The sequence below is a fragment of the Lissotriton helveticus genome, chromosome 10 (assembly GCF_964261635.1).
Source record: "Lissotriton helveticus chromosome 10, aLisHel1.1, whole genome shotgun sequence".
Classification (NCBI taxonomy): domain Eukaryota; kingdom Metazoa; phylum Chordata; class Amphibia; order Caudata; family Salamandridae; genus Lissotriton; species Lissotriton helveticus.
Genome location: NC_136071.1, coordinates 169,605,709 through 169,894,066, shown reverse-complemented (window position 1 = coordinate 169,894,066; position 288,358 = coordinate 169,605,709). Strand labels below are relative to the sequence as shown.

The following is a 288,358-nucleotide window of genomic DNA, read 5'->3' as shown; positions in this document are numbered from 1 at the left end:
ACCCATATAATTAAGGTTACACCATTTTTTAGTTGTAGCTAAAAGGGCATCAGTAGATTCAGTTTCACCCTCCACTAGCGGGGGAAACCTTACTAATACTACCACCAGAGGGGCTGCTTCAGGGGGTAGATTAATACTTGGTTGAATAACAGCTTTTTCCCTTTGCTGTAAGTTCAAATCTAACCCCTGCTCCCTGCAAGAATTTTGTTTGCTTTCCGGCTCCGTTTTTCTGGATTGACTAGTCTGTGGATCCTCAACCCCTTTTTTACCAACAATTCCCCCGGTCAAACTATGTCCCTGCCTGGGCTTTTCGACCTGCAAGGGACATTGTACCCCATGACCTCCTCCTTGTGCCCCGATTTCCCAATAGCTGACTTAGGAGGACATAAAGGGGGCCCAATTTCCATTTTTCCATTTCCATTTTATTTCATTTGTATAGCGCATAAATCACCCGAAGGTCTCAGAGCGCTGATAATTAATCAATAATTTGATCTGACCCTGAAGCACAATTATGCATATTTAAGACTGTGTTAATCCGCTCACATTTATCCAAAAGGTTAGCAACACAAGTGTTCAGGGTATCAATGATGTCCTTTGCTGTATTAGATAAAGCCTGCTCAAATCGGGATGTAAAAAGTTCCTCCATCATGTCCCGTACACTGGACTCTGTAATACAAGCCAAAGCTGGGCCCGAGTCTGTGTGGGATTTTTTAGTTCTTTTTCCCATTTGTTCGATCTTTTCAGGGATTTCTTTAGGACAGTACAATGATTCTTAGGTTGGCCTTTATGGTTTATCACCTGAATAAGCGAGTCACTAAAGTCATCATTTGTGGGACATTGGTCTGTAACCACGGAACCAACAGGATCTGTTGCCTCTAAGCTAGTTGGATTGTTAATAATCACTCGTGGTTCCAAGGGGATAGGTTTCCCATTGAAAGTTTCCAAAGGTGGGGTACCTATTATTTGGGGAGTAATTACATCCAATCCAAGTTCCCTTTCTGCGGATTCAATTTCTGATGTTAACACTCCCACCGCTGAGGTCAAATCGAAAATAATTGAAGATGACTTCCTAGGGACATTTGCCTTTACTGGTCCTGGGAAGTATGAAGTTTCCGCTTACCCATATTTGGTATGCACGTCGAAAGGGGGGTAGCCCGGCCCGGCCTCTTCTGACCCCTGATGGCTGGGCTTAAACCGGCACCCGCCCGCGCGCGGCGGAGCTAGGTGGCTGGTTTAAAATCTCTCAAACAGGAAGAGGAGGGGCTGTCAGTCCGTCGCGGCCCCCAGAGCCTCCTGGAAGTTGTAGGCGCTTGCTCTTCCCTCAGCGCTCCCACAACCGGCGATGAGTCTCCCGCGGAGCGGGAGGCTTGAGCAGTGTTTAAAGCCCTCGTGTGTTCAGGGAGGGGCTGTCAGTCCATCGCGGCCCCCAGAGCCTCCTGGAAGTTGTAGGTGCTTGCTCTTCCCTCAGTGCTCCCACAACCGGCGATGAGTCTCCCCAATCAACAGTCATTCTGATGTGGGCAGTGGCATAACACAGGCACCCGCAGCCACAGCTGTGCGGGTGGTCCCCAGCTGCAGAGGGACCCTCCACACAATACTCTTGCACAAGAGCTACTGGAGCGGGGGGCCTCATGTACCTTGCAGGGGGGCCACCTCAAGTTTTGTCACGCCACTGGATGTGGGGTGGGAGAAAATTCCAGAACCGAGGTGCCAACACAAAAAATCAAGAACCTCTCAGTCTCCTCTTCATTAAAAGATCGGATAGCCAGAAGGTTAAGATAAGATGACCTCAAGTTACGGCAGGAAGTGTACTTTTGAATTTGAGAAGAAATAAACTTGTGACTGTTACCATGTAGTGATTTGAAAATTATACAGCCAGTCTTAAAGGCCACAAGCTATTTCATCGGCAGCCAGTGTAGTTTCCTCATCAGGGGGTAATGTGGCACCTCCGGGTTTGTCAGCCTGGTGTTGTGTCAATTCCAAATTCCTAGTCAGGGAGACCAAGGTAAAGTGAATTTGCATGGTCTATTCGTGAGATAACTAAAGCGAGGACAATCTGAATGAGGGCTTCAAGGGTGAGAGATCTAACAATTTTCCTAATCATCCTGAGCTGGAGAAAACAGGATGACACTACTGCCTCTACTTGAGTCTTCATAGAAAGTTTTTAGTCAACAAGGACTGCAAGACTTTTAATTGTTTTTTTTGGCTGAGGAGGGGTACCCATTTGAATTTGCCAAAAATTGGAGTTCCATAGGTTTTGTGTGCCTCCATCCAGGACACTCTCCGTCACCTGTGAGGTGCAATTGCAAATTAATGACCTAGTAATGGAAAAGAGCCATGCAGACATGCAGTTGCCCAAACCCCTTAGCTCACATTTGCGCCGTCACTTTTTGTGACGCAGCAGCGCTGTAAACAATGCGCCATGTTGCGACCCATTTACAACATAACGCATCTAGTGTATTCTTTTGACTGAGAAAAAGAAATTCCTAAAAAATATCCAGGAATCCACCTGGAAACATTCTGTAAACTTTTGTGAAGCCCAGTAAGCTGTAAACATACACCATCTACGCCACTTTTTTAGAGCTTTAGATGCTGTTTTACAACTTTCTTTTAGAAGTGGGTCTGCTAGTGTAATACTGTAGTATCCTAAGTGCCCTTATTCCCTGTATGTCTAAGCTGGTGTCTGGAATGTGGAAAGGGAATGCTGTAACAGGTCAGAGAGGAGAGTTGTAGGGAGAATGGAGCCTTGAAGGGACCTACACGCTCTTGCTATAGCCCAGGGGCCCAGCATGATATAGAGAACCTACCAATCTCCCTGAGGGGCTCCAGCCTCCTGAATAAAGACCCTGCACTCTAATTACAATAAATATGCTTGAGCAAATCTCACTTCAGAAAAGTTAAGTGGGTATTCCAAGTTGGGGTTTTCCCCACAAATCTGTGGGCACTAGCAAACGCAAGAGTTTGGGGGTATTTTAAAATATCTCTGTCATCTTTCCACCCTAGTAATGGTCAACAATTTAGTTAGATTCCTTTCCAGGGTGGAATGGTAATGCCCCCAAAGGTGATGGGAGTAGAGAAGTAAATAAAAATGCCCTTGAACAAAGTTGATAGCATTCAGCAGGTGGAATGTATAACATGTACAGTTAGGCCAAGAAATGTCAATGTAAAGACATTATATGCAATTCACATGTATTTTCCTTAAGGCTCCTGGACAACTGCCACCAGCACCTCTTTCTAGCCACACCTCAGAAACGTTTTGTGCATTTCTAAAAGGCACATATCTACCTCTAGCCACTGCAGATTCAATTTTTTTCCATTAGAATTGTGTCACATAAATTTTACCTTTCTGAAATGTTTTGGATTCCTTGGTACTAGAAATATATTTTTGGTTTCTTTAAAATATAATGATGATGATGCGATAGTAAGACATATATTTCTTACATGAACTATAGCCATGGGTAATTTTTCCCAATTAAATGAGTAAATCTACACACAGTGGTTTATAACCTCACATAGGTACATAAGTGTAGATTTATTAATTGTCTATATTCACCAAGGTTTCTCAGCGTGTGTATGGAATCCATGTGTCCTGGGAGGCATTTGAAAATTAGCAATTGACACAGTGTTGAGTCACTTCATTCTACACAACTGTAAATTTTGCACATCCTCATATAGAAAATGTTCCCAAGTGTGTGTAGCGTCAGGACTACAAGTGGTCAAGTTATTGGGAGTTCACAACCTTACAGGTCAAGCCAGCCCTGTAATGCCCCATACCAGGACCAGGGGCTACTCAAGTGGAAATCTTTGGGTGAGTAAATCCATATATCAATATGAAAAAACGTTTTTTTAAATTAGAAAAGCAATTTTGCATTCATAAATATTGCTATTTACACATGTAAGTCTGACTTACACTGCAAATAGCCCTGAGAATCGGCCCATAATGTCTTCTTTTTGTTTAGCAGTTTTATATAGTGCAAGCACAGGGAGATTCAATAATTTGACTAACACTATAGGATGTTTAGCGGAGGCTGCAATTAGAGTCTGGCATGGGTGTCTGCAAGGGGGGGGCGCTTACTCACCCCTGGATCCTGGATTTTTCACTAGCCCTTTAAAGACATTTCAAAAATGCGCTGCCGGTATAAAGCTGGCTGACTGAAAACGACACAGGGTCGTGACTCTGAACCAGCAAGGCTGAGCCTAAGAAACCTAAAAAACAATACAAATGCCAGTACTGGAGCTATTTAGAATAATCTTTGAACAGACCCTTAAGACTAAAACATGAGGATCAGATTATTTGTTTGTCACACTAGTTTATTGATTTCTTTAGCACTAATGGAGCAATTTTATATGTAGCTTATTTTCATGTGCATATACAAAAATTGAGAAGACATATTCCAATAAACAACATATCATACAATGAATTTTTTACAATATTTACAACATATCCACCCATTCATTTTGGCCAAACACATTCATCCATCTACATTCATACAAAAAAGAACAAAACAGTATTGATGCAGGCTCGGTGTCAACAAATTATTTTTACATGGAACGATTGGAAAACAATAAATGTAACCAGTGGTTGATGTATTGTACACTTCTGGATCAAATAAGTCCTATTTAATAAATTCTGTTTATATATATATATATATTTTTTTTTTTTCAAAATTAAAATCTATCTATCTATCTATCATTCTATATATCTATCTCCCTCACTCTATCTATCTATCTATCTAAAAAAAAAAAAAAATTCAAATAAGCTTTATTCGATTTTTTAGATTAAAAATCATAAAAGCATCAACAATACAGGAATAAAAACCGTAGACATTTCATTTCATAGACACAGTAAAAAAATCATTACAGGATTATTAAGACCAGAATCAATAAATACAACTAATCGGCTAATCAATAATTAGGGGTTTCATTTTCAACAATTGTTGTACAAGGTTCAATTACCATTAAAAGGCTTAAGAGTTGGTTCTATGTAAAATGAGGGGAGCTCGGGTAAAAATCGTACAGATCCCAAATACGAATGGTGCCTTGTCTTTCTTTGGGGGGACAAAATCGTAAAAAGGGGGCAACATTCCTGTTTCTGAATTTAATTAGTACCAGGTCCCCCGCAATGCATTTGGGCAGCGTCCCTAACCATCCCACCCTCCTGACACTCAAGATACCCCCATCTAGCTCCGGCGGCAAGGGTCTATTGTTTTTTAGCCAAAAAATGGCCTTATTTAGCAGATCCTGCTGGGATTCGCGTGTTCCCTGGGTGAGGGCAGGGACCCCAGAGAGGACAGACACATACGGGGCGGCCTCGGGGGGCAGGTTGATACGTGGCATTCTTGCCAAGGCGGATCTAGCCACTGTATGGGTTGTTGATGCAGGTTTTAAAATTACTTTGGGCCCTATTAGGGTGGGTGTACAGGGTGGCTGTATTTGGGTGGCACCATTACCAGATTTACACTTTTCGGGGGCGATGGGAGGGTTAGGGCAGACGGATGTGGCCGTTATGTTAGCTGGAAGAGGATGCTTTCTGATTACTGACTCAATGTTAGTCAGCCTTTCCCCTAAATCGTTGATTTTTGTGACCAAGGGAGAGATGGCAGCTAACAGCAGTTGCTCAATTTGAGCCAGTAAAGTCAATTTTGGAGACAAGAGAGGGTCCTCTAATTTGTCCGCGGCCGGGTCCTCCATAAATGCTGTTGGTTTAGCAGGTGATGATATTACATTGGTACCCAGAATTTGTATATTTGTATTATTCCCAAAGTCTGTTTCGCTGTCGTGCTTCCCTCTATTGTTGGGACCCAGGGGCGCAGCATTTACTTGGTTGTAGGCTTTATGCGCAGAGCCATTTGACTTAAGACAAAATGTACCCACAGTGGGGGAGGTTATAAAATCAGGGGCATACTTTGTGCCACACAGGGCGTTGAGTTCTTCCCAAATGGACATCGTGTTTGTGATAGTAGTAAAAACGCCAAAAAGGTCAAATAAAGTTGCAGCACAATACCTCCTTCTGTGATGGGATCAAGTGGAGTGGCCCGTCCCGACCTCCTCGTGCCTCTGAGGGCCACAGAGGGCCCGCCCTTTGCCCGGGCTTAGCCCCGGGCGCCGACCCGCGCGCGATCCCGTGACGCGGGGGCTCGCGCTGACCTTAAGCGCACCTCCGGGGGCGGGACAGGATACACGCCTTCCTCGGCGCAAGTGGTGCTGGGGGATGTAGTCCCCGGTCTGCCGCCTCGCCGCGGTGACTGAGAAGCGGCAGGCAGCAGGAAAGTGGAGAGCCTGAATGGTGTTCCAGCAAAGCAGCGCTGGGGCTGTGGTGGGGCTATAGTGAGAGGAGAGCCCAAACGAAGACCTCCCAGGTCAGTGACAGCCCAAGTCCCCCGCTCCCCCGGGGCTCGCTCTGACCTTAAGCGCACCTCCGGGGGCGGGACAGGATACACGCCTTCCTCGGCGCAAGCGGTGCTGGGGGATGTAGTCCCCGGTCTGCCGCCTCGCCGCGGTGACTGAGAAGCGGCAGGCAGCAGGAAAGTGGAGAGCCTGAATGGTGTTCCAGCAAAGAAGCGCTGGGGCTGTGGTGGGGCTATAGTGAGAGGAGAGCCCAAACGAAGACCTCCCAGGTCAGTGACAGCCCAAAAAATTAGTTGTGACACTTTGAACGCGACTTCTGAACCGGGAATCGGGGACGGAATCAAACGCCGCGCTTGGTGAGCTTTACTGGGGTTATCAGTGTAACTAATTTTTTGAAGACCGGTAGACCGTTTAACTAACACTGGGAATAACGCGTCTTTATTACAGCATCGGGTGCAACGCACGACCGGCGACTAAGACTTAAAAGACTTGAACCCTAGACCAAGAAAACCATCTAAAACCGGTAAGACTGTTGAAAGCCCGCTCGAGCGTCAAACTCCTAAACGCCCCAAATTGATTACTGATTATATACGCTTCTGTCTTCCTCCCTCAGATGTAGTGGTTTCACAGCCTTACACGAGGTAAGCGTTTAATGTCAGTCCTCGTGTACACCCCAGTGTTTGTGAAATATATGCATGTAGTGGACTAATCGCCCATAATTGTTACTCCCGTACATTTTACAGAGCCTGTTTTGGCGTCTTTGCCATCTGCCAACAAGACGTGCTGTATACTGAAGAGGTATGAACAAGAGGTGTTTTACTGGTGTGGCACTTGTAGTAAGAACACTAAGGGTAGTAGGCTTGACTGATTTTTTTGTTTTCATTTCTCATTTTTTTTAGAGTATTGGTCCTGAAGAGAAATCCGCATTGGGGATTTCGAAACGCGTCGACCTATTTTCATTAGGCTCTGGTGTCTATATGTGGAATTAGTATATAAACAGAATTTATTAAATAGGACTTATTTGATCCAGAAGTGTACAATACATCAACCACTGGTTACATTTATTGTTTTCCAATCGTTCCATGTAAAAATAATTTGTTGACACCGAGCCTGCATCAATACTGTTTTGTTCTTTTTTGTATGAATGTAGATGGATGAATGTGTTTGGCCAAAATGAATGGGTGGATATGTTGTAAATATTGTAAAAAATTCATTGTATGATATGTTGTTTATTGGAATATGTCTTCTCAATTTTTGTATATGCACATGAAAATAAGCTACATATAAAATTGCTCCATTAGTGCTAAAGAAATCAATAAACTAGTGTGACAAACAAATAATCTGATCCTCATGTTTTAGTCTTAAGGGTCTGTTCAAAGATTATTCTAAATAGCTCCAGTACTGGCATTTGTATTGTTTTTTAGGTATAAAGCTGGCAGCGCAATCTTGAATTTTTAAAAAGTATGCCCCCCCCGCAAACATTTCTGCAGACGCCCATGGAGCCTGGTTCCACTTGTTGTTTTTTATAAGGAGATGGGGGCAGTTAGAGATTTCAACATTTTACTTTAAATATACGGATTTATTTACAAGCCCCTTGAGCCGCCAGTACGTCACTTTTCCCCATGTTAAAAGTGACGCACGACGTGTCGATCAGTTTTTACCCGGACTTCACTCAGGCAGTGCAGAAACAACGGATGGGCTTCACGGGAGTGAAAAGGCGCCTCAGAGAACTGGGACTGAAATATGCTATGCTTTTCCCGGCCCGCCTGAGAATTGAGCATGAAGATCGTGCGTTCTTCTTCGACCGCCCCGAGGTGGTTAGTGACTGGTTGGACACTTTATCGACACGCCATGAGGGCCCGGAGAACTCGAGAGGCGCTGAGGGGGGTTTGGAGTCTCAGGAGCAGTGAGTCCACATCGGCGAGCCTGATTCTACAGCAGTGGCTCAGAGACTATGTTCTGTTATGGTGTGAATGCCGGGGGTGGGGGGGGGTTAGGGGATCTTCCTCCTCTGGGGACTTTCTCTCTTTTTGTAGGTTAGTTTAATGGGGCGACAGGCACACTGCAAGTTGGGGTGGCTTTTAGGTCTACCGCAGGGGTGCAGGGAGGGGGGTTTGAGTTTGATGGGTTCACTGGGGGTGGCGGGGGGATTCCTTTCTCTTTGTTTGTTTCGAGGCTCTGCTTTGTTTACATTTGCTATCATGTGACTGTTTCGAGGTGGGGAGAGCGGTCCGTTTCCTTCCGGGATGGGGGGTAGGGGACTTAGGGTGTTGAGCTGGAATGTTAATGGTCTTGGGGACAGGATAAAATGTGGGATTGTACTACAATACTTGAAGAGGTGTTCCCCGGATGTGGTCCTGCTCCAGGAGACCCACTTGGTGGGCAATACATGTCATGCACTGAACAGACGAGGTTACCGTTTGGTGGCCCATTCCGGCTTCACCTCTGGAACGAGGGGGGCTGGTATCCTGGTTAGGAACTCCCTCCCCCTGGAGATAGATGGCACGGTGTTGGACGATAGAGGCCGCTACGCAGCTATTATGGGGAGATGGGAAGGGAAGTTGATTTCTGTACTATCTGTTTATGTTCCGCCTGGTCTGCAGTCTGCCACCTTCGCCGACTTGGGTAAGGTTATTCTGGGTTTGCCCGATGGCCTGCTGGTGGTGGGTGGAGACTTTAATTCTGTGGTGAATGGGGAGAGTGATCGTAGACCCCCCAGGCTCCTCCCTACATTGCAGCTATGGCTGGGGAAATTTTTGGACGCCTTTGGGTTGGCAGACTGTTGGAGACAACTGCACCCTGGCCGGCTTCAGTATACTTTCCACTCGGGAGCCCATGGAAGTCTCTCGAGACTTGATTGTATCCTCGTGCCGGAGGTGCAGTTGGTCTCGGTGCGTGAAATCAAGCATGTGGCTAGAGGAATTTCAGATCACTCCCCGCTATGGTTCCACATAGATATACATTTGGGGGCTGGGGGACGGATTGCTCCGATCAACCCATGGCATTTTCAGAACCCCAAAATCAGATCTGAGGTGGTCAAGTGTATGAACTTTTACTTTGCTGAAAATGAGGGATCGGTGTCCTCCCCGGTATCTCTCTGGGAGGCTTATAAAACTGTGATCCGTGGTCAGACCCTGTCTTTGATTGCTGGTGAGAGGAGGCGCAAAAATGAGGAGGCTGTGAGCTTGGAGTCTGAAATTGCTGAGTTGGAGGAACGATTGGAAGCTGGGGTTACACCCGAGACATTGCATGTCTTGGCTCTTAAGCAATCTGATTACAGGGCCTTGGTGACTGACTCGGGTAAGGCACTGAATCGTGTACAGCAGGGGCGTCTGTATGATGTGGGTGATAAAGCGGGGAAGTTGCTTGCTTGGCTGGATAGGCGAGACAGAATGAATCGTGTCGTGCCTGTAGTTGAGAAAGTTGATGGAACGCGAGTTGTGGACCCGGTTGAGATAGTTGAGGTGTTTGCCCAGCACTTTCGGGTGGTATACCCGCCGGTTTCGGGCATGCCGGAGGAGGACTCGCATTTGCTACTTCGTGATCTTGAGTTGCCTAGTCTCTCGGAGTCGGACGGGGTGTTAATGGAGACTGATTTTTCCATTGATGAGGTTGCGCTCGCTATACGTTCCCTTCGCTCGGGGAAGGCCTCTGGTCCTAATGGCATACCAGTTGAGTTATATAAGCTATGCCCGGATAAAATGGCGCCGTATCTGCTTCGTATGTTTGCGGCATCGCGAGACCTTGGATTCCTTCCCATGGGGCCAGAGGCTGGCCTCTATTGTGGTTATCCATAAAGACGGCAAGCCCCGCGAGCGCTGTTCTTCGTATCGCCCGTTCTCGCTTTTGAATGCTGAACCCAAAATATTGGCGAAACTTTTGGCTAACCGACTGGTCACGGTGATTGGCGAGTTGGTTCACCCTGATCAGTCTGGTTTTATCCCCCACCGCAATACTGCCCTCAATCTTCGTCGTCTTCACGGCGTCATCGCGAGGGCGGGGTTTCTCAGTGAGCCGGCCATCTTGGTTTCTCTTGATGCCTCGATGGCCTTTGATACGGTCGAGTGGCCATATTTGTGGGCTACTCTTGCCAATTCGGTTTTGGTCCAAAGTTTATTGCATGGGTTAAACTCCTGTATGAGCAGCCGTTGGCACAGGTTGTGGTTAACGGTAGAGCCTCGGAGCCCTTTGTTCTCGGGCGAGGCACGAGGCAGGGATGTCCTTTGTCACCGCTATTATTTGCACTTGCGCTCGAGCCCCTTGCCGCTTGGCTCCGTTGGGAGCCTTCTCTAAAAGGTATTCAGTGGTCCCCTGACTTCGAAGATCGTATATCATTGTATGCTGATGACATTTTGTTGTACCTGACGTCCCCCCGTAAGTCACTAGGAGTCCTCTTTGATGTTTTGAGTTCCTTTGGACGTAACACCGGGTTGGTTATCAATTGGTCCAAGTCTTGTATTTTCCCGCTGACCGCTGACCCTCTTTCTCTGCCCAGAGTATGCCCTATCCCGGTTTCTAGCGGTGGTTTTAAATATTTAGGGATCTATATTTCACTGGACCCTGTGATACGCTATGAGCGTAACTTGTTGCCTCCACTCGCCCGGCTTCGGTCGGACGTCGCTGCATGGTGTGGTCTGCCCCTGTCCCCCCTGGGACGGGCGGCCCTGTTCAAAATGATGTCTCTTCCCCGTTTTTTGTATGCCGTGCAAAACACGCTTGATCTAGTGCCGGCTAGCTACTTTCGTGAAATCGAGTGCCTCCAGAGAAGGCTAGTTTGGGCTGGCCGACCCCGTATTGCGTTAGCTAAGCTTACGTTGCCCTGGTACGATGGGGGCATAGCGCTGCCTGATATAAGAAGATACTACTGGGCATCTCAACTAAGCGCTGTGAACCATGCCATGTACGGTTCAATCCCGAATCCCGCATTCGAGATGGACCGGTGGCTGTTACCCGGGGGAGATTACTACAGGGCACTATACTCTCGAGGCGCTAGAAAGAACTTAACGGGACCCACTGGAGTGGCTGTGCGGGTGTGGGGCAGCGCGACCGCGGCTACTGGATGGGTAGATAAGCTGACTAGGGCGACCCCTCTGTTTGTCGCGGAGAGGCTTGGTGAATTGTGGACGTCAAAGGGTTTCGATAGGTGGGACCTCATCGGAATCAGCAAGGTGGGTGACTTCTGGGTTAGGAATAGAGTTAAGACCTTTGCTGAATTGAAACAGGAATACAGTTTGGATGACTCGGAATATTTTCGATACCTCCAGGTTCGTCATGCCATTGGGTCGGTTTTTTCTGCCGGTTCTGATATTCCGGAGAGCTCCCCCCTGGAAGACAGGGTGCTGGACGGACATGGTCCGGACAGCACTATCTCCCTTATTTATAAAAAACTGATCAATACTTGAGCGGACTTGCTTGTTCAGCTTCGTGGTGCCTGGACTAACGATGGGTTGGAACTGGATGATGAGGACTGGCAAGCTGCGATATCCTCTCCCAAAGAGGTCGCGATTCCGGCGCGTCTGCGACTCGTTCAGCTGAAGATTTTACACCGGGTCTATGTCACGGGTCCGCGACTGATGCATATGGGTTTCTCTGTTGATGTACTTTGTCGACGTGGCTGTGGTATGGTTGCTACCTTCCTCCACATCGTATGGGAATGTTCGGCAGCTGTGTCTTTCTGGACTGGAGTGCATGCGGTGATGAGTGAGGTTACGAATGTTGAGTTGCTATCTGAAGCCAGGCGCTGTTTATTGAACATATGGGAGCCGACCGATTGCACTGTTGCTCAGACTCGGTGGGTTACGCTGGGAAACATGGTTGCGAAAAGGGACATTGCACAGTTGTGGGGATCTCAGAGGGCGCCATCAGTTTCCAAGTGGGAAGAAATATGGACTGGTGTATGTTCAGAGAGAAGATTGTTTATGTCTCCCGTGGCAGGCCCAAAAAATGGGGTAGGATATGGGACCAGTGGAATTCATACCGTGGGGAGATATGTGATCCCCCTTTCATTGATCCCCCTGACACTCCTTGTTCCCCTTGACTATACGCTTCGGCTCCCTCCTGTATCACATTCTTGATATGTCTCTGGCTCTGGGTCCCCCTTTCCCCCCCCCCCCCCCCCCCCCTTATCTCCTGGAGGTTCTCCTGCTTTTCCACATTGTCATTGACTGCTTCTCCCCGTATCGTATGGAACAGACGCAACAATTTAGATACAGCCTCGTTTTTTCCTTTTTCTTAGATGTTTTCTTTGTTTGTTTTTTAAAAAATGCAACCTTTCCATATCTTATCATTATAGATTTGAGCAATATCATGCACCATTGCTGCCGGACCCTTGGTTGTCGGCTGATGAGCTGTGTACTGTTATACTGCTTCTATGATATGTCATTGACCGGCCCAGGGGGTTGTAGGCCTGTAATTGTATTTTCTTTCTTGCTAATAAAGGTTTAAAAAAATAAATAAAAAAAGTGGCGCACGAGCGGCGCAAGGGGCTTGTAAATAAGCCCCATTGTTTCAATACTTCTGTGACTTACGTGAAATAATGGGGTAGACATGTTATGCCAACTCCCCATTTGCTGAATTCAGAATACTGTCTAGATTTTAATTATGGCTAAGGTTCTGGTTTCTCTGGCCTCGTCCCTTACGTTTTCACCAAAGGTGGGCAAAGGTGTAAACCCAAAACTAAGTGAGAAACTGCACACATGCAACTAAAGTTGCCATACATGTACCACTCAGCAATATCAGAAGATAATGCTTTTAAAAATGAAAATATAGTTGGAGCCATTGATAATGCCCCCAAAGATACACATTTGCTGTATTTTTGGAATGCTTGAAAGACAGAGCAACAGTACTGATTTTCAGGATCAGATGGCTATTACTGTGTTTAAAAAGTTATTTTCCACATTCCTCGCCACTCAGTTCAAATAGTGTAGAAACCTTCCATGGCAAACCCCCTTGACCCTCTAAGCTGCCAAAGGAAGTTGAACTGAGTCTACACTGGGAAAACTTCATTGACCTTCACTTATCACTCAGTGGCTAAACCCCTCAGTTTAGCTGCCAAGGGAAGTTGAACTGAGTCCTCACTGTCAAACTCCATTGACCTGCACTTATCAATCATCAGTGGTTAAACCTCAGCGGATCCGAGTGTTTTTTGTACAAGATTGATAAACAGAATATCATTTACTGTGAAAAGAGTAACCCCACCCTTAGAACTATTGCCTACCTTCAGCCTTCACTGTGTTCACTATCACATGCAGGTGCAGTGATGCTATGCTGCTATAATGTTGTCTGACAATGTTTGTTAACCTTGATTTGAGGCAGTGAATATATGTTGCTGATTTACCAGACAGATCCTTGAATCTTACCAGAACTGCCCTTCCAAAGGCATTTCATCACCAAGAGATTGATCACCACGATTGCTGTCCATTTCTTACTGACCAAATTGTCCCTTAACTGTAGTCATGGCGCTGTACATACTTCATGGATCATTGATACAAGTGTCCTTGGTATTTTTAGAAGAAGAGGTAAGCAGCCTGTGTTTTGTGTTGGGTGGATGGGTCTCGCCGACTGGAACTATAGTATCAGTTCATGTGAGCAGGATTAAACATAGATGATAGTTGCAAGAGGTTTGTCTAGAAGGGTCATTGATCCCCCTGACACTCCTTGTTCCCCTTGACTATACGCTTCGGCTCCCTCCTGTATCACATTCTTGATATGTCTCTGGCTCTGGGTCCCCCTTTCCCCCCCCCCCCCTTATCTCCTGGAGGTTCTCCTGCTTTTCCACATTGTCATTGACTGCTTCTCCCCGTATCGTATGGAACAGACGCAACAATTTAGATACAGCCTCGTTTTTTCCTTTTTCTTAGATGTTTTCTTTGTTTGTTTTTTAAAAAATGCAACCTTTCCATATCTTATCATTTTAGATTTGAGCAATATCATGCACCATTGCTGCCGGACCCTTGGTTGTCGGCTGATGAGCTTTAGGTTGTATGGACTGACCCTACAAATACGGCTGTATTCGCAAGTGACCACAGCCTGTGTAGAAAGAGCCAGTCGACAACCAGAGGCCACTACCATGTCTTCTTTTATGGCAAATTCTCATGGTCCGATTTGTATGATTTAGTCCTGAGTTACATGGATTTACCCTACAAGCGTGACCCATGATGACTCCCAATTGTAGTGCATGGTGAGTGGAGAATAGCTGAGGTCAGTATTGGATTGAAGGTCATGTAAGCAATTGATAAAACTTTGTGTTTTTGGGGTCCTAATATATTTTATTCATTCTTAATCCCATGTTCATGTCTTCAAATCACTCAGCATCCAATTATTATCTTACTTGTCTTTAACCGCATGCGTGCTAGCGGTTTTCCCGCTGTGCGCTGCGTTTTTCTAAAACCCGCGGTTCATGACGAGCTGAGCTCGTCATGAGCGTACGAGAGGCGTAACTCATGACGAGCTCAGCTCGTCATGAGCGTCAAAGGGGTTAAATACTTTTTTCCTTCACGGCCCTTTTAGTGTTGGGTAACAGTGGAAATGTCTCTGTTTTCCACATGTTCTAACTCAAAAGTACCCCCAGTCAAAATGAGTTGATCTCTCTGGTGTTATGAGGTTAGTGCCTGGTTTCGAGTTGGATGGCACTGCTGAATCCTTTGATTTATAGGGAAAGTGTTTTGGGCTGAGAAATGGGTAAACCAGAACCACAGTCAGCATCATGGAGAAACAAAAGGGTATACAAATTGCAAAAGAATATCAATACTTTGGGCCAGATTACGAGTCAAATAGTACACTGGTGCGAAATTACTGTGTCTAAAATGTTATGTTAAAAATATTTATATTGGGCACGTTCACCGACAGGCTGAGTATATAAGCAGAAAATGAATCACAGTATCTCATTTGTATGCCTGAGTAAAAGCCATGTTTTCAAAAGTTGTCTGAATCTGAGATAATCAACAGTCATTCTGATGTGGGCAGTGGCATAACACAGGCCCCCGCAGCCACAGCTGTGCGGGTGGTCCCCAGCTGCAGAGGGCCCCTCCACACCATACTCTTGCACAAGAGCTACTGGAGCGGGGGCCTCCATGCACCTTGCAGGGGGGCCACCTCAAGTTTTGTTACGCCACTGGATGTGGGGTGGGAGAACATTCCAGAACCGAGGTGCCAACACAAAAAATCAAGAACCTCTCAGTCTCCTCTTCATTAAAAGAGAGGATAGCCAGAAGGTTAAGATAAGATGCCCTCAAGTTACGGCAGGAAGTGTACTTTTGAATTTGAGAAGAAATAAACTTGTGACTGTTACCATGTAGTGATTTAAAAATTATACATCCAGTCTTAAAGGCCACAAGCTATTTCACCGGCAGCCAGTGTAGTTTCCTCATCAGGGGGTAATGTGGCACCTCCTAGTTTGTCAGCCTGGTGTTGTGTCAATTCCAAATTCCTAGTCAGGGAGACCAAGGTAAAGGCAATTTGCATGCTCTAATCGTGAGATAAGTAAAGCGAGGACAATCTGAATCAGGGCTTCAAAGGTGAGAAATCTAACAATTTTCCTAATCATCCTGAGCTGGAGAAAACAGGATGACACTACTGCCCCTACTTGAGTCTTCATAGAAAGTTTTTAGTCAACAAGGACTGCAAGACTTTTAATTGTTTTTTTTGGCTGAGGAGGGGTACCCATTTTAATTTGCCAAAAATTGGAGTTCCATAGGTTATGTTAGCCTCCAGCCAGGACACTCTCCGTCACCTGCGAGGTGCAATTGCAAATTAATGACCTAGGGCCATATGTATCAAGCCGTTTTTGAATCGCAAAGGCCGAAATTCGCAGAATTTCGGCCTTTGCGATTCGCAAACGGCCGTTTTGCATGTTTTGGGATGTATGAAACATTCCCAAAATAAGGAATTGCAAAGTTGTGCGATACCTTATTTTGCCATAGCATTTAGGGAATCTCAATTTTGCGATTCCTTAAATGCTATGTATGTAGCATTTTTGGCTAGCGAATTATTGTTAAGAATTCGCAAATTACCACCAACTTTTAGTTGATGGTAACTTGCGAATTCTTAAAAAAATGCATATTTTGGCATTTTTTAAGGTGGCATGTGATGCACACACATGCCCATAGGGCATGTATGTGCGCTATATGCACACACATGTACATTACAGGGGTGCAGCAGGGTGTCTTTGAGACACCCCTGCACCCTTGAAATAATTCTCAAATTGCGATTAGCAAATTGCGAATTCGCAATTTGAGAATTATTTCTCAATCATTCCTATGGGCCTCCAGGCCCATAGGAATGCATTGGAAATTATTCCTTAATTGCGAATAATTCGCAAATAAGGAAGATTAAGGAATCGCGATTTGTTTCATACATACCATTTTGCAATTCCTAAATAGCGATTCCTTAAAAATCGCTATTTAGGAAATGCAAAATAGTTTGTTGATACATATGGCCCCAGGTAACGGAAAAGAGCCATGCAGACATGCAGTCGCCGGGTCGTTTTCCGCATGCAGATCCTGGTTCCAAGAATCATGGGACTCCCATTTAAGACCTGTTCTGAGGAGGTCGTAAAAGGGAGCAGGGCAGAGGAAGTGGGTAGGGTGTCAGAGTGGAAGTGGCGGCTCCGAATGTGCATGGGGAGTGATGCACATTCCACTTTGCCTCAGGAGTGGAGCAGGCCCAGGCTGTACTTGTACCTGCAGCACTTGCACAATCTGCATGCAATGTTTCAGCTGGTAAAATCAGGCCTGGTGTTCACACACCCAGTAATCACAGGTGCAGGAAATCTGGGGTATTTGTGCTTGGGGAGAACAATATACCACCAAAGGATATGGCTCTGTCCGACCTCTGATCAGGCAATGGGAAAAGAACATGGCAAACAGTTTAAAGTTTTAGGACCAAGTATAAAAATCCTTAGCACTTACAGTGTTTAATGCTGTTAGGTATGTGCCCCATTATAACAGTCTCTGTGTTGAAAGCTGAACTGAATGTGTGCAGTAGATGGTTATCATTGTGTTTAAAACTTGTATTCCTTACTCCTAGGCAAACTCTTGTAACCTTGAAACATTGATTTGCAAACTCAACTGACCCTCAAGTTCAGCTTTTAAGAGCAGGTGAAATAAATAAATAGAGACGTCTAAAAACTCCACTGACCTGTACTTATCATTAAGTAATTCGGGCCTCCATGGACTTTGGTCCTTTTATTTGTGCCTGCACGAGAGTTAGATAAACATCCTTATCAGGGTTAGAGAGTGGATTTCGCCCTTGGAAACATTATCCGCCGTCAGCCTTTGATATCACGTTGGAGGGGAGTGATATAATGTGGCTAAATATTTGCAGTGGTAAGGTGTTTTAAAAACAATGTTCAGTTGCATGTGTTGTAGGTCAATCAATCAATCAATCAATCAATCAATCAATCAGGATTTGTATAGCGTGGCTGCTTCACCTGTGAGGGTCTTGAGGCGCTGTGGGGTTCAGGCTGCTGGATCTGTGTCTATTGGTTGAACATCCATGTCTTGAGGTCCTTCCTGAACTGCTGGAGTGATGGTGCGGCTCTGAGGAGCGGGAGGGGGGGGGGTTCCAGGTTGTCGCCGCCAGGTGATAGAAGGAGGAGGGGGAAGGATATGATATCATTTGAAGGTTGAATTGGACTTAAATCTTATATGACTAATTCAGACTTGATAGGGACGATTCAACAGGGCCCATTCACAAATGCAAACTCGGCCATAAACCTACATTTACAACCAAAGCTGGCCTTTACGCAGGCCAGAACCAAATTTGGCGCCCCTTAATCCTCCACTTTGTAGCCTGCATCTTGAAATATCGGAAGAGCAAACCATTATCTCCATTATCTTAGCAAATATGCTTTTTCTTTGCATCGTCCTAAATTTATGGTGAGGAGAAACAAAACTGAAAGTACTTGAAAGCAAAAGAAACGGTAGAACTATTTAAAAAAAAAAAAGTATATAGCACAAACTCAGCCCTCTTACATGAGCACAGTTACATTACGCAGCGTCAGATTCATTTAAACACGCGTGATCTACTCAGAAGCACGAGATGTTGAGCCAGCGCTGGGACTCGAACCTGGGGGCAGATGTATCAAGGAAATTTTTCGTCGCAAACACTGCAATTCGCAAAAAAGCAGCGTTTGCGACTAAAAATTCGCAATTTGGAATGTATGAAGCAAAATGCATCGCAAAATTAAGGAATCGCAAAATTTGCGATTCCTTAATTTTGTCTAAGCATTTAAGGAATCGCAAATTGCATCAAGCATTTCAAATTAGCGATATGCCCTTAAGAAATCGCAAATTACCACCAACTTGTAGTTGGTGTTAATTTGCAAATTCTTTTACAAATGCACTTTTTGGCATTTGTAAAGGTGCCATGTGGCGCTCATACATGCCCTTAGGGCATGTGTGTGCGCCATATGCGCCCACATGTACATTTCAAGGGTGCAGCAGGGTGTCCTTAAGACACCCTTGCACCCTTGAAATTATTCTCAATTTGCGATTAGCAAATTGCGAATCGCAAATTGAGAATGACTTCCCATTCCTTCCTATGGGCCTCCTGGCCCATAGAAATGAATGGGAAATTATTCCATAATTGCGATTAGCAATTTGCTAATCGCAATTAAGGAATTTTAAGAAGTCGCTAAAAAATAGCGATTTTCTACATACATCCCAAATTGCAATTCTTAAATAGCGATTTCTAAAAAATCGCTATTTAAGAATCGCAAATGATGGTGATGATACATCTGCCCCTAAGTTCCTTAGTTGTGATGCCATAACGACACATTCACTCCCTTAATAAACTTAATAAAATACCAGCTATTTTGTATTTGCAACAATGTGACCAGAAATTTGTAAGATGCTTCATGTTTAGAAAACAATAATTTTGTGTTTTAGAGGTCCAGCGGCTTCAACTGAAACCTTCCTGCCCGGCTGTCTGCTGTCCTGTCCAACCTTTTCCTCTTTGCTGCTGCTACTAAGTTAAATTTGCCAGGGAGGGAAGGCTGGGCGTTATTGTCTTCAGGGCAGGCCTTGGCTGATGACACAAACTTTGCTACTCCTCCTCAATTTTCACCTCAATCACCATTAGCTCAGCTCCTTCCTGCCAGTGCTAAATTGTGGATGAGGGTGTGCAGAGGGTGTTAAGGAGATGGGAGGGCGAGAGGATTTTAATGGGGCGTCTGCAACCTGCACAAGAAAAAAGCATGGCTAAACACAGTGTGGGATGAATTGCAGGAGTCATTTGAGAGGGTGACAGATGCATGATCTGCTTTCGGAAAGCTCCTTGAGCCTCTACGAATGTCAACGCGTGGGCCTAGCTCTCCCATGCTGAAGGCCAGCCCTGTTTGCAACTAGATTTACCTCAGTTATGCCTCCCAGGAATTCACAAAGGGATTTCTGACAGTTGTTGTGAGCCTTTTTAAAAAAAAACTTTTTATTGTTATTTCGTTTTCATACATGTCTGAACATCAATAACCATTAATCATCTCCATCTGTGGTTAATTAATACACATCATATTGCACTGCATACAGAACAGTCCTTTCTCGGCACATTAATAGTACATTACTACAACAGGTGACACCGTTGTCCCAGTATCCCTCCCTATATGCATCTTCAAGACATATGTACAAACACAGTCTATTCGGCCCCTTCATCAATCATGGGCTGTCTTCAGGGGTTGACATCGTTTGCGGAGGGTCACAGATATTCCCCTGGGACTCATTCCATCTCCCCAATATTCTGGCCATTTTTTGGGAAATCCTCTGTGCGTGTAAACTGCTCTTTCAGCCACCATGGCGACATAAATGTAAATGTGGGATACTTGTAAAGCGCACTGTTACTCTACCCGAGTGTCCTGGCACTGTAGACCACTGGGGAACCCGTCCTGGTTTTCCCTGTGAGATGGTCCCTTTCTGGGTATCTCCAGGGTGAAACCAGGCATCCCCGGCGTCTGTGGGGGGCCGTTGTAGAGATGAGGCAAGCTTAATGCCCAGAGTTACCGAGTGTGTTCCCTGGTTAGAGAAGGCACTGAGGCGAGAATTATCGAGTCCGTTGACCCTGGTCCAAGACCCTGCCGCGTCGGGAATTGAACCCTGGTCCCGGGCCGTTCTCTGCTTACAGGTCTGCCGCCTCTAACCAGTGAGCCACACCTCTCCACTTACAGGTCTGCCGCCTCTAACCAGCGCTCTGAAGGGTACCCAGACATCGAGTCTCCCAGAGTCGGGTGGCTAGCGTCAGTACTCCTTCCCAACCCAGCCCCCTTTGTGCACTGTGCCAAATTTTAATTGTGTGTGCCGTGGGACCCATGAGCGTGTCGCCGCTTGTTGGTGTAGAGGACCCTTATCAAGTGGTCTACAGGGAGCAGGTTCCTGTCTAGTCTGAATGCCAGTTCATCCTGCGGGAGGTGCAGCCATTGATTTATTATCATTAATTGCGAAGCCCAGTAGTAGAGTTTAACGTTTGGTAAGGCAATTCCTCCATCATACCAGCTACGCACTAATTTATGCTGGGTTATGCGGGGTGGTTTACTGTCCCATAGCAGTGAGGACATTTCTGCTTCGATTGCTTTAAAGTAGGAGAGAGGGACTGGAAATGGTGTATTCTGGAGGGCGTAAAGGAACCTGGGAAGCGCCAACATTTTGAACAGTGCTGCCCGTCCCAGAAGTGTCAACGGGAGAGATCTCCAGTGTTTGACATCTGCTTTGAGTCTTGCTAGGGGTTTCATCAGGTTTTCTTCCATAAATACAGGGTCTTGTGGGGTAACATATACTCCTAAGTATTTAAAACCTCTAGTTGTAACTTGTAGTGCGCAACCTGGAGGGAGCATGGGTATTGGGCCATGCAACACATATAGCAGTGATTTTGTCCAGTTTATGGTGTATCTCGACATTGTCCCGTATGCCGTAAGGATGTCCATCAAGACCTTCAAGGACTCTGTAGGGGATGTTAAATATATTAGTGCGTCATCTGCATAGAGCGAAATCCGGTCCTCCCAATCCGCCTCCCATTTTATCCCGCGAATCATCGAATCTTGCCGGATCCATGCGACAAGTGGTTCTAGTATTAGGGCGAAGAGGAGCGGAGACAACAGGCAGCCCTGCCTCGTCCCTCTCTCCAATGTGATCTCCCTTGACATACGTCCATTTGCTACCACATTTGCTAGGGGTGCTGTGTATAATAATTTGATCCACCCACAGAATTTTGGGCCGAACCCCATCTTTCGGAGGACTGCGAACAGGAACGGCCATTCTACAAGATCAAACACCATTGTGGAGTCTAATGAGAGGATGGCTGTGTCTACCTGGATCGTTGGCATTTGGGCCAGTACGCCATGTAGGCGTCTTAAATTGAGGGAGGTGTTTCGTCCAGGCATGAAGCCTGATTGGTCTGGATGAACCAGTGTCTTAAGGTGTGGTTGCAGTCAGATTGCTAATGCTTTAGCCAGTATCTTGGCCTCTGCGTTTATTAGGGAGATCGCGTGGCAGGAAGAAGTTGTCATTGCAGGCTTACCCGGTTTGTGTATTGCCACGATCATCGCCAATCTTTGATCTCTAGCACGCCTTGCTTCAGGCAGTCATTATACATATTAAGTAGATGGGGCGTGATGGTGCCTGCAACCTTTTTGTATAGTTCCACTGGTAGACCATTAGGTCCCATTGCCTTCCCCGTATGAAGAGCTGTTCGTGCTATCCATAATTCTTTGGCCGTGAAATCTGCTTCCAGTGTTTGCATATCTTCTAGGGGTAGTGTGGGCATTGTTATATCATGTAGAAATTGCATGTTTTCTTCCACTGAGGCTGTGGCGCGCGGTGTATACACCTTTTCATAATATGTCGCCAGCTCCTCCACTATGAGTTGAGGATCAGTTGTGGTAGTGTCATCCCCTAATGTCAGCTGGGCAATCCATCTGTTCGCCTTCTCCCTCCTCTCCAGCCATGCTAGCATTTTCCCTGTCTTGTCTCTTAGTTCGTATATTCTATACAGAGTATCAGTGTGTCTAGTTTTCACCTGTTCCCATGCATAAGCTCTAAATTCTTGGGATGTTAGTGTCAGGGCTTGCGCTGTGGTATCAGTGTGGTTTTCGGCATGTGCCACCTCCACTCTCTGTACTGCTTCCTCTAGGGTATCTAGGTTTCTCCTGTGTTCTTGTGTGTGTCGGTTAATGGTCGAGCTGGCTTGACCTCTAATTACTGACTTGTATGCCTTCCATAAGATGCTCGGCGATTCCCCTGACTGTGTGTTTTCCGTAAAATACTGTTCAGTGGATTTCACCAGGGCCTTGGCAATCTTATGATTCTGTAGGTATCCCGGATAGAGCGGGTAGATTCTCCGCCTTCCGGGAAGCTGTGCTGTGTAAATAATGTGTATAGGTGAGTGGTCAGAGATGCCTCGCGGCAAGTGCTCAACTTCACTCACTCGTTCAGGGGTTATCGCTAAAGTTAATATATAATCTATGCGGGACAGACTGTTGTGTACCCCTGAGTGAAAGGTGTACTGGGGGTCTGTATGGTGTTTCAGTCTCCAAAGGTCAGTTAGTCCCATTGCGTCTATGAATTCCCTCAGGGCCTGATTGGATCTGGTTGTGTCTCTGGGCGGTTTGCGGTCTCTATTAGCATCTTTTACCGTGTTGAAATCCCCGCCTATGATCAGTTCTCCTTCATGAAGGTCAAGTAGGAATTTTCCAAGGTCCTGAAAGGCCGCCTGGTGAAGCGTCGGGGGGACATATACCGAGACCATGTTGTACATTCGCCCCTTCCATTGGCAGGACATCGCGGCAAATCGGCCTTGGTCATCAGTCCATGTTTTCTTTACCACCAATGGGGAGCTCTTGTGTATCAGTATACCGACCCCTCGGGATCCCGATGTGAACTCTGCGTGGGTGACCATTTTGAACCCCCATCGGTCTAGTGCTTTGCAGGCCTTTCCCATTAAGTGTGTCTCTTGGAGTAAAGCAACTGTGGGGCCCTTTTGTTTTAGATATTGCAGAACCAGCCCCCTTTTAATCTTGTGCCCTAGCCCATATACGTTCCACGATATAACTGACAAGGAAGGGCCTAGTGATCGTGGCGACTGGGAGTCGGCGTCTCTATCTTCATGTTGTGACATAGTGTGCGTGGTATAACATCGTCAAATAATTGCATTTCTTGTAGTGCCCAAGCTGAAGTGCATGCCGTGTGCAGAAATACACTGCATTGTTACTAGCAATATTTCTTTTCGTGTGTGTATTTTCCGTGCAGTCATTAGTAATCGTTCATGGAGAGATTGTAAAACAATAAACTTGTAACATAACCAAATAAACTCTTCATCATCCAAATTCCATGCCCCCCATCCTGCCTCCCTGCCCGGCGGATCTAGAACCGTCCACCACCCCAACTGAGCAGAGCGCTTACGATCCCCAACGTACTGCATTACTCGTGAGGGTGAGTCTTCTGTGACCATCACAAAGCCCCACCCTCTGATACTGTCCATACAGTGCTGCTTTCAATTCAGTAGGTCCTACCTGCGGGAGCCTCAGTCCCTTCTCCCGATATCTCGTCGAATATTGTGCCTCATATACCGTGATCATTATTGCAACCCGCCCCCCTATTTCAGCTCCCAGTCATGGGCCATGTCAAGGATATAATGGCAACGCTTCAATGTCCTGCACCTTGTGGCAGTTCTGTGGTCTGTAGTCCGTGGATGTCCAGTATTTAAAGTCTGTCGAAAAACATTGTCTCTTTGTACACCGCCTGCCTCTTCAACGGTTGTTCTGCGTCGTGTCTCGGTTCTTGGGTCCTCTAGCCGGTCTCCAGCCCTCCAGCCAGTCCTGCGCTTCCCCCGGCGATTCAAAGAACCACGTTTTTCCTTCCGATTCGACGCGCAATCGTGCTGGAAAGATCATCGAGAATTTCAGTTCTTTGACTCGTAGTTCCTTCTTTACCTCTGTGAAGCTATGCCTTTGTTGTGCAACTGCCGCTGTGTAGTCAGGGTAAAAGGTGACTTCAGAGTTATCAATCTTTATCGGCGGGGCAATACAGGCCCCAATGGCACAAAAGCTCCCTCAATCGTTCCCAGTCCTTCCCGCAGCAGGTATGAGCCAAAGTTCGTCCCCATCAGCCGTAGGCAGGAGTCCTTACCGCTCGGCCACAGTATGTGCAGGGTCTTGTATAACATAAAAGATAGAGCTCTTGAGGCGGAAGCCGAGAGCAGGGAAACGCAATTTTTAAAGACTACTTTTGATTATTGTGTGTGTGAATACTGTTGGCTCTGCTTTTTAAAGATCGTTTTTAAAACTGTTGAGTGTGTTATAACTGTATTCCCCTAAAGCCTAACCACTGCCCCCTGACAATCGACCCCTCGCGCAGCTGAGCTAGGCGCTGAGGAGGGTTGAGGACAGCCGCCGTGAAACCACTGGGACACGCCCACCGAGTTAGGCCACGCCCCCGCTACTCTCGCTATAAAAGCGCGCGCTCTCCTGTCAGTGCTTGATAAAAGATAGAGCTCTTGAGGCGGAAGCCGAGAGCAGGGAAACGCAATTTTTAAAGACTACTTTTGATTATTGTGTGTGTGAATACTGTTGGCTCTGCTTTTTAAAGATCGTTTTTAAAACTGTTGAGTGTGTTATAACTGTATTCCCCTAAAGCCTAACCACTGCCCCCTGACAATCGACCCCTCGCGCAGCTGAGCTAGGCGCTGAGGAGGGTTGAGGACAGCCGCCGTGAAACCACAGGGACACGCCCACCGAGTTCGGCCACGCCCCCCGCTACTCTCGCTATAAAAGCGCGCGCTCTCCTGTCAGCGCTTGATAAAAGATAGAGCTCTTGAGCGGAAGCCGAGAGCAGGGAAACGCAATTTTTAAAGACTACTTTTGATTATTGTGTGTGTGAATACTGTTGGCTCTGCTTTTTAAAGATCGTTTTTAAAACTGTTGAGTGTGTTATAACTGTATTCCCCTAAAGCCTAACCACTGCCCCCTGACAATCGACCCCTCGCGCAGCTGAGCTAGGCGCTGAGGAGGGTTGAGGACAGCCGCCGTGAAACCACAGGGACACGCCCACCGAGTTAGGCCACACCCCCCCCCTTTTCCCCTCCATTTAAGAATGTGCTGTTTCCGGAGGTGCAGCGGACGGGCGCAGCGGGCGCGCCGGCGGTGCGCCGAAGGCGCGCCAAAGGCAAGCCCGTCTGCGCCCGTCTGCGACCTGACGGGACTAGGGGCCACAACCCCTACCCCCCACACCATCCAGGTCAAGACATACAGTTCAGCCGCCATAAAAAAGATAAGACCATCTATCACGGCGCAATGCCCGCATTCCTTCCCTCCAGCCGACCTCCCTACTCAATGCCCTGGCTGCAAACACCCCCTCGACACCAGCGAGGCACCAGCCACGTCACAGGACTACCAGATGTACCTGTTAAACTGACGATCTCTTCCTCGCCATAGCATGCAGATATGCCTACTCCTAGAGAACTACAACCCGGATGTCATTTTCTTGACGGAGACATGGCTCACGCCCCATTCAGAGCCAGACATAGTCACCGCCCTTCCCCCTGGGTTCCAAATCCATAGAATGGACCGGACCAAAGGAAGAGGGGGAGGCCTGGCTATTATTCTAAAAGAGAAATATTGCTGCCGCATCTCGACCGAAGCTATTCCCGATTGTGAAAGCATTATATTCAGAATAGACTTCTCTGCGAACAGCTCCCTTTCTGGTACCCTGATATACCGTCCCCCAGACTCAGGAAAACTGTTCATTAGGTCTCTACCAGATATCATCGCGAATCGGCTTCTAATCCCGGCTAACTATACAGTTCTAGGAGACTTTAACTTTCATTTTGACTCCCCCACAGACCTGGTTGCTAGGGAATTAACAGAGGACCTGGCAGCTCTGCAACTGACTCAGTTGGTTAGGTCCCCCACCCATGAAAAAGGAAACCTGCTCGACCCAATCTTTAGTAACTGCACCGGACTAACGGTCGGGCAACCCACTCGCCTCCCATGGACAGACCATTTCCTCATCCCATTTACCTGGTCTACTATCAAACCTCCCTCATTGCCTCCCTGTCCTATAACTAGGAGGAATTGGAAAAAACTTTCCATAGAGCCCTGGACAATTATCCTTGAAGACTCCCGTCCACCTCCCTGTACTAACCCCAACCAAGCAAATAACAACTATGAGGGTTGGATCAGGAAATCACTGGACATGATCCTTCCTCTACGGAAATCCGTCCCCAAGAGATCACACAAGTCTGCTCCCTGGTTTTCAGACTCCCTGAGAGACCTGAAACGCCTCTGCAGGAAAAAAGAGAGAGCCTGGAGAATAGATTTCCTCCCAGAAAACAAAAAACACTATAAAGAGGCTATTAAGGCCTATAGAAATGAGGTGAGAACAGTTCAGTCTGCCTACTTTGCAGACCAAATAATGGCAGCAAAATCAAAACCCAAGGAGATCTTCCATCTGGTCAAAAAATGCATTACTGTCAATACTGCCCCCCCAGTACCGAAATCACTAGAGCAATGCAATGAACTTGCAGACTTCTTTCACAATAAAGTCACGCAGATTTACTCTGCTTTCCCGGTAAAAGCTAACAATTCAACTAACCAAACCCCCCTGAATAATTCTGTCCTGCAAGGACAACCTATGCTGGATCACTTTCTCCCTCTAAACCTGGAGACACTGCAACAACTGGCAGTCCAAGTCAAATCGGGGTCTCCCCTCGACCCTGCCCCACCAGAAATACTGCTCCAGGCAGGCCAAGCCATCTTTCCAGTGGTGCTAGAGCTCCTTAACTTATCCATTTCCTCCTGCACAGTACCAACCGGGTGGAAGAGAGCCATGGTACGGGCCCTCCTAAAGAAACCCTCCCTTAATCCAGAAGATCACTCTAGCTACCGTCCAATCTCATTACTTCCCTGGGTAAGTAAGGTGCTAGAGAAACATATAAATACCCAGTTGACACAATTTCTGGAAAGCCATGCACTCCTGGACCCATCCCAGACAGGTTTCAGGCCAAAACATGGTACTGAAACCGCCTTGCTGGCGGTCGTCGAAGAGTCTCGAAGGATTCTGGATCAAGGGGGATCAGTGGCAGTGATCCTCCTTGATCTAAGTGCAGCCTTCGACACGGTCAGCCATGCCACTCTGATGAACCGTCTGCATAACATCGGTGTCGGAGGCGATGCTCTAAAATGGCTGGAATCATTCCTGCATAACAGATCCTTCCAGATCTTCGATGGGGACATAACATCAGTCAGAAAACCCCTAGACTGTGGAGTACCACAGGGCTCCTCTTTGAGCCCTGTGCTCTTCAATGTCTATATGAAACCATTGGCTGGGCTCGTCGAACCATCAGGCATAAAAATTGTATCATACGCCGACGATACCCAGCTAGTGGTTTCATTAACGCAGGAAAGCACCTGCCACACCTCAGGAAACCTGATGAACTGCCTAGAGGATATAAAAAAGTGGATGACAGGCTCCTCATTAAAGCTGAATGGAGACAAAACGGAGCTTATGCTCCTAGGCACTGCTTCACCCGCTTTACCCCCCTCCATGTGGCCTGGATGTCTAGGCACCCCTCCCATCCCCAAAGAGAGTGTAAAAAGCCTGGGAGTATGGCTGGATAAAAACCTCTCCTTCTCCACCCAGGCTACCAAACTTTCCGCCATCTGCTTCGGCTTACTTAGAACACTAAGGAAGGTCCTCCCCCTCCTCCCAATGGAAGCAAAACAAGTGGCAGTTCAGGGCCTGATCCAGTCTCGGCTGGACTCAAATAACGCTCTGTATGTGGGGGCCCCAGAGCTGTCCATGCGAAAACTGCAGGTCGTCCAAAACTGCGCAGCCCGCACGTTGCTGCAGATTCCGAGGACGCAGTCTGCAAAACCCGCCCTGGCTGCCCTACACTGGCTCCCAGTAAAGCAGAGAGTGGCATTTAAGGCACTATGCATCGCCCATCGAGCTTTCTGGGGGTCTGGCCCAAAGATCCTCAACAAACTGGTCACTCAATACCATCCTAACAGAAACCTCCGATCTACGGAAGCCTTTCTAGCCGTAGTCCCAAGAGTGCAGAGAGCCAGGACCGGAGGAAGGATGTTCTCCTTAAACGCCGCGAAGATGTGGAACACACTCCCGCTACAAATCAGGTCCAATCCCAACTTACTCTCTTTCCGAAAGCAGCTGAAAACTTATTTGTTTGCTACATCCACCTAAGCTCGTTTCCACCACCCATCAGTTCTGTTTTTTATGCCTTAGCGCTTGGACGCCCATTGGGCAGCAATCGCGCTTTACAAATCACAATACAATACAATACAATGCTCTTGGTGCCCCGGTTTTGCCTCTCGTACCCGGTGATCCCACCACCGCGCTGGGCTCCGGACCTCCGGGTCTTGTTTCTACTTGAGGCCCCGGCTTTGGCGCTCAGGCAAGGCCTCGATTTTCACGGTGCCAGTACTCGGCAACTCGGGAGTTCGATGATCAGGGTTGGTGCGGTTTGCTCCGGAGGTTCTCCCACATAAGATTCTGTGGTGCAGCACCGTCTTTGTTCGGGATAAATGAACGGATATTGTTTGGAAGGCCTTGTTGGTCACGGAGCTCCGTTAAGCTGCGGCCATCTTGGCTGATCGCTAGCCACACCCCCGTTGTGAGCCTTTTTACGGGTTTATGAGTAGGAAATTACCTTCAGCAAGTGTGGAGATCTGATATAGTGTGTTCTTAGACATTCCAAGGCATGGTTAGCCTACGGAGTTTGTGAATATCAACAAACAAGTATACTTGTAGTCATACACAAATTGCTATCGTTCCTCTATCAAGCCTGGAAAGGGTCGTACAGTGTTTAATTTGAGCCAGTGGTTTTCGGTGCTCAGCACTGGCACTTAGTTGCCAGTACCTGCACTTATGACAGCTGACACCTGGTGGCGCTGTTTGTGTAATTTAAAGATTAGCGGAAAAAACATAGCTTAATTCAATATACATTAAAAGCAACTATTATCTGCCACCAGGCGTGCAACGCCCATTGGGCTCAAAGGGATTCAGCATACCTGGAACCCCCACCACTCCTGTTGTGTGTGTCAGCTGGCGACCATCTGATGGCAGTCGCACCCGAGTACTTCACAGGTCTTTAAAAGACCATTTACTTGTTTGTTAACGAGGTTTTGTTGTTTTTTCACCCCTTCTTACAGCCCCTGCATCTCCACTCCGGCTATTGCTGGAAGAATTAGCCCACCCCCGAAGTTTTTATTAGACACCCCCCCCCCCTCCTCCCCCCTGAAATATGGCTCTAGTTGCGCCTCAGTCTGCCTCCCAACCCTTTCTTAAAGCTTTGGCGGACTTAAACAGTCGGAAATGTCACACTTGTAGGAGTGTGATGGTAAGTAGTTGTGTAAAAATTGCCAGTGTTGTGCAAACTGTGGTGGCCCCCTGACGAGGGCCATGGCACTTTTTTTTTTTTTTTTTTACAAATTAAGCACTGTACATTTACTTCCTCCAAGTGCTGGCGTAAAAGCCTTTAGAATGGTGGCAAGGGAAATGGATCACACCCAAATTTGGAGTAAAGGAGCGGTTTCTCAGATGGTAATATTATTTTCCCTGCAGAAAAAACACTGAAAAAGGTGGATTTGCATGGAGGAATTTATTTCCCCTGTGCGGAGTTTTTCAACTTGGAGAACTTTTAAGATAAATAAATAAAAATAGGAAGTCGGAGTTGATGCGGAAGTCTGGGTGAGAAGGAATACCATGTCGGACCTGTTATGTGGCATTCAGTATTTCAGCAGTCCAGCGATCATAGAGTTTCTATTTGGTGCATGCATGGTAAACATCTTACATTTCCTTATCAGAGTGTATAATTATTTTCCACCCTCGGAACTAATGTTTGCCCTCATCCTTCATTGTTCATTGAGAGCAGATTAATGTAATTCTGTAGTAATACTGAACACATAACACACAAGGTTGACCTGCTTTTGAGCATACATGTCCCTGATTTGCCAAATATTTAACCTATACCGGAAATGTCCTTCATTTTCCCCAAGTGCTGCCCTATATGTGATTGAGGCAGGATCAGACATAAACGAGGAAACTCAGCAACATCTTGGACTGAGATACCCGGATACACTTCCAATGGACTGACCACCATCTTGGGAAGGGCACTTCTAAGTCTGAGTTTTACCACTTCTTCAAAAACCACATTGTCTATTCTCGTACAAAGATAAAGCCCGCATTTGGCATCCTTCATATTATGCTGCACTCAGACACCCTGCCACCGCTTGAACACTGCGCCTCTTGCAACCCATGGTAAACCCTTCGGGAGTCACTGCAGAAATACTGGAACAACCTGATTCGGGACGAAGCTCTACACCCACCTGAGCTCAGTGTTAGACACAATTAATGAGAAGCACAGAAGAAACCTCCTTTTGTGCAACAAAAAGTCCTTAGGTGATTTCTTGGTGCAACTCTTGGCATGGATGCGATAGTGACATGCTTCAACAAGCCATTGAGTAATGCATGTGAACAAGTATGTAGCGCCTATGATTGCAGTTTTGGTGCATGGATACAAGTCATGGTAGCAGTAATGCTGGTACACCTGTTGGTGCCTCATTTTTATTTATTTAGTCTAACACTCTTTACTGCAGCATTGATTTGTTTTTTTGAGTGGAAGATACATGAGTCAGCAACTAGTTTATGTTTAATGTGTCTAGTTGGTAGACTGCTGAGTCAGTGTTCTTGTGCAGGTATTACGAACAACCTAAACTGAAGCACATGCAATGACCTTATTAGAATGTTGCAACTCAGGTGAAGAGAATTAAGAGGTTGGGGTGGAGAGATGGAGAGAGAGGAGTTAGGAGTGATGCAGAGAAGTGGTTTAGGGCAGGAGCCTTAGTTTTATGGAGGTAATCGAGAAAGGCATAAAAACTAATTGCACATTAAGTAACTTGGAATGTAGGAGTTAGCCGGGGCCTTTAATCCTTTATGGTTTACTTGACTGTACGGAATGTAAAGTCTTCTGATTTCTGGAGGAAATTCAAAATTGGGAGTAGTATCCTCATGAGGAATCTAGAAGGATAACAAGCGCTTGGAGGTAGGTTTAGAGTTGAATTAAAATTTTAAATCTTCTGAGTTACGGAGGAATTGCTGAGTTTGAGTATAATCTACTCGTGGAGTTTCCTTCATCGTATCCCTTTTATAGAGAAATTTCATTGGTGAATTCGGCTCTAAGTTTAGTGCTTCCTTAAGCAATCTGAGGATTTTCTTTTGGAACCCAAGCCTAAAATAGCTGTATGAATTTATTTCAGAGCAGATGTTAGATAGCAGTGGCATTTTTGCATGCATTCTTTTTTCTGTGATCCCCATATAAACTAAGGGGTTTATGATCAGAAAATCTTTCAGTTTGTCCCCTACATGTGCATGACAAAGACATTTTTCATGTAGATCCAGGAAAGGGCTGTCCACTTTGTGGGACCATCTCAGCGCTTAGTAGGTGATGACAAATCTACCATGCCACCATGGCATTGAGGACCTGGCACCAAGGTAATTTCTTCGCTTGAAGGAGCTCCTGCCATGCATGTGGGAGTCATTTCAGGGTAAACATGTCTGCTGAGATGGAATGCATCTTTATAATTGTATTCCCGGATGCATTTGTTATGGTGTGCTTCCACCACCACAGTGGTGGGTTAGCGATTGAACCTTCTAAGTAAAAAGTATCCCATAAGTCTCTGTAATTTGACAACACAGTACTTGCAGACAAGAACACTGCTTGGCTGACCATGAGCCCCCCTTTGTGGTGATGGTGTGCTTTACCAAGTTCATAGACTCAGACCTGTAATTTGCAATAAACCCATCAACAAGGCAAACAAGGATGATCCAGGTTAACACTAATCTATTTGATCTAGTTAAATGTTCTTGCTTTCCTTTCTGTCATTTTAACAATTTATATTTAAAAAGATGCTCCATTTCCCCAGTATTAATTACTTTTTCAGTGTCTCCCAGTTTACATTAATAGGTAGATAATCACTAAATTGCAAGCATTGAAGGAGGCTGGAATGAAATGAAAAAGAGTGGATCAATCACTGTGAAAGTGTGACGGCACTTTCCCTAATAATCTGTAGTAACACTGTTGAGGAAAGTTTGTGAAATCATTGGTGTGGAAAGACCCATCTAAGACTGTTTATACTTAAACCCGATTACAACTGGACTGGGAAACCCACTTTGGGTGTAGCATATTTACGCCAATGAATTATGAATGAATGAATGAATGAATGATTACATGCTTATATAGCGCATGACTACCCGGAGGCATCCCAGCGCTTTAGACCGAGGACAGGCAATCACCACTCAACGAAACAGATAGGTCTTCAACCATTTCCTGAAGGGAAAATGGTTAGGTTCGAGCCAAATGTTTTCTGGGAGTTGATTCCAGAGTTTAGCTGCATGAAATGGGAAGCGTGGGCCACCCATACGTGTCCGCCTAACCCTGGGAACTGTCAACAGATTGTGATGGTTGGATCTGAGGACTCGAGGAATCTGATGGTGAATAAGCATAGGGCGTAGGATAGCCGGGCCGTTGTCGGTCATTGACTTGGGGACCATACACATGGCCTTGAACCAAACCCTTTCCTGCACCGGCAGCCAATGAAGAGTACGCAGAGCAGCCTTTGCCGAACTGTTTCTTGGGACATCCGTAAGCAAACGGGCCGCACAGTTCTGGACCGACTGTAGAATTTTAATAGTGCCAAGCGGTGCGCCCAGATAGACCGCATTAGCGTAATCCAGGTGGGATAAAATAAGTGACTGGACAAGGAGGCAATACCAAATTGCAGAGATAGAGCCCAACCATAAGTGGCACGGAGAATGGAATCACTGATTCCGGAGAGTGATTGAACCCTGCATCGTGCAATTATGAGTTTGACTCTACTGGATGTGAGACGTTCGAGACGGAGTAGGTCGCCGGTGCATTATTACTTGGACTATAATGCTAAATTCTAGCGTGTCTCCAGTGCTCCTCGAGGAGGCACATAGATTACCCTAATTGGGCCAGACTCTTGGTTTTTAAGGTATATCATCTTTTTTTTTTTGTGGGGGGGTTTGTGTTGAAATTGTTTATTGAAATTTGCAGATAAAAATACAAATGTGGTGACAAAGCAAAATAATATAATGGTAAATGGATGAGAATATAGGTGATAATGAAATTTACATAGGATATAGCAAATATGAGGAAATAAAGAATAACATATATTCCATAATCCAATATAAGGTAACAATAGAAAGAATAATAGGTAAATCATAATATAAAAGGAAAAGTGAGGAAAAGAGAAAGGAAGAAAGAAAAGAAAAGAAAGAAGAAGAGTACCAGAGCAACAGTAACGGATAGGGAATGAATTGGTAGAAAGGGAGGGGAAAGGGTACCCACAGTAAAGTAATAGAAAAGGAGCCATTGAAGGAATAGAATTAAGCAGAAACAGTATGCGTAGAAGAAGAAGGAGTGGATGTAGACTCATCGTCCACAGTAGTTTCTAAGAAAGGGGACCAAATTTGGAGAAAAATGGAAGCCTGATCTTGTAAATTATAAATTGTGCGTTCGTGTAATGCCGTTTGCATCATTGCCACCAACCACTCTTCCTGAGAGGGAGTCGAGGGGGATTTCCAGTGACGCAGTATACAAATTTTGGCCATGGCCAAAGCAGTGTGAAGAAGACGAATTTGTGGTTTGGAAAGTTTTGGAAAACCTTGAAAATCGTGTAAAATAATGTTGGCAGGTGTAAAAGGCAAGGGTAATGACATTGTAGAAGCCAATGTCTTCCTCACAAAAAGCCAGAAGGATCTAGTATGAGGACATTCACTAATGATATGTGTAATATCACATCCGGAAGCAGAACATCTCCAGCAGGAAGTGTGTGATAACAACTTTGCTTGGTGTAATTTAACAGGAGACCAATGCCATTCATGGAGAAGTTTGAAAATACATAATTTAAGACGAGCTTCCCGAACACCTTTATGTAATCCTTCTAAAATTTGATCCCATTGAATATTGGAATATACAACTGATAAACGGGATTGCCATTTCATCTGAAGAGCTTGTGAGAGAGGCTGTGAAAATAGAGGATACAGAAACGTCTTATAAAGACTAGAAGTCACACCTTTAAGATTTCCCCATAACTGCAAATAAGACAAAATGGGAGATACTAAAAGTAGTTCTGGTGGAGAACCTAAGTGTTTTGTGATACTTTGTTGAAGTTGAGTATATTTATAGGATTGTGTAGGTGGTAAATGAAATTCGTCGCAAATTTGGGAAAAGGATTTAAAGGTTCCATCATGAAAAAGTTGATCTATAGAATTAATGCCAGCCTCTTGCCATAAAGGCCAGGACAAGGTGTGGCCACCAATACGAATAGCTGAATTAAGCCATAAAGGAGCTTTAATGTGAATTCGCGAATTAGATTTTAGTATACGATGACCTCTCTGCCAAGAACTAGTCCCCCTACCGTATAAAAGGGACAAACCTAAACCAGGAGCCAAAAGGTGACGTTCAAGTGGAACCCATTGAGGTATAACTTTAGATTTGGGCAGGAAAAATGTGAGTTGGGAGATATGAAGGGCAGGTGAATAATGCTCAATGGAGGGAAGTCCTAAACCCCCATGTAGCTGATGGGCCTTCAATTTGGCCAGGGCAAGGCGTGGTTTAACCGTACCCCACATAAAAAGTTTTATTTTGGAGTCAATGGATCGAAGGGTAGTTAGGGGAATGTAGAGAGGAAGCATACCTAGAACATAAAGAAACCGTGGTAAAGTAACCATCTTAACCGCCTGAACTCGTCCCCAAATAGATAGTCCCAGAGCTTTCCACTTATCAAAGTCTCTTTGCATTTGTGTGAATAAAGGAGTCAAATTATCCGTGACCATACTATCCAAACCTCTATTAATTAATATTCCTTTGTACTTAAGACGGGATGGTTGCCAATGAAAAGGAAAGCCAGAGATTGCTGTTTTTGTAGTGCCAAGTGACATGGGTAATGCTTCACTTTTATCCCAGTTTATTTTGTAACGTGAGAAAGAAGAGAAATCGTTGATAATTTGAAAGAGAGCGGGAAGAGAACGAGGAAGGTCAGTAAGAGTAAGAAGAATGTCACGTGCATATAAATACATTTTAGAATGGCCAATTGGAAGAGGGACGCCTACAACTTCAGTGGATTGTCGTATTGCCGCAGCCAGAGGCTCCATCGCTAAGAGGAAAAGGAGAGGGGAAAGCGGGCAACCTTGACGAGTGCCTCGTCGAATTGGAAAAGGGGTAGACAAGAAACCACCACAATTAACTTGAGCTAATGGACTATCATAGAGCAGATGTACTTTATCTATAAATTGATTGCCCAAGCTGAACCTTTGCATGACTGTAAAAAGGTATATCATATCTTAATACTAAGTGTTTGGATTCCATATACTCAATGAATTAGGGCCAAACACTGTGTAGATAAGATTGATTCAGTCCTGACAAATTGCTCATTGATCTTTACTGACTTCACCAAGGCAAAAAACATGTCAAACTTTTAAACAAAAGACTGCTTTGCTACCAGGTATAATTGTCTCTACTGGTGGCTATAACTTTTCTAATCAGACAAGCATACTCGCAAAAAGGAAACCCCTTCTTAGAGAATTGCTTAGTCTATTTTTAAGTCACTTTTCACTACTCACCACTACATCTCCTTCAATCTACACCCTGGGACCTAGACCTGCACTTCACTGATGGCATTGGGACAATAGATCTTCGACAAAAAGTCCCCTTCAGAGCGCCTGTCCAGCATTACAGTGCCAGCCCGACTAGGAGCATGCCCGACGATGAAGCATGACACCCCTCTGGGTGTGGGAGGGCCCTGGTTCCAAAAAAGAAACCATCCCCATAACTGTGGTTCATACAATTCTGACCTGAGACTTTACCCCTTAGAAACTGCATATCAGTAATTGTTATAGAATAAAATATAAATACAGGAGTAACAAACCGGTTTCTGTATGGTTATCCAAGATTCCTGGGGCTTTTCTGCTCCCATTTCCCACCTTCTCTGAGAGCAAGGGAGCCTGAATGGGTTGAGGGGCAAGGGGACCGGAGGGTGTCAGGGGGTAAGGCTATGGGTTAGAGGGAGCATGCATGCTCCCCTTTTGGTGTTGGTAGGGTCTGCGGTGGACAAGACTGTGCATCTGCACACTGCCCCTTACCCAGACCAACATGCAATTTTATCAGTTGCAATTCAACGCAGCAGAATTGGGTCTAGTGTTCCTGGGCCAGTAATTCTGGATGCGGGAATAATGTGCTGGAGTGATATCAGCCCCAAAGATACCACTCTGGCTGACTCATATTTTGCTGTTTATTGTCTCCTTGTAAGAGTTGCCTTCATATGGATATTAATGAGAAAGATTAATGGGTGCAAAACTAATACCTTAAATTTTCTACAAAATTTCTTTATATTCTATGACTTATGCAAAATATTGGTAACACTGTTTTGAGTACAATAGGCCAGTCAGTCAGTCAAAATACTTTATTTCGATAATTCAATATCATAAAAAGACGGTGATGCTTACAATACAATCAAATACACTTTTAAAAACAGTTACAAATTCATGTAATTAAAAATATTCCACAAATTTCATAAAAAAATTAAAAAGGAAACCATTTTATGATAAAATTTAGCTGCCATGTTACATTGCACAGTTAAAAGTACAATACAAAAAATTCATCTATTTAAAAATACAATCAGTTACAGTTTAACGTTCTCTGGTTCCTAACCCTAACAGCACCCACCAGATAACTGGCGACATGAAAAATAACTCTAGGGCTGTTTAATAGTTGTAGGTATAGGAGAGCAGGTTTGCTTGAAAAAACCCTACCTCCTTAAGGATAGGAACAAGAAACTTCGTCCTTACAGCCGTATAATGATCACAAAACATCAAGAAATGCATTGTGTCCTGCAATGAAAAGTTATCACAGGAACACGGTGGGGCCTGTTCAGGACTGCTCCATTCAGAGAAGTAACCTAAAGTCAAATGAATCATATTAAAACGAAAACGTGTTAAAAGAAACCTGTGGTAAGAACGATTAACTAAAACAAGATAAAGTTCAGGTCCTGGGGGATTGGAAACCATGAGGTTAGCCCTTACAGTGGGTTTTCTGAGCTCAATTTCCTCTCTGTTTAAGGACAGTGTCTGTAGCATCGCCCCCTTTATTAATGCTATGTCCTTGTGAGTTATTTTGTCTGATGAGAAAAAGAGCTCCGGTCTCCCTAGTTTATAAAACCACTGCTTAACATAGGATAACCACTTGATTTTATTTACATTGTCCAGTGTGAGGCAGTCTTTAAGGATGGCATGATTCAGGGAGAGTTCATCATTCAACCAGGTCTTCAGCCAGAATATTAAGGGGGCCACTCTTATCGTATCTGTAGTAAAACTGGCCCCTAGCTCAGAGTGGATCGTGTAAGATGGGGTAGACTGTGGTACTGATAAAATCGATCTCATAAATTTATTTTCAGTGACTTGCAAACAGTCAATAGTGCTATAACCCCATAATGAGCTGCCATACGTGGCTACCGTCAAGCATTTGGCTTAATAAATGTTCAACAGAGCCACGATGGGCCTAGCCCCCAATTTTTTGCTAAAGCCCATGATTGCTGAGGATGTTCTAACAAAAGCAGTATTTCTATTTTTAATCTGTGGTTCCCAGTTTCCCTTCTCCTCGAAGGTAATCCCCAAGTACGGGAATATAGGGATTCTGCAAAGTTCCTCTTCACAACAAAAAAAGTTTTCAAGTTTTTCTTTCTGGGACCTCTTACCATAATCATGATTTGAGATTTTTTTACATTTATTTTGAGGTCCAGAGAAGTCATAAAAAGGCCAAAAGCATCCAGCAAACGTTGGAGCCCAACCCCAGTCCGTGCCAGGAGGACCGCATCATCCGCATACAGGAGAACCGGTATGCCGAGTTCCCCTATATGCAGAATATCTGGCGCGGCCTCCCTAAGCACGGGTTCAAGGGCGTTTATGTAAACTGTAAAAAGAAGGGGGGCCATGATACACCCCTGCCTGACTCCCCTTTCTGATTTAAAGTGGCTAGTGCAACGGCCCTCTGTGTTCACCCTAACAGAGGCCAAGAGGCCGGAATGGAGGTCCCCTCAAAAGTTTACCAAAGCATGGTCAAGACCTAGATCAATTAAGATCCGCCAAAGTTTCGCGCGATTTACAAGGTCAAAGGCCGAGGACAGGTCCATAAACCCCAGGTATAGTGACCCATCCTCGGCCTTGGTGTATTTTTCGACCAGCAATTGGAGGTTAAGACATGGATCCATAGTACCTCTTCTGGATCTAAATCCATATTGCACATTCGACAATATTCCTTTATCGTCGAGCAACTCCTGTAATTTAGGCAAATGACCCCTTTCCAAATGTATAATGTCCAGGTTTCAGTGACTCAGAGGCATGTTTACATGGGGATTGCACCACCGGAGCATCTGCTTTACCGACGTTCCTTTGGCGCAATGCCCTGTTCCATATTTACTAAGTGGCGTTAAGCCACTATTTCTGGCTTATCGCTGCTTTGTAAGTTTGGTACCCTTTCATGCAGTTTTCTGCATGAAGAGGTTGGGCAATGGGTACTGCTGTGGGCGTTCCACCGCAACACCCATTGTGATGCAAAAGCAGGCGTTATATTGGCACAACGCCGAGAAATACTTTTATTCCTCCTCATTTTTGCTTTTTTATGTGTGCTGCACTATACAGCACACATAGGAGCCAGGGTGTCTGTGTTGGCGCTAGGGAACTATTTTTAGCGCTAGGAGAACACAGGGGTGCGCCGTATCCTTATAAATACGGTGCATCCCTGCATTTTGGAAATGGTGCAGTGCAGCGCTGCCTAATGTGGCACAGCGCCGCGCTGCACCATTTCCTTGTAAATTTTCCCCTCAGCTTCCTCACAGTTTCTTTCCCTCCCATTTCACCATTTAATCACGAGCAAAATAAATCCGCAGGTTGAAAAACTCCATTGACCTATACTTATCATTCAATAGTCAATAGGTCCATGGAGATATCTGCATAAGAAATAGATTAAGGTATCATTATTTGTATGAATGGTTTTCTTTCCTCCCTTTGAAGTATTGTCGTCCTTAGCCTCCAGGGTCAGGCTAGAGCAGAGTGAAGTAATGGTGCTATAAAGTTGTATCCGTGCAAAGGGTTGCTGATCTTGACTTGAGTCAGTGAATGTTTATCACTGATTTATCAGACAGGAGTCTAATTTACAAAGCAATATACGCACGTAAGTTCAACTTGCACGCCCAAATCACTTGATTTGTGAGTGGAGGTGCAATAATATGACAGAGTCCATTGTCTCTGGGGAGTAGGCATTCCAGGGAGGGGATTTCCTGGGGTATTTGGCACAGCCACAAACATGGGAGTTTATGAGTTTGCTGTGCCTAATTTGAGCTTGTGGTTGTTGGTGGCGGCCACCAGCACTTAGTTTTGGGGACCAACACTTATTTACCTGCATTAGATATTTACTGAGTGCAAGAGAGTGAAAAACACACAAATCGGAAAGACAGATGAAGAGAAAGATTGCAAAACTGTCACAAAGAGAGAAGCAGAAACATGTGTGAGTGAGAAAAAGGGTCAGGGAGTGTCTGGTAGTGGATCAAAGACTCCCACCCTTGGTATTCGTCATGCCGAATTTTAATTGCATCGGCCACCGGCTTCTGAGCAGAGCTCCAGTCACCGACAGTCTTTCTTTTACAAATTAAGCACTGTGAGTTTGTGGGTATTTACAGAAGTCCTCACAACCCACTTCCACCCTGAAACCAATCATGGGATTTGCACAGTGCCTAATTTGTAAGAGACAAGGTTCCAGGCCCCACCATGGCCCCACCATTTTGCTTAGAAGCCCAGGGTGGGTGCAATTGAAAGTTGGGGTGCCGAAGACCAAGGCGGCGTAGTCTTCATTCCACCTTTTGCTCTTTAATCAACAAGCATTCCCTATCTGTTTATCTCACTCTTGCAGGTTCTTTTTCATCACTCCTTTCTCCCTTTGCGACTGTATTTCTGTCTTTCTCTTCCTCCTTCTTCCACTTTTGTGTTTTTCTCTCTCTTGCTGGAGCCAGAGATTTCATGAAGTAAAATAAGCGTTGATGCCCCTAAGTGGGCGCTGGTGGGCACTACCTACACCCACCGGCTCAAAAAGTCCAGAATACAAATGTGCTCCAAGTAGTGCATAAAGTAAGAAGGTATCTTATTTTATCACAGTAAAGAAGCCTACCTATGCAGCAGGGTCCTGAATAATGTAGTGTTAACAGGTTGTAAAAAAGAAAATAAAGGGGAAATTTAATGAAAAGTAATGTAGGGTCCAAATCAGTGGCGTAACGATAGCCCCGCAGCCCCTGCAGTGCGGGGGGGCTGTGCGCTTCGGGGCCTCCTCCGGCACTCTGCATGGGCTGCAAGTCCCCGCCCTGAGAAATCCTGACTGGGTCTGGAGCATGGGGGACCCCTCAAGTTTCATTATGCACTGGTCAAAATATGTATCTTAAATAAGTCATGTAGTGTTGGTAGTTACTATGAGGAGAAATTGGCATCATGAGTTTTGTAAATTGAATTTAAGTTGATAGTGGAAGAATGTGTGTACCAGCCATGGTAGTTTAGATAAGAATTAGAAGATTGAAAATGCAATCACCCATGCAATTTGAAGCAAATCCCCATCTACTAACATTGGTAGACAGTGATTTGTGCTAAAACATATGCCCCTTTGAAGCAGGTTGACCATATCCTCTTAATACCCCTATATTCCCTAGGTGATATCTTTTTACTGCCTCCTTTTCTTTTTACGGGAACTTGCTACCATCTGCCCTTTAGTTTACTTTCTTCTATTCCTGGGGCCACTTATTCTTATATTTCTTAGCCCATTTTATTTAGTGCTCTTGGATACTTGAATCGCCAGTAACATATGATTGATATTAATTTTTACTATTATACTGATTGCTGTAAATCTTGTCATGTTGTTTCCATTTACAACCTGGACAAAGTCCGAAGTACGAAACATGTTTATTGCTCTTATTTTTAATCAGACGTGAGCTGAATCAAGGTAACATCAATAAAATCCAAAGACTAAAATTGATGAACAGTCTCTCGTTCTTCAGAATTACAGTACGAGTGCTCCCATTATTAGTGTACTACCTGCTGAAAGGGCTATGATAGCATGTTGTCGCAATGCATGATGGCAGGACCTCTCCATCCATTTTGGCTCAGTTAGTCCTGCTGATATACACTATGACATCAAGCAACTAGAGTCGCTGCTTGTGGGAAGCAACTCATTCCAGGGCCACAAACATATGTGGTCGGTGTAGAATGGATGCCAAGCAGCAGTTCTAAAATTTGCTTGGCTGGCCCTGCAAACATGGAATGCAGACCTATGTGTCCACAGTCTGGGCTTCAAGGACCTATCCAACAAAGGTGAAAATCAATACAAGTTTAGAGTACAGCAAGTGACCATGCTGAAACTGTGGTCCTCCCAACACTGAAGCAGACTCTAGCGACTGCTGCTCCTGTTTGTAGGGCCATGAAGTCAACATTGACCATTCTCAGAAAGACCTGTTCTTCGTGTTATTTTATGTGGGCAAGTGCCATTTATTTGTGTTTGTAGAAATTGGTTCTGCGAATACAAATTACAGCTTCAAGTGATTTGAGCTTGTCTGACTGATCCTCTGGAAGTGACCACGACCTGTTTGGAGAGAGTTGTGAGGAACTGTAGTTGCAGTTAAGTTTTGTGCAGCGCAGCAGACTTCACTTGTAACTATAGACTATAAGTGCAAATGATCTTAGTCCAGTTTTCAAATACCTATTAATCCAACATCAACCGCAGTCCCTTACTAAGTGGCACTGTCGAGTGGATAGCGTGCAAACAGGGTCCGTGGCCATAGTTCAGGAATTATGCGTCAGGAGAGGGCAAAACTATGCAGCAGGATTGAGTAAATTATGCTGCAAGAAAGACAAATTATGCGGCATAATGCAGCACATTTTGTAATAGTATTACTTCATTATTTCGTCATTTTTAAACTTTGCAACACTGTGTGGCCATTGGTTGCACCTCATTAGTACCATTTAAATAACCCAATATAACAATAAGCAACAGAAAGGTGACCAGTCCAGCTCTGTAAAGGGCCTTCCACTGTGCGGCAACACATGTAGGTGCATGTCTAGTAACTTTTGAACAGTTTAAGCTAGAAACAATTTTTGGGGGATCTGCAGATTATGCTTCATAGGATTCATTATGTGGCAAATCTAATATTAAGCGAAAATCGCCACAGCCGCACAATCACATATTTCTAGTGGCCCTGCCATAGCGCCCTGCAGTCCACAGTAGATGGTATCAAATACCTCTCTTCAAGATAGAGCTTCTCCCATGTCTGCATCAGCAAGCTTGGTGTTGGGCATGCTCATTGGCTGTGGGCATTAATAACACTGCTTGCACATAGATTAGGATCAATGAGGAATGCTTTTACCATTTCTTACTGCATATTTTATTTCTGTATCGTATGCAGATTTTACATAATACTGGACATTTTAGGTGTACTTGGACACACTTTCTGTACCAAGTAGATACATTTGTGTATACATTAGGTACTCAGACAAGTGTGGCACAACTTCATTACTCAGTGATAGCAAACGCTTGATGGTGGTAACTTAACCTGCATTACATTTCCTTGGCCTCTTCTCTGATGCACCCTGCAGTAGGTCCATGTTAGACTTAGCAGTTTTTGGCGTGTGTCCTTTGAGTTTTTGCTTTCTGACCTCCCAGTTTGTGCTGGCTTAGTGTTTCTGCGCCCTTTTCACACTGCTGATCAGTGGTAAAGTGCAAGTGTTCCTGTGGTACAATGTGTTATGGATTGGTGTTTCCATGATTGGCCTATTTGATTCATGTGTTAGTCCCTAGTAAAGTGCACTGCGTGTGCCAGGGCTCGTAGATCGAATGCTGTTGGTGGGCTGCAGCAGTGGATTGCGCCACCCACCCAAACAGCCCGTAAATGTGACTCTGGCCTGCCATTGCAGAGCCTGTGCGCAATCTGGTACTGCCATGTTGACTTGGCAAGTGCACCCACTTTCCAGGCCCTAACCTTCCCTTTTCTTACATGTCAGCCACCCTTAAGGTAGGCCCAAGGTACCCCTGTGGGCACGGTGCAGTATTTGTTTTAGGTAGGACATGCCCTGGTGTGTGTGGCATGTCCTGATAGCGAATTGCTGACAATTTTGTTTTTCACTATTGCATGGTTACCTGTTCCCCATAGGACAGAATGGGAAGTTTTTTTATAACATCTTATATCGTTTTTGGTCTTGTCTTATGTATTTAAAAATATTGGATATTTTTCTAAACTGGTGTGGTGTCCTTTTGTAGTGCTTACACTGTATTACTGTTGGTTATGTGCAAATGCTTTACACACTGCCTCTAAGATAAGCCTGACTGCTCGTGCCAAGCTACCAAAGGGGTGAGCAGGGGTTACTTATTTTAGGAGTGTAACTCCCTTATCCTGACTAGTGGTGGTTTCTGCCCGACTTTGGCACATGCTCTAGCCGACCAAAAATCCAATTTCTAACAGTCCACCTTTTTCATATATGTCAGAACAAACATGTAATGTAATGTATTTGCGCGAAACTCGCATGCCAGCCCAATGTACTCACAATACATACATATTAAGCTTAAGAAAGCATTCATAATGCACATGTGGGCACATTACAGTTCCCACAGTTCTTTTTGTGAATCACGCCTAATACCTTTAACTTCTAGGTGTGCTTACGATGCAAACTCCAATATTTCACTAATAAATACGGTATACCTTGTAAGAGTATTACCAGTAAAAGAGGAGTCTGTAATCATACTGTTATGAATCCTCAGGTGGCGAGCACACTGCTTTATGTGGGCTGGGGCCTGAATTATGCTGAGCACCAACATGGCAAATATGGAGCTTAAGACACTTCCCTTTCAGGGCCAGTGTGACAGACTCTACTCCATGTAAAAATCCAGATGCCATCTGAAAATCAAAAACACATCATTTGAATGACAGTGTTTTCAGTCAGGCTGAACAATTAACAACAAAGAGGATGAAGGGGAGGACCAGTAAAAGAGGAGAGTTACCAGGATGTGGAGGAAGGGGGATGATGTAACAGAAGAGGAGCACCAAAGTGGAGGAGGACTAGGAAAATGTCCACAAAGCCCAGGCAGAGGAGAACCTGCAAGAGGAGGATCACAGGGATCATTGGAATCATAAGTACAAAGTAGGACAGGCGAAGGATTGCAATTATGAGGTATGCAGGTGCAGGGAGAGGGCAAGAGCAAAGGGAGGACCAGGATGAGGATCAGGAGGAACAGGAGGAGGCCAAGGAACAGCACAACGGAGGGAGAAGAACAGGAGCAGAAGGAGGAACAGAACCACGAGGGAGCAGGGGAGTAGCAGGAGAACTAGGGCCACCATGAGAAGCAAAACTGTGCCCACCAAAGAGGATAAGGACCATGAGACCAGGCAAAACAGGACCAAGACTAGAAGGAGGAAAAGAAAAGCAAAGATAAGGCATAAGTGGAGCAGAGGACTTGAAGGAAGAAGTGGACAAGCAGGTGAGTGAGGACCAGGTCAACCTGGAGGACTTGCACAGGATCAGGAGGATTAGGGTGTGGGAAAGGTGGAGGATCACCATAAGGAGGAGTAATACCAGGAGAAGAGGGGAGCAACAAGCAGATCAAAATAACAAAGACTAAGAGGGCCATTGTAGACTAGGGCTAGAAGGTCTTAGGCCAGGAAGACAAGGACCACCGTGAAGAGGAGGCCCAGGGGGTAGTCGGACTCGAGGAAGAAGAACACGGAGGAGAAGCTGGATTAATAGGACTAGACCTATCAGGAATATCTGATCAGGAGGTTTAATAGCAGTAGGACATAGAGCGGAAGGACTACAAGGAAAAGAGCAATCAGGAGGATCTTGAGGCAGGGGAAGCCAGGAAGTCCAAGAGGAATAGGAGAAAACCCAGCGGACCGGAAACATGAGCAAACAGACCATCAGGAGAACCAAGACCATAAGGTGCCCAAGAATCAGTAAGGCCACGACTGGGTGGCCAAGGACGAGGATAAAAAAAAGACCTGGTGGACCAGGAGGATTTGAACCTGGGGACAAGGATGATCTGGAGGAAAAGGAGTAAAGGTGAACCAGGATGACCTGGAGGTGGATGAGGACCAGAACTGACCGGAACTCCTAGAGGATCTGACAATTAAATGACCCAAAGCAATAGAATGAGAAATCCTAGGGATCACTTGTTTACTATATTTCTTATAGTGAAATGACATTCTGTTATGTAATATATTAAGGAGAAATGCTATGCTTCTGTTATGTAAAGCCATTAGGAGTTTTCAAGTAAAGTTATACTTAATTCGGTTGCCATTAATCATAAGTGCATGGCAAGGACTTTGCAATAAAAATGCTCATTAAGAGGAAAAATTAAGCCAATTAATTCATTTATATAACAAAAATGCAATACAATGTACAAAAAGAACCAGCAAGACCTTTCCAATTCAGTATCTCTTTCTGATCTGTAAAGCACTTTTAATACAATTAATTGTAGCACGACATACCCCAATGCTCCCTAAATGCAGTAAAAGGCAAAGGCCATATTGTGAAATCTCGTATTAAATTTACGTAAAATTGGGAGCAAGAACCGTTTCCTTTGTGCGGTATAAAGTGAGCAGAATAATATAAACTGCATTGTGCTTTGTGCAGAGTTACCTCCACAAGGGCATATGGGAAGTGATGCAAACCACTGCCCTTGAGTACAGAAAGCCAGCCTAAAGGGAGCCAAAATGAGTTGGAACCTTGTATGTAAAAATCAATGCCACTCATTAAAAATAAGCTGAAGGTCACTTGCAGGCTGGGGTTCACAGTCAGATTCCGAGAGATTTTACTGGAATTCTTAGCCTACAAATTTGTCATACGTGCATATAAAACAGTTCTTTGACTACAGAGGAGATCAAATGCAAGGAATTCTCTGGATCTGAAAAAAGCTCTGGTGTCCCTAATTCATGATTTTTTTTAACATAAAGCAACTATGGGATTTAGGTTGCGTTATCTGAAGTAAGACAATCCGACATTATGGCTCTAGAGAAATACACTTCAGGTTTCCTCCACAGCCATAATAACAAAGGTTGTAATTTAATGTCATCTTCTAGGAAACCAAGACCCACCTCGGTATGCCAGAACTTTGTGGGTGCCGATTTGAGACAGTCAATGGCCTACGTGTGAATTTATTTTCCTGTTGCTTTTTCTTAATATATGTGTTAATGGTGTTCCTTTGTTTCCTAAACAGTATTATCAATAACATTGCCCTATAGATTCAGATTAAAATCAAAACAATGAATTTTATCCAGGATACCTCACTTGTAGAAGGTGATTTTTTCACATATTTAACCAATTTATTCACAGAAATTCCACACATCACTATCTTTCAATAGGGTGCAATACATGTTATAAAATGAAGAGCATTTCAGCAGTAATTTTGCATTTCTGATTTACAAGATCACCCCATTTACTCGCTGGTACATGCGTCTCCATCAAAAACTGAGCATATTTTTTCTAGCATTAATTTAACTGCTAGTTTACTACATTCAGAATCCAATTTTGATCTCATGTTGTGTGCTTGTTATGTCTCATTTTAACCTTCTCCCTCAAGGAAGAACAATATTAGAGAGAAATGTAATGGTTCTCTTTTGAAATATAACCAATGTAATTTGAGTTCTTACTTATTTTCTACAGCTTGTTTTCATTTTAAGGATTCTTCAGTTATAACTTCTCAGAATAGATAGAACACATCTTTGACATCATATAAAGGCTTTACTATTACCCTTGTAACTTAGAAGATTATTCAGAAAAGAGTTCCAAGTATATTTCACAAAATACAAGCATTGAAAACCCAATTACTTTACAGGTAAGACACATGATTTCTTGGGAGAGCTTGCGGATTACAAGATGTAATTTAATATACTATACACAGGAAACACGAGTAGAAAGTTGCATATGGGAAAGCTAAACACAATTAAGGCCAAAACCCAATGACCATACTAGAAGCTAATTACTTAAAGAATATAAAATATACCTTTTGCTAAACTTAAACCTATAGTTGATGATAATCATAAAACTAGGTTTGCTCATTCTAAAATTGCTGAATACTTTCTCAAATGTTATAAAAAGTGTCAAGATATTGCTCATTATTTTTCCTCCATTAAATAATAATATGAAAGTATTGACTTCTCCCTCCTAAGAAAATTCATATGAAAATGTTCACTTCTTCTAGATTTATAGACCAGTTGGTTTCTCTATTATTACTGTCTTTAATAAAAGCTGTAGTGAAAATCTATATGAAAATCTTTGGTTGCAATCAAACCTAAAGGAACTTATTTAGATGTAATGACTTGTCTTATCCTAAAGGTAGGGTTTGATATTATGTCTTCTCAAAATTGTCAAGCAGTTTCCCTTAATAATTATGAGTACTTAGGAATAACTCTTGGTTTGAGCGTTGAATCTTTGTTACCTAAGATAATAAAGATTATGTGATCTTGTTTTATTAAGAGAGGACTTTTATCTTATAGTGTAAGATATTTTTGAAATAAGACCCCCTTTCTTAAAACACCACTTGAAGAACGTCTTGCATTAGACCCTAAAAATATGATAATTTAGGTTAGAATTCATGATGAAAGTTTTGAAGTGACATGGGGTTGGACCTACATTTGTTGTACCTGATCGTTTTGTTATATAAATCTCACTAAGCTTCAATTTGTGAACAGTACTTAATCCTAATATTTTTGTCTTTAAAAAGGTACTAGGCAGTCATGCCGTCCAATTCATTGTTGTTTATCTTATCCTTAGAACGCTTGAGGTCTAGAGTCCATCAAAATTATGAAATTCAACGTTTTTACAATGATGATAATGATATTAAATATTCTGCATATGCAGATGATATGTTCTAATGTATTAAGAACCATAATCTACTTTATAGGCTATCTTGAAGGAAGTTAATATTGTGTCATGGTTAATGGTTAATAATTGAATCTTGATAATCAAAAGTTCGTCCCTTGAGCACATTCTGGTCTATTTAGAAACATGTTTTGTAGCAAGTAAAGTAGTATTCCTCTAGTAGCATTTTACATACGCTTAGAAGCCTTTGTAAATTTCACCAAAAGCATTGAAAATAGTAATAAAAATTGAATTTTTATGGAATATTCAACTAAGATTTTTACTCTTTTACTAATATGGAATTGGACATTTTGGGGCGAATTAATAAATGCATGTAAAATACTTAAAAGGGCACTCCTGTGGCACTCCCTCCATACACTCTAATTCTTTTATGAATTGGCCCCATATTCTTTTATACCAACGTTTAATTGATATGGCCTGGAACAAGTCTAAATCATTGTTTAGGGATTTAATATTGCAACGCTATTAAGGATACACTTAATTTAACTTGGAATTAATAAAAGTGAAAGTTGGAGCTCCAATTTAAAATGAATCTCTTTTGTTGTTATTGTGGTGTGGAAAGTTAGCCACTATAAAAAAAATGCTGTTTCCTTTAATCTTGCACTCACTTTCTATGTGTGAAATGAGTCTGCCCACAGTCTTTTATACAGGTAGTAAAGCTTTTTTTTCAAATTTTCTCTGGCATATTTTATTTTATGCAATTTGTTGAGTGCACGATTACCCATGGGTGTCTTGGCGCTTGACAGAAAAACTGAAGGTTAGACCCAAGAAATGGTGGAATCTAATGATTAAATAGCCAGGTCTTCAGTTGCTTTCTAAATTATATTAATGTAGGGATGTTCTTAAGATCACCTGGCAGGGTGTTCCATAGTTTAGCCGTGGCTACTGCAAAGGATCTGTCTCCTCAAGTGGCCTTATTGGTTTTGGCTACCTTCAGAAGGTTAGCATCAGCAGATCTGAGAGTGCGTGATGGTCGATAGGGGCAAAGGGCATCTTTGAGAAAAGAAGGCGCTTTTTCATGAATGCTTTTAAAAGCAATACACAGGGCTTTGAATTTAATTCGCTGTCTGATCAGTAACCAATGAAGTTTGCGAATGATATTTGAGATGGGTTTAAATTTGGGTGTGCCAGTAACGAGTCTTGCAGCCGCGTTTTGGACCAGCTGAAGTTTATTGACTACTTGTTCTTGAGCATTAAGCATAAGGGCGTTGCAGTAGTCGACTCGAGACATTAATAGAGTTGAAATCAAGGTATTTATGGTGTTTAAGGGAAGGTAAGGTTGAAGTTTTTTAATCATTTTAAGTGTAAAAAAGGAAGCAGAAACTATTGAATTGGCTTGATGAATGTATGAGAGTCTGTTGTCAAAGATTACACCCAGGTTTCTAACCTTGGTGACCGGGTTAGGTGGGGGGCCAAGGTCTTGAGGCCACCAAGTGGTAGACCATGCAGGAATGAGTTTCCCAAACACCATCACCTCGGTTTTATCCGAATTAAGCTTCAGACAGTTTGAGTTCATCCAATTACATATGGCAAGCATTCCTTTTTGGAAATTAACAGCAACTTCTATTCCATTGTTAATGGCCAGGACAAGCTGTGTATCGCCTGCGTACGATGTTACTGCTAGACGATGAGCTTTAATGACCCTCGCTAAGTCCGCCACATAAATGTTAAAAAGTGTTGGACTCAGCGAGGATCCCTGGGGGACTCCACAAGGTAGTGAGAAGGAGTCAGAAGAGAATGCGCCCATGGAAACCGATTGCTCTCGGTCTGTCAAGAAGGAAGCAAGGAGTGAGACGGTATTTGATGAGACTCCGGCTTTTCCGACACGGTCGATAAGAATAGAATGATCGACCGTGTCGAAAGCCGCGGAAAGGTCAAGTAGTAGTATATCCAATTGAGGATCTCTTTGCAATAATTAAGTATTTTAATTAGATGGTGAAATTAGATTTCCAGGAATTTAACTTGCATCACTCTGCATTCTCTTTTAGATAATCTTGATGGTAATTAGATGCTCTGTAGAAATAGCTATTTGGAAAATATAAAAATGGCTATTATTTCCCCCATTTTCATTTAGGGAATGGTGTTCAATGTCTTAGAAATTTTCCTCTATTAATAGTTTAAAGCACACATGCATATTATTAAAGCCTACATTTTTAAGTAATCCATTGATTAAAGATACCTTTCCTCCTCACTCATTGAGTATGTTTGTAAAATTAAAATGAATATCATTAGTAAATGAATATTAGTGTTACGATTTGGAGAAAATTTACATATTTTGTTTTTCTCTGTTGCAAAGGTTGTTTAAAATCTTACTAATCCACACCGATCTGAGCATGGTGGAGGGTTTGAATTTTTTTTGTTCTATATTTTCTGAGGGGAAGAATGGAAGTAGCAAGTAAAGTAGAATTAGATTTGGAAAGGAATCACAATCTAGTATGGCCTATTCAGACATGGGATGATAGTTGATTATTTCTTATTACTTTTTTTGGCTTAGAGTACCACACAACCTTTAGATTTTATATGTCATGGATGTGTTTTTGCTCTATGTTTGCTATATTGAATAATAGTCCTACCAAAACATTAATGGATAAAGCAATAAAATTGACAAATAACACTAGAAATGTTCTCATACCGAAGTAAGTGTGTAACAGACACAATATAGAAAATATGCTATAGCTTGTAAGAAAATGAAAGTCAAAATCTAAATGACGTAGCCTTGTATTGTTAAACATTTATTGAACCAAACCTCTTGCTAAGCACAATTTGAAAGCAAATGGAGATTATTAAAGGAAAGGAATACTAAAGAACATTATCGCTAAGGTTTCAAATGAAAATGGGAAAAATAGATAACAATATGAATCCAGATATGGAACTCAAGTTTAGACTGTGTAATAATTAATTAATCAAACAAAAGAGATGTATTTCCATGAAAAGGTTTTTAATTAGCTCATTAAATAGGAACAGAATGATACTGACACTTGAGTCAATGGAGAAACAATAACAAAACATTTAAAAACTACAGACTATGAGCAGTGAAGAAACAGGAAATCACATCAGGAGAGGAAATCGTATGGTATACAATTGACAAAGAAACAGAAGAAATAATTTTGAATCCAAATGAATGCAGAATGACTAGGTCACGTGGCAAGAACTCCATTGTCCGTGTGAAAGATTTACAATAGACTTGGTCACCAATCTTTCTCTATGTTTATATCCCTTTCAAACACATCATGATTTGCGAATTAGTATAATCACGTTAGTACAAAACACTTGTGTGTGAAGCAGTCCTGCATGTTAAAACAAGGAAATCATATAGATAAAAAATATATACAAATTGAACATGAAGGAGGTCTGTTGTAGGTTTGGTTCACTTTCAAGCCTCCGATGTATTACAGCCAGTGCCAGCATATTTCACTCTGCAAGCAATCATTTTCACAAGCTTGTTCATTGACTGCACAGGTGTGTACCTGCAAGAATGAAAGATGATTGAACAAACTAGCCCAAGTCTGTTCAATGAAAATGGCTAAGTGGGCAGATAATAATTGCAGACTCATTCACCCAGTATAAGACCTTCTTGTCAGATATTTATTCCAAGTTTTTAGAAGTTTGTATTTCAAACTTGATGCCAAAATATAAATCTGGGCAAAAGGTAACCGCAGAAACTTTTAAAGTATTGTCAACATTTTGAAAAAAAGATCAGTAGTGTTTGACTTCTCATGTAGCTCGAAAAAGATGGTTTACAAAGTTTCTAAAAATGAATGAAAAGTGTATGTGATCAACTGTGAGAAAAAGATTGAAGACCAAACCTCTATAGAGATTAGGCTTAAAATGTGAAAGTTAATTGTAAATACAGTGGGCTAAAAGCTGCCTAGAAATGTTCAGTTTCTGTAGCTAATAAAAATCAAAAGTTCTCCAAGTTAGTCAGTGAAGAAAGCAGTACCCAAATCCATACATATTGCCTTAGAGTGCCTGCATTGGCGCTAGGCAGCCAAAAGTGTGCCAGCGCAGGGCGAGAGCAGGAAAGCACCATTTATTGATAGCCCCGCAAAGAGTTTTGTTGCATTGCGTTGCGCGAAAAAACTTATTAATATGGCCCTTAATGAATGTCTCCAAACCATCAAGAGCTCAATGCCCAAATATGTTTTGATTAATTTACTTATGCTTGATTAAGAGTTCTGGGCCAGATTCCATTTTTACATTGGATGGAGGCACTTCTTTCTCCTGGGTACAGATGGAAGCAGTTTCCGTCCTTCAGGGTTCCTCTCCACTCATAGACAGCAGCTCAAGTTCTCGTCTGATTTCTGGTGGCCTGGAAGAGCTATAAAAAGGGTACCTTGTGGTACCACATTTATGCTGGCACTAGTTTGTGGGTGGGGGTGACACAGGGCACTCCCTAAGCAATGGGGTTACAGTTCCCAGGGACAACCATACTCATGTTTACAGCACCTCCTGATTTTCCTATTGCAAACAATACCACTGTGCCATAAATTCTCAAAATCCAAGATGGGAAAACCCGTCTCACTTTGTGCAGAGCCTAATTGCCCACTGAGACATATGGCCAGGGTAATGAGAAGTTCTCCCTCTTTGGTCACTCAAAAAAGGTTCCCAGGGTACATTTCTTCCCACTGGAGTTCTACCCAGTCTGACAAGGGGGACGAATGCAGTGGGCTTTCCAGGTGTCACCTAACATGTACTTGTGCCATGGCTGTCCTCTTTGAAGTTAAGTTCCTGGGCCCATCACAACTGGTCTTGCTGCCAGGGGAAGTTACATTTTCCCCACTTCCAAACCATTGTCCTTGCTCTGTGAGCAGTTGTCACAATTCATTCAGGCCAAGTAATGGATAGTGGTTGGAAATAATATAAATTAGACTTCAGCAGCTTCACACCAGGTGAAGGTAACTTTCTAAAATGTACATTTCCGATATATTTAATAAAAATCCGACTTCACAATTAGATTGGATTTTTATTTAATATAAAAACTAATTTTTGAACTGAGTCTGTAGCTGGTGTAGGTCAAAAGTTATAGATCAAAGTGTATAATTTATACTTTTACTTTTTGTATGGGCCAGTGAGAGTCTGACCAGTAATAATGTAATTTTGGGGTAGTCACTTGGGTGGAACCTGCCATTTTTAATGTCATAAAGGTTCGACCTCTAAATATTATGCTCCCTACGTAGTGGGGAGCAAAGTGTGGTTAGGTATGACTTATTTAATACTTACAATCATATGTTCCTACATGTGAACAGGGTAATCTTGACATGTTTGTGTACAGGGTTCAAACAGCTGTCAGGCTACACTGGGGAGGCCTGAAGCCATGTTTTCACTACCATTATAGTGGATAACACAATGGGTGCTGAGGTCCACGTGTGGCACTTAACTTCCAGGCCCTGAGAAAATGTCCAGGTACAGTTTCTATACCATGTACTATGAATTTATTGGTAAGTTAAATAAGTTAATTTGGGAAAAGCCAATTTAATCATGTTTAAAGGGGGTGCACAGCAGGTATTTTAAGGCTGTACTGATGTTTAGCTGTTTAGTAGGAGCAAAGGGCACAGATTCCGAAGGCAGTTCAGAAAAAGATGAAAATTCTTGGGTGACCACAGAGAAAGGGCAGATTTCTTACAGTTTTGAACAAGGGGTATTGTTTACCCCTAAACTGGATGGGTGCCACACAGTGCTTAATTTGAGCCGTTGGTTTCTTTTTTTTTTTTTATTTATGTTTTTTATTTTTCACCATCAGAATTCAATCAAGCTTTACAAAAAGACAAAAAGAAGAACGGAGACAATTCTTACATTAAAATACACAATTAATCTAACCAAGACAGAGCATTGCAAAAAGCGCAAGAGCAATGTTACAGCATATCACAAATAGATTTTATACAGTACATATCCATACCCTAAAGTTATGACCGGGATTGTTCCATCCTAGCCTTCCAATCAGTAAGCGGAGCCCAGATGCGTTTCCCCAGTTTCATAGCCTTCCACCCTTTCTTCTCATAAAGGCCTTTTTCCAGGCTATGAATTGCTAAGAGCCATGAAAACCAATGTTGAAAGGTGGGGGGGATTAGGATCTTTCCAAGCCGCTGCTACACAAATCCTAGCAACCGCCATGGCAATAAATAGGAGTTCCCAGTGCGCTTCTAAGACTCCCTCCCTGCAGGTACCTAGAATAACTAATTCATTAGATACATTTACTATAATCCTCAAGGATTGACCCAAAAAATACTCAATTGCCCTTTTCAGTTGGTCTAGTTTTGGTCAGGCTGCGAACATATGTACCACCTCAGCCTCCGTGCTGCCACACAGCGGACAGCAAGCTCCCGCTGAGCCGCTGGTTTCTGTTGCTCAGCACTGGCACTTAATTGGTTTCAGGTGCTGAACACCGGCACTTAATTGTTAACAGTTTGCCACATGGTGGCGCTGCTCATCTAATATAGGAATGAGCACAACAATGGTTGTTTATAAATACATTATACATGGAAAATTACTAATACTTGCCTCCCCAGCCATTCCTTTAGCTTTTGGGACCTGGAATAATCAGAACTGTTGCACTTACAGGCAAGGGATGGTTAGTAGTTGTTTGGCAGCAAAGAGAGGGGCGATGGGTGGTGCAAGTAGCTGTAGAGGAGCTCTGTTCAGGGCCCAGGAACTTATTTTTTTGCAAATTAAGCACTGGCCACGTGAAACGTATGAGGTATGAGCGTAACTCTTTAACCTTTTCGATGCGTTGTCACGGTGGGCGTGTGCGTCGGATGGCCGGGGTTCATCCGACCTGCGCATGCGTCGGATTCGGCCGCACCCCGGCGGAATGTCCGCCATGGCAAAAAGGTTAATTATGGACTGAGCCATGTTCCGCTACAATGTTTAATATCGATTTTAGAAAAGAAAACAAGAAAAGTTCCTAGCAACTGTTTACAAACCGAAGGTTAAATTGTGCAACAACAAATCCCAATAGATAAATTCAATTACCTCTATTGAGTCATAACGTCATTTGATCATTTGTAGCTTAAATTGTTATTTTGCACTCTATTATTTCTGTACAAATATGAATAAACAGAATTGATTTTATGTTGTAAGCTGCGTAGTGGTCTTATATGACCGTAGAATACATTTTACAATCAGCAGTGCTAACAAGACATTATTTTTTATTGGCAGATTTGCTGGCATCCTTGGTTCGTGACAGTTTCATATTTGTGGGCACGTTTCACCTGCTCTACCACCTGTCTCCATAGTGACCGCTATCAAACGGTGCACTCCCTCTCACCTTCGCACCACACGTCAATCATGAGTTAATTAACAACATGAGTGGCTTCAATATCTCGCGCTGCGGCCAAGATGAACTCAGCTGAACTGAAATACATTTATGCTTCTATTCTAGTACCTCTTAGCAGAAAAACGTCATTGAAACACGCGCAAGCAAACCTTATAAATGTAGATAACAATGCACTCGTTGACTTTGTGGGATTTTTTTTATGTGTCTGGTTCTTTCAAAAGACACGCTGCGCGTGATAGGAAGGTAAATAGTCCGTGTGAGCAGTATAGAAAGCAGTAGAACAGGTGTATGCGGAAATGAAAGCAGAGGGACCCGGTGGAGGGCGGGAGGCGCGGGGCTGTTCCCAATGCTCACAGATATTATTAGCCACACTACGCTGAGCTCTCGGCGGTGGCGCTTAAAAGGCCCCTGAAGATTCCGCGGTGCAGGCCCTTAGGGATTTTGCTCAGTATCACAGGATGTTGAGCCGATGCGGAGACTCGACCGTGGCTCCCTAGTTCAAAAGTCGGCAGCTCTGGCCATTACCCCACATCCTCTCAATGACACCAGAAAAATCAGCAGCCCCTAGGGAGTTAACCCCTTGGGAAAAGTTGTTCGTCATACATAATACAACAAAACAAAGTGCCAGGTATCCAAGGTAAAGGGAGGCACTCATGACAGCATGCTCAGCATTGAGGTGGGTTTACATGAATAGTTGGCAAACAATATTGAAGATAGATGTGGGAGAACATTCTCTCCAAGTGTCGGGCCATCCAAAGCAGGGAACCGATGTATAAACACATGCTGCTGTGGCATTTTACCTCAATGAAAATAAGAAAATGGTTTAAAATCAAGGTGGGAAATGCTAGAGAGTGTGGACATGATGGAGACGTTTGGTGGTCCTACCCACATTCTCACCAGTACTTCCCATCTGCGTTTTAAACACTTTCCTTGTTGAAAAACACAGATGAGAAAGTCTTGAGCCATGTGACTGTCACACACATGTTGAGCTTCCCCCTACCCGAAGACCCAGCCACTGTAGGTTTAAAGCCAAAGACCCAGCCACTGTAGGTTTAAAGCCAAAGACCCAGCCACTGTAGGTTTAAAGCCAATTGCAGTGAATAGTCTGTGTAAGGGATGTTGGAGACTAATAGCGAACATATCATTAGCCCCCAAACATCTAATTGCTTTGGAATGAAAAGTAAATGATAGGTTTCATGTGTCCAGGAATGGGCAGGCACACTGGACATTGTGGGTGATGGAGATATTACCTCATTACCATCCCCACTACTAGACCACTCAAAAAAAGGCTCAGCACTACTTGTATGCCCATGGCTACTTAGATCTCTGGGGACAGCACATGTTTAATTAAAGCAGGAGGGAGGCTGGGAATAGTTTCATTTAAGAAGCAGGAGGGAGGCTGGGAATAGTTTCATTTAAGACAAGTGTGAGAAGATTGCTTGATTAAGCTCTTGATGGGAAGGATTTCATCTAGGTTACTTTTCTGAACAGACTTGATAATTGATATAGATCATGTGGGTGGAGACCAAGTAAAGAATTGAAATTAATTTTGTAATGCATGAAGATCATAGTGGAAGCACAAGTTTACGTATTATCCTAAAACCTGATAAAGTACTTATTAAGAAAAAAAAATACAAATATATATATGAAGGCAGTAGGGTGTTGACTGCCTGTGGGTGGTTGCCCACAGGCGTCAAACTCCCCTGCTGCATGTGGCCATTGCCCGACTGCTGTAGTGATCGTGCCAGCAATGATGTAATTTGATCAATAATGTCATAGAACATGTCATGAGTGATGTAATATGTGAGGTCATTAGCAGTGCATGGGGAGGGTGCACATGATAGTTAGCTTGTTGAACTATAGCTGGCAAATGGGCTACTTTGCCAGACCACCTGAATACCTTTGTTTTTTGTGTCATTCTTATTATGAAAAAAATATCTGTTGGAGTTTAAACACTTTTGTGCTCCTAGGTCATGTGAATTGGTATTGCTGTTTTCACAATAAGCCAAGTTGGAATGTAAGTTCGCTTGTGAAATAGTAAATGGGAACCAACTAAAGACCAGTCTATACTGTAAACAAACTGCAGGTAACAGCTTATTACATGCACAGAGTAGTCACCCTGTAGTCACCCTGCTCCCCTAAAACGTAGCATACTCTATAGGGAAATGTCAAGGGATAGGTTTAATTGCAGCTCTATTATGGATTTCCAAAGGGCACTGGACATTATGGGGGAAAGATTTCAAGAAAAAGGCTATTCCCTAAGGGTATTAAAAAGAACTACCAACAGATTCACAGGGAAGACAAGAGGAAATCCTTTAGTTGAGAGGGGGGGAAGCAATAACAATAGTGAATGAGACCCATATGATTACCACTTTCTATCAATAAATTCTAAGAAGTATATGCTATTCTTAATAGGAATTAGGAGATTTTGAAAGTCGATCATACCAGTTGCAGTTATACTAGTGAGAAACCTAAGATTTCATATCATAAGAGATCTATCCATGATTGGCTGGTGCATAGTGACATAGTAAGGGAAGAAAAGAATGACTATATGGGCCTCGAGAGATTCTTTGTCAGTGGGAAATGTAGGACAAGTAAAAATAGCAGCAACATGAAAACATTCCTCACACCTTATAGGCAGGACAGAGAAGAATGGAGAAAGTTATCACTTGTTGTACAAGTTATGCAATTTATATACCAGTATGGCCCGCAACAAAATGTATATTGGCTGCACTAGTCACCCAGTCAAGAGGAGGATACTTGACAATCATTATCCTGTGGCATGGCACTTTGTAGAGTTTTTCAACAAGAGTTTCACATCTGTGATTGAGATTTTCTGAGATATCACACGATAGACATAATTGATCCTGATTTGGGGGCAACACAGTCAATTTTTTAGACAGAAATAGTCTAGCTAAAATATGGACCATGAGTCCGAAGCCCCTGGGGGTCTGAATATTGAAGAGGATCTTTTGGTACACCAGGATGAATAGTTATTTTGGGTTCCGTGTGTTACTCCGATATCTAAATAATTTCTTCAGGATTGGTTTACACACAGTTCTTTTCTGCTGGACGTGGTAGAGTTATCTTTTAACCCCTTCGATGCTCATGACGGAACGGTTCCGTCATGAGCTACGGTTGAGCTGTGCTCATGACGGAACCGTTCCGTCATGACCACGCCCGTTTTTATTAGGGCCCAGCACCGGAGGGGGAAACGCGGTCGCGCTGAAGAGGTTAACTGTGTTCTTTATTTGTTTATATTACAGGAGATGAGTAAGGGACTCTCTGCTAAGAGGTGGTTGGTTCCCCCTAGCCCTGCCTTTAAGAAGCAACTTCACAGTTTTTTTTAGTAAAGCACATATCATTTCACTTTTTTTGTGTTGCAACAAGCGAGTCTGGAAATATGTCTATGACTTTGATTGTTTTTTCTTGTAGGAAAACCAGATAGCTCACATGGGCATGATTAGAATTCCATTTAAGTTGTTTACAATATGCTAAGAATGACTGTTTTATATATTTTTAGGTTATTAAATATATCTGATGTGATCACTGTCATATTATAATAATGTGTCCATAATATAATATTAGAGCAGCCCACTTGGGTTTCATTGTGCAATTGCCTTGGTGTGACTTTATGAAATGACCACTTTGCAGGTCCACATGGATAGCTGCAGTTTTTGTTTCAGTCTAATCATAAAAAACGTTTTATAAAAATATTTCAAAAATTATCTTAACCCCCAGTTTCACATATAAAATGTGTATGGTAGCCATGTAGTATCTTGTCATATTTGTGGAAGCGAAGGCTAAACAACTCACAGCAAGACTGTACAGAAAAGAGAAAGCTGGCAACAACATTTTACATGCTGAAACATTTTTTACATATTGGCACAGAGTCATTTTGAGACTACTAAGGGTAAGACCTGGTTGGAGACATTTCGAGGTATCTTCCAATGTGGGAATTGTAAAGCATGTAGACACAGTAAGAATCAAACCACAATGTTCTACTCACAGGAAAAGTAATTGATTCCAAAGCGGATAACCTGCTTATTGAGTACTGTGTATATATTTTGGAATGTACATGTGGACAACAGTATATTGCAAGCACTATATTTCAGGTGCACAAGGAAATATTTGAACACTTACCATAAAGAACTGAGATGCCACGTATCCAGTGGCAAGACATATTTCTCAGAAAAAACACAAACATAAATAGGATTTGCTTGTGTTTTTAGCATTAAAAGAGTTGAGAAAATTACCCAAGGTGCTTAGAAAGAAAAGCAGCATTGAATTGTGGAATCTCCCCTAATATTGAACTTAGATACAAAATATCTGATGGGACTAAATAAAGTTGAGGAACTAGCATTGCATACCGGTTGAGCATTTGGAAATCTGAACTGTATTGATTTGCCAGAACTGTTTCTAAAATACGTTTTAGAAACATAGAAGAGTAACTCTGACACCTTGCACAGGATAGTAGATGAAAACGGTGTCAAGTGTCTGCTTAAGAGGATCTCAGTTAGGCGAAAACACACAAAGGGTAAGAATCACTGTTGGAAGTCTTGTAGCTCTAGACAGAACATCCAGTTTAGCACTGAAGTGATTGGCAAAAAACAAATTACACCTGAAATCAGGGAAAAGAAAAATGGCAAACAATAATATCCAGATGAGGAATCCAATAGACGTTCCAACTGTTAGAAGCAAAAAATTGAGGACAAAAATAGTAACATGGGGTAGAAGAATTAGATGAAAAATAAAGAAACAAATATTTTGTGATGCATCAATCATTTGAAAAAGCTTCCATATATATGATTCAAACAGGTGCTAGCATCTTCATCTTGGATTTGGACCCCTGTATAACTTCCTGTAGACATCTTGGTAAGTGCAGGTCCTTGAATACCTACTTTGCTTTCTAAAATGATCTAGGGGTTTATAGAAGGATTTGAGGAGCAGTAACTTGGATGAATGTCATCAATAATGTAATCACTAAATTCATTTAACATGTAATTGGCGATATAATATATGAGGTCATAAGCAGGGCTGGACTGGTATGGCATACCAGCCCTGGCATTTACGTCTGATCGGTCTCATGGGTGGGGGTGGGGGGGAGTCTGGCGGGAACACTGCTGCACTTTTGTTACTAGGGGCCGACCACCGTTCCGGCCCACCGGGGTAAAGCCCGGTGCCCCCTACGGCTAGCCCGACCTGGTCATAAGCAGTGAATAGTGGGTGTGCAATCTATAGTTTGCTGAACTATTACCGGCGAATTTCCGTGTTTCTTTAATTCTGAACTTTATTTTTTAATCCATTTCAACATCTAACCATAACATCACTATAACCTTTGCGTTTTTCAGTGAATTTCTATTTTTGGTAATGAAAGGGTAGATCATATTACAATACCTAACAATGATGTCTCTTTTATTTCTTTTACGGAATTTCTGTCTTTTATCATATTTAGCCAACAGTTGAAGCGCTCACAACCTTTGGCCATGTGCAGCAGGGTTTGTACCAGGCCCACACCTGCATGTGGCCAACCCACAACAGGTTAGCCTCAGCTGTCAACTTGCTGCCCCTGACCACCTCCTGCCTCCCCTCTGATCTCTGCCTGCGTACCCTTATCACTTCCTTCCTGCCCTCTGTGGTCAGTTGGCTGCCCCTGCAGACCTACCCTGAATAGTAAGCTTGCTGCTCCTGCCCCCCCCACCTGTCCTCTGGTCTTCATCTGCATGCCCTTGCCCTCTTCCATGCCCTTCATGGTGAGTTTGCTGCCACTGCCTTTGCCAGCTTGGCCTCTGTGATCAGCTTGCTGCTCATGCCCCCATCCCACCAGCTATACATTCTCTATGTGTATGCCCCATACCTACGCATCTGCCCTCCATGGTCTGTTCTGCTGCCTCTGTTTATCCCGGCCTGCAACCTGTGGTCAGATTGCTGACCCCGCCCATGCCCTCTCCCTTCTGCCCTCCCCTGTGTTGCCCGTGCTTATGCTGACCAGTCTTCTGTAGTCCATACGTTTTGTTTGCCCCTCTCTTGGATCAACTCTGTTGACTGTCTTTGTGTCCCTGCCCCGTCCCACCTGTGTTTTGTAGTCATGAATGATTGATGACCCTGCCCATTGTGGGCTAACCTTCTTGGTAAGCTTGCTGTCCTTGACCTCTCCAACATGCTCTCCATTCTGTGTGTGCATGGCCCTGCCCTCCATGGACACCTTGCTGCCCCTGCCCCCATTCCACCTGCCCTCCACTGCCATGTGCATGCCCCTTTATCCGCCCTCCTGCCCTCAGCGGTACGTTGTGCTCTCATAGCCCCTTCTACCTGCTTGTCTTCCTTTTAGCTTTATAGAGCACTAACCATTATTTCTGTGACAAAGCACCCCCTCATTTTGTTAATTTATAAAAGAAATGGTTTAGGTTTTACAGATTTGATTCCATACAGAAGGATTCGGGTGTGCCACATTTTTGTACCAAACACAAATGCTAGCACCCTAGTTGTTTGCTAAAGCACTGTTGGGACACTGCAGTAGCACACTTTAAGTGAGAGACTGCTGCTGGTTTTGAAAGTACAAGTTTGGTACTTCATGTCAGAATGTTTTAGTGACATGGATGAGAAATACATTTGAGAGCTCATAGATATGTGTACTCCTTTTAGCTTGCAAGAGAACTGACCATAATTTCTATGACAAAACAAAACCCTTCATTTTGTTACATTGTAAAGGAAATGCTTTTCAGTTTTACAGCTTCGAGTCCACCAAGATGGCTTCAGGTGTGGCACATTTATCTCATAAATACAGAATGCTACCACTCTAGGTGTTCATTAGAACAGTTGGATGCTGCAGTAGAACACCGGGGAGTTCACCTATTGGACACTATGGATGAGACCAAGGGCAGAAAATCCCTCTGGTGCCGGATTCCCTCTTTTTATTTTGAGGTTAGGCTGCTGTGGAAGTAGCCAAGGCTTTTTCACCCCCACTGACATGGCACACTAATGTAATTACACTAAAAGTAAAAGTAAAATGAACTGATCGGCTCATTTCACTTTCATTTACATTGGTGCTCCGGGGCATATCTCAGCCCATGAGCACTGATTTATATGGGAGAGGTATTGTTGGAAAGGGGAGAATGTCCCCTTTAGAATGGCATTCCTCCCTAGTGGCTCCCTGTTTTGGGATCGCAGCAGGAGGGCGACCCCCCAGGAAAAAATCCACCAAGTACACCAGGGTATATGGGAGTCCCCGCCACGGACTTCCATTGACCATGGTTCGATCCCTTTCTATCACAGTCACTACATCTAGCCACACAAGTGGGGTAGTGGTTTTATAGAAACAAGAGGAGGAACACTGGGTGGTAGTAAGTGTGTAGATGCCTGTGGATTTCAGAAGTATTTGTGACAGAACTGTAAGGAAAACTTGTGATTTTAGACAAAGTTTGAGGTTTGGAGGGCATTGTGGGTAAGAAAACGTCATGGGATCACACGAGGCACTGTAAATGTAGTAACCACAGAGGCAGTAGTTAATGAATAAAAGCCTTTATTCATGAGAGTACATCTTCACAAGTGTACAGCCACCTCCAGCTTCTTCAACTGACTGTCTTCACAGAATCTCTCAGTGATGCCATTCTATGGCATCACTGAGTTCTACAATGAAATAATGAAATCTCCCCCCCCCCCCTTTATGAGGAATTACAATAAAACATCAATAGCTATACACATACAAATTCATGACAAGAAATAGAACATTCAAATATTATAATAAATAATAGCAAAATAATCACTCAATAGAATTTGGAACATCAATTTTATATAGGTTACCCATGCTCCACTTTTTTCCATCATCAAGAGTTACCACTGAGTTCATTACCTTTATTACTCTTTGTGGTCTGGAAAATGTACTTTCTCCTTTTCTCACAAATCCCATTTTCTTTGTAACCATCCAGTCACCATTAGCAATTTTAACATCCTTCAGCCCTTTTCTTCTGTCATAATCATTCTTATTCCTTTCTTGGGACCCCTTAACTCTTTCTGCGATTCGTTCTCGATCTACCCAGACCTGATCTTTCTTTTGCAGCCACACAGGAGATTCTTTGGTTGCCGGTTCTCTTCCTTTTAAAGCCACAAAAGGTGACACACCTGTGACAGAGTGGGGAGTCACCCTATGAGCCCAGATCATTTTGTCTAATTCCTCTTTCCACCTTAAACCATTACTCAAAGAGAATTGAATATTATCCATTATGATGCGATTAACTCGCTCAACTAATCCATTTGCCTGTGGTCTGAATAGTGCCACCCTTTCATGCTTAATATGTTATGTTATGTTATTTAATTTTATAAGGCACTCAGCTACCCAAGGGTTTCCCGGCGCCACCTGAAACAGGTCTGAAAACAGATGATGGATGGAAGCCTATTGATTAAAAAGCCAGGTTTTCAGCATCCTACGAAAGTGCACAAAGCTAGGCTCATTCCTTAAAGGCAAAGGGAGAAAATTCCACAAAGTAGGCCCCTAATAAGAAAAAGATCGGCCCCCTACCCTTGATAATCTATACCTTGGGACCACAAATTTTGTCAGATTGGCTGAACGAATAGGACGAGGAGGGACATACAGTTGAGCAATGGATCTCAGATATTGAGGGGCCTTACCTATACCCAATCCTGTAAGAAACCTTGCCATCACAGTGGAGACAAGTTGAACACTATTGTCCGTAACTAAGCACTTAGGTATTCCTTCTTCCAAAAATGCATTCCTTAGAAATTTAATTACAACTTCTGACGTAATATGTTCTACAGATTTCACTAGAAACCATTTACTGTGGTAATCAACTAAAACAATAAAAAATCTACTCCTTACACCTAACCTATCAATTGGACCCAAAAAATCCATCGCAAATTTCTCCCAGGATCGATTAGGAACACCTACACACCTCAGTGGTGGTTGCTGGCTCACTCTGCATTTGTCGCTATTACTACACACTTGGCAGTCTTTTACAACCTCTTCTACCTCCCTATCCATTTCAGGCCACAACAATTCTGTCTCAATCTTCTTTTACACATGCTTCTCCCTAAGCGTCCTTCGTGTACCAGTTTGACTAATTTCCCTCTCAACATCCTAGGTGGAACTACACAATTACATCTCAAGACTTTATTAATTTGGATACTCAACTGATCTTTGACCTTTACATATTTCTTTAATGCTTCATTCAAAGTCATCACATTTTTCCAACCATCACGTACGACATCCTTAAGCTCCATATACCCCCTATCACTATTCAAGGCTTCATCCCACCCTCGTCGCCATAAAATGTAGTAACCACAGAGGCAGTGGTTAATGAATAAAAGCCTACAATGAAAGAATGAAATCTCAACTCAAAGGAACCAGAATGACTACTCTAGATGCTAAGTGTGCATTTGTGCCCTAGGTGCTATGTAGTAAAACAGCAGGAATTATTCCAATGTGTAAAACGTATTATAACATAACAGTTACTAAGCAATAGTGAGACAATAATGAGAAAGTAAACACTGAGGAATCTTTCAGATTTATATATGATGATTGACTTCACAGAGTTGTGCATCAGTGTTAGTTCATCACATTCATCACATTCGAAGACAATCGTCTAGTGACTCGGTATTTAGCTGATTACAAAAATACCCAATGCAGACCTTTCTTTAGGGGTCACTGCAAGCAAAGGAAATATGTGGCCATCAGTAAGTTCAGACAATGATATGTTGTAACAAATGCTGTGACTTATCACAAAGGAGATACTACAACTGCTAGGCGAAAACTAGAGTTTTGAGGGTGAAAAACAAATGACCAACTTGTATCAGATTACCAACATCAAGTTAAAGTGCAGAGGCAAATACAGTGGATCCACAGAACGTGATATCTAGAATAGACAAGTTTACGGACAATCATGCACCACGAAAACCTCTCTTGCGACTTGTGTGAACAAACCAGAAACAGTAGTGTGAACATAAGAACTAATTATTTGTGTCAAACATGCAAAATAAGAGCGGATGTAACCAGAGTATCAGGTTCTTGGAAAACGTCTGGATAAACAAATGACATTTTAGGAATAAAAAGATCCTGATGTTTACCACATCCTCAAAATGATGTAAATGTACACAAAGTGAAGGTGTTCAAAGATCCAGAATTTCTGATCTTACCGAAAAAAGCCTCCTTAATGGAGAAAACAAGAAGCAGCGATGTGCTGAAAACAAGGAAGTCCGGACACGGTGTGCCAGAAATGCAAGGTGCGTGCACAGTGAGAAAATAATATCCGAGCGTGTAGCTCTCTTTAACTGGACTTCAGAGTGACAATTAGTGACTCTTCACACACACATGAACAACGGATTACTCAGAATTTTTTGTGGGAAACCATCTGGTTCCTATTTTATATCAGGTGATTGGGTGTCACCTTTACTTAGGGCCAGATGTACGACCTTTTTTGCGTCTGCAAATGGAAGATCCTCCCGTTGGCGGCTGCAAAAAAGGATAATAGCATGTACAAATGCTATTTTGCGAGTCATTGACTTGCAAAATAGAATTTGTGACTCTTGCTATAAGGAAGGGGCGTCCCTTACTAATAGCGAGTCAACATGCTATGTACCAATGTTTTGCGACCGTATTTGCGGCCGCAAAACGCTCGCAGGTTACCACCTACTTCAAGTAGGTGGTAAACCACTCACAAAGGGGAAGGGGTCCCTAGGGGACCCCTTCCCCTTTGTGAGTATGTGGGGAAATGCAGTGCAGGCAGTGGTCTCTGGGAAAATTAAAAGTTTTCTTTTTCTTTTTTAAATGCATCCCGTTTTCCTTTAAGGAAAACGGGCTGCATTAAAAAAATAAAACTGCTTTATTAAAAAAGCAGTCACAGACATGGTGGTCTGCTGACCCCAGCAGGCCACCATCCCTGTGCGTGCTAGCCATTCCTAATGGGGTCGCAAATTGCGCCTGCCTCATTAATATTAATGAGGCATGCAATTTGCGACCCAATTAGGAATCGCAAACAGTGTCTGAGACACTGTTGTGCATTCCAATTAGAGAGTCGTACATTTCGAGTCGCAAATGCGACACAGTTTGCGATTCGCTAATTGATGAGTCGTACATCTGGCTCTTAGTTCTTACTCCTAGAAGGGTATCCAAAGATATTGGAGTAGACGCCTCACTCACTTATTGTGAAATGCTTCATCATCGGTCTGTCCTGCCTCCAAGTTGGAAAGGCCCGACCAGGTACAGGTAAGTGTCGATGACTCCCCCTACGTGGATGCACTCGTGTCAATTGAAACGAGCACCTGCACCTCCAGACACTGTTCCAGTTACCTCTTCTGTGCCTTCTGTTGCCACCCAGCTTTCAGCTGCCTGACCTGCTCCTTTGAACCCTTCTGTGCCAAAGTCACAGGAAGCGGCTTTAGTCTTCACAATTTTGCTGTCACCGAATGCAGCCCTTCCTTCTCACAGATTTCTGGGTCCAAGCGTGGATTTAGCTACCCATTGTTGCAGCAAGCCTTGTCCTGTGCATCTCTGCCTGGTACCTCATCAAAGAGAGGGGCAGCACGTGTCCCAAGCAAGTGCAGTCTGCATGCTGCCCACCTGTGAGACCACTACTCTGTCTACCAATAAAACACCCATCTGTATCTTTTGGAAGGGTACCGATAGATGTATCTGCACTCACCTGCCCACTGACGCTTGAAAAGGCTTGCCAATGATTCTCCCATAGCTCAGTAAAGGAAGCACTTGATTTAAACTTTCATGGGCAATGCATAAAAGAACACAACCCTTTACCCTATAGATATACCAATGCAGCATGGTGGCTCCGTTTTCATGATTCAAGAATCATTCCTGCCGCTATCCATCTCGCCAGGAGAACTAGATGAAATATTAACTCTTTTTGTGGTCTAGAAAGGCCCACCAAGCCAGATCCGAGCTGTACCCTAAACACAATAAGGGTGGGTCTTACCTTTATTTCCATACCCACGATGTGGGATATTGTCTTACCCACTTTTCTCCAGTGCTGGGCAGTTTCTGAACACATGGATATCATTTGCTTCACAAGTTTCACATCTTTTACACTTAGCCTCTCCACCGCCTCTTAATTTGGCCAGAGACCCATATATTCTGTGCAGAGTAAAGAAGTGATTCCTTCTTAATGCAGTAGACTTAATTACAGAATAGAGTGTACTTAAGGGTACTTGCCATAATTCTTCCAGCTCTTCAGTTGGGGAGTGATCTTCCCATATTGGTTAAGGGGGCTCATATTCTCCTCTGCTGCTGCCACCAGGTAACCATACCAGAGTGCCACCTCCTTCTTTCTCGATGTTGGATCCTGTAAGTCTTTCTCCATAGGATTTTCTCCTCGTGTTGACCACTGCAGCTCCCTGACCCATGCAGATAGTTGATAAAACTTAAAGCTGGAGAGCTGTCCATTTATTAACTGTCACCATGCATCCCATGTTTGAACAGTGCCCCTCTCCACCACCTCTCCCCAGTGTGTTATTGCACAAGTTCTCAAAGGTGTTGTAATACAATCCAATAAGCACTCTGGTGTTCCGGGAGAGTCCCATACTGAAGCCCACTCGCTGTTGTAGGGGATACCTAGCAAGGATCGCCACTCAAACTACATTTTCGCTGCAGCCTTCAGCACTTTCAGCCTTATTTTCTAAAGAATGTCAGTGCTCCAAATTTATACATAAAGCCTACCTCCGATATATATTTACCAATATAGCGCAATACATACGGCCCACCATGGTGTTATCCGGCCGGAGCAGGAGCATCCTACTGCTCTTCATCTGGTATGCCCAGCAGTAAAGTTGAAAGTCTGGAAGCATCAACCCACCCCTTCCTAGCCTTCTTCTCAGCTTTTCCATGATAGCCTAACTACTTTTCCTGCCCAAATAAAGGAGGGCATTGTACCTTGTATTTTCGAAAGGGTTTTCTTATCAAGTCCTTGTGGTATGTTGTCAAAAAAGTAGGATAACTTGGGTAGAATAGACAACTTTACCAATTTGACCACGCCATATAGAGTAAGAGGGAGATTATGTTACTTCTTTAGGGTCGTATCTACTTCCTTAAAAACTTTCTCTAAGTTCACCTTGGGGATCTCTAAATCCTGTAAAATTGTTATCCCCAGATATCTCAACTCCTTAGAAAGTCCTATGACACCTTCCTCCTGGTTCCATACCATCACCTCTGTTTTACTGTCATTTATCTCATAGCCTGAAAGTCTTCCGATAGCATTTACCTTCGCCATCAAATTCGGGAGAGTTTGACTTATATCTGCAGTGTACAAAATAAGGTCTTCAGCATATAAGGCTATCTTCCTAGAGAATACTTTGGTACCAAAGGGGCTAATTTCACTATTCAGTCTTACACTTTGTGCCAGGGGTTCAATATATAGATTGAATAAGATGGGTGATAGGGGACTGCCCTGTCTAGTACCTCTTCCTATATTTACCCCAGCTGTGAGGTACCCCATTAACAAAGATATGTGCTTGAGGTGCCTGGTATATCTTGCTCAAGAGATTCCTAAATGTCTCACTAATGCCAAACGCCTTCAATGTGCCTCCCAGGTATTTCCAATTAACCTGCTCAAAAGCTTTAGAGGCGTCCGGGGTCACTATTGCAAGAGGGGCTCCCTAGGTAGTGGCGAGATCTTTTGTTCCCATCAGTGTGTGTGAGAGATCCTTCATCTGCCTTCCTGGAAGGAAGCCTTTCTGATTTTCTTTAATCAGGACCCCGGCTGTCTTAGATGCCAAAATTCTAGTGAAGATTTTATAGCTGCAATTTAATAATGAAATTGGATGATAGGACTGCCATTACACGGGGTCCTTACCTGAATTTAAGATAAGTGAGATAACTGCTTCGTTCAGGACTATCCCCCAAACAGTGATTACTAACTCCGAGAGCCTCATATAGATTGTTGTTCAATAGAGCAACGGCGGACCTCTACTTCCTGACCCTCACACCAGTTCCAATAAGTGATTTTGCCGCACAACCAACCCCTACGCCAGACGTTGTTTGATGTAAATGTGCTCCAGATCAAAGAATTGTTTGTTGTGAAATTTGGGTGCGCAGATCATAAAGTCCAATAGTCAAATAGTAATGTTTAAAATCAATTCCTTTTATTCCAAATTCTTTAAAGCTCTGCAAAATGAGAAACTCTGCCAATGCACTTCCTTCCCAAATTGGGAACTGCATCAGGGCAATGAAAAGTGATGACTAGAAAGTACTCTCAGCAAAGGCCAATGTGGGTGTTTCCGTAGTATCAGGAAGTGCTGCTTCTCCAAAAGTCAACAAGTGTCCATATGTATGTCTTATAAGTAGATAGTTTTGTTCAATGTATGTACTTGTAGTGATCCCGTGTATTGCACTGGAGCCAAACGGAGAAGTGACCGGTATAGTAAATCCTGCCAACCGTAATCTGGACGCTGTACGTGAACTTCTCTTTCTCCGTGAGCTTCTTATACACTTCATTTGGGATCGCATCTGGGCTGGCTGCTTTCCCTTTTTTAAGCTTTTTAACTTCTATGAGGATTTCATTCCCCGTTATTTCTTGGTTTAAATACTTCTGGTCTTGACTGCTCATCTTTGGTAATTGTTTCTTTGTAAGTCATTGTAATAACTCATTCTCATGCACATCAAGATTCTCTGAATATAAATCCTGAAAGAATTTAAAAAACGCTTGCTCTATCCCTTCTGCATCCTCCACTGCACCACCACTGTCCTCTTTATCTACCTTTATTTTACTAATATAATTGTGAGACCTATCAACCCTCGTTTTCATAGACAGGAGCTTTCTGCTGTTCTCCCCCTGCTCATATTCCCTCAATATACTGGCATCCCATTGTTCGAGTTTCTCCTCTATATGATGTTGTAAGTCTTCAACATTTTCCTCCAGGTTTTTTCTCGTATTTCCCCAGGCGCACCCCAAATTTAAGTTAACTTCGGCAGCAGCCAGTTTCTCTTCTAATAGAGAGATTTTCTTTCTTTCCTCTCTTTTCCAGGCCCCAGAGGTACTCTTTAGGGATCCTCTCAACCATGCTTTAAAAGGATCTCACACCACATGAATGGGCGCTGAGGTTACGTTCCACTTAAAAAAGCCAGTTGCTCCCTCCTCAATCACATTCATAGATCCTTCTTGCAATAAAAACCTTCTATTTACTGGCCGTCTCCTTAATAAAAAACATGGGAGTAGTTTTAATTCCAAGCATACACGCACATGGTTGGAGACATGGATATACTGGTAGACTGGTATTCAATATCCATAACTCTTTCTACTTCTGAAGCTTCCATAAAAAAAATCTATCCTTGATTAATAGCAATTCTTCTTGCTATAAAAGGAGTAAATGTAGTAAATGTAAATGTAGTATACTTGTAAAGCGCACAGCTGCCCCAGCAACGGGGCGTCCCGGCGCTGTATAACTCTGGGGAACCCGTCCTGGCTTTCCCTGTGGGATGGTCCCTTGCTGGGAGTCCCCAAGGTGGAGCCAGGCATCCCTGGAATTGGTGGGGCCGTTGTGGAGATTAGGCAAGCTAATGCCCAGAGTTGCCGAGTGGAACCCCTGATTAGAGTAAGCACCGAAGCGAGAATTATCGAGTCCGCTGACCAAGGTCCACGACCCTGCCGCGTCGGGAATTGAACCCTGGTCCCAGGCTGACTTCTGCTCTCAGGCCTGCCGCCTCTAACCAGTGAGCCACACTACTCCTAGTAGTTCCTCGTCTTGCCTTTCACCTTACGCCACACATCACAGAGATTCAAATTATCTAACATAGATTGCAAATAAGCCCTGAATTTTGGTGAGTTAGTTTGAGCGCGGGCCGATGACCTAAGGTGTTATTTAGTAGTACATTAAAATCACCTTCAAAGTTCAGTGGGGCCTCAAAATCCACCAGACAATAAAATAGATCTTTCAATGTTGTAACATCATACACATTCGGGCAATAATAACTGGCTAAGGTATACAAAGTCTGACTAGCTTTAACCTCCGCGACTATCCAGCATCCTCCTTCATTTGCCTTATACCTAAGCAGCTCTACCCCAGAGTTTACTTTTATTATTATTGGAATTCTTTTTGTATAGTGTTGCTGGTCAGTAACTACCATCTTGTCTATCCACCTTTATTTTGTAAAAAGCCCTATACTTTTCACACCGTAGAAGATGAGTTTCCTATAGCATAATAACCTTAGCATGACTTTCTTTCAAATGTTGAAGGACTAAATGTTGTCTTCTTCTTACTCTAAATCCAGTCATGTTCCAGCTCATAATATAACAATAAACCCTGCCTCCCCAGTATCTTTTGCTCCCCATCACCCCTTATCAAACACCACCCCACACATTGTGACTCAGTCTCATCTATATACTCTTTTTTTCCCTATGCTTCCCACCCCATGTGCTCACCGGTCCCATGGGAACCCTCCCACTTCTTCCTAATGGCATACTAGGACAATTTGAGCTACCACCCGTAATTCCAGAGCTGAAAGTCCAGTAAGAGCTTCCTGTTAAGTGATATGCCTACTTATCCCTTATCGTATTCTGAGCTATGAAGCTATCCACATCCTCTGGAGTCAGGAAGTTATGCAACTTATTGGCCAACATAACTTTCAGAATTGCTGGGAACCTTAACTGCACGTGTGCTCCCAATTGCTTCAGGAGCTCTATTCGCTTACCCAGTTCCCATTGTCTAGCCTCAGTGGTGTGAGAGATGTCTGACCTAATTTTTAATGTAAGGTCCTGGATTTGCAGTGATTTCTCCTTTAATGCCGCTGCCAAGATTTTTTCTTTAGTAATGTACGACTGGAAATTCATTAAGATTTTTCTGGGCTTCTTCCACCAGGGCTTCAGTTTGAAAGGATCTCAATGCCCTCTCTGTATCTCAGTCTCTAGATTTACATCGGAGACCTCCTTAGGTAAAGCTTCAGACAAAAGATCTACAAAGAATGACTTGATATTAACCCCCTCTACTCCTTCCTTAACCTCTAAAATCCTAATGTTGTTTCTTCTGGCATTGTCCTCCAGTATCTCAAGTTTTTCCTGCTAGGTCCTTCTCCCTTAGTTTTAGCCTTCCAATCTCTTGGGTATTTTCAGTTGCACTCAACCACATTTCCTGGACTTTTTGTTCTAGGGTTTCTGTACATTCAGTAAGAATTGACATCTTCTCCTCTAGATTCCGGCATGTGTCTTGAATCACTCTCTGATTAGTTTCTGATGTTAAGAATCGTTTTCTTATTTCATTAGAGAGTTGACTTATCATGATTTGGGCCGACTCCAGACCGGACGTTTCGCCACGTTTTTCCTGGAGGTTGATCCAGCGGCTGACAGTGTTTACTTCCCTTGTACACCTCTGTTGTGCTTTCTGCAGTACACCCTACCTCACTGCTTGACGGTGAAGTTGATCCTTTCAGTGATGTAAATCTATTAGTGATAGGTATATCTGGGTGGATCCTAGGGCTGTGCCCTTCCCTATGTATAACCTTCTCTTGACACACCTCTTTATGTTCTACACCTGGGGCTTCCCTTTTAGACATGATGTTCACTTTTTGGAAGAGGTGTGGCGCCGCGGCCAGGGCGACTGACGCTGGAATCTGGGGACCACGGTTCGATCCCCGGCTCCGGCGGCAGGTTAGCCCAGCACCATGTGACTCTGGGCAATAGCTCGCTTAATCTTCCCGACGGCCCCCCAGCGCCTAGAGACCCTTACGGGTGATTGTGCGCTTTACAAATGTGGACTTTTGGACTTTACTTACTTTAAAATATGGCCTCAATGAGGGGGTTACTCTTGGGGGTTTTGGGGCTGCCTTATTCCTTTAGAACGGTGTCTCTCTTTTGAGCGGTTTTGAGAGGTTTGGTTATGGTTTTACTAAGGGAGCTCTTGCGTTCGTGCTGGGTGGACTCTATTAGTAGCTTGCCCTTACCTCTATTATGCCCAGTATCTGGTTCTTTTGAACAAGAAGGAGCACGATCTGAGCTTTTATCTCTTCTCAAACTCCAGCAACTTAACTGACCACTCTATCACTTCCAGTTCTCCTTGTGCTCCTTCTGAGATCACCTTCTCCCCTTTCGCCACCTTACCCTCTAAGCAGGGGGATGCTGGTTACATATACTCTGGGCTTGCAAGGAGTTCTTGGCACGCTCTCTTCCCCCAATTCAGAAGACTTCACTGAGAAATGGCGAAGCAGCTATGTTTTACCCTGTTCAGCTGTTGTCCTCCTATCGGACTTCTTCCAGCTGCCTGTTCCTCCAGCGCCCCCGCAGTGCTTCCATGTCTGGGAAGGGTGCGCTGTGCCGCTCTAGTGCTGTGGAGCACGCTCGCTGCCGTGAACCAGTGCAGAGTGGGGCAGCCACACATCAGTGTGTTGTGTCTTCACTCGACCCGACCCGCTACCAGCCACCGAAACTGTGGGTAAATAAGCTTCCATTCAATTACTGTTTATCTGAATTCAGCCCTGCGTTCCTCTGGACTCTCCTGGAATCATGGGTGGAGATCCCAACCAGCTCTGTAAGCAGCCCGCCATGTTCCCGTACCGATCATTTATATTTTTGTACTCTTATGCATGTCTGCTATTCATCATCTATAAACAATAAAGGCACTGACCATTCATTTCCTTTGACTAAAGCTGAAGACGAATTAGGCAAATATATTTATGAATGTACTTTTGAAAAATGCAAGGAAAATGAAATTGAAAATCAGATGAGTAGACGAATGGTTAGAGATCTGAAGTAGGTTTTGCACCTAGAGGTGCAAAATAGAGGAGAGTGTAAACTCATTTTTTTATTTTATGATGATTCAGTACAGTGTAAACAAATGCCATGTTTAGTAACACACAGTAATTTTGCATGTCCATGTTATACTTAAGTATTTGAGTTCTCTCGCTTCTGGCATGCACAGGCCCCATTTTCATGCATGGGAAAGCAAAGCAAGAATTCTCATTTAAGTTAACTCAGCATCTGAGCTTTTCACTGTTTATATTTCCTCAATATATTTTTGCACTATTCTCATGAGAAAACCCTGCGTCTGAAAGCTGACCCACGCAGTGAGAAAGCTGCTGCTCGAGTAGAACATCTACTGCAGCGGCAGAAAAAAACAGTACCCTCTGGTGAGCTGTGTGGTGCAGTTCGCACTGATTTTACAGCACAGGAAATGCTCTTGGTGCTGAAAATCAGCATGAGCAGAACGACATGCCACACCTCCACCGCTCACAGAGTCTGGCTGAGTTTTTGGGTAACTCCGCGGAACAAAACTCTGCGATTTCCGCCCACACCTAATGCTGAACTTCTTCGTGAGGCATAGCTCCTCTGGACTGCGATATCATTATTGTTTGCTCAAGAAAATTTTTTAGACTTCATGTAGGCTCCAGAGCTGCCATTTGTCTTTAACACTTTGTCAGAGCCTGATGCTGAAAAAGAAGCCTTGGTCCTCAAATAATGAGTGCTGATGCTGACCACCTGCAACCACCAACAAAATTAAGCAGATTTTATTTCATAAAGCCATGGATAAGAGTCTGCTGGGGAAAGGAAGATGGTGGTTCGTAACCGCTGTTGAGAGTCTGTAACCGTGGTTGCTCCCGCTTCAGCTCCTGTTCCTGATGATGCTACAAAGGAGCATTTGATTATACTCTGGGAGGGATTCTTTGGAGCGAAATAGATGCTAATCACAGCCTACCGCCCTTTTCGACTTCTTCGGGCAGCGTGGTGGGTCTTGAGTGCGGCAAGTCGAGACTGATTCAGCGGTTGCCCAGTGACACATATACGGATACTGCAACGGGGACGAATATGGCTCCACCGCGGGGGAGAAATCAATGTACACCCACCACCGCACCCACCCCGGCTTCACTTGAGAATAAAGGAAATAAACTTACAGAGACGATCACAGAGATGATTGGACGCTGTGTTGTTATGGATAGGAAAGTAGCTTCCCAGCTGGGAATACCTCTGATTAAACTCAGACCGATAAAGTGGCAGGCATTATCCAGACGTGTGCTGCTCCTCCCCTGGAACAGACTATGGCGGCGGCTTTGATGGAAGCTGTGCAGACGGAACAAGACAATGTTACAGTCTCCTTTGCAGACCAGAGTGATGGATTGGAGAATGCTGCGCTGATACAAGGTAACACTCCTATTTTGCAATCAGGCAGTGGATTAAAAGGAGTGAGTTGCTTGGTTGATAGAGATATTGATTTCTGTAGTCCTTCTGCAGAATCAGATATAATTGTCGCCCAAACGGAAACAATAATTATGGCTCCTAGCACTGACAGGGTAATGTGCGGTAGCCCAGGAGTTACCGCAAATGGACAAAGTAATGAACACTCTGTTATAAAGATGATGGATGTCAATCAAACAGCTGATGACAGTGGAGCTGTTAATAGAGCTAATGGAGCATTGGAGGGTGGCAATAATGAAAGCGGTGAGGATTATATGAACCCAGTAAATGGGGAAGATTGCTATACAGAAACACCGGTATCAGATTCTCAGGCTCCTGATCAGGACATTGACTCAATAGAATATGATGCTGCTAACAAGGACTCATTAATTGGTACTGCTTCTTTCTTTGATCCTGCTACAATAAATACAATAGATATTGTGTGCCCTGCAAGCAGTCCTGCAAGCAATCCTGCGAGCAATCCAGACAATATTAGAACAGAATGTGCGCAAAAACACAAACAGATGGATGCGGGTAGCTGGCTCAATAAGGGGGCAAAACCAAAAAAGAAACAGAAGGCTAAAGAGCAGTCTATAATCCACTCTAATACACTAAAACTATCAGAAACTGCTGGGCATACCACTAAAGTTAGCCCTCTCCGAAAATGGGTCACTGCTAAAGGGGATGTTGAAACTATTATATCAAGGCTATATGGCTCATCATCTAGCAGCGACTTGCAAACATCTGTCATTATAAGCCCTGAAAGATGTCTGGCGGTCATTACAGCCTCTTCAACCTGGTTACACCTTTTATAGTGCGCCACACCGGCAATATTCCCGGATTGATATGTTTTTTGCCAATAATGCTATTCTTAATATAGCTAAGTGCGGAGAGTGTTCCAAGATAGTTTCAGACCATAATCCCTTATTGTTGGAACTTGCGTTTAGCTCATCTACTAAATTAACACGCCAATTCTCGTTACCTCGCTATTTGCTGATGGATATAGAGTTTCAAGCTTTTCTGAAAAACAGAATTAGTAATTTTCTTCTAGATAACGAAGGCTCTGCTTCTCTTTTCTCTATCTGGGATTCACTTGAAACCTACATAAGAATACATTTTTTTGAGTAAATTGTATAAAAATTTGGCCAATAAGGCTATTAGAGAAGACATTCGACAATTAGAAATAGCACATGCGAATGAAATTAGAAGCAGCATTGCCCAGCAGACGGCAACCCCAATATATTCACAAACATACCTACTTCTAGCTGAGAAACGTGCTGCATTAGGATGGGCCATAAAAGATAAGACGGCGGCTAGTTATAATAAAAATTGATCTCTTCAATACGAGTATGGCGAACAAGTAGGTAAAGTCTTCGCACATCAACTTTCGGACAAAAGGGCGGAGAAACAAATAAAGGGCATAAGAGGTGCTAGGGGCTATAATATACTCAGCCTGAAGAGATAGTAGAACAACTTTTTGGTTTTTATCAGTCACTATATAGTAACCCTAATGCATTTGATAAAGACAAATTCATCGACTATATAGATAAGTGTAATTTTTTTTAAGTTTCCATAGACTCGAAACAGAACAGGTACACTCTATTAATTTAGATATTACGGCGGATGAAATATCTGATGTTATGGTGCTCTTTCTGCTGGAAAAGCAGCTGGTGAGAATACTATAAGATATTTACGGACAGTGTAATTCCTATTATGTCCAGGATTGTGAATCATATTAGTGTGAGTGGGATGGTACCGAGCTCGTGGGATATGACAAATATTGTCTTTTTAAAAAAAAAAAAGAACAAGCCGAAAGAAGAGTGTGGGTCAGATCGCCCGATTTCGTTAATAAATGTTGATGCAAAAATGTTTGCAAAGATGTTGGCAATACGCCTTGTGCCTTTTATGACACAGCTAGTCTCAGATCAACAACAAGGACTTATACCCGGCAGAGATACAACTTCACATGTGAATACCGCCTTAGTTGCATTTGATGCTGCTTCTAAATTAAATCTAGATATGGGAAGGGTCATGCTTGATGCTGAAAAAGCATTCGACCGTGTAACATAGGATTAACTTTGGGCTATACTTACAGTGTTTAATATCCACGGCTGTTTCTATGATTGGATTAAAGCATTATAGAAGTGTCCAAGACCAAAGTTAGTCTTCCTAAAGTAACAGTCTGCATCCTTTATGATACTAAGGGGTACTCGACAAGGGTGCCCTTTATCACCTTTACTCTTCACTCTAAATATAGAGCCATTTATTAGATCACTGCTTGCTAACTTTTCCATCCCACCTCTACTATTAGGGTCTGAAGAACTGAAAATAACGGCTTATGCCGATGATATAGCTGTCTTTTCCACAGATCCAGTCAGAGCTATAGAGACTATTCAAACTGAAGCTAGTACATGTGGGAACTTTTCCGGATATAAACTGAATGTTAACAAGACACAGACGATTCTTAATTTTCAAGCCGATAGTGAGGTAATTGGGGCATGTCCAACAGCAACCTATTTAGGTGTACGGATTACTGCAGATTTGGGACAGATTATAAAAATGTATTATGATATTTTACTTAAATCGATGATTTCCAAGATGAGGGACTGGCATACATTGCCTATTAGTTTTATAGGGCGTTGCAATATTAGAAAAATGATTGTTTTGCAGAAATTTCTTTAGTTATTTAGGGAAATACCTCTGCGAGTCCCGAATTATTTTTTTTTAAAACTTGAGGGGGCTTCTAGCAGTTTTGTTTGGAGTTATAAACAATTGAGACGTGCTATAAGATATCGAAAACTTCCTTACAGATATGGAGGATTTCAGTTACCTGATTTTAAACTATACTTCTGAGCCACTTTTATTGGTTGCTTATGAGATCGTCTGTCTCCCAGTAGACAACATTGTTGTTATAGTCTCGCTATTGGTAGTGAAAGTATTATGTTCTTATATAGGATTAATGATCCCAACTATTTGGAAAGAGTATGGTTTAATAGTCTTAAGGATATAGTGTATAATGGTGTGAGATCAGTGCTAAATGCTCTTCGCCTTTGATGCATCTTTGCATGCCGTTATGGTATAACCCTATACTTCCGGCAATTTTTCATGATATGCAAGCTAAATCTTGGAACAGACAGGGTACTAGTCAACTATGCCATTTATACAATGCCACTGGGTTTCGTACATTCTCAGATCTACAGATTATATCCGGTATCCCTAGGAATAGGTTTTAAAAATATCTTCAGCTTAGAGACTGTTTATGGGGACGTAGATATATGACAACCTATGGGATCAGACTTATTGACTTATCTACACTCGGAGGCAAAACTGACTATTAGCAGGGCATATCATCTATTCTCTCAATCTTGGGAGAATGATAGTTTAAAGTTAGCATCAAAATGGAGTGTGCTATTGGGACATGATATTAGTCCTGAAGATATTGAACTGGCTTTAGAGACTCTAGATGCTGCGGTATATTCTGTTAACCAAAAGTTACAACAGTTTAAAACAGTATGAATGCTTTACTATACTCCAGAACGAACAGCTAGATGGATAGATCCTAACGGTTTAAATATGAATGAAAAATGCAAGTGTTCAAAATGTGGATTGGTTGCTGCAGATAGCTTGCATATGTTCATCATCTGTCCAGGTCTGGCTGCTTCTTGGAAAGATGTCCTGCATATAATAGCTGATCGTTGAAAGATTAATATACAGTTGACGGAAAAAGAGCTTATGCTTGGCTTTAAATCAGATGCGGTTTTAGGATTAAGATCCTTTCTATCGATTACTATAACAACAGCATGACTATGCATTGCCCGCGCTGGGATAGCTAAGATACCACCCAGGGCTCTGGAATGGTGGGCAGTGCTAAGGGAGACCTTCGAAAGGGAGATGGCTATAGCTAAGAGCAGAGGTGCCCGCTCTAGAAAGAAGTTTCATAGAACTTGGGGGCCTATGTTAAAATTAGAATTGTAAAAGCGTTGGGTATCAATGTATTTCTTAATATTTCTCTTTTCTCTGTACTTTATTTTTTCTTTCTTGGCTCTTTCCTATACGTTTATTTACTCAATGTATACATATTGATTTTTTCTCTTGATGTATGGCTAATATGTTTACTCCTTGAGATAAATACATTTTAAAAAAAGGATTTGAGTCTGCTAAACGCAAATACAGCCTCAGCCAATATCATTGGCTAAACGTAGGTACCTTTACAGTTTCATTAGTCGTATTGCATGCATTTTAGTTATTCACAGCATCAGTTTATAGCACATAGCAAGACAGCATTTAGAATTTAGTCTATTGGACTTTATTTGGCTCACAATATTTCATGGATAATGTGCATTGTGGGTATAGAGTTTCTTGTTGTGCCTTAACATGTAACATATACCTTCAATACAACCGGGTATACTTTGCAGCTCCAAATCGCAGCATGTGTTTCAGATGAATTATCCTAAAACATTTTTGCAATTTTTGTTGAAGGAAATAACCTTCTTTTTCACTTGCATAACATAGACGTATTAATAATTAGAGTGTGATTTGATGGATTGTCTCAATATATATCCAGCTATTCACAGAGAAAAATATTTATTCAAAAAGTTGGAAAACAAAAAAAACATTTATTAAATGATGTTTCATTTTCATGTATTTCAACCCAGAATGTATTTTGACGTATTTTAAATCCTACTCTACATTACAATATTTTTGTTATAGGAACACATGGTTAGCAATAGTTTTGCAAAAGGTGATGCCTAATATTGGTGTCATAGTTAGTTATTTTATAGGAAAAGCAGATATAACAGCTTTTAGTTGTGATCAGATTCCTCATGAAAGCAAAACATTACACAATAGCTAAAACATTGGCCATAATTTTAGGTGAAAAAGTTCAAATTGGAAAACATAACTCACAAAAGGTAGAGTTTTAAGACAATGTGTACATTTTAAAATGGTCTTAGTTGCAAGCAATGAAAATAAATCTTATATCTACAAGAAGAGCATTTTCATTTTATGTTTCTCTCCTGATGACGGCTGTCCATATCAGAGGTCAATTTTTCAGCCTGATGTATGCCTGGAGCTCCCATGTAAAAATGTCGCATTTTCATCATATCTTATTCATGAGGCTGTCCACCATCCCTGGGGACAAACTTGAGGACGATGGGCTTGATGGGTCTCAAAACACCTTTTGGGTCAAATTCCAGAGGAATCTTGGGGGAAACCAAAATGAGAACTTACTATCAGAGCAGAAGCATGGAGGAAGCAGGCAAAAAAGAAAATAAAGCCTTAATGAAATACATTTGTCAAACCAAAAATGTGACCCTTTCATTAATTTCTCTCCAGATCAATTATTGTACCCTGATTTATGCAAGTGGACCCTCATCCTGCAACAATTACCTTTGAAATATTTATCTTAAGCCTATTATAACGCAACACTTTTTTCTAATCAGCAGTAGACCTGTGGTGAATTGTGGCCATTCCTCACTTTCTCTTACACTAGACCAAAAGATCAAAACTCTGAATTCTTACTAGAGATATATTTGTAATGGTGGCTATGGAAAGTGTTTGTTGGAGTGCAGATATACACAGAGGAGGCAGTATATGGCTCTAACCTCTCATTGTTAATTGATTGGCAATGTCTATCAAATTCCTTAAATACACATTTTCAGCCATTCTTTTTTACGTGAAAAGTCTGTTTGTAATTCAGTTAGATAGTTATATGTAATCCAACTAGACGCAAATTTAAATTGCCCAATTAAGCGATGTGCAGTAAATATGCTGACAAAGGTATCCTCAGAGAAAAATGTTTTGGCCCATCTCTGCAAAAGTTTCAAAGTAGCTGCAACAAGGAAATGAAATTTTAACTTGTAGATGGGCTCCAGTTTTTTTGATATTTTGATTCGGAACTATCAGTAAATTGTACACTAATTCTCTATCAGTAATACCCAAGACCCTGAGCACACACTAGATCCTATCACATTAAAGGAGACAATAAAATATCATTATTAAGAGATGTGGGGCATGGTGCAATTGTGCAGATACTTCGAAATGTATTTCTACTCCCATCACAGTGGGCTTAAGCAACAACCTTAATCTATGGTTTAAATTGTGCATACAACAAAGCTCTCAAAGTAGATGTGCACATAACTTTCTCTTAATAATTGTGACATTGATAATACAACAATTAAGTGCATTTTTTAAATAAATATGTTGAGTTGCTGTGGAAATACTGGACATGGATTCATAGGCTGGTCCAGACAGTGAATTTTGGGTTTCCACTCAGCATAACTGATTCACGAATATGGTAATGGTTTGTATACAACAGTCGCGGGTGCAGGATGGTGTGGTGTGTTAGATGCACACTACAACCAGTTGTTTATTATATTTTATAGCCCTGAAGAAGTCGTGGGGAACTTCCTGTACGACGTAACACGTGTTGGCAGGGCAAAAGAAAGAAAATAAAGAACACAGAGAGGAACCTTTGTGCATTATATGGTGTACTCTAATGTGATAGGATCCAGCGTGTGCTCAGGGTCTTGATTACTATATGTCAAAGATCCTTCGGATCTGTATCTAAGGAGGTAGGTTGATTCCTCTTTCCCTTGGAGCACAGCAATATACATTGTGGTCTGTTGTACAAACTCGTGAATAGTGAGCGCCAGGAATTAACCCGGTAGATTGTCATCCAATTTTGAATAGCCTCTTTCAGTAATATTGGGTTCTGACTCCATTTTTCCCCCAAATGTATTTTGTCAACAGAAATATTTTCAAAGATTTTCTGCTCCTTCATGAGACACCAAAGTTCTTCCGTACCAAACACACCCACCTAAGGAGGCAAGTGCGAAAAGCCTTTCTTACATCATGACAAATAATAGGTGGTAGAAGAATCAACTGGTTGGTTGTATCGATTACTGAAATTAGCATATGTATCAATAACTGGATGTATCTACCTAAATAAACCATATTTGAGACATTACTGTTTCCGTAGGAGTCATTTGGCTCCATTGCATGTACTTAAATCTTAGTGAATATTTTTTAAATCACATTTCGTGTAAATATGGTAAGATATGAGCAACATAATTCTGGTCTAATACCTTGTCTACAAAAAAGTTTATTTAAGCATCATGCTAGGATGCCAAGATAACCGTATTGGAGCAACTATTCGTTTTGTTAAATCAGAAAATGCTTCACAGAACTCAAGAATAGACCAGGAAGGCACATCCACCCTACTGCATTATAAATAGCGACTTACTAATTATTAAATGCAATCATTGTGCAGTGCTCTGCAGTACAGATCAGAGGCTGATGATATGTCTGCAGATTTGTGAATCATTCAGTAGAATGTGTCAAATTGTGTCTCCTTAAATTACATGGCTGGTGTAAATTGCCCAAGGTCTGGACATTTGCAGTTGCTGCAGGTGATCACACTGAGGTTGTGTTTTCTTAATCTTTACACTCTATATATATATAGTGGCGAACTATAACAGATTATAGTTATGCTAAGCAGTGAAAGGGATCAGGATCCTTTCCTGTACGTAAGGACACGTGACCATTAAGCAAGGATTTTATTAACTTTTGAGACTCTCCTCTATGTTTAATTGATTAAATGTCTAATTTCTTTCTTAAATCTTGGATTACAATTTGTGCCTCAGAATTACATAGACTCTGCAAAAGTTGTTTTTGACAGCTCTAGTACCAATTATTCCTGTTGGGCCAAGGATCAATTAACACCAACCAACTGATATGGCAGGAGTTCAGTAGAACTCTAAAGATCTTGGGGGTTGAGATAGGAAGTTAGATGGGCAGATGTCACTATCAACAACCAAATATTTTTACATATCGTTAGGACAATTTGAAGAGACTCTAGTGGCACAACGTGAGACATTAAAATTAAAGACACAAAAATAAAGATAAAAATTAATTGCAACTCAAAAACATATTGTAAAGTCAGGGTAAAGTTTTGTTGCTCACCGGTGTCTCTTCGCAAGTCTGGAACGAAAACGTCTGCAGCAGGACAGTCACGGCAACTTTCATGATGAGAAGGGCAAACCTCATTCCTATACAGTTCCTGGGACCAGCTCCAAAGGGTAGGAAAGTGTAAGGTTCCTGAGTTTCTTTGTTCTCTTTATTGAACCTGAATATGATTAGAGATCATAGACAAGTAGAGGATCATGAGAAGATTTTAACTCGTCACATTTGCTTCCATCGTTTGAAATCACTTTACCCATTATAAAGGTCTTAGTTGTCTCGGTTCTATAAATAGGCCAATAATGGTTACATCTATTTACTTGAACGTTATGCATCTGAAACACATTGCTTCAAAGGGATGGTAAAAATCTATTGAATTATTTTACACAGAATGTATGCATTAAAGAAAGTATGAGCTGTAGGCAGGGTTATTCACATGGGAGGTGTCACATGTTTATACCAGTAAAACAAATTCTAAGTTACAAACATAAATTTAAAAAAACAAAATACATTGACACTTAAAATAAAAAAGGAAATGTTTATGCAGAATTAGGTTGAGTAGGAGTAAAGTTAACTGAAACAAAGATAAGCGCAAATGTAGCATAGTAGGGTTGGTTTTCCACATTACAGAGGGACATCAAGACTACCTTGAGTCCCTAATATGTGCCACAATAGCACTCTCTTTCAGATATTAGGCATAACCTGAAGACTGTCCACAGTCCTTGCAGACTTTAACCTGTACAGTATTGCCGCCATCCTGTAATTTTGTATTATCCACTAATATTGCACGTTATATCATATGTCATGAACCTTTATTCTTATACACCTAAGACCTAAAGCAGCTGAAGTATAGAAAAGGGCCAAAATGATATCACAGAAAATGACAGCTCTAGTTTTTCACTGTATTCTGTACCTTGGTATGAGCACCGGTATGCCAGTGGGTCCCTGGCACATGATTTCTGTGACCCCATATATTGTTCCACTTTGTTGTAACTATCATATATTTTCCATTCTAAGTATTCCTATCTCTGTGGTGTCTTTGGTGAGTGAGTGGGTGTTGAGGAGCATGCAACTGTAGAGTGTTGTGTGGGTGGTTGCAGGACTGTGCGAGTGTGAGCGAGTGAGGTGTTGGGTATAGGTAAGAGCCTGAAACTTGCAAGAAGTGCAGGCGAATGCTCTCTCTGTTTTGTATGGTGAGGCACCTTCATGTGGAGTAGCGGCCCGCAGTTGAGGGCGTGAAGGGTTGCAACATTGTAGAAGAGGGAAGGTAGAGGACCAAAGTTCCTGGCACTGTGCGTACTGGGCGGATGTGCACACAAGGGCTTGCCTTTCAAGCACTTGTGACGCCCCCAAACCGTGGCAGCCATTAAGAAGGTCCTCGGAGGGCACAGGAGTGATGTCACTTCCTGTGCAGGTGAATGATGGGAAATCTAGTGTTGTCACTTCCAAAGTAGATGAATGATGTAAAGGGTCTGCCGACTTTGGAACACAGACACAGCTGCTGCTGTTTCTTGCTGAACATTGGTTTGACTGTTCACAAAAGATATGCTGGTGTAAACCAGCTATGAAACTCGAAGTAGGCCTCTTTTAGTGCTATGTTTAGCTTAATTAGCTGAGAGAAAGGAGGGGTCGGGTGCTTTATATATAAAGGAAGCTTTATGATACCATCATAATGTTACAATAATTTGTATTATTCTGCCTATTGATAAATATAATTGTCACTACCTTGTAAATTTTTATACCTGCAACTATTCCTATTGTGATGAAAGTGGGTTTGAATTCCACTAACTATCCCATTAAAATATCACAGGAATGATCGTTACCCAGAGTGTATCTCATTCAAATATTGGTCAGTGGGTTGTGAAGAGATTGGTGTCCACCAGGTGTTCTTTCTCAGGTTGGTATCTTGATTAAGTCCTTTGTGCTGGAGGGTCTGAAAACCCATTTTCAGACAGTGTTCTGGACAGATATCCAGAAAATGAATAGACTATTAGGATGGTGACCAGGGGAAGACAAAGCAATCATCTAGGGTAAGTAATTCCTCCTCTAAGTCTCACAATAAATGGGACAGTACATGTTTGTCAATATTATCACCTTGCACAGCCATTGGCTGAATTCACATGGTCTCAGATCTCTGGGACTGACTGGTTTCCTTACAAGATGTCATCCAACTCCTGCAAGCTTTTCCCTCTCCAAATTACAGCACTACTACACAGTCACATCAACTCCTCATGCCCAGTGATGATGCCATGATGATGTCACTTTGCTTTAATCCAGTTGGGCACGCAACCAGGAATTAATTATCCTGGTGGGAGCATTTTATCTCTCTGTCTTAAAAAGCAAGTTGCAACAGATTCTAACTTTGATGTGGAAGTAACTTCCATGCAGGACCAGGGAACACATCCATTTTTTAGGCATGGGGAGATTAAGTGATTTTCCCAGAATCAAAGGATGTTGAGCATCCCTGCTGAGACTCGAACATGGTTTCGTAGCTTTGAGGTCGACCATTCTAGCCTTAGGCCTAAATGGCCAAAGTATAACCTAATGTATTTTTCTATTGCTTTACATTGGAATCTGCTTTTTATGATAATCTGACTTTAGATCCCAGGCCTGGCTCCAAACTGCGGACTTGGTATCAATGCATAAAGATCTAGAGGCCGATTACTATGCCGTAGTTAATGGTTCAGACCCTCGGTTAGAGCCGTTCTTACAGCATCATAATCAGCTGTTCGGATTCATTTCCGACCCATCCACTTGGATGGATTCGGTCGGAAAGGAATCTGAACTGGATTTTTGAATAGCTTACGACGGGCTCGGAGAGAGCCCGTCTGCCTTTCGGAAAACCTCCAGTAATCCCAAGGGCGGCTATTTCAGCCCGAGGGATTACAATGTCGGATTCCGACAGCCTTTCTGTGCTGGCCTTTCCGACATAGAAAGGCTTCCGGAAGTCGACTTTCGGTGGCCCCAGCAGGGTCTCATGGGTGCACGGCCTCTGGTTGGAGGCCCCTGTGGATCCCTGCACCTGTGGCAGGCATCATGAGGTTCCTGCCACGGGTGTAGGGATGAACTGCACCTCTTCTCTTTACAATGAGAGCATGCATTCTGGTCGGAATGCATGCTCAAATTGTAAAGAATAGGAATGCAACCGATCAGTGTTAGGTTGCATCCTAATTGCTGGGTTGGGACCGGCGACAGGAGGTCTGTCGGTTCCAGTACAAAATTGATGTTGGATCCGTCCGCTAGCGAAATCGAGCCGTTAGTGCTAATTCATTAAAAAAACTCTACCTGTAAATATTTAAATTCTCCTTTTATATGCCTGAATTTAGCATTTTTCAGTTATTGCTAGGTTGCACAGATCACAAACAGCTATGTACAACACTGTGTTTTACACTGTTTGCGATTCCCAATGGGTTCCAAGAGACCTGCCTCGTTAATATTCATGAAGCAGGTCACAATTTGCGACCCATTGTGAATGTCCAGCACTCACTGGGATGGTGGCCTGCTTGCGTCAGCAGACACCCATGTCTGTGACCACTTTTTAAATAAAGAAGTTTTTTTATTTCGAAATGCAGCCCGTTTTCCTTAAAGGAAAATGAGATGCATTTACAAAAGAAAAATGAAAAGTTTCCTTTTAATTTTTTAAGAGCAGGCAGTGTTCCATTGGACCACTGTCTGCTCTTAAAAAATGCACAAAGAGGAAGGGCTCCCTTGTAAACCCCTTTGTGATCGGTTACCACCTCCTTCAGAGAGTCTGTTATGTATGAATGTTTAGGCACTGCATTCCGGTTGCAAAACAATCATACATGACTGTGAAACTCGTTATTAGGAAGGGACGCCCTTGGCATGTTCCTTCCTAATAGCGACTCGCAAAACCCAATTTGTGATTCGGTAACAGCTTACCGAATTATAAATAGGGCTTTGTAAATTTATAAAGGCTTTTTTAGGACTGTGAATTGGGACCTTTCGAGCTGAAAAAAGCTTTGTACATCTGGCTCGTAGAGAGGAGAGTGTTTCTGGGTAAAGACAGGTGTGGATGGTAAGTTGTGGGTTATGTGGGGTTTGTGATATGAGAGGTAAAGGGTATTCTCTCAAATATAAAGGTAGAAGAAAAAAGGGTTGCCTGCAGAGGCATTAGGTGAGCGGTAAGTAGGTGTCAAGAGGTGGAATGAGAGCAGTATGATCTTGTCCTTGTTACTTTGAGCATACAATAATGTTTTGGCTACTTTGAATCTTGTTATAAGAAGGTAGAGGACTGATGTAGTATGATTTCATTTGCAATAACTGGTTGCAATTGGGCACTGCCATTTTGAAATGGAATATTATAATGCAAACCGTCCTATATGCAAATAGGTAGGTTCACAAAACACAGAATCGCAGGACTTGGCTGAACTACCTACCCAATTAATATTCATTGGCCAGGGCATAATTTGCAACCCCCTGTGATTGGCTTCAATCACAAAGATAATGGCCTGTAAGAAGAAGCAGACCTCCATATCTATGACTGCATTTCAAAATGGAAAACCTTTTTTCAAAGTAGCTCATGTGTCTTAGAAGAACGAAGGGGTCCTGATAGGGCAACCTTCCCATTTGTGAATCAGTTACCACCCCTACTCTGGGGTCTGTAACTAATCAATGGTTATTGCCTGCAATTGTGGTTGTAAACCATGGATACATTCCTTTCCTAATTGGAAATTGGAATGGGCACCTGTTTCATGCTCCATCCTATTTACAATTTTGGATGGCACGGAAAAGTACTTTTATGCATCAGAAATAATTTTGTGACTCAGAAAAGGCCTTTTATACATAAAGAAAAGGTCTTTTGCAGTAACAAACAGTGTGATTTTTTGAATCACAGGGGTTGTAATCCCAAAAGGTATTTGTACATGAAGCCCTAGGTTCTTATGCCCATGCTCCCATTTCCATTTTTTCTCTCTAATACTTCAGATACCTTTCAGGGTTGAATATCTCTGGCTCTGGCCAATACTCTGGGTCACGATGCATCACGTAGGCTGGTATCATCGCCACCACACCCTCTGGAATGGTTATTCCATTTATCTCAATGGTTTTCTTGCACATTCTCTCCAACCGTCCTCCAGGGGGGTAGAGCCGCAGGCTTTCATTGATGACCATGTCCAGGTATTCCATCTGCATCAATGCTTCATAAGTAGGAGGAGCCTGATATGGGGAGATAGGAAGAGCTCAGCAATAAAATATATCTTCGCAATATGTGGAGAACAAGGAAACATGCAGTTTACTGTATAAAGATGCGCTTATTCACTGAAAATGCCCCAAGTATAAACTGTGTATTTTCTATCAGGTCTCCTTTAGTTGTCTGCTGATAACTCTATATTTTTAAAACCATTCTGGTGCTAATGCTGCACATTTACAACTTTGAAATGTTCTACTTGTTCTGATGCTATTGGCTGAGAACTATTTAAAGCTTGGCAAGCAATTTGATAGGTTCAGTAGTGTGGGTGAAGGGATATTTCATACAATAACGTCTACAATTATGTTATGTTGCCTTGACCGTACTGTTATGTATCATTTTAGGACCCTAGTGTAATGTTCCAGATTCATGTCCATATATAAGTATAAATCACCCTATCCTTATATAGGCATAGAAATCATAACCATATTTAGACATGGCCATGCAGTCCAAATACGGCATGGCTACTTCCACTAGTTCCGAAAATCCACAACAATTTCTTGGAAAAACTAGCCTTCAGCAGTTAGGGAAATCCCCTTGCTTGAATATTGATTTCTCCAAGAACTCATGGAGTTTTCAAAGAACCACAAGTCTTTAGTGACGTTATTATGTCCAACCTTATGTCAAACTCGGCACCTTCAAGGTATAAATATGCCCACACTTGACTTAGCAAACACACGGTGGTTTGGAGCAGTTCGACTATCTACTTGCCCAACGCAGCTCGCTACAGCAAGTGCCGAAGGAAGCCGACCCTCCAGCAGACGCACTGAGAAAGACGCTGTCTTTTCTCCTGCCGAGAAATCCAGCTCCAGTGTTTCCAAGCTACCCTTGCGGGTTGTTGGGAAATCGAGTCCTGAGAGAGAGATACCAGAACTCTTCATTCTAAAACCAAGGTACGGGGCTGATTAGAACCCTAAGAGAAATCTTGGATAGATTCCTGGCAGAAAATACTAAATCTTTGCTACACCACACTTACTTCTTCCCTCGTACTAGACTTAGGTTAGGTACACCGGGGTAGGCGTATATTAGAAGCACCAGTGGAGTACGTTTTAGTCTTTTATTTATTTTATGTATTTATCTTATGGCTTAGAAACCATATCACGCTTTTACAGTGTTATTTTGTAATACTCTTTTTACTGTACGCACTTTACTTCATGCTAAGTACTGTGATTGTAGAAGTTCATTTCTTTTGCATGAGAAAGAAGACTGTTCAATAAATAACCTTTTTATTGAAAACGCCTGTCTCTCTATTTCTCTGCACCTCTGGTGAAACGAAGCATGCACGATTGACTGAGTGAAATAGTCATCTATTGTTTCCGCGACTCTAGAGATATATTTCTTATTCTTGGGAAACAAAGTTGTCATGTTTATGTGGTTGGCAGAAACTAATCCCTTATTGTGAATTCGAGAAAGTTTCTAGTGACCTCGGAGTTAGCTGGCACACACACAATTAAGTTTAGTATATGCAATAGAGACCTAGTCAATTCTATAGTATATGCTATTCCAATGCGCAGAGCCTATTGGGAATATAGGAACTACACTACAGTACTCCTCAGGTGGCAAGTTCAGAATTACGTCTAGGGGCAGGTTTCTGTCTGACCAAACTATATTCATCTGTTATCTGTGCAGATGAATCCAATGTGCCAGTGTCGTGTCCAGTGAAACATAAATACATCATACACATATCCTGGAGTAGACAAATTTATTATCTGAAGTCGGCAGGCTGGCACCTCTTCACCCAAGGTCCTCCTTGCAGTTGTCACCTACCGATGTTTTGTGTTCCATATAGAAAATGTTACTACCTTTAACCAAACACATAGAAACAATACAACATAACACATCCCCCGTTTAATACAACATAAAAAAAAATTAAAAAATAGGAATGTAATACAATAAGTTCCAAACAAAGCTAAATTGATATGAAACTACAAATATACCAACATCTATGAATACTTCGCTTCATTGCATCTGTATACTATTCTTTATCAAAAAATGCCTTTTCACCACACACAAAATCCCTTAACCCTCTGGGCAGGATTCCTTACTCTAGATCCTTCTCATCCATGCCAAAATCGGCTCTTGACTTAACGCGTACTCCATCACTACCACTACCTCCTTCAACATTATCACCGCTTTCTATAACCTTGTTGCTCACCCTACAGTCATCATCATCATTCACACCACATCTTCCTCCCTTGCAACACGTGAATCTAGTTAACCAAGACTTACATGAACAGAGTGCCATTGGTAAATCATAAACAATCAAAATAAGTAGGAAGATAAAAATAATGCCATCCGGAGTATGATGTTATAGTAGATCTCAAAACTCAAGCTGACATCATTAAAAAGAGCAACATTCTAGAATGCCAATTGTCATTGTTTGAGAGTGATGCTGTAGTGAGTGAAGAGAACAATGTTTTCTCGCTAAGCTGGACCTTTTACACCGAAGGTTTCCTGCATCTAGCTATATAGTACTTGGGTATTTTTTCTTTTGACTGGTTCACCCATTAATGTCCTAAAGCAGATCCGGTCTCTAGTAGAGGCCAGTAGAACTAATAGGTATGCTACTGGACCTGTCTTTTATATACACTTGACAAAAAAAGCCTTAACCATTCTTTTGTTATGTTGTGAAAGCATGCATTGACTCCTGATGTCCAATAAACATGCTCCCTAAATTTCAGTCTGACCATTATTGCCTAAGGCCTCCACTCTCACTGCAGATTACCTTTTCAGCGAGTGACCTCTGCTCCCTCTTGCTGTGTTTAATTACATATGTTATCATTCGCCTACAAATCAATTTTCTGGGTCCCTAAATCTTGGCTAGCCATACCAGACAGGATCTTCTGCACTACTAATACTATCTTTCAAGATTGACATTACAGGTATGTTCCAGGACTCCTGGACATAAACATTGAGATCCTTTTCCTGGATGCTAAGGATGACCTTTTTCAGGATGCATCTTTTATTCTAACTGGACAAGGGCGGACTCACAAAACAAGGAGATGACTTCATAGTTTATGAGCTTTTTTGGTCAATCCCAATATCTTTGTGTTTTAACAGATTGAATCAATCAATTAGGATTGCTCTAGCTGGGAAATTTGACATTACAAGATAGTGGGATCTGTAGTAATCCAAGAGCGACTAATTTTACCTCTGGATGGGATGCAGACATTTATTTAGGACACTGATCTGTCTCGTAAGACTGGCAGTAGGATGCTTTTAGCACTATTCATATACTGTGGCTTTTCACGTCTGGTTTGCGAGTCTGTCTTGTGTCGTGGTCTTCTCCTTGAAGACCTAACCTAATCTAAGTAGAACCTGGGGGCAGGTATTCTGTCCCTTTCTATCAAGTGGTTGAACATTAGGCCTAGGGGTGACTAGGAGCGATGCTCCAAATTACTGTTCACAGTTTGAAGTACAGCAAACTTGTTCATGAAACCAATGTCTAGACCCAATGTGAGAACCAGTGTAGTCACCTCCAAACCAAATACCCCCTGCTTGGAGTTCAATTATTTGTGAAGACAAATCTTTAAATAAAAGCTAATGCCCTTGACTAGGGCTTGGAGTCATGATAATGACTTATTGAATCCTTAGAGTGTTTCCATCTCACTAGGCATCTGGGTCATCTCAGAGAATGTGTGTGGCACATACTTTCCTCTACTGGCACTTGTATCCTTTTCAATTTCTGTTTCTACAGCTAGAAATAAAGAAGCAGTACACTATCAAACCTTCTACCTGACCTTTCTGATCTTCATATACCCCAACGACTGCACTATCTTCAACAAAAGATGTCATTTTTTATGGTCGCCTAGTCATCATAAAATATCCAACGATCTCATCGTCTCTCCTGTCTAGGTGAATCCTCAAACTGTCTTCAGGGATCCCTCACCTACAGGTGAATATATCTAAGAACCACAACTTTTCAGACAATAATTGAGTGATAATAAATGGAGACTTATCAAAGGGAAACCCTGGTTGTTGACTAATAAAGGTTGTAATTAAACTATGCGAAAGAGAACCATGAGACCGATCACATCGTCTTTGCTGTGGCTATGTGTTTTGTTGTAAATACTTCAAGCCACCTCCTCCGGATGTCCCTTTCACCTTTAGGTCTGTTTTTAGTGTGTTGCACTCTTAAGAAACTCCCAGGAGCCAAGACATATGTTTTCTTCCCTTGAGGTTGAGAAATGTCTGTCTCTCACAAGACCACACACTTCTAGCATAAATGAGTTTTATTGTTGTGCTTTTACACTAAGAGCCTGATTGAAAGTTGGGTGGTAAAAATCATTCCATTTCTGGAGGTAAGCTAGTTTTTAACCCCTTCGACGCTCATGACGAGCTGGGCTCGTCATGAGGTAGCCTCCTGGCACGCTCATGACGAGCCCAGCTCGTCACGTAACATGCGAATCCGCAAAATCCAGCGTACGGGCGGAAATCATGCCGCACGCATGCGGTTAAGGGGGATTCACACTTTGAATTTCTACCTTCCTAGGAATAATATGGAGGAGGAATTTTGGCCATTGTTTTTTCCTCTGGATTTAGTGTTTCCTAAGATTACAACTTTACTACACCAGTTATTTTTCAAGGTAATTAGGGAAGACTATCAATTTCATTGTTCCAATTCTCTACATACGACTTCAGCCTCAGATTTTGGTAGAGCTGTATGCCTTTTAGAAGACCTTCTGGATTACACTTTAACTAATTTTGCTAAGTGTGGGTGCTTAGCAGATGCCTTGATCAGGTATGTCTCTAGTTCAAAAATTATTAATAGTAGAGGCACACCTTAATTTAATCAAATTTTAACTGTGTGTACTAATTTTTCAATGCGTGCTACTGAGGTACGCGCAATGCCCAAATTGCGCCTGTAAACATGAAATAATATAACCAAGCGAAACCGCTTGCCCTCTATGCACTGTTGCAACTCCGGTTTGGAAATCATAAACACAATTCATGAAACCTATCCCATAATCTTTATAAAGACATCAACAACACAAATATCTTTTTTTGTTGATTCAATGCTTTTTTACTAATATATTTTGGTTCATCAGAACATTATTCGGAATCATAACATTCCATAAACATAAATAATACAATGCTTTTTTTTAGAAATCCATTTTCTCTTTCAAAAGGTGCCCATGCATTTTCTCTTTCAAAAGGTGCAATGCATTTCGGGCCACACGGCCCTTCGTCAGGGGCTGTACCTGAAAAAAATAAAAAAATATACATATTCACAACATTGAAAAAACCTCCAGCGTCATAGGTTGCAGTTTAGAACATTGCTATTTCATGAGAAATATAAAGTCAATGAATATGTTTACTTTGAGTGTGTTCATGATATACATTTAGACTATGGAAAAAATTGAAAATATGGAGAAACCTAGGTAACAAACATACTGTAACATCGTGATGCATAGTTCTTAATCGCACTTTAACCCTGATATCTACTCACTTGTGAGTATAAAGAGATAATGGTCCCTGTGATCAGAAAAATAGAAGACGGATCCTAGTCGGTCCGGGGTAATCACACAATAGCGTAACCGTTTTCTGTGAACAAGAAAAAGGCTGACTCACTATGTTGTTCCACGTCATGAAAATGAACAAAGCTCAAGTAGAACGAGAAGATCACAACACAAACCTGAGTAAAAAGGCAGCGTTAATGCAATGAAGAAAACGCCAGATATGGACCGTCGTGTCTAATGCCTAAAAAGGCACGAAAATGTAATGAACCACGTGGTACTCGTAAATACAACCCATAAATTTGAAACACTGACAAGAACTGGACAAAATCAACCTGAACTGACCTTCTGTGATAGAATCTATTCAGCAAATCAACTCTACGCCCTGTTCCAAAACACGTGTTCCCATATGACTGTAAACCGTCTTTTCAGTGGATGTAGGTTCTAAAGAGATAACAACATAACACGTTTCAGTTTACAAATAATAATCCAGCCTGTTTAACGGGGAGCACGTCAACCAGTTCCCAATATTCCACCGTACCTTTTCGAAGAAGTTACCGACAACGCCCGGTAGAGCCAAACGCCGTGGTACGAAGTCAACAGGTTACGCCCGATGTGTTCAACAGAGCAGCAAGTCGCGCATGTAAAGACGAATATGGTGATCGAAAAAGGACTATCACCACTAGAAGTGAAACCTTAGTGTCGTGTTGGTTCATGCGCCATATTGAAACTTGTAAAATACTATTTCAAACTCACGGTCACATTCACATACGTTACGAAAAAACTATATTAGTGAATGCAAATTATTCGGATAGATTTGTAAGTAGAAGTGACATAATGAACAAAATACATATATTATCTAGGAGCCTAAATGCAAACATCCTAGCATGTTTATATAATACAAAAGTGCAAGTAAACAATAACATTGTCCTGAAACGTGTTATGTTGTTATCTCTTTAGAACCTACATCCACTGAAAAGACGGTTTACAGTCATATGGGAACACATCTTTTGGAACAGGGCGTAGAGTTGATTTGCTGAATAGATTCTATCACGGAAGGTCAGTTCGGGTTGATTTTCACCAGTTCTTGTCAGTGTTTCAAATTTATGGGTTGTATTTACGAGTACCACGTGGTTCATTACATTTTCGTGCTTTTTTAGGCATTAGACACGACGGTCCATATCTGGCGTTTTCTTCATTGCATTAACGCTGCCTTTTTACTCAGGTTTGTGTTGTGATCTTCTCGTTATACTTGAGCTTTGTTCATTTTCATGACGTGGAACAACATAGTGAGTCAGCCTTTTTCTTGTTCACAGAAAACGGTTACGCTAGTGTGTGATTACCCCGGACCGACTAGGATCCGTCTTCTATTTTTCTGATCACAGGGACCATTATCTCTTTATACTCACAAGTGAGTAGATATCACGGTTAAAGTGCGATTAAGAACTATGCATCACGATGTTACAGTATGTTTGTTACCTAGGTTTCTCCATATTTTCCATTTTTTCCAGAGTCTAAATGTATATCATGAACACACTCAAAGTAAACATATTCATTGACTTTATGTTTCTCATGAAATAGCAATGTTCTAAACTGCAACCTATGACGCTGGAGGTTTTTTCAATGTTGTGAATATGTATATATATATTTTTTTTTCAGGTACAGCCCCTGACGAAGGGCCGTGTGGCCCGAAATGCATTGGGCATGGGCACCTTTTGAAAGAGAAAATGGATTTCTAAAAAAAAGCATTGTATTATTTATGTTTATGGAATGTTATGATTCCGAATAATGTTCTGATGAACCAAAATATATTAGTAAAAAAGCATTGAATCAACAAAAAAAGATATTTGTGTTGTTGCTGTCTTTATAAAGATTATGGGATAGGTTTCATGAATTGTGTTTATGATTTCCAAACAGGAGTTGCAACAGTGCATAGAGGGCAAGCGGTTTCGCTTGGTTATATTATTTCATGTCTCTAGTTCAGCCTTTTCCTGTCTTTTTACTGATTTAATTCAATTGTGTTTTTACAACTAAGTTCTGATAGTTTTCCTTACTTACAGATCCTTATCCTAGCCAGACATGAAACGAATGTAAATTGATGCCCCAAGCAGCTCTGCCTGGAAAATCTCTTTTGTTAAGGCAGAAGCTGATAATTCCTGTTATATTCTACTTTTCTTTCCATCTTTGCTCTTATCTTTCTATTTGTGTACTACTAGTTAGAGAATTCAATCCCTTCCAGCACCATAATTGAGCGGGTTGCCAAAAGACGCAAAAACCACTGTTGTGTTACTACAAATTAATGTGGGTCACACCTGGTAGATTCGCTAAACCGCAAAAGGCAACTATGACCTTTTTAGAGAACAAGGAAGCAGGTAGTCTCTAACTCTCTCCTACTGAGCTATGCTCAAGTAAGTGGGAGTGTTTGGAGTCCGACAAACCCATCAGAAAATGTCTCATCTGTAAATGGTGTACACAGAGCCTCAAACCGTAAGCCAGAAATCAGTATGCATATACAATGGTTGGTATTTTACACTGTATTATTATATATTGTACAGGATAGGTCTACAAATTACAGAAATTAGCAATTATTAAACTTATTAGGGACAAGGTCTGTACTGTATGTAACATTAAAGGCCAAAGGGCGAAAGTAGACAGCAGCCCCACCGGCCTCCACAGTGTCTCAGCATATCTCTGTGCTGGTAGTAACATTTGCTCCTGCTATGCTGCATTATCTGGCTGTGTTAACAACACTTAATCCAATGCCTGCAGCACTCTTAGCAAGCTTACAAAGCTCATCAAATTGTCCAGGGTGGCCAGATTCCACAATGGCAACCACACAAGTGAAGTACAAGTAAAGCACTGCCACAAAACTCCATTGTGGCAGTACACAAATCAATGACAAATCCAATCGTCTCTCTCTTTCTTCTCAGGCTGCTTTTGTCAGTTAACAATTTTAAATCAGGCAGTAGGATTAAATACTAACATGGCATGAGTAATGTCACATCAAAACACAACAGGACAAGGCAGGTTTGGGCTTTCCATGGTTTAGAGCAAGGCACAAAGCTCAATCCACTGTGCCTCTCCACTGCAGTCACCTTTCTTAAACCATGAGTTAAAATATACATATCTATGCCCTCATTGTGAACAGCAGTTGAGGGTGCAGTGGTATCTATGGTAATCAGATATCACTTGCATGCAAATATCCTACACCCCTTAGTACGGTGGTCTTCCCCCAAACGTTTGCCGACACCCCTCCTATTTTTGCTCATTTGTTTGTGCTGGCCTTAGCACTTTGTGCTCTTTATCATTGCTAAACAATGCTAAGTGCTCCCTCCTTTAAACATAGTCAAATTGGCTTACACCTGATTGTCATATTTATTTTAGTTATAAGTCCCTTATTGTCATATTTATTTTAGTTATAAGTTCGTTCTAGAGAGGTATACCATATACCCAGGGCCTGTAAATGTAAATGCTACTAGTAGCCTGCAGCACTTATTGTGCCACCCACTTAAGTAGCCCCTTAAAACATGTCCCAGACCTGCCATTGTAGCCTGAATGCAGTTATAAGCCAATTCGACTTGGCATTATAACCCCCTTACCAATCTCTAGACTCTCCTTTTTTTGCTATACATCCCCCCTAAGGTATGACCTAGGTAGCCCAAAAGGCAGGGTGTATTGTAATTAAAAGTTTGGATGAGTACTTTCAAGTTTTAAATGTCTTCGTAGTGAAAAACTGAAATATGTTTTCACTACTGTGAGACCTACCTCTCCCATTGGAAAACATTGGGTTGCCTTACAACATTAAAAAAGTGCTAACTTTTGATTGGGAACAGGTAAACATTTCATGTGTGGTGTCTGAGAAATTGTAATTAAAAATCCTCTTAGAGGGATTAGTGTGCCTGGATGGACCATCAACTGGCAGGATGGGGGGGGGGGGCGAGCTGGGCACCGCCCCACTTGCAACTAAATAGGCTGTGCTCTGCCTTCACACAAATGACTCATCATCCCTTCTTTGTTCATGCAGCCAGCTTGTAGCCAGGGCAGGGGAGCCAGAAAACTACAAGCACTTAAAAGGGAATTCTATAGAAACTTCTACTTCAGAGAAATCACCATGTATAAAAAGGGGAACATCAGACTCACTCTTCAGTTCAGTTTCTTGACCTGCTGAAGGACTCTCAGAGGACTGGCTGCTGCTATATCCTGCGGTGTACTTCACAAGACTGATTTGCTGCACCTGGAAGGGCTACTTTGCTGCCCAGAGCCTGCCTTGAACCCTCAGAGGCCTGCCTTGCTGCTTGAGTCCTGCTTCACCACATGAACCCAGGTCTAAAAGAGTGACTCCAAGGGCTAGTTTGCTGTCCTTCTGATCATAACCTCAGGGACATAAGAGACTCCAACCATCTTTAACCCGCACCTGAACCTAGCCTGAGTGAGTCCTACATTCTCAATAGGTGCCCTCCTGGACTGTTGGTTGTAGTATTAAAAGGTGCTCAGAGGGCCAAAATCCTAAACTTGGGACTTAGAAATTGTTTGGTTAAAAACTGCTTTGAGAACTGAGAGAAGACCGGGGCCAACCTGCTTGTCTATCTGCCTAAGGAGCATCACCGGTTGGCCTGATTTCGAGCAGCTCCGGCTATGTTCTTCTCCACAGCAGTAAATCCTGTTCAGCAATCCTTCGGGAAATGGGAGAGCCTCCTAGAACTCTCATTGACTACAGTTTATTTCAGCTGGAGATTTTCAACTTTCAAAATAAAGATTAAGGGCCTAAAGTAGATCTTGGCGGTATTACCGTTGTCCCAACCTGGCGGCGGTCCCAAGTACTCCGTCAAGCTGATGGCGTTCCGCCCTCTATATTTAGATGTGGCATCAACAGACTGGGTAACCGCTATGTCGACGGTCTTTTCTGCTGGCTACCAGTACTCTGTCGCCGTCATGCTGGTGGGTTTGCGGTGAGCATATTTAGATATTCCCGTTGTGCTGGTGGTGCCCTGGAGGCGGAGTTCTGATTAAGTGAGGCCATGATGATGTGGAGACAGGGTCCTACACTCATCATTATCTCACTATGCATATGTGTTGTGAAACTATAAATATGTATATGTAGGTAATGTGTAATGCCCTTTTTTGACATATGGCATTGCAAACCAACAACATACACACACTGTTGAATGTAAACCCCAAGGCACCACAAGCACAACACCCACCACCACCAAATAAATATTTTTTTAAGTGTCAATTCAGGTTACCATTATAAGTGGTAATATGTACACCTATGCATGACACATACAAAAATTACATGTAAGAGTAAAATGTAAACACACGATTCATGGTGATACAAGTGTAATAATACTTAACTTGGATCTCGGCGACAACGGAGTGGATTGGCGTCGTGGCCAAGTTGCGGCAACGAAGGAAGGACCTGGACAATTGGGTCCAAGACAGAAACGGGAGTCAGAAACAGCAGAAATGGTATGTTTTTACCCCAATTCCTTCGATTCAGCCAACTCCAGATTTTCCCCAACAGAAAGGCACATCATGATTGATGCAGATTCTGCCTAGGACGCTGTTGAGGCTGGAGGGAATTGCTGGTGGAGTCGGCGTGACTCAGTCGGCCTTTCATTTATGGACCTGCCAACATCTATATCAAGGGGGTGGACCGCCAGGTAGGCAGGAGGTGTTACTGTCAAAAAAGTGATGGTGGGACCAGGTCCGCCAACATCTAAATTAGGCCTTGAGTCCAAACAGAGAAATCTTCGCCGCAACTTCGTCCAGTGGCTCCCCGATGACGACGCTCCCTCTCTGGACACCACCTGCAGCCTTGCCTATCTAAACTTTACCTTCTCAGACCATTTCTCTTCGAAATTTCTTCCAAGTCTGAAGATAAGCACCGACTGGGTACAATCTATTTTTTTTATCCGACTCTTACTCCATCACGGTTGGGTTGGCCATATAATTCGACTTTGACCGGGTCTCGATAGATGTCTGCAGTTGGAGCTTTGTTTTTTAGGCACTAGGGGCATGATTCACAGAACTAACTTAAGACAAAATCCTAATCTTACTACTTTTGGTATTCACAGAAGTTAGGATTTTGTCTTAAAACAGACTTAAGACAAAATCCTAACTTCTGTGAATACCAAAAGTAGTAAGTTTAGGATTTTGTCTTAAGTTAGTTCTGTGAATCGGGCCCTAGATTTTTCCTTAAACTTAACACAAATTAATGACTCTGGTTTTAAGGATTAGAATTTTGTCATTTTGGTGATAAATAATTTTTTGAATTAGTTCTATTTATCAAAATTAGTGAGGGATTTTTCTTGTGTTATGTTTTCACTGTATTACTGTTTATGTGCTGCATAAATACTTTATACATTACCTCTAAGTTAAACCTGGCAGCTTTTGTGCCGAGCTACCAGAGGGTTAAGCACAGGTTAATTTAGTGACTTTTGTGGTTCACCCTGAGAGGGATTGTGGCTGTTGCTTGAAGAGGGGTCGCTCTCATTAAACAAAAACCCCAATTTCTCACAGTGTGGTTATACAAACAGAAGAGAGGCAGATCACAATAAGTAGTTTTTAAGGTCCTACCTGAGAAGATACAACATTTCTTCTGAGTTTGAAACTATTCTCATTTATAGTGCCATACTGTGCAGTTGGGGCCTTCAATGTTGTAATGAATGAAAAACTAGATGCACTGTATCACTGCCTCAAAAAATACAAATGCTCTACATACATTTCAAATCTGCTAATGTATAGATGAACTGATGAACAACGTTTAATTGCCTGATATCTGTAAAGAACCTGATCTGTCAGCAAAAGTAAGAAATTTATAGTCAGAATTTACTATGATTATTTTAGCATTGACATGAATTGTTAGGCCAAGAAATTGAGTTCTGTAGTGCCTGGTTCACCAAACTAATATATTACATAATATTTATTCGGAGTAGGAGCTGGGATAGATGAAAACCAAGCGATACGTCATATGGACAGTGGACAGAGCCTTGTTTTCGGACTTTAATTACAGTACAAGTAATTAAAAGGTCATCACAGAATATTGCACAGTCACTTTTCAAACAGTAATCTATTGGATGCTTTGAAGGCATATATATATATATATATATATATATATATATATATATATATATATATTTGGACACATACTGGCAACATGTCTTTAAGCAGATACAAGAGATGAAAGACATCAAAAAGATTCACTTTCCTCAACCACATGTGCATGTTATGTTGGTTTGTGCACCTATATTCATGACCCCTCAGGTATAATAGACTTATTCTCTGTTTGAAAGACTCAAATGTCACCTATCATAGAAATACTGAGGTGAGAGCTTTTTTTCAGTGTACGGTGAAAAGACGTGAAAAAAGCAACTAACCAAGTAAAATTCAAAAATGGAATTGAGTAATACTTTAAGTATTAATGAGGCACCATGTGTAACAACTGGCAAGGCAACAGGAAAGTACTGTGATAGTTACATACAAAATTGTACATTTCCGTGAACTGTTGCAAAATCAGGATAAAAATAGCATTTTAGACAGAAAAGCCCAGCCTTGCCCAAGTGCTGACCAGTTTGACTCATATGAAACAGAAACACTCTTAGGAGAAATTCATGCAATTATCTGGCAATCCTCTAATAACAGTAAATTGCTATCTGAATTTTACAATATTTTTAACTTTGAGCCTGCCCATTTCTAATTCTTGCTCATCAAATTTACTGGAGAGGTATTCTCTGTAACATAGGTTGGAAAATAGCTAATACAGTACTATTTCTAAAATTTAAGTAAGATTCTTAGAGGATAGGACTCACAAACCAATTTGGCTACATAACAACAGTTAATAGTTTGAAGGCTGGAAAGCATTTGACTTAGTAGAGTGAGCATTTTTCTGGGCAGAGATAGACACATTACCATGACTTTATCTGCCTTATACACAATTCTAGGTGTGCAGTTAACAAAAAAGTTGAAGCTTATTTTTGTTATAGCTATTCATCAAGGAACTCGGAAAGGGTGTCCACCATTGCATTTTCAGAAAATTAGAAATGAAGCATGCCCTCTCAAACAGTTATAAATAGTATAATCTCATTTTATATGCTCGCCGTATTAAATTTTTGACCCAGGGCTATGGTAGTGAATGGCCCAAGCTACAATACACATTGTCTTCAGCAATTTTGTGAAGCTTTGGCAATTGATTTTCAGCCCTAAGAGAATTTGCTTTTTTAAATTATAATCGATGTATAATATAACATTTCCTAGCTTTCGTAACGGAAAGCCACAATTCTATTAAGGACACAGAGGCAAGGATGATGCTTTTCTTTCTTCGCTTTTCTTTACAGCAGCCATATTATAACATTTATAGAAAAACTACAAATCCCATGAACACATGTGAATAGTTCATAACAGTTCATCTAATCAGGGGACGAATCTCCCTTCATTGTCCTCTGTCTATGATCCTTACTCCTCTGTCTTCATGTGAGATCATACTGGGAACTCATATTCTATTCTTGTTTGTTCGTCGATCCCTCCAAACAATAAACAATGTTGAGTCAACATCCTTAACACTTAGAGAAGCATTTATGCAATCGTAACCACGATAAACCATAATAATACATCATTTACCAAACTTGCAGTGATATAAAAGAACTTTTCAATATTAAATGTATTACTTGCGTAAAATAAATTACGAATTGCAGCACCTACACCGGGAAGGACCATCGATTCTATACCCCGGGAGGGATAATCCTCGCCTCTGTGACTATAATAGAATTAAAACTTTCCATTACATAAGCTAGGATATTTTATATTCTATATCAGGACCGGGGTGAGGATTATGCTAGTTCAAGGCTTATGTATGACCAGAGTTGCCGCTCTAGGAAGTGGCTTAAAGTAGAAACGCTTAAACATTGAGTATGAATACCAATCTGCAGTGTTCATAATATCTTCCAATCGTTCCCCCCAAGGAGAAAGCTTTAGAATGTGCACCACACCTGTTTATGTTGATGCCAGCTTCCTGCATTACCCACTGTACCCTTTTAGCGAAGGTGGAAGATGACACACCTTTATGTGGCTTTCTGGAAGCAGTAAGGAGTTGACACTCTGGGGGACAAAAATCTTCTGAAATAGCCTTGTAAGCCTTAATGCATTTTATTATACAGAACTTCGGAGAATCCGGAAAAGCCAGATATGAGACAATACGAGAGTTGGTTTTCCTCTTTCACTAATGTGGAATGTAACTACTGCTAGAGTACACACTCTTCAAGTGATGTCCAGTGCCCTGACATCAGAGACCCTTCTGCAAGAGATCAGGTGTAAGAGAGATGCCAATTTGGCTGCCAGTTGTTGTCAAGAAAGATATTTTTTTCTGGGCCATGAGACAGACAAATTGAGCACCACGTTTACATCCCATAAGACCGAATAGCTCGGCTCAGAAGGGAGCGATAAGCGGATGCCTCAAAGTAATTTCCGGATCAGTGGATGCTCTCCCACACAATGGCTCTCAACCAGGGTTATGTCCCGCCGAGATTGCTGAACGGAAGGTATTCACTGACCTATAAGCCAAACCTTCAGCTGCCAAGGCAGCTAAGAAATTGAGGATATTGACAAGTCCTCACCCGCAGGATCCAAGTGACACTGATGACACCAACACATCGGGACCAAGCTGGTCTATATCTCTTGACCCTGCTATCTGCCCATGCCTTGGTGAGTAAATCTGCAGCCTGGTGTGAAAGTCCTGGGATTTGCCATAGTTCCCGGTAATCCATCACGCCGCAGAGAACCTTCTAGAACAAGATGGTGTGGATTCACTGATGCGTTTTTTAGGAGAGTTGGAAACAGGTGTAGACGGATTGGAAAATCCCAGGAAAGATCCATCAGAACTGGAAACCAGACTTGAGACCTCCGAAAGGGGGTTATTATCACAACATTCACCTGTTGTCTCCTGACTTGGGTTGAGAGCAGCATTATCATGGAGAACAGGAGAGATGAATATCTGGATCTGGTCTCCAACTGAAATACCCGGTCACTTAGTGGCCTAAACTAGGATACAAACAGGTCCACTGAGAATTCCCAAAAGCTCTGCGCTAGGTTGAAAGGGGTTCGAGCTAGCTTCGAAAGGGGTTCGGACAGTGTCCTTACCAGATGGCTGATGTATTGGACTGCTGCCACATTGTCTATCTTGAGGAGGATGCATCATTAAACTTTCTCTCTGGCCCTTCACTTCACTGCGAATAAGCCGGCCATCAGCTCTAGACAGGTGATATGTAGAGCACACTTTTGTTCAGACCATTTTCCTCCTGTGGAGAATTCTCCGCAATGTGCCCCCAACTAACGCCACTAGAATCAGATTCTTTCACAGCATGGGATCTGAAGATGGTGCAGATGTTCCATGCCTCCATGTGGACTAACCACCATTGGAGTTTCGCATTCGCATCATCTGACAGCGGTACGCTCTGAGAGTATGTGAGGCCCTTTCAGAGGTGGGATATCTTTAGCCGTGGGAGGGCTCGATAATGAAGGGGGCTGGGAAAATTAGCCTGAATGGACAATGGGAGCAGGCCTACCACCCTTGCGATCTGCCTCAGGGAAGTGTAAGGGCTGTACAAAGTGCGTCTTAGCTTTTTTTTGATCTTGGCAAACTATTGTGATGTAGAACTCAGAGTGGCTCATACCAAAGCCACTAAAATGCCCAGAAAAACAAGTGGTTGCTTTGGGGATAAGACTGATTTCTTCTTGTTGATGAGAAACTCCAAGGATTGGAGTTGAGAGGCCATCAACTGGAGGCGAGCCGTCAGTGTCTGTGGGCATTGGTCCATAAGAAGGATATCGTCCAGGTAGACAATGAAGCGGCTGCCTCAAGCTCTGAGATGTTCCATGACAGGTTTGAGAACCAAGGAGCCAAGGATAGTTTGAATGGAAGCGTTGTGAATTTGAATGTTTGCTTATGCCAGCAATACTGTAGGAAGCATTGGTGTAGTGAGAAGATCGGAACCGTGAGATACGCATCATTGAGGGTCAGGCATGCCAGCCAATCGTTGAGGAACCGGAGTTCTCGGTGGAGATGAAGACCCTCCATTTAAGTGGCGGAAGAACAACCACTCATTAATTTCCTTGAGGTTTACAACAGGCCTTTGACCCCGTCGTGCTTGTCCACCATCAACAAGTTGCTGATAAACCCGTAACGGAAAGGGTGGGCAGGGGCTATAGCACCTTTGGAGAGAAGGTTCTGTACCTCTGAACTGACCAGAGCGGCCTCCTCATTAGAGAACCGTAATAAGGAAGTGGGATGGGGTTACACAGGGGAGCTGTAACATTCTATACTGGACCCTGGCCAGTCTGCAGGACCCAAACATTGGATGTCAAAAATCTCCAGTGATGGGCAAAATCTGCCAAACTGCACCCCAAACTTAAGTGTAAAAAGGGACTACACTCACCGTGAGAGGAGCCTTGAGAGTAGCCGCCTGTGGGTCCTCCTCTGGAGCCCCTGTGCCGGGGATATCTTCGGGTGGGATAGAAGCCCCTGAACCTGGTCTGATCCTGCCATTGTCTGCTTGTCCCTGGAGAGAAGCCTGATGTTGAAAGAGCGGCCGAGCGCTCCCTTCCAAGACCGGCCCCTGTGAAAACCTGAGGACTTAATATTTTCTTGATGGATAACTGGATCTTATTGAAGGAATTGAAGATGGCCAGTGTTCTTTGCTAAAAAGGTTCCTTAATAGAAGGATAGCCACAGGGGCCTCCTTGGGCCACTGGGCTTGCTTCAGAGGTGGCTAGATCCCCCAGTTTTGGCTCCATTTCTATGAACAGAGATCTCCACCGCACTGTGGAAAGGGCACCATTCGCATTGCCTAGGAATATGATCACCCTTTGCACCCAGCTCAAACAAATATCTGGGGAAATGAGGGGCCAGGAGGGTTTGGCTTCCACCACCATGTCCAATATCTTTGTGAGGGTCCTTATTTTATAGGGGCCGTCTGAGTCATGGAGCTAGCTTAACAGGACTGCCAAGAGCACTCAATGCCCTTCTTGTGGTCCCGTATGTACCTTGCGAGGAATGTTGCCATTCGGGGATCTATTTTGGGAGTTAGGGTAACTTTGCCCTCCAGTGATGGAATAGGGCTCTCAGCCTTAAGGTGTTATGGATCTCCTTGTCAAGGGATTTGTATGGATACTTTGTCTGCGGGCACCTTGTCTAATGACCGTGGGTGAATTAGGTCCTCTGGGTTGAGCATGTTGGAGTCTAAGTCCAGTGTGCTCTTGCTGCAGTCGGACGGCTCAGAATCTGAAGAGGGAAACCAGGGTCTCTCAAGCTCCACATTCTCATCCGGACAGGTGGGGGAGTCATTGATGTTTGGCACAGGGGATGCTGCCAGACTTGTGATAGGCTTGTCAGTGAGTAATGGCTAAAGGGAGGGGGGGGGTTCCCACAAGGTCAGATGGAATGTTAATACCCAAGAAAGTGCATTTCAGCCTGTCAAAGGCATCTAGATCGACAAATGGGTTTGGTTGTGCTTTTTCTTTGACTACTGGGGCGCCTCCAGCTGGCCAGTAGACACAAGGGTGGATGACTCTTTGGGTTCTTCCTTCGGGGTGAGGGGTTGTAGGCACCACGCTGCAATATTAAGGAACTTTTGCTCCAAGGGTGCTATAGCCTCAGAGACCGACATCTGTATAGAGGCATCCATGACCTCGCCGAAGTCATCCTCAATTAGGAGGTAAGTCACAGGTTCCTCCTCCATATAGGAATCCTGTGATTCCTGCATATAAGGGGCAAGTTGGAGTGGGTGAACCAGGCTAGTATGTATAACTGGCTGTGAAGGCACTGGACAAAAGGTCCTATGGACACCACTGCCCGTACTGTACACTGGGCAAATTATTTTCCTAAATTTAAATTATTTATTTTATATCTGCCCCTGTGTTGGTGCCCTTCTTTCCACTTACTGGCTTTTAGCTTCACACGCTCTCCCAAGCGTATGTACAAGTTGAGGCATGATTGCCTTTAATACATACTGCTGCACATGGTGTTTCCAGCACTCTTTACTGGCAGCGTGTGTATTTTACAGACCCCCCTGGGGGCGTCACACTCCAGGCGAGATGTGGGCAAGATAGGCGCCTGGATGGCCACGTTGAGTCCATCAACACACTAATTCGAGCAGAACAATGCAACTGGCATGCTCGCACCTAAGATGAGCCTCTAATGAGGTGTGGTGGTGCCCCTAGTGGTCAGAAGACCACACTACACAGCCCTGATGCACCTCCAACGAGATGTCTGCCCCCGAAGGGCTTGCGATCACATAGGCGCGGCAAGCGTTCCAGCGGTCACGCAGAGTAAGCCTAAAGTCAAAGGTTGGCCAAATATTTCAAATAAGCAATACAAACAAAGAATTAAACAAAGAAGAATTAACAAACATGGCCCTCAGGCCTTTTCACTTAACTGTTGGCTGTGTGGAGTAGCAAAGAAAGAGGAGGAAGGATCATGGACAGAGAACTATGAAGGGAGATCCATGCCTTGAACGTATGAACCGTTATGAAATATTCCTAAGTGTTCATGTATTTATAGTTTTTCTATAAATATTATAATATGGCTGCTGTTAATGAAAGCAAAGAAAGTAAAGCATAATCCTTGCCTCTGGTCCTGACATACAATTTCCCAGTCACATTAGCATTTTTCGTAATCCATTCTTGGAGGCAATGCAAGTTTCAGATTGAATGGCCAATTGAACTAGGCTGGTACAAGCCTATGTCACTATAGCAGGATAATTAAAATCAGATGCTGAGAGGACCTATTGAGTACTTATTAGGTCAATGCATTAAACAGACTTTACAGAATTACCAAATGTGACACACCGCGCCACAGACCAGGCTTCAGACTAGCATTTTACCAGGCACCCAATTTCAATTTCTTTTACTACTCAATAAACTTTATGTTCACATGATTTGCTTGCACTACATATTAGCATTGACCATTTTAATATTTTTAGTGTTTCCTCAACCCACAGCCCTTAGTAACTGCTGTATTTTAAACTTTTACCTGGAAAATCTTTCTGTATTTGCACACTCTCCCCTGGACTCCCTAGTCCGTCACGGCTCTGCCGATTGACCAGAGGGACTTCAGGGCGTGTCGGCAGTGACGCCGCTATTCCGCGACAGCCGCCAATCACTGGGCGGCAGCGGTCTAGCTCTCGGGTATAAAATACAAACCTGGTACCTATGCGCAGAGGGACCGCGGCTGACATGCCAAAGGCAAGCCCGTTTGCGCCCATCCGTGCCAATCCGCCACCAGGCGGCAGGCACCAGGAACCCTGCATCTTCACCCCCGATATTCCTCCTTTATCCACACTACACTATGACAATAAAGAACTAATAAACCTGAGAACTAACTATCCAAACCTGAGTCCCCCCAAAAATTACAAAATGTGCCTCCTTCGCTCAAATGTATTTATTTTAATGCTAGGTAAATTCCCACACATTTAGGATCTTCTAACCTCAACACAACCAGACCTATGTTTCATCACAGAAACATGGCTCCACCAGTCAGCACTACCCAATACCCCCAGAGCATTCCCAGACAATTACAGATTAATTAGGCAAGACAGGGAACACAAACCAGGTGGAGGTATAGCTGTAGCTTTCAAAGACTCCTTGAGAGTCTAAATACTTGATTCACTGCTTTAAATTATATCCCCCTAACGGCCTCTCCTGAAATGGTGCTCTTATCTAACCACCCTCCTGGACAAAACAAGGACTTCAGGCCCAACCTAACAGAGTGATTAGCACCCCAAACACTAGCCACACAAGATTTCCTCTTGATTGGAGACTTTCACTACCACACAGATGTTACCACCAAAATGACGTCTCTATTCTGCGAACTAATCTTGAAATGTTAAACCTACATCTCACAATAACTGGCCCTACTCACTCTGCTAGACATATGCTAGATTTCATCTACTGCCAAGCTTTCTCAAATTAACATCCAACTGCCACTAACTTGGACAGATCACTTCCTGATCAAAGTCCGTATTCTGACCACGACAGTCCCTGACAGACCCAAGGCCCAGATCCAAGCTACTGCAAGACCTTGGAAACAGATCACTTTAGATGCATTTCAAGCGACTTTCCCCACTTTTGTTCCAGACAACTCCCATGAGATAAATTCAGCAATGGCACAGTTCAACAACTCTCTCTCCCATGCATTTGACATCATGGCTCCCTACAAACCTTTACCAAGGAAATATCTAAGACCCAATGCCTCCAGGTACACGGCTGAACTGAAAACAGATAAGTGCCAGTGTTGGAGGCTCAAGTGTAACTAGATGATGTCCAAAAGCAGTACAGATGAACAACTATGTAAATATCCCTCTCGTGCTTATTACACCAAAATAAAGACAGCACGCAGACAACATATTGTTCATAAAATTGAACAGGCAGGCAACTCCTCAAAGGAACTATTACAAATTGTAAAAACCTTATTCAAACCACAGGCATGTTCCTCTGAAACCCTAGCTTGCCAAACATTCTGCGACACTTTAGCTAGTCACTTTCAAGCCAAAATTGATATTATCTATAATAGCTTTCAACCCACAACCAACTCATCTATAGTTATACCACATCACTCCAAATCAGCAGTAACTCCAGCAGTAACCACTACCCACCAGAACCGCAAAAAACCTAGGCATAATTTTAGATGCTCAGCTATCTATGCAAGGAGACTGCCGCCACATGTGGCACATGTTTTGGCATCAGGCGTCTACTTAAAAAAATCTACAGATGGCTTCCACTGAGCTCATGCAAAACACTCACCCAATCACTAGTCATCGACTGCCTTGATTATGGCAACACCCTGTTTCTGGCCTCCAATGAATCCCTTCTGTCAAAACTACAAGCGGTCCAAAACACTGCCCCACGAATGGTAAATAACCTGCCTCCAAGATCCTCATCAGCACCCATACTTAGAGCACCACACTGACTCCCCATTCGTAAGAGAGCACTGTTTAAGCTGCTCTGCCTAACATACCAATCGCCATCAGGGCTCGGCCCAAAATACCTCCAGCACAGGCTTATCCCTTATTCGCCAAGCAGGAATCTGCGATCTAGCAACCAGCATCTTCTCTGACTCCGACAGATCCGACCGCCAAATGTGGTGGCCAAATCTTTTTCTATCTTGCGCCACTCCACTGGAACAAACTCCTTCCGTTTATGCGTGTATGCTTATGCCTTGTAGAATTAAAAAAATGCCTTAAAACTTGGCTGTTTTAAATGCTGCCTCTTTCACACCCACCTGCCGAATCAACACCAAGATGCCCCTTCCGGGATGAGTTGTGCACTATATCAAGATTTAGCACACATAACATAACAATGATGTTTTAGAAGTCAAATTGAAAGACATCAGACAAACATCATTGAGGCCTTCCTCAAGATATTAAAATGGTGGAGTGGAATATTCTTTTATAAACACCTCAAATTATCTGCTAGGAGACTACAACATCATAAGAGTTAATGATATCACGTGATAGCATGTGAAATGAAGCTTGGATTTTGAATACTATGCAACCAAAGTGACTCACTTCATAATAATTTGAAAGTTGACGGATCTAGGGTTAACACCACCCTCCAGGTCATTATAGGTAATGTCTCCAGCCCTGAATGTTTGTCGAATAACCTAATGCATTCTTGGTCTTGAGGTTGTATTCTCATTCCCTTAAACTAACAAACCTGATAACGATTTGTAGGTGGAAAGTTCAGGACAAGAGATATATTCCATGATGATCTAGAGTGAGATGGTGAACCTAGACATAGCCCATCTCTACCAAGTTTCAGTGGTTGGCTGAAATGCATCAATTATTTGAAGTAGGCAAAACTATGAACTATATTACTAATAGGATATAATGATTTGGAAGAAAATGGCCAGATGTTTCTGGATTTATTAATGAGATCTTTACCAGAAAGAATTTGCTGAATTATGAAAAACTGAATGCTGCGAGTCGTCTTTGCCTTTGGAAGATGTTTTGCATGACAAGAACAGTTAAAGTGAATAAACAAAACCTGACAAACCTTAAGGCTCGACTTCACTATACCTCAGACACACACGAGATCTTCTGTATTTCTGATCCCAAATGGATATTCAAAATTGCAATTAAGAGGTGGATTGACTGTATCAAAGGCTATATTTACTCTGAGAAAAGGCCATAAGGAACGAAGACAAGACCAATGGCATGAGGAGCAACAAGTGTATGGCATGAATGTGCTGCATTAGCCCAAATCACTTAAGATTAGTCAAGACCTCATCTACTATTGAAACAAATTATCATGTATCAAAATATTTAGGTGCCCAGTCATTAATATTTTGATGGACCGAAAGATCTGAAAGGCTTTATACACTGAAATGCATATAATGCAACATACCCAGGTAGACAATAAATAACTTGAAAAAGAATTGAGCATGACACAGATGCAACACTTGATGGACAATACTTTGGCAGGTAAGGACTGCTGCAAACAGAAATAAAATGCGAAAATGTTTTCCATTGTTATAAAGGAACCGCCTCCACTGGACCTCCTCCTCCGGTTAGTCTGAGGGTTGCTCACAATAAGAGGTTAAACCCATGCAATTGCTGGGGCAGAGGAATTCCTTCGGTCTGTTCTCAAAAACTCCTAAGGTGCCCAGAAAATTGTACAATATGATATCATTACTCTTAAAAAGCAAACCACAGACATTCACATGTAAAAGCAATGCTTTAGTAAATCTAAGAGGTACCGTAGCATCATCTAGATTAAGCAGCAAGACTACAATCGCCTAAAACCCAGCAATATGGTCCGAGACTGACAGGCCAAGAACCCTGTGGTTTGGTAACCCAAAATATTTGGGGTATGCAGACCTACTTACAGAAGCTGAAAAGATGGCTGAGGATAGTTATTTTGCCAACATTCATAAAAGTCATTGTTTTCATCTACCCCATTTACTTCTGCTTAACCTCACCCATCCCTACTCTTGAAGTGCAGCTTGTTGAATTGACAAATCAGCAAAATGTTTATAGAACCTCTAATGATGGGACGATCTTGAAAAGCTTACATTATGGGGCAACATCATCTCATGCTCTCTCTTTAAAACAAGTTCTTGACTTACCTTGTCAGGTAGAGCTTTATCTATTTCTTCTTGTAGCCTCTTCTGTATCTCTGGGTGAGTTGCCAGCTCATAAGACAAAAGATTGAGAGATGTGCTGGTGGTCTCATATCCAGCTAGAATAAAGACTAGAGCCTGGGCCATTATCTCCGAATCAGTAAGTGCTGCAAGTGAAGTAGGCCCAGACAAAAAAGAAACAGAGATTAAACCCTTAATATGGTATACACAAATTTAAAGGAATAGTTTTCGATTACTTCAGTATCTGTTCAAACTCTTAACTAAACACTGCAGCCTTCCCACTTAATTCAGTGTATGCCACTCTACTGCATGCAGGTGTCTCTGTGCCATTATCTATGCTTTCCTTGTGGCGGGGCAAGCTTCCTCTCGCTCTCTCTACTAGCCAAAAACTTTGGGGTCTACTTTGTCCACATGCATTCCATGAAAAACGAAATTGCTTAAATGGCTATGAATACAGCTAAAATGGATCTAAACCATCCAGCCTATTCTATAAACAATTAACCAGTACACCTGAGTAAGAGCAGAAATGCTGACTATACTTGACTGCAAATTCAAAATACATAGACTCCAGGACTGCACTAGACAATGCTTGCAGAAAGTACAGAATCTAGCAGCAAGGGCTACCGGCTATGCAGGTGCTGGCAAAGCTGCACTTAGACTGCGGTTAATACATGTGCTTATTGGGCGTCCCGTAACAAGAGCCTGCAATATTTGAAGGCAACATGACCCATAGCCAGATCATCAAGGAAACTCACATCTTTGACACACAGTAAAATAGTTGACCACAGCAAAAAATGTTTGCTGAAGTGAGGAGACACAGAAGAATATAAAAAAGTGATGGATGGAATGCTTGATTTAATCTCAGCCACTGGTAATTACTCGAGACCACATCCCAGTCCATCATGTTTTTGCCCATCATGCCACCTCAGATTAGACCCAGCCTTATACACATCAATCTTGATCCTTCACGGAACTGCCAAAGCCATGTACTCACTGAACCGAAACACAAGCAACCCAAGACTGTATTTCGCCAATTTTGACCCCTTCAGTCGAGTGCTGCTTGGGTCCAGTGGCACACTAAGCTAGGGACCCACATCTGGGCACACCTGTCGCACTTAGTATGTCACAATAAAGAATACAAGGAGGTGCATCTAGGGAGTGACTTGCAACACAAAATCATGCAGAACTATGCAGGCAAAAGGGAGTCTGCAGATGTGTGTAAATCAATACAGCAGTGCCTGGTGCATGTATAGTTCTTCTTCAGGCTAATAGCAAAAGACACACAATTGATAGAAGGAATGCAGAACAAATCAAAACATTCACTCCCAGTCAAGAGATCTGGGTTAAATTCGTCATTCTTTTGCTCACCATGCCACCCCAGTTTAGATCTGGCCATATGCAAATCAGTCTTGACCCTATGCCTCATGGGAACAGTCCAGCCTGAACTGCCAAACCAGGCCCTCCCTGGACCGGAAACAAGCATCCTAGGACCGGTTTCGGGGTTTCACCCCTCCTCAGCCAGGATAGCTTGATTCCAGTGGCACAGTGAGCCCAGGACCCACGTCTGGACATACCTGGCGCACTTAGGGCGAGAAAGCAAAAGACACAATTGATGGACGGAATGCAGAACAAATCAAAACATTCACCCCCAGTCAAGAGACTTTTGCATCACCCTGCAGAGGTTATTGGAACCAATTTACATTAACAATGAGCCTGTTGACAGCCCTCGAGAAAAGGGGCATTTTTGATTATATGTCATGATTGTGATACAAGTGGGACGAGAGTACACACTCGTATTGTCCATCACTCTGCTGAAAATAGGAAGATGACGTGTAATAGAAAGCACTATTACCAAACAGAGCGACAACACTTGTACTCCTAAAGGGTAAAGATTCTCTGATCCTTCCTGTGTTTGCCCTTGGTTATGCCATTTGCTAAACTCATTCATGTGAACTGAAATGTCTTAGTCATATGTTTACAAAATAGAAACTTTCAATGTGTGCTGATATTACAGGAAATGTAAGAAGGTAGTACATAGTCCAGTTCGCTCATTCACTCAGGTGATGACGGCCCCAGGTTCTCTCTTCAATTACCAACCACTATTTAACCGCATGTGCGCTAAGCGTTTTCCCGCTGTGCGCTGAGTTTTTCAAAAACCCGCGTTACATGACGAGCTCAGCTCGTCATGAGCGTACGAGAGGCGTAACTCAAGACGAGCTGAGCTCGTCATGAGCGTCGAAGGGGTTAACACGCCCCTCCTAGTAAAAAACTTGTGATTCCATTAACGTTCCTTATTTTACTTTTGTTTGCAGCCTCTCATGTATATGATCAATTATTACCTTTGTAGCCATGGTTGGTGTGATCTGCTTCAGGGTTGTCATCTGCAGTCTGGGAATCGACCATTAGCTGCATAAAGTCCACCCGATCCTTAAAAAGCAAAGAAGTTTACTCTCAGAGGTTGTAACTCATCCCACTGACTTTGACAGATAACTGTGGTTTTGTATTATGCACTCACTGTGGGCACTGCTGCGGTGCAAGAAAGGGGAAATTATTCCTGACAGCAATAATTACAATACAAAGGGAATATAAAAGAATGCAGGCAGAGTTAATTGCAATACATAAAAGAACCCAACTAATGCTTTCAGAATTCATTGCAAAACAAAAGGAGCATAAATATTGTATCATTATTGCTTCCTTTTCATGCATAATGCAAACAGGTGACAAGCTACTAACTGGCTAATATAATGCTGTACACACTTTACAGGATAGGCAAGATAGATCACAGAGCGTTTTACATTGAATGTAACATGGAATGAATCACTGCGTAAAACACAAGTAAAGCCCTAGACCATAAATATGTATTCTCTGAAAAAGTGCCTTAGTTGTACAAAAAGAATAACAATATGACTTATCTTAGGAGCTAATGTGCAAAGTCAGAAATAATTATGTGATGTACCCAATCAAAATGAACATGAACAGTAAGCCATTTCCAAGATTTTCTACTATGTGTCACAAGATATAAAATAATTCCACTGACAATAAATTGTCCACATGTCTACTTAATAGATTACGACAGAGCCACAGTCCTGAAGAAGACCCCTTTAATGGCAAAATAAAGGGACGAAATGAGTAGACATCCCTAGGGGGAGGGACTCAAACTAGAAATTCAATTTTTCACGGCTCTGGAGTCTTTATTCATTACTGTATGACGGATTACAGTGGCGGCTGGTGACATTTGAAAGTGGTGAGGTGTAAAATTTGTGTGGGAGTGCACCACGGCGAGCGAGTGTGCATGGCGATTGAGCCTGAACAACATAAGGGGGGGGGGGTTCGGAGGCTTCTCTCCCCGAGAAATTTGTAAAAAAAAGAGTGGACAAACTGGGACATCTTAAGGATTTTGGGGGCCCTGGGCCAAACATATTTAGGGGGGACCCGGCTCCTGTTAGGAACAGCTTTGAATATATGGTCCAGGTTCAGCTATTTCATGCCCTCTTTGACCAGGTCACTGGCAGGGCCAGCCATTCCTCCAAAATTCTTAATGTGTTTACATCTATAATATTCATCGATAGTGATGACGTGTTTTCCATATTGCAACACACCAGCAGCTCACTAATATTAATGCAAATAATCTCTGTGATGCCCTCTCATTTCTCATTTGTGTGTGAGGTACTGTTTTGATCCATAAGTAACTTTTTTAAGGATGTTGCATGAAATGTAAACTAACCTTTCTCTGCAAAATGTCACTCTGAAATAGACTAGTCTCCCACATTAAAAATAAATGTCAGGAAAACGTCAATCACCTTACCTCGACTGTTCCACATGGTGGCATCTGGTTTACTACAGGGATGCCGTTAAATAGTACAGCAAGTGAGCCCCTAACCAGCGCATTAGGGATCAGTGAAGGCCAGGCCACGTGTGCCTTTGCTCAGCTGTTCCCTCCAATATTAGAAGGACGTGAGAGCGAGGGCTATAAAATAAGCATGTGTGCCTTGGCAGTGTTTACAGCCCGGTTCAGTCCCTGCTATACCACGTGGACAGTTTCTAGCATACGGGCGACTGCTCAATACCTGCTAAGTCCTCGGATCCACACGAGAGAGAAGAGCCCCCAATACATGCCATTTTCCAGATGCTTCTGGACATGGGGACAGGGAGTCATCTAATAACATAGATTCATAAGGCCATAAGGGAACACACACGGCTCCCCCTGGCAGCCCTGAGATGCAAGTGGGAGGAAGAAATGGGATATGCCGTGCCGTACATGATAAAGAGCAGGAACCGGCACCCGAATTCCCTAAACAAGTATCCAGAAATGCACGGTTCAAAAGTATACAATTGTCTATCCTAGAACAAGGTCTACCTGATGCCCAAACAGCTCGACTGCTTCTTAACACAAGTTCATATAGGCTGTCCCCACTGCCCGCTGATCTCTGCAGACATATATCATGTGCTGTGGTCCTGTCCTGCTCTGTCCTCATACTGGCCCTCCATCCACACTACACTACAGGAGGTTACCAAACTTACAGACCTCAAACATAGGAGGCTTGCACTCTGGGCATATGCAAATGAAGGAAGCACAACAATGTGAGGGCTAGATTTGCTGGTATGGGTCTCCTACTCATCAAGAAAGTCCTCACCCTACAGTGGAGGGCAGAATAGGCATCATCGGAGATGGTGTGGTATACAGCGTGACAGAGTGGGGGAAGGTCGAGGAGGGGGCACTTTGATATGAAGAAGCCAGGCACTTGTGCAAGCGACCCAATTCAGCAGTCTGGGACACTCTCCTTGACCGCTTTTGGCAACTCCCTTCCAACAATGAACTCACCCCGTGAACTAAGTACGGCACACACTATTACTCATACTCAGGCAAGATGGTCTGAGCCACTGCCCACTGCTCCGCACGGCCTCCCTCACACACTACTGCATCCCCGAACCTTCTTACCTCCATATGGTCTTCTGCCGCTCTGGGTCAGAGTCACTGGGTGATTACACAGCCCTCAGCCTGGCTTGTAACCCTCAGCACGAATCGGCAGAAACTTGGTCCTGACCGATCAGCACACCCACTACTTAAAGCCTACCCAAATTATTAGAGGGGATTTATTGGCAAACGATAGGTAAGCCTACGCGCTCTAGCTACACCGTACTATGGTATCGGAAGGGCGGAACTGCCTGCTTCACAAGCACACAGGGGTGCTATAACCGGGCATACACTCGAGCGGCATGTACTCAGTCGCGGGAGCATGACGGGCGGGTGGGGGGGATTTTGTGGGGTGTTGCCCGTGGGGGGGAGGCTGGAGGGGTTTAATAAAATAAAATAAAACGTAACTTCCCTCGGGTCCTGTGTTTTCGGCTGCCGCAGCTCTCCTCAGGAAGCAGCCACCCACAGACAGCCTCCCTCCCCACCGCCAATCACAACACTGCAATGTCAGCATTGTGATTGGTGTGGACAGCGCCCAGCCGGGCACCTAATGGTAGGCCATTCTCTCTATGTAGCCTGCATGGAGCCTACATAGAGAATAGGGAGCGTTGGCATGACTGCTTTGGTCAGCTCCAGAGGGACGACCAAACAGTCAGGGCCCACAACAGTGGGCTAGCCACACCTCTTCTGCTTTCCAGCAGACCCGCCCACCCGCCGGCCCACAACCAGGCACTTCTGCTTTCTCCCAGTGCGAGAAGCAGAAACAAACGGAGGAGCTGCTGCTGAGGGATTGTACATAATGTTGCTAGTTTTAAAAACTGGAACTATTTGATATGTAATGCATTTCCCAAGTGTTGGTAATACAAAAACATCATTCATATATCTAAGTAAGATATGAGTATTTAATACAAGACACAATGCATCTCCATAAAAGACACAACAATAGACTAGAAGAAATTACACAGTAGGATTGAAAACTCTAGTGTTTCCTACTGTGAAATATGAGAGAAAAATGCGAGCCTCTATAATCAAGTCTTGATTTTTTTTTCTCGATTACATTAATTATCTACTAAAGTGCTCATGGCCTGTTCCTTCCATATCTACCTCAACTCTTGTTCTTCTTTGAGTACGGCCATCCCTCACACACTTTGTCCTTTCACCATAATGCTCCTAAACTCTGGATACTTTCCCATATACTTTTCGCGATACTCCAAGTCTTCCAACCTTCTCCCAAATCTAAACTGGAATTAGAAAGATGATAGGTCTGATACAATTCAAATAATAACTAAGACTGCAAAGTCAATCGTTTTGGGTTAATGTGCTAACAAATTATTATTATTTAGCTTATAAAGCACCTGGTTACTCTAACCGAAGTGTCCCCACGCTAGAACACCACCAGTCCCTGACCCCAACTAGCAACATTAACAATGCCCCAAACTTCCAATCAGCCTGAGGCACTACTTCTGTCCTCCAAACGAATGCTGAAACAGCCAGGTTTTTAATTTTTTCCTGAACAGAGTTTCGGATGAATACATCCGTAGATCCAAAGGCAGGTCATTCATGCCTTAGCCGCCCGGAAGCCAAAAGACCTCCCTCCAGCTTGGGCCTTCCGTACCCTGGGCACAATCACTTTGGCTGTGCCCAATGATCTCAGGTTACGTGCGGGTTGATATACCGTCATAAGAGGGAGCAAAAATGTAGGCCTCTTTTGATGGCAAATCGGTGTCCAAAGCATAGGGCCTTAAAAGTCACTCTAGCTTGTATGGGGAGCCAATGGAGTTTCATCAAGGCTTCCCCCACTAAAGCTCGTCTAAGAATGTTCAGAATCAGCCATGCTGCTGCATATTGAACTTTCTGCATCATATTCAGGTTCTTGGCGGTCACCGCTAAATAAAGAATGTTACAATAATCAAGGCGTGAGGTAACAAGAGCCTGTACAATGGTTCGTCTCGCATCAATAGGAAGAAGGTCTAGGATTTTGCACAGCATTTTGAGAATGCCAAACAACATGCTTTAAAAGTCTATTAAAGTCACAAATATTGAGTTTGACAATGCTTGCTGTTATTTGAATTGTACACTTCACGATTTTGCCACTTACCGTGTGATTGTTCTTTTTACGCTTTTCCTTGATGCTGGATGTTACATTCAGGAAAAACTCCATAATGTCTTTAGGGAACAAAGATATGTCCAAAAACCGTAGAATTGGATTTAAAAATGGGAAGGTCACTAAAAAAGAAAGGAAAACAAACAAGCTCAAGTGTCTTGTAACTCACTGAGTGCAACAATGAGAAGGGAACAAATATTCATTTAGAGCAATTGTTAAATTCATGTACTCATAGGGGGTTCGTTGCTCGAATGGACCCTTGTTCTTCTCAACCTGCCGTTGAGAATGCATGTGTCCCTCATCTTTGCTCCCTTCACTGGCCAGTGAAGAAGAGGATCCTGTATAAAATGCTGGTCCTGGTTTATAAAGCAATTCTTCACATGTGGACAGTCTTCTTGGGCTCCAGAATAAACTTTTACCTCCCCACTAGGAACCTGTGATCTGCAAACAAACTACTGGCAAACTTGGAGGGGGGACACAGTGCCCCCTTCAACGGCTTAAAAATGCCCCAGTGACCACCACCTCCCCAGAACTACAAATTAAAAATAATATGGCAGGGCTCCTGCGGTGCCCACCCCTGGGACATAGCTGTTTGAGTTTGCTTGGTGGGAGTTTTGACAGCTCCCATCAAGCAAAAGCAAATACTCTGGTTCCAGCCGGAGGGAACTGTCAAAGTTCTCCCATTTGCTGGAAGTGGAGGTTTCGTCTCTGTCCCTGCCTGCAGACATGTGGGCAGGGTAAGAGATTAAACGATTGCTCCTGCATGGAGGGAGCTGCCTTTCCAGCAACTCCCTCCGTGCAGCAGGAATGCCAGCTCCCATTGGAGGCGGGGAGCCTGCAGGGGCCACAGGGGCATTCAAGCTCTCCTCGTCATCCCCAATGCTGGTGGCTGGGTAGGCTCCAGGGCACACAGCATTACAAAGCCGGGGCCCGGGGGATAGGATCCCCGGTGCTGAAATCGGGTCTGGGGCAGGGGCTACCAGCCCCCCTCCCCTTTTTCAATATATATAAATTAAGACTGGGCCCCTGGCAATGGGGTCCCTGGGGCTGATATCAGCTTGGGAGGGGGGCTGCGCAGACCCATACAAGTACTCACACAACCACGCACTCCTCCATAGAGCCACTTACACAGCTAGACGCTCATACATACAGCTACTCAAACACAGACTTATTCACCTATACAGCCACTCATACACCCACTCACTCACCCATACAGCCTCTCAACACAGCCCCCACAATCACTCACACACCCACACAACCACTTACATACCCGTTCAGACATCCATACAAACACTCCCACATCTGCTCACTCACCCATACAGCCATTCACACACTCACTCTCCAATACAGCCACTCACACATAACAAAACATTGTGTGCATTTGTAAAGAGAACATTCACAGAAGGGTATCCTGGCACAGAATAACATGTTTATTGTTACCCATCCCAATGGTACTCATACACACCAACTCCCTTAACCAAATACCCACTCCCCAGCTACTCACTTATCCATACAGCCACTTACAAACCCAGTCGCTCACTCATACAGCCATTCAGACACCCACTCACTCATCCATTCACTTACACACTCACCCACCCATAAAGCCTGCCACACACCCATAAAGCCACACACTCACTCACACAGCTACTAACACACCCAATTATACACCAATACAGTCACTCACACACCCACAACACCACTCATATGCTCAGTCACACACCCACACAACCACCCAGACACCCATACAACTCACAACCACAGAGATAGACCAAAACCCACCCACAGTCACTCATGCACACGCTCACACACCCACACAGCCATGCAGACACCCAGACACACACTGATACAGTCACATAGCTACTCCGATCACATATGTTAGAAATAGTATCACTCATTAGTAGTACAACTAGTATACTAATCTAACACTCATGAACTCTTAGAAAACACTTTGATGATGTCTTGAGTGATGTAGTTTGAGATGTCATGAGTGATGTCATCATGTTATCAGCGATGGCACTGACCATGTTATGAGTGATATAATATATGAGGTCATAAGCAGTGCACTGCGGGGCGTAAGTTAGTTAGCTCAGGAAACTATAACTATTGAATTTCTCTAATTTTGTACAAGTGAAATGTGAGCCTAACTATAATGTCCCTGTAACCTTTGTTTTTTTTCAGTGAATTTCTATAGTTACATTTGTTTTAAAGTATTAAATATGTTCATAACTTTAACACTTAATAAAAAATTATATTTAAAATAAATTAAACTTTTGTTAAAAAATTTACAATACTTTAAACAAATTCACATAGCTTTAACACAATCTAACAAACTAAATAAAAATACATTTTTTACTGTGGGTGGGATTTGTTTTATTATTATTCTTCAAGAAAAATTATTTATAAATTGAATAAATATATTTGAATGATTTAATATAGACTTAATGTGTTAATGTGCTGTAACCTTTTATTATTTCTAGGTTACTAATAATTATCTTTAATTGTTTTACATATATATGTTAAATTAAAATAATTAGTCATTTTTTAAAAGATTAATGCATATTAATATTTTTCCCTATACTTTCCTATGGAGAGCGGCAGAGATCTTCACCTTCATGGGAAAAGCTACTAATAGTGGCATTACTCTCCTAAATCCTGTAGCAGGACGCTCTACCAGGGGGGTGGAGGGATACAAGTCTAAAAGTAGGAGTAAATTTATACCCAGAAATGTTGATTAGCAAAGAAGTTACATCTAGGTGTAGTAGTAAATATATAAAAGAATAAATATACACGTGTATTTACCTGTGTGCATTGGGCCAAAGGTATTTTGTGGATGTGACAGATGGTGTTCAGTTACACGTAGGCATGTTACCTAAAGTAACCAGTTATAATAAATAATGTGTATTTGTAAAGTGTGAACATATCACCCCTCAAGTATTTCATGGTGATAAGGGCCGTCGGTGAGATTAAGTGAGCTACTGCCAAGAGTCACATGATGCTGAGCTGAGGTGCCGCCGGCGCCAGGGATCAAAATGCGGGCCCTGTGCTCCGGAGTCAGCCACTCTGTCCTCTGCACCACACCTCTCCCTTAACCGGTTAATCCATGAATGACTTCTGGGTACTTTCAACATCTTTCAGTCCCCTGTTTTTAGCTCGTTTCAGATTCTTAGCAACATAACACTATGAAACATGCAGTGAAATCTTGCGTAATGGACACTTCCCAGGCATGAACACCATGAAAGTGCAAAATCGGTCTTTCCTAAGCATCTTAAGCCCACATAATGGTTATCAGCATCCTTTCTGATGATCTGTGGACTCCAGAGCTCCCCAAAATGGCTGAGGAGAGAACAGACAAGTTCCCAACTTTACCAATGATGACGCTGACATTGCTGTAGCCGCACCTCAGAAACTTTCTCAGCTTCACGGGGCACCAGACAAGAAGCTTAGCCTCAAGGCATGCCTGGTGATATGGCATTACATAGCCAGGAAGCGCACAGGACCAGATGTTGCCACTCAGAAGGGCCAGGATGTTTGCGCATGCTAGGAAGATGGGTCAATGCCCTGGACATTCTCTGGAAGACAACTTGCCTACGCAGTAAGACCAGAAGAGGATCCTTTCATAGACCAGACCAGACGTCCATGAACTGCTATATTAATATGAGAAGCAGCATGGTGTGAGTATCTATCCATTATTGTGCTATGTGCATGACAAAATGCCAAGCATGGGTAGCTCACTCGTGTGTCTAATCAGTAAGAATTGTGGATGAAAAAGTGAATGTATGTTGCAACTGGATTATGTTTTGCAAGATTTTAGTGCGCATTTTTCAAAATGTGCTGTTACCAGAGAAGACTCTGGACACAATCCAGTATGTGGGTGTACTAATGTGAATGTAATGAAATGGCCTTTAAAACAACATGTGAGCCTCAGACTGTGTATTCTTTCATATACACTGAAAGGCAATGAAACCTGGTGAAACTACAGAAAGAACACATTATTTCACATCATGTTGAAGTGATTGAAACATATAATGAAAGAGTGATGGACATGTCTCATGGTGTGGGACTAGTAAAAAGCAATATTTTTGTGGCACGCTTTTTTGCTGTCATATCTTTGCGTCTGTCAGGCTATCATTCATGTCTGCAATGTCTTCCATAGGGTGGTGACACATGACTTGCATAAGAGACGTCAACATACTTTCAACGTTTGTGGGCTTGTGTTTGAGATGTAAATTTTCATTGTGACCCTATGGACAAGTAGATGTAGGAAACATGTTAGAGGGGAGGAAATGTCATCTACACGAGCCTCTAACCCCTGCCACAGTATTGCATCAGTGGCATCCACTCCTGTGATCAACTCTGCAATGTAATCTTGTGGTGTTGTAGCCTCCAATAGATAGTTTACATGATATGTAACTATTTATTTCACAAATGTAGCCGCTCGCATCTTGGTCTTTATCTATATTTTCCTGCAATAGGCAGCACACAGGCAGGGCACTATCTCAGCAGCACAGTACATTGGCTGCAAGGCATAAAGGCACTACCACATCCACAGAAGATGAGATGAAGATGGATAGAGGAGGAGCAGGCTCTGCTGTAGGCAACAATGAACATCAGCATGCCTTCTGTGTGATTGGCATTGTTGGAGAGGGTAGTGAACTCAATGCCACTAAAGGCCCAGAGAACAGTGAGGCAGTTGATTCTCCAATTGCAGTTTGTGAATAGTAATGGCCGTACTATTTTGTGGGTGGATGTTTGTCTTTGCAAGTATCTCTCTAAAATTCTATTTCAGGACCGGAGGCTCCGATTATGCTGTTCTCTCTTCGCTTTATTCTCATTACATAACTCCACAGCAGCTTTATTAACATCACAATAAAATCTTTATCCCCCTCAGGGGAAACTGTCCAAATGGAAAAAACAAAGTTCAAACAGGGCTGAACCCAACTACAAAGCCCATGAGTCCATGTAGCGACAGCATCATAGTCCTTCCTTAGTGTCAGTAAGCCTTAGAAAGTCCTTCCTTCCTTCCTAGCTGTCCCTCCTCTTTCTTCGCTGCTTCGCAGCGCCAGATAAGTCTCCTTCCCTACTCTCTGGGTTATTGGAAATGTGGTGCTATTTGTATTGATGTTCTTCTATTACTGTTGGCGGCGGGGCCCCTATTTTCACTTTAGCGGGACCCTGCCTCGCCTTTGGTGGAGCTTGTGTCGGGTTTGTTATCCTTTGCAGGTTCCCTGCTGCGGGAGCGCGTTCGCTCCTTTCGCGGCTGTCCAAGTTATGTTATGTTATGTTATGTTATCCAAATTTATTGAGCGCACAGATGCCTCAGCAAAGGGGCGTCCTGGCGCTAGCAGAACAGAAAAACGGATAAAACAGTATCAGAAAGAACAAACACAACAAAATCTAGAGATCCAGAGGAAAGAGGAAAGTTTTTACAGCTCTCCTAAAACCCAAAAGGTTGTCAATCGCATGAATATAAACAGGGAGGGAGTTCCACAACCCGGCAGCAAGCACACGAAAGGAGCGGCCGCCAGATCTGGACCTCTTGAAGCGTGGGACAATAGCCAGATGCAGGTTGGAGGACCTCAAAGAGCGAGTGGGGATGTACGGCAAGATGAGATTCTCCAAAATCTGGGGAGAGGAGAGTTTAAGAATTTTAAACAAAAGACAAAGGCACTTAAATGTAATACGCTGAGCCACAGGGAGCCAGTGGAGCTTTTGAATGTTTTTTTGGCAGAGCAGAATCTGGGTAGGCCTACCAGAGCCCTGGCAGCAGCGTTTTGAACACGTTGGAGTCTTAATATTTCAGCCTGATTAACTCCAAGTAGAAGGGAACTGGCGTAGTCCAACCTGGACAAAATTGTGGCTTGTACAATGAGCTGTCTGATGGGAGCGTCAAAGAACCTAAAAGTAGGTCTGAGTTTATGAAGAGTGCCAAAGCAAGTGGCAGCCACTTTTTTAGTGTGGGTAACAAAATTCAGTTGGGAATCGAGCCAGAACCCTAGATTTTTAACCTCAATGGCAGGAATAGGGGTCGGGCCGAGTTCAGATGGCCACCATTTATCATCCCAGAGATGACTCTGCTTACCAACAATGAGCACCTCGGTTTTTTTGGCGTTCAGTTGGAGGTAATTGTCTGTCATCCATCGGGCCACTGAGAGAAGACCCTCACGAAACTTGGCAGCCTCAAGATCAGAGGCCCCACTTATTGCAACCGCCAGCTGCGTATCGTCCGCGTAGGATACCAAGGTAAGGTTCCAACGCTTAGCGACAGCAGCCAGCGGCTGCACATAGAGGTTGAATAAGGTGGGGCTGAGAGCCGAGCCCTGCGGAACTCCCTGGTCAATAGGGTACGGTCGAGATTCATATGGTGGAGTGGTGACCTTGAAGGTGCGACCAGATAGAAAAGAGTTAAGTTAAGTGCAGTCTCCTATTTCGGCCGCCAGGGGGAGCTACCGCGTCTCGTTGGTCACCACGCCACGTCTCGTTGGTCGCCGCGGCGCGTCTCCTCAGAGAGGAGATGCACGGCGAGACCAACGGACTGGAGAGCCTTGTCCCCTACCGCCACACCTGAACACCCCCGGGGGGGGGGGGGTTCTGTATTTCCCTGCATACTTTCTCTACGCCCCCGCGGGGGTCTGTACCAAGCGGCGCTGCCGCGTAAACGCCTGCGGGCGAGTGCTCATCTTTCAAAGGCTGCTGCCTTTAGCGCGTTGGGTGGCGGATTTGGTCCTGTCAGGGTTTCCTGAGGACACGCACGGGCTAGGGGCCTGATCACCCCATATGTACCGAGGGTTCACCTCGCCGTAAACATTTGCAACCTGCCAGGCTGCCCATAGCAGAGAAGGGAACCCCCCCTTTGTCTTGCCCAGTTATCAAACCTCCTTTGTGTGAGAGGGAGAGTGTTGTCTAGAGGTCTAGGTTTTCTTGGCTGGGGCTATTATTTCCTTAACTGGTTACTGCTTTTCCTAGAGTGTTAGGCTCCCTGGTTGGTGTTCAAGTTTCCTGATAGTGTGTGCTGGTGTTTTTAGGAGATGAGTAACGAGGAGTATTATGAGGAGGAACAGGTCCAGTACTTACCTCTAGACCACCAGTTCTTTGAGGCGGTAGATGAATCTATATTTAGGTGTGTGAATGATGTGGTGGGTCCCATGGAGGAACGTCTGTCAAACCCCATCATAGCAGAGTGCGCCAAGATGGCTTATGCTCACTTGGACCCCCCTGGACCGGTACCTACCTTGCCCCAGGGAGAGGGTCCCGCAGTACCTAAGAAAGGTCGCATGGAGGAGGCCCCGTGAGGGTCCCAGGGGTGGATTTGGACGCTTCTGACCGCCTCAAGAGCGCTTTTCACACAAAGGCGTCCATTCCTCCCCCGGCGCCTGCGCGGGTCCCGACTCCCGCGGAATCTGCTGGTCCAGACTCTCCATCTCTGGATTCCCAGTTCCCAGCGGATTCCGACGATGATGCCGGGTCTTCGCAGTCTTGGCGACCCGCCAGTTCTGGTGCTGCGTTGCCCCAGGATGCTTCGGGAATGCTTGACCCGGATGAGATTATTCATCCGCGGTCGGCAGCCTGGGCTCCTGGGGACAAGGTGGCTAAGTTCGCGGGGGGATGCATCCGCAAGCCCTTGAAGAAGGAGGCGATGGATTGCTTACGAGCGGAGTGTCCTCGCCCGACCTTGGACGGGAAGGTGGCGTGCACACCGGAGCTTGACTCCAAGATGGCCACCTTCCTGGCCAAGTATATGAAGGATCCACGTAAAGAGATAGACCGTTCTTGGCGCTCGTGTCAAGATAAGCTCCTTGACGCGGTATGGCCCATGACCAAGATCTTAGATATGGCTGAGAAGGCGAAGGTGTCGGGTTCCACCATATCTCCCGAGGTCCTCTCTAATTGGGCCCAGTGGGCCATTATCTTTTTGGGGAACGCCAACTGCACCCTGTCAACCGAGCGGAGGCGCTCCCTCCTTATCAAATTGGATCCAAAACTCGGTGACTTAGCGTCCTCAGAGGCAGGAGCAGTGGCTCAAGGGGGACTTTTTGGGGACCCCTTCGTGAAAGAGTTGGGAACATTTGTAGCCACTTTCTCCAGCCTGGACAAGGCCCAGTCCAACATAAAAAGGGTCTTTCAGTCCCGTTTTTCCAATGGGGCCGGTCGTGGTAGGGGCCGCGCGACCGGCCGTGGCGGACAGCACAATCCCCGTAGGGGACAAGGCTTCGGGCGGGGTCAATACAATTCCACCGCCAATTATACCAACTTTTACCCAACCAGAGGACAAAGATTCCGTGGCCGCGGAGGATACAAGAACAACGCAGGAGGGCCTGCACCCGGTGGTGAGTCTGATTTCTCCTTCTCAAGTCCGCATTGTGGGTCAGCTTGCATCCTTTCTGGGGGCTTGGAAGGTTTTACGATTTACCCCATCACGAGGTGTTTCCTCGTCCCATTTCATTCTCCGTGGCGGACGCCCTTCTGGTCGACGAAGAAGTTTCCGAGCTGCTCCGCAAAGGGGCGATCTGCCAGATGGTTTTGCATCCCCAGGGTTTTCTGAGCAATGTCTTCCTGGTGGAAAAGACTGATGGGGGGCGACGTCCGGTCATCAATCTGAAAGAATTCCATGGGTGGTTGGTGTACCGGCATTTCAAAATGGAGGGGATTCACCTCCTCCGGGATGTACTTCTTCCGGGCGACTGGATGGCGAGATTGGACCTCAAAGATGCTTATTTGGTCATCCCAATCCATCCCCCACATCGCCTTTTTTCTGCAGTTCCAATGGTGAGGCCAGCTTTACGAGTTTTCCGCCCTTCTGTTCGGACTGTCCTCAGCACCTTCCAGCGGTGGAGCTCCTTCGGAGTCAGGGGGTCAGGATGATTGTCTATTTGGATGACATCCTCCTCATGGCCTAATGTCCTCAGAAACTGGCGGACCAGGTGCAACAGACGGTATCCCTGCTGCAAGGTTTGGGGTTCATCATCAACGGGGACAAGTCAATTCTTACCCCGACACAGACCATAGTGTTCTTGGGGTTTGTAGTGGACTCGGTCTTTGAGTCTCCCCTCTCGGAAGATGGCCAAGATTCAGCATTTGTTACGCCAGACCATCTCAAAAACACACATCTCCCTCCGTCAGATTGCCCGGGTAGTGGGGCTACTGTCGTCATCCATCCAGGCAATCTTTCCGGGGCCCCTGCGCTACCGTGCACTGCAGCGCCTCAAGGCACACCCTCTCAGGAGGGGTTTGTCATACGATCAGCTGGTTCCTCTGTCCGTCGAGGTCAAAGAGGAAATGTCCTGGTGGTTTACCCACATGGACGCCTGGAATGGCAGGGCCATTTTTGGGGTGGCTCCCGATGTCATCATAGAGTCCGATGCCAGCAGGTCGGGGTGGGGAGCTCGCTGCGGCGATTTTTCTACTGGAGGTGCTTGGTCGTTAGACGAGCAAGAGCTCCATATCAATTGTCTGGAGCTTTTAGCGGGATCGTTTGCGGTCCAGTGCTGGACCAGAGACAGAGTTCGCTTGTGCGTCCTTCTGAGGATGGACAACGTCTCCGCAGTGCATTACATCAATCACCTAGGAGGCTCCCGCTCCCAGGCCCTAGCGAATTTGGCAAAGGAGTTCTGGGGTTTTTGCTTGGCACACCATGTTTCGGTGACAGCAGAGTACATGCCGGGCCAGTCCAACCAGGTCGCAGACTGGCACTCCCGACACTTGCGAGTCTTCAGTCAGTGGAAGCTGGATACCCAGGTCTTCCAGTGGCTAACCGTCACCTGGGGCCCCTTCTCGGTGGACCTGTTCGCGTCCCACTTGGACCACCAGCTTCCAAGGTTCTTCAGTTGGAGGCCGAACCCTCTAGCGCAGGCGACGGACCCATTCCTGCAAGATTTGAGTCAGGAAAGGGGTTACGCGTTCCCTCCATTCTCCATGATTGTGCGACTAGCGGCTCAGCTTCGCCGCCAGAGGGCGGAGGTGGTGCTGGTGACACCGCTTTGGAGGTACCAAGTCTGATTTCCAGTTTTTCTGGAACTTCCTTGGGATTCTCCAATCCTACTCCCCCCATTTCCTCACATTCTTCAGAATCCGGATGGAGAGCATCATCACCTGATCACCCAGGGCTCTCTCCGTCTCATGGCCTGGCGCCTTTCAGGCGTCGCTGGTCGCTTCCAGGTCTTTCGGGACGGGCTGAGACTCTGTTATCTAAGGCCTGGGCCAGCAGCACCTCGAAACAGTATCGGTCCGCCTGGACGAGGCGGCTATGTTGGTGTCTTCGATGGGATCTGGATCCCGTGGTCGCAGGAGTCGTTCCCATTCAGAATTTTTTTGGCTGAGTTGGCGACTGACGGCCTAGCGTACCGGACCATCAACGCTATGCGTTCAGCTATCTCAGCGGGTCACGGCCCGATTGATAATACCCCAGTGGGGGAGCATCCTTTTGTTTGCCGACTCTTGAGGGGTATCCGTCTGTCATTACCCCCTGAGCCGCGTTATTCTGTCTTGTGGGATGTTAATATGGTCCTCAATCTATTTCTGTCTTGGCAGCCTAACAAATACCTCTCTTTAAAAGAGTTATCGTCTAAGTTGGCCATGTTGTTATGTTTAGTTTCTTGCCGTAGGGTTTCGGATGCGCGAGCACTGGACATTTCAGCACAAGTGTTCTCCCTGGATGGGGTGACTTTCACGATTGGGCGGCGTACGAAATCTGCTTCCAGGTCAATTTCATATCCGACCTTTGCAGACATGCCCAACCTTTGCGTGGTACAGTGCCTTAAAGCCTACGAGGACATGAGCTCTGAATTACGCCCTCCGGGCGAAAGACAACTCCTTATTGCTTTAAAGAAGCCGCACAAGGCAGTCTCTTCCCCCACCATTGCTAGGTGGGTGCTTTGGGTCATGCAGGAAGCGGGTATAGACACAAAACAGTTTGGTGCACATTCAGCCAGAGGTGTCATGGCTTCAAAGGCGTTCTCGCTGGGTGCTCGCTTGGAGGATTTGATGCGAGCCGTAGATTGGTCTTCGGATTCCACCTTTAAGTGGTTTTATTTTAAACCAGTGGTGGATATTGCACATTTGGTGGTAAGTAAGCTTTAAACTAGCATAACCGGAGCCTCCGGTCCTGACATAGAATCGAAATTTGCCTAGCTTCGTAACGGTAAGTTTAAATTCTATTAAGGAAAAGGAGGCGAGGATTATCCTTCCCACGGCACGGTTGTGCGAACCCGCCCGTATGGCGGTAAGTAACCTTTTTCCTTATGACTTTGACTGATATTCGACTGAGTGCCGTTATGATTATCTGTGGTGGTGGATGCTCAGCCTTAATCAGATCCTTTACATGATTTTTTTTCGTTTTAGGACACGATGGTTCAAAACAAGACCAGTGATTCCGTGGCATACGCGTGAAGAAAGAGGAGGGACAGCTAGGAAGGAAGGACTTTCTAAGGCTTACTGACACTAAGGAAGGACTATGATGCTGTCGCTACATGGACTCATGGGCTTTGTAGTTTGGTTCAGCCCTGTTTGAACTTTGTTTTTTCCATTTGGACAGTTTTTCCCTGAGGGGGATAAAGATTTTATTGTGATGTTAATAAAGCTGCTGTGGAGTTATGTAATGAGAATAAAGCGAAGAGAGAACAGCATAATCCTCGCCTCCATGTCCTTAATAGAATTGAAACTTACCGTTACGAAGCTAGGCAAATTTCGATTCTCCTTAATTAAGCTTCCCCAATCTTCTCTTATTTAGCAGTAAGTATTCCCCATTTTCCAGCCACTACTTCCGGAACAACCAATGATGCAGCCACCATTCGCATCACTCCTTCTCAGGCACTTCTCATCTAAAGGAATATCAGCAGCTGATGGTGATATTTACAATTGGCACTTCTGGGAAGGTATGTGGCCTGCCCACAGTAGCCCAACACAAACAAAGGTCAAGGGGCACTTTATTCAAATGGTGGTTAAACACTGCTCCTTGTCATTGTAGACTGACTCCATGTCTACGCAATTTATATTATTTTGGGATATTTTTACTTACTTTCCCATTCTCCTTTCTAGAAATCTACCTGGAGGTAAGATGTGTTCTTGTTATTTTTTTAACTGAAAAAGTTGTTACTGACACTATGCCCTCCTATCCAAAAACCTCCATGTAGTATTGATAATTTGAATCGATGAGGGTTAGATGTGTTCTCTGTAATTGTTTATATGGTAGACAAGTACCTTTTGCACACATTAGACCACTGTTGTACTTGGCCCCTTCTGCAGGGTCATTCACAGACCTTTTGCCTTTGCCCTCCTGTCTTCTGAACGCATTTCTGTTGTGTTTTAGGACTCAACCCTGGACACTAAACCGCTGCTAACTGTGGCGCTCCATGCGGGTCACAGCGGTAGGGCTGTGTAAGGGGGGATTTCGAGGGATGATGCAGAGGGAAAATTCATTATTTATTTAATTTTCCCTCTGCATCGTCACTCGAAATCCCCCCTTACACCGTTCCACCGCTGTTACCTGCACAGACCGCGGCTGAGTGCTGAAGAGCTTGTGCTCTTGCCTTTAAATATGCGAAAACTGGCTTACCCTGAATTGGCGCATTTAATTTGCTAGTAAGTTCTTAGTAAAGAGGTACTACTTGTACCCAGCGCCTGCAAATTAAATGCTACTAGTGGGCCTGCAGCACTGATTGTGCCACCCATGTAAGTAGCCTTTTAAACATGTCTCAGGCCTTTAAATTAAATGCTACTAGTGGGCCTGCAGCACTGATTGTGCCACCCATGTAAGTAGCCTTTTAAACATGTCTCAGGCCTTTAAATTAAATGCTACTAGTGGGCCTGCAGCACTGCTTGTGCCACGTAGGTAAGTAGCCTTTTAAATATGTCTCAGGCCTGCCCCTGTAGCCCGTGTGTGCAGTTTTAACTGCCATTTCGACCTGGCAAAATAAACCTGTTGCCAGGCCTAACCATTCCTTTTTAATACATGTAAGTCAGCCCCTAGGATAGGCTAAATAGCCCACACATCAGGGTTTAGTGTATTTAAAAAGTTGGACATGTATTTTGCCGAATAGACACTGGCACCTACTAACATAGGATCCCAAGATAAAACCACACATCATGAGAGACCCTAATACTACATTTTGGTAATGGGAGAACAATCAAAAATCGTATTAGCCCCAATTATCTAGGTACCTAACAATATGCAAATTAAACCACAAATGCTGGATGTACAGGATTGCGGAGGATCTTAAATCATTTAGTTACAATAATGACCCCATGTACTACATCGAGGACAGCAAACTGTAAGACACGCTATGTGGGTTATGTTCTAATATGTAAATGCAACAGGATATATCTGGGCAGCACAATTAACCGGGAATGGAAACTGAGGCGATAGGAAGCCCTGTGGATAATGAGACTAAAAGTGTTCGATGAAAGTCTAAACAAAGATCACAAATGACATTACTTTTTAGCAGATTAGGAACAGTCATGTTATTCTATGTGTAGTGTATTGCCGCAGAGAATGGTAAGAACATCATCATGAGACGATATAGCTTATGGGGGTTTCATAGCTCAAAGGGACATTTAGTGTACATTTTGACCCTCTAATGGCGGTACATTCTTATAACTTTTACTATACTCCGTAGCAGACCTACGTTTATATAATAAAATAGAGATACTGATAGGCAATAGAAATGATTGACTGATACAGCCGCTCCTAGGCAGTGCACAATGAGGACAGTCACAAATGATATACACCTATGTGAAGTAGACACTGCGATGCATAATCACATGGCTATGAGTTCTGGATTCAGTAAGTTAGATCCCAATGTGAGGCTTGAAATACATGATATGATATCTTCTCAAGCAGTTGCCACCACACCGCAGCAAATGATTAGAACATCACGAGACGATATAGCTTATGGGGGTTCCATGACAACCCACTATAGACTATGGGTTAGACTACATAGTAGGGACAGTGGTACAGATAGACCCCTACATCCATTATTAAAAATCAATCAATCAATCAATCAATCACTGCATTTCTAAAGCGCGCTACATACCTGTGAGGGTCTCAAGGCACTAGGGGGGTGGCTGCTACTGATCAAAGAGCCAGGTCTTGAGAAGTCTTCTGAAGGCCAGCAGGTCCTGGGTCTGTCGCAGGCTGGTAGGGAGAGCGTTCCAGGTCTTGGCGGCGAGGTAGGAGAAGGATCTGCCGCCGCCGGTGGTTTTCCGGATACGAGGAACTGAGGCGAGGACGAGGCTGGCAGAGCGAAGGCTGCGGGTGGGGGTGTGGAAGCTGAGTCGGTCCTTGAGGTATGTTGGTCCGGTGTTGTGTAGCACTTTGTGTGCGTGGATGAGGAGTTTGAAGGTGATCCTCTTGTTGACGGGGAGCGAATGTAGGCTTTTCAGATGGGGTGTGATGTGGATGCGTCGGGGGACGTCGAGGATCTGTCGTGCCGAGGCGTTCTGGATTCGTTGTAGTCGTCGCAGGAGCTTGGTTGTTGTTCCTGAGTAGAGGGCGTTTCCGTAGTCCAGTCTGCTGGTGACGAGGGCCTGGGTGACGGTTCTTCTTGTGTCGGGGGAAATCCATTTGAAGATCCTGCGGAGCATTCGGAGGGTGTTGAAGCAGGACGCGGAGACGGCGTTGACTTGCTTGGTCATGGAGAGGGCGGAGTCGAGGATGACCACCAGGTTGCGTGCGTGGTCGGTGGGTTCCGGGGCGGTGCAAGCGATGTGGGCCACCAGGAGTCGTCCCAGGCTGATGGGGTGGGTCCGAGGATGAGGACCTCCGTTTTGTCTGAATTCAGCTTCAGTCTGCTGTCCTTCATCCAGTCGGCGACGGCCTTCATTCCTCTTTGGAGATTGGCTTTGGCGGTGTGTGTGTCTTCGGTGAGGGAGATGACCTGCTGGGTGTCGTCGGCGTAGGAGATGAACAGCGTCGGTCTGAGCGAGGAACCCTGAGGGACGCCGCAGATGATCTCAGTGGTTTTTGAGCGAGGGAGGCGGACGCTCTGGGTTCTGCCGGAGAGGAAGGATGTGGTCCAGGCCAGGGCCTTCTCTTGGATTCCGGCATCATGTAGGCCTGCTGATAAGGTGCGATAGCAGACATGCATCTAGAGATGACCACGCGCTTAACATAAGGAAAGTATGATGCACTCCCGAGTTATAGTGAACAGAACCGGCAGGAGAGCTTTCTCCTCCATCGCAGCAAAAACCTGTTGAACATCAGACGCTCCCCGACCCTGCACACATTCAGGAAGGACCTCAAGACCTGGCTCTTCGACTGATCTAGAGCTGCAACCCCCCCCCCCACCCCCCCAGCGCCTTGAGACCATCACGGGTAAGTAGCGCGCTTTGTAAACCCCTGATTGATTGATTGAATAGATGTGGTATACTCCGCAGAAGACACATTGCCTTCATTGTGTGAATCGATGGCTACTAAATAATGGTTTATATAGACTGCCAATGTTCCGAATAACACACAATATGGCGCACAGTTTGACTCACTATCATCCAGTTCTTCTTTGATTTCTAGACACCATACCTTAATGGCATCTATATTAAATAGTTGTAACAAGATGACGTTTATCCGGTATTCCAGATTTCCCTTCTTCATACAGCATGAGGGGCCCGAAGAACTCTTCTTAGGTACGTTGATTATATATCCTTGATATTGTGGTCTGTAATGCTGCACTGGTTTAAACTAGGCTTCAATGAGATGTATGCATAGATTACTAGCACTGTGGTGATGCATGCGTAAACAATGAATTAAAAGGCGTGATACATAATAGAATGGAGAGGTACCGCCTCAGACGATTCTTTGAGTATATCACATGCCGAGAGTATGATTGCTAGCCGAGTTACGAATACACAGTAATCCTTTACTTAAGCATTGATGTACTTGGCTGGCGAGTGAACAATGTGGTCACCAATGTACTGGGCAACACAGTGGTAATTCTTTATATAGTCCTATTAAGAGGTTGGACGAATTGCATGCCATTTACATGAAGATAAGTTAACCCTCATGGACACTAGATGCACAGGTGTAATGCGATCTGGATATTAGACTTGGTTATCTCTTGTGCTTATTTACGAGCAGGAAAGGGTACTGGGAAAAGATTATCACAGGCAAGGATGAGTGACACGGTGAATGGAATGTGCTTAATATGCAGTTTAATTGAATTGATATGGTACAAGCTTAACTTAATTTTAGGATTTGGATGTGACATGCTGACTTTTAAGTAATAATGTATGTTTAGGCAAAATGCATGCCCCAAACAGAACACGGGTGATGGCAGGATAGTCAAGTCAAGTCAAGTCAACATTGGTATAGCGCACTACTCACCCAGAGGGTCTCAAGGCGCTTGAGGGAGAGGGGATCGCTACTTATCAAATAGCCAAGTTTTGAGTTGTTTTCTGAAGGAAAGGTGGTTCTGTGTAAGGCAGAGGTGGGTGGGGAGAGAATTCCAGGTTTTGGCCGCTAAGTAGGAGAATGATCTTCCTCCCATGGTGGTTCTTCGGATGCGTGGAATAGCGGCAAGGGCTTTATTGGATGAACTTAGTTGGCGGGTGGGGGTGTAAAAGGTCAGGCGCGTGTTGAGGTATCTGGGTCCTAGGTCGTAGAGGGCCTTGTGTGCGTGGGTGAGAAGGCGGAACGTTATTCTCTTGTTGACGGGGAGCCAGTGAAGGTCTCTCAGGTGACCGGATATGTGATTGTGGCGGGGTATGTCTAGGATGAGTCGGCGGAGGCGTTCTGAATGCGTTGGAGTTTTTTCTGTAATTTGGCTGTGGTTCCGGCGTAGAGGGTGTTTCCGTAGTCCAGTCGGCTTGTGACAAGTGCATGGGTGACCGACTTTCTTGTTTTGGTGGGGATCCATCGGAAGATCTTTCGGAGCATGCGTAAGGTGTTAAAGCATGATGATGAGACGGCGTTGACTTGTCTGGTCATCGAGAGGGAGGAGTCTAGAATGAATCCCAGGTTGCGAGCATGGTCCGTTGGTTTTGGTGCGCTGCCTAGGGCCGGTGGCCACCATGAGTCATCCCATGCAGAGGGGGATGATCCTAGGATGATGACTTCCGTCTTGTCAGAATTCAGTTTTAAGCGGCTGTTCTTCATCCATTCGGCTACGTCTTTCATTCCTTCGTGTAGGTTGGTTTTGGCGGTGTTTGGGTCTTTGGTGAGTGAGAGGATCAGCTGTGTGTCATCAGCGTAGGAGATGATGTTGAGGTTGTGCTGGCTTGCGATGGATGCGAGGGGGCTCATGTAGACGTTGAAGAGGGTGGGGCTGAGCGATGATCCTTGTGGTACGCCGCAGATGACTTCGGTGGCCTCTGAACTGAAGGGGGGGGAGGAGGACTCTCGGGTTCTTCCGGCAAGGAACGAGATGATCCAATCCATGCTTTTTCTTGTATCCCGACGTTGTCAAGGCGTTGTACAAGGGTGCTATGACAGACTGTGTCAAACGCTGCGGAGAGGTCCAGGAGGATGAGTGCAGCTGTTTCCCCGTTGTCGATAAACAGTATTTGAATAGACAACGCATGATAATTATGTTGTGGATGTTCAATATCACCTTAGTGATACATATTTATCTTGTTGGATAGAGTTTATTTCACCAATTGTGGAGTCTGCCAACTATGGAATATTGACAGTTACTCATTAGAGTGTATATTAACTTACAGACATTAGACTCATAAATTTAGACAAGTGACTTTGCAAATATATGACAAGCAAACACAGTAAGCTCCGATATGAGTTGTATATAGGACCTCACACCTCAAATCCATTATCTGAAGGAGATCCATTATTATTTTAGGAAACCACAGTTACATAGTGTAGATGAATAGAAGGCCTTACTCTATTTCAGAGGGACAACAGATCAGGTGAGCCCTGTACTACTCATAGCTCCTGAACCTGGGTGACTATTTCAGATAAACATCCTCACATGGCCATTTATAGATGGCTCAACTAACTTATACTAAGAGGTTCTATATTCTGACCAATGATAATACACTACCAACCAAAACAAATCATTCTAATTTCTTGCGTACAGGGTTAATTAGGCCATCTTGACCTGGGTGATATTTCTCTAGCAGCAACTGACTTGGGCACTCCTCCCTTAAATCATGTACATTTATAATCATAGCCCTGAAAAAGTCTACAGCGACATCTGCAGAGTGACATGAAACACGTGTTGGTATGGAAGAACTGGAGAAGCTTTTGTGAAAATAAAGACTGTTATGACCACGTATTCAAGGTCAACTCATTTGCAGTGATGGGAGATTTTGTTGTGTTACTTTTAACTTTGGATGTCCTTGTAGTGAAAAACTCTTAAATTGTTTTCCACTACTGCAAGGCTCGCCTCGCCCATAGGATAACATTGGGTTAACTTAAGACGTTTAATAAGTGATAACCTTCTACTGGGAGCAGGTAGGAATGATTAGTTTGGTGTATAAAGAAATGCAGTTTAAAGCCCTCTTTAATGGGAAAGTCGGATTTTAAGTCACAATTCTGAAATTACTACATTTAGAAAGTTTGCATTTTCTTGTCCCAACCATTTGGTGTCTGCTGCCTGTATCCTGGGTCACATGACTAGGTGTAGCCGGCAGTTGGTCTTTGTGTATTGCTTCCAGAGACAAAGGAAAGATAGAATTTGGCTGGATGGGCCATCTCTGACTTGATGAGGGGAGGAGCTTTTCTTGCAGCAGGCCTGCACTCCACTGGCCTGAACTTGTGACTTTGTCCCGGTCTAGCGCAACCAGATATCCACAGTTGGAGCTAAGTGCTTTCAGGCACAATGTTTACTCACATTTTTTAAACTGCAAATCTCCGGTGCTACTGATTTGATTTTTGTCATTTTGATTTCAAATATAAATGTTACTTTTTTTTTAAATTGGTGTAGGACCTTTCTTGTGTTGTGTTTTCTCTGTATAACTGTTTGAAGTGCTGCATAAATACTTTACACATTGCCTCTAAGTTAAGTCAGACTGCTTTGGGCCAAGCTACCAGAGGGTTGAGCACAGGTTAATTTGGGGTTTTCTTGTGTTTCATCTCAACATAAACTGTGGTTGCTGCTTCAGTAGGGTATCACACTCTCAACCTGTAACACAATTTACAACAACCACACGTTTTTATGGTGTCATACCAGTATAGAAACATGAATGAAGGCAGCTTGCATTATGAACATATTTTAATGTGATATACAGGGCTTGGTAACATTTCTACATTTACACAACACTTGTACAAACAGCAAAACTGTGGATGTTTGGGAAGGTTGTGCATAAAGATGATATGTGATGTGATCAATGGGTTGGTTCCATGGGGCAACATCGTCGTCCCTGGCTATTTAGTACTGGACCTGAGTTTGGATTGGGTTCATCATTGGAAAGTGGGTTGTTCAGACATCCTGCAGGTCATCATTGATTGCCAGCAGATTAACTAGCGCATAACTGGGTCCTGCAGGTATGAACGGAAACCTCTAAGCCAGGGCCAAAAATAGTTGAAAGACCTTATTATCCTATCAATTGCTGTTTTTCTTCAACAATTGCAGATGGTTTGATGCTCTGTCAACTCATCCTCCAAAAGTGTGCCCTGGTACTTCATGAGTTTATTCTGCTCCTGTAGGCTCTTGTTCACATTTCTCAATTGTTTGTCCATGGACTGCAGGACTATTCCCTATTTGTAAGCCACACTGCAGTGGATTATGCTGAGTAAAACATTTTCACAGTGCCAGTCTGCACCAAGCCAACTCACCATGCAAGTCTCGGCATCTCACACTCTGGTGGCTGGACAGGATTGAAAGTGGTGAGTGGAGTGTGAAATGTAAATGGAGTCTTGGTATGAGCCTAAGTTAACCTGGAGAGTCCTGTTTGCGTGTTTCAGGCCTGAACGCAAGAGCTACACCTTGTTTACAGCATGGAAAAGAGAAATTTTGAAGGTTTCCTGCAGGATGAGTGAGGTCATTCAGTGAGTTTTACGTAGCTTGGACAATCACCTCTTACCTTGGTCTATGCACCTGTGGACTAGCAACCCAGAAGATTGCCAGATAAAGAAGACTGATAATCAGCACTGTATCATGGATAATTTAGGTAATGAGTGCAGACTTGGTGGTAGGTGTAGCAACTAAAGAGCTATGCATCAAGGTACACCTTGGTGTGAGTGGAAGAGATGGCAGCCTGCATGAGTGGGTTATCCTACAAGTGCTGTGTATTAGTGGGATGTTATTCAATGGACCTGTAGATTTTTTATGTTTTTCAACATTTGTATTCCAACATACTTAACATTATGTTATTTGAAATGGCAACAGAACTGAAGATTTGACAGAGGTGCAGTATATAAAAGGATTAAGGCCAAGTGATGTTACCATCTGTTGCCCTCCCTTACTGGTTTTGGGACAATGATGCCATTTCTTTCAGCTGTTAGATGGGATGTGGCATATCTCAGTTTGACATTTATTTACATTACCCTGATTCAACTGCAAGTGGAGTAAAATCACAGGACATGACATCTGTACAGAAATTGATAATGTCTACTAACTGGACATCCTCACTGATAAGACATTTTGTCAATTCAAATACATATAGGATTGGTATCATGATTAAATTTAAGTGGCCTAGCGCAGAGCTGTAATCTAGCCAATTTAAATATATGTACCAAACAGACATATTTGTGCGCACAGCTGTTGGTCAATGGCATTACTAGGAAACAGACCAGTGGCTGTTGTTTCAGAGCTACAGCGCATACTCTATGCAGATTTTCTGAAGTAATGCATGTACTGTGGGCAACATAGTCTCAGCAAAACCAGTGAATGGACCCTTGCTGGGCTACTGCATGATCACTGAAGATGTGCAAGATATAGTCATTTTTGTGTAAGACGGGATGCACCTCATAGAGGCATGATTTTCAGACCATCACAATGTAATACTAAGACCAGGAGTGTGGGGTGCATAGATTAAATCATGATACATTAGCTCACACAATCATGATACTTTTGCTGCCACAATCATGATATATGAACTTTCAGAAAGCATATCTCCGTCCGGCGATCAGTGAAGGAGAATGACATCAAGGTGGTACCTCTTGCCCTGGACAGAGACCGTGCTTATAGTTAGCTGCAAACATGCTAGCCAAAACACTGCTATGTGCAGTGAAGAGTAAACTGAAATCACATGAGTTGAACAATGCAGGTCTAAGGAGTGCTCTAAGGAGGGCAAAGGGTTCAGGTCAAAGGGCATATTAAGTGGCTTGCAAACATGCTAGCCAAAACACTGCTATGTGCAGTGAAGAGTAAACTGAAGTCACATGAGGTGAGCAATGCAGGTCTAAGGAGTGCTCTAAGGAGGGCAAAGAGTTCAGGTCAAAGGGCATATTAAGTGGTGCGATTGTAACAAAAGTACACAAATAGAAAACAAAAAAAAGGCCACCGCACACTTTTTTTTCCTATAAATTACTTTTGTTACAATGGCTGCATAGCACTTTAGCTTAACACATCTTAAAGCTAAAGCCAGGGTGCACCAATTGCTTGAAAAGCAAAGAAACAGAAAAATAAATCATGCGGCCACGTTCGCTGACCACATACGAACAAAAGGAAAGAGCAGACGCCATTATTCCAGATGAGGCGGCCGAGCTATTTAATTAAAAAATAAAAAATAAAAAAGTGTTGTGGAAGAGCATTTCCTGCTTGCAGCAACAGGCAGGAGAAAGAAATTTTTGAAAATAGTGCTCCCAGGCTGTAATTAAAACATACCTAGTAACAACACATGTAACAGGGGGGTGTCCTCACGGGTGGTTACAAGAAGAGAAAAGGCAGTACTGGGGAAGGACTACTAAGCCGTTTGACCAATGAAAAGCCACCATTTACAAAGGACAGGAGTCAATTGAAAAGATACATGGAAAGTGGGAAGAGCTTCATGCCCATATCCAGAAAACAGCATGTCTCGAAGAGACAGCACAAACGCTGCCTAGGCGAGACCTTAAAAACACTTTGACAGAACTCCTAGCATGATGGGCAATTCAGTGGAGTGGGCAAACACCACCAGCAGACTTGGTTGAATGGTATATTTTGACCATGGAACTAGGAGACTTTACATACAATCATGGCTTTACCACTTTACCCAAATATGTTGTAACTAAAGTCAGTATTATAAATGTGGACACTGCCGACAACATGGTGAAATGTCTATTGGAAGGGGAGTCTCATGGGCTTGCAATCAGAAACACTGGCACCAGTAGCAGCGGCTACGGGACAGTAGTGGTGGGGTGGGGGTAAAAAAAAAAGGTAAAATCCACTTACCTGCAAGCTATCTCCTCTCCTCCGTCCGATGCAGGAAGCCAGGAAACAGGAAGCCCACAGGCTCACAGACTCCCCAAGCCAATCACAACGTTGCTGTTACCTGCATGCCCACTGGAGTCAAGCTATCCTGGCTGAAGACGGCTGATAGTCAGAAACCGGTCCTAGGATGCTTGATTCCGGTCCAGGAAAGACATGGCTTGGCAGTTCGGGCTGGACTGTTCCCATGAGGCACAGGGTCAAGGCTGATTTGCATATGGCCATGTCTGAACTGGGGTGGTGTGGAGTGCAAAAAAACTATGGATTTAGGCCCATATCTCTGTACTGGGGTGAATGTATGACATTGTTCTGCATTCTGTCCATCAACTGTTGTTTTTGCATTTGTCACCCCGAGTGGGATGGGTATGCTCAGACGTGAGTTCCATGCTCTCCACACCACTGGAGTCAAGCTATCCTGGCTGAAGACGGCTGATAGCCAGAAACCGGTCCTAGAATGCTTGATTCCGGTCCAGGAAAGACATGGCTTGGCAGTTCGAGCTGGACTGTTCCCATGAGGCACAGGGTCAAGGCTGATTTGCATATGGCCATGTCTGAACTGGGGTGGTGTGGAGTGCAAACAAACGATGGATTTAGGCCCAGATCTCTGTACTGGGGTGAATGTATGACATTGCTCTGCATTCTGTCCATCAACTGTTGTTTTTGCATTTGTCACCCCGAGTGGGATGGGTATGCTCAGACGTGAGTCCCATGCTCTCCACACCACTGGAGTCAAGCTATCCTGCCTGAAGACGGCTGATAGCCAGAAACCGGTCCTAGGATGCTTGATAACGGTCCAGGAAAGACATGGCTTGGCAGTTCGGGCTGGACTGTTCCCATGAGGCACAGGGTCAAGGCTGATTTGCATATGGCCATGTCTGAACTGGGGTGGTGTGGGTTGCAAAAAAACGATGGATTTAGGCCCAGATCTCTGTACTGGGGTGAATGTATGACATTTTTCTGCATTCTGTCCATCCACTGTTGTTTTTGCAGTTACCTGCATGTCAGCAGCATTGTGATTGGTCTAAGTGCTGTGGTTCGGCGCTCAGACAAGGACTGGGAGCCTGTGCATGTTCTCCACCCATGCTGTGCAATACAGCTGGTTGGAGCACATGCTAAGTGTGCATGACTGTTTGGCCGGCCCAAGACGGCCAGCCAAAAAGTCATGCGCACTTAGAAAATGCACACCACTCCACCTCCTGCTGTGTGGGCCACACAGCCCCACCAAGTACCTAAAGCCAGGGCGGAAAAATAAAATGATAACATGAGGTTATTATCATTTTATTTTTCCTGTGCAGCAATGCTCCTCTGCTTTAACGGAGGAGCCGCCACTCACTATCACCCAAATGTGGTCCACAAGACACGGTTTTTAATCTCAGCCTACCTGCCTGGCCGAACTATATGGTCTTTGACATCCACTTTTTGATGGTATTCTTCTGCTCCCATTTGGTACCAAGAATGGGTGCCTTTACAACAACCTAAATGCTTCTGTATGGTTGCATGGAAACAAAATCCCCAAATTGACTGAATATTAACTTGGGGTTTAGAGGTTTCAAATGTAAATGTAAATGTCCAGTATTTGTAAAGCGCAAACAATTACCTGAGGGTGTCAAGGTGCTGGGGGCCGTCAGGAAGATAAGTTGAGCTATTGCCCAGAGTCACATGGTGCTGGGCTGATTTGCCACCGGTGCCAGGGATCCAACCATGAGCCCCCGGGTTCCAGAGTCAATTGCCCTGGCCGCTGTGCCACACCTCTTCCTACAGTGCCCAGTCTCATTGTCTATCCTCCAAAGTAAAGTTTTAGCCTTTGGAGCATGCAGTACTGAGCTGCAGTCTCAGGTATCCTGCTTTATGGAAGTATCATCTTCTCTGTGTTCCTTGATCCCCTAATCAGTCAATACGTATGCACTCTGAATCAAGCTTAATGAAATAAATGAATAGAAAGACATACTTCCAGGTTATGCCTCAGCAAGGTGTTCATTCACACATTCAGAGCCTTTAATTGCAGTTGATCCCATTAAGTATTAGAATCTCTAAAGATAACCACATCGCTGAAGGTGCATTGTGTAGGACCCCTCCTGTTCTGCAGCTCCTCCCTCACAGCCTTTCAGTAAAAAAAAGCATGCCACCAAGCACCTCTAATACTACCTGTAGAGGGTTAGAAAACTGAGATAGGTGCACCCTGCCAGGGCTCTCAAATGCACTTGATGCACCTTTTGTATGTTTGCCCTGGCAGCAGAGTCTGGAACATTTGGTGCCTTGTGCACCAAAAAGTGGGACAAAACAGAAGTACGTGTAGCGGGTGACCCCTCTAAAGTCTGGTCCACGGCTGCATCATGTTCCCTCCCCTGAGCCTCGCAGTGCTGGACCATGGCCGGGTTGCCCTTCGGAAGAGACCCCTTTTCTCCTGGGCATTGCAGTACTGGATCAGTGGTTCAACCAGACCCAAACTCTGGAAGGGGCTAACATTTTAAACGCAAGAGGCGTAGCCAAATTCAAAGTCTGACGTAAAATTACTTTAGGGGATCCTTTCACTTTTGTTGTACAATGCTTAACATGAAGAGCAGTTTCTCTGGAAAATATATGGCAAATTGCACATTTCAAAGCATGCTGGCCTGGAACATGGGTCTCTGTGTAATAGCACTTAACAACTGTTATAAAGGTTTATGGTTCTCATTCAAGGAATTTTAGCAAAAAAATGGCAAATAATGTATTTTAATATACTTTGCAACAGTATAGCTAGTTGTGTGAAATGCAAGGTTGGACAGAAAGTGACAAGTGATGTACTGTTATAAACACTGGGGTCGATGCATTGGCTTCAACCTAACAGACCATCAACATACATTTACAAGATATTTGGGCATCCTCACCTCCCTACCTTCCCCAGGGCTGTTTAAAAGTAGCAGCAGGTGGTGCATATTAAGCACATTTGTATTGCTCTGTGGAATGGGATGAATGAAGAAATTACATTAACTGGGCATCCTATCATTAACTGATTTCCAAAGGAGAGATGCAGAGTTTACTAATGTGGGCAAAGGCCAGTTTTAGGTGTTTTTTCAGAAGATTGAAGTTTCACCTGGCTCAAGAGAGAGAGATTTTCAGGCTTGCACAACTAGATAGGATAAGGATCTGCCTCCAATATGTACCCTCTTAATTTTAGAACAGTACAGGAGCGTGGTTGTCACGGAGTATAGGATTCTGCAATGAAGGTAAGGAGTAATAGGGTGCGGAAGAAAGAGAGGGCCGTATTATAGGTGTGCATCGTGAAATGCAACCCAAAGAAATTCTAAACAAATATATTGACTTGTGACTCTTGATTTTTTAAACCGAATTTTTTGTACCGAATTCCATATACACGTAACTATATGGTATATATATTTTCTTGGTATGTAGATGTGGAGTTAGGAATAGCAAATCTATGCCTCCCTATATGCACTTACCTTTTGATATTTTGTCCCTCAATATTCTGTCCTCGATATGCTCCTATGTCGATATTGTTGGTGTTCAGATTCAGTAGTACAATGGCAGAAAGGTGAGAACAAATGGCATCACGAAGCGGTAGACTCTGATGAGGAGCATAGCATTGTTCTTAATGATTTGAAGGGTACTAAACGCAAAAAGGTGGGAAGCCCAAGAGAGCATTTGCAAAATGTTGTTGTGAGAAAATAATTGACTGTACAACAGCCTTGCTTTGGGAGAGGGAATAAAAGGGGTAAGTAGGGTTGGGCGTAACTCATGTAATTTTCTGTAGCGTAATTATGCAAAAATTTGCAAGATTAAGAGGAATTTTGCGAGGACTGTAACTTTGCATTTAGTGCCATTTCGCAAAATGCAGCCTTGAGTCCAAATTGAACCCAAGATACAGTTTGACCTATGAAAATAGTGCTAAATGTAACAGAACAGGAACAGCAGCAGGCAGTATCTGCTAGCAGTCTGTTCCTGTGCTCTTGGGTAGGAATTTTTTACCCAAACAGGCATAATCACGTAATCTTCGGTTATTTCATGTCAAAAGAGTAATGTGACTTACTGAACTTACTCTGACAACTCCGGCATAATTAATATTTTACCTAACCCTAATTTTGTGTGGTTTATGGATAAATTAGATGAAACACAGTTAATCTGTTCAGAAAAGTAGAGAAGATGCTGGAAAATGGATCCAAGACTTTTCCGCTGATTCAACCAAGGTGAGCAAATGGCCCAGCGCCACCAGCCACCAGAACACCATATCACATGAAATCACTTAAAGATAAGAACCCCAGCCTTGTCACCAAAAGGTTTTAATGAATTTGTGTTCATTCAGTTTACAATTTCTAGCATGCAAGTCCAAAACTTTTCTTGTGGGAAATGCTAAATTGAGTAATAATATGAATAGGATATCACCAAGAAACCAAAGGACTCTGTGAGTAAGGCTAACTAGAAGAAAGATTAAACAATGTTATGTTATGTTATCAAAAGCTTATAAAGCGCACGGTCACCGAAGGTTTCATGGCGCTGATTCTGTGTAATTGCGTTGCGGCCTGGCTGTTAGTAGGCTTGCTTAAACAACCAAGTCTTCAAGGCCCTTCTGAAGCCCAAAAGATCCTGATTGTCAGTGGGAGAGAGTTCAGGAGTTTGGGGGCAAGGTAGGAGAACCTGCAGCCTCCCTGCCGCTTGAGTTTGACGGCTGGGGTGGACAGTAGATGTAAGTGGGCGGAGTGTAAGTTACGCCTAGGGACGTGCTTTGTGACCATGTCGTTGATGAACTTAGGGCTCTTACAGTGCAGCGCCTTAAATGCCAGACAGCCTGATTTAAATGCTGCCCCTTGCACCACAGGCAGCCAATGGAGTTTTTGCAGACAAGGCCATCTCGGATGGACATGCCATCTCGGATGTTTATAAATCAATCTAGCCGCCTGATTCTGGACTATCTGAAGGCGGTTAAGCAGAAACTGTGGCAGGCCAATGTAGAGCGCGTTTGAGAAGTCAAGGAGTGAAAGAACCAGTGCTAACACCGCCTGTACAAGGGCTGGGTGGGTCAACAGATGGGCGATCTTCCTGATTTTTCGCAGTTGGAAGACACTAGTGGACACCACTGACCCCACTTGTCCTCTAAGTGAGAGATGTGCATTTATAATGACCCCCAAACTTTTCACAGAGGGGGAAGGGGTAGGGGGGGGCAAATTCTTTAGGCCAGAAGTGCGGGCCCCAGCAGGCATTGCTTTTCCCGGGCAACACCAGTTCTGTCTTGCCCGGGTTAAGCTTCAGATGATTAAGGTCCATCCATCGCTGGATGTGGAGCATAGTGGTTTTGAATTCCACTACGGAATTAGGGGAGTCTAGGGAAAAAAACAGCTGGAGGTCGTCGGCGTAATTAAAAGATGGTCACCTTCCTGTCCTTTAATGAGTGGATCAGTGGCCTGAGGTAGAGATTGAACAACAAAGGGGAGAGGGAGGAACCCTGTGGAACTCCGCAAGAGTTGGATACTTTGGGGGCAGTGAAAGTACCAAGTTGGGTTCTACCTGTGAGAAAGGACTTGATCCAGTTGTAAGCAGGGCCTTGTATGCCCGCTTGTTCGACACGGTTCAGTAAGATGTTGTGGTCGACCGTGTCGAACGCGGCCGACAAGTCCAGGAGCACCAAGGCCTGTGAAGCTCCTGTGTCAGCCTTAGCTCTCAGCGTATCCATTACCGCAAAAATGACAGATTCCATTGAGTGTGCAGGTCGGAAGCCAGCTTGATTCGGCTCAAGGTATTCTGACTGTTCTATAAAGTTAGAAAGGCACCTGGCCACATGGGTCTCCATGATCTTAGCCAAGAAAGGGAGAAGGGAAATAGGGCGATAATTCGTGGTGTTCGCGGGTCGGCCCCAGGTTTTTTTTTAGCAATGGGACTACCGTAGCATTTATAAAGGCGCTAGGTACCTTCCCTTTACTGAGAGACACATTCAGGAGTGGGAGAATACTATAAGGCAGTGCAGAGAAAACGTCCCTGAGGACCGGAGGTGGACAACAGTCACTGGGAGACCCGGATTTGACACGGGTCAAGAGGTCTAGTAACGTCTTGGGACATATGGCTGACAGTTGATTTAGAGAAAATGGGTTTCTGGAGATGTCATCCAAAGGATCGCTGTTGACATTAGGTGGAATACTCGCCTTAATGATGGAGATTTTGTCCAGAAAGAAGTCGTTTAGAGAGTTACACATTTCTTAGGTGGGGGCCTGGGTAGGTAAAATTCTCTCCTCGCTGCTCAGGTCGTTCACAATTTGAAAAATGTCCTTAGATTTGTTATGGGCGTTCAGTATTCTTGTGGAAAAATAGTCTGCTTTGGCTGTTAATACTTTTTTTTTATAATCATTGCGAGCAAGCAGGTACTTCTTTCTATCTACGCTTGAGTAGTGGAGCCTCCATTTCCTTTCGGATTGACGGAGCTTACGTTTTTGCTCCTTTAATTCGCTAGTGAACCGTTTGTGGGCGTCAGAGTATCTGGCACGGGAAAATTTGGTAAGAGGGACATAAGTATCGCAGGCCGCCCGCAACCAGTCCGCTATGTCCTTTTCCATGACATTGATATTTGAGTTAAAAATAGGTATAGCACTGGCCAAGGTCTTATTGAAACCAGTTTTATCAAGGGTTCACCATTTTCTTGTCAAGCCTCCCGCCCCTATGGGGATTTAAGTCCTACCGCTAAGAGTAATCGTGAATTCAATAAAGTGGTGGTCAGACCATATGCAGGGAGAGATAGAGGTTACTGACAGGGTAAGGTTGTGGGACCAGATTTGGTCCAAGGTATGTCCTTTTATGTGAGTGGTTGAGGATACGTGCTGAGACAAGTTTAGATTTGAGAATAATTCAGAAAGATCGGACGCCTGTGGGCCGCCAAGGTCGTCATTAAACCAGTAATTCAAGTCACCGATAAGTAGAACCCTAGCGTGGTTCATGATGAGATTGGCCATTTGTTCGCTTAAGGAGAGTGGAAAATAGGGCATGTGCTGGGGAGGGCGGTAAATACGCACCAGTGTGAGAGACCTAATGTCAGTGCCTCGTGTGAGGACCAGATTCTCAGCCTCTGGCAAATCGAGGGAGGTCTGATGTTCTTTTGCTCTCTGAGACCTGGCTCACGGACGACTCTCTCCCAGATATCTTGGCAGCGCTACCCCCTGACTACTGTCTGCTTAATACCAACCGCCACGGGGGCCGCCCTGGAGGGGGGGTCGCAGCGGTAATACGTAAGGACATCCACGTTATCGCTCCCACTTCCATGACTCTCCCTGATGTGGATAACCTGGTTTTTAGTCTCGGGACCGAGGCGGGTGCAGTTACCTTTATGGTACTCTACCGCCCCCCCCAGTCCATGCCCTCCTTTCCTGCATCGTTTATTGAACAGCTCGCCAGCCTTGCTACTTCTTCCCCACGTATAGTTATCGCCGGGGATTTTAACTACTGGTTTCAGCATAAGGACGCCGGTCCCCATGCCTTTGAACTGTTTGAAGGCCTCTCGAGCCTGACCTTCAGCCAATTAGTCACCTCTCCTACTCATAGTGGTGGTCACATACTTGACCATATCTGGGTCCATGGGGTGAAGCCATCCCATCCGCTTACCACGCCCTGTGTGTGGTCTGACCACTGCCTTATTGACACCACCATTTCCGTGGTGGGTCAGATTAGGATCCCCCTGCGGGAGGGTGGGATGGCCCGCAAGTGGAAGACCGTTGATCCTTCCAAACTGTTAACCCATCTGTCTCACACACGTCCCCCCACCCTCAATAACCTTGACATCAACGAGCTAGATGGCCAAGTCTCCAACTGGCTCATATCAGCCAGCGACACCTTTGCCCCACTAATCAAGTTCCCTCGATCCCGCCACAGCAACTCACATAAATGGTATAATCCATATCTCAAAACCTTACAGCTGGAGCTTCGCCGATCTGAACGCAGATGGAGAAGAGACTACGGCCCGCCAAGCAGAGCCACTTATGTGGCAGCTCGCAATAAGTATAGATCCGCTATCTCTGCAGCCAAGAAAGCCTATGTCTCTGAGAGAATTTTACGTGCCCCCTGCAAATCGAAGGAGATTTTCAGAGTTCTGGACGAATTTACTTCTGACTCCAGAACGCTCCTGTCCCAGGCCCCGACTCAGGAATCCTGTAACGCACTTAGCACTTTTTTTCTACAAAAGATTGTTCTGATTAAGGACACTATCCCAGTCTCCTCACTGGGCGCTGACTTTGGTACTCCCCCTCACAATGCCCTTTCTTTCACTCAGCTTCCTCCATTAGACCCTACCTCCCTAGCCAGCTTGGCCGCTCGTATCAAGTCTGGTTCTCCTGACGACCACTGTCCACCTTCTATACTGTGTGACATCTGCCATTCCCTACCTGACTGTATCCTCCCTTTGCTTAACTCTTCTCTCCTCTCCGGGACGGTACCCAGTTCCTTCAAGGAGGCCGTCCCAGTGCCTCTGTTGAAGAAGCCTGGAGCTGATCCTGCCGTCCCGGCGAACTATCGCCCCATCTCTCTCTTACCTTTTCTTTCTAAAATCTTAGAGGCCCATGTCACTGCCTGCCTCTCGAGGTTCATCGAGAGTTCCACCTTTCTCGAGGCCAACCAGGCCGGTTTCCGTCCTGGCCATTCTACAGAGACCGTGATCCTGGCAGTTCTGGATACCTTGAGAGGTGGAGCCGACAAGGGCACCTCCCAGGCCTTGGTACTATTAGATCTATCGGCCGCCTTCGACACGGTGGATCATAACATCCTTCTCCATCATGTCGAACAGGCCGGCATCCAGTGCCTGGCGCTGGCATGGGTTAAATCATTCCTCACTGGGAGATCCCAGTCTCTCAGCCTAGGCACATTTAGGGCACCTAGGGAATACCTGCCTTGTGGGGTCCCCCAGGGCTCCTCTCTATCCCCTCTTCTCTTTAATCTTTATCTTCGCCCCCTTCTTTTTTCTTTGAGGCAGCGGGACGTCACCCTCTTTAACTACGCGGACGACCTACAACTAATTTTCTCTCTAAACTCTCCCTCTGCTATTCCCACCTTCCTGGCAGTTATGTCCCATATCTTTCAGTGGATGTGTCAGAACCAGCTGAAATTGAACCCAGGAAAGACGGAGCTCCTCCTGCCGGGTAAGAGCTCCGTACACTGGGGTCCACACTTCTGGCCGGCAGAGCTTGGCTCTCCCCCCACCCCGGTAGCCTCGGTGAAAAGCCTCGGGGTCACCATTGACGCTGGGCTCTCTCTCGGGCAGCAGGTGGGGACGGTGGTTTCCTCCTGCATGTTCCAGCTACGCAGGATTAGGAAGGTGGCTTACCTCCTCACCCCCGATGCCCTGCTACAAGTCATCATGGCCCTCGTCCTCTCCCGCCTGGATTTTTCGAACTCCATCTATTATGGTTTGCCCAAATGTTCCATCTACAGGTTGCAAATCATTCAAAACCAGGCGGCGAGATTGGCCCTCGGGATACCGAAGTGGCAGTCTGCCAAACCTCTCCTTGCCAAGCTTCACTGGCTCCCTGTCAACCTAAGGGCTGCCTTTAAGCTTGGCTGTCTCGTTTTTAAGTCTCTCTCTGGTGCTTGCCCCGCTTTCCTGAAATCTCTTATTCGTCCCTACTGCCCCTCACGTAACCTTAGATCCCTTCATCTACATCTCTTGGTGGTCCCTTCCTTTAAACTCTGCAGATCTGGTGGTCGAAGATTTGCTTTCCTCGGCCCCAAACTTTGGAATTCCCTTCCTCTCCCAGTTAGGATCTCTGGTTCTCTCATTCAATTTCGCAAATCTTTAAAAACCTGGCTTTTCCCACAACCTAGCTAAATTCCCTCTGTTCCTCTTCATGTACCTTTTCAGCGCCATGATACCCACGGTGATAGTGCGCTCAATAAATACCCCCTTAACATAACATAACATAACATAACAGAGTGGCGAACTTACGGTTTTTGTGAATAATGGCCGCAAACCCCCCGCCCCTCCTCCCTGAGGATCGATTGACAGACAGGATATAGTAATCCGAGGGGAGAGCCGCTAGAATATCTGGTGTAGAATCCTGGGTGAGCCAGGTTTCTGTGATCAGTAGGATATCTGGCTTTTCTGAAGTTAACAGCAAGAAGATGTCCAGCTGTTTGACCAGGGAGTGAGTATTAAGATAGAGAATGCGTAGAGTGGTGGCATTATTTGAGGTCGGGCCAATAGTGGAAGGAAAGGGGGGGCTGGAAAAGGTAGGATAGAGTAGCCCACCTGCTCTTGCAGGATTCCATTGGCCAGGATGCAGTTATAGGTGATAGGATCCAGGGGGACTTGCTGTTGTGCTAGTGCTTTTAGTGCCCTAGATGAATAGGAGGTAAATTGGCCATAGTTCGTGGCCCTTGGGCCCGATCGGGCGCGGACGGGCACATACGGGCTTGCCTTTGGCGCGCCCGCTGCGTGCGCCCGCTGCGCTTCCGCCTAATGATGGACATTTATGCCTGGGCCCCTCCTCCAAGCTCTACCTCCTGCCGGCCGATTGGTGAGGCCTAAGGTGGGGAGCTGGACGATTGAATGGGGTGCGGCAGAGGGAGCAACAATTAAATTTTTAAACGATAACGCGATTCGTGTCAGTGCAACAATTAGATTTCACAACATTACAGTTTTTTAAAAACAAAAGCGCTAACAGCCAGGTCCGTGCAGCAATAGGACAGCAATTGCCCGCTTCCCACGCTGAAGCTGCTTTTGAGTGTCTGGGCCCGCATCCAAGCTCCACCTCCTACCGGCCAATTGGGTGAGGCCTAAGGTGGGGAGCTGGACGATTGAATGGGTTGCGGCAGAGGGAGCAACAATTACATTTTTAAAAGATAACGCGATTCGGTCAATGCAACAATTAGATTTCACAACATTACAGTTTTTAAAAACAAAAGCGCTAACAGGCAGGTCCGCGCAGCAATAGGACAGCAATTGCCCGCTTCCCGCGCTGAGGCTGCTTTTGAGTGTCTGGGCCCCGCCTCCAAGCTCCACCTCCTGCCGGCCGATTGGGTGAGGCCTAAGGTGGGGAGCTGGACGATTGAACAGGGTGTCGGCAGAGGGAACAACAATTCAATTTTTACAAGATAACGCGATTCGGGTCAGTGCAACAATTAGATTTCACAACATTACAGTTTTTTAAAAACAAAAGCGCTAACAGGCACGTCCGCGCAGCAATAGGACAGCAAATGCCCGCTTCTCGCGCTGAGTCTGCTTTTGAGTGTCTGGGCCCCGCCTCCAAGCTCCACTTCCTGCCGGCCGATTGGGTGAGGTCTAAGGTGGGGAGCTGGACGATTGAACAGGGTGCGGCAGAGGGAGCAACAATTCAATTTTTAAAAGATAACGCGATTCGGGTCAGTGCAACAATTAGATTTCACAACATTACAGTTTTTTAAAAACAAAAGCGCTAACAGGCAGGTCCGCGCAGCAATAGGACAACAATGGAAGCCCAAGAAATTCCACACACCAGAGATTGACTAAAAAACAGAAATATGTGGTAGGTGGACTGTTTCAGACCTCTAAAATAGACTAGAGTTAAGCCACGGCAGAATTCCAGATTGAATTCCAGATTGTTCCAGTTGAATCACAGCTACCGGCTGGGACACATTGTCAAATGTGGTGCTATTACTAAGTATTATAAAGGCTGCTCTACCTCCTAGATCTAAAAGCAGGTACAAAACATATTTTATTTTATTTATTTACTTATTAAGCGCGACTGCCACCCCATGGGTATCCTGGCGCTGAGACTGCAACTATCCTGCTGGCGAACTGTCACTACCTAAGTTTAGGGAACAGAAAAGTTTTGAGTTTTTTTTTAAAAGGGATAAAATCCTGTGTGCACCTCAGCGCCAGCGGAAGAGTGTTCCAGAGTGTGGCAGCCGCGAAACTAAACGCACGGCCGCCCATCCTCATTCTATTGACCCTAGGAACTGTGACTAGGAACGCAGAGGCAGATCTTAAAGGTCTGGCAGCGCAATACCAAGAGAAGAGGTTTTGAAGCGAGGTCGGTCCCTGTCCATGCAAAGCCTTGAAGACAAGGCAGAGAGCCTTGAAACCGATTCTCTCTTGGATGGGCAACCAGTGAAGGTCTGCTAAAGCACCCGAAGAAGAGGCAGAGCGAGTGCGGGATAGGGCCAGTTTAGCTGCCATATTTTGAACCCTCTGCAGATTTAGGATCAGTGTTTTTGGGGCTCCCAAAAGTAGTGCATTGCAGTAATCCAATCGACTAAGAATAGAACTGCGCACTACTTCTGCCCTTACCTCCTCAGGAAGGAGCGGTAAGATCTTGCGTAAGGCACGAAGTAAGCCCATACAGCCCGCTATAGTTCTATTCACCGAGGCATCAAGCTGCAGGTTGGGTTCGAATTGGACTCCCAGATTTCGGGCCGATTTGGCCGCCTCCACCGTACCTGGAATAGATGTCGGCCAAAAATCGTCCGGAAGCGGGCGGGGGGTTCGGTCTAGAGAGCAATGAAGGACCTCTGTTTTAGAGCCGTTAAATTGGAGCGAGTTGGCTCGTAGCCATTCCGCAGTGGCCGACATGCAGCGGTGGAAAGTGTCACTCGATATTGCCCTGGTACCCTCAAATGAAAAAATCAATTGGGTGTCATCGGCATAATTGATGACAGATATGCCGAATTACTTTACCAGGGCAACCAGGGGGCGTAAGTATAGATTAAACAAGATCGGACTGATCGCCGATCCCTGGGGGACACCCTGAGCCACATGCTGCACGGCGGAGCGAAAAGGTGGTAATGCCACGGCCTGCTGTCTGTCACTGAGATAAGATGTTATCCATCTCAAAGCCAAATCAGTGACTCCTGCACTCCGGAGGCGGTCCAGTAATACTGCATGGTTTACCGTGTCGAACGCGGCCGACATGTCGAGCAGCACTAAAAATGCTGACTTTCCCATGTCGACACGCGTTCGAAGATCGTCCAGCAGGGTAACCAACGCAGTCTCCCTGCCATGAGCCGGCCTAAAGCCGAACTGTGATGTATCCAGGCCGGAGTTACTTTCCAGAAAGTTGGACAGTATTTTTGTGACCCACTTCTCTACCACCTTTATAATAAAAGGAAGGAGCGAAATAGGCCTATAGTTGGCCGGGCTCAAAGGGTCCAAAGAGGCCTTCTTAAGCAGTGGTGTAACAATTGCCATCTTCCAACTATCTGGCACTGTTGCTGTGTTCAGTGACTGGCAGCAGATGGCATGGAGCGGAGGAAACAGCTCTGTTTGGAATGCCTTCCAGATCTTATGAGGCATCGGATCCAATGGCGATCCTGAGGACACACCGTTTGCCAGGACACAGAACTCCTCCAAGGAAGGACTAGGAAAGCAGGACAGCTGAGTCTCCGTAGGAGGGGGTTCTGCAGAAGGAGGCAGGGTAGATGTAAGCAAGCCAACAGTCTGCAGTCCACTCAAGATTTTCTTAATCTTATCCTCAAACGCAGAGGCCACGGCATCACACAATTCCTGGGAGACGGGGATAGCCGGCACAGTACAAGGCGGGTTAGCTAGATTGTCGACCGCCTTGAACAAAGCCTGCGATTTATTAGGGGCCTTGGCCAGCATATCTACCAGAAATTGAGCCTTGGCCTTCTTCAGCTGGATCTTATATTCCTGCAGGGCAGCTTTATAGGTTACCCTATCAGCCTCCCTATAGTCCCTTCTCCAGAGTCGTTCACAAAACATCTGACACAGCCGAGAGGTCAGAAGCTAGCTGACACTTGGTCAATGAGTAAATTAGTTTCAACGAAGGAGATTTCACTGTTGCCTTCTTTTTAAGACTATTTGAGAAAAGGGCAACAAAGAGATACGTCAGAAGATGGTGGGAAGTTTTGTCCCTGTCAAATGTTTGTTTGAGCAGAGGAACAACCACAGCTTTTTAGGGCTCGCACTGCGACACAATCGCGAAGCGATTGTCGCTGTGGAGCCCTATTGTGATCAGTTTTCCTTTCAAGGAGTTAAAGGGGAGACAAGAGACTGTCACGTGCAGCCTGCCGGAATCGATCAGGTCGCGCGCTCCGACAGGCTGATCCCCGTCACAATGGAGCGCGCACGTAGACAGACACACACGCAGGCACACACAGACAGACAGACACGCGGGCACACAGACAGACACACGAGCACACACACGCCGCCACCACCCCCCGCGCGCGTGCGCATACACACACACACACGCACACACACAAACATGCACACAAACACGCACACAACCACGCACACAAACACGCACACAAACACGCACACACACACACACACACAAACACACACACACACACACACCCCCTACCGGGTCTGTCGGGCTCCTCTCGTCCCGCGGTGGTGGTGGCGGCTGCACGGGGTTGGTAGGCGGCGGGGACAGGCTCCGCTTCTCTCCCCAGACTCCTTGTTCTCCCGGCAGGCCATTGCGGGTCAGTTCTAACCACGCTCTTGTGTAGCACCGTCCTTTCCCTCTGCACTGAAGACGTTCCCCCGACTGCCTTTCGAGTTTCTGTTTTCCCGGCATGTACTGCGTTACGCCACAGTCGCAGTGCTGTTTCCACATCTTATCTGGAAGGCGCTCTTTCTTTTCCCCATCTTGCTGGTCACCTCGTTCCTCCCGTCCGCCAGGTGGCGCGCTCTTGTCTTTCTTGAGCTCAGTTGTAAAGCTTTGTTTAAAAAAAAATGTAATACAGAGCACGGCGCCTGCTTCAGGGACACCGCGCTCAGCAGCAGCACAGTGAGTGAAGACCCGGGGACTCACAAGCGGGAGGGGGGTTGCGAATGTTACGACTGGGCACTGGGGGCGCAGGTATAGTTTTCATAGGGCGAAGAGATCTCGGTACCTATCAAGTAAATCATTTTATTTCCTGTGTATTGGGCAAAAAACGTGTAACTGGGCTTGGTCCATTGTAACCCCCTAAGGCGAGGTTTATGCGGTAAAATACTTTTACCGACAGTTTTTTTCCGGGTGACGTAGCATTTTCCTCCAGTGAACTCTTACAAAGAGTCCACCCCAGGTGGGACCAAATCCAGTCCGTTACCTCATCCCCAAGTCGCAACCGGCGCAGAATCCAGTCCAGGTTTTCCTTCGCCCATGGTTGCTTATAGAGTGTTTTCTAGGAAGTATCCACCTCACTCCTTGTACGCAGAGGCAGCAGTCAGGGGCCTCTGCTTCTCTGACAGATGGCGCATTTCCTCAGATCAGTCCAAGAGGGCAGCTAGCCCCACCCCCACCCTCCTCAAGAGCCCACCGCGAGTCCCTTGCATCAGCTCCTGCCCCTTCCAATCACAAACACAACACCTGAAGGCGATCAAGCAAGACTGGCAGCTCGAGTGGCAGCTGCGGGGAGGGTAGGCGGCTGCCGCCTAACTATTTAACAACTGGAGGCAGAAGAGAGGAGAGGTTCCAGAGAGAAGGGACAGAAAAAAGCAGTACGGAGAGAGATGTGATGGAAGACAGAGGGAGAGAGAGCTGGAAAGGGAAGAAGCAAGGATGGAGGGAACTGAACAAAGGTCAAAAACGAGAGAAGCAAAGCAGGAAAGGAGTAAGGAAGTTGATTGAGTATGCCCATTGCTGTCAAGTGTCCCTTGTAACATGTGATGCTGTTTGATGGCAGTTAGATGTAGGCAACAATGTATATTTATTTTCCTCTTTAAATAAATGTAATTTTCTTAAAAATTACATGAACTAGTTGAATTATGCTGGCCGGACTTCTACGTAAAATTTGTATGTGTGGCTATGCACTTGTGCACAAAAGTATAGTAAGACACCTGTTTAATCTATTTCCCCAAGGATATCCAGTGTCACTGGTTACTACTACAAACAAGCATTTGCAATGCACTAGGGGCCTGATGTAGGTAATCTCGATTTACCTACTCTTAAATACCGAATCATACCGATTCGGTATTTAAGAGTAGGTAAATGGGATGTAGGTAACTTCTATTTTTAAATTACCGAATCGGTAAAATTCGGTAATTACCGAATCTGTATTTACCGATTCGGTAATTGCCATTGATTCCTATGGGCCTTGAGGGCCATAGGAATCAATGCCAATTACCGAATCGGTAAATACCGATTCGGTAAAATTACCCAATTTGCAAGGGGGACAGGGTGTCACTTTGACACCCTGTTGCACCCCTCAATTGTGCATGGGTGCACATGTTGCTGACATACATGCACTTAGGGCATGTATGTCTGCAACATGGCACATTTTTTAAAGCAAAAAAAATGCTTTTTGAAAGGTTTTCATTATTTACCACCAACTTCTAGTTGGTGGTAAATAACGAATTCTTAAACCCTTGTAGCAGTGATTACAGTGCTACCTACATGTTAAATAACAGAATCGGTAATTTTACCGATTCAGGGCTAGATGTAGGTTGGTCGGTAACGGCCGAAAATCGGTATTTTCGGCCGTTACCGACCGGTAAATGAGAATTGGTATGTAGGGCCCATAATTTTACAGATTCGGTAAATTTACCGATCGGTAAATTTACCGAATCTGTAAAATACCGAATCGGTATTCATACCTATTCGGTATTTTTGATATGTAGGTGGGACTCTTCTGAGTCCCACAACCCTTACCGATTCTGTATTTTACCATCAAATATATTTGATGGTAAAATACCGATTCAGGTGTGCATGCACATGTGTGCATGCACACCTGTGCCATATGACAGGCAGACCTGCCCTTAGGGCAGGTATGCCTGCCACATGGCCCCCGAATCTTTTTTGGGGGTGCTAGAGGGTGTCAAAGTGACACCCCCTGCACCCATGGCAAAATCTGTATTTACCGATTCGGTAAATACCGACCGGTAATGCCCCATTCATTCCTATGGGCTTCAAAGCCCATAGGAATGAATGGGGCATTACCGGTCGGTATTTACCGATTCGGTAAATACAGATATTTACCGATTCGGTAAAAGGAACATCTGGATGTTCCTACATCTCCACCCCTTAGATTTACCGATTTTTAATTACCGAATCGGTATGATTCGGTAATTAAAAATCGGTAAATCTATTTTACCTACATCGGGCCCTTAGTATTTTACCGAATCGGAAAAATTACAGATTCGGTAAAATTACAGATTCTGTAATTTAACATGCCCCTACATCTCAATATCCAAATACCGGTCGGAAACGGCCGAAAATCAGTATTTTCGGCCGTTTCCGACCGGTATTTGGATACCTACATCTGGCCCCTAGGTCTCGAATTTACGCAAGTTTAAGCTATTGCCATTGTAAATGACAATGCCTTTTATTTATGCTTTAAAAACAAAAATAAAAGGCATTGTCATTTGCAATGTCAATAGCTAAAACTTGCGTATTTGCGAGACCTATTGCATTGCAAATGCTTGTTCAGTCTTGTCACTGGTATGACTGACTGTGAGACAAAGGGGATATTCCAAAAGGAGGCCAGGACAGACCTATGATGTGTAGATCTCCGGTCAGGAATGAGAGGTAGACTTAATAGAAAAGTCAAAAGGAGTACAAGGATACACAACGATCATGCTGAAATTTCAAAAACTCATTGAGGATGGTTTAGGGTCACAACCTTTTTTGAAGGATGACATGTATTTCAAAACTAAGCCATGTATTTTACATAGACAATAAGGAGATAAGAAATTGCAAACTTTGTCAGAAGGTTAAATGAACTTAGGGCCATATGTATCATAGTTCCGTTTTGCGAATTCTAAATAGCGATTCTTAAGGAATCGCTATTTAGAATTCGCAAAACGGTATGTATGTACAAAATCGCTTTTTAATAGCGATTCCTTACCATTCCTAATTTGCGATTAGCAAATTGCTAATCGCAAATTACCCATTCATTTCTATGGGCCAGGAGGCCCATAGGAATGAAGGGGCAATTTGCGATTAGCAATTTGCTAATCGCAAATTAGGAATGTTTTCAAGGGTGCAGGGGTGTCTCAAGAACACCCTGCTGCACCCCTGAAAATGACATGTGGGGGCATATGGCGCACATACATGCCCTAAGGGCATGTATGAGCGTCATATGGCACCTTTGGTTTTTTTGAAAAAAGCTTTTTTAAAAGAATTCGCAACTTACCACCAACTAGAAGTTGGTGGTAATTTGCGAATCCTTATGGGCATTTTTTGCATATTTTTTCTTTGATACATTGCATTTAAGGAATCGCAAAGTTTTCGATTCCTTAAGTGCAATCGCAAAATAAGGAATAGCAATTTTTGCGACTCCTTATTTTGCATCAAACATGTTTGATACATACCATTTAGGTAATTAGCATTCGCAAAGGCCGAAATTCGCAGAATTTCGGCCTTTGCGAATGCTAATTAGCTTGATACATATGGCCCTTAGCAGCATATGCTGTTGCAACAACATTTTGTTTACCTATCCTTCAGCCTCTTTCTTTTTTGCCGATTTTGCTCACTTACATCCACCTCTCTGTCCATGCTCTCCTCTTCACATCTCATTTCTCTCGCCCAGACTCTTAACTTCTCTCCCTGGTTCTGCCAAACTTACATCCCTTTTTTCCTCCAAACTCTCCTCTTTTCTTCGTATCTTTACACTCAGCCTCTCACCTTTTCCTGCTCTCTTACATCCACAGTTGCCTTTACTTCCCCACTCTTCACATCTCAACTCTCCAACCAGCCATTTATCCTCTCTGTTGGTTCTGCCTTCCTAATTCCATCTTTCCCTTTTTTCCTTTACTTTTATCTTCTCTTGCTGGTTCTGCCCCAGTTGTAGACACCGCTTGACTTCCTCCTTACCTCTCCAAGCTTACCTTCTCTTGCTGATTTCTGCCCTGCTTACATTGAACTTAACCTCTCTGATTTACTCTCATCTCTCACCAAGCTTTTAACTTTCTCTCACTGGTTATGCCCATCTAACATCAACGACTCTTCTCCCTTCTCCATCTCCCCCAAACCCTGTGTCCCCAGAGAGGCTTTTATTTTTAGAAAAGTCAGCCTTAATGGCGGGAATATTCTATTAGCCCAATAGCTCCACTACCTCGATTTAGTCCCTCACCTTTGTGTGTGGCCTATAAAGCTACAGAGGGCTATAACCATAACAATTATGTACATTATGTACATTAAAATAAGTTTGATGTAGACTAGACAAACAGAAAACAAAGCAACAATTGATTTTTTGATGTGTGGTTTTAAAATTAATTACCATAAATGTTTTTGAGTTCTGAAGTTGAGAAATTAAATTAGTGGAATATGAAAAACTGTTGTTTTTTCTTTTCAGGCAAGCCTTTCCTTCACCCACACCCCCTGTGAAAACGAGGACCATAAATGCGATTTCCTCTCATACCATCAGCTATGTTGGGTTTAATTTAAAGGAAAAATAGAAAATGCTGACTATAGGCAGGACTTTGTTTTAAAATGGTTTGTTAAATTTGCTTTAACATTTCAATTTAGATAATTGTACTATGAGGCAGCAAATATAAAGGGGAATTCTAAATGTATTAAAATCAGTAAGGATCCCATAATGGATACCTGTAACTATATATCAATGAGGAATTGGATTTTACTATTTGTGTCACTCACAAAGAAAGAAACAAACATAAAGAAAGGGAACAAAGGTACCGAAGAAGTAGGCGCTCATAAAAAACAGAAAACTGGATTTTGGGACAGTGTGCACGTTAAATAAGCATGAGCAGCTGCACTGAGGATAACTAACCTACGAGGAGGATGAACGGGCCGAAGAATCCAACTTTAAGAAGCTTCTTGATGTGTGTAACTATAGGGTCGTTAGGATTGTTTTGGGAGTCAATGTTCACACTGAAGGAGGTGCTTGAGATCACATCCACGCTGAAGGCTCCAAAGACGCTGTAAAGGCAATAGTGTAAAAAACATGAATAAACCGACACATACGAATAGGAACATACGCACAGAGAGTAAATATCATCTACACATACGCAATGCAAAATCACACACAGTTAAGGTTCTCTACTCACTCCTTCATATTCGCAGGCTCATTTGATTCCATTTTCTTGCGTGCGTTGTTCATTAGAATATCTCCGTAATGGCTGATGATGGGAAACATCTGCAATGACAAAAGAAGTTACGAGAATGAAAAAGACACAGGGGCATATTCACTAACTTAGCAAGCAACGCTGATGGGCTGATTTGCAATAAATTGGATACCAGAAATTCTCCATATTTAAAAAGATTGGGAGCATTACAACTCTCTCCTTGCGCTGACGCAGAGTGTGCTGCTTAGTGCCAATGTAGGCACCTTTGCACCACAGTGAAAGAGTCCCTGTGTTGCAGGCAGAATTGTTTTCGTGCAAGAAGGGACACCTTTCTGTACAAAAACAATCCATAGAGGCATTTTCCTATTTCTATTTGTACTGCAGGATGCACATAGCATGAGGAAATAACAAGAAGAAAGAGATATTTCTCCTCGCCATGCCTCATTCGGGAAGGCACAGCATTTTGACGCATTCCCAGGTTTACTAGCTTTAGAAAATCTGGGAGAAAGCCCAAATCTATGGGTAGCTGCATGGGAACCCCAATCACATCACGAAGGAAGTGGGAAAAGATCACTGTACCAAATAAAAGATAGCCAAGAAATCTGGAATGAAAGTCACCACGAAGGCTTTCAGGCAATAGACCAAAGGATCATGGGGTCACTGCCAGGCCAGTACATATATCTTGAGGAGAGGGACAGTGCCCCCTTCACAGATCCTCGTTGTAAGTGTTAAAAAAGACAACAATCCGATGTAAGAAGTAAGTAGAATGGTTTATTGAACAATCTATCTCTTCACTCTTTTGTAGAACTCGCCTTACGTTAATTCTTAAGAGATAGAATACACCACTTAAGAAGGGAAACCGGAGAAGGGGAGGCAATGGAAGGGATATACCAATGAGTATAGTAATACAATATTCAGTAACAAGGATCAAAACAGAATAATAAAAGATAAATTACAAAAACTTCCTTTGATTCCCTCGGCTTTTTGTCTCAGGCTCCCCTGAGGATGTTTGTCCTCCACATATATATAGAGAAATAGGACAAACCTTGCCTCAAACTATTCTATCTGTACTGAATTCCTCACTGGTGAGTGGCATGGTCCCCCCCCCCGACTCAAACAGGCCCTCCTTATTCCTCTATTAAAAAAACCTGGGGCTGATCCTCAAGCCTTGGTCAACTATAGACCAATCTCTTTACTTCCATATTTGTCGAAGATATTGGAAGCGCACATCTCCACATCCTTTTCCAAATTTATAGAGGATAGTGACTATCTTGAAACTAACCAAGCAGGTTTCCGTCCCTGTCACTCGACGGAATCTGTCATTTTGGCCGTTCAAAACACATTAAGATCAAATGCGGATAAAGGCATCCACCAGGCACTGGTTCTCCTTGATTTGTCGGCCGCGTTCGACACGGTTGATTTTTCTATTCTAATTAGCCGTGTCGAGCAGGCCGGCCTCAGGGGCGCTGCCCTTGAGTGGATCACTTCCTTTATCTCGAACCGCACTCAAGCGGTTCGCTTAGGGCCTTTCACTGCTTCAAGAACCACCTCCACTTGTGGGGTCCCACAGGGATCCTCACTTTCCCCTTTGCTTTTCAATTTGTATCTGCGCCCCCTCCTTCACCTCCTAAAACAATTCAATGTCACAATCTTGAATTATGCTGACGATTTACAGCTAATTTTCCCTCTGAATACTCCTGATTCAGTCGCCCACTTTCACCAAACTATGCTTATGATACAACGCTGGATGAGCTTAAACCACCTCAAGCTCAACCCGGGTAAAACCGAGTTAATTCTTCCCGGGGACAGCAGTATCAGCTGGGGCCCTCATTATTGGCCTTTGAGCCTTGGTCCTGCCCCAGTCCCTGCTTCTTCAGTGAAGAGCTTGGGTGTTACACTTGCATCGGATCTTTCATTAAAAGCTCAAGTCGGAGCAGTTGTTTCTGCTAGTTTTTACCAGATTAGGAAAATAAAAAAGATTGCACAATTTCTGACATACTCAGCCCTTATCCAGGTCACCATCGCACTGGTACTCTCCAGGCTGGACTTTTCTAATAGTCTGTACCTGGGCCTTCCATCTGGCCTTTTAAAAAGACTCCAACTAGTGCAGAACCAGGCAGCCAGACTTGTTCTTAAACAACCTAGGCGGTGTTCCCTCAGGCCTGGCCTAGAACAATTACACTGGCTGCCTGTATCTCAAAGAATCATGTTTAAGTCCGGCTGTATCATATACAAGAGTCTACAAAACATAGGGCCTCAGTTCATCAATCAGTTGGTCTCCAAATACAAGCCCACTCGCAATCTTAGATCCATCAATAAAGACTTGCTGGTTGTTCCCTCTTACAGGAGAAAGCGTCAGGGCGGCAGCTGTTTCCATTACTTAGCTGCTGTCCTATGGAACTCCCTACCACTTTCCCTTCGGCTCAGCCCAGACTTTCTAACTTTTAGACGTTCTTATAAAACTTGGCTGTTCAGACAGGCTTATTTTCAGTAAGTTGTTGTGTTAGGTTCCTACTTCAACAGCGCCATGAAGCCCACGGCGTACGTGCGCTTTACAAAAAAACCCTAACATAACATAACATAACCTTTTGTGGATCACGCCCCAGACGCTCAGTCCTTTGTGCAAGTACATAGTATACATTTGCATTCTTGAAAGTTAGTCCCAGTGTGCTTATGGGACATCGATTGTGCAGTTTTGTGTGGCTCGGTCACCAACTATTAGCAGATAGTTAAAAGATGCAGTCAACATGCTACACGGCGACAACGCCGGCATCCATGCATGCAAAGAATCTGCCGCTTCCTCCTACCTCTGGTGAGGATTCATGGCAGGATATGATGGAGCTTTCTCCAGGCTTCAACAGAATGCAAGTGAAATTTAATTATTTAAATTAACATGTTACCTAAGAATACATCAACCACTGTTTTTGCAAACAAAGTGTTAATAGTTTTCACTATATTTACATTGTTTTTTTTTAATGATTATCTAAAACTGTGGCCAAATTCAGATTAAAGCAAATTAATTGTTGTGCTTCGATGGCGGGAAACTGTGAATTTTCAAAGTTGTTTTCATCAAACGCCACTTTATTGATACCACAGTGTCATGTGGACCTCCACAAGGACTGCATCAACTTTTGTCCAAGGTAACACCAATTGTATCTGGAGTAAATCAGAGTGCGTATGAGAACCTGCATGGACTGCTGTGTAATTAACAGATTGCTCAGAATTCTGCACATGTAGGGGCTTACTTACAAGCCTCTTGCACCACCCGTGTGTCACTTTAAGCATGGGAAAAGGTGACAAACCAGTGACACAAGGGGTTTGTAAATAAGCCCCTTAGTGTTTTTCACTCTACCAGACAATATGAGGCAGCCTATTAATATACCTCCTTCATCATTATCATCATCATCATCATCATGACGTCTGAATCTAGATCCACTTAGTCACCTTCCATTAAGCTCCCAACTACTCACTAGAGAATGGAGTTTTACTGCATCACAGCAACACCCACAAATGTACAAATGTACAAATGTACAGTGGATCCGAATACAAGCACTCATCAAATTCAAATCATTGTGCATCACATGCGAAGCCCTATGGACAAAAACACCTAACTACGTAGAAAAAAAGCTTCCTCTAACTATCCGTACCAATTACAAAAAACAACCAAGTACTCAGAGCTACTAAGGTAAAAAAAAAAGAAAATCCTCTTTTTCTCCTTCTGTCAGAGAGGGTGAATGAGAAATATTGATTCCAAACGATTGTGTGACATGAATATCGTGTCAAAAATATCATCATTAAAAATATTGTTGAACAGAATATTGAAGGTAGGAAATCAAATTTATTTTAAAATGTAATTTATTTTGTTTTTTTTATCAAAATTATTATTTTTGTATTTTTTTAACACATTTATTTTTCATTTGTTTTAATAATTGTATTTTGTTTTGATTTATTTATAAACATTTTTTTTTTAAATGATTAGGAGTTGGAATGGTATAGGTTACCCCTAAAAAGTCCAACAAGTTCCCTACTGTTGCTCAGATTGGAGTGGGAATAGTCATTGTAACCCCTCCAAAGTCCAACACTTTGCTTAGCTTTGTGGATGTAGGATTGATATTAGTAAATATTATGCATTGAAGGTGTAACACTTTTCCTATTTTCTTTTAAGTTGAAGTTATATAATTTTTTTCCTATTGTTTGATTTTAGTTACTTTTACTTTTGTAATATTTTGTTTTTTGAAAATGTTTATAATATTTTTCAAATGCTTGATTTATTTGATATTAATGTATGTAGGTATATGGGTATATATATATATATATATATATATTTACTGAAAAAACTAAGGTTACAGGGATGCTATAGTTAGGCTCAGATTTCACTCATACAAAACCAGTGAAATTCTGCAGTTATAGTTACCTGAGCTAACTATAACGTACACCCCTGCAATGCACGGCTTATGACCTCACATATTACATCACTGATGACATGGCCAGTGACATAACTAATTACAAATCAAATGACATCACTGATAACATCATTCTGTGATTGTTTTCTAAACTTTTATGACTGTTAAACATGTATACTAAGCAACTACAAAAGTTAAATTAGTATCCTTTGTGTACTACTAATTAGTGGTTCTATTTCTAACATATATTATGTGGGTGGCTGTGAGTATCCGTTTCAGTGGGTATCAGAATGGCTGTATGGGTGTGTGAGTGAGTGTATGGGTGTATAATGGGTGTGAGTACCTGGGTGTGTCAGTGGCTGTATGAGTTGCTGTACTGGCAAGTGTGTGGGTCTGTGAGTTGTTGTATGGATGAGTGAGGGGCTGTGTGAGTGGGTGTATAGTTGGATGAGTGGATGCACGAGTCACTATATGGGTGACTGAGTGGCTGTTTGAGTGAGTGACTGGGTGCGTAAGTGGCTATATGCATGAGGGAGTAGCTGTTTGAGTGGGTGTTTGGTTAAGTTAGTTGGTGTGTAAGTGGCTGTATTGGAAAGTGTGTGAGTGTCTGTGTGAGTGGCTGTATGGGTCAGTGAGCAGGTGTGTGAATGGTTGTATGGTTGTGTGAATAGGTATGTAAGTGGTTGTGTGTGTGAGTAGATGTATGAGTTGTTGTATGGGTGAGTGAGTGTCTGTGTTGAGAGGCTGTATGTGTGAGTGGGTTTATGGGTGAATAAGGGGGTGAGTAACTGGCAGAGTGGCTGTTTGGGTGTGTGAGTGGCTGTTTGGTGATGTGAGTGGCTTTATGGGTGAGTAAGTGGGTGTTTAAGTAGCTATGTGAGTGAGCGGGTGTGTGAGTGGCTGTATGGAAGAGTGAGTCGCTGTGTGAGTAAGTAGATGCATGGGTAAGTGAGTGGCTGTGCGGGTGGCTGTATTGGGGAGCGAGTGGCTGCATGGGTGTATGAGTGGTTGTGTTGGTGTGTGAGTTGGTGTGTGAGTGGTTCTATGGATGATGTCATCCGTGAAGTCACTGACCATGTCAGGAGTGATGTAATATGTGAGGTTATAAGCAGAGCATTCCGGGGGCATAAGATATGGTTAGCTCAGGTAACTATAACTGCCCAATTTCACTGGTTTTGTACGAGTGAAATCTGAGACTAACTATAACGTCCCTGTAAATAACTCAAAAACTACTAAACAGATTTACACCAAATCACAGAAAGGGCTATGAGCCATAGACCAGGGGCTACCTCTCTGCCAAATTTGGTGTAATTCTGTTCAGTGGTTCGGGCTGTAGTCATGCCTAAAATCCAAATGGGTATTAACATGAGAAACACACTTATTTTGACCTCCCCTTTACAGATCACCTCGAAACTTTCCATGCGCAATAAGACCCATCGGCACACTTTTTTGGGAACATTTTGTGAAGATTCGTCAACCGGCACCAAAGATATAGGCAAGTTAAAGAAACGCTTTACCTATGGAAACTAGGCCCTAAATATAATTATCTATCTATCTATCTATCTATCTATCTATCTATCTATCTATCTATCTATCTATCTATCTATCTATATATATATCTGTGTTTTTCTTAATTCTATTATATTGTCTTCTGCAATATTTTTTAAAAGTACATAGTAAGTATATAAACACAATATTTTTGCAAACCATATTTTGACACAATATTAATGTCAATCAATATATATTTTCTTGATAATTTGTCATACAACCGTCTTGAAAGGAGTTCCTCCGCCTATGAGTAGGTCCATCACTTCTAACCTTCAGAAAATACCTTCAGAACCCCACTTTATTCACTGAATTTACCCCAATCTGACTCTCCCTACAGAACCCACAATGTAAATGATGACAATTAAGTGTACATGTTATAATGTACATTTTATAATCGTGTCTAACTGTAACTGTGATAAAACCTGATTCTCCTCAACTTTTGAAAGCCTTTGCATGCCTCTATACCCTGCACGCGATGAGATGTAATGCTCAGCTCTCGCTAAAGCAAGCTACTACCCCTGAGGTTAGGTTCACACTATATTAATACCACCAAATAAAAAATTGCTCCTGCCTAAATAACTTATAAGATTATTGTGGGAGAAAAATTTAAATCCCCTCTACCTTGGTAGTCTCCTTATCAAATGGGTCCAGAGATAAACGGTTGAAATTGCTTAACTGATGAGGCACTTCCATTGCAGTTTGCTCTTTTGAGGCATATAAGGTTAGGAAGAAGGAGCGACCTACCTTCATAAGCAAATCAGCCAGAACTTCAAAACTATAGATAAGCTCCACACATTTTGAACATTGTACCGACATGCGTGTCACTTCCTTGAATAGCTTCTAGTTTTGCGCTAAGCCCGGTGTACTTTCGAATCTATCCTAGTGCCAATATTCCCCCACTTTAATGTAATACTTTTTTACCTTTTTTTTAACTCTTTTTTTATTAGATTCAGGGCAAATTCTAATCACATAACATGTACACACATTGCAGTCCAGTGTTAAACATTCCTTTGACATTTTGCACATCATTATGGTCCACAGCACATAGGGCAAAACGTTATTCCTCGTGTTAATCTCGTATCCCCCCTTCACCCTCCTCATCAGAAACCTCGTCGGTCTGCAGCCTGGGTGACTCACAGATGTAACCCCTGAATTTAATCCATGCCCCCAATATTCTACTCCATTTTCGAGGACATCCTTGATTGATGAACAATGCTTTTTCGGCCACCATAGTTGTGTCCATGTCTTTGCACCACGCGGTGAGTGTCGGTGACTCTTCCGAACCCCATTTTTGGGCAATATTAGGCTTTGCAATCATTATCCCCAGTGTAGCCCAATCTTGTGCTGGGTGATTAAGGTCATTTGGATCCCAAACATTCAACAAACACCACTTGGGTTCTGGTACTAGTGACACCTCCTTTGTTTGTGATATCGTTCTCTATTGCAATACTTTTTTAGTGACCACCAATAATATCAAAAATAAAATCTGAAAAAAAATTCGATTTACTTAGTGCACTCTTATTTGTAGAAATAAGTTTACCATAATTGTGAAGAAAATTCTAAATATTGTTTCAGCAATCTAAATTTATCAGAAGGGGGAAACTGAATTAAAATGCCCACAAACCCAATAGGAACAAGCGAAAAGAGAACAAGCATTGCAAATGGGTATTCATGACCTCTAGACATAAAACAGATTAGTGGGACAACATCGCACTGGATATATGAAAGGCTTCCCACACTAATGAGAACAAAGGGAATGGGGAGGAGAGTAGTAAAGCAATCCCCACCCCTCCCTCAGAACCTTGAAAAGAAGCATCTAAATGAAAAGCATCATTGTAAAGGGCTTCAACGATTTTAATAGAGAATTAAGTAAACGTGCTAACTTTTTGCCACCTTACCTCTTAACTACTGTTTCAACTCCTTGCAACTCACCAGTTCTTCTTCTTCTTCTTATTACAGAAACAAAAAGTGGTGTGATGAGCTTGCGCATTAGATCAAATGTTTGAATTCAGCATATGAAGACATCACCAGATGTCCCTAGTCCTCCACCCTTCCAATGCATATCTATTCCAATAACTGTGTTTGCCAATTGACTTAAATTTGGAACTACCACTTCAGCCCAATGAAACCACTTCAGGGAGCTATAGTGCTATCATCCACCCACACACACTCCTCACTTTACTGGTTGTTCTTCCATGAGAAGCAGACTACCTCTTTTAGTTTGCCACTGGTGAAGGTTGGTGAGATTACTGTCCGTATCCTTTTCCACTGCTCATCTTGTGCAATTGTGAGGGCTGAGTCCAGAGATCCATTAACACCAAAGTTCTACATGGAGAAACAAAAATCGAAAGTCTAAATATGTGATCTTTATAGAGCTTAACATATTTTAGATCCAACCTGCTTCAAACGGTCCTTTTCCCCTGCTACATAAAACTTTGCACTTGTGCGAAAATAGCATGCAATCCATTTGGGACTGTGTTTCGTTGTTTCTGCTGCTTGTGTGAAGATGCTGTGTTAATACAATAGGCAAAGGAGTAAATCCATTTTCCCACACTTTTCATATGTGAAAGATGGGACTAATAGCATTATTAGCATTCTGGAAGATGGCCACCAAACCGTAGAGGCAGATATGGTCCTTCCCAGGCCCCCGCATCCCCCGCAGTGCGGGGGGGTCCACAAGCTCCAGGGGGACACCTCAGCACTGCACTTCAGCTGGGGAGCTCCTGACCACCTACTTCCACTGAGCCTGTCACAGTTGTTGCGAAGAAAAATCAGCATTGGAAGGCCAGTCCATTTGGGGCAGGCCTTCTGAAATTCAACAATCGACAACCCCAATGGGGGAGCCAGGTAAGAATGTCAAAGTGGTTCCCCAACTCGAAATGGGTTCAGGAAACCTCTAGGTTAGAGGATAGACATCTGATATATATTTTGGTGGTTTACCCGCACCACAAACCTCTAAAAATCTGATAGGTTTGAGGAAAATAAGTTTGCAACATTTTTTATTCCCCCAGACGGAAAAAAGTTAAGCATATGTTTTGTTCCATTCGTTTTAACAAAGGCTATTCATGGATCAAGGTCCTTTACTTTCTAAAGCATTCGCAAGTATGCGTTTGCTCCATTCAGTAATGAGAAAGCTGACAAAATGGTGCATATGGATGGGCTCCTAATGGCCGAGCGAAGCTTACATATTACGAAACCTAGATTTGGACTCAGAAAGTGACCTACCCGCCGATTGGTAAAGTAGGTAAAGCACTCTTTCACCAGAATGGCTTTTACAATTGCCGGGTCCATGACGCAAAGCACAGGTTGTCTGCCGTCATAAATCCTGTAGTGGAAAGAGGATAAAAAAATTCAGTAAATTGCACCAGAGTCAATAAGCACTGGCAAAGCCAATGGGTCTTGACTGTACAAGAGCTATTGGGTTTGCAAATGTGTTTTAGCCATGTCGCTCACCAGCATGGCTGCTGTTGAGCATGGATAAAACTTAGTGGCATAGAGTGTAGTGAAGTAGAGTGAAGGGATGTGGAGTGGCGTAGAGTGGAGCGCAGTGTTGTAGATTGGAGTAGAGTGGACTGTTATGGAGTAGAGTGGAAAGGAGTGGAGTGTTGAGGAGTAGACTAATATAGAGTGGAGGGGCTTGGAGTGGAGGGTCATAGAGTGGAGTAGAGAGTAGTGGCATAAAGTATCGTAGTATGGGTCAGCATAGGGTGGCGTAGAGTGGAGTGCTGCAGAGTGGAGTACTGTGTTATAGAATAGAGTGGAATGGAGTACAGTGGTGTTGCATAGAGTGGAGTAAATTGGCATAGAGAGAGTTTGGTAGAGTGGAGGGGCGTAGAGATGAGGAGAGTGTCGTAGAGTAGAGTGGCATAGATTGGAGCATAGTGTTGTGGAGTGGCATAGAGTGGAATGAAGTGCTGTAGAGTGGAATGGGGGATCATAGAGTGTGGTGGAGTAGAGTGGAGTGTCAGAGTGGAGTAAGGTGGCGTAGAGTGGCGTGTCAAAAAGTGGAATGTCATGGAGGGGCGTAGAGAGGCCTAGAGTTAAGTGGTATAGAGTGGAGCAGAGTGGTGCAGAGTGGAGTAGAGTGGAGTAAAGCATCAAAGAGTGGAGTGGCATAGAGTGTCGTAGTGTGGACTGTTGTAGAGTAGAGTAAAAAAGCAGAAAGAGCGTGGAGGAAAGATTTCTCTACTGATAAAAAAAGGGAATATAGGTCAGTCATTCGTAGGAATAAAGCAGAAATAAAAATGGCCCAAGACTCTTGTTATGAGGGAAAGATTCTATCAGCACGCAACTCCCCAAGAGAAATCTTTAATATCGCCTCGATGCTAATGAAATCACCTAGCCCGGTGGCTCCACAGGATTCATCTAGCCAGCGATGTACTGAATTGGCCAATTTCTTTTCCACTAAAGTCCAGATTATCCTCAAGATCCTTCCTCAAGAGGGTAGAAACGTTCCTAGCATAGACGCGTGCGATAGTGGTCAGATAAGACTTCAGGAATTAACAATCCCCCATATGATCGGCCTGGACATGAAGGGTTGCGGGCAGCTAGAAAGTCAGGAATTAACGCTGTTCCCTACGCTAACCTAGGAACGTTTCCTAGCAATCTTAGCATCAGGAAAAAGTGGATCCCCTTTAGACCCGGTCCCTCCCAATATTCTGTCACTGGTTGGATCCACCATTGCCTGCACTGTTACCGGACTGATTAATTCCTCATTGGATAAGGGTGTGGTTCCATCAGACAGGAAAAGGGCAATAGTGGGTGCTCTGCTAAAAAAAAAAAACTGGACTCTGCTGAGCTGGGCAACTATTGCCCTATCTCGCTCTTGCCAGGAATTAGTAAGATAGCAGAGAAACATGTAAATCATTCTCTCTCCGCCTTTCTGGAGTCCAATGGCATTCTCCACCCCTCTCAGAACGGAGTCCGCAATACTCTCATGGTGGAAGAAACCCGGAAAATATTGGACGCAGAGGAGTGGCAGCAATAATCCTCCTCGACCTGAATGCGGCCTTCGACACAGTTAATCACTGCGTCCTGATCCACTGCCTCAGGAAAGTTGGAGTGACGGGAACAGCGCTATTATGGCTGCAGTCCTTTCTTGAAAGGAGATCCTTTCAGGTTTTTGAGGGCAGTACCAACTCACAGCCTTTGCCCCTACAGTGTGGAGTCCCACAGGGCTCCTCACTGAGTCCAACTCTCTTTAATGCCTATATGGCACCGCTGGCTGAGATAGTGGCTCCCTTTGGGATCCATATACTGACACCTCTAATCGATGTTCATCTTTACACGCTCTCCACTGGCTCCCAGTTCAGGAGAGAATTCAGTTTAAAGCTCTCTGTATGTACTGAATGAAGGAAAGCCCATAATTACAAACACCATGATCCGCCCGTTTATGGGTAACAGGAAAGTCCGCTCTAATAAGCTCCACCTTGCAGAGGTTCCGAGGATCAAGAAGGCGAGAAGTGGTGGAAGGCTTTTCTCGCTAAATGCCGCCAAACTCTGGAATGACCTCCCGTTACACCTACGGAGGGAACCGTGCCATCTAAAAATCCGGAAATAACTTAAGACCTGGCTTTTCCCTCAAAAGTTCGGCGCCTCACAGCAACTTATCACAGCGCTGGGTTGCCTCCGGGTAGTCATGCGCTATACAAATGCCAACACAATACAATACAATAGAGTGGAGTATCATAGAGAGGAGTAGAATGACGTGAAGTAGAGTATTGTAGAGTGGAGTTTCGTAGAGTGTAGTAGAGTGGAGTGGGATAGAGTGGAGTGCTATACAGTGGAGTATCGTATAGTGTTACAGAGTAGACTTTAGTAGAGTGTGGTAAAGTGGAATGTCCTGGAGTGATGTAGAGTGAAGTACGGCAGCATAGAGTAGAATACAGAGGAATGTTGTACAGTGGAGAATGCATTTTGTGGTAGTGCGCTGCCATTACAGACAAAACATTTTAAATTGAAATGACTATGACGCTTGCACAGACATACAGTTTTACTGATAAAACTATACAGCATACAAATGATAATGTATGGAAATGGCATCACCTAGTGTATTGATTTTTTTTTGATCGTGTGTTAAAATATTTGTTTCCAGCTCACTTCAGAATTACAAAACAATTTGTTTCATTTGTGCTTTCTGAAATATTTGCACAGTTCATTTACAGACATTTACATCTAGTTGTGTTCCTTTCCCTTCACATCTCAGATTGTCAGAAAAATCCTGTCACTTTGAAGTCAGAAAAATAAAAATAAACATCAAGCTCCCTTGGAAAACAGAACCTGGCATTTGACCTTTGTGTTTGAATGCACAGCAAATGTGACAAGATTATAACAACATTTAAAGGCCTATTTACAGGAATCCAGCACTCATGGAAGAATACAGTAAACAGGAAATTCTCCACAGGCTGGACAAAGACATGCTGGACAGCCTAAAACTAATAAAGCCAGCAAAGAGATCACAAGCAAATGTGAGCTACAAACCACAAAGGCAATGGTAAGCGGTGAACGAAATGCATTCTTAGGTAAGCTTTCGGAATGTCCCCAAGAAGTCTTTAGCCACCAGACAGCTGAGCTGTCTGGTAAGTTTTGACCAAATAAAACCATGCAGTATGTCAGCGGTGTCAAGATCAGACTGGTTGGCAATAGTTGGAGGGTGGCGGGGGGAAGCACACTTATGAACTTAGAACACATTTGGTTACTGAAAGGGTAGTGAAGGCATGGAACAAACACTACTGTTTCCAAAGCAAAACATAACATTCATTTAAAGAACATGAGACAAAACGGTGTCCCGAAATAATTTTGTAAGCACGAGCATAGCTGCACACACTGAAACGTGAGAGTGGACTTGGATGTAAGTTCACTCAGGGGTAGTAGAAGTCACATCACACACCCTTTAACACTTTATGGCATCGCATAAGTAACCTATTTTCCTCAAAATAGCTTCTTGTTTGTGGCAGAAGTGTTAGAGGATGGGCAAGGAGTGAAACTGTAGATACTGAAGAGTGTTCCTGGAGCCCATTATATCCTCTCTTGCCTATGCTTTAATGATCTCGGAGATCAGGGGTAAGATGGGTAGTGCTAGGGTATAACGAGTACACCTTTTCGACAAGGATGAGCCTGGCTTGATAGTCATAGTTGCTATTTCATTTTCTTAAAACTCTATCTACCAGGACTTGTTTTCCTAAGCTGTGACATCCAGAGGGAATCGCTAGATTGATACAGATATAGTATCCTGGGACCGGTTTCAGGGCAAAGTGAGCCACTGGATTCAAGCTAGCCTGGCTGATGAGGGGTGTTTCCCCTTGAACCAGTCCCAGAAGGCTTGTTTCCAGTCCAGGGAAGACCTGACTTGGCAGTTAGGGCTGGACTGTTCCCGAACAGGGTCAAGATTGATTTGCATATGGCTGGGTCTGAACTGGGGTTGCGAAGTGAGCTAAAGAACGATGATGGATTCAACCCAGATCTGTGACTGGGGGTGAGTGTCTGAAAAATGTCAGTGCTCCGTCCATCATCTCCTTGTGTTTGCTTTGTTCGCCCTACCTTGACTGGGTATGCACAGACGTGAGTCCCTTGCTTACTTTGCCACTGGATTCAAGCTAGCCTAGCTGAGGAGGAGTGTTACCCTGAAACCGGTCCCAGGATGCTTGTTTCTGGTCCAAGGAAGACCTAGCTTCCAAGTTCGGGCTGGACTGTTCCCATGAGGCACAGGGACAAGACTGATTTGCATATGGCTGGGTCTGAACTGGAGTGGTGAAGTAAGCTAAAGAACGATGATTGATTCAACCCAGAACTGTGACTGGGGGTGAGTGTCTGAAAAGTTTCTGTGCTCCATCCATCATCTCCTTATGTTTGCAGTGGTTTTGGTTAAACATGAGGACAGGCTGAAGAAATCACAAATGACTTCAGGCAACTTGCCAGCGGTACTAATGGGTTGCAATTGTCTAAGCGTACACATATATTACAGCTTATCACATAGAAGCCGAGAATTGTATTCAGTCACTTCTGAGAATGAAAGTTGCCAATATAGCTCAGCTGGTTATGCGACTGCTGTTGGTGTGTGTGGTTAACTTTCCAGGTGCTGGTTCACTTCTTGAAGGGCAGGCTGAGCCTCTCATCCTTTTGAGGTTGTTAAAAGTTCACCGTTTAGGTCATAGTTTTGTCTAGTAGTAGAGCTCCAAGAAACAATTTTATTTTTGGTTGGACCATATCAATGGTGATTTTATACTCACTGTGGATACTGAGAGCATGTACATTTTGGGAATTTGTATAGCATGAACATAAAGACAGCTGAGCGCGCTATATGCCAGCGGCAAGGACAAAGTCAAAATGTGAGTGGTGTTGAGAGTAGAGATGGACGAGAGTGCATGTAAATGTAATTGGTATGTATATAGTGCTTACAACTTCACACACAATGTTAAGGGGCAGGTGGATACACCCACTCCGACCTCCTGTAACAAGACTCTACACACACAGAGGAGTGGGAAAAATAAAGAATATGTCGCTAATTAGAAGAGGTGAATAGACAAGACAAATGTGTTGTTGAAACTGCCTTCACCCACATAAGTTTGTGGCATGCTTCATCATAGGGCTGCTACGACACCTTTGCGCAAGCTAATGCCAGAGGGGGAGCAATAGGGTGGGGGAGACACGACAAACAAAGAGAACAAATAAAGAGAAAAAATGTGGGATCAAAAGGAAAAATTCAGAGCTAACAATGTTAAAACTAACGCATGGATCTCCAAACCTCCCTTTATTAGTGGAATGCCAGATTAGATTAAAAAGGTTTTAATCAACCAGTGGATGGTGGTACGCTGGTCTGTAATGAACCCACTACCCCTCCACTCTGCTGACTATAGACATGTTTCAGCCGATGCTGCGTCTTCCCTGGCTTTCATTAGGCTAAAGAGTGAGAAGTCACCATGTGATTGCTAATGTCTGTGTTTACCAAAGTTAAAAGGCAACCATGCTGTTTTGATGTCAGTTTTGTTGCATGTGTGGTCTGCGTTCTGGGCTAGGGTCCTTGATATAGGTAAGTAGTAGGTTTTATTGTTAGTCACTACTTACTACTCCCGAGGCAGTACCGGGGTACTCTATGCATTGTTTTAAAAATATATAGAAACGTATAAATATTTTCCCTACTTATTGTCACTCTAATAAAGTTGTAATAGGTAGGGAAAAATACCAAACCTAATACTTGCCTAGTTCTGAAGGCAGCCTTTTGTAAAGGGAGTCATTAGCCAATCACCTATTGACCTGCCATCGCTATTTGCTGCTGTACTTCTGCAAAATACCACAAATGTTCATGAAAAAAATGTGACAACAGCTACCACAAAGTTATAATGACTTATAACTTAAAGAATATTTACCCCACTTACTAGTAGTACCCAAAAGGATTGTCTGTACACCATGATGTCCAATCCTGCTAAATTTCATTTGAATCCGTTCAGCCTTTTTCGTGCTACTTCAAATACATAAATCTATGGAAAATGCATTGGTGGAAAAACACGTTTTGGAACACACCTGACCAATCATTGCAAAACTTGCCAATGTAGAAGGAAGAACAGGTCTGCAAAGGTATGTGTGTGTGTGTGATATGCAGTGGTGGAAAACCCCATATTTCTGATGAATCCATGAAATATTTAATGGTTCCCACAATGCATAATGACAGCCTCCACCCTTTCTTCAGAGCTTTACAACTGTCAGGACTTTGAGGAGTATGTGGCATGGAGGACCAAATTATATGGCAAAGTTATCCAAATTATGTAGCAAAAAATGTAAATTATGCATTAGACTATGGTATGTAAATGTGCTGGATTTGTAGAGCGCACGGCTGCCCGTAAGCGTCCCGGCGCTTGCTTAGGGAACCCGTCCTGGTATTCCCCTGTGAGAAACCCCGGCAGGGTGTCCACAAGGTGAAAGCCAGGCATCCCGCCGCGAGGGGCCATAGTGGAGATTAAGCAAGCTATTGCCCAGAGTCGCAGAGTGTGACCCCCGTGAGTTGAGTAGGCACCAGAGCGAGAATTGTCGAGTCCGTGGAATTTTTGAGCCCGAGACCCGCCGAGGCGGGGAATCGAACCCTGGTCCACGGTCGATCTCAGCTTCCGGGTCTGCCGCCTCTAACCACTGAGCCACGATTTTCTTTTTGTAAAATCCCGATAATTATATACCTAATTATGTAGCAAAAACAGTAAGTCCATAAGTAAAGCATAAATGATGCAATGAGAGAATCCCTGGCCCACAACAGACCCTCAGTAATGTCCATTGTTTTATCAACAATTTATTCATGAAAGATAAACAAAACCAAAGCACTCTAATTCCTATCAGTGTTTATTGTTAGCTGCGTTTTGGAAAAAAAAAACATATTTTTAAAGCTAACTAACCCCAAGATAAACATGCAATATAAAAAACAGATACATGTGTAATATGGTTCTATATTGCCATCTTTGGGTTCTTGAGACAATTACATCAATTCATGGCTATTTATTATGTATGAACTACACACACACACATACACATACACGCACACGCACACATGCACACACACACACACACACATACACACACATCTAAATACATAAAGAGATAGATACACATACACACATAAATATACATACATAGAAATACACATTTTCTAAGGATTTCTCAAGTGGTCTTATTACTTGTTTGTTTTATTGCAAAAATTCAGCTGGTATTGATTTAACATGTGTGTAACTTACCCCCATGTTTTTCCATACTTTTGGAAACATTCTGTGTCAAATTCGAAAACACCCTGCAAGAAATGGGTACATGTTTACAAGGAAAATCATTAAAATGAATAATAAACACCGTAGCTTTTATTAAGGGTTCCCAGTAAACCCTGTCAGGGCTGTTAGTGGGAGTTACCAGCCGTTGCTACAAAGGACGACAGCTGGTCCACTGTTTTACTCCTGAAAACTTTGTTGTGAAAAATACTGAGCTTAAACAAACAGGAATCATCATCATCAAATCTTTATTCGGTTATTAAAATAGAACAACCATAAAAGTACAATAAAATCACAATTTACAAAATCTCATCATAAGATACAAAGAGGAATCGCTACAGAAACATCAATTGCTGCTGGTTATTCCCTCCAAATATTGTGATGGAAGGTAATTCTTCTCCTCCCACCAAAGTAGTTACTGATGACCTTAGTATCACTAATTTCAGTGGAGATGGGCAATTACCCCCTCATCTCCGTCCTCCTCATTCTAGTCCTTACTTGTGAGGTGACTCCAACTATGACAGCGGTTCTAGCCACTATAGGGATCTATGATCCCTGGAGACTGAGGCGGTCTTCTATTTTCACTGGTAGAATAAATGATCCTTCCCTATTGCCCGTCTTCCTGTGCTTTCTCTGTCCTCAAGGCCCAAAGATGTCCTGCACCGCTCAGCAGATCCCATCCATGTGCTGGGCTGGACCTTTGTTCACGCCGTTGTTCAGGGCATGGAGCAGTCCCCTTCGCGGTGTCCGACGCCAAGCTCGGCGACTATGTTTGCGTGGCAGGCTTTAGAAGGCAGCATTGTGTTTGTTGGCAGTTTATTAGGCTGAGGTGGGGGCTGTACTGATGGATCAACAAATATTGGGACCCTGGTCCATTTGGGAGGCAAGGCAATCCTCAAATTGGAAAGAACTGACTGTATAGTGGCAGGACCTTCAGGCATTTGCTTCTAAGTTACTAGGTCAAAATGTTATGTTAAGGATGGACAATCAAGTTGCTAGTTTACTCGTCAGAGTGGTACGAAGAGGGAGAAATCGAATCTGATAGCGTCTCGCATCTTTGCATGGACCGAACTTAATCTCCTGGCACCATCGACCCTTTATATCAAGGGGAATCTGAATTTCAAGGACCACGTTCTCAGTCGGAACATGTCTTTCTCGGTGACATACCATCTTACTCTCAAGGAGTTCACTCGGCTATGAGCCTTGTTAGGGACTCCTTGGTTAGATCTTTTTGCATCATCACAAAATGCGATGCTTCCATTCTTTTGCTTGGAGACGTGGTCTCCTTAAGTGTGGGCAATCAACGCTTTCTCAGTCCCTTGGCCTAAGGGAATTGTTTATGCTTTCTCTCCAATTCCCCTCCTCCGGCAAGTGCTTCAGAAGATTTGAGAGAAGAGTGATTCTCATTGCTGTGTTTTGCCCGTGCCGGCCCTGGTTCCCTTTTCTGATGGATCTGTCCAAGAGCCAGTATATTCATCTCTCCATTCATCCATTTCCTCTCTAGTTCCCTGTTCTCCTGTTAGTGCTTCTCCAAGACCTCCAGTTGACAGACTGGAATGTGAGAGGGTAGGTGTCAAGTTACTGAGGTGCTCTACGCTGGTAGCCCTTCATATTCAAGCATCCCACAAACCTTCAACCCTGAAGGCCTATAAGAAACACTGGGCTACATTTCAAAAGTGATGTTTACTAACAGGCTTGATCCTGTATCCACTGATAGCTTCCAATTCTGGATTTTTTGAGGGATGGATTCACATAGGGACTCTCACCTGCTACACTTCCTTCTCAGGGGGCAGCCATAAAACCTCTAATCATTCATGGTAATTTCTCAAAGGTCTCTCCATTAGTTTAATGCCTCCTGAAGAGTTTCAAATAAAAGAAGCCGCTGGTTTCTGCTTCGGTTCCTTCATGGGATCTCTCGATAGTCCTGACGAGTTTACAGCTTGCCCCTTTTGAACCTTTAGAAGTGTCTCCATTGTCTTGGTTGTCTGATAAAATGGCTTTTTTGCTTGCAATAACCTCATCAAAATGGTTAGGTGAGTTGGGGAGCTCTGATATCTTCATTCCCCTATTTACGTTTCTTCCCAGATAGGGGGTTCCTTAAACTCGATCCTACTTCCATTCCACAGGTTCATTCCCCTTTTTATTTTGGTCAGGAAGTGGGGTTACCGGTGTTTCCTTCTGAGACGGAGGATGTTCTTCTACATTAGATTTGGCCAAACATTATCTGTCTGTTGAGCCAGAACCCAGGATTTTTGGAAGTCAAAGTTGCTGTTTGTCTCATATGGTACAGCTAACAAAGGTAGAAAGGTTTCCACCAAACTATTAGATTATATGGATTTGTCAGACTATATCTCAGGCATAAAAATCAGCTGGAGAGGTTACCCCTTCTGATATCCAGGTGAGGTCCATAGGAGCAGTGGCTACACACATGAGCAGAGGGAGGCGGAGCATACCTTCATGAACTTTATAGGGCGACATGGTCATCCGTCTTACTTTTGTCAGGCATTACGAATTGAATTTATCAGATTCTGTAGGTTCATTTGGAGCTACTGTGTTGAAAACAGCAATGATGTAATTGTTTTCTTATTATTACATTGTATGCCCCCCCACAGTTGGATGTGCAAACCTGGAGTAGCATGTCTTTAAAGAATATACATAATTATGGGAATAGACTGTTCAATGGGCGACTGAGATTAGTGTAGCCTGTCCAGCTAGACCACCGCAAATTCAAAGAAACAAAAAGTACAAAAAATGACCAAGAAGTGGTTATAAACTGACCCATGCTCAGACTGAAGCCATAAAGATGCAGATGCATGGAGTAATATGACTGCACATACAGTGATGCCTATAGACTCAGATGCCACAGTATCTGGAAAAGACTCAGAAGTATTCTCCACTTGCAAGTGAACAAGACCAATCAAAGAAAAACAGTTGGTGAGTCCACAAAACCCTTGGCCAGCCCACCCTGCAGGTGCTCCCTGGGCCAAATGCTGTATTCCAGCTGACAATGTGGCTAGGTTTAGGGGAGAGATGTTTGAGGGTGGGGAAGTTGTAAAAGAGACAAGTTAATTAAACTGTAGATTTTTCCCAAGTATTTCTCACTCACAGGTTGGGGGGCACTTCTTACACAAGTCTAAATTCCGTGTGGCTTTTTAGGTAAGGAAATGTTTTCCTTTCCATGGGAAGGGCCTCTGAAAGGGTAGATTCGAGAGGGCTGGTGGCAAAATTGAGCAAATTGTGCATTTACCGACACACTGTATTAATAGAGTGACCCATTCCCTTTAACTAGGGCACACTTGACTGTCTCAATATGGGGTACACAAAAGGCAAAAAATATATTCCTACTTGCTCCATCACAAGATGAATGCAGCTCTCCTACAGGAGACATACTTGACTAGAGGGAGGGAAACAAACTGTGAAAATGCTGGAAAGGTACTCTAGTGTAAATCTACTCTTTGCACACTAGGGTAGCATTACTATGGTTTAGACAAGGCACTGCCTACAGAATTATAAATTAATCTGGGGCACTGCTATGCCATGATTGTGAGCCACTCCTACAGGGCCCCCTTGATCATACTATGTATTTACACCCTAACAACAATGCACAGTGACTTTCTACACTGAATGAGCAATAGATTTTTTTAACTCTTTATTCAGGACTGATTAAGGCAATGTATCAGTTACAAATTAGTATAAGCTTTGTTCATCAGTCACATTTTAATTTTTCTCCCCAACCATAAACATTATCGGTCGCCATGTTGCCAACAGCCCATCCTGCAGCGGGAACGACAATCTAGAAATATAATACTAATAATGGAATCTAAAAATGAGCAATAGATGCACAGACTTATTACACACAACAGCTCGGAAGTGGACTGTAATGGAGTACCAAATGTAAACACGACAGGTCAGTTCACCCTTCCACCCCCAACAGACACCACTCAGTTCCCTAACTGAATGATTCCAGACATGGCTTCAGAGCTTGAACCCTCTTAAGGATGTATATTCGACAGTGCATATCTGCACTCCAGACTGCACTTGTTTCTGTGCAACACACACTTATAGAGTCATATTATCTATGCAAAAAATTTAGGGAAAATCCTTGTGGATTGCAGCCTGTTAATATTACGAATGACATGGGGCAAGCGTGGGAAACATCCTTTACCCTGCATGCGTTACTCCGCATGCCATTACCCTGCATTTTTTACAGCGCAAAATCTTTTACAACGCAGGGCTTTACACCGCAAACTATTCCAACGCATTTCCCAAATTTACGTCCCCCCCCTGAGTTAGAATAGTAAATTGTGTTGTAATGGTGAATGCATTCAAATGGATTGCGTTGTAAAAAGAATTGGGGTGTAAAAACTGCGCGGTAATGGTAAGCGGAGTAAAAGTGTGCAGGATAAAGTGTCCTATTGGGCAAGCGCAAGGCAAGCATCCTGTCCTTTGAATGAGAGCAAAATGCCTTAGAGAGGGGCATTTAGAGGCAAACTGGGGGAAGTGATGAGTTACTTCCAGGAAAAGACAGGGTCTACACAGAGTGCGCTTAATGAGTGGGGAGTGCTATGAGTGGTCGTAGGAGGTGTGTATTGGATCCACATGCCCGGTCAATTGAGTCCTACACTGGGAGATAGTGTGCATACTGGAAAAGATGAAAAGACAAGAGCCTGATGGGCAGACAAGCCAACAGGATGGATCTGACCCGAGTAAACTGCGAACAAATACACTAAAATGCTAGAAAAACTGAGACCAGGTGACGAACAACCTATGGGCAGCTTTCATGAAAACGGAAACAGGGCTAGCAGACCACTTGCATGGTTAACAAAGGGGACACCATACAGTCCTCTTTTGCTCGCCTCACCCCTACAAGTACAGTGGTACATTCACAGACTGAGATTACCAACTCATTTGCAAACATATTACAGAACCCTACATGAGGCAAGGCAGGTACTGAAGACGTACGCAACATAACCAATTACTGCAGTGACATGCAGAGTGACTGGACACACCAATGAACTAGAGCTCAGAAACATTATTTGAGGACTGGCGAAAGGCAAGGCACCATGCAGTGCCATACTGTTATCAGAATTTTAAGAAACATACCAGAACCTTTAAATCCCACACGTATTACACATGTACCTTGGTGCAAAGGAATGGGGCCACCACCCACCACCACACAAGAAACATGAGAGGAGAATACTGTTTATCAATGGTAAACTTAGGCAACACAAAAACTAATTAAAACAACCACTGGCTAAATTGAAAGTAACCACTGGCTAAGGCAGTTAGTGATGGGTGTGTTACATTATTGTCAACACAATAGACTTCCACTGAACTACAAAAGATCAAAAGGCTGAGTGGAACCAAGAGGATTTAAACCCGATACTTGAATGTTACAAAAACATCTCAAAAGCACATATCTGTCCATCCGCTGGTTAAATGTAAGCATCTTTAGAAATAAAAAAATACAATATATATTTTTTAAAACATACCATTGGCATAACTAGTGCTGCACCTGCTGATATATGTCTGACAAAAGCACACGGATATTCCATCACGTTATTGCTGCAGTTATATTTTTGTTGGACAACTATCCTTTGCTGCGACCAAGTACATAGCAATACAAACCAGTGCTACGTGCCCTCAGGTCACTGCTGGCATAACAATCATACTTTCCACACTCACCTTTCGGTATCCGAGAAAGGTGCCAATGAATGGCAGTGGCTTTGGCCCTGGAATACCCAGTTTTTTGAAGCATCTATATGGCCAGATGCTGTACCTAATGGAGGAAAGAGAGACCCGTCAGAAGGAAACATTGAGAGGTGGATTATCTACAGTGCTGCCAGAATATGAGGGCCACATGTATCAAAGTTCTATTATGCATTCTCTAAACAGCGAATTTCAGTTAATCGCTATTAAAGGAAAGCAAAATGGTTTGTAAGAAAATAGCGATTCCCTATTAGCGATTCCTACAAGTTGCAATCGCAATTAGGGAATCGCTATTAGAGAATGCTACTCCATTAGTTCCTATAGGCCTAATAGCTCATAGGTGTGAATGGTTTTGCATGACCTAATTAGCAATTACCTAATTGGTAATCACAAATTAGGAAATGCAAAACCAAGGGCGCCCAGGGACCTAAGGCCCCACTGAAGCACACCCAAAAAACACAATTTGCTCATGTAAAGCACACACATGCCCTGGGGAGCATGTGTACCCTACATGGCACTTTGAAAAATGCATTTTTTGTGCATTTTCAAAAATTGCACGTTACCATCAACTTGGAGTTGATGGTAATAGCATTTCCTAAATCCCCAGTTTGCATTTAGGAAATTCTTGGTACATGTGCTTAGGCAATTGCAAGTTGCGATTCCCTATTTGGAGTCACAATTTTAGGTAATTGCAAAAAATTGTGATTACCTAAAATGCAATGCCAAAGCCTTTCATACATCTTGAAAGGCTATTTTGCATTCGCAAACAGTCAAATTTAGCGATTCGCACCAATTGCGAATGCAAAATAGGTTAATACATGTGGCCAATAATGTCTTTCTACAGATCGCTAAATAGGCTTTCACACAAACATACAATCTTCAACTTGTGTTTTACTGGAGCTCTAATACACATATTATTAGAAAAACATTGAGATTCATAGTTGGTTTTCCAGGTGTGTGTCTTACAAATTGAAAGTCATAATTGTGCAAGGCTCATCTTTGTGCAGTATACAAAGCTACATTGCACATGCAGGACCTGATTACAGGTATAGATGCTATTTATTGCACCCGATAAATAACGATACAACAGGGAAGGTTATTTATGGGGTGCAATAAATAGCACCTATTATGAGTTTGTGGAGAATAACATGCAGATTTTTAACGAACAAAAATCTGCATTGTACAGTAAATAATGTATGTTTTTTCCCTGTTAAATTTCGGCAGGTTGGACCTGCTGAAATTTAACAAAGGTGTTAAATTATTTATTTTTTCAACTCTTTTTTATTGAATATATGACTTGGAAGCATTATCCGACATACATTTGTACATGTAATTCATTATCTGATTTTCAGTATCACACTCAACTTTCCCAACCCATGTGTTCGTTTTGAAGAAAACAGCAATTATAAACTTCCCACCACTCTTTATTACAGTACATCATTCAGCTGTTTTCCAGCGCAGATTCCCTTGGCGGCAATGTACAAAAATTAAGAATTTGTTCTACTCACCCCATATCCGTTCCCACTTCTGGGCCAGCCTCTGTTCAACTATACTACCTTTTCGGCCACCATGACCCAGTCCATATTGTTACACCAGTCTGAATGTGTTGGTGCGGTTTGCACTCCCCAGTGTTTGGCAATATTGCGTTTCGCTATCATCATGCCAAGTGTCGCCCAGTCTTGGCCTGCACGATTGAGATCTATGGCTTCCCATATATTTAGGAGGCATCGTTTGGATTCTGGTGGTACTGGAAACCAGCCAACTTGTGTTATTGTGTTCATGATTGCCTCCCAGTATGCTTGGATGTCCTGGCAATCTCATATCGTATGGAAGAACGTACCTATGGCCCCACATCATCGCAAACAGAGCTGGTTATCATCTCTACCCATTTTGGTTAGAGTCAGCCTAGAGAAATATATCCTGTGGAGCGCCTTGAGCTGCACCAGTCGCAATCTACAGGACATCGCCACTAACCGTCTCTAGCGCTTCCTGCCAATCCGTATCATCTTACTCCCCAATGTTTGCCTGCCATTTCTCAAGGAGACTCACTGTTGGGTCTGTTTGATTATTAATTAATTTCTGGTAGGTTAGGGAGATAGCCCTCCAGTCAATACGTTTCATGAGTAAACTATCCTGAAATGGTGAATCCTCTGGGAGGGTAGTATCTGGTGGAATGGTGGCCATGAGTGCGTGTCCAATTTGGAGATAGCAGAACTTTTCTGTTGATGCCATGTCATACTTTTCTTGAAGTTGTACAAATGGAATAACCTTCCCCTTAACCCCGAGGTTGCCAACCCTTGAGATTCATATTAAGTCCCATTGTTTGAACCCTTTGCAGCTGCCCAGTCCGCCCAAGTTGCTGATCTCCCAGAGTGGGGTAAACTGTGTTGTCATGTATATCAGCTGAATTTCTTGAGGACCGTGTGCCATATGTGGACTGTGTGTGCAGTGGGTCCTGAGAGGCATTTTCTATGAGTTTTGTTATAGAGTGCCCTCATGACCCCTCCCTCCCTTAAAACAAATAGATCCATGCTGAATGCAGGTTCTGTCCGGGGCAATTTAATCCACCGGTTAGGAACTGCAAGCTGAGCGGCCCAATAGTACACCTGTATATTGGGGAGTTCTATGCCACCATCATACTATCTATCCTCTGACCAATTTGTTCCTGGCTATTCGGGCCGGCTTTCCTTCCCATAAGAGACTGCGCACTTCCGTCTCTAACGCCCTGAAGAATGATGGGGGGGACCGGAAATGGGGTATTCTGCAGGGCATAAAGAAACCTTGGTAGTGCCATTATTTTAAAACAAAGGTTGAGTTATTTAACGGGTCTGTTAATTATCAGATGGGCTAAATAAAACCAACTCATAATTCCAACCTGTGAGTAAACAGGGGTTTAGGCATGGGTTTGAACTAACCAAAACACTCGTAATCAGGCAAGTAGAAGAGTTAATTACCCATCACATGACATCACAATGACATCAAATACCATTGTCACAAGAATGACAATGAAGTGAACGTCAGGCCACTTTCAGTTTTATTCATTCACCCAACTCTTTTTGATCATTTTGGGATGTTCACATCTCACCTTTGATCCCATCAATTTGGAGGAGTTGGCAACCCTCAGTGATGCTGTCGTCTTGTGGGGTACCAGTTTTTTAACTCTTGTGTGGGGTACCAGTTTTTTAACTCTTGATATGCCTCTGATCTGCATTTGTGTAATGTTCAGCAATGCTGTTTACATGAACATACATCCAAATCAGATAATTTGACCATTCAAGTCTTGTTGGTGGACCTTAAGAAGGTCATTTGGACCAAGGATGTTGGGGCACATTCTGGAAATATGCTTAAACATTTTTTACATATACTTGCTTCACCTCAATAATGTTTGCAGACTCAGGGACTAGTGCTCGGCTTTAAAGAAATCACCACATAAACGCACTTTATGGGATTTGAGTCAAATTGTCTTGTATCGCTACCCAAACATCCAGTCATTCAGGGTCTTTCCATTAGGAATGGAGTTGCGTTTCTCCTCATTCTAGAGAACAGAGACTGAAAACGTTGTCATTTGTCTTCATTCACTATTCTTACTCCTGCCCCTGTAACGTCACTGACAGAAGGGTCTAAACAGTACCTTAACTCCAACTGTGTCCATATATATTGTTTCAGACCTTGTGCATGCATGTCCTTTGCCTCTACTCTCCATATTACATCATTTTGAGAAGACTTATTCATCTAGAACAGGGGGTCTCAAACAGGGGGCTGGCAACCCTAGGGGGGCCTCAAGTGATCCTAGGGGGGCGCCTGGCTATGGCCAAAACAAGCATTCTGATAGCAATGCTTTGCTTTAAGCAGGACAAAAATGAGAAACAGTAAGCCAGTCTGTAATGGGCCATCACTAACATCTTTTGTCATTTATATCCTGGCAGGGAGAAGGTGTCGAAAGGGAAGGGACTCCAAATTTCTTCAAAATCCCTACCCCCATTTCTAATGATCACACTGTGGATACTTTTTGTTGTGGATATAACGCAGGAGGAAAGGAGAAGAATGGCTTCAAGGTAGATTTATTGTTAGAGAAAGATCCCAAACAATCTTCTTGCCAGACACAGCTGGACCAACTGTCAATGATGCCACAGGGATTTCTGAAAGAAATTGCTATGGCAACCAGGTTTTACTTTGACCACTTGCCACAATGCGAGCCTCCCACAACGGGTTTTGCAAGCATCTATGAGGGAAGTAATTTAGGGCCAGCCTCCCTCCCCCACATCATTGCAAATGGACTCTTTCCTAAAACAGTGTTCACAGTAGTGCGATACGCCCAAAGCATTTCACTTACAGAATCAAGCACAGGTAAACCTGCTCCATGTGCTAATTGCATGGTACCCTTAACCATACGGTTAATGTGCTCAACTAATTCATTTCCCTGCGGATTGTACAAAGAGCAGCAAGAGTGCTTTATACCCACAGAGTCCAAAAAAAAATGTCATCTCTGTTGAAGTCAGTTGCGTGCTATTGTCAGTAAGCAGAATAGAAGGAAATCCTTCCCTCTTAAAGATGTCAGACAACACAGATATAGGAGCAGAGGTGGTAATACTGCTCATGAATGCAACCTCAACCCACTTTGACTTCGCATCCATCAAAACAACAGCATATCTCTCACTGTCTTTTAGAAAAGAAAAAGGACCAATAAAATCTAAGCATACCTTTTCCCAAACATTGTCGGCCAAAGAAACATGCAGGGGCTCATCAGAAGATCCAATGCCAACCCTCAACCTTTTCTCAGATTCCTTACACGGTGCACACTTTTTCCACCCAATCTTTCACCTGCTGATCCATAGAAGGCCACCAATAAACCTCCCTCAATCTCTTCATGGTCATAGTATGCCCCAAATGCCCCTCATGTGCTAAACTAATCAGTCTGGCACGCAAACCAAAGGGCGGTACAAACTTATCTTGATGCATAATCACTCCATCAGCAGTTACAGATAATTGATCCACAATCTTTAAAAAAGGTCTCACACCTTGTGGAAGATTACTCTCTCTTATGATATTACCCTTAATCAACATGACAACACCCATCAACGTTACATCCTCTTCCATCTCCTTAATCCAAGTCTTCCTTGGAATAGCATTGACAAATCCCTCCAATGCATCATCTACATTTGCTACAACTTATTCAGTGGAAAAATCAGACACCACTGCCTCTTTATCCGGAAGTCTTGACAAACAGTCAGCAACTCTGTTTCGCCAACCTGGAACATACTCTACCCTGCAGTCAAATTCTTGCAGTTTTACAGCAAGCCTTGCCAGTCTACCAGAACAATTGCTACCACCAGGACCCAAGACTTTTAACAATAGTTTATGATCCGTACGCAACCTAAAAGGACTGCCCCACAAGAATACTCTGAAATGATTAGTAGCCCAAGCTGCCGCTAAAGCCTCCCTTTCAATAACCGAATAATTTCGCTCAGACTCGGACAAGGAACGTGAGGCAAACGCCACGGTTTTTTCATGTCCCCCACGCACTTGTGCCAGGACAGTGCCAATACCTACAGCACTGACAGCTACTGTAACAATGTTGTCAAGCCCATTTTGAAAAGGAGTTAACACCCCTGCATAAGCTATTTCTTCTTTAATTAGATCAAAGGCAGACTGTTGTGTTTTCTCCCAAACAAATCTTTTTCCCCTTCTCAAAAGTTCTCTCAAAGGCTCGGTCTTGTGTGAAAAATCTAACACAAACTTTGAATAAAATTCCACAAGACCCATAAAGGATCTCAAAGAGTCTCTGTCATGTGGCACCCTTGCATTCACGATGGCTCTAACAAGATTTTCCTTAGGTCTTATTCCTTCCTTAGTAACTAAATGCCCTAAATACTCTACTTGTTGTGTCATGAACTTACACTTTTTTCTCTCCAGCCTTTGCAATTCTGTCTAACACCTTAGCAAGGGTTTGATTATGTTCACTATCATCCTTACCAAATACAAGGATGTCATCTTGAAACACAACAGCTTTGGCCACCCCTGAAAGAATGGAGTTCATTAGTCGCTGAAAAACACTTGCAGCAGAACATAAACCAAACGGCAGCCTGCAAAACTGAAAAGTGCCTTCACCCGTGATGAACGAAGTGAGAGATTTAGATTCAGCACTAAGTTCAACTTGATGATATGCACTCCTCATGTCAAGTTTCGTGAAAACGTTCGCACCATCAAGCATCAAAATTAGCTCATTAATGTTAGGCAAAGGAAATTTGTCAGTTATAACATTTTCATTTAAACTCCTCAAATCCACACAGAATCTGAGGGAGCCATCAGCTTTACTCGTGATAACGACTGGAGATAACCATTCAGCCGCCTCTACAGGTTCAATCACTGTATAATCTAGAAGTTGCTGAATGATCTCCTTCACCTTTGCCCTGGCTGCTATAGGAACCCTTCTTGCTCCATGCTTGATGGGAATGGAGTTTTTTTCTTTAGCTTGATGACGTGCTGATAATTTTTTAATCTTCCCAACCTAGGTTCAAATAACACATTACATTTTTCCAAAATTCCTTCAGACTGTGAACACTGCATGCATTTACACTAATAACAGGGACCTCCGCTCTGGGATCCACATTAATGTTTAAGTCATACTGGTGTGGCCAATCCAGAATTGGTGGTCCCTCCTCAGCCACATAAACCTTGCTGTGGGTTTCTTTCCCTTCAAACACAATCTTTGCCTCCATGTATCCCACCACACTAATGTCACTCCCTTGATATGCTTTTAAAACAACATCTGATCTTGACAGTGGACCATTGGGCCAGGTTTGTTCATAAATGTCAAGTGGGATAATGGTATACAACGATCCAGTATCTACCATCAAAGAAACTGTTTTTCCATTTATCTCAAAATCAGCTTTAGGTCGTGTTCTCCTCTTTTCCAGACCTTCTACATCTGCAACAGTAATGTTATCTTCAACAACAACGACCCTGTAAGTGGATGGTACATCTTCCACACATGCAACCTTTTCAATCTGTTGTTTGCACATACGTGCCAAATGTCCTTTCTTTCCATACTTTAATGCATCTCAATGGAATATAACACTTTTAAATGTTAGTAAGGACTGCCTAACCAATATAGTATGTTTGGCAATCATGTTTTGGGTTGCATTTTTAAAACAGTAACAGAATTTAACAGCAATTTTTAAATATGTCTTGTGTTTAAGTTGAATACGTGAGGAAGGGGTAAGTGCACAGCTATAAGTTCAACAGTCAAGTTTTATCAGTTTGGGTGCTCCTTGGGTGGCGGCCAACGTCCCTGGGCGCCTGATTAAATCTGTATTTTGTGTCTTCAATGGAACATTAAAGACATCCCTTCGGGCACACCTAGTTCTCCTCCATGAGAAAAAGAGGATTCCACACTTTTTGTATTTTTGAGTTCTGTGTGTGTTTATTAATTCTTGTTCTATTAATGCTTTACAAATTCTTTGTAAACATTCTGATTCAGTTCAATCATTCTTCATGTTCAAATCAGCGACAAAATTACAATTCTATCCAATGCATTTCGGGCGTATTTATATCGCCCTTCATCAGGGAAGCAACACTGTAAATTAAAGATAATAGCGATCATGAGTCACGGTATATTAATGTCGTGTTCAAGTACAACTATTGTTCACTGCAAACATGAGTGTCTAAAATAACTTCACCTCAGTCACCTTATTTACCCGTGCTATCTGTTATCCTACTTAAGTGTATCCACTTACATGTCGCTGTAATCAACCTTGTGCTCGGTCGCTGGTGTGTATTAACTCGGCGTTCTTCACCTCGTTCGACTCTCCTCCATTCTAGCCGGTTACTATGGTCACGAATAAACCGCTCTTCTATAGGCTGAGACTCCGGTCATGTGATCGCGGAACTCGCCAATATTCTACACTTAAAACTGAAATAACAGGCTCTGTGTTAGTCGCCTCGCCGGTACGTGTCCTTGTCAGAGGTGTAAAACGAGTGTCAGAAAAAGGTGGAAAATAAAGAATAATTACGATCTATTTATATTCTAGCGGCTATTTAAAATAACATTATGTCTGCCGGTAAACAGGCGAATAGAACCCCCTCCTTCTCAAGTCTGTATGTTCCATCGATTAACAAGGTGAGCTATAGCATTTCGTGTGATGAATGCTAATGCATAACAGTTATATAGCAAAATGGTGTATCCACTCATGATCAAACATAAAAAACAAATAAAAAATATACATTATATATTCGCAGGTTTCCCTTTCGGCCCAAGGAAAACAACTACCACTTACAGTGTCTTTACAAGTAGCATGATAGTTCACTTCGTTCATTGAGTCCGTTCGGGCTCTGTGTTCCCAATTTATGTATCCAAAAGTTCTCTCGCTGCAGCATGAATTTGGTATTGTCTCTTCCTTCTTTTTTTTCAACCGTCTCCAATATTATGTATTTCAATTGTGAAATGTTGTGCTGCGCTTCCATAAAGTGAATAGCTACAGAAGATTTCATATTTTTCATCCGAATGTTGGATTTATGCTCTGTGAGTCTTATTTTTATGCTTCTTTCTGTTTTTCCAACATATACTTTGCCACATGGACATTTCAATGCATATATAACATTCTTGGAGTTACATGTAGCATTTACTCTCAATTTGATCTCTTTACCTTTCATTGGGTGGTTTATTATGTTACCTTTGATGATGCTGTTACAGTTTCCACAGCTTAAGCTTGGTTTTGTGCCTTTGTACTCCTTGGTAAGAGGTTGATGATGTTTTAGAATTTCACCCAAGTTTTGTGCTCTAGTATGGGCAAAGATGGGAGTTTGATCAAAGCATTTTTGAAAATCTGGTTCTATCTTAAGCATTTTCCAATGTTTGATTATTATTCTCTTGAAATTATGGCTTTGTGTTGAATATTTAGATACCGCTACTATTCGCGCTTCCTCATGTTTTTTGGCAGGTTTCAAGAGATTGAGGTTCCGTGACAATTGTAAGTGATGTTTTCGACTCGCACGAATATGGTCGAGTCTGGTATCTAAGAACCGCAAATAACGAGTTTAGTAAGTATGCGCAGTTTCGCTGTGCTAACTTAAACCGTTCGTTTGATATGTGGGTTTTTCATCTGTACCCACGGGTTCCATCTTAGATACGGCATCCATTTTGTCTCTTGCCCTCAAGTAGCCAGCGAACGGACACTGTCCGCTTCGTTACCCTGGGACTCTCAAGATATTTGTGGAAGACACATGTTCTTTGTAAATATCTTTTACGATGAGGGGGATGATACTGTAAGGCAGATGGCCCCGCTTGAGCCGCTTTTGCCGTGCCGGTTTATTGTCCCAGCCGTGCATCTCATTAGGCATGTCCCTTTGATGCCTGTATCTCGTGTTTCCTGATACCTCCCCTTTTACACCCTTTTCGATCTCCCCACTGTCTCCATCTTCCTCTGCACCTGGCTTTGTCCCTATTTCGATCTGTTTTACTGCCGATTGGAATTCACTAATGTTGGGAAGATGGGTTTTTACAGTTGGGAACCGCCAAATGTTTCCGCACTTATGTTCCGGACCTTATGTGTACCAAAGTGACCAAAGCGACCCCTCTGAGGGATAATTATGGGAACCAGGTTGTAAACTTTTGTGTACCATGTTGTCCTATGAGTAAATTCTGTATAAAAGGAGCGATCCACAGAACTAATTTGAAGCAGTCTCCCCAAGTTGCACGTGTTGTACTTGTTGTGACTTCTGTGTTCCCTGCAGTAAATAAACCTTGAATCTTTGACGCCGAAGGAAGTGTCCCGTGTCTCTGTAGTTTGTGCGCCGAAACAGGTATCCCATGAAGGTTATAGGTGTTGTTCCCTGGCACCGCTGGTACTGTTAAAAGTCCAGTCCTTCAAGATCTCTCCTGTCAATAGCGTCCACTCTCCTTTTAGCGTTATCTGTGATTTCTTTGGGGTAACCTCTATTCCTGAACCTCATTGATATGTCTTCCAATGTGGCGGCTACTTTGGTGCTGTCCGATGTAATTCTTTTGGCCCTAGTCATTTGTGAGTAAGGTAAATGTTTTTTTAAACTTGGCTGATGGAAGCTGGCAAAATGCAGCATATTATTTCTGTCTGTTTCTTTTCTATACATACTTGTTTCAAAACCCTCATTTGTCAGGGTTATCCTTACATCCAAAAAGGTTACTGTGGATTCTGAGATGTCCCAGGTCAGTTGTATGCGGCTGTCTATATTATTGAGTTCAATTAGAGCATGTTCCAATAATTCCTTGGAGGATTTCCAAATGATGAAAATGTCATCTATGTAGCGTACAATGAATTTTAGGTTTTCTTTCCAGATGTGTTTCGAGAACAGATTGGTTTCTTCATAGGCCTGCATAAAAATATTGGCGTATACCGGCGCCGCCGAATTTCCCATGGCCGTTCCTGTGAGTTGTTGATTCCATAGGTCTCCATATTTAAAGTAACTCTGGTACAGAGTGAATGTCATGAGCTCCATTAAAAATACTTGTAGTTCAGGTCTCAATTCATTGTTCAGTAAGGCTTTTTCAATTGCTTCCATTCCTAGGTTGTGTGGTATTGACGTGTATAGGGAACGCACGTCTGCTGTACACAAAATGATTGATTCCTTCGGGTTTATGATGACTTTATTCAATTTCAACAAAAAATATGTGGTGTCCTTGACATATGTTCTGATACTTTTCACTGTGGGTTGAAGATGTTTGTCAATTAGTTGCCCAATTGGTTCATGTAAGCTACCTATGGTCGAAACAATTGGTCGAAGCGGTGGATCCATCAGGTTCTTGTGGATCTTCGGTATCATGTAGAGTACCGGACTTTTTGGGTTGGCTTTGGTTAGAAAGTTCTTGGTTCTTGTATTGATGGTGCCCATTTCATGTGCTGTGTTGATAATGTTTCCTAATATTCTCGAAAATTCTGCTGTGGGATTGCCATCTAGTTGTAAGTAAGTGTTTTTGTCAGAAATGTGTTCTAGCACCTTCTTTTCATACATGGAGTTGTTCATAATTACTAACGCACCTCCCTTGTCAGCTTTGGTGAACCTTAAGTTTGTTTTATTGGCCAGTTTTCTCAAACAATCCAAATCCTTTTGGGTCATATTTCTTTTTGAACGTTTGTCACACTTCAGTTGAGCTAGATCTTGTTTTACCATTTTTTCAAAAAGATCCAAGGTTTTGTGGCTTACTGGTGCTTGAAAAGTACTAGTTGTTCGTAATCCACACGGTTTGTCATCTGATTCTTTGTTTTGTTGAGGGAGGATATTATCAAAAAAATGGCGAAGCCTTAATTTCCGCATGAACTTAAAGAAACTTACTTCTAATTCTAATGCGTCTGTGTTAGTAGTCGGTACAAATGATGTCCCTCTTTGTAGTAAGCTAAGTTCATGTTCACTCGGTTGATAGTCACTAATGTTGATGACCAATTGGTTTAAGCTTGTGTCTTTTTTTTCTCCTTGTCTTTCTTCGGTATCGTTGTACTCCTCGTGTTCGGGTGTTCCTTCTCTTTGTCTTTGTCTTTTGTTTTTTCCTCTCCGGGGTCGCCTTTTTGGGCTTGGCCTTGTTCTAAAAAAGGATGAACGGTTGTTGGAACGCTAGTCGTTGGTAACTCCATTTGCGTGTCCTCTTGACTCCTTCCTTCCACATGTGTTCTTTGTCCTGTCTGGGCTTGTTCGTGTTTAAGTTGAGACATATTTAAACACTGCCAATTTAATGGAATAATTGTGAAAATTTATGAGGGGGGCCGATTATTTGTATTTTTTCACTGGGGGGGGGGGCGGCATTAAAATGTTTGAAGACCAATGATCTAGAAAATCTGATATGTGCTTTGTGGGAATAAAATGTATCACAATTCATTATAGGATTTTTTAAGATGGAGCACACAATGAGCCATTAGTGCCAGCTTTTTGATCGATGTTAGCACCTTATTACACAAATGATAGAAGTGCTAAAAAAAAGCTGTCTGGTCAGAGACTGACATGCCAGATACCTGTGGGCAGCTGACAGGTCACAATGCTCTTTACAAGTGTTCCACAAACTCTTTGAATCAGCAGTCATTGGCACCTCTTTAGACATATCTCAGATTGATGCCTGTCAGATGTGTTTATTTGAAGCTGCTGACATGTCATAATTGTTACATACAAAACATCCCTCAAACTCCTGTAAGCAGCAATTTCTTTGAACAAGTGTAAGCATGTCTCAGGTTGAGGTCAGTCATGTGTTGAAGGAAATCCATATTTTTGCATGGTTTTCATCTTATTTAATTTGGATAGGTGGTGGTTCTGATCCCTGTGTAGTTTAGGCCTGCTCAACAGCCCCCAGGTGCATATGTCTCTAAAACATGAAAAATGCTGTTTAATTGGTATATATTTCAAATTTTTCTAAGTCAGCTGTAAAGTGTGCACAAATAATAAAGCTGCATCATATTCAAAACTCATAAGTGAGATTTCGCTACTCATATCTGAAGCAAACCTTGTGCCATGAACTATGAAACATCTATACCACACTCCAAGGTCCGCTTGTGTTTAAATGAAAATTAACCTGTTCTCACATTTAGGATGCTAAATTTAACACAGAAGTGGAGCCAGCACGCGCTGGCCAATAAGAAGGGAGCAATTAAGCATGACAGTGAAACAATCAAATGTAAAGCAATGGGAGGACTGCAAACCACTTGTATACAATATCTCTTGCAAGAGAGTGAGCATGTAGCGCAAGCCCTGTCTTAGGTGAGACTGAAAAAGGGTAACATAGGATAAGTGCTAAGGTACATGTGAAGTGCAGAAGTCTGAAAGCATTTAAACATGCATGGATCTCAAAAATCTCTTTCTCTCAAATTCGGTTTAGAAAATAGATAAGACAATCATTACTGGAGCATATAACGAACTAAAGGGAATACAAATGATTAGGAAACAGACATTTGTCTTCTTTATAAGCTTCAAAATTGACTTTTATGAGGTTGTCATTTCCATGTGCTTCCAAAAACCATTTTGCCCTGGTAGCTTTCATCCATTTCCCTTTGTTGAAACTCCGGTGACTCATCAGGTAATTGTATTTTTTTACACCTACTTTCCTCTCCTGAAGATGCGCCAATCTGACTGATCAAAGTGTTATGTTATCAGGGTCATCCCAGATCAGGACCCTGTACATTTCCACTGGCCATTCGGTAATACATGTAGACCAGATTACCCGTTTGAGCGGATATAACAGAACAATTTTGACCCATGTATATATCTCCAAGTTACTTGGAAATAATGGACCAGATGCATTAAGAAACAGTTTTGTGATTTCCTAATTGCTAATCTGTGTGATTCACAATTAGGAAATCGCAAAACAGAATGCATGAAAGTGTGTGGAACACTTTTAGCAATTCCTAGGGGATCGCAAATTACCTACCTCATGAATATTAACGAGGTAGTTTGCAAATCACTAGGAATCGCAAAAATCACAGGGATGATGGCCTGCTGGGCTCAGCAGACCACCATGTCTGTGACGGACTTTAAATAAAGCAATTTGTTTTAAAAAATGCAGCCTGTCTGCCTTAAAGGAAAACGGCATGCGTTTCAAAAACAAAAATGAAAAGTTTTCTTTTCATTTTATAAGAGCAGGAAGTGGTTTGTGGGAGCACTGCCTGCTCTTAAAAAATGATTTTACAAACATTCACAAAGGGGAAGGGGATGCTTGGGGACCCCTTCCCATTTGAGAATGGGTTACCACCTACCTGAAGTAGGGGGCAAATTGTGAATGTTTGGCAACCGCATTCACGGTAAAAAAACATTCATGCATAACGTTAGGATTCGCTATTTGGTAGGGATGCCCTAAACACGCCCTTTCAAATAACAAATCGCAAACCAAGTTTGCGTGCAGGTTACCGGACTGCAAGTTTGTGTTTGCTGCATCGGAAAAGCCTTTTTTAGGATCGCAAACGGGCTGATTCTGCCATTCGGCCCGCTGCGAGGAGAAAAATGCTTGATGCATCTGGCCCAATGTTGTTAGGAACACATGAATTTATTTACACATTGTTGTATATAAACTGATAAGGAATTGCAACTGAATGGCGATTGTTAGAGAGGAAACTTTAGAGCAAAATAATCTCAAATTAAAGCTGACGTTTGCTTAGAAATTAACATGAAAAATGCATAATAAAGTAAAATGTAGGGAAAATGTCCTTTCTTTAAAAGTGCACGTTAATGTGCAGCTTTATTATTTTACAGACAGCTCTCATTTCTATCCTACTTTCACTTCTAGGCCTTACTAGGCCTCATTTTTGCCTCTTTTTAATCTTTTCCTATTAATAAAATAAATGCCTTTTTAGAAAATGCTGAACTATGCTAGATGAACGGCTAAAACTAGTCATCACTGTGAAATGTGCTGTTTAGAAACGTGTTTCTTTCCTTCCTCACACCATATGATTTCATCATATTTTAATTATTTCATCTGTCACTTCCTTATAAAAATGAATAAAAAGTATAGTATATTAGAATCAAGGATGTTTGCTTAAAGCATGATTCTCATGATCTAACCAGGACATTGTGGATAGAAAATGTTTCATTCCTTAGAATAGTCCATTGTTACACAATGAAACACTGAATAGCTAGCTGAGTAGGCTTGCAGAGATTCTTCAGAGAACTTTACTTGGATGGTACAAATGCATGAATGTTTAGCAACATGTACATTGCACAATGTCGACTTGTGCATTTACCGTGGGAACCGAAGGGAGAAGCTGCAGATCATCGGAAGATTCTTTCCCATTGGTTTGCGATGACTTCATACACCGCTGCACGGATACATATGTTTTTAGGTTTTATATAGTACATGTTCCTGGCTAGGAGGGGAGGACTGGAGATTGGAGACTCACTCTATTTTTTGGCAATGCTGTGCAATGCTGAGAGAGCGCAAACTGACCTAAATGTATGAGTACATCACACTTACCTGTAGTAAGCACAAATCATGAGGAGAAATGCCATGAGTGCTAATAGTATCTGTAATTATATTCTGAATGTATAGCTAATGTAGAGATTTAAGTAGAAGTGGAACTAATACAGAAATGTGTGACACTATATGATTTTAGTAGATGTGATTATTTCTGAATCCATGTCGTGTAGCTGTTAAAATGTAAGATGGTATGTGGTTAAACGCAGAATGTGGTAGGCCTCAGGGCCAGAGCTAAAAGGGAAGGTGTTTCTTTTCACGACATAGATTGTATTAATGTTTTGGTCATTGCATTAAATGGGCCATGATTTATAGAGATGTTTACTGAATAATAGAATAAGAGTATTAACATGCTTTAATTAATGAAGAAGTTGAATGCTATAATCATGATGAGAAATATTGTAGGCCTGAAATGTTTTAACATTGATTTACACGTACATGTCTGGGCTGAGAAATGTTGCAAGCTTTTTTTGGAAGTCTATGAGAGTTGGGTTCTTGGCTGCAGATATCTGTCTGCAAAGGAAAAGGGGGGATCCAATTATAAATGAATGAATAGAGGTCTGTTCAGTAGACGGCCCAGACATGGAGGAGGGTTCCGGAATGTTTAAGGGGTATCAGCGGGCCGGAGAAGAGTCTGAGAAGCAAGGTCAACTCTAACGTATGAGGCCCAATACAAAGCATCATGGAAAAAGCCAGAAGCTACACCACGTGAGGGGCGTCTCGCAAGGGGCGTCTCAAATGTTGTTGACTGTTTTGTATTAGGGACAGCACCCCTGGGTGGAGTTAGAGCAGATACCTGAGGACCCTTTAGAGAGCGGATGGGTAGGCAGAGAGGGGTCATGACTGGAGAACTATAGGTTTTCACCAAGAGACTTAGAGTGAGTGACTTCCCTTGGGGGTCATTCACTGCTGACACCTTTGTTAGGTTGGGACTTGGTTAAGTAGGGATACCATCTAGAGCAGGGTAGGGACAGCCTAACCTGTGCGTTTTCCTCCAACTTAAATGAAGGAGAGATATGCGTCAATGCTGATAGCTTTATTATTCTTAGAACTTGTGTTAGTGATTTCCGTTGCTCGTCTGAGGGCTTTCCGAGAGCACATGTATGTAATTGGACCTGTGTATCTCGTGAATCTCATTCTGAGATGCCTGTATTTGCAGCTTATCATATCCTTACAATAAACTTTTGAAAGCTAGAAGTTGTTTGTGATCTTTGGGAGCAGAGTCCTTTATTGGGTGAACTAACTTGCAGAGAGGGGCACTTTCTTCCTCCAAGACAGGCAACAAAGGTTCAGTCGACCAGATCGAGGTTTGGATCAATAGTGATGAGGTATCGATCGAAATCTCGCCCTTCCAGTTGGTAGCTATAGAGGATGGTTGCCTTCTTGAGGACGGTGACCTAGGCCAGGTTAGCTTACCCCAAGGCCCCTAGAGATCGATGATCGGAAGAACAGCCCGCTGAAGAAGATCCGGATGACGTGAGACAGAAAAGGCAGCAGTATCGGTCGAGAGTGAGTATAAAGGGTTATGCGTGTTAGATTGCGGTGTTTTGTATTGTATCTATGTTGTAATGTCTGGCGGAGTTGAATGTCTGTAGAGTGACTGTGGAACAGGTTGTGAGCGCGCGCAACCGGTGGAAATCTTAAGTTCAAGGAGAGCTTAAGTGGTTCGGGTGTATCGGACACCCAGAGTAATCGTCAACTAGTGTGAAGGGGGTCATGAGGTACCATTGATCACCCGAAAGACCGAGATAGGGGGACCGTAAGAGTGAGTGCGTGAGTAACGGACGCTGGTCGGAAGTTACTGTGTGTGTAAGCAACCTATCAGAGAGACGATAGACATTTCGTCAGTTGTGTTGACAATTACATATAGACTGTGGACGTACAGTCGAGAGAAGTGACCGCTTGGTCGGAAGTAGTCATTTTTCGGTGTATGAATGGGACGCATGCATAACCGGGAGACGAGTTGAGAAAGGAGGGGTGCTGCTGCGAAGCGGAGAAAAGTGACGTCAGAAAGTGTCGCGACGTGATTGGCCGACCGAAGAAAGACCGCGCCGTGATAGGCCAGCTAGAAAAGACGTCAGAAAGGGTCGCGACGTGATTGGCCGACCGAAGAAAGACCGCGCCGTGATAGGCCAGCTAGAAAAGACGTCAGAAAGGGTCGCGACGTGATTGGCCGACCGGAGAAAGACCGCGCTGCGATAGGCCAAGCTAGCAAAGCCGCGACAGGATTGGTGGATTGTCATCAGGAAGTAAACAGAGTAGCGAGGCTGGATATTGTGCGCATAATTATGAAGTGTTTTAAATGGCTGAGAGCGGTGTTTAAAAAAGAGAAGCGGGGATCGTATGAGGGGGAAGAAGCCCCGCCGGAGGGTACGCCAGCTCGTTACATGGCAGTGAATGTTGGGTTGCATACGATCCTTTGGATATCAGAGTGGAGTAAGATTACGGAAGGAAATGAGGAACTGACGTTCCCGAAGTACGGGACGTTCAGATTAGAGGTGTTACATCGATTAAAATCAGTCATGACCTCAATAAGACCCTTGCCTAGACCGACCCAGTTTGAAGCCCTTGATGCATGGATTAGGGCAGCGCATGAAAAGAATATGAACAGACGACAAGAAAGGGTGAAACGATCGGTAAGGGCAGTGCAGGATGCCAGGTGGGATGCGGATGCTAAAAGATGGAGAGTGCATAACATGGAAGTAAATAAACTGTATCCAGTGTTAGAGGTGCCCGTAAATAAAAGCCCCCTAGAAGAAGATGATGAGAGCGAAACAGAGGACAGCTTGATAAACAGATTATTGACAGACAGGCCACCCCCGTATAATAGAGCAGGGGGAGAGGTCGAGAATACGGAAGGAGGAAAGGGGGGCAATGCAGGAGAGCATAGACCGCTTCCCAGTTCAGAGTGGGATCCTGAGGCAAAGAAAGAGCTGTCCCAGCCTAGTCAGGTGCAACAGGTAGTCGGGAGGTTTGTGGTACAAAGAGCGCCGGAAACGGAGAGCGCCACATCCTACGCATTACCAGATGCACTACAGGTACCTGTTACCATAGGTCCTATAATATCGATATATGACCAAGAGAGAGCAAGAGGGGAAGAACGGGTACGGAAGGACAGAGAAAGAGCAGAGAAGGCAAGAAGGAACGATACGATCAATTCCCCAAGTCAGATGCCGATACCGAGAGAGTGGAGCACCCCGATGCACACAGCAGGGGACCCAGGAGGAGATCCTGGGGGCCCTAGATGGCCAGTGGATCTGAGGGGATCTGGACGAAAATCCTTTCAAGAGCTAAATGAGTACATGAAGCAGTGGGATGAGGCAGTGAAGGCTCAAAAGAGCATCATAGCTGCGGAAGCTGAAAGGGAAAGTCAGGACAGCCGAGCTCGGACTCACTGCGGGGCTGGGGAGAGCAGCCCGGAGTGGGACTGTAGAGAGAGAGATAGTAGGGGAGTCACCCATTGGGCCCGGAGTGGGAATAGAATAGATTTGGAAAACGGGGGCCCCGGGAGTGGAGGGGTGGCGCGCCCAATACTCAGTGAAGGGGAGAGGAGAGCGCAAGAGTACAGAAACAGCTTTAAGTGTCCACACTGTGTGCCCGGCACCAGAGAACTGAATGGGAGTTGTGAGAGGTCGCACCATAGTCCCTGTGATGACGGAAATGAGCGCAGCCCAGGGAATATGGGGAACCAGGAAGGATCGTATCAGATACTGAGCGATACTAGGCAAAGAGAGAGTAGAGACCAGAGGGAAAATAACAGAGAGGTGTGCGGTGAGAGGAGAGAAGAAGAAGAGAGTGGGCAGAGCAAGAGTAGGGGTAACAGGCCCGTGTTCCATCACCTTCCAAGATCGGATGGCCGAGCATGGGACCTGGAGAGATGGGAGCAAGGGAGGGCACCCATTAACTCTCCCGAGCCCAAACGTAGAGCTCGAAGTTGGGATGGTAGGGAGACCAGTGAGCCCCCTTCGAAAGACATATTGCGAGCTGAGATAAAAGCCAAGAGACTCGATGTCGCCAGTTTAAGGTCAGACCTGGATGATATGGTAGATGGTACCCTGCCTTTAGAAAGAATGGAAATGTATGAACAGGATGAAATACTGTATATGGCAAAGGACATTACTCGAAAAGCGAGAGCAGTCCATGAGAAGTTAGTCGAACTAGCAGGCAAATATATGGTGGACTTGTCAAGAACCAAAGCATTACAGGGTAACCACAGGCTACATTATACAGATCGAGACCTAGATGAGAGGAGAACGATTGGGCTGAAAACGCACATAAGGGAACTGATCGCTGGAATAAGGACATGGAGGGCACTAGATAAGTGGGAAGAGAGGTGGTCCAAGAAAGGGACCGGCAGGAGAAGCACGCTTGGTATGACACCAGGAGGACAGCAGGGAATAGAAGCTTACCCTTTGCGTGAAGTCGCAAATGGGAACTATGTACATGTCCCTTGGAGTAGGGGAGATTTAGCTGCTTTTACCACCTCCTTCCCCAAATTACGGGAAAACCCAGTGGAGTGGTACAAGCAAGTGGAGAGATTTGTAAAAATCTCAAAGGTCCTATGGATAGATCTGAACACGCTGTTTGACATTGTAGTACCAGGAGATCTGTGGACAGCATGCAAGGTTAGCGCTGAGTGGCCCACAACGGAGCCAGAGAGAGATGCTAAGACTAATGGGCCGTCCGAGATTGTGATGGCAAAATTCGAGAGAGTGATGACTTGGCTGAAAGAGAAAGTGCCAATGCAAGACATAGATTGGGTCAGAATAGACCGAACAAGACAGGAACCCAAAGAGACTGTCCACGAATATTACGAGAGATTGCTGAAGGCGTTTAAACAGTATAGCGGCTTGGATGTAATGGATCCAAAAGACATAGGGCAATTTGTGTCCAAGTTCGTCCTGGGACTGAGACCGGATATTAGTTTAATGATTCAGCAACACTCGATTTGTTGGCAAAGTAAACCCCTAGACGAAATACTGAGATATGCCAGGTACTGCTGTGATGAGATAGACTCCAAGGCTAAGAAACTAAAAGAAAAGTTGATGGTGGTACAGATGCAGGCAGCAGGAAAGGGGGGACAGCAGCAACAGCAGCAAGGGACAGGTACAGGAGGAAAGAAGCAGTACAGTCAGAACAAGGGCAATGAGGAGAGTTCCACCTTTAGACCCAGAATAGATATAGCTGCCTTGAAGAAAACGACTAGGTGCCACCAGTGTAACGAGGTGGGGCATTGGAAACGCGAGTGCCCCTACAATGTAGAGATAGGAGAGCAAGAGATAGAGGAGGAAGAGGTCCAGAGCGCGCCTACAAGAGGGGTGACGCCATACCAAGGAAAGGTGCTCAAAGGGGGGGGGGCTCCTCCCCGAGCCCAGTTCCCGCAACCTCCTCGAGTAGGGACTATGGGTAAGACCTATAGACAAATGCCCCTGTTTGTAGAAGGGGAAGAGTGCTATTATGTGGACCCATTAACCGGACAGAGAGTGGAAAGAGAAGACTGCACCCTCGGGGCAGCCTTGGAGGTGGACCAGAGGGGACCCTATGTGGAAGCAGAAGTAGCAGGGTGCCCTACGACATTTCTGGTGGACACAGGAGCCACTAGATCCACGATCAGATCAGCTGCAGTTCCAGACCTGCCCATGTCTGGAGAGACCATACAGGTGGTGGGGGTCGCAAACAGGAGAATAACCAGCCAATTGACAGAACCGGTACAGGTGAAAATAGGGAAGTACAGCGATGAGCACCAGTTTGTGGTTTGCGATTCAAGTCCTGTGTGTCTGCTAGGAAGAGACCTGTTGTGTAAATTGAATTGTACTATATATTGTACACCTCAAGGAGTGGAGGTATTGACCAATGATGATGATGCAGACTTCAAAGTTGCAAACTCAAGAATATGCGTGGAGCTGTATCCTACTTTAACAGTAGATGAGCTCCCCTGGGACTTGAGAGAGACAGTGGCACCAGAAGTATGGGATTTCACTGGGGAAGAGATAGGATTGGTAAAAGGGGTGGACCCAGTGAAAATTGTAGTGAAACCGCATGCTGAGTTCCCAAGAACACCCCAATATAAATTGACTCCAGAAACGATTGCAGGCATAAAACCCGTGATCGAGTCCATGATTAAACAGGGAATACTGAAAGAAATCGTGGGTAGTCCATGCAACTCCCCGATTATGGGTCTGCAGAAACCAAATGGGAAATTTCGGATAGTACAGGACCTTCGAAAGATTAATAACATAGTCGTTTCGTGTTGTCCAGTGGTACCGAATCCATCAGTGATACTGTTTCAGATTCCATTCCAAGCTGAGTGGTTCACTGTGATCGATCTTTGTCAGGCTTTCTTTTCGATCCCTCTGGACGAAGAAAGCCATTTTCTTTTCGCATTTAAGCTGGAAAATCGCGTCCTAACATGGTGTCGTATCCCTCAGGGGTATACAGAGAGCCCATCGATCTTTAACCAGCTTCTGAAGAAAAATCTTGAAAGTCTAGTGCTGCCCCAGAAGTCAGTTCTGGTCCAGTACATAGACGACCTCCTCGTGGCGTCAGAAACAGAAGAAGCTTGCAGGGAGGACTCCATTGCTTTGTTAAATCACCTAGCTGCCAATGGGCACAAGGTGTCCCCGGGAAAATTGCAGTACTGCCTGACAGAAGTGCAGTACTTGGGACACAGAATAGAGAAAGGCAAACGAAAGGTGTCACCAGACAGGATAGAGGCGATCATGAAAATGAATGCGCCTAAGACACAGAGAGAGGTCAGGATGTTCCTAGGGATGGTGGGTTATTGCCGACAGTGGATCGTGAACTTTTCACTGAAAGCAAAGCCCTTGCAAAAACTGACGCACAAGGAGGTGAGCGATCCGGTACCATGGGACAAAGACTGTTTGATGGCATTCCTACAGCTGCGAGAGGACCTGTGTCGTGCTCCGGCATTGGGAATGCCTGATTACAATAAACCATTTTTTCTTTACTGTTGTGAGAGAGAAGGTTGCGCGTTGTCTGTGTTAGTCCAAATCCATGGGAATGCCCGTAGACCAGTTGCTTATTTCTCGGCTACTTTAGACCCAGTAGCCGCAGCGTTGCCCGGATGTCTCAAATCCGTTGCTGCAACGGGTGTCAGCATTGAGAGATGTGAAAATATCGTCATGGGGCACCCGTTAGAGGTGTGCGTGCCCCATTCTGTTGAACTGTTGATGACCAGGACCAAAACACAGCATCTGACCAACAGCAGGCTCACGCGATATGAGCAAGTTATTCTTGCTGCAGAGAATGTGACCCTCAAGAGATGCTCTGTTTTGAACCCTGCTACCTTGATGCCACTCCCAAATGATATAGAGGATGATGATGAATGTACAGACCATGACTGCCTCGATGTGACTGAACTATGCACCAAACCCAGACCCGACATCGTAGATGAGCCACTGACCGACCCAGACGAAATTTTCTTTGTCGATGGCTCATGTGTAAGAGACGAAGTTGGGCAGTTGAGAGCAGCTTATGCTGTTTGTACAATTGCTGGAGTTGTGGAAGCTGGGTGCCTGGAAGGAGTACACTCCGCTCAGGTAGCCGAGATTGTTGCCTTGACACGTGCGTGCTTGGCCAGCAATCAAATTCGAGTCACCATATACACCGACAGCCAATATGGTTATGGGGTAGTTCATGATTACGGGCAGTTATGGTCTCAAAGAGGCTTCATGACCTCTTCAGGCTCTCCCATTCGCAATGGAGAGTTTGTGCGCCTGTTGTTAGAGGCGTTGCAATGCCCAGCAGGTATCGCAGTTGTAAAGTGCACCGCACATACCAGAAATGAGGACTTCGTTTCGAAAGGCAATAGATATGCTGATGAAGTTGCGCGGTATTGCGCGGAACAAGGGTACTCTTTCACAGAGGTGGAAGTGGGTGGAATAAATGTAAGGTCTGAATTAGCCATGATACTGGAAACTGTTGATACTTGGGATGAACTGTCAAACATGCAAGAAAATGCTCCTGATATTGAAAAAGAAACATGGGAAAAGGCAGGATGTGTAATGGGTGAGTCCCATTTTTGGGTCTCAGCAGACGGCAGAGCAGTGTTGCCCAATGAGATGGTGAGTCCAATGGCTAGACTCATACATGGTCCCGTACACTTAGGGAGAGATGCTATGCTGAGAGTGTTTAGACAGACTTGGTACAATCCTAAGTTTAGAATAGCAGCAGAAGCAGTGTGCCAGCGTTGTGTAACCTGCCAGCAGCTGAACGTAGGAAAAAGAACACCAGTTGCACTGAGCCACATAGGAAGGTCTGGAGGTCCATTCAATAGAATGCAGATAGATTTCATTGAAATGCCAAGGTGCAACCGCCTCCGCTATGTCCTGGTGGTTGTTTGTGTGTTCTCCAGATGGGTTGAGGCATACCCTACACGTAGGTGCGACACCCTCACAGTGGCCAAGTTACTGCTTAGGGAACTCATTCCGCGCTTCGGGGTGCCGGCCTTTTTGGAATCAGATAGGGGAACACATTTTAACAGCGAGCTTGTGAAAATGATTTGTGCAGCTCTGAATATCGATCAGAAGTTGCATTGCAGTTACCGACCAGAAGCCTCAGGAATTGTGGAGCAGATCAATGGCACGATCAAGGCCAGAATAGCCAAAGTTTGTTCCTCAACGACCCTGAGTTGGCCTGACGCCCTGCCATTGGTTCTCATGAGCCTTCGTAGTACCCCAGACAGAAGAACGGGGTTATCACCACATGAGGTGTTAATGGGGAGAGCAATGAGGCTGCCATCTGTCCCAACTACTGCACTGTTAAATATCACAGATGATATGATCCTGGACTATTGTAAGGGGCTGTCTGACGCCATTCGTTCTGTGTCCCTTCAGGTGCAGGCTGCCGAGGTTCCATCGTGCCAGGGCCCGTGCCATGACCTGTACCCTGGGGACTGGGTCCTGGTGAAAAAACATGTGAGAAGAAGCTGCTTGGATATTCGTTGGCGTGGGCCCTTCCAGATCATCCTGATCACGAACACAGCTGTGAAGGTGGGAGGCCTGCCCAATTGGATCCACGCGTCACATACGCGAAGGGTTCCAGCACCTCGGGAAGAAACAGCTCCTCTCTCGGATAGACGTCCAGAAGAGGACCGAGAAGCCATAGAGGGGGCTAGCCAAGCTGTAGAGGTGCCAGCGGAAGCAGGGAACGAGTCTGACCAAGCTGAGGACGGTCAGTACAACAGCGAAACGGAAGACGCTACGGAAGGAGAAAGTAGCTGGGAGTACGAGTCAGACACTGACAGGTCTGACAGAGAGCGAGAACAGACAAGAAGGAGAAGGAGTAGAAGGGCACGTGGAGAAGCTAATTGGCCGCAAAGAAGGAGCTCTAGCCTGAGGTCAACTCCAGAGGTAACCCTTCCTCCGATATCAGAAGACTCAGACCCGGAAGAAGGTGCTCAGGGCGCTGAAGCACCCGACCGAAGAAGGTCAAGAAGAGTGCGTGTGCCTAACAGAAGATACTCCACACCTGAGTGGACATATCTGGCGACAAATGTCTGTGAAACCGGAGACAGGGAGGATCCGAGCGGTGGTGGTGTCCAGTTCTGAGCCCATTGTCACCGTGGAAATACGACTGTTGGTACCCGGAGTCGAACAAGAAGGGTCACTAACATTCATGCTCCCCAGACCTCCCCGCCTCAGCAAGTTAAAACACATGTTTCTTTCAGAATTGCAATTCCCCGACTTTGGTACAACGATAACAGCACATGAAGAGCACAATCTTCGTTTGGAAATACTGAACTATGCTATTGAAGCTACAGGCACAAACCTGATAGTAGACTGTTAAAGGACTTTGTAAATAAAGCAAGCAGAAAAAGAAGATTACCTAGCGCCCAGGAAGCAGAGAATTTTAGGGAACTTCCCTTGAGTTGATGGAGAAGGGCTAGGGTTGTCTTTATTGAACTGTTAAAGGACTTTTGCGAAGAAGGTTGTCAGCTTCCAGTTGTGTGGATTCTAAAGACAAAAGGATTAAAAAGAGACTGTAAAGGAACGAGAGGAAAAGAACTTTTTGCTAAGATAAGAGAGAGCCATATTGTCTGACGAAATGGAGGCCGGCACCCAGAACCGCAGAGCTAAATGTATAATAGGTACACTAATAGTAGGAGTGATAATATTAATAGCTTTAGTGGTAACAATTTCTTATGTAAAGGGACATGAGGAAGAGGCAAAGGTAACTGATGTGAATTCTGTAGAAACGCTTACACCTACTGTTGCTGGTGAGAAAAGGGAAAACACTCAAGAGAAAGCGTTATTAGCTGCAGAAGCCCGCAGGTTACACGTAGATGAGTCCCAAGGAGACTTTAGGTCAAATGCTTATGCTAAACTTTTATATGAATACGTGGATGCCATGGAGGTTAAGGATTGTTACGTCTGCATGCAGTTGCCGGCGTCTGTAGATGAAGGCATTAGATACCATCACCTCCCGCTGACATATGGCATTACATGTAGCTTATTGCTTAGTATATTTTATGAGAGAGATAGTTTCGAATACTATTTCTCCAATTATGATTCAGTGTTGCCAGAAGTCCCAAATTATAAGCAGATGAACAAATGGGACTACTGGAAGAGTGAAGACAGATTGGCCAAGTTCTTCATTCCTTGGATTACCTTAGATACTTCACATGCCCGTAGAAATAACCTGACATGCAAGGTGTCAGAAGTCGAGAAGAAGTTCATAGGGCAGGTGGATGATCGTTACAGGAGACAAAAGATTTTGAAAAAATCAGGACAATGGAAAACAGATTGGACCGAGGAAGAGAAGGCACACAAGAGAAAGGGTAGTAGTGGTCCAATAGCTTTAGATAAGACGCAGAGAGGAAAGCTATGTCTTCACCGAGCCAAAACGTATTATGAAAATGTATACGTGGGAGAAGTCGACTGTGAACATGCTTTCAATATAGAGTACTATACTAAAGATTTCCTGAAGGGAATGCAAGTGATTCCAAATGTGTATTTTGTATGCGGAAGAAATGCCTACGTGAGACTACCTGACAACTGGTATGGATCATGTTACTTAGCAATTGTCTTCCCCAAAATATATCATGCACAAGACTTAGTGATCATTGAGGGCAAGACATTATCGAGGGGAAGGAGAGATATAGGAGATGCAGAAATGGTTGGAGATGTCTTTGGAGCTATGTTCCCTCTTTTGGGAGTAATCCTTAATGATGTTAAAATTAGACGACTGGCAACAGTTGTCGACAGGTTGTCTGCCAGCACTGCTCAGTCCTTAATGCTGGTAGAAGGAGAGATGCAATCGATAAGGGCTATGGTTCTTCAGAACCGTCTTGCGTTAGATGTCCTACTAGCAAAAGAGGGCGGAGTCTGTAAGGCTTTGAAGGTCCAGGAATGTTGTACTTACATTCCAGACAATTCGAAGCCCCTTGAGAAAGTTATTAGGAACATAACTAATATTCACAAGGAGATCGAAGACTTGAGTAGAGAAAATGTCTGGGAAAAGGTGGGCCACGGAATGAGTGAAGTTGGAGGGTGGATTTCCACCTTAGGCAAAAGCTTTGTGTGGTATATACTAAAACCTATCATCATAATATTGATCTGTGGGATTATATTGTGGGGATTGGTGAGGGTATTCAAATGGTACAGAGCAAGAAGGTCAGAAAGGGCCCAAAGAGAACAGCTGCAGAGATTGGCTGCCATACAAGATAATCAGTACAGGAGCCTGAGGGCTCTGGAAGCGCAGAGACAAATCATGCCAGCAATAACTGCAGTTTAAATGTTAGTGATGACCCCGAGAGGTCATCAAAGGGGGGAACTGAGAGAGCGCAAACTGACCTAAATGTATGAGTACATCACACTTACCTGTAGTAAGCACAAATCATGAGGAGAAATGCCATGAGTGCTAATAGTATCTGTAATTATATTCTGAATGTATAGCTAATGTAGAGATTTAAGTAGAAGTGGAACTAATACAGAAATGTGTGACACTATATGATTTTAGTAGATGTGATTATTTCTGAATCCATGTCGTGTAGCTGTTAAAATGTAAGATGGTATGTGGTTAAACGCAGAATGTGGTAGGCCTCAGGGCCAGAGCTAAAAGGGAAGGTGTTTCTTTTCACGACATAGATTGTATTAATGTTTTGGTCATTGCATTAAATGGGCCATGATTTATAGAGATGTTTACTGAATAATAGAATAAGAGTATTAACATGCTTTAATTAATGAAGAAGTTGAATGCTATAATCATGATGAGAAATATTGTAGGCCTGAAATGTTTTAACATTGATTTACACGTACATGTCTGGGCTGAGAAATGTTGCAAGCTTTTTTTGGAAGTCTATGAGAGTTGGGTTCTTGGCTGCAGATATCTGTCTGCAAAGGAAAAGGGGGGATCCAATTATAAATGAATGAATAGAGGTCTGTTCAGTAGACGGCCCAGACATGGAGGAGGGTTCCGGAATGTTTAAGGGGTATCAGCGGGCCGGAGAAGAGTCTGAGAAGCAAGGTCAACTCTAACGTATGAGGCCCAATACAAAGCATCATGGAAAAAGCCAGAAGCTACACCACGTGAGGGGCGTCTCGCAAGGGGCGTCTCAAATGTTGTTGACTGTTTTGTATTAGGGACAGCACCCCTGGGTGGAGTTAGAGCAGATACCTGAGGACCCTTTAGAGAGCGGATGGGTAGGCAGAGAGGGGTCATGACTGGAGAACTATAGGTTTTCACCAAGAGACTTAGAGTGAGTGACTTCCCTTGGGGGTCATTCACTGCTGACACCTTTGTTAGGTTGGGACTTGGTTAAGTAGGGATACCATCTAGAGCAGGGTAGGGACAGCCTAACCTGTGCGTTTTCCTCCAACTTAAATGAAGGAGAGATATGCGTCAATGCTGATAGCTTTATTATTCTTAGAACTTGTGTTAGTGATTTCCGTTGCTCGTCTGAGGGCTTTCCGAGAGCACATGTATGTAATTGGACCTGTGTATCTCGTGAATCTCATTCTGAGATGCCTGTATTTGCAGCTTATCATATCCTTACAATAAACTTTTGAAAGCTAGAAGTTGTTTGTGATCTTTGGGAGCAGAGTCCTTTATTGGGTGAACTAACTTGCAGAGAGGGGCACTTTCTTCCTCCAAGACAGGCAACAAAGGTTCAGTCGACCAGATCGAGGTTTGGATCAATAGTGATGAGGTATCGATCGAAATCTCGCCCTTCCAATGCCATGCACTTTCCACTGCCACATACCTAAGCACTTGACCAGGATTTTCTGTCATTGCCCGATTTCTTTGAGCTACTGCTGACTGTGATTGCTGTTACCAGGCACTTTCTAAGGTGACTTTTTCTCTTATGCTGATGGTCACAGCTACTGCTTTGACTTCTTTCCTTTGTTTGATTTAGACAGTTATTACTGCAACTGTTTAAGGGAGACTCGGCTGAGTTTCTAGAACTACTCTTTATGGGGAGAGCAACAACTTATACCTTCCAAATATAATCTTCAAAACTCTTACTCTTTTCCAAAGAAACCTTCATGGAACATGAAACCTATATGGGCTCTGATTGGATAGGATCCTTTTAGATTATTATAGGGACTATTTTCTTTATGGAACACGCTGTTATTTGTTTGCTGTCTCTAACCATGACTTTTCTTGATACTTCTGTAAACCAATGTATCTTCATTAATTGAATTAAAAGACGAAAAACAAATTCTGAACTTTTAGCAAATAATAATAGTTTTTGAATTTTTACCAAACCTTTTATCATCGACTGAACATAACTAACTAAAACGTTGATATTTGAAATGCCTTATATTTGTGCTCCATTCTTAAATGGTGGCAAAGATCTATTGACCTAAGGAGAAGGTGGCGTGGAGTTGGAGATCCTCATAATAAGTCATGGGTTGAACTGTAAATTAAATACTCATTTTCCGAGCTATCACAATATTTGGCTTATTGAGTCTGATCAACAAGTAAATAACATGAAGAGCACTTATACTAATTAAGACACAAAAACCAAACGTTCTCCTAGACAAAGGCATCCTTCTTGTGTGTGACATCCATTAAGGAAAGATAAGGACATCTGACTATTTTCACTGGGTGGAGAACCCACAGACTGGAAGGTACCAATCTCCCTAGGTGGAGAAATAATATGTACCTAAAAGTGATGGGGTTTTGCTTCAGTCCCATAGCATTGGGAGCAATAAGGAGAGAGATAGAGGGAAAACCTAGATCCAGTCCGTTTGTTTCCATTTAGAAAAGAAAACTATGCACTGCGGGTTTGTTTTTGTTGTAAGTCAGTCTTAGGAGAAGGGGACTGGATAACAGTACTAAACAAGCATTGTTAAAGCACATGGTCAGGTTCATCCACCATCTCCAAAATTATTGTTTTGTTTTTCCATGGTTTTAGCAAAACTTTATTGTTCACCAAGCTGCCAGGCCCTCATCAATCTAAAAACATGCATTGGAAAAGCCAATAGGTCGTGCCTATGTGAGAGCTATTAGCTTTGTCAATGTGTTTTAGCCATGTTGTACAGCATTGTGGCTGAAAGTAAAGGCAAAGAACGTGCTAAGACACGGTCAGACCTAACATCGTCGTCACGTTTTTTCTTAACTTTCAGCCATATTGCACATCGGCCTGGCAGCTGCATAACATTGTTAAACAAAACACTTACAAAGCCAATAGCTCTTTCGTAGGTGAGACCTACTGGCTTTGCAATACTTATTAAATCAAGCTTAACAAACAGCAGGGAACACATTGACCCTGCGCATCAAAGCTTTTCAAATCGGTGACCTTGTGTTGCATGATCACCTCTAAATGTACTGTAATAGTCACTGTATTAGTGCTCTCTCTTGTTCCATAGTGATTCATGCTGCATTTACAGACGTGTTTGGAGAACATGATTGGTTGGTACCGTGTGGGTGTTTCCAGCCCTGCAGCCAGAAGCCAGATGGGAGTGTGAAAAATAATACATCTGCTGGCCCCTATCTGTCTGTGCAGCTGGATGCTCTGTAGATCTTTGGGCGGGAACCTAAACAACTACTTGTTGCCCCTGCTGCCAGAGCTCACCAGAAGGACACTGATGGGGCTGCTATTCTTCCCCATGCCTGCAGGCTGGGGGAACTGAGTCCTTTGGGAGAAAGACTGCTCTGTCGTGAATCTGACAGCTTTGCACTTATGGGGACAAAATGGAACCACAAGCAAAACACTGTGAACAGGGCTGACACGGCTCATTATGTAGAAAATAGACTCCAAAAATGTCTAGTCTTAGCAAAATGATGAGAAGCATTTCAGTAAGCTGTTGTACTTCATAAACATACTCCTCCGATAGACAGAAATCAACAATCACAGTAACCTTTCTAATGTCGTTGCTTTCCCTGCATCTATCTTGGGATATGATAGAATGTTTGTGCCTTGCACAGAAGCACTTTACTTACGCACATGAAAATCTACCACAAAGTTGTGTAAAGAATGCCTGAAATGAACAGAGAGCAAAGCAAGCCGGCTTGGAAAGGCTGGCAAATTCAACTAAAGAATCCAATAAGTACCCTCCTGATGAGACAACCAGCTAATATCAAAACCGGGAGGTTGGGGTAAGAATTGGTGTAGGAGATTTCTGGGGGGGGGGGGGGGGGGGGCGGGACAGGACAGCCTTGGGGACTTTTCTTTGACCCAATAGTAAGTGTCCGTTGTCTGAGAGCTGCAGACTTTGATAAATGTATAGCATCACATAGTTCTGAACTGAAATAGCAAGAAAGGAAGGGCATGTTGTCACAGTCTGTAATAATGCTTTATTGCTAATTACATTCTGGAAAGTAATTAGAAAATATGTGAAAAAAACATGAACTTTGCATCTTCATGTACCAAGCAAACGAGGGGGAGGAGAGAAAAATGAAAGAATAAAGAAAATCTTCTTAGCAATATTCATAAACCTAGAAATTCAATTGGACTAATCAGAATCCATTCTTTTGCTGCATGCAGTTATTATAAAATCCAGAATTTTTGTTTGAAAAACCAAATATTTTCTTGTGCCATTCAGTGTGGAGGACAAATTATTTTGCTATTGTCTGCATGCCAAATGGTTCTATCATCTCTCCATTTGTGTTGCATAAGGCATGATTCACTTTTATCTGGGACATAATTGACCGTAAGCAGGTTTTCAGGCGTCCAATGAAGTTTCTTTCAGCCTCAAAGAACATACTGGAATAACTAAGATAATCTGTTGCAGCTTTTCAACCTATGTAAATAAAAAAAAGCTATCGCTGTTGGAAGCATTTTTGCAAATTATTGTCCTATTTACGATGCCGGTCGGACAAGCGTCCGACCGACAGCATGTCGGAATGGAAACCGACCGTCTAGTAGTCGGAGGTTCATCCAACAAATTTAGATGCGACCACCCGTGAGGCGGTCGTAAACATCCATTATTCTAATGCATCTTGTGCAGCAGGTGGAAAAGGGCAGCTGCACAACCCACATTAGGAAAATGGATGTTTACAAATAGCCATGCACCGTGAGTAATGGCACTATCAGCCAGATTCATCATTGTAAAATCGGCTCGCAAAGGGCCAGACTCTCAGAATCTGGCCCATTGCGAGCGCTTTTTTTGCATTTGGGATTCATCACCCCAAATGCAAAAATCGCAAATTGCGAAATCGCTAAATTGCGAGAAATTGCATTTAAGGAATCTCAATTTGAGATTCCTTAAATGCAATTCATGAACCATTTTTGAATTGCGAAATCGCTATTTTTGGCCGCTATTTACCGCGAAGTCTGACTTCGTGGTAAATAGCGAAAACTTAGAAAAATGCACTTTAGTGCATTCTTCTAAATTGTATGTTACACACACACATGTCCTTTGGACATGTGTGTGCGCAACATCAGTCTACATTTACATTTCAGGGGTGCTACAGGGTGTCCTTTGGACACCCCTGGCACCCTTGAATTCGCATCCTTATTTGCGATTAGCAAATTGCTAATCGCAAATAAGGAATGACTCCCCATTCATTCCTATGGGCCTTTGGGACCATAGGAATGAATGGGGAGTCATTCCTTATTTGAGATTAGCAATTTGCTAATCGCAAATAAGGAAGCTGTAGAAATCGCAAATAATATTGCGATTTCTACATGAATCCCATTTTGCGAGTCATTAATAGCGATTCCTTAATAATCGCTATTAAGGACTCGCAAATCGGGACATTGATCAATCTGGCTGTATGTGGTGCCGGCATGCGGGGTATCGATATTTGGGGGGCTCCACAGGTGCCCTCCATGCTTCTTAGCGGATGTCGCGGAGGGATGGGGGAATTGCTAGGGGCCCCAAAAGTCAGTTTCTGACAGCCTTTCAATGACTGTTGGACCGCCATTGAAAGGCTGCCTCAAACGTGCATCATAATCCCTACAGCAAGGGGATATCTTTCCGTACGCTGTCCCGACGGGCTCCTTGAGCCAGTCGGATAGGAAGCGGTCGGTCCCTTTGCCCACTGCCTATCCGACTGGAGCGTAATGCAGCGGTCGGACTGCATAAAAAATGTCAGTCGGTTGCGATCCGATCGACATCATAATCGGCCCCTCTGTCTGAAAGTTCTGGCCCTGAAGAGTACCTAAACATACTTGATAATACAATTAACTCAGGTGAGGGTAGCGAAGGGTCAATGTCTCGGTATTGAGCAATGGTGTCTTGTGCGTGTTTCTGTAGCCATTTTGATGTTTTCAGTCCATACCGCCATTCTCTACAATAAGCCCTCAGTCTTTTTGAAATATAAAGCTGTAATCACTCATTGGATTTAAAAGGCATCATGCTGTAAGGAAATCACCATCCCTCTACAACCTCAACTGAACCTTGACTGCCCACTGTTGCCACTCTTGGAGAGTTGATTGTATAAAGGCTTATTAAATTGGAATTTAGGAGTATCTTAGGCAATGGGTCACCACGAATAAAAACAGTATCTGTTGGACTAGGCCCTCTATGCATGGTCACCGCCAAACATTTTGCTGTCCCCTCTTCTGATTAAAGAACCCATTCCTGCTGCCTTTTAGGGCTCTGTCCACATTATCACTGCTGACTAGTGCTAGTCAGTCAGTCAGTCTCTCTCTCTCTCTCTCCTTTAAACATGGTAACATTGGTTTACATCCAATTGGCACATTTAATGTTGTTATAAGCCCCTCGTACTACATGTACCCAGGGCTTGTATATTACATACTACTAATGGGCATGCAGCACCTATTGTGCCACTCACTTAAGCAGCTCTTTAAACATGTGTTAGGCCTGCCACTGCAGCCTGTAGTGCAGTTTTCAACTGACATTTCAACCTGTCAAAAAGAAACCTTTTGCCAGGCCTACACCTTCCTTTTTAATTCATATAAGTCACCCATAGGGTAGGCGCTAAACAACTCATAGGGCAGGGTGCAGTGTATTAAAAAAGTTGTCTATGCTTTTTATGTTTTACATGTCCTGGAAGTGAAAACTCTTCAATTAATTTTTCACTACTGCAATGCCTGCCTCTCCCATAGGATAACTTTGGATTGCCGCATTACATTAAATATGTGATAACTTTCAATTGGGAACAGGCAGGAAGTTTGAGTTTGGTGTCTAAAGTATTTTAATCCAAACCCTCTTTAATGGTAAAGTAGAATTCTAAGTCCCAATTATGAAAATGGCACTTTTAGAAAGTTAAATGACTTGCCCTGAACAAATGTAGCTGTTACACACTTTTAGAAAGATGGCATTTTCTTGTCCTAACCATTTGCTGCTTGCAGCCTGTCACATGACTGGGTGTAGTTGGCCTTTGTCTATTCCTCCCAGAAAGCGAGGCAAGTGGGATTGGGTGTTGGCAGGATGGGAGGAGTAGAGCTGTTCCCTGGTCCAATTACATTTCAATGGGGTTGCCTCTGCCCACTTACAAAGAATTTGACACAAGTCTATTGTCACCCCAGACCCCTTGGTGCCTGGGCGGGGGAAGGAAGGAAATTCCAGAACCAGGTGTGCAGGAGGTCTAGAGGTTTGCCCCACTTCAAAGGCAGACACCAGGTATAAAAATTGGACACTCGGACCAACTCTTTAAGTACACTCCTGTTACTGTGGAAAACTACAGAAGGACTACCTTGTACTCTCAGGGACTGAGGTCTACCTTGTTTCTCAGAGAACTGCCCTGCTGCTACCAGGGGACTGTTCTGCCCCTTCCAGAGGACTGACTTGTTGTTTGAGGCCTGCCTTGTTGCTTGAAAGTGAGAGGACTATCTCCTTGAACCCAGGACTACCAGAGTGAATTGAAGGGTCAGGTGGCTGTCCTCCTGTTCTGAGATTCAGGGAAACTACAAACTCCAGGGTCCTCCTTGCAACTGCCCAGCTGACCTGCTTGCAACTGGCCCTGCCTGGACCTGCAAATTGACCTGCCTGAGCCTTGCTGGCCTCTGCTAAAGTGAGTTTTTGATCTCCAAGAGGTGCTTCCCCAGGTCCTGGACCTATGGCTGGCATTAGTTGAGCTCCTCTTGTGAAATCCTGAAGTTTTAAATTCTGCTTGCATTACTTTGAGAAAGTAACCTTATTCAGCGGGACTAACCTGGTCCCTGTATTTGGCCTGCAGTCCATTGTGGTCGGTCTGAACCTATGACCACATACCCACGATTAGAGCATTTTGATTCTAGGTGCTATTTTGACTTAAACATTTAAAATTGCATATCTACGGTTCTACTGATTGGATTTTTGTCATTTTGGTCTCAGTTTACTTATTAAACTTTACTCTACTTTCTAAATTAGTGTGGGTTTTTTTAGTGTTCTGTTTTCACTTTATTACTGTTTTGAACACAGTGTATGTTAAACCTGATTGCTTTTGTGCCAAGCTACCAGATGGTTAAGCGGCTTGCCCATCTCTAATTCCACTACAACCATCCATGGTTTTTGATGCAAAGCCTTATTTACTAAATAAAAAGTAGATAGGACATTGTGCTAAAAATTACATCTCCTCGAGGCAAGTATAAAGAATAAGTAAAGTTTTCTTTTTCTGATCTTTTGAAACTTTACAGATGTACAACACTATACAGCATACATACAGTGGTTACAATATTTAACAATAGGTTAAAGCATAGTTTTAGTACAGAAGAGTGCCCTTCCACTTAAAGAACATATGCTTGACATCACACTCACACATGGACACCCATGTACTAAAGTGTATGGCTGTCTGCATTGGTGCAAGGCAGCCAAATGTGCACCAGTGAGAGAAAAAAACAGCATCATAACTTAGAAGATATGCTGCTGTTCTACTCTGTCCTACTGATGCAGGAAAGCAGCTTCGGTTAAAGTGCTACACTGAATCAAAAGTTACAAATTTGCCTCTCAACGTTTGAATGCTTACTGTGCTTTCAAAAATATTGGTTTTAGTACGACACATTCAGATTGTTCCTAGTGGAAACCATTCCACGACTGGTAACAACCTTAGAGTGCCTTTCAAAAAAGAATAGCTCTCTGACACAAAGAAGGTTCAAATGATTGTATGAATTATAGCCTGTACTGGCTCCAAAGAAGACCTTAGATTTGTTTAATAACCAAACATCACCCACACTCATCTCGTTTTTCATATTTCCCTATACTGAATTTCTGTGAGCATCTCACAAGCAGGTGACACGTTTCTCATTGTTTCAAACATCTCACGACATAGGGTAATCTGTGTCTCACACAGCAAATGTATGTGTTTATATTACCTGTCACTTGCACTGTATTTATTTTTTGTGAACATGTTACCCATGCATGTACACACACACATCTGCATCTTTTTTCTGAAGGCATCTCATATACCAGGCTTTATGTATCTGTTTCTTTTCACATCAGGTTTATCTCCAGTACACACACACTGTGCATCTCATTTTGCGAGCATCTCATACCGAAGGCATATTTCATGTCCTGTTTATCTGCATCATTAGCTATTCAGTTTGTGAGCACTCTACACTCCTGGCATCCATCTGCACAAATTCTTCTCGCAGAGTAGACAGCAAAAGTTTAAAGTTTTTTTAATTCTGTTTCATATTTTGTGCAGTGTTGAATACATACAGTGCCTTGATCTCCACCTTCCAGTTACAAGAGAACAAGCAATGCACTTCAACTGTCTGTGGTAGTCTCCTCACACCCTCTCCTCCTCCTGTGCAATGCTAAAACAAATGGCAGCAGAGTTATAAGTTGAAAATATGATTGACCATAAGCACACAATAATTTCTTCCTGTTCCACATTGCCCACAACACTAGAATTATGGTGGAGTCAGTAAAGATTTTAATGCAGTGCTTATTATATCATAGTTTTATTAGAAAAGGAGAAGCTGAGTTTAGAAATCTTACAGTTCTTTGACTGAAACGTACACACAGGGCCACATCTAGTGGAGTGGTGCTGTCTGCTAGTGAATTGTCAACTGGAGGTCTGGCCAAGTTTTTTTAATAGCATTATTTCTAAGCGCTTTCATTCTTTGATATGCAGATTGTTAAGCCTCTTCTATAGTTCTGGTTTAGTAGGTAGCTACTGAATGATGGATACTGTAAGATGTAGATGTGGTGTGTAGGTTAAAACAGGTAAGGCTCACCTACCCGCTCCGCCGCTCTGAGCGGGAGCAGCGACACTACGTTGAGTGTCCATATACTCCGCTGCAGTCTGATGAAGCAGCACTTGAATCCTTAAGAGGTTGGTTGCTTTTCTCCAGGGCAATGTCCTACCGAGAGAAGAAGTGGTATGTAGAACCACACCACACACTGTAGATAGATTTCATTTAGTCACTGGGTCCTGAGGAATCGCCAACTGATCTATTAGACACATTTTATAGGCGAGAAACATGTTGACCACTAAGGGGTAGAGTGTAATTTTTGTCAGATTAAAACAAAATAGTCGCCCTCCTTCTTCTTTTTACTTTTTAATCAGGTTGTGACCTCTCCAGAATAAGAATAATTATAATTATAGAGGATTCCCTTACCTGTTTTAACCCACACACCACATCTACATCTTACCAGGCCCCTCACACACACGGCACCTATACGTCAAGGAACAAAAGATCTCAGATAATGAGCCCCTTCATGGCTGCCCGTCGAGCATTGCAGCGCCGGCTCGAGGTGGAGCAGACTCATATGATGAAGCATGACACCTAGCTTGCTGGGTGTGTGAGGGTCCTAGTTCCGAAAGGAGGTATTCCCCACCTCCCCACCACTCTGAGTACTCACCAGGTGGCCAACTTGCCACCCAGGAACACGTACCTCTTTTGTCTTCTAAACATTTTCAGGGCTCAGCTCATGCACAAGCTCTAAGGGGCACATGCATCAAGCATTATTGCCTTCACAAACGGGCCAATTCGCAGAATCGGCCCGTTTGTAAATGCAAAAAATGCTTTTGAGATGCAGCAAACCCTAATTTGCGATTCGGCAACCTGTTACCGAATCGCAAAATGGGTTTGCATGTGGTATTTGGAAGGGGCGTGTCTAGGGCGTCCCTTCCAAATAGCGAATCCTAATGGTATGCATGAAGGTTTTGTGACCGTGAATGCAGTTGCATAACATTTCCCTATTACCACGTACTTCAAGTAGGTGGGGACCCATTCACAAAACACAAGGGACCCCTTCCCCTTTTGTGAATAATTGTAAAAACATTTTTACGAGAAGGCAGTGGTGCCACGAACCACTGCCTGGTCTTAGAATATGAAAAGTAAACTTTTCATTTTACTTTTTGTAACACATCCCGTTTTCCTTGAAGGAAAAAGGGCTGCTTTACAATAAAATAGATTGCTTATTTAAAAGCAATCTCAGACATGGTAGTCTGCTGACCTCAGCAGGCCACCATCCCTGTGATGGCGTAGATTCCTAATGGCTTGCAAATTGCGACCTACCGCATTAATATGCATGAACTAGGTCTATCTGCGACCCATTAAGATTCGTTAATGACACTGAAAACGGTTTAATACATTAGGATCAGCGATTACCTAATTGCAATTTGGAGAAAATCGTAATGAGGTAATCTCTACTTGTAATGATGATACATGTGTCCCTTCGAGCTGAGCCAGACCTTTGGCTTGGCCGACTTGGCTCGCCCTGTTAATTTGTTGGTCTGCCCACGTCTATATTAACCAACTGAGCTTTACTCTAGGATTATTGGATTTCCCACAGATCAGGGATATCAAATTATGTGACTAAATATTGACTAAATTATGCAGCAGTAAAAATCAAATTATGCTGCATAACGTGACACTTTTTGTGATTGCATAACTTCATTATATTGACAATTTTACAGATCTTAACACTGTATGAGCAAAGGTTTCAGCTCATTAATATTGTTTTTAACACCCAAAGTTTGCATATATGTTGTTTTGCTGCTCTTATGCATGAATTTGAGGTGAAAAGAAGAGATAGGTTGCTATTGACTAATTCTAATGTACGGATGGATAGAAGTGTATGAGTGCCCTGAGGCCTATGTTTGTTAGATATGAGATGAAGGGTATCGACCTTCAGAGGAGCAAATACAGTGTTTCATGCTGTTAAAAGGCCCATACATTTACCCAATCACCCTCAAAACAGCTTCTGTAAAAGGAAAATGCGACACAACAGTGCCTACAGCACCCACAATACAGCCTGCTAAATGCCACAATTACCTGGAATATGAGCATATGAATATGGAGGGCTATGCCATTAAACAAATTCATTGATAGAACATGATGACAGAATATAACTTTTTTCATTAAAGATTCTATTTAAATGGTGTCTTATGTTATGAATGGTTTCAAGGCCCAAAGACATTTTAAAAAGTCATTAAAATTTATTTTCTGTCATAAATGTTTATGTTACAGCTCCTTGGGGCTCATAAGTTACGTTAGATAAGAATCCTCTGTCCCCACTAGAGCACAGGAGGTGGGTGGGGCAGGGGTCAGAGGCCCTTTTAGTGCAATGTGCATTGCGTGCTTGCAGTCTGGAAAAGAGACATGCTGACTTTAAGTCAGCAGCATGTTTAAACTTAATTAGGCTTTCAGTCCCCATGCTTTTGATACATTGAAAAACGAATGAATTGTAAACATGGGCTGCTGTATTGCTGTCTCTTTTTAAACTGCAGGGTTGTTTGTCCCCCCGTACACTCCACCCTTGTCCTGAGGTTCTGTAATTCACGAGTCTGACTCCATTTTGTTCTGTGCCACCATTTTGTGTTGCCCTCACGTAGGCCTGTAAAGGTAACCTGGCGAACGAAGCGGCCTGGCCTTCTTAGTTCATGTATACATTAACTAGGTTTCTTTTTGACTCTGAAATGAACTGTAAGAAACTGACCTCTTCACCTGAAACTGACATCGCAAAGCCAATTTCCCTGATCGATCTTTATCTGAGATTGCCAATCAATGTTCAGGACATCGTTAACTTTTTAGTTTCCTTGCACATGCTTTATCTTGTTCAGCATCTGTTACTGTTTCTTTTTTTATGTTTCTTCATTACATGGGTTATGCTTTCAATTATAGGTTTGTCCGGCTTGTGGAGATTGAATTTAGGACATTCCTAATAATTAACTTTTGGGTTGGGATACTGTAAATTGAGTTTTTGCTATGTGATACTTTGTTTGAAAATGTATCCTATTGGTTAGAATTTTGTGCAGTGGGTGTACATTTATAATGTGAATATTGGGTATAAGAGGAGAAGTCTCGCCTTAATAAAATGAGCAGTCTCCTGAGAATTTACACCGTGATGTATTTCTAGGATCACTGTTACTAGCTGCAGCTAATAAACTTGGTCTCTGACGCCATCCAGAAGTATTCCGTGTCTTTGAATACCAAGACAGGTGAACTCGAAGATCTTAGGCGTGCCCCTGACGCCGCTGGGTTAAACCCCGGTTCTTCAACTGGCGCCCATCGTGGGGCGACTTCAGCGGTACTGGTCCAAGCCCGAAGATTGTGAGGAGCCCCGTGAGGAAAATCTAGAGGACGGCCGCCACTTCATTGACCCCTGCATGTCGACGTGGACCGAAAGTTTTTTTCTGCGAGGCTTCCCCTATCCGACGGCTGCGAAGGACTGCTGCCCTGACTGTCGCCCTGTCTTGGACCCTCTTGTGATGATTTGTAAGGCGAGACGTTAGGCGGTCTTCTGGTGGCGTGACAGACATTTTGGTTAAGTATAAGTGGGTCGCTCCCATGACTTTGTTTTGTTTCTTGGTTTTGATTCGGCCATTGCAATAGTCGAAGCCGAGGGGTTTGTATATTTCCGAGTGTATCATTTTTGATAACCCCTTGAAGTTTGAAGCAAGACTATTGAGCTAAAGATGCCTGGTTTTGGCAAAGTTAGGAAATGGTTTTGTTGTAGTTGTAATAAGGATTCCCGATTGGAGGACTCGTGTCCGATACCTCCGGTTGGAACTCCAACCTATGAGCTCTATTCAAAGCATGGTGTAGGTCCCATTACCTTTAATGAAGTATGGGTCCGTTATACAAGGAAAGATGGTGTTTTACGATGGCCCCAACATGGTAGTTTTGAATCAGATGTTTTAGATAACCTAGAAGTTGCGCTATTTAAGAAGAAAGCCCGGCCGGCGATGTTTAACTCTTTCCGCCTTTGGCGTAAGGAAGCCAAACAGCGAGAAATTAAGCAAGCTAAGAGAGATAGGAAGGAAAGGAATATGTCGGTAATGCAAGCTGCTAGGCGTTTAAGGAAGATGAAGAAGATTGTGCGATTGAAGTGTTTGGGTCACTGAATATGACCCCTGTTTCTGAACATAAGCAGAGACGTAGTCAGCTTCCTGGTCCCGAAGAGCGGGCAGTGTTAGATCTCCTTGCTCGTAGATGGGTTTCGAATGCCTCCAAGTACGGTCCACAAGTGGTTATGGATATCTTCCTACAGTGGGAGGCACCAAAACAAAGGTATGTTTTTGATGTCATGTGTACCTTCGTTCGTCAGGAGTGGGAAGATAATGAGTTGGGTTCAATTCCACTGGAATTGATTACTGTTCAGTCTGAATTTGCTAAAGGAACGATAGTGGGTTCCGATGTTGAGGAAGCGGTAGAGACACTACTCACTTTTAGGTCTAGACTTCCACCTCAGTCATTGTTCGAACCTGACCCTTCTGTTAGGAGAAAAGTGAAGCAGTATCCTATGAGAGAGGTTCCCCCTGTATGGAGAGAGGCAGTTGCGGCTGATGCCGCTCATGGTATTGCAGCTGCACCAGCTCATTTTCAGCGAGTGTGGGTGTATGTCCCTTGGAAGAGAGGTGAGGTCCTCGCTCTTAAGCAGACCTTGCCTGGCCCCCGTAAAAATCCTACTGGTTATTACAAGGAATTGTCTCAGACAGTTGGTGCGTGTGTTATGAATTTAGCTGACATAGATATGTTGATGGGTAATGTAGTTCCTCAACCCTTGTGGGCGAAGATCCGTCACGAGGATCATGCGCCAGAGTTAGGAGATACGTGGGTTAATATTACTGCTGCAGATTGTCGGCAGGTAGGAGGTGCCAAACCTGAACCCTTAGTTGCAGAACTACCTGGTAGAATTATTAATTTAATGAAAACTATGATGCCTCCTCTGCGGGTGAATTGGGACAAGTTAGCAGCATGCAAACAAAAGAAAGATGAGAGTGTGTCTGATTTCTTCACTAGGTTTGAGGAAACATTCATGGATCATAGTGGTCAGGACATGAGTACAGAAGGTGGTCAGAGGTTGTTTGTAGATAAGTTTGTTTTTAATTTACTTCCTGAACTTTCTAATAAGTTAAAGGACTCTGAGAGTTCATGGGCTGTTTCTTCTTCGGCCCAGATATTGACTACTGCACAATACTATGAGAATAGAGATAAAGATGAGAAGGATAAAGTAGAGAAGAAGACTAGAGAATTAAAAACGAAAGTTCTTCTGCAGCAGGCTTATCCGCCTCGCCCTAATCAGCGTCAGTTTCAGCAACCCCCACAGTTTCAGAAACTGTTGCAGAAGCCTGAGTCTTTTGCTTCGCGACTCCCGCTAGGCCCTAATCAGTGTGCTTATTGTAAAGAGAAAGGTCACTTCAAGAATAGTTGCCCGATCTTGCTATAGCGTGCGAATGGTATGTCTGGTCTGAGAGGTCGTGGTGGTTTCCAACGAGTACCTAGGGGTAAGGGACGTGGTACGTTTCCCCAGAATGAACGTTCCTTTTCCCCTCAGAATTCTATAAATTATTTTGACCAACAGAATGTTCCGACCATCCAGTCCACTCAGTACTACACTGATGATTATTATGTTGGAAGTGAGAGTGCTGGTTTTAATGATAGTTAGGACAGCCATGGACAAAGGGAGGGAGTAGTGTCAGTTCCAGTAGACCAGAGTGGACCTTATGTTGAAGTGATTACATCAGGTGTGGAAGAACCTTTTCTTTTGGATACTGGTGAAGCAAAGAGTTCTATCATGCACTCTAAACTCCCTGGCGCACCCTTGTCTGGCTTGACTAATGTTTCGGTAGGATTTTCTGGCGCCCCAGTTCGTAACCCGGTTTCTTGTCCTTTGCCCCTTTCTATTGGTCCTTGTGAATTGGAGGCTCCCCTTATTCTAATGACTGGCTGTGGCGAGAATTTGTTGGGTTTGGACTTGTTGAAAAGATTGCATGCGACATTACATTGTTCTCCTTTGGGAGTACATCTTACGGTGGGTAAGAAAGTGATTTCCCCGATGTATGTCTAAGGATCGCCTTCCACTGGAACTGCGTTCTCTCCCTGATACACTTTGGGCTACAGGTCCTAATGATGTTGGTCTTTTGCAGATTCCACCTTACGTTGTTACCCTTAAGTCGAATGCTAAATTACCTCGCATTCCTCAGTACAAAATTTCCAGTGATGGCGAAAGAGCTCTTTTAGCGATTATCTATGATTTGGTTGAGAAAGGTGTGGTTGAAGAAACGAGAGGTAATGTGTGTAATAGTCCTGTTCTGCCTGTCCTTAAGCATACTGACTCTTCTCATCCACCTGTGTATCGGTTTGTGATCGACCTTCGACAGGTCAATAAGATTGTTGTGCCACAGTTTCCTGTTGTCCCAGACATTACTGCTTTATTGACTATGATCCCTGCCTCAGCTGCTTGGTTTTCTGTTATTGATCTGAAGAACGCTTTCTTCAGTATTCCGATTGCTGAGGAAAGTAGGGATATTTTTGGCTTCACTTTAGGAGGCCGCAGTTTCCGGTTTAAACGCGCTCCTCAAGGTTATTGTGAGAGTCCCTCCATTTATAGTCAGGCTTTGAAAACTCAGCTTGATACTTTTGCATTGCCTCTGGTGCTACTCTTATCCAGTATGTTGATGATCTGTTGGTTGCTGCTGATGATGAAGAGATTTGTAAAGAAGTTACTCTTTCTTTGTTGCGACACCTGTCTGACCTTCATCATAAAGTGTCACCTTCGAAGTTGCAATATTGCCGACAAGAAGAGACCTACTTAGGTCATCTCTTATCGAAGGAGGGAAGACGATTGACCTCAGAGCGTATTCAAGCGATTGCCCAAATGACTGTGCCATGCACACAGAGAGAGGTGCGTGCCTTCTTAGGTATCACCTCGTATTGTAGACAGTGGATTCCGAATTTTTCTTTGCTAGCGAAACCTTTATTGGCACTTACTCTTAAGGACACACCACACCCTCTTCCTTGGTCTGACGAATGTCAGAAGAGTTTTTCTGAATTGCGTGATGCATTGTGTTCTGCTCCGGTGTTGGGTACCCCCGACTATAGTAAACCTTTTACACTTTATGTACACGAGAGAGAAGGTTGTGCGTTGTCAGTATTGACGCAACAATTTGGAGACAAGCCGCGCCCATGTGCGTATTTTTCAGCCACTTTAGATCCGGTAGCTAGAGCATTGCCTAGTTGTCTAAGAGCTACAGCGGCAGCGGCTGTTTCTATCCGACAGTCTGCTGGTTTGGTATTGGATAATACATTGATTGTGATCGTCCCACATGCAGTGGATACCCTATTGAATAGAACAAAGACTCAACATCTTACCAGTGCACGTTTGTCAGGTTATCAATCAATCAATCAATCATAATACTTGTATAGCGCACTACTCACCCGGAAAGGTCTCAAGGCGCTTGGGGGAAGGGGTCCGCTACTGCTCGAATAGCCAGGTCTTGAGTTGTCTCCTGAAGGCGAGATGGTCCTGGGCCAGCCGAAGGTGGATGGGGAGGGAGTTCCATGTCTTGGCCGCAAGGTAGGAGAAGGATCTGGAAGTGGTACGGCGGCGAGGACAAGGCTAGTAGATCGTAGCTGGCGGGTGGGCGTGTAGAAGGTCAGGCGGTCGTTGAGCTACTTGGGGCTCAGGTCGTGGAGAGACTTGTGTGAGTGGGTGAGGAGCCTGAACGTGATCCTCTTGTTGATGGGGAGCAAGTGCAGGTCCCTCAGGTGGCCGGAGATGTGGCTGCGTCGGGGGATGTCCAGGATGAGTCAGGCGGAGGCGTTCTGGATGCGTTGGAGTCTTTTCTGTAGCTTGGCTGTGGTTCCGGCGTAGAGGGTGTTCCGTAGTCCAGTCGGCTGGTGACGAGTGCCTGGGTGACCGTCTTCCTGGTTTCGGTCGGGATCCATCGGAAGATCTTGCGGAGCATGCGAAGGGTGTGAAAGCATGATGAGGAGACGGCGTTGACTTGTCTGGTCATCGAGAAGGAGGAGTCCAGGATGAAGCCCAGGTTGCGTGCGTGGTCTGTTGGTTTGGGAGCGGTGCCCAGGGCGGGGGGCCACCAGGAGTCGTCCCAGGCGGAGGGCGATGGTCCCAGGATGAGGACTTCCGTCTTGTCTGAGTTCAATTTCAGGCGGCTGTTCTTCATCCATTCGGCGACGTCTTTCATCCCTTCGTGTAGGCTGGTTTTGGCGGTGTCGGGTCTCTGGTGAGGGAGAGGATCAGCTGGGTGTCGTCGGCGTAGGAGATGATGTTGAGGTTGTGTTGGCGTGCGATGGCTGCAAGAGGTCTCATATAGACGTTGAAGAGGGTGGGGCTGAGTGATGATCCTTGCGGAACGCCGCAGATGACTTCGGTGGCCTCGGATCGAAACGGGGGGAGGCGCACTCTCTGTGTTCTTCCGGCGAGGAACGAGATGATCCACTCCAGTGCCTTCTCTTGGATGCCGATGTTGCTGAGGCGTTGAACTAGGGTGCGGTGGCAGACAGTGTCGAACGCTGCAGAGAGGTCCAGGAGGATGAGTGCCGCTGTGTCCCCGTTGTCGAGCAGGGCTCGGATGTCGTCGGTGGCTACGATGAGGGCGGTCTCGGTGCTGTGGTTGGCTCTGAAACCGGACTGCAAGGGGTCGAGGGATCCGTTCGTCTCGAGGAAGGCGGCAAGCTGTCTGTTGACGATCTTCTCGATGACTTTGGCAGGAAAAGGGAGGAGCGAGATGGGGCGGAAGTTCTTGAGGTCGGTGGGGTCCGCTGTTGGTTTCTTCAGTAGGGCGTTGAGCTCTGCATGCTTCCAGCACTCCGGGAAGGTGGCGGTGTTGAAGGAGGTGTTGATGATGTTCCGGAGTTGGGGTGCGATGGTGGAGTCGGCCTTGTTGAAGACGTGGTGGGGGCAGGGGTCGGTTGGAGATCCGGAGTGGATGGTGGTCATCGTGCGGGCTGTGTCTTCGGTGGTCACCGTGGTCCAGGCGCGGAGGGTGGCGGTGGGGGGCGTTGGTTCGACGGTTGGGTGCGTGGATGGTGTGCCGAAGCTGTTGTGGATGTCGGCGATCTTGCGGTGGAAGAACGAGGCGAGAGAGTCGCAGAGATCCTGTGAAGAAGTGATGTCGTTGTTGCCGGTGCTGGGGTTGGAGAACTCCTTGACGATGCTGAAGAGTTCCTTGCTGTCGTGGGCGTTGTTGTCCAATCGTTCCTTCAGTGATTTCTTCTTGGTGGTGCGGATAAGCTGGTGGTGCTTGCGGGTGGCGTGCTTGAGGGCGGTCATGTTGTCAGTGGTCTTGTCGAGGAGCCAGGCTTTCTCGAGGGTGCGGCAGGTCTTCTTGGAGTCCTTGAGTTCGTCGGTGAACCAGGAGGCCTTCTTGCTTCTGGGTCTGCTGGGAGGGTTCTTCAGTGGTGCGAGGTCGTCGGCGCAGGCGGTCAGCCACTGCGTGAAGTTGCGGGCTGCTTCGTTGGGGTCCGTTGTGTTGGCGGGTGGGTTCTGGCTGAGGGAGGTGGTGAGTTGGGCGGCGGTGATCTTGCTCCAGCTCCTGTGAGGAACCTGTTGCGGGTGGTGGTGGGTCGTGGTTCTTCTGAAGCTGAAGTGGACGCAGCTGTGGTCGGTCCAGTGGAGTCCGGTGGAGTGGCTGAAGGTGATGTGCTTGCTGGAGGAGAAGATGGGGTCAAGCGTGTCGCCGGCGTAGTGGGTGGGGGTGTTCACCAGTTGCTTGAGTCCAAGGTTGGCGAGGTTGTCCAGCAGGGCGGCGGTGTTGCGGTCCTTGTTGTTCTCCAGGTGGAAGTTGAGGTCCCCTAGGAGGATGTAGTCAGCGGAGGGGAGGGTGTGCGGGCTGATGAAGTCCGTGATGTCTTCGCTGAATTGTGTGCGTGGTCCCGGGGGTCTGTAGACGAGGGTGCCTCTGAGGGTCGTCTTTGGGTCGGTGTGTATCTGGAAGTGGAGGTGCTCGGCGGCGGCGAAGGTGTCGTCGGAGTTGGTCGTGATGCGGATGGTGTTCTTGTGGAGGATGGCGATGCCTCCTCCGGTCTGGTTGACGTGGTCCCTCCTGATGATCTTGTACCCGTCTGGGATGGCGATGGCGATATCGGGGGCTGAGGAGAAGTTCATCCAGGTTTCCGTGAGGAAGGCGATGTCTGGTGATGTTGTGTCGAGGAGGTTCCAGAGTTCCACGGCGTGTCTGTGGACGGAGCGGGTGTTGAGCAGGATGCACTTGAGGTGGTTGCTGCTGGTGCTTGGCTTGGCGGGTGCGGTGCAGGTTCGGAGGCAGGTGAACTTGCAGGTCTTGCAGGTGAAGGGTCCGTGGGTGCGCTTCGGGGTGGCTCGGCAGCAGGCGTAGTTCCGGCCGGCATTGAGTGCGTTGAGAGCAGCGGCGTTGTAGGTCTGTCGGGTCGCCTTGCCTCGGCGGGGGCCAGGGGTTCTGGCGCTGGGCGCGGTCCAGGCGCGGACGGGCGCAGACGGGCTTACCTTTGGCGCGCCTTTGGCGCGCCCACTGTGCGTCGACGCTGCGCGTACGCTTGCACTCTGCCATAAATGGAGAGTGGCAGGGGAGGGGCGAGGGAGGAGCAGCTGGGAGGCGGGAGCGGGGTGGCAGGAGGGGGGGCAGAGGTGCGGTGATGCTGGAGGGAGCGTGGGAGGGGCCGCGGGGAGCAGCGGCAGGGAGCGGGGCGGGGCAAGGGACAAGCGGGGCCAAAGCGAGCAAACAATGACAATAAAATAAAATACAAATTAAGGACAACAGAAGAGAAACTGACAATGATACACTACCACAGCTTCACACAAGGACGGCGAGAACGGAGCGACAAAAGGGCGGCAATCCAGGTACCTAGCGCGAGCAGGTACAGAGGGCAGGCAGGGTCCAGGGCGGGGCAGAGCACAGAGGCCGCAGGACGAGGCCGGGCACACTCGGGGCGGGCCACGCGGCGGGAGGAGGGAGCGACCGGGTCTGACCAGGTCCAGGTTATGAGTTGACGCTTTTGGCTAGCCATGTGCACATCAAGCGGTGCAACACATTGAATCCAGCTACATTGTTGCCAATTTTTGTAGAGACAGATGCTCAGGAACAGCATGACTGTTTTCTCCGGACAGAGGAGGAAACGAAGGGTAGAGTTGATCTGAAAGATACTCCTCTTTCGAATCCTGATGGTACCCTATGGGTAGATGGTTCGTGCTTTAAGCTTCCGAATGGAGAGACGACTGCAGCATATGCTCTCACAACTTTGCACACGATTGTTGAAACAGCACGTATTGCACAGAATTCAGCGCAGGCAGCGGAGTTGATAGCATTGACTAGAGCGTGTGTGTTGTCAAAAGGAAAGAGAGAGGATTTCTTACTTCCCATGGTATGAAAATTCAGCATGGACAATTAGTGAGTGAACTTCTTGAATCACTTACTTTGCCGACCTAAATTGCGATAGTAAAGTGTAGTGCGCATAAGAAGGTTACGGATGATGTGGGTCGAGGGAATGCGTTTGCAGATGAAGTAGCGAGAGAAACAGCGAAAGATGTGACGAGTCCGATGTATGTTGCAGGTCCTGCCAGATGGGTTGTGGAAGGAGGAATGTGTGAAGATACAACAGAAAGTGTGAAGATGATTCAGGCAGAAGCTACTGAGAAAGAATTGAGTATGTGGAGAGAGAGTACGGGAATGTTGGATGCGACAGGCTGTTGGGTTGAGTTGTCAGAGCACCGGCGATGGTTGTTGCCGGATGCATATGTGCTTCCGGTGGTTACTATGGCTCAGTGGCTGGCTCACATTAGTTCAAAAGGGATATATAAGTTGTTGGCTCCGGTATGGCAGAATGATGGAATTCCTAAATGTGCTGAGAATTTGATTAAACATTGCATGATTTGCTTGATGCATAATCCTGGAAAGGGAACACCAACTCCAGCGGGTCATTTTGCTCCTCCAACGTATCCGTTCGAGGTGTTGCAGATAGACTACATTCATATGGAAAGATGCAATAACTTGAAGTATGTTCTTGTGGTTGTTTGTGCCTTTTCCAGATGGATAGAGGCCTACCCCCTAAAGGATAATACTGCCTTGTCTACAGCCAAGGTTTTGCTCAAAGAATTCTTTCCCAGATATGGTTTGCCGAGGATGGTATGGAGTGATAATGGAAGTGAATTTGTGGGTCAGATTATGAAGAAAGTATGTGCGGGTCTGGGTATCAAACAGAAATTTCACGCTGCGAATCACCCCAGTCAGCAGGCCTGGTAGAGTGCTATAATGGCACTCTGAAGCTGAAGTTGGCCAAGGTGCAAGCGAGCTCGGGTCTTACAAGGCCCGATGCCTTACCATTGGCACTTTTGTCCAAGAGAACGACAGTAAATTCTCGCGTGGGACTTAGCCCATACAAGATTGTTTTTGGACGCCCGGCGAATGTCTGGGGTGTGATGAGGCCTAAGAGGTACAGTGATATCGAGTACCCTATTTTGGTTAACTACTTACATGATTTGACTGCTAAATTGCGTGTTCTTCAACAACAGGTCCATGACACTTTGCCTTCAGTTTCTGTAGACGCAGGCCACACGATTCAACCAGGCAACTGGATTCTAACCAGGAATTTCCAGAGGTCAAAGAACTTGGAACCAAGATGGACCGGTCTATACCAAGTCCTTTTATCAACTCGGACTGCTATTAAGGTGTTCGGCAAGAAAAACTGGGTACATGGTACCCATTGCAAGAAGATACCTTTGCCCTTACCGTAAGATAAGTGGGTCCGGGAAGGTGTTGCCGATTCCGAGAGTGAAAGGGTTCCAAGATTTGTACCTTTTAGCGATGCACATCTGGAATGGACTCAGTCAGAACGTGCGGATAATGAAGTCTTGCAAGAAGCTGTGCCGCCGTGTTTAAGATTTGATACTACGTATCCAGAGACACTCTTTCAGGATCAAACTGTGCCTGGTAAAGAACGCTACAACTTAAGGTCTAAAAAGAACAAATAAAATCAGAATTTTTTTGTAAATTACACTCTTTCAGACAAGAGACTATTTTTCTTTTTCTTTTTTGAGCCATCATCCGGGTTCAGCTGCAGGGTCGCGGTATAAGACTTAAGGGGTGGCCCGCGTATTGACGAAAGGTCTGCGGTTCTAGGGACGTCTAGGACGCCTGGACGCACACTTGAGTGAAGAATCAAAATTGCCGCGAGCAGCACGTTAGAGGATGGAGTCTGTTGTAACTGAAAGAGATGTTGAGAGAATAGATCTTAAGACAAGATTTTGTACATTGATATATAGCAAATGTTTTATAATATTGTGCTTTTTGATGTTTTTAAGTATCACATTAGCTTGTGTGGGTTGGATTGTCTATGTTACACAACAGACATCTGCACCCACCTCCCAACCTATGCTTTCTTTCACTACTGTTTATTTGCACCAGTTTTATACGTTGCCTGAACATGAACAAATAAGGAGATCAGAATTCGTCAACAACTCGTTCATACAGTTGTTGCACCAGCATCAGTTAGTAGTAAATACCACTAATTGTTGGGTTTGTGGTCTTATGCCTCATACGACGGATAAAAGGTATGCCATATTTGGTTTTGCCTTTTTCTTTTAATGGGTCTGTGTGGGCTTTTCAGACCATGTTTATCTATGCAAATGAGGTACGCCCCTTACATCCCCTTAAAGATAACTCCAGCAATGGTGCCTTGATAAGGAGAATAGTAGCTATGATCCGAGATATTGATGCATATAATACTATCCCTAAGGATGAGGTGCAGGCTTATGTTGGTTGGAACGTGACTGGATATAGTACCAGCTTGACAGAGAAGGAGAGACGAAAAAGGTCTCCACCCTATTTGGATTGTACCCCACCGAGGCCATTTTTGTCTGAAAGGTACTGGTCGGAATCCGAAAGCTCAGCTAGGTAAGAGTGTGTGTGCTCAAACCTATGTCTATTCATCCCGGACTTCTCCACCGTTTGTGCCAGCTAAAGGCACATATTTTGTTTGTCATGACAGAGCCTACACATGGTTGCCACCTGATTTTTCAGGAACATGTTATGTGGCGTTTTTGCTTCCCCCTACATACACTACTGCTTGATATGGTAGAGGTGTCTTCAATCAGGAAGATACTGACAATGGATGACATCATAGTGGACTTCAACAGAGCCCAAGGGTTCTCTAACTTGGACCTCAAAACGGTGTTAAAACAACTGATGTTGGACCCCAAAAGCTTATATATTACTACAATTTCAACACATTTAGGCCTAAGGAGGTACAACCGGCTCAACTTTGGAAACTCGTCCGCAGCTGAAGTTTTACAGAACACCATCAGGTAGACACTATCAGAATTACAAGGAGTAATGAATATCAGTAACAACATACTCGTATACTCGCCAACACTAAAGGAGCACCACCGGCGCCTGCGGGCCACTCTACAGTGGCTCAGTGATTACGACCTGACACCGGGACAAATGCTACTTTTTTGAATCACAAATAGAATTATTTGGCCCACACTTCATGAAAGAGGGGATAAAAGTAGATTCCAGGAAGTCTGACGCTATCCAGCAGGCAAAAGCAACAATTGCTGGACGGAACGTTGCACAATGGCAAAACATTCACCCCCAGTCACAGATCTGGGTTTAATCCATCGGTATTTTGCTCACCACACCACCCCAGTTCAGACATGGCCATATGCAAATCGGTCTTGACCCTGTGCCTCATGGGAACAGTCCAGCCCGAACTGCCAAGCCATCCTCATCCTCGGACCCCGCACCTCCACCTGGGACAACACCTGGTGGCCCTCCGCCCTAGGGAGCCCACCCACCCCTTCAGACCACGCTTGAAACCTCAGCATCATCCTTGACTCCTCCCTCTCCATGAACGGCCAGATCAACGCTATCACCTCCACCAGCTTCCACTGCCCTTGCATCCTCTGTAAGACCTTCAAATGGATCCCCACAGACTGTAGAAGGACGGTCACCCATGCACTCATAACCAGCAGACTGGACTACGGAAACGCCCTTTACGCCGGAATCAACAAAACCTTTCTACACAAGCGCCAAACCATCTAGAACGCCGCAGCCAGACTCGTCCTCGGGACACCGCGCCACGAGCACACGACCCAACATCTACGAGGCCTCCACTGGCTCCCCGTCAAAAAGATGATCACCTTCAAACTCCTCACCCAAGCCTACAAATCCCTCAACAACATCGGACCCAAATACCTGAATGAGAGATTATCCTTCCCAAGAGGAACCTCCGCTCCGCTGACCTCGTCTTGGCAGGTGTCCTACGCATCCGCAGAAACAAGAGCTTTCTCCTACATCGCAGCAAAAACCTGGAACAAGCTCGCTGTGAACATCAGACAATCACCAACCCTGCACACATTCAGGAAGGACATCAAGACCTGCTGTTTGACTGACCCGGATCGGCTGCCCCCCATCCACACAGCGGCTTGAGACCCTCACGGCGAGTAGCACGCTATATAAACCCCCTGCCTGATTGATTGAATCACCTGTGCTGTGAAACTGAAGCCAGGCAGACTTCTAAACAAGTCTCCCTGCCAGGGTGCCTGCTTGCCTGAAAGAAATGCAAAAGTCACCAATGAATTCTGCAAATGTAAAGGGTAATCTGCAAAGTAAAGGATGCTTGGGAGCCAGTCCTTGCTTGAATTGATTCAATCACTCAAAGCTTTGTGATGACAAAGATGCATTATTTTTGAATGGTAGTGCAAAGATTTAACAACTGAGCTGTGGAGTGCGTACTTTTGATTGTAATTGTATTTATATAGTGTTTACTACCCCCTGGAGGTGTTGAAGGGACAGTGATGTAGAAATGGCATTACATATAGTCTGGGTATTACTAATATCTATATTTTGGAAGCACCATTTTATCTTAAACTTTTTTGCGCATTTTGTAGCAGTTTATCTCATACTGTGTGCAATGCAAGTTTAAAATAATAACTTACATATTCACAATGCTTTCTGTCGCACACTGTGACCAATATCTGATGCTGTGCTTCCAAACTAATTTGGTTGCATCCATTGAGCACACCTTGGGTTCCTATGCACAAAAGGACTCCTCAACAAGTTTCTTGGTGCTTTGTTTCAATTTTTAATTACTTCTGAATGTTTTGTTGTCATTAATTCGAAAGTTCAAGCATTTCATTTGACAGTCAACAATCTTGGACTTTCCATATACACTGTATCAGCTCCTAGGCATTTCGGGCTGAAAGCCCTTCTTCGGGGAGCAGATCTATAGAAACAAAATCATAGCACTGGCTTTTATACATATGTCATGTGTCCCTGCCTCTGTATAGTGTCTATTGGTGATGCCCCTTGTGTTCGTGCAGTTGTGTGCTGAAAAACACTCCCCAAACAAATTTTTTTACCAGGAGTAACAACATGGGAGAAATACTGAAAACCAACATACCCCAAAAACCAATAGCCAAAGGAACTAGACCCTGTACCAACTGTAAAAACTGCAACATCATAAGAGGCAGTAAAATAACACATCCCATGAAGGTTCGTAATATAAAACTGAAGGTATCGGCCAAGTGTGACACATCCAATGTAATATATCTACTAAAATGCCCATGTGGGAAGGTCTGCGTAGGAAAAACAGAACGAAAAATTAAAACAAGGATCAATTAACATAAGTCAAACATCCGAACCTGTAACGAAAAATCGACGGTGGCAGTGCACTTTAGTGAACATAACCATAATATCTCACAGATGAAGTTTTTAGTTTTGGAAACAATTGAAAAGAAGGAAGGCACAGACAACCATAAATATCTCCTGCGTCGGGAGAATTTTTGGATACACAAGTTGAACTCTGGTAAACCATATGGGTTAAATGAACACATGGAACTAGTATGTTATCTATAACTGAAGAGTTAACATATTCACTCATGTGGCAAATGATGTCTGTTTTCTGAGGTACGGAAGGTGGAGTTATGTTATGTTATGTTAATTTATTTCTTCTATAGCGCTCGGCTACTCCGAGGAGCATCCCGGCGCTTGGGCGAAGAATATCTGCAGGTAGAAGGGCAACATAACAGCTGAAACGAAGACTAAAAGAGGAAAAGAAAACAAAAAATTATTTAGTAAAAAGCCATGTTTTCAAGCCCTTCCTAAAAACAAGAAGGCTGGTAGCCTGTCTCAGGGACAGTGGTAGTTCGTTCCAAGCCCGCGGGGCCAGATAGCGGAACGAACGGCCTCCCATTCTGACACGCCTAATGGCAGGAACTGTCATTTTGGAGAGACAAGTTGACCTCAGGACCCTGCTAGGTTTGTAAAAAGAAAGGCGTTTCCCAATATACTTGGGACCTACGCCATGTAGAGCTTTGAAAGCCAATGTCAGGCTTTTGAAGAGGATCCTCTTAGGAGTGGGTAGCCAATGCAAGGTGTTAAGTAATACAGTGGCATCTGCTCTTCTCGGGAGTCCATAGATGGCTCGGGCTGCCGAGTTCTGTACTACTTGCAAACAGGTCAGAAGATACTTCGGTAGACCCAAAAAAAGAGCGTTTGCGTAGTCTAGTCGTGATCCAATCAAGGCCTGAACAATTATTTTCCTATGGTGGAGTGATACCAAAGGAAGGAACTTTCTCAGCATCCGCAGAATGCCGAAGCACTTCCCAGAAAGGCACAAGATATGTGGCCCAAAGGACAGATCACTGTCCACTATCACTCCAAGGTTCTCAGCCTTGAAGGACACACTGTCAGGTGGAAACATATCCTGTGGCCACCAGGATTTCCAGTTTGGCTCGGGAGCGCATCCAAAGAAGAGCAGCTCAGACTTGTCGGAGTTGCACTTCAGTCCATGACGCCTAAACCATTCAAAAACCACACCTAGACATTCCCTAATCCGTGTGCCATCAAACATCCCGCCCCTGTCGCATGAGAACAGGAGCTGGGTATCATCGGCATAGGATATGATCTGGGCGCCAAAGGACTCCGCCACCACCGCCAGAGGGGCCATAAAGATGTTAAAAAGCATGGGGCTAAGAATGGAACCCTGTGGGACCCCCACCTCTAGCGGTGCCATATCAGCGGAGAAAGGGGGCGCCCAGATCGTTTGCCGGCGGCCGGCCAGAAAGGATTTGAACCAGTTCCACACCGTTCCACGAAGGCCACATTCCCAGAGTCTTAAAAGGAGGCCCTCGCGGGGTACGGGGTCGAACGCCGTCGACAAATCAAGCAGGACTAACATGGCCTTTCCCCCAGAATCGAGCACCTCCCTGATGGCGTCAGTGACCTCGAGTAGGGCCGTCTCCGTGCTAAAATTGGCACGGAAACCAGATTGCGATGCGTGCAAAAGGTCGTTTCCCTCGATGAAACTGGAAATCGATCTATGCACGTATCTCTCGGTCACTTTCGCCAATGCAGGGAGGAGGGAGATTGGCCTGTAGTTTGCATGAATGAGGGGATCTAGGGCAGGTTTTTTGAGCAGTGGTAGAATCATGGTGCGCTTCCATGCCTGCAGAACCACACCTGTGGACAGGGAGGAGTTCAGAAGAGGGTTCAGCAAAGCATTTAGAGCTGGAGCCACTTTTCCCAGGCATTTAGCCGGGCACTGGTCCAGCGGCGAGCCAGATTTCAGACCTGACAGAAGATCCAAAGATGTGTTAAGACACATAGGGGGAAATTCATAGAGAAAAAGGCCCTGACCCTCCAGAGAGGGTAAAAAGGGTGAAGGACTCAGATCCATCTGTGGGCAAGAATAAGAAAGGGAGGCCTGAATGGTTGTAATTTTTTTGACAAAGAAGGTGGCTAGTTGTTTTATCCAGGGTTCTGAGTGTGTATGAGTAGGGGTACACATGACAGGAGATGTGAAATCCTGAACCACTTTAAAAATCTCTTTGCGGGTGTTCTCAGCCTCATCAATTCGGCGCTCTAGATAAGTCTTTTTTTCTGCCCAGATCAGTTTATGGTAGGCTCTGGTTACCGCTCTAAATGTCAGTCTTTCTGTCGGGTCGTAAACTCGCCTCCAAGCTCTCTCAGCCTTCTTACAATCCTGCCGTAGCATCCTCAACTGGGGAGTAAACCACGGGGCCGACGCCCTTCTCTCACCTGATTTAGACGACTTCTCGGGGACTAAGATCTCAAATCTGGCCGTGAGCCATTTTTGGAAGAGAACAAGATTCTCCTCCAGGTTGCCCAAAAGAGGACATGGAAAACTAATGAGAGCCTCAGATAGCATATCCGCCGAGAGCAAATGAAAAGGTCGCGACGTCCGCTTGGCATCTGTTTTAGGTCTCACCCGTCTGAGGGCGGTAGAGAGCCAAGAAAAAGTAATTAAAAAGTGGTCAGACCATAATACTGGCCGTAAAGGAAATACGCTGATAGGTTTCGTGGAAAAAACCTGGTCCAGGGTATGGCCTTTATTGTGGGTTGGTCCTTGTATGAACGGAAACAACCCTAACGGGGCCGTAATGTCAGCAAGTTTCATGGCATCGGTGTCAAGTTTGACCTTACATCTTATACATATGTCAAAACATAATCATATTCACACTTTTACACCAAATAGTTAATTTTCATGGACACTAGGGGGCACCAGATGGGATAGGAACTCGTTCTGTTCCACTTTTTCGAATAACGCTTTTTTCGTTTTTACGTTTCGTTTTTTAATCTGAATGGCAATATTTAATCTGGATGACATAACTGCTATACACGCCATTTATGTCATTAACACAGCTGGATAGTTTGTTATATTGAATTTTTATCGTAACACTCGACACGCACTAAGCGAGTCTGTCCTCTATACCGTTTGTTAACCCCTTGAGTGCTGGCCACGTTCAACGGATGTCGCGTGCACTACCTCGGTAGTGCTGTGCACGTCCGTTGAACATCGCGGCCCCGCAAGCGCAATAGAACGTTCCGCACCAGCGCGGAACGTTCAGCGCAGCGGAGGGGTTAAAGTAAACATGTGACATCGCGTGTAAACAATAGGCGTTCCCTAAACTAACAAACACGGAAGTGCCGCTTGCCTCCTGACACACGGCACGAACCTGAACGCGATAGGTCAGAAGAACAGCAGCTGCGTGGACGACAAGCAAGTGATAAACGGTCCCACAAGGCACGATTGAACGTGCAATTTAGATACTTCACATTTACTCGTTTTTTTCGATACGTTTACAGATGGACTCAGAAGAATATCGCGGAATACACTGTAAGGGTATACATGTTATTACGTCCCAAACGTCACGTTTCAATCACGATTCAGGCACATGTTTTATTTACAATTAAAGCACAAGTGAATTTTTTGTTTGGGGAGTGACTTTCAGCACACAACGGCACGAACACAAGGGGCATCACCAATAGACACTATACAGAGGCAGGGACACATGACATATGTATACAAACCAGTGCTTTGATTTTGTTTCTATAGATATGCTCCCCGAAGAAGGGCTTTCAGCCTGAAATGCATTGGAGCTGATACAGTGTATATGGAAAGTACAAGATTGTTGACTGTCAAATGAAATGCTTGAAATTTCGAATTAATGACAAAAAAAACATTCAGAAGCAATTAAAAATTGAAACAAAGCACCAAGAAACTTGTTGTGGAGTCCTTTTGTACATAGGAACCCAAGGTGTGCCCAATGGGATGCAACCAAATTAGTTTGGAAGCACAGCATCTGATATTGAATCCAGACGTCTAAAGGACGGAAGACGTCACCAGTGGAGCACCCAAACTATCAAATATAAGAAATCTGAATTTGAAATAAAAACAAAAGGCTGTGCACCTGTAATAGAAAAAGTGAAAGCACACTGTGACCACCCAGCACTAGAAATACACAAGTCCCTATTCTCCCCTGCACCAACCAAGATTGAATTCTGTGGCTCTCTGGTTACACACAGACACCTTCAGTACCTTTAACTAATAAAGATTTAGTGCATTTTCCACTGAGTAACAACTTTTGACTTAAGGACTTGCAACAACGTTACGACTTGGATTTTCACTACTTTGGTCCCTTTGGAACTGGCATGAATCGGCAAATACTTAAAGGCGGTGCGGGACCACCTCAAAATAACTCAAGTGCAGCGCCGTCCGCCGACCAACACAATGAATGGTGCACCCGGTTTAACGCCAACAGTTCCCAATCACACATGATCCTTTATGCAATGACTGCTGACACCACGAGTTTGTGATGGACATTGTAACGTGGTGAGGTATGGCCTACCACGTGCGTGCTCGCACAGTAATAATTATACACAGACTCTGATATGCAGTTAGCCGGAAAGACCCCGAGCGGTCTTCCGCTTGTTTATCTATACCTCGGGGCGAGCCCGCCCCAAGGCTGCGTGTGCGTGCGTGCTAGAAAGGATACATTGTAGGTGAGAGCTCGGGTGGCTCTCTACATCCCTCCTTTATTTTAGTCCCTTTCAGCAGGCACTTTCGGAGACTCATGTTCACGGAGATGACCAGGCAAAGTCCAGCAACCGTTGACTCGGCCTCGGATTGGGCCGCAGGTCATAGCGACGATTCTGGGTCCGAGGTAGTTCGCCAACCCCAGCCGGGGCTGTCCTTGGACCATCACTCGCATCTTCGACCCTTGGCTGACTCCGCCCCACTTCAGGGCCAGGTGGCATTGGCCTTGGCGGAGTGTCCTCTCTTGGCGGAGTAGGTGCAGGACTAGGAAAGTTGTCGAAGTCCATGTCTTTGAGGACTCCTGGTACCATTCTCTCTGCTCTCTGATGCCCGCCTAGGGCATTGGTTACCTTCCGGAAACACGAGACATTTCTCGTCACAGTTTGGCCATCTCTTGTGGCTGTAATCATGGTTCCTTGTACTCGTTCCACTGTCCACACTTCCGGCTCAAAGGGAGTCCGAAACTTCCACCCAGGATGGCGATCCTTGACAATGACCGCATCTCCTTCCCGGAGAGTGGGTTCTTTGGCATGACGGTGTACACTTGCTTTGATGTTCGTGGCTTGTCGTCGGGACTGTATGGCCTCCGCGTCCCTTTCTTCCGGTACCCACGTGCTTGCAGTGGGGATGCCATCCCTTGGAGCTCGCTTGAACAGCACATGGGAAGGGGCACACTTGGTCGTTGAGTGAGGCGTCTGACGATAAGCTCCAAGGAAATCGTCTAGAGCAGTCTCCGGGTCTTCACCATTGTCCACTGCTATCCTGAGTGCTCTATTTAATGTTCGCATCAGTCTCTCGACTTCCCCGTTAGCTTGGGGCCACAGGGGTGTGATTTTCCGATGTTTGATCCGGAGAGCTTCCAAGTAGGCCTGAAACTCTCTCCCTTGAAAGGGGGGTCCGTTGTCGGACTTGATTTCTTCGGGGAGCCCCATCGTGGCAAACACTCGGTTTAGGACCTTCTTTACCTGCGGGAATGCAGTGGACGCGATGATTTCCACGATTGGGAATTTTGAAAAGGAATCAACCAGCACCAACATGTGCCGACCGTCCGGGAAGCTGCCAAAGTCAATGCTGAGTTGAGCCCACGGGGCTTGGGGTGCTTCTTCCGTGAGGACGGGTGCTGGGGCGGGGTCTCCGCCCGTGATCGTGCATGCGTGGCAGGACCGTATCATAGCTTCCACCTGGCTGTCCATCGCGGGAAACCACACTTTACTCCTCAAGCGGGCCTTGGTCTTAGCCATACCTTGGTGTCCCACGTGGGCTAGACTCAGGGCTCGTTGCTGAAGGCCTTCGGGCATGACGATGAGGTGTCCGCGTAGCACCACTCCCTCGTCTCCGATGCTTAGTTCACTCCGTACCTGCCACAACTGCTGCCTGGCATGACTCACCTCCGGCCGGAGGCGAGATGCGCCATCAAGAAAATGGGCCCAGTGATTCCCCTCGAGTGCTTGTCTGACCCTCACTAGGGTCTCGTCCGCCGCCGTGGCGTCGCCAATTTCCTGGAGTGACATATTCTCCGGGCACGCCGCTTGTGTGATCATGTGTACGATCTCCTCCACTTCTTCCCCTTCGTCTGCGAGGGCCTTTGGCGGGATGACATCAGGATGTCGCGACAGGTAGTCGGCGGGATTGTGTGCTCCTGGCCTGAACACCACCTTGAACCGGTAGCCCTGCAGTTGGACGGCCCACCGTTCGATGCGCGGGGGAGCAAGCCGTGACGTCCCCGCAAAGAGGGGTAGAAGGGGCTTGTGGTCTGTGATTACTGTGAATTCCTGCCCGCAGAGGTAGAGGTGAAAATGCTGGCACGCCCATTTGATGGCCAAGGCTTCTCTTTCAATTTGGGCGTACCTGGTCTCGGTGTCAGACAGGGCCTTGCTGGCATAGGCAACGGGCTTCCACTCTTCAGGTCCGTACTCTTGCAGCAGAACGGCTCCTAACCCTACTGGGCTGGCGTCGACAATCAATTCGGTTCGCCTTCGTGGCTGGAAGTAGGCCATGGTGGTGTTGTCTAACAGACTGGCCTTGATGGCCTGGAACGCTTTGTTAGCGGCTGCAGTCCAGTCCCATTTCTGGTCAGCACGGGTGAGGGCTCGGAGGGGTTCCGCTATGTCAGCTAGGTTCGGGATGAACCGGCCACAGTATGTGGCCATGCCCAGAAAGCTGCGGACCTCGGTTTGACTCCGTGGGGTGCTGGCTGCTTTGATGGCTTCTGCCTTCTTGGGATCAACCTTCAGGCCTTCCCTCGTAAAGATGTATCCAAAGAAGTCCACCGACTCTTGGTAGAAGGCACATTTGGCGCGGTGGAGGGTTAGGCCGCTGTCGGCGAGTCTCTGCAAGGTCGCCCTCAAGTTGGCGTGGTGCTCCTCGAGGGTCGTGGAGTATACTAGGATGTCATCACTCAGGTTGATCACCCCCCGTAGGCCAGATAGCACCTCGCGAATGGCGTTTTGGAAGACTTCGGCTGCCGACGAGACCCCAAAACTGAGCCGGGTGTAGCGACGCAGCCCCACGTGCGTCGAAAATGTGGTAATGTACCTGCTAGCCGGCTCTAACTCCAGCTGATGATAGCCTGAGTTGAGGTCCAGTTTGGAGAACCACTTCGCCCCGTTGAGGTCAGCTATGATGTCATCCATAGTAGGGGTGATGTGCCGTTCGCGCTTGACAGCGGTGTTGGGAAGCCTCATGTCCACGCATAGACGTATGGCCCCCGGCTGCTTCGGTTAGGGGGCGACTACCAGTGGCGAGACCCAGGGTGTCGGGCCCGACACTTTCTCGATTACTCCCAACTCTTCAAGCTTGCGAAGCTCTTCCTCCACTTGGGGCCTGAGGTTGAAAGGCACTCGCCGGTGCCTGAGAGCGACAGGTTTCACGGTCGCGTCGATATGCAGCTTAAACTTCTTTCCCTTGAGCTTGCCGAGGCCCTTGAACAGTTCGGGGAAGTCTTTTAGCATGAAGTCCGCGTGAGCTTGGTGCACTTGGTTGGCGAAGAACACCAGTCCCAGGTCCTCTGCTGTGTGGCAGCTCAGGAGGGTGCCCTTCTTGCCCTCAGTGATGTGGAACTTGGTCACTGTGGAATATTCTCCGTTGACAACGGTGGTTTGGATCACTCCCCGAAGAGGCATGGGCTCCGTCCCTCCATAGGTGTAGATGCGTGCCGCGGACGGTGCCAGCGTTGGTTTCGGGGACATGCGCTCGTACTGGTCCGAGTCCATGACGTTCACGGACGCCCCTGTATCGATCAGCGCGTGGACACTCGTCCCATCAACTGAGACGGAACACATGGGAGGCGGTCGTCTTTTCGTGGATGCCCGGCTCACATAGGAGATGACATATACTTCGTCGTCTTCATCGTCCTCGTACCTGGGCCGGCGGTCTTGAGCCTCTGTGTCGGGAGGGGGTCTCTCCTGGTCGAGAGACAGCTGCCGGACACGCTGTGTCACAGTCCTGGCGCGCGGGCCTGCTGACCGGAATTTCCCTCCTCGGCAGACGGCGGCGAAATGATTAAGGCGTCCGCACTTGAGGCATGTCTTGCCTTTGGCGCCACACGTGGCAGAGGCAGGGTGGTCTTCGCCGCAATACCCGCACTGACCGCCTCTCGGCGGGCCGCCTCGCGGCCTTGCGGGCGGGAATCGTCTGTGTACTGCATCCACTCGTTCTTCTTTGATGGTCGGGGCCCTCGCCGCCGACGGGGCAATCACCGGGGTGCGCAGCGCTATTTCCATCTCCTCTGCACGGGCATCGGACAGTTCATGCGATCTAGCCAGGACGAGGATCTCGTCGAGAGTGATTCCCGGTTGCCTCAGTATCAACTTCCTCAGCAGCTTGGACTTGCAGCCAACAATGATCTGATCCCTGATTTCGTCACGAGGATTGGTGAACGGACACGTGCTTGCAAGCCGTCGGAGTCGAGAGTAGTACATGTCGACCGACTCGGAGTCCATCTGCCAGGCACGTTTGAACTTGAACTTTTCAAAATCATTGTTAAGCTGTGGATCAAAATGCGCATTGAGGGCCGCCACCGCGGCCTCGTAGTTGTCCTCCGGCCCAGTGTTAGGGAGCGACTCAAACAGATCATAGATTTCTTGACCCCCATACAGAATGAGGAGCGACCTCTTCACAGTTCCATCAGTCTCTCTGGTGCCCTTGAAGTATAGGTTGAGGCGACCGACCTATGCTTTCCAGCGGCTGGCAGCCGTCGCTGGGTCCGCAGATTCGCTAAATGGCGGTATGGGTGCTGCGCCGGCGTGCTGATGTGCGTGAGGCGCAGGTGTGGGGGGGCCCGCTGGGGCCATTGCCCCTGCTTGAGCTTGAGCCGGAGCCGGTTGTTGAGCTGCGGGCATGACTGGTGGCGGCTGGACCGCCTGCTGGGGGGGCTGGCCAGCCCCGTCTTGGGCCGCTCCGTCCTGGTTCATGGCGTGGTATCACGCAGGCTGTGTAGGTGCTTTCCGGGCGTGAGCGTCGTGTGGACGGGCACCGGGTACTGGGCGCAGTTTGGGCGTGCGCGGGGTGCTTGGAGCTCTGGGCGGTAGCTGCTGCTCGCAAGAGTCCTTGTATTTGCCAATGCTTGATGTGCTGTATTTGGCAATGCTTGATGTGCCCCCTCTCGTTATGTGGCTTTTTATTTCCTTTTTTATTATTTTTTCTTTTTTTCGTGTGTGGTATGGCGTACCGCTTGATGCGACCCTTCTCCTCTAAGTAATTGTCCTTTTGATGTCCTCCCCAGCACGAGGCGCATGGGCCCACGTGGCAGCAGCGAAGACGGGCGCCCTGCGAGCTGCGGGAGCAGGAGCGAGGCGGGAGGGGCCAGATGCGGCGCTCAGCGCGTCCGGCTGCAGGGAGCAACAGGCGGAACCTCCGCAGGCCACAGGCACGTGGAGTGGCGTCGGAGATCCAGGGAGCACTATCGGCCAGCAGGCGCACCTCCTCCGCGCAGGCACACGAGAGGAGGCGAGGCGGGGCCGCGCAGGCGGGGCAGACGGCACACTCACCTGCAGGATCTTGAAGCAGCGCACCGGCCCCACGAGTCCCGCCGGCTGAAGGCGCTCCCTCACGGGAGACGCGTGGGCGGGCCTCGACAGGAGGGGAACCGGCACACACCAGCGGGTGGGCACCGCAGCCGGAGGCAGGCAGCGCAGCAGGCCAGAGGCACCGGGCACACGTGGGAAGAGAGCCGGCCTCGTCGCCAATGTAACGTGGTGAGGTATGGCCTACCACGTGCGTGCTCGCACAGTAATAATTATACACAGACTCTGATATGCAGTTAGCCGGAAAGACCCCGAGCGGTCTTCCGCTTGTTTATCTATACCTCGGGGCGAGCCCGCCCCAAGGCTGCGTGTGCGTGCGTGCTAGAAAGGATACATTGTAGGTGAGAGCTCGGGTGGCTCTCTACATCCATATGGTACACAAAGACCAATTAATCTCAAAGCACTGGGAACTTTGATCTAACAGCAATTGATTTGAAATAACCACTGATAATAAGATAACTATAATCGTTTTTAAATCACTTGTTTCCTTGAACAAATTACTTTTTAATGTCTGTCCAATGCTCTATATTGTTAAGGTTGTAATTAATCAAACAATAAACTTATCACTCAGTAACAACTTCTTCAATATTTATTTTTCACTTAAACTGCTCGTTATTTTATATGCAGCTACCCGACAGTGAAAGACCCAAAAAGTACAGAATGTTTTTTTAGCCACGCCTTTGACCCTGCCCCCTTACTCACTGACTCCGCCTCCTCTGCATGCAGCCTCACAGTTCCCATACTTTTTTAATGCACTTCTACCGCGCTTGTAGTCTAGTGCCTATAATTTACAGCAATGCCTATGATTCTACCCATCACCAACGTCTGAGACATCAAGTTGCGAAGCTCTGCTCCTCTGTTACACAACTCGTATTAGAGCTAAAACACCTGGCTCGAGTTACACAGATCTAACATCTGAGACAACAAAAACACTCCTTGTATTGCGTTGACACGGGCAGCCACGGCACACAAAACCTTTTGTTTCCAAACCACAAAGAGGCAATGGCGTTGTTAGTGCTTGTTGCAAGACATAGTCACAGTGCGGAAATGACTTGTCAAAGATTCTATTTCCTGAAAATGAGGAGGCTGGCGGTATGACGACACAGACTACGAAATCTCTGGCAGGACCATTCGTATAGGCTCTAAAATACAAACTTTCAAAGTATCTACTGTGTAATGGACGGCATTGCATGTCTTAATACTGTATACTCACTTATTGATGTTTAGCTGCAGACGACTTGCACAGGATTAAGTATTTGTATACGACACACGTTATAGCATTTATGACATCATACCGTAGCCTACCCCTAAGGCTGAAACACAGCAGAGGGGATGTAATTCAGACAGACTAATAGGTAGGCGCCACTCTGGTACAGCCAATCGAGAGGTGTGCGGTGCAACACTTACAGATACAGTAGGGTCAACAAGACGGCAAGCAGAGTCCATGTTTCTTTCGAGAAATTCGGAAGAAAGTCCATGTCTTCCTGTGCGTCTGTCTTGCTCGGCAGGCGCGAGGGGTCTTGTAATCAATCGTACACCACTTCTTCGGTTGATGTTTTCCCACTCTCTCACACTGTTTACAAACGGTACGGGGCGTCGGAAACTGAGCTCTGTCTGGTTAGTCCTGATCACGTGACCAGACATTACAGCCCACGTCCATCCTTACTCGCTCTCCGTGCACACTGCGTTGTAATCTGTTTTTAATGGTAACGAGGCCGACTGTAACGTTAAATCCTCGTTATTAATTTCTTCCCAGGCCCGCACTTCAACACACAAGAATGTCATTTTTTTCAAGGTAAAGATATACAAACAAGCAATGGCAAAGCCAATAGGTCTCGCCTGGTGCAGAGAAAGAATATTGAGGAAGAAATATCGAATTGCACAAATATCGTGGGTCAGGAATTTCGACAGAAAAATCCTCGCTGTCAAGGATATCGATTTTAGGAAAGTCATATCGATTTAAAAAATATCGAAGTGTTTAATATCGTGTGTAAAAATATAGTTGTTAAAAATGTCGATTGTTTATTAATGTTATGTATTTTAGTATATATTTTATATGTGTTTGATGTTTGCTTTTTGTATAAGTATTGTTTGTATTTTTGTTATATGTGTTAACATTTTAGTAGTTACTCATTTTGAAAAAATTTAATATTGCGTTATTAGTTCCGTAGCGGGTTGTGGGTTTATAGGGAAATAGGGTGGAAAGTGATTTAATGATATAACATTTATTGATTATTTATAATAGTTATTAATTTTTTGATTGAATTTTGCGTTTTTAGTTCTGTAGCGAGTTGCAGGTTTATAGGGGAATAGGGCGGGAAGTAATTTAATTATATAACATTTATTGAATATTTATAGTAGTTATTAATTTTCTTTGTTGAAATTTGCGTTTTTAGTTCTGTAGCAGGTTGTGGGGTTATAGGGGAATAGGGTGGGAAGTAATTTAATTATATAAAAAGTATTGAATCATTTTTATTTATTAATACTTGTTTAATTGAGATGTTTTAGTGTTAAATGTGTAAATTAATTTATTAATAAATGTTTACCAATTAGTTGTTAATTAATTTTAATTAATTATTAGTAATTAATTATGGTAATGGTGTAATTAATTTTAGGATGTGTTGTGGTGTTTATAGATGTAATTATATAACATTTATTGATTATTTTTAGTAGTTATTAATTAATTGAATTTAGCGTTTTTAGTTCCATAGCGGGTGGCAGGTTTATAGGGGGATATGGCGGGAAGTAATTTAATTATATAACATTTATTGAATATTTATAGTAGTTATTAATTTTCTTTGTTGAAATTTGCGTTTTTTATTCTGTAGCAGGTTGTGGGTTTATGAGGGAATAGGGTGGGAAGTCATTTAATTATATAAAATGTATTGAATCATTTTTATTTATTAATATTTGTTTAATTGTGATGTTATGGTGTTAAATGTGTAAATTAATTTATTAATAATTGTTTACTAATTAGTTGTTAATTAATTAATTAGTAATTAATTATGGTAATGGTGTAATTAACTTTAGGTGTGTTGTGGTGTTTATAGGTTTAAATGGTGTGAAGGGTGGGAAGTAATTTATTTTTAATTGATGAATTATTAATTAGTTGCTAATTAGTTTTAATTAATTAATTAGTAACTAATTATGGTAATTGTGTAATTAATTTGAGGTGTTTGCTGTGGTGTTTATAGGTGTAAGCGGTGAGAAGTAATTTATTTTTTATTGATGAATTATTAATTAGCTGATAATTAATTTAAATTAATTATATAAGAATTAATTATGGCAATTGTGTAAATATTTCTGGTGTTTGTTGTGGTGTTATAGGTATACATGGTGTGAAGGGTGGGAAGTCATTTATTTTTTATTGATGAATTATTAAATATTTGTTAATTAATTTAAATTAATTATTTAGTAAATGTAAATGTGGGTGTACTTGTAAAGCGCACGGCGACTCCATGGAGTATCCTGGCGCTGAAGACCGCTGGGGAACCAGTCCTGGTTTTCCCTGTGAGATGGTCCCTTTCTGGGTATCTCCAAGGTGAAACCAGGCATCCCCGGCGTCTGTGGGGGGCCGTTGTAGAGATGAGGCAAGCTTAATGCCCAGAGTTGCCGAGTGTGTTCCCTGGTTAGAGTAGGCACCGAGGCGAGAATTATCGAGTCTGTTTTGACCCTGATCCAGGGCCCTGCCGCATAGGGAATCGAACCCTGGTCCCAGGCCGTTCTCTGCTTACGGGTCTGCCGCCTCTAACCAGTGAGCCACACCACTCCACACTAGTAATTAATGATAATTGTGTAATTAAATGTAGGTGTGTGTTGTGGATATTATAGTGTTAGAGAATGTGTACTCGATTAATGTTTATTATCTTTTTTTTAATTCATTATTAGCTATGTTAAATATGGAAATAAATTACACAAAACATGTTGATGTCTTTTTTTATTGGTGTGGTGTTATAGGGTAGGAAATAAAATAAATACATTTATGTTTTAAAACATTTGTTTTTGTGAATATTTGCTTCTTTTAAATAAATATTGTTTATAAACGTATTTAATATTTTTTATATCATATTTGTACCTTTTTGTTATATGTAATTAACATTATAATAAGTGGTCTTTTTATATGTTTAATATAATTAATTTTATATTTTAAAAATATGTTTTAATTATTTTTAAGATTATTTAATTGTTTTAAATTGTTTGAATGTCATTAGTAATTTTTGTTTCTCTGCTATCCAATACTTTCTCTACTATTGCTCTCACTAGAGTGGGAGTAGTAATTTTTACCCCTCCGCTATCCAACATTTTCTCTACTGTTGCGCTCATTGGAGTGGGAATAGTAATTTTTACCCCTCCGCTATCCAATACTTTCCCTACTGTTGCACTCACTGGAGTGGGAATAGTAATTTTCACCCTTCTGTTATCCAGCACTTTCCCTACTGTTGCACTCACTGGAGTGAGAATAGTAATGTTTACCCTTCCGCTATCCAGCACTTTCTCTACTGTCGCACTCACTGGAGTGGGAATAGTAATTTTTTCCCATATGCTATCCAATACTTTCCCTACTGTTGCACTCACTGGAGAGGGAACAGTAATTTTAACCCTCCATTTTCCAACACTTGCTCTACTGTTGCACTCTTTGAAGTGGGAATAGTAATGTTTACCCCTCTGCTATCTAACACTTTCCCTACTGTTGCACTCACTGGAGTGGGATTAGTAATTTTTCCCCTCCGCTATCCAACACTTTCCCTACTCTTGCACTCACTGGAGTTGGAATAGTAATGTTTACCCCTACGCTATCCAACATTTTCCCAACTGTTGCACTCACTGGGGTTGGAATAGTAAATGTAATTCTTCTACTATCCAACATTTACCCTACTTTTGCACTCAATGGAGTGGGAATAGTAAATTTTGGGAAACATCCTTTACAACGAAACTTTTACAACGCAGTGCTTTTACAACGCAGGTTTTACAACGAAAACCATTACAACGCATTGCGCTGGGGGGCGCTCTAGGATAGGGAATAGATTTAATTTACTATCCAACACCTTCCCTAGTGTCCACGGGGACTGGAGTTGGAATAGTAAATTAAACTATTCACTATCCAGCACCCCAAAGCGCTATGAGTTGTAAAGGTTTGCGTTGTAAAAACTGCGTTGTAACAGCATGCGTGGTAAAAGCATGCGTTGTAACGTCATACATCCGTAAATTTTACCCCTCCGCTATCTAACACTCTCCCTACTGTTGCACTCTTTGGAGTGGGAATAGTATTTTTTACCCTTCCGCTATCCAACACTTTCCCTACCGTTGTACTCATTGCAGTTGGAATAGTACATTTAATTATTTTGCTATCCAACATTTTCCCTACTGTTATATTTATTGTATTGCGAAATGTATGTTTTAATTTTGTTTTAATAGTTTAATGTTTTATTTATTTTATAGAATGATTTTTAAAAATTTTAAATTATTTATATATGTATATATTTCATGTTTATATAATTTAAAAGTTTAAATATTTAATAAAGATAATAGTTAATAAATAAATGATTTTAAAGTAAATATATGTATATATATATAAATTATTATGTTTGCATGTTTATATTTTTTTAAATTACATTTAATTTTTATATTTAGTTAAAATGTATATTAAATGTACTTTATTTTGTTAAAGATAATGATAATATATTTAATATATATTATTTATTTATATTTTGAAATCAATATTTTTTACATCTATATTTTTAACTTCGATATTTTTTATTCAATATTTTTGTACTTACCTGTTTAAGTATAGGGAGTCGATATTTTTACAATCAATATTTTTTTCTCAATATTTTTACCATCAATGTTTTTTAGCATCAATATTCTATCAGTGAACCGTCTTGCCTAAACATGAGCTATTGGTTTTGGCAATAGGTTTTTGGAATGTTGTACACTAGTGTGGCTGCTGTTCAGCATGGCTAAAAGTTAGTGGTGTAGTGTGTCCTAGAGTGGAGTGGGGAAAGTAAAGTGTTGTAGACTGGATTTATAGTAGTAGCGTGTTGTAGAGTGGAGTAAGGGGAGTAGAGTTGTCGAGTTGAGTAGAGTTCAGTAGCAGAGAGTGTCGTAGAGTGTAGTGTCATAGAGTGCAGTGTTGTAGAGTAGAGTGGAGTGGGATGGAAAAGGGTGAAGTGGGATGGAGTGGATTGAGGTAGGGGATGGATTGGATTGGAGTAGATTAGGGTGGAATGGATTGGGGTAGAGTGGATTGATTGAGTGGGGTAGGGTACATTGGAGTGGGTGGACTGGATGGAGTATATTGGAGTGGGGTGGATTGAAATGGGGTGATGTGGATTGGATTGGGGTGGATTGGAGGTGGTGGATTAGATCGGTTTGGGGTGGGGTGGGGTGGATTGGATTCAGTGTGGTGAATTCGATTAGAGTAGGGTGGTTTGAAGTGGGGTGGATTTGAGTGGAGGGGAGGGAAGTGGATTGGGCTGGACTAGTGGGGTGGATTGGAGTGGGTAGAATGGACTGGAGTGGGGAGCCGTGGGGTGGACTGAAGTATGGTGGGCTGGATGAATTGGATTGAGTCGGGTGGACTGAACTGAGGTGGAGTGGATTTTATTGGGTAGAGTGAGATAGATTGGAGTAGAGAGATGTGGATTGGACTGCAGTGGAGTGTATTGGGGTGGGGTGAATTGGATTGAGGTTCAGTGGTTTTCGGGACCGGACTCCATTTTGTTTTGCGTTACTCGAGACGCCATTTTATGTTGCCCTCACGTAGGCCGTGGAAGTAAACGAACGAATAAAGTTGCATGGGCTTTGTTGTTCACGTACATATTAACATGGCCTTTTCGATTTGCGAGTGAACTGCAAGATGCTGACCCCGTCACCTGAAACTGACCCTTTCCCGAAGCCAATTTCTCAAGCTGATCGTTGTCTGAGTTTCTCAATCACTGTTCAGGATATCGTTAATCTTTAGTTTCTTGCACATATCTTATCCTATTCAACATCTGAATTGCTCCTTTCCTTATGTCTTTCCATTACATGGGTAGTGCTTTCAATTATGGGTTTGTCCGGCTCGTGGTAATCGAATTTGGGACAGTCCTAATAATTAACTTGTGGGTTGGTACGATGTAAAGTGAGCTTTTTGGAATGTAATAATGTATGTGAAATGTACTTGATTGGTCAGAATTTGCCGCAGTGGGTGTGAATTTGTAATGGGATGAAAATGTCAATATAAGGTGATGTCTTGCTCTACAAAAATTGAGCAGTTTCCTGAGTTGTACACCGTGTTGTATCGCTTGGTTTACTGTTACTAGCTGCAGCTAATAAATTTGATCTTTGACGCCACCTAGAAGTATTCCGTGTCTCTGTAGTCCAAGACAGGTGAATCCGAAGACTTCGGGTGTGTCCCTGGCACCGCTGGGTTTTAAGAAAACCCGGTTCTTCAGTTGGCGCACACGTGGGGCGACATCAAGCGGTACCGGTCCAAGCCCAAGGATCGTGAGGAGCCACGTGAGAAAAATCTGGAGGAAGGCCGCCACTTCATTGACCCCTGTATGTCGACGTGGACTGAAGGTATTTGCTGCGAGGCTTCCCGCTTTCCGACGGCTACGAAGGACTGCTGCCCTGACTGTCGCCCTGTCTTGGACCCTCGATTGATTCTTTGTAGAGCGAAATGATAGACGGTCTTCTGGTGGCGTGACAGATATTTGGTTAAGTATAAGTGGGTCGCTCCCACGACTTTGTTTTGGTTCTTGGTTTTGATTCGGATGTTGCAATAGCCGAAGCCGAGGGGCTCATATATTTGCGAGTGTATCGATAGTTGATAACCCCTTGAAGTTTGAAGCTAGATTAGTGAGCTATAAGATGCCTGGTCTTAGCAAAATTAGGAAATGGTTTAGTTGTGGTTGCAACAGGGATTCCCGATTGGAGGATTTGTGTCCGATACCTCCGGTTGGAACTCCAACTTATGAGCTCTATTCAAAACACGGAGTGGGTCCTATCACTTATAATGAAGTGTGGGTCCGCTATACTAGGAAAGATGGTGTCTTACGATGGCCCCAACATGGTAGTTTCGAATTAAATATTTTAGACAATCTGGAAGTTGCGCTATTTAAGAAGAAAGGCCGGCCGGCAATGTTTTTTTTTTTTTTTTTTTTGAAAACCTTTATTGTACAGAAAGAGCTCACAAATACGGGCCTACAACCCACCGGGCTGGCCACCACAGAGCCGAATGTCAGGAGCAATGCACAGAGTATCACAGTATATAAAGGCAAAGAAACAGGAGAAATAACAAGCATCTTAGAGCAATCACAGGAGATAAGAATTAGAAAGGTAGTTTTCTTATTTTTAAAGGACGGGTTAGGGAGTACAGGAGTATGGCGGGCCGAGAGACAAACCAAAGGGGTGGGGCCGCGGCGGGCAGCAATACAATGATCGTAAAAAACACAGGAGAAACAAATACGAAATAGGCATACCAATAAGCACCGGTCAAAACAACAGACATGAGGAAAGGCCTCCGCACACATCGTCCAATGCCCGCCCACCGCAGCTACCACCTGTCCCACCGAACATCACAGAAAAGGACCCAAATACAAGAACAATAGGAAGCGGTTCCCCAATAAAAGAAAAGAACCCCGCATAAGGGGGGGGAGGGGGAAAGGAAGGGGGAAGAAGGAAAGGAAGGGACTCTCATCCATACACCCGCCCCCGGGCGACGAGACAGGAAAACAATAACCCGGTACAAAACAGACATTAAAAATATAGAAAACACACCCCGCAAATCAGAATCATCGTGATACCGGAAAAATACCCCAGAAAGACACCAGGGGGACAGACGACGAGACAGAGCCCCGAAAGAAGGGATACACAAGGGCCATAGAACCAAAAAGGGAGAAGGAAGGAGGAAAAAGATCCCCCAAAAACAGCAACAGACCCCCCCACCCACCCCACAAGCCCACCCTACACCCCTGCAGAAGGCTACGGCCAACCCCCCAGCAGCGTGCCTGTCGCCCTAAATAGACCGGCCGGCAATGTTTGACTCTTTCCGTCTCTGGTGAAAGGAAGCCAAACAGCAAGAAATTAAGCAAGCAAAAAGAGATAGGAATGATAAGAATATGTCAGTACTACAAGCTGCTAGGCAGTTTAAGGAAGACGGAGATGAGCGTGCGAGTGAAGTCTCAGATAGACAGCGTTGCATGGCCATAGATAAATGTTATCCGGCCTTGCCGTCTTCTCCTCCGAAAGTGATTGAAGACCTTGAGAAAGATCCTTTGATCTCTCATTTACTGAGATTGCCACCTCCTTATGTGCAGGGTGCTACTGCGCCTCCATTACCCCCGGTTGTTCCACCCTTTGTTGTTCAACCTCCTGCTGTTGTTCAGCCACCTGGTGCTCCACAGATGGTTCTACCTCCTACTGAGCAACCCACTCTAGGGTCGCAAGCTTTGCTTCCAGCTTTGCCTCAAACTCCTTTGCCTTCTGTTTCTGCATCTCAGACTCCTACTGTTCTTGTTCCCACTTTGTCTCAAGATTTTAATTTTCCTGTTTTTACGCCTACTTCTTCTCCTTCTGCTCGAAAACGAATGACCGAAACTGTTGCTAATCTGTTGTCTCCGTTGTTTGGGTCATTGAATATGACCCCTGTTTCGGAACGTAAGCAGAGTCGTAGTCAGCTTCCCAGTTCCGAGGAACGGGCAGTGTTGGATTTATTGGCTCGTAGATGGATTATAAATGCTTCCAGGTATACTTTGCCTGCGGTTATGGATGTTTTCTTTCAATGGGAGCCGCCTAAGCAAAGGTATGTTTTTGATGTAATGTGTACTTTTCTGCGTCAAGAATGGGAAGATAATGAGCTGGGTCCGATTCCGCAGGATGTGCTCGATGTTCAGTTAGAGTTTGCTAAAGGGACAATAGTAGAATCTGATGTTACAGATGCCATAGAGATGATACTTGCTTTCAGATCTAGGTTACCGCCTCAGACGTTGTACGAACCTGATTCCTCCGTTCGGAGAAAAGTGAAGCAGTATCCCATGAGAGAAGTTTCTCCTGTATGGAGAGAGGCCGTTGCTGCTAATGTTAATCTGGGTATTCAAGCTGCAGAGGCTCATTTTCAGCGTGTATGGGTACTTGTTCCTTGGAAGAGAGCAGAGGTCTTGGCTATTAAGCAGACCTTACCTGACCCTCGTAAGAATCCTGCTGGTTATTATAAAGAATTGTCTCAGACAGTAGATGCGTGTATTCTGAATTTAGCTGACATAGATATTTTGATGGGTAATGTAGTCTCTCAACCTTTGTGGGCGAAGATTCGTCATGAGAATCATGCGCAAGAATTAGGAGATACGTGGGCGAATATTGTTGCAGCAGATGGTCGACAGGTGGGAGGTGCCAAACCTGAACCCTTAGTTGCAGAATTACCTGATAGAATTATCAATTTGATGAAAACGATGATGCCTCCTTTACGAGTGAATTGGGATAAGTTAGCACCATGTAAGCAGAAGAAAGACGAGAGTGTATCTGATTTCTTCACTAGGTTTGAGGAAACGTTTCTCGATCATAGTGGTCAGGATATGAGTACGGAAGGTGGTCAAAGGTTGTTTGTGGACAAATTTGTCTTTAATTTGCTTCCCGAACTTTCTAATAAGTTGAAGGACTCCGAGAGTTCATGGACTGTTTGTTCGTCGGCCCAGATATTGGCTACTGCACAATATTACGAGAATGGGGATAAAGATGAGAAGGATAAAGCGGAGAAGAAAACTAAAGATCTAAAGATGAACGTTCTTTTGCAGCAAGCTTATCCGCCTCGTACGAATCAGCCTCAGTTTCAGCAACCTCCACAGTTTCAGAGATTGCTACAGAAGCCTGAGCCTTATGCGCAGCGATTCTTTTCTGGTCCTAATCAGTGTGCTTATTGCAGAGAGGAAGGTCATTTCAAGAATAGTTGCCCGGCTTTGCTACAGCGTGCGAATGGTGTATCTGGTCAGAGAGGTCGTGGTGGTTTCCAGCAAGCTCCTAGAGGTAGGGGACGTGGTGTGTTTCCCCAAAATGAGCGTTCCTCTTCCTTACAGAATTCTGCGAATTATTTTGATAGACAAAATGTTCCGAGTTGTCAGTCTGCCCAGTACTATGTTGAGGATTACTGTGTTGAAGGTGAGTGTGTTGGTTATAATGATAACTAGGATAGCCAAGGACAAAGTGAGGGAGTAGTGTCAGTTCCAGTAGACCAGAGTGGACCTTATGTTGCGGAGAGTACATCAGGTGTGGTAGAACCTTTTCTTTTGGATACTGGTGCGATGAAGAGTTCTATTATGCACTCTAAACTTCCTGGTGCACCTTTGTCTGGCTTGACCAATGTTTCAGTAGGATTTTCAGGCGCCCCAGTTCGTAATCCGGTTTCTAGTCCTTTGTCCTTGTCTATTGGTCCTTGTGAATTGGAAGCTCCACTTATTCTAACGACTGGTTGTGGTGAGAAACTGTTGGGTTTAGACTTACTGAAAAGATTGCATGCAACATTACATTGTTCTCCTTCGGGAGTACACCTTACTTTAGGTAAGAGAGTGATTTCTCCAATGTATTTGTCTAAAGATTGTCTTCCACTGGAATTGCGTGCGCTTCCTGATACACTTTGGGCAAATGATGTTGGCCTTTTGCAAATTCCAGTCAGAGAAAAATCCCTGGGTAAAACACTGTCGTGGAGATGCACTGTGTTTTCGAACCCTATCGGTCTAGGCATTCATACATTCTTTCTCCTGTAGTTACAGGCCAGTCACTCCCAGTACTAGTAAATAGTTAATTTCCACACTAAAATTGAACGTTCACAATCTTTTAATAAAAAATATAAAATATACACAGAATAACTTTAAAATTTCAAAGAAAGATCTTTGAACAAATACAATAAAGAAACAGAAATTCATAAAAATTAATAAGAGTTCATTATAAACAATTAGACAAGTACTGTATCATTTATCAAACTTAATACACCAGAAACATAAACATATTAAACAAGCATTTACAATGCAATAGGTCTCGCAGCATTAAAGTTTGAGTTATTGACATTGTGTATGACAATGCCAATATTTTTTAACTTTTGCAAATGTGACACCTATAGCATTTCTATTGCAATTTGTGTTGTATTTACGTGACTTAGATGTATTGATACATCCTGTTGGTCATGTAGAAATATATCTTCAAAGGCACTGGCAGTAACATCTCTAAAACTAGAATAATGAAGAGTCAACTATCAGCCAGGTTACCCAGCCAATAAGGTAAATAAATGATATCCAGTTGTATTTGTATTTCTGACATTTTTGTAAAGTGAGTTAAGGTCTCAGATAAGATAGGTGTGGTATTTAAACAAGGTATGAGTATTTATAATCAAGTAATACTTTTGAAGTCGAAAAAGTATCCAACCTGAATGCTGGTTATTGTTCTGCTACACTGAGTCCATAAAGTGCTCCACTGATGCAGATAGCTATCTGTCATTGGGCCGGATCTAACAGCATTGTGGCAGGAGTTTCTGAAAATACAGCAACATCCTCTCAGTGCAGTTGTAGATAGTACGTCAGATTATGGCTCTGGCTTGTTATTGAGTTCTGCAGTTCCTTTTCCTGTCCTAAAATGTAATTCCGCATGGCTGAATTACATGCAAGAAGAACTTGAAAGCAAGGATTCCGAAATCTTCTGTGGACTGTCAGGAGCATTTAAATAGGTCACTCGTGAGTGCCCAGAAGCCAATGTGTAGCAAGATGGAGATGACACTTCCGTGTTGCAGTGTTTGGGTGAACTCGTTTCATGCTTTCACTAGGCAGAAGGAAGAATGAGCAGCTGATGTCAAGGACATGACCTGCAGGTTTATGAAGAGATCCAAGGTTGGGCGTGGCTTGGCAGCCGATGGAAGGAGACGCGTGAGCGCCGAGCCCTGCAGCAGCCTCCCCATTAATCCTGGTATTTCTTGTCCTGTACACCCTTGAGCCCTGATTTCGCCCGCGCCTCCTCCCGCACACCTGGGGGCCCGAACGGAGAAGGTGGGAGCGGATCCCCGGCTGCGCGGTACCAGCGCCGCGCCGGGAATCTGGTGAGCGGCGCCGGCCATCTTGCGGCCTGGGTGGTGGGCCGCATCCCCGGCCTCGAGTAGCTGGAGGGCCGAGCTTCGGTGCTGCCTGGCCGGCCGCCGGCTGCTGTGGGGGCCGGTGCCCTGAACTTTCGCGCTCGCCGCGGCGGCGGAGCCCGAACCGCCTTGCCAAGGTGTGCCCACAGAGGCGCGGCGGGGACGCCTGCAGCGGTACGGACCAGTGGAGACCCTCGGCCCTGGGGGACCGGCGGCGCGCCAGACCCGGAACGCGAGATTGGGGTAGGGCTTGCCCCTGCGCGGCCTGCTGGAATTGCGACTGACCGGCGCTGACCCCTGGCCACTAGTTATTGGGAGACCCCGCCGTGTGCCAGCTGCGGAGTGCAGGCTTGAGGTGAGGCCTAGCCCTGCGCCACTTACCGGCGTGAGAACGGACCGGCGCTGGCCCTGGCTGCGTGTCGGCGGGGGGCCTGGTTGGGCGCCATCTGCGGATCCTGGGATCGAGGTCAGGCCAGACCCTGCGCAGCCTGCCAAGGGGTGGACGGACCGGCGCTGACCCCGGGCCGCTTGCCACCGTGGGACCCCGCAAACGCAGGAAGGCCTGGGAACTGGACACTGGGGACGCCCAAGGGGCCCTGATTCCTCACGTGCCTGGTACTTTGAGGGGCCGCCCCTGACGCCATTCTGAACTGTTACCGCTGGGCTTCGCGTCTGCACTTGGGGGAGCGACGCACTCCGGGGGGCTCATTGTGATTGGTGGACAGTAAAGCGAAGAGCGAGGCCCAGGTGCCGCTGGGGAGCTGTTGGTTTTGTGGGCCAGCGGAACCGGAGGAAGGGCGGCACGGAGAGGGACCCCGGGGCTCCTGACCTGAGGAGCTGGACTTGGTAGGGGACGCCGACCCTGTTGCCGCGGAGGAGAGACCTGGCCGCCTCCATGGGGAAACGCCCGAAACCACCCCCGGATGCGGCTGGGGGGGCGACAGATGACCGGGGCCCCACCCTGGATGACGACCCGGCGACGGGTCTGCCGCAGAGCCAGCTTGAGCAGATCCTGAAGGCCATCGCTGACACCAGGGAGGCCCTGCACCACGACATCGGGCAGGCGTCCACGAACCTGGGCCTATTGCGTGCAGACCACAGCAAGTTGGCAGATCGGGTCAAGCAGACCGAGTGCCGGATAGATGCGCTGGAACCCACATCAAAGGCGGCGGACACTCTCCTGGGAGAGCTACAGCACAGGGTACAACTGCTGGAGCAGAGGGCGGAGGATGCCGAAGGGCGCAACCGCCGCAACAACATTCGCGTGGTGGGCCTGCCGGAGAAGATTGAGGGGACTGACATGTTGGGCTATCTGGAGACCTGGCTGCGCGATGTGGTTGTTCCGGAAGGGCTATCACCGTTCTATACCCTGGAGCTGGCTCACCGAGTGCCGGCTCGTCCCCCACCCGAGGGCCGGCCTCCCCGCCCGGTGGTGGCGCGGCTGTTGCACTACAGAGATCGAGACCTAATCCTGCAAAAGGCGCGAGCACTGGGGCCCTATAAGATGGACAACGCCCAGGTCTCCATTTATCCGGACTACTCCTTGGAAGTCCAGAGACAGCGGTCGACTTTCCTGGCGGTCAAGAAGGCACTTCGGGAGGAGGGTGTCCGCTACTCTCTCCTGTTTCCAGCCCGCCTGCGGATCATGCTGGATGGCAAGTCTTCCTTCTACGACACTCCCGACGACGTCTGGAACTGGCTGGAGTTATACAAGACCGGCGCGGATGCACTTCATGTGCCCGAGGAACGACGGAAGGCACCGCCGAGACCTAGACGGAGTAGGAGACACAGGAAACGGCCGCCGAACGCTCAGACACCTTCGGTCTCACAGACCGCGCTGGAGCGCAGGGACGCCCTCCGGGCGGTCTCTACCATCTCTCAGGCAAAGGGCTCCGCATCAGCAGTGGAGTCGGGCTCCCGAGAGGGCACTGACGAGGGGGCTTTGGAAGACTCGGCGGCTGGAGGCCCCGCTCCACCACATGTCACACCTGGGACTGCTGATGGTTTGTTGGACGAATAAGGCAGATGCTCCCCTGCAGTGGTATTGTATGACCTGATGTGCGCCTGATCTGGGTTTGGGTAGGAGGCAGCATTGACTGATTGGGCCTGGAACTAGTGTTTGGTGGCTAGCCGCTGGGGTGGTGGCTGCCTTGATTGAGGAGGGGACGCGGGGCACTTGGGGCACGTTGGGGAGGTCTGACTGGGAGGAGTGTGCTGTTCGCGGTCTATCGGAAGAGGCGACAGGCCACCCCCTCTCTTCCCACACCTATTGTGGGACTCTGGTAGTTGCCAGAGACTGTTCCTTTTGGGATTAATCATTTGGATGGGTTTCTGCTGTTGGGGGCCTAATCTGGGGAGGGGTGGGGCGAGGGATTGTTGGGGAATGTTGGGGTTTTGGTCTAGGGGTGCAGCCAGTGTGTGCGCGATACTTGCTTTTTTTGGGACTGTGATTGCTACCAGGAATGGGGACCCTCCTTGACCTGAAGTGTGTGACCTGGAATGTGCGGGGTCTGAATTCCATGCTGAAGCGCCACCGGGTTCATGCTCATCTTGTCCGCAGGGGGGTTCAGGTCGCCTTCCTACAGGAAACTCACATTGATCAAACAGAGGGGCGGGCTCTGCAGCGCAGGTGGCGGGGGCATATGTTTTACACAACCTACTCGGCCTTTGCTAGGGGGGCTCTGATATGGGTGCGAGCAGGGATTCCCTTCCAGCCATTAGTGACGATAGTTGACCCCGAGGGGAGGTTTGTGGCAGTACAGGGCCGTTTGGACGGGAGGGACGTGACGCTCTGCAGCGTGTACGCCCCGAACGTGGACCAACCTGCCTTCTTTGCGCGACTGTCTGGGAAGCTGGCGACTGTCCTGGCTGGCACGGTCCTGCTTGGGGGGGATTTTAACTCTGTACTGGACGTAGACTGGGACCGTTCTCACCCACCACTGGCGCAAGCGGCAGCTCACAAGCTAGCGAAGAGTAGGAGGGAGTGGCAGAGTAGCTGGGGCCTGGTCGATGCGTGGCGGACCCAACACCCCATGGACAGGGACTTTTCCTTTTACTCATCCCCGCACGATCTGCATGTTCGCCTGGACAGCATTCTGTGTTCATTAGACATCCAGAGCCTGGTCCGCCACAGTGAGTACCTGACCAGGACGGTATCTGATCATAACCCCTGCCTGGTGACGGTGCAGTGGATGAGGCGACGCCAAGCTATCCCGACGTGGCGGTTGAATCCACTGACGCTGGAGGACCCACCGTTTAAGGCCGGGGTGCGCAGCGGGGTGGAGGAGTACTTTGGTGCTAATGAGGGCACGGCCTCCAGCAGGGCACTGGAGTGGGATGCCTCTAAGGCGGTAATCCGGGGCGTCTGCATCTCGGCTACTGCGGGAGTCCGTAAGACCCTCCTGCAGGATGTAGAGCGCAGCGAGGACCGATTGCGCACTGAGGAAAGACGCAGCCACACGGACCCTGCGGCTCACAGAGCGGTCTCGGCAGCGCGGGAGATGGTGGCGACGGCCATGGAAAAGCTGCGCTGCTTTGATTATAAGGAGTTTCTGGTCCTGGCTCACGCCGAGCGTGATAAAGTGGGCTCGCTACTGGCGTGGTTGGCCAACCCTGGGACCCGTGGATCCCCGATAGTGGCGCTCACCACTCCAGACGGGCGCATGGTTTATACGCAGTCGGACATCAACGACCAGTTCCTTCAGTATTATGAGCGCCTTTATCGGAGCAGGATGCCGGATCCTCCCGAGGAACTGGAGGAGTTCCTGGAGGCGGCGCAGTTGCCCAGGCTCGACCCGGACCATGCGAAACAGTTGGGCGGAGATATCTCCGAAGGAGAGATCAGGGTGGCCATCAAACATATGGCCCGCCGCAAGACGCCGGGTACAGACGGGCTCCCGATCGAATTCTATGCGGCCTATGCGGATGTGCTGGTCCCGAGATTGAGGGCGGTTTACCAAGAGGCCTGGGAATCGGGGTGCTTGCCGGCATCTGCACGCGAGGCTTTGGTGATACCCTTATTAAAGCGAGAGGGAGACGCGAGCTGCCGCTCGGCGTATCGCCCGCTCTCCATGCTCACCACGGACTACAAGATCCTGAGCAGGGTCCTTGCGACGAGGCTACTGACCCACATGCGCTCCTTGGTACATAGTGACCAGGCGGGCTTTATTCCTCAGCGCACCACTGCCACCTGTGTGCGCCGGTTGCTCAGGGTCATGGGGGGGGAGGCCGCTGCTCGTCCGGGTGCTGCGGTCCTCTCCATTGACATCGAGAAGGCGTTTGATAGCGTCGAGTGGCCATACCTGCTTCGCGTGTTAGAGGCCTTTGGCCTGGGCGACCGCTTCGTGAAATGGACCGCCTTGCTTTATGCCGCGGCCACGGCCCGCGTCAAGACTGGAACCACCATCTCGGCTCCTTACGCGGTGGGCCGGGGGACCCGACAGGGGTGCTCTCTCTCTCCCCTGTTGTTTGCACTGGCTATTGAGCCACTGGCCGCACATGCCCGGCTGGGCCAAGCGTACGCGGGACTGCCACTGAGAGGCGACACCCACTACATCTCTCTCTACGCGGATGACTGTTTGTTGTTTCTGGCGGACGTGAATGATTCCCTGCGGGGAGCCGAGCTTCTCCTGGCGAAGTTTGGCCAGCTCTCGGGACTGAGAGTCAATTGGGGGAAGTCTTGCCTCTTCCCGCTGACCCCGGGGGCTGATGTTTCCCAGCCGGGGGGCGCCTTGCGATGGGAGCACCATTGCCTCCCCTATCTGGGCACCCTCATATACCACTCACCAGCGACCCTCTTAGACGGCAACATCAATAGGGCAATTCGGAGTCTGCAGGGTTGCATGGGTTTCTGGCGGACACTGCCGCTGTCGGTCGCGGGACGAGTCGCATTATTGAAAATGGTGGCGCTTCCCCGGTTGTTGTACCTATTTCTCACCCTGCCGATCTGGATTCCTGCGTCAGTCTTCAGCAGACTCCGCTCCCTCACATCCGGGTTCATCTGGGGATCAGGTAGGCGACGGGTGGCGCTGGCCACGCTGATGCGCCCCAGAGCGGACGGGGGTCTCGCGGCACCGGATTTTGAGTGGTACTACCTGGCGGCGCAGCTGCAGTGGCTCACCCAGGCGGTGGCCTTGGAGTTCCGAGGCCCGGAGGGAGTGGCGGGCAAAATGTTCCCGAGACACGTCCTTTCCTTTATAATCTTGGGCCAGAAATTGGACCTCGCTCACTTTGGAGGAACGAACGATTCGCAGCTGCTGGCTTCGGTGCCACAGGCGCTCGGGTGTCGTTCGCCCCTACGCCCCTGAAATTCCGCTCGGGATGTGCACGGCCTTTCCACACGGTGGCGACTGGTCAGCACTGGCGACCTGGGAGGAGCTTGGCCTGCAGATGGTCGGCGATCTTTATAAGGATGGCTCGCTGCTCCCGTTTCAGGAGCTGCAGGACTCTTACGGTCTGCCGAGAGGTGGATATCTGCTACACGCTTCGTTGGTGGCTGGTATTCGCCTTTACTGGAGGAGTGGGCCCACCGAACCGCCGACCTCGGAGTGCTGTCAGTACGTGGTAATGGCCGCTGGCACTCACAAGGCCGTCACATGCCTTTACCGACGATTGTCGACTGCCACCCTGCGACCCCTGGATGCGCTGCGAGCCAAATGGGAGGGGGACATTGGGCGGTCTATTCCTGAAACGACCTGGCCACAGCTGCTGCGCCGAGCGTGGAAGGGCACCAGGAACGCCAGGTTCCAATTGATCCAGTTTTTTACCCTGCACCGCGCATACCTAACACCGACGAAAATCTCGCAATACTTCGAAGGTGCGTCCCCACTCTGTCCTAGATGTGGGACAGCGGACGCGGACTTCGCCCACATGTTTTGGACCTGCCACAAGCTGGCCGGTTACTGGGAGGCGGTGATGTCCTGCCTGAATGCTGTCACGGACCGGCAGATCGATATTGACATGGGCACCTGCCTATTATTGTGGTTCCCTCACACCCCCCGTAATCGGGTTACCAGTAAATTTTGCGACCTGGGTTTGGTGTTGGCCAAACGTGAAATCTCCATGCACTGGAAATCAACCCAAGGCCCCAGCTACTTGCGTTGGAAGACCACTCTGGAGCGCTGGGCGAAAGCAGAGAGTACCTTGCGGCTGCGGCAGGCTAGGAGCCTAGATAATGACAAAGCGCTGGAGGCGGCTAGGGCGTGGGAGGCCTTAGTGGTGGCGCTCCAGCAGCCAGAGGATGATCAGAGCGAAGATGAGGGAGGGACACCAGGTTGAGGGTGCTGAATACGGGGATACCTAGCGCGCACCAGGGCACACACACCACTTACACCTATCGATGGCGGACCAGGAGGTCCTAACATCCCGTTGAAAGACGTGACTTACCTTTGCTGAGGGCCGGTCCGGGACAAGAAAGTGATACCTTGTTAATGTCTGGGAGGGAGGATTGTGACACACTGGCTGAGGGGGTGGGGTACAGGGTGGGATTGGTCTGTTGGGGGATGTTATCAATAAAAGGTGTCCTGTTGGAACTGTACTGATATACTGCATTATCGGCTGCTGCCTAGATTGCTATTTTCCTGTACTATACTTTCTAACCTGGAATGCCAATAAAAAATGTTTTTGCAAAAGAAGAGATCAAAGGTTATTCTGTACCCGAGAACCTCCTGCTCAGGTGCGCACGGCAGTATGTTGATGTCTGTTGCTCATGGGAAAAATGATAGATCAAGCTGTGGGTTTTTTTTTCACGGCGGCGGCGCACTAAATAACAAAACCATCGCAGTTGGAGATGCCGGTGGAGTCGGTGATGCAGGTCTTCCACAGGTTGGACCAGAAGGTGGCCGTGGTGATGACCGTGCCGTCGATGCTCGACACCTTCTAGTAGTCGGTGGGCAGCGAGGAGCAGACCAGCACCCAGCCCGACAGGGCCAGCAGGAAGGCCACGATCTCCCCCGCCATGGTCACCGGCGAGGGTCACAGGGCACAGGTGTCAGAGCTGAGGGCACGGGTGAGGGCAGAGGGGTAAGAGCTGAGGGCAGAGGGGTGAGAGCTGAGGGCAGAGGGGTGAGAGCTGAGGGCACAGGGGTAAAAGCTGAGGGCACAGGTAAGTGCTGAGGGCACAGGACTCTGAAGCGAGGGCCTAGGAAGAGCTGAGGGCACAGGGCAGGGTAAGAGCTGAGGGCGCAGGTGTAAGAGCTGAGGGCACAGGTGTAAGAGCTGAGGGCACGGGTAAGAGCTGCGGGCACGGGTAAGAGCTGCGGGCACGGGTAAGAGCTGAGGGCACAGGTAACGGCTGAGGGCACAGGTAAGAGCTGAGGGCACAGGGGTAGGAGTTGCGGGCACAAGGGTAAGTGCTGAGGGCACAGGGGTAAGAGCTGAGGGCACAGGAGTCAGTGAGGGGACAGGTGAGGGCAGAGGGCAGCGTGGTGAGGGCTGGAGGCCTGGGTTGAGGTCAGAGGGCACAGGTGCCAGAAGTGAGGGCCTAGGAAGAGCTGAGGGCAGAGGGGTAAGAGCTGAGGGCAGAGGGGTAAGAGCTGAGAGTACAGGGGTAAGAAGTGAGTGAGGGCCCGGGGTGAGATCAGATGGCAGAGGATTCAGAGCTGAGGGCAGAGAGCAACGCGGCAAGGGACGAATGCCCTGCTTGAGGTCATAGGGCGGTACGGGGCAAGAGTTGATGACCAAGGGGTAAGAGCCGCTATGTCGGACCCGGGCACCGGTCAGAGCTGAGGGCACAAGAGGGGGTGGAGCAGATGGACGCGGGGCTCAGAATAGAGCTCTTCTGGCAAACGCGCAGGTTAAACTTGGGAAACAGCAAGTGGAAATGCGCGGGTGCTGGGGTGAGAGCAGTGGTGCTGAGGGTGGGCGTCACTGTGGTTTCTTCTTGCTCCAAGTTCTTGCCCCGTGGTTGGTGTGTGCTCTCCAGACCATAGCTTCTCTCCCGCAGTGCTTGTACCGCACCCTCACACACACACACACACCTGCCCACCAGCGGACTCCTCCCACCACCCTCCCCCTAGCCCCACCTAACACAGCAACCGGGTCACAAGCAGGGAATAGCACGCACAACGAGGGAAGGGGGGCAGAAAAGCATGCACGTTCTGTGTAACCTAAGCATGACAATGTATTTGACGATGTGTACGGAATTAACATACGTGAGAAAGCAATTTTTACAGTCCAGCTTTCCCGTATTTGTAAATAGCTTTCTTATTTAATGGCCCACCCTCTACACGCACACCCTCTGGTGTACGCAAGATACGCATACAATATGCCTGGAATTCGCCGTAATATGTTAGTGACTACCTACGGACTTACGACTGTACTCCTGCGCATAGAATTTCCGTGACCACTACCCTGAAGCTCTCTATTGTCTCAATTTACTGCACTGGGAGTGCTGCAGGCATACTGTGTCGTACTTTTGCCTTGGGGAAAACATTTGCCGTAATTTGTGGTTTTTTCAACTGGGACAATTACCCCAAGATTGAGAACGTGTGTACTCGCTTTTACAACAACGTTACATTAAGTGCGCTATTGGCAAATGTCACATGGTGCTGCGGTAACCTGCTGCCGTTGATCGATCCGTTCAACCAGCATTCAGAACCAGGCACCCTGGCCGCTGCGCCACACCATTTTCACATTAAACTGTTTCCCCCCAGCAAATTCCTTCAGCTTATAACTAAGAACCAACTTTTAGTAGCAAAACCAGGGGTCGGCTTGCACAGGGGAGATAATAAGCCATGGCACGTATTTGTGCACGTATTTCCTTTCTTCGTTTACACACAGGGTAACCGGAAACCATTTATTGCTTAACCCCCGTTCCACTAATTTATCTCCTGCGCGCGTATGCCAGCCCAAAGTAACCCCCACGGAAACACAGGGTGTTTGAGCCGTTGCCAGGACTCGAACCCCGTCGCCCGGCTTCATAACCATCTGCTTCAACCTTGAAGGTAGTTATTACAGAACCTAGAGCCTTTACGTCAAAGTGTGTTTTGCATGCTTTTAAAATGGCCTGCCCATCCCCACTTCACACTTATTTACACACACGCGCGCGCACTGAAACCTACGCACTGCTCCAGTCTGTACAAATTTCGGTGGAAACGTTTGGTTTGTTTCCTGCACCATATCTCGGTGCAGGTTCGCGCGGCGTCCTCGCGCCGCCTTTAAAATGCTGTAGGGAGCCATAGCACAGGCACCTGGGGGTCTCCGCGGGTCCTGTCGGCAGTGGGCCCCCTCTCGTTGCTGTACGTGGCTGCCTTGGGGTCACATGGTATTACTGACGCATGCAACCGTCAGGGAAGACACCCACGTGTGAGGAGGAGCGGCCGGGGATCGAACCGCGGGCGCACGCGCCCAGGAGAGAAGCCGCGCCTACTGAGAGAAGCAGTGCTGGTGACGCGGGGCTCCCATGCCCTAGAGAGAGCCCCGCGGTGGCAGCTAAAGACCGGAGTGGCGGTAAGTGGGCGGTGGGCGCTTAGTGCACTTGTGTGTGTGTGTGTGGCGTGTGTGTATGCGACAGCGGGGGTGAGTTCTCTATGTGTGGGTGCATGCGTGCATGGGCGCTCGTGTGTGTGTGTGCGCGTGCGTGTGTGTCTCTGTGTATGCGCATGCGTGTAGGGTGTTGGAGCTTCCCAGGAGACAGCAGCTGAGCGCGTTCGCGCGTGCGTGGCCTGCGCCGATCGCCTTTGCGCGCGGCCAGGTGCTGTCTCCTGGGAAGCACAGTCAGCAACAAAAGATCTCCTGGCGGACACCAGCGCTGACGCGCTGGTTACGCCACGAGACCTAAAAACTAATATAGCAGACAAAATTATAAAACAACCCCCTGTACACTATGGCCTTCGAATTCCTTCGCCACACTAGTTGCTAGATCCAATGGTCCTCTCTTTATATGTCAATGGTACAGTCAATAGTATCATTCATGTATGAATATCTATCACTCCCCAGACCCTACTTGGATTCTACATAAGAACATAAATGTGTCGAGGCGTTTCGGTGCTGTGGACACTTGATATTGTAGCACCTTCTTCAAGACTGCCGTTTCTTTGGGGTCACCGGCTTCAAAGACTAATGCTTTACACCCTCTCTGTAAATATATGGGGAGAGAAGCAAGGTATCACTACTATGTAATAAAGCGTGACACATGTATCAATATAGACGCTCTAGTCACAATAACTGAGTGTATTCTTATGACAGTCTGTTATCATACAGATTTTATCTCATGTTCTTGCCATAACTTTGGTGTGTCTCTAACACCTCTTTCACATGGTTATCAGGGATCAAGAGCTATTTACCCATGCAACTTTGTAGAACATGGGAACCCCTCTCCCCTCCCAGATATAAAGTTACTGTCTATACAGTTCATAAAGCAAATGCATATTAGTGTAAAACACATTCTTTAGAGATTTTACTCCTCCGTTTCTTTTTTAGTGTGGAAAATAGACATCAGCTACGTCCTAATTCCAACATTGTCATGGCTCCTCTGTTGTTACATCGCCTGACCACTTCACTTATCCATTCAGGCACACTCTTACCCATTCGGTGTAGGTAAAAGCACACCCGCTGGTGTATTTTTGGTCTATCTCCTCAGTTAGGTGTTTTTCTCTTGAGGTGGAGTTCTTCCTAATATAGGAACATAGGGCACTGTAAGTACCTTAATGCTTGTGGCCCCTTTTGACCCCCTATCCACCATCTTGTGAGGCCAAACAAAAGAAGGAATCAGTTACCTTTTTATTAATATACCGCTGAGGTAATGAGGGCCTTTCCACTTCCATGTAAGTGTATGGAGACGCTTCCACTTTTCTTTCTAAGTCTGTATATATATCTGTTTAGGCGAAAATTGTGGCTATTAAAGTATATATATATATTATACAGGCTGAGCCCCCCATCCACTCAGACGATTTATGGGTCTCACAGTACTATTCATTCACCTCATTTTTCGTTCTCTTACCTTAAAAATATGTAAAATTTCTTATGGACGGGCATATCTCAGCGTAATTCCGTGCCGTGAGTAAACTTGATATGTTCTGTCGGGAAAACAGACCAGATATGTATGTGCATGTATCTGTTTATCATTTTATCAGCTACTTATCTATCTTTGTTTTAAGATTCCCCTATGTCGTAGGTTTTTCTTTTTTTAAATGTTTCCCGTTGTATTGTATCTCCCTTCGCTTATCATTCTCTATCTGGTTCTGCCTATCTTTTACTTGGCTACAGTTTATATACAGGGGTCTTAAACCTATTTAGCTCCAATGGGACCCTCCCCCCTCTGCTTTCTTGTTGGTGGCATCGCTATTGCTCATGACCGTCTGGGTATGACTTCCTGAGTAAAGTGTAACCTCTCGTGGGTATATTCTCCTGATGCCACTAGACTTAGTGTTCGTATTGGATCTGCCTTTTAGGAACTGCCCCTTCTTAGTAATTTAATCGTGACTATTCTCCGGGGGTTGCTACTTCCTAAAACCTTACTCCCCGTGTTCTCAGGAGCCGTCCCCCCTCCATATTACACTTCGTAGGGAATTTCTATTACTATTGCTTTAGGTGATGTCCCCTTCTACATTCTTTCGCTCTTTCTGTACATACGTGAGCTGGGTGGCCCGACTTACTATCTAAATATGTTGTATCCTTTCTTTTACCTCATTTCCTTTGCAGCCGCGATTCTGCCTCGTTCTTGTTCCTTCCGTTTCGCGGTGCCGGGCGCGCTGTATTTAAGCCCGTTTAAATTGTATAGATTGTTTTCAGCTGGAGCCTGCGCATGCGCGTTCTCGTTACATTCCTTCATCTATTTGAGCGCCATCTTTGAGTGGTGTTATTATCTAGATACGCTGCAAGTGTTATACAATACGACACTTCTAGTTTTAGATAGTTGGTATATATTATTAAATAGATGGATTTCTTGCCATATCGGTGATTAATGTTTGTTTTTATTTTATTTCAAAACTACAGGAGGCATGTCCCCATTTTTTCCTCGTGTGATACTCTATCATGTTGGTAGATTAATGTTTTTGAATATTTAACACGCAGAAGAATGGAGATAGTTTTATACCTTATCTAATTTATTCATTTTTCTAGGGGTCCCTATTTGTTTATCAATATTTCTTCTTCGATATTTTTCCTTTGGCAAACCCTCACCTTCTACTGCCCCTTCACGTTTGTTTATACTGTGGGGCATATGTATCTGTATTTGTAAATTTATTTTGGGAGGTTATGTTCCTTAGTGCTCTATTGTATTAGATATTTATTTAAATCCTATTTGTTTTGGCTCTATTATGCTTAGGATGTTATCCTAGACCCCCTCTATTGTATTTCGTACAGAGTACTTTTCAATGGTTACATCCTTTCACTTAGCCTCTTCTTAGTCTTGCTCATATCAGTGTTTCCCACTCTTCTCTGGAGTTCAGACCACATCTAACAGTGTTGAATTTAATCATGAACCACTGTTCTTGTTGTTTCCTCCTTTTTTTGCTGTCTCCTAGTCTAGTTTGTTCCCTAATTCTCTCTAGAATGACCCATCTCAGATCTTTCTCGTTGTGTCCCCGTTCTTTCCAGTGGGCTACTAGTGGCGCATTTTCTTTATTATTCTTTATTGCTGATTCGTGTTCACCTATTCTTAGCCTCAGTTCTCTGCCCGTCTCCCCTATGTACCCTTGATTGCACGGGCACACAATCATATATATTACGTTCTTGGTTCTGCAGTTGTTTAAAGTAGTAATGTCTTGTGTGGCTCCATTGTATTCCACCTTCTTGGTGACTATACATAATTCGCATATACAGCAATTGCCGCATTTGTGATTCCCTACAGCTTTGGTTCCACTTAGAGTGGTTTGGTGTTCTATTACATCGTCCCTGTAGGTATGTACTAGACTGGACCTTAAGTTTTTGTTCTTCCTGTATGCATAAAGGGGACGTTGTAATACGGTCTCAGCTCCGTCATTCAGGATTTTCCAGTTGTGGTTTATGATGTTCTTCACCTGATTTGCCACCACTGAATACTGGCTCACCATCACTATTTTCTCGTTAATCTCCTTTTTACACTTCTTGTTCAGGAGGCAGTCCCTATCATAATAACGGGCTCTTTTTAGGGAGTGGGTAATCAGTTTTTTTGGGTAGCCTCTTTCCTGAAACTTCTGCTTCATTTCTCCAGCATGTCTATAGAAGTCTTCTATTGTGGTACAATTTCTCCTCAGACGGAGAAATTCCCCAAAGGGTATCGAGTCTTTTTGGCTCCTGGGGTGGTAACTTCTATAGTGCAACACTGTGTTGCGATCCGACTCTTTTTTGTATAGTTCCACCTTCAGTTGCATGTCCTCATTTACTATACTGATGTCTAAGAAGTTTACTTTATTTCTGCTATGTGTCGCTGTAAATTTTAGGTTCGCATCCCCCAAATTCAGCCATGAGAGGAAATCTTCTAGGAGGTCTACTGTTCCTGTCCAAATAAAAAAGATATCGTCTATAAAACGTGCCCAACTCCGGATGTTCTCATAGTATGGGCTAATCTCATTGTAGATATGTTTGTTTTCAAACATACTTACATAAATGCAAGCCAGACTTGGCGCACAGGTTGCGCCCATGCTGGTCCCTTTGCGTTGGATGTAAAGATCCTTTTTGAACAGGAAGATGTTATTAAGGAGCACCATTGAAACACATTGTACTATGAACTCCTTGTTGCCTCCCACAATTTCATTCTCTTCCAACAGGGTCTTAATCACCTCAATGGTGTCATGTTGAGGTATGTTGGTGTAGAGTGACTCTACATCGAGAGTCACCATGATTTCATTTATTCCATCAAATTCCATACCTTCTATTTTTGCTATCATATCAGAGGTATCCCTGATGTATGATTTCTGCTTCTCCACTAGAGGTTTTAAAAACCTGTCCGCATATTTGCTCAATGGCTCTAGTAGAGAATCAATCGACGCCACTATAGGTCTGAGTGGGGGATTGTCTAGACTCTTGTGGACTTTTGGGAGTCCATAGAATGCGGGAGTCTTTGGGTTCATATTGTTGAGGAACTTCCATTCCTCTTCAGTAATGTCCCCATTGGTCCGTGCTTGCTGGAGCAGTGTTTCCACATCTCTCTTTAGAGTGTTAAGTCTATCTTGGGACACTCTCGTGTAGTGTAATTCGTTGGATAAAAGAGCCATCACTCTCTGGTCCTAGTCAGTGGTATCTAGGACTACCACCTCTCCGCCCTTGTCCGCGGGTTTGATTGTTATTCGCGTATCTTTAGAGAGAGAATCTATTGCATCTCTCTGGTCTTTGGTAATGTTATGTTCCTGGAAGTGTTTTTTGTTCAGCAGGATACCAATCTCTAATTTAACCATTGATTCAAAGATCTCAAGATTTTTGTCTACCATCCCTAAACTCGGGGTCAAAGTGGATTTTGTCCTTAGGCCAGAGTCTTGTGGAGCTTCCCTGGCTGGCCTGTTCTCGAAAAAACGACGGAGGCGAATTTTTCGGAAAAATGCTCTTAGGTCTTTCTCTAATTGAAATTTGTTAATACCTGCTGTGGGCACAAAATTGAAACCCATCCCTAGAACTTGTTGTTCAATGCTAGTCAAGGTTCTATGGGACAGGTTCATGATAGGTGTTTTTTCTAACGCCAGTATACCTTGTTCCTGGTCCATTTGTATTCTTGAGGGGCCTGGTTCTGTTGGTATTCCTGGTCCTGCTCTCTTGGGGCTGGTCTCCTTGTGTATTGGCCTCTCCCTCTCCCTGAAACCCTCCCCGGGTTCTCTGAGGGCGCTGATCTAAAAAAGCCTTCTCATATTCCCTATTGGGGCCTGTGTATTCTTCATCCTCTCTGGTATGGACCTCCTCTTCCCCACTGCTTTCAGATGTGCCTGAGAAATTCAAATGTCTTGGTCTTCTTGGCTGAAACCTGACTCTAGGGCCTCCACTTCTATTCTGTTCTTGTTTGTCAGTGTAATAATCTTTTTTCAGGAAGGGGTAAACTATTTCCTTTTGCAAATTCCATCGTATGTTGTTACCCTCAAGTCGAATGCTAGGCTACCTCGTATTCCACAGTATAAAATCTCGAGTGATGGCGAGAGAGCTCTTTTGGCGATCATCTATGATTTGGTTGAGAAGGGTGTGGTTGAAGAAACGAGAGGTAATGTATGCAATAGTCCTGTTTTGCCTGTTCTTAAGCGTACTGATGCTTCTCAACCACCTGTGTATCGGTTTGTGATCGACCTTCGAGAAGTGAACAAGATTGTTGTGCCACAGTTTCCTGTTGTTCCTGATATCACTGCTTTGTTGACTATGATTCCAGCTTCGGCTGCTTGGTTTTCTGTCATTGACTTGAAGAATGCTTTCTTTAGCATTCCAATTGCCGAGGAGAGTAGAGATATTTTTGGATTCTCTTTAGGAGGACGAAGCTTCCGGTTTAAGAGAGCTCCCCAAGGTTATTGTGAAAGTCCCTCAATCTATAGTCAGGCGTTGAAAACTCAGCTTGATGGTCTTGTGTTGCCTTCTGGTGCTACTCTTATTCAGTATGTTGATGATCTTCTGGTTGCTGCTGATGATGAAGAAATTTGTAAAGAGGCTACTCTTTCTTTGTTGCGATATTTGTCTGACCTTCATCATAAAGTTTCACCTTCGAAGTTACAGTATTGCCGCCAAGAAGTGACCTACTTAGGTCATCTCTTGTCGAAGGAGGGACGGAGATTGACCCCAGACGAATTCAAGCGATTGCGCAAATGAGTGTGCCATCCACACAGAGAGAAGTGCGTGCTTTCTTAGGTATCACTTCATATTGTAGGCAATGGATCCCTAATTTTTCCCTGCTAGCGAAACCTCTGTTGGCATTGACTCTTAATGATACTCCGCATCCTCTTCCTTGGTCTGACGAATGTCAGAAAAGTTTTTCTGAATTACGTGATGCATTGTGTTCGGCTCCGGTGTTGGGTACTCCAGACTGAGGTAAGCCTTTCACGTTGTATGTGCACGAGAGAGAAGGTTGTGCATTGTCAGTATTGACACAGTGTTTTGGAGACAAGCAACGTCCATGTGCGTATTTTTCAGCGACGTTAGATCCAGTAGCTAAGGCGTTGCCGAGTTGTCCGAGAGCTACAGCGGCAGCTGCTGTTTCTATCCGACAGTCTGCTGGTTTGGTATTGGATAATACGTTGATTGTGATGGTCCCACATGCAGTAGATACGTTGTTGAACAGGACCAAGACACAGCACCTTACTAGTGCACGTCTGTCAGGTTATGAGTTGACACTGTTGGCTAGCCATGTGCATATTAAGAGACGTAATGTGTTGAATGCAGCTACGTTCTTGTCGATTTCTGTAGAGACAGATGCTCAAGAACAGCATGATTGCTTTCTTCGTACAGAGGAAGAAACGAAGGCTAGGGTTGACTTAAAGGATACTCCTCTTGAGAATGTTGATGGTACCCTATGGGTAGATGGTTCGTGCTTTAGGCTTCCGAATGGTGAAACGACTGCAGCATATGCGGTTACAACTTTGCATACAGTTGTTGAAACAGCACGTATAGCACAGAATTCTGCGCAAGCAGCAGAGTTGATTGCACTGACTAGAGCGTGTATATTGTCTGAAGGAAAGCGAGCAAATGTTTATACTGATAGCCAGTATGCGTTTGGTGTTGCCCAGAGTTTTGGACGTTTGTTGAGAGAAAGGGGATTCCTTACTTCCCATGGAACGAAGATTCAGCATGGGCAGTTAGTGAATGAACTTCTGGAATCACTTACTCTCCCAAAACAGATTGCAATTGTAAAGTGTAGTGCGCATAAGAAAGTTGTGGATGATGTAGGTCGAGGGAATGCGTTTGCGGATGAAGTTGCGAAGGAAACGGCGAAAGACATGATGAGTCGAATGTATGTGGCAGGTCCTGCAAGATGGGTTGTGGAAAGAGGAATGTGTGAAGACACAATAGAAAGTGTGAAGATGATTCAGGCTGAAGCTACTGAGAAAGAAGTGAGTACGTGGAGAGAGAGTACGGGTATGTTGGATTCGACAGGTTGTTGGGTTGAGTTGTCGGAGCACCAGCGATGGTTGTTGCCAGATGCGTATGTGCTCCCAGTGGTTACGATGGCTCATGAAATGGCTCACATTAGTTCGAAGGGAATATGCAAGTTGTTGGCTCCAGTATGGCAGAATGCTGGAATTCCGAAATGTGCTGAGAATGTGGTGAAGCATTGCATGATTTGTTTGAAATACAATCCTGGTAAGGGAACTCCAACTCCAGCTGGTCATTTTGCTCCTCTGACGTATCCGTTTGATGTGATACAGTTAGATTACATTCACATGGAGAGATGCAACAACCTGAAGTCTGTTCTTGTGGTTGTTTGCGCCTTTTCCAGATGGATAGAGGCTTACCCCCTAAAGGATAATACTGCCTTGTCTACAGCCAAGGTTTTGCTCAAAGAGTATTTCCCTAGGTTTGGTTTGTCGAAAATTGTATGGTCGGACAATGGGAGTGAATTTGTGGGTCAAGTCATGAAGAAAGTGTGTGTTGGATTGGGGATAAGGCAAAAGTTCCATGCTGCGAATCACCCCCAGTCAGCTGGACTTGTTGAGTGCTATAATGGCACATTGAAACTGAAACTGGCTAAGATTCAAGCGAGCACTGGTTTTACATGGCCGGATGCCTTGCCGTTGGCTCTTTTGTCAACAAGGACGACTGTGCATTCTCATGTGGGATTTAGCCCATTTGAAATAGTTTTTGGTCGTCCAGCGAATGTTTGGAGTGTGCCTCGTCCCAAGAAATACAGCGACATTGAGTACCCTATGTTGGTGGATTATTTACATGACTTGACTGCTAAATTGCGTGTTCTCCACCAATAGGTCTATGACAGTTTGCCGACAGCTACTGCAGATCCAGGACACGCGAACCAACCTGGTCAATATGTGCTCATCAAGAATTTTCAGCGGACCAAAAGTTTGGAGCCAATGTGGATTGGACCTTATTTAGTTTTATTGGTCACTCGGACTGCTGTTAGAGTAGCTGGCAAAAAAATTGGATGCATGCCACCCATACTAAAAAAGTTCCTTTGCCCTTACCGTATGATCAGTGGGTGAGGGAGGGAATTGCTGATTCAGATTGTGAACGAGTCCCTAGATTCATACCATTTAGTGATGCTCATTTGATATGGACTCAGTCAGAACGTGCAGATGACGACGTTCTTCAAGCTGCTGTGCTGCCCCATATGAGAATCGACACTACGAATCCAGAAGTCCTTTTCCGAGACCAGACTGTGCCTGGTAAAGAACGCTACGATCTAAGATCGCGAAAGACTGAATAATGGACTAATAAAATTGGAATTTTTTTATGCATTGAGTTATATCTTGTTAGATCAAGAAACTTTTTTTTCTTTTTCTTTTTCGAGTCGCCATCCGGACTCCGCTGCAGGGTCACGGTACAGCCTTAAGGGGTGAACCGCGTATTGACACAAGGTCTGTGGTTCAGGGTCGTTAGTACGATCTTGGCGCACACTTAAGTGAAAAAGGTAACAGCCGTGAGCAGCACGTTAGAGGATGGAGTTTCTTGAGTCTAATGAGAGTGATAAGAAAGTGAATACTAAAATGAGAATATGTATCTTGATTCGTACCAAATGTTTTTAATACTGTGTTTTCTAATGCTTTTGAATATTACGTTAGCTTGTGTGGGTTTGATTTTCTATGTCACACAACAGACGCTTGCATCTACATCCCAACCTACTCTTTCTTTTCCTACTGTTTCTTCACATGAGTTTCATACGTTGCCTGAACATGAACAGACACGAAGATCAGAATTTGTGAACAATTCGTTTATACAGATGTTGCATCAGCATCAGTTAGTTATAAATTCCACGAATTGTTGGGTTTGTGGTCTTATGCCACATACGACAGATAAGGGAATGCCATATTTGGTTTTGCCTTTTTTGCCTAATGGGTCAGTATGGGCACTCCAGTCGATGTTTATCTATGCGAATGAAGCATCTCCTGTGCGTTCCGTTAACGATAATGTGAGTAACAATGCTTTGATACGGGGAATAGTCGATATGATTAGAGATATCGACGCGTATAATGCTATCCCTAAAGATGAGGTATGAGCATACGTTGGTTGGAACAAGACGAGATATAGTATTAGTCTGACTGAAAAAGAGAGACAGAAAATATCTCCTCCTATTTGGATTGTACCCCATCGAGGTCATTTTTGTCTGCAAGGTAATGGTCAGAATCCGAGAGCTCAGCTTGGTAAGAGTGTGCGTGTTCACACCTATGTTTATACATCCCAGAAATTTCCACCGTTCGTGCTAGCCAAAGGCACGTATTTTGTTTGTTACGACAGAGCATATACATGGTTGCCTTCTGATTTTTCAGGCTCATGTTAAGTGGCATTTTTGCTTCCCCCTACATACACAGCTGCTTTCGATTACCATAAGACAAGATTTGGTAGAGGTATTATCGATGCGAAAGATACTGTCGCACAAGAAGTTGGAGACTTCTTTAAGGGTTTCCTACCCTTTTGGGGTCCTATGGCTAATAGTAGGAATATTCGTCAGCTTACGAGAGTGGTTGAGGCCACTATAAATTAGACTGCATGTGCCCCTAGCAATATTACAGCTGAGCTTCAAGCGGATCGCCTTATGAAATTACAGAATCGTTTTGTTTTAGATATTATACTTGCAGATAGAGGTGGAGTATGCAAATTGATCGGATCTAGTTGCTGCGTTTTCATACCAGATAACGCCCCGACCGTGTACCAAGCCATCTCGAAGTTACATAAGTTTGCTGAGTCTATACATGTAGATGAAGGGAACTGGTCGTTGGTAGGATGGTTTTGGGAACTGCTGTCCAAATGGGGATGGAAGATTCTGATGTTTCTTGGTATGGCTTTAGCGATCCTTTTCTCGTGTTGTTTATGCATCCAGTGTGGTCCTGCCATTTGTGGCCTTTGTGCTACGATCTGTGTCAAGAGACCCGTACCGAGAGAAGTAAAAGCTAATAAGATGATGTTACAGCAACACCTTGATGATCTGATGAGAATAGATATAGACCTGGATTCAGATTGACGTGAGTTTAGGTCATTGCCTACGTAATGGCAAAAGGAGGGTCTGAGGTTCCGTGGTTTTCGGGACCGGACTCCATTTTGTTTTGCGTTGCTCGAGATGCCATTTTATGTTGCCCTCACGTAGACCGTGGAAGTAAACGAACAAACAAAGTTGCATGGGCTTCGTTGTTCACGTACATATTAACATGGCCTTTTCGATTTGCGAGTGAACTGCAAGATGCTGACCCCGTCACCTGAAACTGACCCTTTCCCGAAGCCAATTTCTCTAGCTGATCGTTGTCTGAGTTTCTCAATCACTGTTCAGGATATCGTTAATCTTTAGTTTCTTTTTTTTTGTCCTCATTAGCCACTTTATCGTTCCAAGAATTAACCGACCACCAAGACAAAAGTCCCTGCAAAGGTAGGAAACTAGAATATCGCTCCATGTCTCCCAGGGGCAGACCATATACCTTGGCGGGAGGAAACACCTCTGTACGATCTTACTCCATCCGAGCCTAAAACAGGCTATCGGTCCATTATCTTTGTGGCATGGGGAGCCTCCCGTTGGACCTGGAGTACTGGGCCTAATCATCGGACCCGGGGAAAGAAAAAAAAACCCACAAATAAAAAAAAAAACGGGTTCTCTGACAGTTTTATCTCCACTCAAGTAGAAAATTCCAGAAGCTCAGACTACGGGGACTACAAGCCCTTGCCATATCGACTTTAGATGTTTCATAAAGTGATGTCAGCAACTCTGCATGAGTCGGCGGATTGATATTGACTCAGTTTTTACAGATTTGTCTTCTTGCTAACAATATGGCATAGTATAAAAATGACCTCTCTAACCCCCCCAATGTTATCGCTTAGCCCAAAAATAACTAAGGACCAAGAAAAAGAAATCGAGGTTTTAAGAATTGATTCAAGAGATGTCTTGACTTCTTGCCAGAAACTGCTAATATTGGGACACTCCCAAAACATGTGGAGATCTGAGGCTGCTGGGAGGAGGCATTTATTGCAGCACTTCCCTGGTTGGAACTTAGACAGTCTTTGGGGGGAGTAGTATGCGCGGTGTAATGTGAATAGTTGATTGCGCCTCAACCAGGCAGGTTTGATGATTTTATACAGGCGACTGAAAGATCTCATCCATAGTTCTTCTGCCTGAACTTCTCCGTTCCCTACCCATAGTTTTACCGGGAGGCTAAAGTCTCCATCTGCATCCTCCATAATGTTCCAATAGAAAAAAGCAACCTCCTTACCTCCACTAACTTTCTCAACTAAATTTTTCTCTAAGGAACTGTATCCCCCAAGTTTAACCTTTTTCTTTGTCTGTTCTCGAAACCCGCTTGACAGTTGTATATATATAAACCAGGATAGTGGTGAGCTAACCCTCTCTGAGAATACTTCCCATTTTAGTAAGGCCCCTCCTGCCACCAACTCTCCCCATCTTAATATCCCTGCCTCCCATAGCACAGATGTAAAACTCTTGACATGATTCGGAGAGAGCCCTGGAAGATCCCAGATAGGGGCAAGATTAGAAAAGTATGCCAGCCCAACCTTAGCTTTAATTTGAGTCCATTCTTTTAGGAGCAAATGTAGAGTCTTTAGCCTCACTCTTTTAAAAAATCTCTGCTGACCAAATTTAAACAAAAAAACGTCAACTGGGAGATTAGAGCCCAATAACATTGCCTTGAACATGCAACCATTTGAGTTATCTTTGGGTGTCTTTAGTAACATCCTAGAGTGGGACAGGTGAAAAGCCCAAGCATAATATTCCAAGTCCGGCAGTGCAAGTCCCCCCTTCTCTCTCCTTCTTCTTAACTTCTTCCATGCCAACCTAGTTGATTTAAAACTCCAGATGAAAGAGTTAATGTTTTGTTGGCATTTAAAAAGTTGCTTAGAATCAAATGCCAGCGGAATGGTGTTAAATATAAATGTGTATTTAGGAAGAATAGTCATTTTTACTAGGCTCGTTCTCCCATAGATAGTAAGAGGGAGAAAGGACCATGCTTTCATCAGTGTCTTTGATTCGCGGAAAATCCGATCTAAATTAATCTGAGCTAAAATATTTATATCACTTGTAATTCTAATTCCCAGATAGCAGATTGAAGGTGTCACCGGGAGTTGAAGGTTTGCGATATTCCAAGCCATAAGATCAGTTTTCCCAGCGTTTACTTCGTAGCCCGAAAACTTTCCAAATTCCTCAGCCCTTTTTATGACCCAGGGAAAAGCCTGGTCGGGGTCAATTGTATATATAAGAATATCGTCCGCATACAACCCGACCTTTTTCTCCCAGCCAAAAAAGGAAAAAGGCGGAATGTTATTTTCATCCCTAAGGGTCTGAACAAAAGGTTCAACATAAATGTTGAACAGGAGGGGGGAGAGAGGGCACCCCTGTCTCGTCCCCCTACGGATTTCAAAAGGTTCCGTGCGGGTGCCATTGATCAACAGACTAGCTCTCGGGTCTTTATAAAGCAAGCTGATTACACGACAAAATTTGGGACCAAATTGGAATATTTCCATTACTGCAGCTAGATAAGGCCAATCGACCCTATCGAATGCCTTCGTTGCGTCGAGTGTCATGATCGCAAGAGGCAAAGCAAAAGTTGAGGCGATGTCCATTGCCCCAACCAAGTCGTAGGTCAAATCGGCCAACTGGCGACCTCTAATAAAGCCCTTTTGGTCCTGATGGATAATCGTACCGATCTCGCTTCCCAAACGTGCAGCCAAAATTGCTGTAAAGATCTTATAATCATTGTTAAGTAGCGAGATCGGACGATAAGATCCACAATCCACTGGATCCTTCCCTGATTTTGGAACTAGGGCGATATTTGCCTCACCCCAAGAGCTAGGCGGTGTCTCGCCCCTAATTAAGATGTTATTAAACAAGTCCGTTAAGACTGGGATGATAGTTGAGTCTAGTACCCGATACAATTTGCCGGGAATGCCGTCTGGCCCTGCAGCCTTCCCCTGCTTTAGTTGTTTAATAGCTCTGCGACTTCTGCCTCTGTTATTTCTTTATCCAGATGTTCACTCTGTCGCTTGGTCAATTTTGGAAGGCTCACCTTTCCCAACCACATGTCTCTATCCTCAGCATTTACTCTGATTTCTTCTGTGTATATATTTTGAAAAAAGGCCCGAAAGGCTTCCCCTATTTCCAAGTCTGTGTTTCTATTATTAGTTTCGCCCTCTACCCTCACTTCTTTAATATAGTTTCTAATTTGGTCTGCTTTAATTTTCCAGGCAAGCAACTTGCCCGCAGTCTCACCATATTGGAAGTGGGAAAGCTTACTAGCCTGCCACTTTTTTTTCACTCTCTCCTGCAATATAGCATCTAATTTGGTTTTTAGTTCACACCTTCTTTCCGAATTTTCCGGGGACATAGGGTCCTCCGAGTCTATGAGAACCAGATCTCGCTCTATTTTTGATAGCTCCTCTCTATATTTCTTTTTTCTAAAGGAGGCACGATTGGTAATATATCCCCTCAAATAGGCCTTCCACGTCTCCCACACACAGACCAAGGAGGCAGAATTTAAGTTGCACTCCAAAAATGCAGCGGATTCAGATATAAGAAATTCTCTCTCCTCTTCTTCCAGAAGAATGGTGCGATCAAAGGACCATGAGGCGTGAGTAACATTCTGACCTAATGTTATAGAAAAGAGAATAGCCGAATGATCGGACAAATGCAGGGGGAGGTAGACCAAGCTCTTTATATCGTCTTTGAGGGTGAAGCTGAATAGGGCATAGTCGATGCGGGATTTATGTTTATATTTGTAGTTATGGAACGAGACCCCCAAAGTATTACCTGCTCTCTCCCGCCAAAAGTCCACCAGCCCCAAGTTCGACATACAAGTCAAAAGAGTAGCCCTCGCTTTGCTGTGTGTTGCTGCTCTAGAGCTGGGGGATTTATCCAATTTTGGATCTAGGACCAAATTGAAATCTCACATCCATATTATAGGATTCTGAGTCGTGATCAAGTGGTTCTGTATAGTGTCAAGGTGGGAAGGGTCATCCTGGTTAGGGCCATAGTACCCTACTAGAGTATATCCCTTCCCATCAAACTGGACGTTGGCTATCAACCATCTACCGCTCGGGTCCGCCCTGTAATCCGCAATCTGAGCTTTGGCTTCCTTTTTAAAAATAATGGCTATCCCGCGAATATTGGCATTATGTTCTGTGCTAAGAAATTTGTACACCCATTTCAGTCTTTTCATTATATCCGTGATCTCTTGTTTCAGTAGATGTGTCTCCTGGATTATTATGACCTGCGCGGGGGAATCTCTAAGGTATTGCATAATTTTATGTCTCCTTCCTCTCACGCGCAGACCATTAACATTCCAGGATAGAAACTTAATCTCCCTCATCTGTCTTTAACAACCATACCCCCATCTCCTGGGCTACCTTCTTGTGGAGACCCTATATTTTTCCTTACCCTATCCTGTCTAATCTGGATTGAGTTCTCAGGTCGGTGTATAGGATAGTTCCTGGAATCAACAAAATTCAAAATACTTAAAAATTGCCTATTAGGACTTTTTAATGCTTTCTCCCTCCCTCCCTCACCCGCACTCCCCCTGGAACCTCCCCCCATCTTACTCTGGCTAGATGACTTGCCAGTTTGTCATCCCCGACATATTCCCAACCATAGCCCCATCCATCTTAGAAGGACGATATTGGCCGACTAATGGATAGAAATCAATTTGTGTACGTGGCGTGCGTAATGTGCCAAAAATGCAGAAAAGACCTGCCAGTGTATATAGGAGGAAGAGAGTGGAAAGAAACATAGATCTAATTGTGCAGTTATGCAAAAAAAAAAAAAAATTGTTCCTAAAAAATTATTTTAGTGTTTGATGTCGGAATTGATTACAAAGTATATTACTCCTTTATTTCATGTTATGATTTATATTATATTCTCCTCTCTTTTCACACTGCTATTATGCCACACTTGCACTCCTTAATTCCCCCTTTTTATTTATATATATATATTTTTTTTTTATTATTTATTATTTTTTTTTTTTCCGCCGTGCATCATCCTTTTTTTTTTTTGGGGGGGTGACTATTATCTTTTCTTTACCTTATTTCATGTATTCAGTACAGTCCAATACTTATACTTCTTAGACCTGCTGTTGTCTGGTATTTAGACTATCTTATAAGCTGGTGTATCAACTAGGGAAACAACCTATAGTAGGGTGAAGAAAAAGGAAGAAAAGAGAAAGGACCAGACATAGGTGAAAAACCAAAAACCAGCCCTTGAGTGAGGCGAGGTACTAAGAAGCCGTTTGAGTAAACTCACTGATGGAAACTAGCAGCTCATCTGCTTCAAGAGGAGTTTTAATGTTATACATTTTATTGTTGAACATTATTTTCAGAAAGGCGGGGAACCTCATCTGCACTGTGGCTCCCAGAGCCCTGAACTTCTCCATTCGCTGCCCGAGCTCCCACTGTCTTTCTAGTGTGGTTTTTGACAGATCTGATCTAACTTCGAAGGAGAAGTCAGGTGCCTTCAATGTCTTAGCTTTAAGTGCAAGGTTTAGAATCTTCTCTTTTGTTGCGTAAGTTAGGAAATTCACAACAATCTTTCTAGGCTTAGTCCTCCCTGGATTCATCCGGAAAGGATCGCGATGTATCCTCTGTATATCCAGTTCTAACTCTGCTGTTGATTCTTCTAAATTGAGGGCATCTCTAAGAAGGGTAACAACGTATTGTTTGATTTCACTCCCCTCCTTCCCTTCTGGGATTTTTAAAAGCCTAAGGTTGTTCCTCCTAGAATAATTTTCCAAGGACTCAACTCTGTCTTTTACTGCCTCCCCTTCTCTCCGCAGTGTCTGTATTTTTACTTCTGCGTGCTCTAATTTAGCCTTAAGCTCTCCTACGGTGTCCTCAAGACTCCCCGTCCTCTCAAAGAGCCCATCCACTTTTGTTTCTAGAGTTTCGCACATTGCCCGAATCTCAGATTGGTTTTGTCTTGACTCTGCAAAGCTCTTTTTTGATTCCGCAAACCCACTTTTGATTTCGCTCCTCATAGCGATAAGTATGTCCTGGAGGGAACCTTCGCTGCTACTCCCGGAGAGTAACTCTGAAGCACTAATGTTGTTTGCAGGATCTGGCCCCACCGGATCAGCTAACGCCGAGTCCATTAGTGCCACTGTATTTGTTGGTTGTTCTAGTGCTCCTGCCGTCGTCATGTTTTTCTGTTCCAATGATTCTGCTGCGCAAGTCTCACTGCTGCAAGATGTAATGGGGACAGTGGCAGGGGTGCTTATGCTCTTGCTCTTGCTATGTATATCAACTGGATCCTGCAATTCCTGAGTAATATTCAAAACCTGAGGCAGGACCTTAAAATACGACTTTAAAGAGGGTGTTATCAGTGTAGCCTTTGTACCTGCGATTCTGGGCTTTCTTTTTTTCTGAGATTGCTGGCCTTTTGGCTACGATCTGTGTGAAGAGACCCGTACCGAGAGAAGTAAAAGCTAATAAGTTGATGTTACAGCAACACCTTGATGATCTGATGAGAATAGATATAGACCTGGATTCAGATTGACGTGAGTTTAGGTAATTGCCTACGTAATGGCAAAAGGAGGGTCTGAGGTTCCGTGGTTTTCGGGACCGGACTCCATTTTGTTTTGCGTTGCTCAAGACGCCATTTTATGTTGCCCTCACGTAGGCCGTGGAAGTAAACGAACGAACAAAGTTGCATGGGCTTCATTGTTCGCGTACATATTAACATGGCCTTTTCGATTTGCGAGGGAACTGCAAGATGCTGACCCCGTCACCTGAAACTGACCCTTTCCCGAAGCCAATTTCTCTAGCTGATCGTTGTCTGAGTTTCTCAATCACTGTTCAGGATATCATTAATCTTTAGTTTCTTGCACATATCTTATCCTATTCAACATCTGAATTGCTCCTTTCCTCATGTCTTTCCATTACATGGGTAGTGCTTTCAATTATGGGTTTGTCCGGCTCATGGTAATCGAATTTGGGACAGTCCTAATAATTAACTTGTGGGTTGGTACGATGTAAAGTGAGCTTTTTGGAATGTAATAATGTATGTGAAATGTACTTGATTGGTCAGAATTTGCCGCAGTGGGTGTGCATTTGTAATGGGATGAAAATGTCAATATAAGGTGATGTTTTGCTCTACAAAAATTGAGCAGTTTCCTGAGTTCTACACTGTGTTGTATCGCTTGGCTTACTGTTACTAGCTGCAGCTAATAAATTTGATCTTTGACGCCACCTAGAAGTATTCCGTGTCTCTGTAGTCCAAGACAGGTGAATCCGAAGACTTCGGGTGTGTCCCTGGCACCGCTGGGTTTTACGAAAACCCGGTTCTTCAGGAGGGAGTGGATTTGATTGGAGTGGTGTGGTGTGAGTGGATTGAAATGGGGTGGGGTGGATTGTTGTGGGATGGACTGAAGTAGATTGGACTGGAGTGGAATTGAGTGATATGGAATAGAGTGGGTTAAATTGGAATGGGGTTGTTAGACTTGACATCTTTTGGTTTGTATCTCCTGTCTTCTTGCTTTCTGACCTCCCGGTTTTGACTCTGTTTTTGCTGGTTTTGTGTCTCTGCGCACTTTATCACTGCTGATCAGTGTTAAAGTGTAAGTGGTCCTGTTGTAAATTGTTATTATGGATTGGTGTTTCCATGATTGGCATATTTGATTTACTGGTAAGCCCCTGGTAAAGTGCACTAAGTGTGCCAGGGCCTGTAAGTCAAATGCCACTAGTTGGCCTGCAGCACTGATTGTGCCACCCAGATGAGTAGCCCTGAAAAGTTATCTCAGACCTGCCACTGCAGGGTCTGCGGGCAGTTTGTAACTGCTATGTCGACTTGGCAAGTGCACCCACTTGCCAGGCCCTACCCTTCCCTTTTCTTACATATAAGTCACCCCTAAGGTAGGCCCAACGTATATCTGTGAGCAGGGTGCTGTGTATGTTAAAGGTAGGACATGTGCTTCAGTGTGTGACAGCTCCTGGTGGTAAATTACAGTTTATTTCATTTTTCACCACAGCAAGGCTATCTGTTCCATAAGAAAGAATGGGAGTTTTAATTATAACATCTTAGAAGCATAACGTCCCATGGAGACAAGATAGGGAAATGGAGTTTAGTATGCCTGAACTCAGAATTTTAAAATGCATCTTTTAGTGAGGGTGATTTTTACATTTTGTGTTTGAAAATACAACTTTTGGAAAGTAGGTATTTTCTTACTTAGCCATCCACTGTGCAATTGCTAGGATGTGTATTGACTGTCTGGCTTTGGAGTGACAGGGGACTGGGGATGTGCAGTGGCTCTAGAGAGTCTGGATGAGTCAGGGCTGGGCTGAATAGACCTGGACTGCATTTAGAGTAGTAGGAGATTTCCTTGCACCTGAATGGGCCTGGTCTGCCTGGAACAATGCTG

At 44.5% G+C, this 288,358-nt stretch overlaps 1 protein-coding gene and 1 non-coding gene across 2 annotated transcripts; both read right to left on the bottom strand.

Moving 5' to 3' along the window:
• Positions 1–79,993: 79,993 nt before the first annotated feature.
• On the bottom strand, positions 79,994–248,505 carry LOC144786065 (cytochrome P450 3A29-like). Its single transcript, XM_078665010.1, has 13 exons — positions 248,288–248,505; positions 184,048–184,141; positions 178,339–178,391; positions 170,849–170,948; positions 169,835–169,948; positions 161,655–161,743; positions 161,378–161,526; positions 119,472–119,599; positions 114,798–114,885; positions 112,444–112,604; positions 88,618–88,844; positions 83,673–83,835; positions 79,994–80,911 (listed from the first exon to the last, which is right to left on the bottom strand). The coding sequence occupies exons 1-13, from the start codon at positions 248,356–248,358 to the stop codon at positions 80,816–80,818; spliced, it is 1,533 nt and encodes a 510-aa protein (XP_078521136.1). The 5' UTR covers positions 248,359–248,505; the 3' UTR covers positions 79,994–80,815.
• Positions 248,506–269,132: 20,627 nt separating this feature from the next.
• On the bottom strand, positions 269,133–269,271 carry LOC144786368 (small Cajal body-specific RNA 14). The gene has a single exon (XR_013602168.1).
• Positions 269,272–288,358: the final 19,087 nt, after the last annotated feature.

Coding starts and splice junctions, on each gene's coding strand:
- LOC144786065 (XM_078665010.1), bottom strand. CDS start 248,358: ATGGACTTTCTTCCGAATTTCTCGAAAGAAACATGGACTCTGCTTGCC. Junction 161,527..161,654: donor GAGCCTGCGAATATGAAGGA/GTGAGTAGAGAA, acceptor TTGCCTTTACAG/CGTCTTTGGAGCCTTCAGCG. Junction 80,912..83,672: donor AGACTTGCGAAGAGACACCG/GTGAGCAACAAA, acceptor GTTTCCCCCAAG/ATTCCTCTGGAATTTGACCC.